Here is a 261967-nt window from a genome sequence, read left to right as displayed (position 1 = left end):
CCGGCTGCCTGACGGCTCCAGTTCATTTCTGCCTGTTTAATTGGGCCCCGGATGAGTTTGGTCGACAGGGCCATTCATCATGTGGCCGCGGCTGGCGGCGGAGCCCGGGGGAGCGGGGCTGACAGCTCCGCCAGGCTGGGATGCGGCCTGCGTCGGGAAGTTCACATATTTGGGCATTAGTGCAGCTATTAGTTTAACAAGCTTCGTTTATCCTTGTCACTACCACTTCAGCTTCCCATGTAATCATTTGAAATGTAGATTACAGCCAGACAAATGGGACAGCGCAAGATGCTCAGGGTGGAGGGAGTGACATGCTGCCGCTCGTTAGGGCTGCCTTCCCAGCCCCATCCCTTCCCAGGCACAGCTTTGATTAGCTTAATATTCACATGATTTCGGTGGGAAGCGCCAGTCACCTGTGCTGAGCCCCTAGCGCTGGGCGGAGGTGCCCAGGGTGCCCCCAGGTGGGGGTCTAGGTCCTGCCACGGTAGGGCCTCTCTCATCCAAAGGCCATCCACCCCTAGGCAAGGACAGATGTGGGTGGCCAGGGCCTCAGAGCCTGCTCCCAAAACTCCTCCCAAAGGGATCTTCCTCCCCGGGTGAGGGGGCCTCTAGACCCCCTTCTCCCTCTAGCTCTGATTTCGGCAGCCTGGAGGCTGGGCCACTGTCACCCTGTGACCTGAGTGAGGTCTGCCCTTCTCTGGGCCTCGCGTCCCCATCTGGACAGGGGGGTTTTGAATTAGACCACGTGGGCCCACTTGTCTTGCCTTGGTTCCTCTGATGGAATTACCCCAGCTTCTAGTCATTTCTATTCTTCACCCGGTAGACTGAGGGCCCTTTTCAAAATGTGAACGTGGCTGTCAATGCCCTGCTCCAGAGGGCCTCGTGGCCCTCAGAATAAAGGCAGAGCCCCTTGGTGGGGCTTGGGGAGGGGTGGGGAGAGGGAGGTCGTCAGGCTCCACCGCTGCCCCCCTCCAGCTTTACCTGGAGCCCCCTCCTTTGCTGATGCGCAGCAGCTCCCTGCGCCCCTGGCAGTTGTCAAATGCCCGAGCTCCCTCTCACCTCTGGGGTTTTGTGCGTGCTGTTTTCTCTGCCAGGAACACCAGTCTCCCTGTGGCCCCTCCCCCCGCTCCTCTTCTCAGACATCTTTCTCATCCTCCAGATTCTCAGTTTAGAAATTCCTTCCTCCAGCAAAGCCTCCCTCCCCCGGTCCTTCTGCCCAGGGCCTCTCCTCCTGTGTGCATCTCAGAGCCCTGAACCTCCCTACAGTAGCGCCTGACACACGGGATCAGTCTGTTTGTCTGCATCCCCACTGGACTGTAAGCTCCAGGAGGGCTGGGCCTGGCTAGCAGGGACGCTGCCCAACCCGGGTTTGCTGGAAGAGTAAATGGAGCGCCGTGCCTTAGGAGCCTCGGACCGAGAGGCCTGGCCCCAGTGTGCCTCACGGGACAATTGCGTTGTGTCAAAGCTCCTTTTTCCCGGCTCCCTTCTTCCCCGTCCTGCTGACTCTCTCTGGAAGGGTCAGAGTCTGGTTCTCATTGGGGAGGCTCCTCTGAATCAGTCAGGTCCCAGGAGAAAATGCTCAGCCCACTCAGAGTTCAACCCAGAAGAGTTCAGTGATGAGATTGTGCAGAGGAGTGAGCAGGGCTGAGGAGACTGACGTGGATGGCGAGGCCTCGGTGGGGACCATTATAACCCTGGGCTGGGGGGCAGGGGGAGGGAACGTCATTGCCAGAACCTGGAGAAAGAGCAGGAGCTGTAGAAGAGGGGCTGCAGGAGGATGGAACTCTAGAAGGCAGCCACACAGAACTGGGGTGAGGCGAGGAGGGAGTGGGGGCTGAATTCTCTGATGAATTTTCTCTCCCTCCAGCCTCTGGCTGCTGGAGGAGCAGCGTTCTGCGTGATGTGGGCCACAGAGACCAACCTCCTGGGATACAGGGCAGGGCAGAGGAAAGAGAAGGCCTGGTGGGGTAGGGGACAAACGGGGAGTATGGAGAACACCCCCACATACTGTCCCCTTGCTCCCTCAGGCTGGCCCCTTTGCACGGAGGCCAGGACACCCCAGAAGGGCCACAAGAAAGCACGTCTCAGGACCAAGTGGACTCCTCTACAGAGGGCTCCACAGGGTGTGGACACCATCAGCAGCTGCCTTTACCTCGTGCCTTCACTGCCACATCTCCCTGCCCAACCCAGCAGGCGGGGCAGTCCTAAACTCAGTTTCTTTCTCCACCTCTTCCCCTGCCAAGGTGCTTGTCTCCATTTTCTTCCTGACACCTTCTGAATAATGGCACCAGACCTTGAAGCCAACGAATCGTGAGTCAAAGTGGCTTCTCGATATCATAAAAGAGATGTTCTAAACCCCAAACATAAAGATCGTTTTATCTTTATTAATAGTTTAATGCATCTGAGAAAGCTATTTGACATTTTTTACACCTCCAACTCTTTCCTTCATGCATTACTGGTCAGATTACACCAGGGTTCAGCCACTTAAATCCACTTAATAACTGACTAAATTCTACACTGAATTTACATTGAGCTACTGATTCTAGGATATAGATGAATTTTCTAATGGCGGGGGGGGAAAAAACTCCACACCAACAGATTTCCAAAGTTGTAAATCTGCTTTAACAATGAAAAAGGAATTAAATTATTGGGATTGATGTCATGTTTAACAGCATTTCCCGATGAAGACTCTGCAGCATAAAGTGAAGAAATAGACCTGGATTAATAATTGGGAGTATTTTCTTCACCTATTTAATTGAAGCACCACATTTGCAAACACACATGTGAAATTAATTGAAAACACATGGAATTTGAGACACAGAGAACACAGAGACTCTTTTCAACCTCTGGCAGACCCAGTACACATCAGTGCATGACACTGTAAGGAGAAACGTTTGGTCATTAATGACACTGACTTGGAATAACATCTAATTGGCTAATTGTTTCTATTGTAAATACACACACCCACCACTACCACTACCACCACCATCACAGAAACATATCCAAATACATATGACCACATTTAACATATAAACGCACACACAGTGGAGCCTAGCACACCACACACCCACATACATGCACATGTTCTCTCAACAAGAGACATATATGTGTGGGTCAATAAATTGTACACACATACTCCCAAGCCAGGCTTAGTAGAGGAGGGGGGAAAACCTGCTCTCTGCCTCGCCCCAGCTTCCCAGAAAGAAAAAAAATGTCAGTGTCAGAAATGTGATAGGGCTGTCAAAGACATATGGGAAAAACTCAAACAAACCATAGAAGTTGTGAAACATAAATCTCAGTTCTATTTGTTCTGCGACAGTGTACACACCACACATTTTTCAAACCACACATTTTCAGATAGAAAATTAAAACCCTCACCAGGTCCAGAATTGCTGGGGAAGTTGGATGGAATTCTAGTATCCTGGCAAAAGAACTGTTGGCTGGCTTAGGACTGAAGGATGCTTCTGGACCACTGTCAGCAAGGCTTAGCTGGCCTCTTTTCCTCCACATTTTAGAGGGGCTGTGACCATGTCTGTGCAACCCAGGACTGTGATGGGACAAACATTCCATAGATATGTTCTCCACTAAAAAACATTCCTTGGTTAAGCATAGGTTCTACTTCTGGGGAGTCCCCAAGCAACCCTGATCTCCACATAGCTTTTGGGGCTGTCCTCTACTCCCCTAAATCCATAGCCAGGTCTGTTTCTCCACTGAAACTCACTTGATTCATTTGAAACCTCCAAGTGGCCTGGGAGTTTTTCCAATGCTTTAGTTCCAAATGTCTTAACTTCTTCCTCTCAAGGAACTCTCCCTAATAACCATCAAATATTGACTAAACCAGTTAATCCCAGTCCCTAGAAAAGTAGATAATGTTACTATATACCATTCAGAGTAGTGTCTGTTTATGCCCGCATCTGGTTTTTCTTTCCCCTAAGCCAGTTTGTTAATCATGAAGAAATGTCCCAAGACTTCTTAAAAAGCTCCATGTTTTGGGTGGGTTTGTTGTGCAATGTCCCTAAAACATTTGAAGACCAAATAATGACACCTTTTGGTACATTCTCATCCAAACATCATTCTTCCTCAAAAGAAGCTTCCTGGTTCAGATAGGCAAGCTTCTCTTTGCGGAAGCCTCACTCCCCCCTCCCCATAGTTTGTCCCTTATGGACCCTCAAGCCACCATTTTTAATAGTTCCTGCTGGAAACCTTCAACAGACAGGCAGTCTGTCGCCGCTGGCAGCCTGACACTTCTTTGGCTTGGGCTTAATTTCCAATGCCAGGTGCCTCATTGTGGCCAGAGTTCTGCAATTTTATTCTCCACTTTCTTCCTAGCCCTAGGGTGGACACCAGTGTTGACTGAGATCCAGATGGTTGGCTAAGCAGAATCCAATGCCCAGGGGCTTTCAGAGGGCCCTTTGAGGGATGAAGATCACAACATGGAAGGCCAGATCCAAGGAGCCCTCCATATCTTTGATCTCTCATTTTTTACTCTGAGTCCCCCTGGTCAGTGCTTGGTCTCTTGCCCTTGATTCACTGAGAACCGCAGTCTCACTGAGCATTTGAGAGGGAAGGACTGGAGAACATGTGGTTCAGCTTTATGTCCCCTACCCTGTTGTGCAGACGGAGACACTAAACCCCACGTGAGGACCTTCTGACATGGATGCGAGAGGAATTAGGCAGGAAGATGCCTGTTCTCTCTAGGGGTGGGGTAGGGTTCTTAGATGATCCCTCCTGAGTTTCTGAAGCAGGTCTGGGTCCTCTGTCATCCTCACCCAAGTCCACCCTATCTCCTGTCTCCCTTCAATTCAATTCAACAAACATGTTTTCAATAACGGTCAGCTGAATGAATAATAAAGGAATGAGTCTCTCTCAACCAAGCAGTGTGCTGTAGGCAATGGAGACATGGTGGTATGGCAGAAACTGCTGCTCATGTTCCAATAGCCACCCTCTCCTTTGCCCATAGTAACAGAAGTTGTAGCTGGACCAATAGGGCCGCTCAGAATAAAGATCACCTTCTCCAGTCTCCCTTGCAGCTAGATGTGGCCACGTGACTCACTTCTAGCCAGTGGGATATAAGCAGAAGTGTCAGGTGCCAGCTTCCAGGAGACAGCTGGTTCTCTTTTCTTCGTCTCCTCTGTCCTGCTGCTGCCATCTTGGACCTCGGGGCTGAAGGATGTAGTCCAGGGAGAGCTGAGGATGTCTGAGTCTGGTCCTTGTGGGCCTGCTGCAGCCAAGTTGCCATATCAACCCCAATTGCCAACTCCCAGGCTCCGTATGTGAGAGAGAGAGAGTAAATCTTACGTCTTGTATAAGCCACTGTTATTCTGGATTTTTCAGTCATTCATAGCCTATCTATTCTGTTATAGGCAGTAAAATAAGTACTTAACAAGGGTTTGAAAAAAAGATTGTATTCTTCCTAGCTTTGCCAAGAAAACATTGGACTTTTTCAAGGGGAAATTTTATTAAGAAACTAGATCCTCTTGCTGAAAATATTTTAAATGAAGAGATATGTGTATATACACACATACAACTCACGTTGCCCCAAGCCCCCACCAAGCATGGAGCAGAGATCAAGGAGCATTTACTGGCTGAAGGGAGAAGAAAGCAATGGGCATTTCACTTTAAAATGCAGGTCCTGACAGCAGTTCCCAGTCACCCCAGTTGATTTCATGCTTTTTCCTGGACCAGGAGCATAGCTGCTGATGACAAGCCGTGGGACACCATCAGTTCTTCAGGCCAGGAATACACTTGTCCTCCAAGCCTGGTGTCAGTTTGAGTTCAACTGAGGGTAGGACAAAGGTGAGGAGCAGGGAGCTGGGCATGGCACAGCTGGGCATGGCTCAGCCATTCTTTTGCTTCAGCCTATCTGTCCTTCACTGCCCCAGAGTTGGTAGAAAAGAACTGGGTGAAGCTGAGGTTGAAATTCTCTGGAATTCATGAGTGTCATAAAGATACAGCCTGGCTTTCTGTCCCCAGGCCCATTTCCTCTTCATCAGCACACAGCTAGAGTGCATTTCTCAGCCTCCTTTGCAGTTGGGTGTGGCCACAGGATAGGGTTCTGGGCAATTGAATGTGAATGGAAAGGAAAACCTCCCAAGGCATGATCCTCCATGCTCTTTCCTTCTTTGCAAGCTTGATGCAGATAAACAGGATAACCTTGGAGGCCATACCTTAAAGATAGCAGAGCCAAAAGGTAAAAGGAACCTGGATCCCTTAGTCACCTTGTGGAAGGCTGCCTGTCTACCAGGAACGCCCACACTTAACCACTGTGTAAGTGAAAAACAGACTTCTATTTTGTTAAGACACTGAAGTTATAGGTTATGTTTGCTACGTCAGCAGGCATCGCCTTAACCAATACGCCAAGTTCACACAGTAAATGAGGAAATGAGTCTGCACCCACATCGTCCATGCTTTAAGAACCTCTAGGCATTTCAGGAGTTTATCTGCCCTGCTCTGTAAAGTATGCACAATGTTTTAATTCCACTTTCTAGAAAGGTTTTCTTTCCAAAACTTCTTCTGGGCCTTCTCTATTAAAAAGGCCCATTTATAGAAACTACTACTTAGCATTTTTGGAACTTGTTATCCTATTCAGCAGAGTCTAAGTCAGGAGGCTTTGAACTTGGACAATTACTGCTCTTGATTAACAACAAGAACTGATGAGTTGGCCTTTCCAGTGTGCTAAGCAAACTCAGCCAAGCAGAAAATATCACTGAAAGGGAAACAACGGGAAGTGAATTTCTTGGTTACATTATGAGCCGTCGCGATATTTACACGTTTGTGGATAGTGTGGGAACCTCTGCTGTGCGTGCCCTTCCAGATGACACCATTGGGCTTGAAACGCCATGTTCCCTACTTGACCTGGGCTGTAAACGTCATCCTGTGACTGCAGGCAGCCAGCCTAGTGGGAAAACCACAGACCTGGGAGTGGGAGTAGGCAGGCCTGGGTGCAAGACCCCCGCTGTGCTCTTTAGAGTCCCTGCTCCTCTGGGTGTCCCCAGAGCCAGCACCCAGGCCTGGCAATCAACAGGCAGCTGTGGCCTCATACTGTTGGACGGCCCAGAGGCAGCCTGGAGGAGTGTCCGTTTCCTTGCACCCTCACCCAAACTGGGTATTTTAAAAAGATCTTTGTGAAGTTGAATCATGTTTTTTCTAATCTTGGATTGGACATTTACTAATATTTAGTGTTACTTCATTTATGAGTGATCTATGCATGTCCGTTACCCATTTGTCTTTCTTCGAGATAGTAGTATTTTTCATATAATTGCATACAGCATTTTCATATATTAAGGGCAATGCACCTCTTCACATTTCATACGTTTATTTTCCCGGGTTATTTGTCTTTTGTTTCTGTTAAAAAAAATTTTTTTTGGATATATAAAAGTAAAAAAAGAGAAACAGTCAAATAGTTCTATTTTTTCCCTTAAGACGCTTCTTTATAAGCTTATAAAGTCACATTCCATATGGAGATTTGAGATATATTTATCTATAAAGCCCTAGTTTTATTTAAAAAAATTAAAAGTATTTGTTTAACCTACCAGGGATTTATCTGAATGTAAGATGTGAGGTAAGGATCTTCCTGAGGGCTACACTGGGAGTTGAGATCTGGGAAACAGAGGCTCTGGCTTGTGTGGAGGTTTGAACACACAGGGGCAGATGTCCCTGGACAGAGGTGGCACTGGACAGGCCAAGGAGGAGTTGATGTGTGAAGGGTACATCCAGGCTGGGCTTGGGTCTGGGGGTCTCTTTTTTCTCAGGTGATGCTGTGGACTGAATTGTGTCCCCCCGCTATGCCCCCGACCCCCCAGCCCCAAATTCATATGTTGAAGCCCTAACCCTAGTGCCTCAGAATGTGACTGTGTTTGGAGATAGGGTCTTTAAAGAGGTAAATAAGTTAAAATGATCATTAGGGTGCTCCCTAATCCAATATGACTATTGTCCTCATAAGAAGAGATTAGACAAGTACAGAGAGAAGTCCATGTGAAGACCCAGGGAGAAGTCAGCCGTCCACAAGCCAAAGAGAGAGGCCTCAGAAGAGACCAACACTGCTGACACCTTGATCTTGGACTTCCCCACCTCCAGAATTGTGAGACAATACATTTCTACTGTTTAAGCCACCTGTTCTGTGGTACTTTGTTATGGCAGCCATAGCAGACTAATACAGGTCGGCCCTCTGCTAAATACCCTCAGAGCTGGTCTGAAGTGGGGCTTGCAAAGGCTCCTATCTGCTGGTGATACCGAGTCAAGATAGCAACGTGAATTTTTAAAAATTACCTTTACATTGTGTGTAATGCATATTCACTAAGAAAAATCAGGATATACAGATTAGCAAAAGAAATAAGATCACCTGAGGTGCTAATGCCCCCAGTGGTCCAAACTCACACTGGCTGTGTGTCCTGCAGGGGGGCCTCCTCCTGACTTGCTCCAAGTGGTGGCTACCCCCTTCTCCTCGGGCTATGTGGACCATGTATCTCTCCCAGAGACAGCTGTTGCATCGTGTATGTATGGGAGAGGCCACTGCAGTGCTAAGGCTGCCAGAAGAGTCCCTTTACCCCATCACCACACAGCTGGCCAGGAGGTCCAGAGGCTGCTAGATTCTCAGGGCTGGAAGTCCGCCTGCTCCCACCCCCTCTGCAGCCTCCAAGGAGTCTTCACACTTTGCTTGCACTTGCCACTGCCTCCTCCTCCTTGAGCAATCCTATCTGCTAGGAAATTACCTGAACCCAGTCTAGCCCTTACCTTTGACCCAGTGGCACCCACAGAGCCCCTGAAGGCAACGTGGGGGAAAGGCCACAGTGCCTAGTTAACTCAGAGGTAAACTGTCTACTGTCTCTTTCTGACACACCCCTATTCTCACCCTGGGGCTTTGTACACTGTCCCTGCTGCCTGGAATGCCTTTCTTTCCTACTTTCTCTAGAATTTCTTATTGGATTCCTGCCCACCCTTCACAGCTCGGCTCAAAAACCATCTCTTCCAGGAAGCCTTTCCTGATCACCCTTCCCCCAAATGAATGGAATCCCCACTCTGAGCCTACACCTCACTGTCTGCTCCACCCATAGGTGGCACTGGTCACCTTGCCTGGAATTAAAATATGCACATCACCTGCCCCAGGTGGCAGGCTCCTTGTTGGTTCATTTCTGTACTCCACCCTTATCTTGGCCTGTTGGGGCTGCTATAACAAAAACACTACAGATTGGGTGGCTTAAACCAGGGGTCCCCAACCCCCGGGCCACGGACAGGTACCAGTCTGCGGCCTGTTAGCAGCCGGGCCGCACAGCAGGAGGCGAGCGAGCAAAGCTTCATCTGCCACTCGCCATCACTCCCCATCGCTTGCATTACCCCCTCAACCGTCCCTCCCCCCCAACCCCCATCCATCCGTGGAAAAATTGCCTTCTATGAAACCCTTGGTCCCTGGGGCCAAAAAGGTTGGGGACTGCTGGCTTAAACAACAAACATTTATGTCTCACAGTTCTGGAGGTTGAGAAGTTCAAGATCAAGGCCTTGGTAGATACAGTGTCAAGTGAGGATCTGTTTCCTATGTCCTCATATAGTAGAAGGGATAAGGAAGTTCTCTGGGGTCTCTTTTATTAGGGCACTAATGCCATTTATGAGAGCTCCACCCTCATGACCTAAGCACCTCCCAGAGGTCCCACCTCCATACACCATCACAAAGTGGAGTAAGTTTCAATATATGAATTTTAGGGGGGGACACAAACATTCAGTCTATAGCAATCCTCCTCCTGCATTCTAGCACTAAGCCTGGCTCAGAGAATCTTCCAACTAGAGTTTGACCTTTGGATGTAAATTTTTGATTTCTTTGTGGCAGAGAAAATAGAAAATCTCACACAATGCATAACGTGCTCCTCAGAACATCTTCCAAGTAAATGTTATAAGGTTTATACCCATTGTACAGATGAAGAAACCAAGGTCCCTAGAATTTAAGAGAAGGCTCACATCAGCAAACTGACCATCAAGAACTGGAGCTGAGACTCCCAGCCCCGGCTCTTAGGAGCCTTTATCCCTCCACCTTTTTCATGGCCCAGGTGTAATCTCATCCTCCCAATGGGTCACCTCTGTCCCGAGCACCCAGCATGGAGCCTGGCTGCAGTGAAAGTTTGAGGAACAAATGGGCCTGAGGCTTAAGCCTCACATGGCAGGCCTCAGGCATCTGCTCTGCCTTTCTTGGTGATGGTCACTGAGGGCAGAGGTGTTGGTGGAGACAGAACATGCCTGAGCTTGTTCAGGGTGGCATTTCATTTTTTTTTTTTTTTAATTTTTTTAATTATTTTTGGCTGTGTTGGGTCTTCGTTTCTGCGCGAGGGCTTTCTCTAGTTGCGGCGAGTGGGGGCCACTCTTCATCGCGGTGCGCGGGCCTCTCACTGTCGCGGCCTCTCTTGTTGCGGAGCACAGGCTCCAGACACGCAGGCTCAGTAATTGTGGCTCACGGGCCCAGTTGCTCCGCGGCATGTGGGATCCTCCCAGACCAGGGCTCGAACCCGTGGCCCCTGCACTGGCAGGCAGATTCTCAATCACTGCGCCACCAGGGAACAGGGTGGCATTTCCACCCTCCCTACCGGAGGCCTGGCCCAAGACCTCCATCCTGTGTCGTGAGGGGGTGGCACATGCCCTGGTTACTGCAGATACTGGTGCAGAGGGCAGAGGTGTCTCCTCTGTCCCAGGAGAGCCAGGGACAAGGTTCTGCAGCCTCAGGGACAAAAGCACAGCTCTGCCTCACCGGTTCCCCTAGGTTTGGAGCCCAACTTTCAGTTCCCAAATGCTGCTGCTTCTCTTTGAAGTTTGTGCCTCTCAGTCCTGAGCATGGGGAGGAGAGGAGCTGGACCAGTTCTCCGCACGGCATCTCTCTCTCTCTCTCTCTCTCTCTCTCTCTCTCTCTCTCTCTCTCTCCCTCCCTCAGGAATCACCTCCGTCACCATCCATTGCCAAAATGAATGGAGGCCGCTCAGCCGGCTTTATTAAATATGAATGAGTCTCAGCCCACGGCCCCACGCAGTCACTCACCCACTCCATCTCTGGCAATTACTGCGTCGCACACACTGTGCCAATGGGCGCAGCGGTCCCTGCCTGCCCTTGCAGACTGACACCGCCCAGCAGGGGCAGGGCTCGGGCTGCAGCTGCCCTGCGCCCTGATGGAAAGCCACCCCAGGCTCCCGTGCAGCCAAAGCGCTCAGCTCTGAAGGCATAGGGACAGGGCACCTCCCACAGAAGGATCGTGGATTCTTGGGCTCTGGTCTCCTGGCACGAGCGGCTTCCAAGTGCTGCTGCACGTTAGAGGTGTGGGAAGCGCGCAGACTGCTTAGGTTCCAGGCAACTTAAAGAGTCACCCTAGATCAAGGTTCAGAGCATGTTTGCATGCACGCACCATTACTGAGCATATACTCGTGCACGTTAACCTTCACGAGAACCCCCTAGAAAATAAGCTTCACATTAGCAGGGTCCTTGTTTGCCAAGTTCTCCACTGTGTCCCTAGTGCTGGGGACAGAATAGATGCTCAACCACTCTTTGTTGAATGAATGAATGAGGTGGGTGTTACTGACCATTCTGGAGCTAATGAAATTGAGGTTAGAGAACTCAGCCAAGGATCCCCAGCCAGTGAATCAGAGCCAGAAGTCAAATCCAGCGGGGGACTCAACCATCACTCCCCACTGCCACGGCTGCTGGCAACTTGCCTGGACCCTCTCGAGGGTGGGGAATCTGCCTCTCCTGCCCCTGCCCGGGCCACAGTCCAAAGGCACAGCACACCGTTCTAGCTGCACGGACTTGTTCTGACCCTGATTTTATCAGGAGAGCCAATAAAACTCCCCACAAGCCCAATGGGCTTTGTCAAAGTTGTCAAAGACCATCTCTGAAGTTGTAAAAACAAATGAGATCAAATTCTTTTTCTGAACTTAAAAAATTACTTTTATTTTAGGAACCAATAAAATTATGGCAAATATTTACAAATAATTATCTCACATAAAGGTTACATAAAATCAGTTCTTCACAAGTAACAGTCACTCATGAAAAGACACACAGATATTGAAACTACGCCAATCTTATTGCAGGTTTCTCCAACTAACCTAAAATAAATGTGTTGCAGTCAACCATTTAACTTAGAGTAAAACCACAAATTCCAGGTTTGACAAGAAAAAAAGTTAAAAATGAAACCAAAATCCCACCCCTCTTTTCTCCCAAGTCCCACCCCCAGCCCCTGCCCTCCTCCCAACAAAAGAAAAATATGTCCAACATCTTTGGCAAATTGGCACTGCTGTAATTACATTCAAATATTATTACACACAAAAGCAACACACATCACTAAGAAAAAAAAAAAACCACCAATATTTCAAGTCAATTATTTCCTACTAGAAAAAAAGAATACAAAACATACACATTTTTAAGAAGCATTTTTTTTTCAATCTGTTGGAGACAGATCATCTCCTACTTTCAAAGGCAATTCAATTGGGGTTTGTTTTTTTTTTTTTGTACATTTTTTTTTTTTTTTTTTTTTACAAGTAAGCGTCTATGCAGGCATCACAAACTTTGGCGGTAACAGTAGATATGTATTTCTTTGATGCTGGAAGGTCAGTCCCTAAGACAAAGTCAACTGTTTCAAAGAATGAAAAGCAAAATCCACGTGTCTTCCTGGCAAAGAGTTCCATTTGCAATGTAATCTGCATTTCTACAAATACTCCATGTCCAAGGCCACTAGAGACTGAAAAACCCAGGGCAGCATCTTCCAGCAAGAGTCAGGGCAAAACCCGAGTCAGATTTCCACTCGGCCCAAACTTGGAGGCCCGGAAGCTGGGGCCGAGAAGTGTGGCCTCACTGCCCGCTACCCCACACTGTGCTGGCGGCTTGGGACCAGGGCATGGGCCTGCCTCTTCCTGAGCCCCGGGATAGGCTGCTGCCAGGTCTGCTCATCTCCTCTGACCAAAGGTGAGAAGAGCGGGCAAGAAGTGGCATGAGGGAGACTCAGTGCTTTCTCTGAGTTTCAAGTACGTTTGAGGTGTCGGGGTGCGCATGCCTGTGCGTGCGTGTGTACACTCACCTGGGCACGTGTGGAGGGGGAGGCCAGATTTGGAGGCTCTGAGCTTTGCAGGGTGTTTAAAATAGACTCAGGACTTATTTATTTTCTTTTTAGCTTTATAGCAATTAATTGGCTATTGATTGGTTGGAATGTTCAACTCTCTATTTCCTCAAATACAATAAAATAGTTTCATTAAAATGTATTCATGCTTGAAAATAAGGGAGCCATTAAATGGTTTCCTTTCTGTTCCACTCCACGGGAAATGCACCGTTTGTAAATCAAAAATCCATCATCCAAAATCACTTGTTCTTAATGGTGCTTTTGGAGAAGATGAGGGATGTGGTCACGAGCGTGGCAGTTGTGGGGGTGAGGGGCCCCTCAGCCTGCAGGAGTGGGTGGGCCCAGGTTGGGATGGGTGAGGCTGCAGCTGGGCCTCCTCCAGCCAGGCCTCAGAGTCAGGGAGGGAGGCACATAACTCCCAAGGGGTCCCTCCCCATGCTGTTCCACACACTTCTCTCTCCCTGCCAGGCTCAGAGCTGCCCGAAGCTGAAGGGCAGGATTCCTGCCCTCTCCCTCCTGCCCAGAGGCCAAATATACCACCTGAGACTGACTTCCTTTTACAATTCATCAAGATTCCCTCAAAAAATAGATAAGCTGCTGCATTTTCTCCTCATGTGGCTCAGGGGTCTAAGATGTGGGAAGAAGAATAGACTTACTGACTGGTAGTTATGTGTACCCTTAACTTGGAGATGAGCTAAACAGGACCCCTGGGAACATGGGGATTGAAACTCTAGAATGGCAGGGACGTGACCCTGAGGTCCCCTTTGATCCGGGGGGTCCAGGAACGGGACCCCAGTGTTGAGAAATTACAGTGAATGAAAGATAGGCTGGTGCCTGCCTGCTCCCGGCAAGCAGCCCGTGTCAGAGAAGCTGCAGATCCCTGGTCAGGAGAGCGGGCAGGCAAGGGGCTCGCTCCCAGTCGGCCCCCTGGGACCTGGCCGCCACTCTGGAGGCACAGCCGCGCTGACAGTGGGGAAGGTGGATCGACACCTCGGCTCTGCCATGAATATGCAAGAGGAAATCCTGAGGTACGGGGACAACAGGGGACAAGGGGCCAAAGGGGCTGCCCAGAGGTGGGGCAGAATGCAGGCTAGGAGTCATGGCCTGACTGTCCAACTTTCCAGTAATGTATTTGTTACCTTTCAAGAAATGCACTTGCCTTGGACCTCTCCGAGGCCAAAAGAACTAAAGGAATGTGTTCTCCAGGAGCACTGGTGTGCGTGCCTGGAAACCGTCAGAGGCAGGCTCCTGGATGGTGAGAGGCCAAGGCCGCAGAGCCGCCTCCTAGCGGGGCCGCCGGGGAGCTGGTCTAGCCCCCGGTGCTGTGGATCCACCCACTCTGGCCTGGGCCTGGCCTATCCAGGGGCCTGGATTTTTCCTCTACCCTTGTGGCAGTTGTGTCTCAGACATATCTTGTTTCCAGGTATTTGTCAGGAGTGCTTGGCTTGTTTTTAAGATTGCCTCTCCATGGCTTGGAGCTAAATTCTAACTGAAATGTCATCCAGAAAGGGGTGGCTGGAGTCAGAGGCTGCCAAGGCAGGGCTCTGGGATGTGATTTCTCATAAAGGGATTTCATCCCTCAGTGCCCTGTGGCCACATGTGGGGCTCTTCCCTGGGCATGTGAAAGATGCTGGCAGCACTGACCTCCCCTCGAAGCCAACAGTCCACTATCCCTACCCACTCCAACGGTCTACCCATCCTGCCTGCAAAGCCCAAACAGCCTGCAAGAGCCCAGCGTGTGGGAGGGAGAGAGTAGATACTGGGGGTGCCTGTTCCTGACACTGACTTGCTGCGCAACTTGAACCTCATCTCTTACCTCTCTGAGCTCCCATCTCCCCCGATGTCCTTCATCTGCAATGAAGGACAAGGAGGTGAAGAAGAAAGGAGGCATTGGACAAAGAATGGGGGTCACAAGCCGGTGACCCGTGGGTCAAATTTTACCCACAGACTTTTTTTTTTTTTTGGCTGACAGAGCATTTTAAAAGTTTTCACACTTGAATGCCACTGAGTAGGGCAAGCCCCCACTGCCCAGGCTGCCAGTGCCCTGCAGAAGTGGCAAGGTCACCCCACCTGCATGGCCTGGGAAGCAGCTGGTCCAGGGCCCTTGAGATAGTGATCAGTGCTTCCCAGGGCTCTGGGCACCCCTGATGGCCCGAATCTGGGGACTGCTGCATATTGTCACAGCCAGATTTGAAGTCTGTTCCACAGCAAGAAGGACAAAGACAAGAGGAGTGTGGGGACAGCTCATGAGGCTGGAGCCCTGGACCCTGGGAGTCAGAGCTGGGCCCACATCCAGGCCCTGTCATGGCTTGTGCTGTGGCCTTGGATAAGCTCCAACTCCCTCTGAGTCTCAGGCACAGCAGGGAATGAGTCGGGATGAAACCTCAGAAGAGTTGGTGTGAATCTGGCAAAGACTCTGCAGTTTTCAGTGTTCATGGGAATCAAGTTGGACCAGCAAAGCTACCAACCCCCTGGCTCCTACGTCAGGCCAGCCTCTGAGTCTCTGTTTTTTCTTTCCTCATTGCAGGTCTGGGGGTTCCTAGGGGACTGAAGGGTGTTTCTAAGCCACACATGCCCATGACAGGAGCATGAATCTGGAGAGAATGAGGCCTGGAAATCTGAGAATTCTCTTTACCTCTATCTTGCCATGTGAGCCTTAAATCTCAGTTTTTCCATCTATAAAATGGGCATTGTGATCTTTGCCCCATGGGATGTTCAAGGATTGCAAAGCACCATACAAACATCAGTTATGAAAGGGCTAACCCTAACTAAGGCGCCTTGGGAAAGGGATGTTGGGTTTGATATGTCATCAGATTTTTCTTGGTTTCAGATAGACTAATGGTATGAAAAATTTTCGTAAAATCTACAATGTCCTTTTCAAAAAGAGCTGGAACACAGGGCTGAAGGCCCATGGAGGAATGCCCCAGGCCTCCTGCCACAATGCTGGTGAAAGCCCTGGCCTTGTGTTTTCCTTCAGAATTCTCTGGCATCTACTCAACGGCTTGTGTCCTTTGGAACCTTCCTATCCAAGCTCCCAGGAAGCTCCTTGGGCAGCGTGGGGACCTCAGCTGGTGAGAGCAGGTACATGTGGGGCAACATGCACGTGCGTCCGTGTGCGCTTGTGCTTCTGCCTGGCAGCCCAGGAATCAAGTGGTAGTAATCAATATAAATGCAATTTGAGGACCTGCAGAGCCTCAGGGGAGAGAGAAAAGGCATGGAGGGAGCTCATCACAGGTCAGGAGGAGGAACAGGACGGGGAGAGTGGTGCACTTGGGGCCAGATGGGCTTTGCCGAGGAAGGACGGTGTGTGCCTTAGGTAGCCGGTTCAGGGAAGGCTGACCTCCTCCCAACAGCCTGAGACCATAGGAGCATCAGGATCCAAGGATGTGGATGCCAGAGGCCAAGAGGCCGATGCTGCAGACCCCAGACTCCACCACTTTCTCTGGAAGGGAGGGAAGGTGGGAGGGTCCAGGTAACATATCTGCTCCTACCTTGCCCGGCAGGTGGAGGCTGGAGCTGGTTCATCTGGGCTCCTGGAGGCGAGCTCTGGCCCCAGCTGCCTCCTTTCTTGGCACAGCAGGTTCCAGGGCGGTGGGTGTGCCTGCGGTGAGCTCACTGGCTCCACTGCTTCCCTGGGTGACTGGGCTTCCTTGGCAGTTCTAGCAGCTCCAGGACACCTCGTCTGAAGTGGTGGCCCAGAACCATCTGCTGCTGCCCTCACTGTCGACTTCCCGCCCCAGGGATGAGAGCATCGCTACATGCCAGGGGTCAGGGGGCCGAGTCCCAGCCTCACCTCCACCAGTCACTGCCTGGGGACTCCACCTTGCTAAGCCTCGGTTTCTTCTTCTATCCCACCACCTTGTAGGGGCATTGTGGGGCGGGGGGATACTTGGTGGTGGCCAGAGGAGGTCCGCTCTGTCTCCCTGCATGGTCCTGGGCTTCCCCGAGCTGGGCCTCAGTTTCCCCTAAGGGGAGCTGACTTAGGTCTTCCTCAAAGCTGAGTTTCACCCGGCTAGGTGCTCTTGTTTTTCACTTGGTCCGAACATTAGCAGGACTCCGGCGCCCCACTATGCCTGCTCGGACGTGGAGGGCTTGCCCAGAGGCCCGTGTTACAGCCTCAGCGCCCGGGGAGAAAGGAAGGAGAGAGCTGTCGGGTAATTCTGCAGGGGACCCTGCTCTACCAAGGTAGCTGAGGCTCAGAGAGGTGAACGGTCTTGCCTGAGGATGCACAGCAAGGCAGGCAGAGGTGCGGCCAGGACAAGACCTCTTAGGCCTGATAACCTCAAGTGCAGGCTCTCTCTGCCCCAGCTCTCTGCCAGCTTGGTGACATGCAGACATCAGGCACACTGTCACAGAAGAGGGCAAAGTCCACTGTCATTGTGGTAATTCAGTCCATGTTTGGATGGGGCCTCCTCTACCTGTCTGTTCTGAGTTGGCAAGAGATACTGTGCAAGGAGTTGAGGCCCCAGGCAAAAAGATGGTGGCCCTGGTACCTCCATTTCAAAACCATTCCCAGTTCACACACCAATTCCTCAACTGCCTGTCCTGTTCCTCTCCAGGAAGCTTTCCTCTGTCCCCCAGATCCTCCCAGGTGGCTTTTTCTGACCACTCCAGCCCACAGTGAGTTATCCCAGCTCCCACTCCAGGCTCCCGAGGCCCTTGGCCATGGCCCTGACCATCACAGCCCCTTGCATCAACAGGTAGATACCCACTATGCAAGTCAGGCACCCGCCCCCACCAGAGCACCTCTGTTCCTAGCTGCATACTAGGCTCCATGAGGCCGGGGAGGGGCTGGTCAGGAAGTTCTGGCTGACTGCTGTAGGTGTTTGTGGTCCTTGGTCCAGGCAAAGTCCTTTTTGTTAATCACTGTCTATGTGGCAGGGACAGGCTTGCCCAGAATCCACTCACTGGCATCCTGGAGGGTGGGAGAAGTGTCCATGGTAGGTGTCCAATGTGATTTGAGCCTGGGCACACCTCAGAAAACACATCCCAGTTCAGTTCAGTGGTTCCAGGGGCTGGGGGTCTGGAGAGCCTCAGGCCCGCCTTGGACCATCATCTCCTGGGTCCCGTCCAGCCCTGACATTCCAAGTCCACAATGCAATCAGCACCTTGGACGACATCTTACTTTAAAACAGTAGCTGAGGAATCTCCTAGACAGTTCTTTTTGAGTCCTTTGATACGGAAAAGAGCTGCTCTCACTGCACTGGGCCCAGGGAAATGGGGGCAGGAAGCCAGGGAGGGGTCTTGGGGTTGGGGGTGCTTAGAGCAAAGCCAACCCAATGAGACTCTTAGTCCAGATATTAAAGAAGTAGCAATGAGCAGGGAGCTGGGGCCTGGGGGTGGGCATCCTTAGTCTCAAGGGCATCTCCAAACAAACACACCTTCAGGGAGCACCCAGAGCAGAGGGGATGCTCTGTGCACAGGTCTAAGTCATCCTGTGACACGGCAGGAGTGCTGGATGCATAATGGCTGGGCAGTCTGCTCAGTTGGACCCTCGGGCCCACAAAAGAGCAGTAAGGTATTTACACTGGTGCTGTTGAAGCAACAAAAGCAAAAACTCCTTTCCAGGCCTGGCGCAGGAAGACGGGTGGGTGGTCAGACAGCTAGGGGGCTGGCAGGCTGGGCTGGGGCTGCAGTTGTCTGCAGAACAGTCTGTTGGTTTGTGGAGGCCCAGTCACATCGGGAGAAGCTCATCAACGGACTCTTAGAAATGGACGGGTGTCTAGAAGTCCAACAGCCCTACCATAGAAGCCCAGAGTCCCTGGCAGGAAAAGGGGAGGGAGTTTCAGGCGAGTGGGGCGTTGCTGGGGGACGGTCTCATTGGGCCCCTCTGGCTGTGTTCGGAGGGGGCTGGGAGGCTATGGCCTTCAGTGATATGTGTCATAAGTGCTTGGCGCCTGCCTGGCTCCTGGGGTCAGTGACGGTCGTAGGCCGTGGCAGCTGCGGGCGGGGCAGCTCCTCGGGCAGCGGCGCTGTAATAGTACGGGGAGCCTGGAAGAGACAGAAGAGGCCACGGAGGTTGGAGGGAGACCTTGTGCCCCCAGCTCCGTACCGGGGGTCCCCTTTCCACCAGTGTCCCCTGCCTCTGTCCCTTCCTCCTCCTCCCCCAGTCCAGGCCACTGTCCTCTCTCACCAAGATCTCAGTCCCTGATCAGGGCTGCTGCGTGGTCATAGGTTTCAGGGCCTCCTCACCAGCTAGAGCTGGGGTGGGCAGACCGGGGCCAAATCAACCCGTCCCCCGCCCCCCTCCCACCCCCACGCCGCTGCCTGTTTCAGTAATTAACGTTTGACTGGGACCCAACCTTGCCCATTCGTTTCGTTTCTGTATCGTCTGTGACTGCTTTCATGCTGCTACTGCAGAGCTGAGTACTACAATAGCAACCACACGGCCTGCAAAGCCTAAAATATGTACTATCGGGCCCTTTACAGAAAAAGTTTGCCAGTTTCTGAGCAAGATGATGAAAAGTCATCACTTCGTAGTCTGGCCTGTGGAAGCTATGTGACCTAGCCCTGCTGACCTCTGGATTTCCCTCTAGGACCACCACCCCTCCAGCTCACTCCCAGGCACCCCGCTCCTGCAAAATCACACTCTGCAGCCATCTCAAATATACCAGAGGCCTAATGGCAGCTACCACAGGCTGAGCACTTCCTGCCCCACCCTGCCATGTCCTTTACACACGTTGTCTGATGTAATCCTACGGGACAGGTAGAGCTAGCCCATTTTATCCAACTCGCACGCCTCCGCGCCTTTTCCACGCTCTGCCTCCTGCCTGGAACACGTTGGCTGCACCTTCACCCCCTTTCCTGTCTGCTGAATAGTGCCGCCTCCTTCAAGTCCGAGAGCCCCTGTCTCCTCCTCTGGGATGCCCCCTGTCCTGAGCCCACATCGTGCTGCAGGCTGGACCACGGGCTCTGATCATCTCTGTCTGTGCTTCTTCCTCCTCGCCTGCACGGAGAGCCCCACACAGGCAGGGGCTGGGTTCTGCTCTGCTCGGTGTCCGTCGCCAGCCCCCAGCCTGGAGCCTGGCGCGTGGCACGTGCTTGGCTAGGTTTGCTGAGAAAATGAGCAACAGCACTGAATGAACCAACAGTAGTAAAGGCCCTGCCCATTCATTCATTCATTTTCCAAGCCTATTGGGTGCAGCGCTGGGCAATAATGAACAAATGCAGGCCAATGTTCAGAGTCAGGAAGGGGATCAGAGCTCTGAGAAAAGAGCTCTGGGAATGCAAGATTATTCTGGCAGGGTCAGGCTTCCTGGAGGAAGCAGGTTGGGTTGAACTTGGAGGACATGAAGATTTGGATGTGAGTATGTGGGCGAAGGACAGGGGGCAGCCCTGCTTCCTGTGACCTCCAGACAGAGCCAGTGTGGGGCATTTTGTACCGATGTTGGGTTCTTCCCACTGTCTCGGAGCTGCTCTCTTTAACTGCATGCTTTGGATGAGGCCTGCAGGAGCCCTGCTCTGTGTTCAAACTCCTCTCCAGGGACAAAAGGGTCTGGGGGACTAAGGGGACGAGCAGATTCTCAGAACCACAGAAGTTAGAGACACTAGGCCGTCTCTTCCTTTTACAGGTGGGGCTGGGGGTGGGAGAACTGAGGCTCAACAGACCACTCATGTGCCCAAAGCCACGGAGCCTCTCAGGGTCAGAGCCTGGTGTGGAATTCTGGTTGTCGGCCGCTAGTTCAGGACTCTTTCTGCCATGACACAGTTCACAGCCTGTACAGCTAAGTCAGAGGGCCGTGTTTATCCAAGTGGATAGCAACTGGGGTCCTGTCAGCCACTGTAGACCACGTGTCTGCTGGGGCAGGAATAGTAAGCTTCTTAATTCCCCAGGGGAGGTGACTCCTACTTATTCTGAAATCTCACCCAAATCCAAACCAATCCTGGCAATTCTCCCAGATGCCATAACTGGGCACCAAGGCCTGAAGATTGCCAGTCAGGCTCTATCACTCCTGGCTGAGTGAACTTGGACAAGTGGCTTCACTCCCCTGAGCCTCAGTTTTCTCATCTCTAAAAGGGGGGGGGGTCACAGTGGGGCTATACGAGGGCACCACGAGGTAAGGATGTGAAGGTGCTCTGGAAATGGACACTTTTCTAAGCCCTTTATATGCTTTAACTCTTTTAATTTCCACAACAATTCTATCAGGTAGGCACTAGTATTGCCCCCATTTAGCAGATGAGGAAACTGATGCACAGAGAGAATAAGTAGCTTGCCCAGGGTCACGCTGCTAGGAGGTAATCAAGAGGGCAGGATTAGCATGTGCCACCGCCCCTCCAAACCCAGCCCCATGTAGTGGGTATAATTCTCCCTCCCCAGCCCCCAGGAAGGCAGGAATGGCTCAAGCAGCAGTGACGATGGGGGAGCAGGCAGTGCCTTGCTGTGCTGTTCCGGAAGGTATGGACACCAGTGCCATGCTGAAGTATTCCCAGAGATGGAGCAGGAAAACCACAGGGGAGAGGGACAGGAAATCCTGGCTCGGGCCTCAGAGTTTCCCAGGGGCCAGCTCTCACCCTGGGCTCCGACTCGCTTCCCTCTCAAAGCCTAATCTCCCGGCCAGGCTGGCCAGCGACCCCAGTGCGAGGACCCCATGGCAAAAATCAAAAACGCTTGCATTTACCGTGAGAAATGAAAACATCACCTCACAAAGCGCTCTGTCTTCCTGGTGCCCATTAGACCTCCATCTAGAATAAACTTGTCCTTTCTTCTGTCATTTTTCCTCTCTAATTCACATTATCATCAATTTACTTCCTGACACAGTCATTCCGGGCTCCTACTTGCTCTCTAATCCCTTTACAGTGGCCACAGGCGCTCCGGTTCTAATCCTAATTGACCGCAGCGGCCTTTCTTCCTGCCGCCAGCCCGCCACCCCGCCTGCCCGGGGCCCCAATGGGATGCCGGATCCCGGCCGCCCTGGCTGGGACCGGCGTGGGCAGACCACAGGCAGCTCCTGGGGAGGAGGCTCAGCGGGAAGGGAGGCTCTCCTGCAGCTTCGTTAGGTGGCATTGCTCATCCAGGTGCGGGCAGGGTGTGTGAGGGTCCCACCTGTTTCCACAGCTCCCACTGGTCTAGCAGAGCACAGAGGCACCTCAGAGCAGGTTTCCCCACTGGCACCCTCCCCAAGTAGCAGAAATACTCTACTTCTCCAGCCCAGTGGGATTATTTCAGCTAAAGCCCTGAAGACGCTGGGGGAAGGGCTGGCTGGTAGATGGGAGCGGGCCTGGAACTTATTTGCAAGACTGTGGCAGAGCAAGCCTGGCATCTCACTCATCTTCAGGAAAGTGGGATCACTGCATTCCGGGCCTCAAGAGAGCATCGTGTTCAGCTCCTGCTTGAATGAAGCTGCCAGTGGCCACTATCCTCATTTTACACCTGAGGCAAGCGAGGCCCAGATTGGTTGATGACCTGACCGTGATTCCCCAGGTTACAGACTTGGGCAGAGCAGGGGCCATTTCTCATGTTTGTAACAGCCCAACATTGTTTAAACTTTTCTTACGTTTGCAGAGTTTTCTGTGGTATGAGGCCTGCCTCTTTGAGTTAGAAGTCAGAACTCATTCTCCCAGTTGCCTTTGCTGCTAGGGCACAGGGGCGTCACCTGGGCCCCGCCAATTAGAATCTCTTGAGTTTGACCTCAGTTGGGAGGGGAGCAGCTTGAGGAAGTGGGCTAACAGACTCTACCTGCTGGAGGTGGGTACAGAGGCAGGGCAGAGCTCTCAAGGACCCCAGCTAAAGCAGTAGCACAGAGCAGGCTGCTTGCGGGTACCAACAGTGGAGGTGTATATGCTAGAGCAGCCCTGTGTGTCCCATGCCTGTCTCTTTGGTCCTGGAGATTCTGGGAGCCCCCAATATTCCTTAATAAATTCACGTTCTGCTTAAACCAGCCAGAGTGGAATCTGTTTTTTGCAACTGAAAGCCTGACGGATAAATACAATAACCTGGCTTTCAAAAATAGATCAGCGCTGTTCTCATGGCATACGAGGTCTGAGTATTTGGGACTCCCAGGCTTGTTACTATGGAGAGATGAGTCTCTTTTCCTGGCTGTAGTACTGTTCAGACTGAATTGGTCAGGAAGAGTAAGAGTACCACATCACACACTGATTATGAATACAGGCTCTAGAGTCAGGGTGACGGGAGTTTGAGTTCTCATTCTGCTCCCTGTATGCTGTGTGACCTCAAGTAAGTTAATTAACCTTTCTGAGCCTCACTCTCTTCATCTGTAAAGATAATATTGATACCTTGTACCCCCTAGGACTGTTGATAGGATAAAATGAGGTAACCCACATGAAGGGTTTTGCCCAGTGCCTGCACAATTAGCAAGTGCTCATTTAGATGAACAGAGTTTTGATTCTTTTTCCTCTTCTCCACACTGGTTCTTGCCCCCCTCAAGTCACTGAGCACATCCTAGCACAGATACACTTGCCTGAGGCTCTCTCACCCCCAGCCTGTGAGCTCCCTGGGACACTGTCCACAGCTTTTCCACACCAGACACATAGTCCACGCATATAATTGGGGATATGAACTGGATTTCACTCCAGCTTGAGCAGCAAAGGCCTCAGATGTGGTCTAGTCCCACCCTCCCCTTGACATCCCCTTGGGGTCCTAGCTGCCCATACAATCAGGTGCAGACTTCTCAGTGTGGCATTCAAGGTCCCCCACCTGTGACCCTACCTCCTACTCCATCCCTTTGCTATGCTTGCCTGAGCAGCTCCTTTCTCACTTCTCTGATTCTTGAACTCCCAGGCAAATAAGCCTATCAGATGCCTCATAAAAATTAGAAAAAGCAGCCATACTCCTGTGCCAGGGCTTGGGGCTTTGTGCCATGCATTGGCTCGATTTCAGCCCCCACTTGTCCCCTTGGGCAGTACACGGCCATATGTGGAGGCCCTAGGTCAACATGGCCTCCTTGGGGTCATACCCCCATCACAAGGAACCCCTCCTGCAGCCTGGCCCAGGCCTCCTTTGTGCCACATCCCCTGTGGGTCTCACACCAGTGCTGGGACCAGGGCTCTGTATGAGGCCGATTTGCAGGGAGCAGCTCCCAGGCTCAGGCCTCCTGACCCATCCCTCCACCCCAACCCCTGCCGAAAGACTGGTTCAGGGTCAGCGTTTGCCTCCTGAAACTGACAACTGGGCCAACTCAGAACCCAGGGCCTCTCAGGGGGGTTGTTTAAGGAAACGCATTAAGTAAGCAGAGACCTTACCTCATACTTAGAAGTAATTTTTACCAAAACCAAAAAAGAAGTCTGAGTGATCAGTCCACAGATTCAGCCCCTCCAGGAGGCCACAGATGGCAAGAACCCAGTCTGCTATAAAACGAAATATTCAGGCACAGGGCCTGGAGTGCTAGTTGGCATTGTTCCTTATTTCCCCGGAAGTTTTGCATGCTACACCAAAATGCGTTGGGTGGCCCAAGGCTCAAACGCATGGAAGGATTGCAGCCAGGAAGGGCTGGTGTCTACGTCGTTGTCTGTCCTAATCACCAAAGCAGGTTGGGGAAGGGGCCAAGGCTGTGACTTCATGGCCTCCTTCGCAGACCCATGCCTAGCAACTTGAGTTTGAAGACACCAGGTTCTTGCTTTTTTGATAAAGTCTATGTTTCTCAGTCCTGAAAAAATTCAGGATCCAGGGAAGTAACAGGTTCTTAATTAAGCAGGCCTTATTAAGCTGTACAGATAAACCTGGATGGTCTCAGAGGCCCTTCCATGCCTGACCTTAGTGGAAATTCCTCAGCTGACTGCTGTGGAGAGATCGGTGTTGCTGCCTACAGGCTGATTCACTGGCTCTGCCCCCAGGGTGTGTGACATCTGTGAGCCCTGAGCCCCTGCTTCATGCTCCAGAATCTTCAGCTCCAGCTGGCACTCACCAGCTGGTCTCATGTAAGTTCATTGCAACAAAACAAAGGGCTCTCCTTGGCCTTTTGAGGGCTGAGTTAGCCCTGCTTGGTCTTTGGGGTGGCCCAAATATCTTTGATGATGTATACAGATCAGGCTGGCCCCAGCCATGGACCATCTGCAGTCTGAGGCCTGGGCAGAGTCTGGGCACCAGCTGAGCTCGGAACGGCATGACTTGGCAGGCCTTCAGCCACAGGGCAACCCATTTCTAATGGAGCTGGCTCTAGTGGTGTCCATGGCAGACATCACTAATCAATATCCATGCCTCAGAGTCCTTACCAAGACAGATAGCCACTACCAATCAATCCAAGTTGGTCTCCTGGCTGCTCTTATTTAGAGATTTCTCACCAAAATATTCAATGATTCTTAAGAAATATGTTACTCTTGGGCAGGCACTTTTCCTACCTTTCTCTTTCTCCCTCAATGGCCTTTTTAAATCTGTTCCCCTTCTGTTCCATTTTCCATTGTCCACTAAAACATCTGGGGGAGGGCTGAGGGCACAAGCAGGGCTGGAATGGTGTTTACTGTCCTGAAGCCCCATCACAACTCCCACGTTGCAAGCATCTGGGGAGAGCTACCCACCCCACCTCAGTGACCGGACCTGACGATATTGAGGGACCCTGGCCCAATGAGGGGGCCCAATGGGGTAGCTGATGGCCCAGGGGCCCCGCAGGGCCTCCGCCAGTACTCACCGAGCAGCCCCGGGTTGGGGAACCTCCAGGAGTCGTTGTACGAGGGATATTGAGGGTGGCTGTAGGGGCTCCCGGAAAACTCACTCCCTGCATGTGGTGGGTGGGGAGAGAAACAGGAACCAAATGTCAAGTCAGGTTCGGAAAATGCCAATGGCATTTGTCTCTTTCATGAACTGCGGGTACTTTGTGTAACCAACAGAGGCAAGTCCGGTCCACCCCCCTTATCAAGTGGACAGCTGTCATTGGCATTGTCTACATTTTCCCCTATAACCTTTTTCTTATTAGTGGGATTGAATGCCAACCTCTCACATGTGTACCATTGGATTATCATGTGCCAGGTGTTCCCTGGGGTTATTGGCCCATTTTACAGATGGGAAGACTGATGCCCAGGCTCTCTCACAAAACAGCCTGGATTCACCCAACCCAAGTCCAAAGGCCCAGACTGCTTGGTTCTCAGCAGTAGCCTAAAAAGCCACTCAACAGCCAGTTACCTATACAACTGCTGAGAACCAAGCAGTCTGGGGCTTGGGACTTGGTTCTCAGCACTGACAGAGGCCACTCCAGGACCCCGGTGTGGATGCAGTGCCACTTCCCATGTGTTTCCTGAGTGGCTCTGGACTGGGAAGCCAAAGATGACTCCAACTCTAGTCTAGACCTCTGTGCTGTGAATCCAGAGGTGACTGCTCCCCAGGCCTCAGTCCACTGGGGAAGATGAGACATAAACTCAGGCCCCCGGCACTTTGCTGAGATGAAGGGACAAGTAAAGGGCTGGGGAAGCACAGAAGAGCGACTGGGTGGGGCCTTCTGGGCATGGGGAAAGGACCAAGAGCTGCAAGCTGCGCCAGGTGGAGAGAGCAGTGGGTGTGGGCGGGCAGAGTGGTAACTGAGGATGGTTCACTCTTGCCCAGCTGTTCGTGGAGCCATGATGCTTGCGTCTGGCACTTCCTTGTGCCCTCACTTCCAGCCACAGGAGAGCCTCTTTACCACTAGCCAGTGTCAGGAGAGGAGATCAGAATCCGTGCCCTCAAACCTTGCTGCCCTGGCTCTGTAGCAGGACAGGCCCCTCCTGTCTACTCCCTGTGGCTGGAGCTCCTGGGGTGTGGGAGCCCCAGTGCCTGGCAGCAGTTGTATAGGTAGCTGACTGTTGAGTGGCTTTTTAGGCTACTGGTTACAGAGCATGTGGGCCCCACCCTGGCAGTGGTGACAGGAGTCACACAGCCCCATGAGACCACCCTTGGCACCATCCATGCTTCCATGGATTCTTGTTAGGGATGCCAAAGGGCCGAAGGGTAGGAGCCTCTAGAAGGACAGCCAGCCAGAAGTCAGGACCTGAAGCACTGCTCTTTCTCTGGGGGCCTCGGCCCAAATGTAGGGGCCCCAGGGCTCCACCAGGTGCAGCAGGAACAATAAAGCAGGCCCGAGGGCCAGCCGCTCCCACCCCCTGGGCCCAGCCAGCCTCCTCCCCACTTCCACAGGCAACTGAAGGCAGGGCATGCGCGCACGCACACGCGCACACACGCACGCACACACACACACACACACGCACGCGCACGCACACATGTGTTCCTCCTCTGGCCTCTCTGGGGGCCACTCCCAGCCTGACAGGCTGAGCCTTCCAATTCTCTGTTTTTTATGCCTCAGTGGTCAGGGTGTCAGGTTCCAGCGTGCAAGGGAGAGCATGGTGACAGTGCTGGGCCGCAGCAGCCCAGCACCTGCATTTCCATCAGCACCACGGCACCTCCTCCTCCTCCTCCTCCTCCTGGGGGTGGGGGATCGGGTGGGGGAGCAGAGCCACAAGCCGCCTGGAGAAGGGGGACAGCCACCCTCTCCCCAGGGCTCTGGACACCCACGGAGCTGCCCCATCAGAGGCGCTTCCTGACAGCACTGCGCCTGGCCCGGGGCATCGGACTACACCAGCAAAGGCCGTCTCTGCATCTCCATCTAGCAGCATCGCGCCTGTCTGCCAGGCCCAGCTCCAAGGCCACCTCTTCCAGGAAGCCTCCTCGATCTCCAGCCCCCAAAAGCGCAAGTCTTGGGCCTGTTCAGCTGGAGTTAATTAATTAATTGTATCCTTGTTGTCCATCCCGCACCCTCCCCCCAACTCTGTCCCCAAATTGGCAAAGGGCCCTAGACAGCTCCAACTCCTCGAGAGGATGTACCTGTCAGTGTTGCCCACCATCCGTGACCCCGTCCCCACCTGCCTGACTTTCTAGGATCCCACTCAGATACCTCTTCCTCTGGGAAGCCCCTCTCCTGCCCCTCCTGGGGCTCACCCTGTCTCCCGCTGTGCCCCACAGCGCCAGATTCGCCCTGACCTGCACGGGAGTCTCCTGTGACATGGGAGCGTCTGTCTGCAGGTCAGTGTCTGATTCCTCTTAGCATCCACATGCCACCCACCCCCAGTGTAACACCCCGTCCACAGCAGACAGTCGTTGCTCCATGAACCGCTGGTAGCTCGCTGCCTCTACCTGTAACACGACGCTCTTGTCCACATGGCTCTCTCCCTCACCTCTTTCCAGGCTTTGCTCCAATGTCACCTCCGAACCACTGCATTTCCAATGGAAACTCCTTCCACTTTCCCTGCTTAACTTTTCTCCATAGAACTGATCACAATCTAACATATCTAACTTACTGTGCTTATCTTTCTTGTTAATTCTGCTTCCTCCACTAGGATGTAAGCTCCATGGGGGCAGGGAGTTCATGCCTCTATCTCAATGTCTAGCAGGCCCTGAAAACTATTTGTTAAATGAATGAAAGAATGGGAACTCCTCCCATTCTTTCACAGATGACGGCTCTCACTACTTCCATTATTAGTACCGATAGCCAGGGGTGTATTGTGCACCTGCTGTGTGCCAGGATTCAAACCGGTTTATCCGATCCATTGCCCAGGTTCCATCCATCATGCCATCCTGCTCCTGGTGGAAGAAATGAACCCCCAGGGGACCCACCCTGCCTGGTGTGTTTAGAGCACTGGCATGGTGGTACCTTCGGCGGGGCCCCTGTCCTATGAGATGCCCTGTGAGAGTGTGCCCTCTGGTAAGTTTGATGGTCTCTGGGGCATGAGGCTGACCTCAGGGCTGGTCCAGCCACATGCTGGGGACTCCGGGATGGTGTCATTATCTGAAGTGCCACACAGGCAGCTGGCTGGGTTTAGGGAGTCCTCACCCATGAGATGTGGCGAGACCAGGTCCTCAATTGCCAAGAAAGCTGCCTGTCTATGGACCCGGACTAGCTCGGCCACAGAGATGGCTGGGAAGCAGCAGACCACCCAGATTCAAGCGCACATGCTGCCACTGAACCCTTCAGAGCAAGGGCTCTGGAGCCAGACTGCCTGGGTCCAAATCCTGCGTCTGCCTCTTCCGAGCTCTGTGACCATCAGCAGGTTACTCAACCTCTCTGCGCCTGTTTCCTCCTCAGTAGAGTCAGGACAATTACTAGATCCCACTGCACGTGGTCACTGTAAAGACTGAATGAATGACACACAGTGTCTGGCACACAGTGACTGCTCAGCAAATGTCAGCCACAATGACAATGACCTGACATCGGTCACCAGGGCCTCCTTGGCATCTAGAATCTCATTTAACCCTCCCGACGGTCCTGTGAAGCTGGATGCAACTGTCTGCTATTTATATGTGAGGAAATGGAGGCTCAGGAAGGTGGGGGGGACTTGCCCAGGCCAGGAGGCAACCCCAAGTCCAGCCTCCTGTCTCCCAGCCCAGGGCCCTCTGCCCATGTGACACTGTGACACTGCCTTCCCACCCTGGGCCTCTGTCTTCCATTTGTAAAAGGGCAGATCAGACCAAGTGATGTCTAAAGGCCCTTCCTATCTGCTGAGCCTGAATTTCACTTCTCAGGGGCCACAGTGCTCCCAGCAGGGAGGGAGGCCTCTCCTTGAGGCTCTGTGGGCCCCACCTGATGATGAGTTTCTTTGGGTCTGGAGGCTCCAATCTCGTGCTGCGTCTCCCCTGCTTGAATTCGCCACCATCACGACACCTGAGGCGCATTCACCTTCTTTCCTTCAAATCTTAGGACCGCAGCTTAGAAAAGACAGTCTGGTCCAGCCAAGAGAAGGTCTGGGGAAAGCACTGGGGATGCCTTCTGGGTGGAGGGGAGCATGTGAGCCAGGATGGGTAGGAGTTTGATATGCAGAGGCAGACAGGGCATTCTGGGTACAAGCAAAGGTCTGGGGTGGGATGGACAGAGTGTGACCCCCGCACAGCCAGGTCTTCATGAGGCCCCAGCAGAGGCAAAGCCATGGAGCAGAGTGGGGTGGAGCAGAAACGTTATGCATTTCTCCCTTCGGGGCTGGGACCCGGGAAGCCTTCAGACTCAGGAGGACCAGGACCTGGAGGACGGGCTGCAGGAGGTGAGCCCGTGGCCAGGGAGACCAGCTGGGAGGCTGTGGTCACAATCCAAGCGAGAGGGAACGGGAGCCCGAGGGACAGCACGGCTGCAACATCCACAGTCACGAAGCGATGCTCCTCCAGCACAGGAATGAGATTCTCAAGCATCACATGAAAGCCCCACTTCTGGCTCACTGTTGGGGCACCCGGAGGTGAGGCCAGATGGCCCAAGACAGAGCTCGCACAGTAGACGCTTCTCTTATGATTGCGCAGCACCAAGGACACCACGGGACACTTGCCTCATTCCACTAACTGGTCTGTGCTTTGGGCATCTCTCAAACATGCCAACCCTTTAAACTGGGAAACCTTTTCTTTATGCATTAAAAGAAAAGCTTCTGTGAGGCCTGACTGCAATGCCAGCTCATGCCCAGCAGCTCATGCCCAGTAGGCAGTGAGACCTCCATCTGGGAAGCACACAGCACATGGACCCTCCTCAGAGACCGTGTCTGGAGGTGCTCCGACAGAAGCCCCAAGAACTCTCAACAACGAAACATGGGTCATGATCTTCTCCATCTTCAGCCCCCCAGGAGCGAGCAGTCCTGAGGAGAAAGCAAGACTGGACCTTCTGAGACCAGGCCTGCAACTGGCGCCGTGAGCTAGGCCCCTGCACTGTGCTGGGCCGCCAGAAAGTGGGGAGGGGGCGGGGAGGAGCCTGCCCCCAGGGTGGGTGTGGGCTTTGCGTGGCAGCGCTGAGAGGGAGCCTGCCCCTGTGGTCTGTAGTCAGCCTGCCACTTATTGGCTGTGTGGCCTTGGGAAAGTAATGGAACCTCTCTGGGCAGAGTCTTGTCATCTTGAATATGGGCCTAATAAAACACCTACATCATAGGATTGGTGACAGGTAAACGAGATAATATTATTGGAAGAACAAAACTACCTTCTCCTGTGCCAAGGAGACTGGGGAAGCTGGGGAGTGAGGGAAGACTGAATCAGTCCCTAAAAGGAATTTTACAGCTTTATTTATTTTTATTGCTGAGTTCTTGGATATGCAAAAGGAGGCCCAGAGCTGGGTTCAGGGCTGGGGATGGTGACAGCTCACGTGCGGTGCGTGGAGGACTGACTGAACGACCTGAACTGAGGGAGGTTCTGCTATCAAGAAGGAGAAAGCGGGAGACAAAAGGAGACGTCCGTGCCCCATGGGGTGGGGGGAGCGAAGAACATTCAAGAAGTAGGCGTCTAATTCCCATTTTAAGTCACCCACATTGGGACGTAAAGCCTGCCACACACTCAAATGCCGATATGACTGGGCTGGTGTTTTCTCCCCACGTGGAAATCGAAGGAAGCAGCTGCGTGCACGTTTGGGCAGCCAGTGGGGTTGAGGTGAAAGACTGTGGTCCAAGAACCGTGTAGATCACAGGGCCCAAGAATTCCGTGACGTCGGGAAGCCTGAGCCACAGGCGTGAGCGTGCGAAAGTTAACGGTCCCCCTCCAACACCCCGTCTGAGTGCAGTTAGGAAGCATCTAGAGGGCGTGGCACTCCATCTCATGATAACCCCATCCAAGACTTTAGAGCAGAGACCTCAGGGGCTCGGTGCCGAGGGACTTGGCTTCTCACTAGGTATCCGAGGGACTAGCAATCAGTCCCCTCATTCCTACCCACCTCCAAGCAACTCACTCCTTCCCAGAATTAGTGGGAAGTAAGATAGGCCCGTTCCCCCCATCACAAACTTATCTTACATGAAACCTCGCCAACCTCTGCTGGGACTCACAGTCCCAGGTTATTTGGGCTGGACAAACTTGAGAGATAAGTTCCTTCAACCTCCCCTCCCCCAAGCCACACACCAGGCAGGGCCAGGGCAGGACCAGAACACCGGCCTATTCCCAAGTCCCCGGGCTTCCACCATCCCAAGGAGGACATCACTGGGCTGGGCCGGGCAGTGGGGAGAGAAAGTCCTCCCCTCCCCACCCTCCCCACCTCTGGTATGTCTGAGAATTTTCAAACACACAGCAAAGTTGAAAGAATTTTACAGTGAACACTTGTGTACCCACTACCTAATTCCGCCATCAATATTTTCTTATACTTGCTTATCATCTATCTCTCCCTCCAGCCTTTCATTCATCTTATCTTTTATGTATTTCCAAGTAAATTGGAAACATCGATACATTTTCCCCTAAGTATTTCAGCCTGCGTATCATTAACTGAAATTCATTATTTGTTTAAAAGCTTTTTCTTTTGACGTAAAGTGTACACATAATGAAATGCACAGATCTTAAATGTAGTATTGCTGTGTTTTGACAAACGTATACACCTGTGTAGCCGAAACCTCTATGAAGATATAGAACATTATCTTCACCTCAGAAAAGGAAAGTTCTCTTCTGCCGGAGGAGGGGGTCTTTTGACCACGAGAACCCAGTTATCTGGGGATCTGACCAAGTCATTCCGCATGAACACGGAGCTCTAAGATTAGCACTGACATCTTTCCTTCTGTTAACTAGAAGAGGGCAGTGAGTACTTTCATCTGCATTGTCTGTTAGAGCAGGGGACAGTTAAGTCCTTTGTGCTTGGCCGACATATCAAGCACATTAAAAGAAGTTATCAAGCGTGATGTCTTGGAGGGTATAACCCCGAACATTGAGGACTGGGTAACTGTGACTAAAACAAAACAAGGCGGGCTGACTAAATCTGTTGATGCCAGCTACATTGTCTTTTATCTCCTCACTAAGCAGCATCCGGAGGCTCACTGGGCATGGACTAACATTCCAGCATTTTCTCCAGCCACCCTCCATACGGAGCACCGCCTAGCTTTGATCGCTCAGTGGAAGGATCTGCAGCCAGAGCCCTGTGGCCCTAGTAACACGGCACCTGTTATTCTTAACAGGACCACTCACAAATACAGCGAGGTTGTGGACTGGCTAGTCGAAAACAGAATAACTTCTGAGAGACAATGGCTGCTGGAAGACAAAGAATCCTTTCGCAGCTTTCAACCGAGCTCAACAGAGCAGCACTGGAGAACGTGTAAGCTGAAGTGCTCCTGACGAAGTCGGCCGAAGACTACCTGCTAGGCAAGTTTCCAGTCGGGGACATCACCAAGAACAAGGTGTTCCAACTTTTCCAGGTGAATCGGTACGACCCCGTCTTGGCAGCGAACATCCTAGTTCGCTGGGCCCGGTGGGAGTTCAACAAGTGCAGTGCCATCTGGTTCTACAGACCTGCGACCACCAGCAAGACAAACATCGTGGAGGCTATTGCCCATGCTGTGCTATTTTATGGCTGTGGAAACTGGACTAATGAGAACTTTCCTTTCAGTGACTGGGTAGATAAGATGGCGATTTGGTGGGAGGAAGGAAAGACGACTAGTAAAATCGTAGAGTCTGCTAAAGCCATTTTGGGTGGGTCGGCCGTGCGGGGTTGATCAAAAATGTAAAGGTTCTGTGCAAATTGAACCAACGCCTGTACTTATTACCAGTAATATATATAAGTGTACTGTGGTTGATGGGAACAGCACTACCTTGGAACATAAGGAGCCTTTGGAGGAAAGAATGTTCCTTTTTAGGTTCACAGTAAAACTCAGGCATGATTTGGGGAAATAAGTAAATGGGAGATAAGAGAATTTTTCCAGTGGGGCCATGACAATGCTATACCAGTTGAACCGGTGTTCGAGGTTCCTACAGGCGCTAACAAACCCCACTTATCTGAGACCGCTATGAATAGACCAGTTGTAGTTTCGGTAGCGAGGGGATTTCCATTGCCTTGGTGAGCAGCTCAGGGTTCCCCATGTCAGCTGGAAAATGCCGAAGTTCCCCCAGCTCCTCCCTCGTCCCCTGCCGCATCTGCTGAATCAGCAGCTGACACAGGGATATAAGGGCCCCCCAGGAGGCAAGGGAAAACATACAAGAGGAGTCTCTTGACCTGTTCACAGTGTGCGCTCTTGACACCACTGGTCTGGCTGAAATAAAGGTGAGGTGTCCAGAGCGCAAGTTTAGCTGTGATAGAGCTGTCCTGTTGTGTGAGGAACGTAAGGGGTTGGCGAAGCTGCTGGCTTTGGATCAATCTAATAAGCATACGCAGGAATATCACACATGTGTGGCTCATCACAGTTTTGACTGTTATGAATGTTATCCTTTCGACCCCACTGAGTTTGATTTGCCTGGTGATGGTGACTTGGAACAATAAATGAGTACAACATAGATATGGCTGGCTTTCTAGGTGCTTCTGAAGAGTGGTACGAGTGGGCAGCGGCTACGTGGTGCAACTCAAAACCTGGACGCGCTGTCCCTAAACCAAACCAACAGCAGCCGTGGCTTCCAGCTTTGTCTGGATCTGGAGGACGACCTAAACACTCTGCAATGGGTCTTGTCCTCCTTGGCTATAAGTACCTTGGCCCTTTTAACGGCCTTGCTAAGGGCGCTCAGGTCAAAAAGGCGGATGCAACTATGTGAGTCCATGACCTATGACAAAATAATCGAGGAGGGAAAGAACCCTTATCTCACTTTTAATTCAGCAGACCAAGAACTGATAGACTTTCCCAGGAGATACCTCCTTTGGTGGAAACCTTGCCTGAGGTGTCTTCCAGGCCAAGAAGCGCCTGCTGACACCTATGGGCCTCACAGACACGCCCCCTCTCCCCCCACCCCCTGCAGCCGCTAAATGTCCCAAGGTTGCAGACACCAGCCCTGGAGAGCCCAGCCTCCCCGCGGGAGGACGAGGAGGAGAACGTACCCCTTTGGCCCCCCGCGGATCCTCTGGAGTGGCTACCGCGAGAAGCACAGAAAGCAGTAATTCGGAGGTGGCTATGCGAGACACAGAAGTTTCAGGTGCAGGCGGCGGCAACAGAGAGGCATTGGAGAGTCCTCAGGAAATTGGCATGTGATTGTCAATGGCAAGGGAATCTCGTCACCACTTGTTCCACCAGAACTTGGGTGCTCCCCTCCTATGACAACAATCTCTACAAGCAGATTAAAGGCCATGCCTCCGACATGTCCGCCTACTTGGGTTACAGCACCCCTGGGCCTACCTCAACTTCAAGAGATTCCAGTGCCACTGGAGTCCCCGAGACTGTCAGCGGCTCATCAACAACTACTGGGGCATCCGACCAAAAGCTTGTAGAATCAAAATTTTCAACATACAAGTTAAGGAGGTCATGGAGGCAGCGGGCATAAAGACAATTGCCAATAACCTAACGTCAACCATCCAGATTTTTGCAGATGACACATACCAGCTGCCATATGTGATTGGAAATGCCACCGAGGGGTGCTCACCCGCTTTTCCCGGTGATGTTTTTATGCTGCCTCAGTACTGGTGCTGCACTGCGCATGTGAAGAGCAGAGAGAACGCATCCCCTACTCCCCGCTCAGCTTTTTATTGCCGAGAACACTTTTCTAGTCACATGCTTCGCACCGGCAATGATTTCAGTTTTCAATATGCCTTTGAAGACCTCCCTTTTCACTCTTGCCTTGCGCATAATCAAAGAATGACTCATCTCTCCAACCCCCTTGTTGACCAGTACCTATATGGGTTCTACCAAACTTCAGCAGATGGCACAGTTCAAACCACAGAAATTAAGAAGAGTAACTATGGGCAAAAATACACCAACTATGAGCCGGGCAATGCATGCAGGGGTTCTCAACCAATAAAGAAAACAATCAACCTAACATGTCTGCAGAGGACCAAGCAGTGGAGAATTGGTTGGCAAATGCAGAGAGCTTTTGAAGGCCCAGACCAAATGGCATGAGCAACTGGAAAGACAATGCAGGGAAGGTGGTGTGGATAACAGCTTGATAATGCAGACCACCAACCAAGAACCTACCCCACATTTCACCAAAGAAGATGAGACTGAAACAACAAATATCTATGCAGCTACTTCTGGCAGAAAAATTCCATCGAGTCAAAACACCCCCAGCAATAAACCACATAAGGAAGTGCCCTTATATATGGGTGTACAGCCTGGTCAGGTATGTATGGATAAAGACATCTATCTCCAGGGCCCTATTTGGGCGAAAATTCCTGACACTGATGACAATTTTCAGCCTCATCCTAACATGGGAGGCTTTGGGTGCAAACATCCACCTCCGATGATTCTGCAGAAAAATACTCCAGTCCCTGCAGAACCTCCTGCGGCCTTCACTGAAACACCTATTAAGTCTTTTATTAGTCAGTATCCCACTGGTCAGGTAACAGTGGAAATTGATTGGGAGCGAAAATCAGAATCCAGCAAACGCTGGTATCCCGAGATCCAATTCACAAATAATTCCACCCCAACTGATTGGGCAGAGTTTACTCCTAATGAAAAGGGAGAATACAATTATTTTCCTCGCTTTATTGGGTCAAGATACCTTACTAAGAACCTGTAACCCTGATCCCTCTATAAACCGTGTAATTCCTGAACCAACTATAAGTGTGTGTGTATTATTTTCGTCTTTTGATGTTTCCCTCTTATCTGGTTCGTTCATTCATGGTCACGCCGGTGGCGGGGTGGGGGTGGGGTGCGCGGACTGGTGGCTGGTGCAACTGGAAATCAAGATTGCATCAGACGGAAGTGATGCAACTGGCAGCACATCACTGGACCGGAAACACGTCATCATCAAACACGGGGCGGGGCTAGGGTTAGGGTTAACCTCACCAATGGGACGTGCCAGGGCCCCCCGATTGCTGAAAGGCCCCTGAGTGGCAAATGGAAAGCCCTTCCAAAGCTACTAAACAGAATCAAGCTGAGGAATAGATGTTCTCTCCTCAAAGGCCCAAAAAGAAAGCAGAGGCTTAAGAGATTTAGGATAAATGGTGGATTTTCCCAAAACAGCACCATCTTTCAAACATAGAAGAGCTGGCTGTAAAAAACAATAGCTATTGTAAAAAACAATAACTAGGTAACTAGAAAGGAGGGATTGAAATGAAAAGTTTAAAGGGGGCCACAAGAAAAGGCACTGAATGCAGCTGTCCTGGAGATTCCAGGGCCAGGAAAATCGTCAGAATCAGAGATGTTTTCAGTTTCCCCTTTGCTAAAAGCTCAGAGATGGCAAGAAAGTCAAAAATTCTCACTCTCACTAAAATTCTCAGAAGTGACAGGTAAAGGGCTCAGTGTAGCTCTTAATTAACCCCAAACGACACCTGCCAGATGATGGGGATTTGCAGAGCGCGCTAGGGGCCGACCCCATCTGCAGACGGTGGGCTTCCACCTCTGCTCAAGACCTTGGCCAGCTGTAATTAATATACAGAAAGTCTTTCAAAGTGACTTCGCAGCCAAGTTCTATTTCTGAAGGATTCAAACTGGGCTTTGAGAGAAAATCTCTGCAGAGGAAGAGGAGGAAGAAGGAATGATTTGAAAAGGACCATGAGACTTCTTCAGTCCTTCCCTGTGGTTTTGTAGAACTGCATGATGCGCCGTGGCTCGGGGTCAGCGGGTACCTGGGCATATACAACACTGTTTACGGCCAGAGTGATCCTGACCAGAGCACCCAACACAGGCACAGCCAGACTTTCAAATATATTACATATTATTTATATAATCACATTATATAATATACCACATATGTTATTATAATATACACGTATATATAAACTGGATATATACATACACATATACGTGTGTACATACAATATATATAACACCCGTATCCACAGATATCCATATGCACATGCACACACATGCAGGATTCTGGGGCTTCGTCAAGCCTCTCTGAGTGACCTTGATCAAGTCTTTTCTTCTCACCAAGACTGAGTTTTCTCATCTGTAAAGGCGGTGTGTACAGGAGAGATTGAAATAACTGACCTCAAAGGGCTTTCATGGCTCAGATCCCCCCTTTCCTATCTTCCCTGCACCCACCCCCAATCTGGCCCCCTTGAAGGCCAAGGTTTTTCAACTGTCTTCTCTCCAGAGCAAGACCTTCCTGGGCTTCCAACGGAGAAAGGAAAACCCAAGCAAACTCGGTAAAGGTCAGCCCTGTCAGCCCGGACAACCCAGCACACAGAGCATCGATCTGTTCCTGGGAAAAACCTCTTCTCCCACCAGCTAGGCCAGCCATGAAGCCCTTCAGAAAAACAGAGAGAGGAGAAAAACCAAGGGAGAGGGTGAGAGTGAGGGGGAGAATGCAGAATGTCTCATTTCTGCTTCTCTGGAGAGCCGTGGACTTTGCAGTTAGATGGTGGTGCTGGCGGGGGCACAGCGAGACGGAGCTGAAGACCGGGGTTGAGTCCCGGCTCTTCCACCATGAGGCAGCGGAGTGACCATTCTGAGCCTTGACTTGGTCCCCAGTAGAGAGGAGGCTGTTGTGCCTTCAGCCCACTTCCTGTTGTCTGCAACTACAAAGCCCCGAATGCAGGGACCCTTCAGGGAACTTAGGGGAAACAAGGCCACAGTCACGTTACAGCGCCTCCAACACAGACCACAGGACGTGCGCAGACCCCACCTGCTGGCCACCCATCAGAGGCAAGATTGGGGCCCCCGAGCCACGCGGGGCCAACAGAAACATATTGCTGGTCTGCTCAGTGTTGTTTGGTTTTTGTTTGTTTGTTTATTCCCCACACTGTGCATTTCTTCCCTGGCTGCCTAGTGTTTTAAAGGGGCAAGTGTGTCATCAGCTACAGAACAAGCAATATACAATTGTCTTGTTCCCGATGCTGATTTCCCCTCTTTCTGTGACGTGCCCGGCCCCTGTAGGTATTTCAGTGTGAGACCCATGGCTATGCTATGACTCACATTGAGCACTTCTGGTTCAATTTTAATCTGTTCTCTTGGTGTGGCGTTATTCCAAAATTCTGTCTCAGTGCTCTCATTTAAGCAAACAACACACAAGACAATGTAATGTCTCACTAGGGTGCAAGACAACACCTGATTTGTGAGTATGTGTGCGGAACTGGGGAGTTCCTGGTTTCTAGCGTCCTCAACACATGTGTGAGGACCAAGCCTGCAAGGTAATGCCCAGAAGCCTCATAGTGGCATTCAAGGCCCTGCAGGGTCCGTCCCAATGAGCTTCCCAGCCATACCTCCCACTGCCCCATTGCTCTTCATCTGAAATGCCACCTTCCTCTCCCTCCTCATGTCCAATCCCCCACCTTGTCAAAACCCAGCTGAAATACCGCCTCCTCCAGGAGGCCTACCTGGATTGATCGTCCTCACTTTCCCGTGAGCCCCCAAACCTGGGTCGATCCCTGGCTATGGCCCAGAGCACTTCCTGCCCAGACTCAGGGTGGTTGTGACCCTATCTTGCTTCCCCTGTTGGTGAGTCTGTGGCTCCTCCTTGAGGGTAGGAGCCAGGACTGATCATGTGTGACTGACAGATCCCAGTGGCCCCGGCTGCCCCCCAGCGCCTGGCTCCACCCATAGTACAAATGCTGGCTGAGTGAGCACTGCGTGTGTCCGACAGCTGTTCCTTGAGCCAGGTGCTTTCAACGTCAGACAGAAACAGATCGTGAAATTATGCTACAAAGCATTAGTGAAACACTCGTCTTTGCTCTTTGATAGAGGCATGAAGCATGAGACAGAAAGACAGACAAAGGCAACAAAACACACAGAAAAGAGAGGTGGGCTATGTCTGCTGCAGGGGCCAGGGTGCAGGTCCCGCAGGTGGAAAGGGACACTGGATGGGTGCCATCCTGAAGGGCTAGGACCCCCATCAGGCCTCTCTGGGCCTCCCTGGGCCTCCCTGCCACATAATGACAGCACCAAGGTTGGCTCACTCCAAAAGAACAAAGAAGTTTAAAAAAAATGAAAGAGCAAAAACCACTGATAGTTACAGCTCAGAAACCAGGACCAGACTGCATTCCAACGGGCTGAAGCTGGGTTGGAAAACTGGGCAGGTTTTTTCCTGAGTACTCATTTGGCCATGAGAAGATGCTGGGTCTGGAAACCTAAAGACTTTCTTTGAGTGACCAGGAGGTGGCCAAAAGCCCCCATTCCAAGCCTAAACTTCCAGGCTCCAGGTTCTACAGAATTCTGCGGGAATAACACTGAATTGCATTCCAGAGAAAATCCAGCTCACACATTTGTGATGGATGTCTAATAAATTCACAAGAATTCTGTTTATCCATTCAATTCAGCATTCACAGTAGCTCTATTCAGAGCTCTCTGCTAGGCCCCCTTCCCCCCACTCGGGATGGTGCACAGGCCCCGTATTCAGGGCACACCCTGCATCTAAGAGGCTTCCTTAGATCCAGAACTAGGCATTTAGGCACCAGCAAATGGTGAGGAGGACTTAGAAGCAGAGCAGAAGTTATCATTTATTCTGGCTGGGGTATCCAGGAAGGCTTCTTGTAAGAAGTGACTGTGATCTGGGCTTTGAAGGACATTGAAGCAGCATCATTTAGTGGGTTACTGAAATCTGTTCCTATGCACCCCCCACCAGCCCCGGCTGCATTCTGAAGATCAAAGTGCACCGCCACTGTCCCCATGGAAGGGAGCCTGGGGGCGAGGAGGCAGTTCCGCGCAGGACACAATGTGTCCTGGTGTGGAATGGGCCACAGAGGCCTGACTCTTATCTCTTTCAGCTCCGTCAAGGCAACTGCCGATGAGGCACATTGACCGATAAACCCTGAAACCCTTGGACAGCTCTGACCCACATCATGACTTTTGTAAATATGGTAAAAAGGTCGGCACTGATGTTCTGCATAGGTAGTGAGAGCAGCCGTGGCTGCCACTCTGTGTTGATAACGGAGGCGAGATGGGGAAGACCATGGGCTTGGAGCCGGTCAGTCCCTGTCAAAACCCCTCGGCCACTCAGCTGAGTGGCCTTGGAGGAGTCACTTTACTTCTCTGAACCTGAGGTCATTTGCAATGTGGCACTGCAGCATTCACAGGACTAAACTGTATCAACGCATTTCAAAGTCTTCTGTGAATCAAAAAGTGTTCTACAGACATGAGGGGCTATTTGATGCTTAACCCAGGTCTTGGCACATAACACACGCTCTGTGTGACAGTTGAAAAAATGGATGCACTGGGACTTGTTTTTAATGAAAATTATATTTCCAGATGATTTTCTCATATTTCAACAAGTGCTCCAAATTCTTGATTGTAGGGGAAGCCTTGAACTAGGAGTCAGGGTCCCGATCTTGTTCTGCCTCTACCACTGTGTGACCTTGGATCTATGCCTTGGAGGTTCACTTAGCCTCAGTTTCCCCAAGTGAACCACGCCAGATGGGAAGTAGACAAGATTGGTTTCCAATCTCTCTGCACTAAGACACACTTTTTCTCCCAGACTCCTGCTCAACTGCCCCTCTGCTTGCTTAAATGATGAGTCCAACCCCATGCCCTTTGAAAGGGTTCTTTGAGGTCTTTTTGTGGGCAAATAGACAATTTCCACCAGGCCGCCTATAAAGCTGAACAAGTCCCCAGCCCCTGTTACCAGCTCCCAGACTCAAAAAATGGCCCCAGCCCCCTGCAACTCAGAGGCCCTCTCACCTCCCGGCACATTCCCGGAGCCTCCTGGGATGCCTTCTCTCAGCTCACAGCCGCCCAAAGCTGAGTTACTTTCCGGTGGCCAAGACCTTGGCCTGTCCCTCAGAGCAGCCAGGGGTCCTCCTCTGAAGAATCGCCTCCCCCCGGCTGGGCCTGGCTCGGCACGGAGGCCCGAGCGTCCTGCCGCTGACTAATGAGAGGGAGGTGACGGTGTCATACCTTGCTGGGAAGTCGCAGTGCAAGGGCCGACCCGCGCCGCCTGCCATCAAATTTTAATGTTGCTGCTGACAGATTTATGGAATGCCTCACCAAGTGTTTGCGAGGAGACCAGCCGAGATTTACCTCCACAATTACTACCACGATGTGCAGGCTTTGCTGTGTGCCGGGAACGTGCAGCAGAGCGGCCCGGAGCCACAGTGCACCCCGAGGATCGCACTCAATTCCGCACACCTTTCCCGCCCCCAGAGCCAAGGGTCCGGGGCCGGAGGCAGAGATGAATCAGACACGGTCCCTGCCCATCAAGAGAGCTCACGGTCCGCGGGAGGGGTCAGCACACACATCAATTACTCAGGTCCTGGGTGGCTGGGGACCGGCGCACAGATACAGGGAGAGAGGCGGGCTGGGCTGAAGAGGGGAAGGGGGTTACTTCTCTGTCAGGGTCAGGGTCAAGGACGGAGCCAAAGATGGAGCTCTGCGGGGCCATCCAGCTGCTTCAGCTCTCCTGGTCACTCCTCGGCCTGGAAGGGCTCTGGGGGCTCTCCATCCCTCCCCACCGCTGGGCTCAGGGTGTCGGCACCCCTCTCCGTCAGCAGCTGTGCCCGCCATTCAGTCCTTGGGGTGCCCTCTCCCGAGGCTGATGGAGTGGCTAGAGCCTCCCAGCTCCTCACCCTTCCTCACCGTGTCAACGAATCCCTTGCTCTTTAAGTTGTAGGGCTCTCCCTGAGCAGAGATGCGCCAGAGGGCAGGGGTAATGTACAGTGATCCAGGCCCGGGTTCTCAAACCTTGCTACCTGTTAGAATCATCTGGGGAGCTTTAGGAAATCCAGACGGCCAGGCCACACCCCAAACTAGTTAAATCAGAATCTCTGGGGTGGGGCCAGGTATCAGTATTGGTCTGAACTTCTGAGGTGATTCCACGTGCAGTGAGTTTGAGAAGTAGTGGACAGGCACTTGCTACTCAGAGTGTAGCAGCATCAGTGGGGAGTTGGTTAGAACTGCAGCGTCCTGGGCCCCAGTTGAGTTTTACCGAACCAAATCTGCTCTGGAAGATGATCCCTAGGTGGTTTGTGTGCAGTAAAGTTTGAGAAGCGCTGACCCACGTTAAAGAGTTTCCCAGCATCCTCAGAGGCACACTGTGTCTAGTTCCCCCGGCCCTCTGAATCCAGCCCCCTAAGAAGGCCGGCCTCTAAGAAGGTTAACCTCCAACAGCTGACTGCTAAGAGGGGCCGGCTGGTGTGGGTGGACTGGCAGGTGGTTGGGCACCTGCCACAGGTACTCAGCAAGTTTGATGAGGCACTTGTTCTGCGGAGGGAGAGGAATCAGGACACCCCTCAGGCCAATTCTCACAACTGTCAAGGCTGGACCGGAGGCAGGAGCCCCAGTGAGGTCCCGTCTCTACCACAAACTCACTGGAGCAAGGGTCTTCCCCAGTCCAGGCCTCAGTTTCCCCATGGGTGAGAAAATCAGCCCTGAAGTTTGCTGTGCCAGTGGAGTCCTCTTCTTTCTTAAATTCAACTGACACTTTCATCCCAGACCTGGCTGAGATGAAGCTTTGTGGGGAGGGACCTGGGAGAGGGGAGGGGAGATGTCTTTGGGGGCCAAGGAAGGAAGAGTGAAGAGGCTTCCTAAGGGAATAAATGCAGGGCGAGGTGGGGGAGCCCCCAGGTGTGCCGGGGAGACCTGGTGTGTGTCTACCTTGATGCCAGGCACACAGCAGACGGTCAATGCTTCATCCACCTAGTCATTCAGCAGATGTTGGCTGAGTGCCTACTGGATACCAGGCACTGCTCTGGACACTGAGAATATAGCCGTGAACAAAACAAATGTCCCTGTCCTCGGAGAGCTTATATTCTAGTGGTACAAACAGATAATAAATAGGAAAAAATAAAGCATAGAGTGTGTGTTAAGGAGAAAACATAAGGAGGTGATAGAGTGGCTGGGGATGGCTTCACCAAAAAGGTGACCTTCAAATAAAGAGGCAAAGGAAGTGAGAGCCACCATGTGAATATCTATGGGAAGAGCACTCTGAGCAGAAGGAACGGCAAGTGCAAAGGCCCTGAGGCAGGAGAGTGGGTGGTGTGTTGGAGGATCAGTGAGGAGATCTGTGAGGCTGGAGGGGAAAAGTGAGGGGGGGGCAGGTAGAAGATAAGGTCAAGGAAGGAAGTGGGAAACGGAAGATCAGGTAGGGACTTTGGCCTCTACTCTGAGTGAGCAAAAGAGGGACATGACCCAACTCAGATTGTAACAGGCTCACTCTGGCTGCTATGGTGAGAATGGACTCAAGGGGGCAAGGGTGGCACTGGGGAGAACAGTAAGGAGGATTCTGCATATATTTACTGAAAGACTGACCTACCCACAGAGTGGGCACCTCCGGCCATTTGGAGCTTAATGCTATGGGGCTGGGAAGGGCCAGGCTGTGTGGCCATGCAAGCAGGTGGTCAGCTGGCCAAAGCCAAGGACACTCATAGGGTGAGGACAGATATGGACTGCTGGGTAGAGGGGAGCACCTTGGATTCCAGTCCTGGCTCGGCATGGCCCTGGGCCAGCCCCCTCCTCTCACTGAGCCTATAACAAAAGTGATAACCAAGGGCACCCACGGGTTTGTGGTGAGGATTCTGTGAGAGTGTGGATGTACCAACTGCGGGTAAACTGAGGAGAGGTGTGGCGGCGGGGAGGTCCTGATTGTCATGCCCACACCAGAAACGCCACAGGCAGGAGGGCGATGTGTCCCGATTCTCCACTAGGGGGAGCCTGGGCAATTCCTCCTCCAGCAGAAATGAAGTTTGCAAGCATTCATCTTGTCTCATCCCGGGAATTGCGGACGTGCCCAGGTCCCGGGATGAGAATGTCCTGAGCTGTCCTTCTAGCCTGGGATTCTGTGTCTGGGGGGCTAGTCCTCTCCAAGACATGTGCTGAACAGCCCAGCAGCAGCTACTGAGAGGTCGCTACCTGGAGACCTAAAGTTCTATCAGGCTCACACCATAGTCCCCAAATAACAAACCAAAGAGTAGGTGGAAAGGAAGAGCCACCCATGGCTGAAGGCATTTGGTCTGAGGTAAGCAGGATGGATGGCTTTTAGTTTACCCCTGCACGTGTTTGTGTGTTCACTTCCTCTCTTGGTCCACACATTATTAAATGTGGCTTCTCAAACCTTCACTGAGCGTCTGCCCTGTGCCAGGCTCTGTGCTGGGTGGTGCTGTGATGCAGCAGACACTCAGGCTCATGAGCCTCCTTTGCCCCTCAGACAGCCAGCAGCCAGCTGGGGTTTTGAGTTTCTCAGGGTCTCTCTCACCTCTCCGTTTATCTGACGGCTAAAGAGTTCCAGTAAGATTCCCTTAAAACAAAGGGGCAGGACAGCCCTGTAAGGATGAGTAGGTTGTTCACTGCACAAGAGCAACCAGCTAATTGGGCATGTGGGGACTGAAATCCAGCCCCCTCTCCACTTGCCATACCCTGAATCTTGGAGTGGAGCTGCATCCACCCACCGGGAAGAAGGAGCAAGGTCCTGAGAAACAGCCTGGGGAAAACTTCAAGATAAGCTCTGTGGCTTCCCCTCTCTCTACTGCTGTAGCTTCTTCACTCTGCTGTCACAGATCAGGAGGAGAACACAAAGATGAATATAGTGGATCCCAAAGACTGTCAAACCTGGGCCACCTGGGTTCTCTTCGTTCAGCCCACATTTATTTAGTACTAAGGATGTGCCAAGCACCGTTAAGAGGCACAGGCTGCCTGCAAGACGGTGTCATCACGCCTTTCACTGTCAAGGCAGAAGCATGATCTGGCTTTCAGGGTCCTGCCTTTTCTCTTGTTAAAAGGGCTCTGAGCAGTCAAGACTGGACTCTATCCTGGTCCTGCCACTTGGGCAAGTTACTCTGTGTGAGCTGAGGCCTCAGCCTCCTCCTCTGGTGGGGAAATGGGATACCATCACCACCAACCTGGTGAGGTTATTGTGAAGGGCAAGCAGGCTGGGAAATGACCAGCCACAGACGTTCTCACTAGATGTCAGCTACTTCTAGAAAGCAGGGCCTTCTCCTCTCTCTCATGCTCACGACAGCCCTTGGAGGAAGACCATAAAGATGTCTCCACCATAAAGATGCCAAGTGGGGAAGGTGACTGGAGGCAGGACTGAGGCCACGGGTGCTGAGTCCTGGTCCAGGGCGTCCGAGACACCCACACACCTTCTCAGCCTCCCCCAAATCTCCCTCCCAGCTGGAGGAATTCCACACATAGATTTGGACAGAGATGTTCCAGGTACTCGAAGGCTGAGAGGGATGTGTTAGGTCAGGCCTGGGAGACAAAGAAGGGAGAGCGAGGCAGGACTCGGACTTGCTCCTTACAGGTGTGCAGGTGGGAGAAAGTGCCCCAGTGTCCCCACGGGGCCACTCGCGGAACCCACGCGCTGAGAGGCTCCCTGGGCCCTGGGTCAGGGGGCCCCACTCCACCCTCGCGCTGCCCCGCGTCTCCATCCAGTCAAGGCTGGTGGAGCCGAGCACCGGCCGGCCTCCCCCAGCAGCCCGCCCGCTTCCTCGCTTCCTCCGGCTGGCCGGCGTGGTGGCAGGCCCTGCCTGCTCCCCGGGGAGCCTGCCGCCAGGCCTGATGGCGCTGACGGAGGGAGGGAGGCCGCCAAGCTGTCAGTCTGGAGATGCCCCTCGGAGCCCCTCCTGGCTGGAGTGAGGAGGGCGGCCGGCGCCGGAGCCGGGCTGTCAGGGCCTTCACAGAGACGAGGCCGGAGAGGCGCTGCCTGACAGCTCGCCCACCGAATTAGGACCATTTGCATGCTAATTTCCAGCGCTCTAACGGGCTGGCAGGCTGGCTGGGGTGTGGAGAGTGTGCAGAGAGAGGCGCCACGGCCTCCCTGCCCGCGCTGGAACAATGCTTGACTGATCTAGCTGCGTTAACGAGCAAATTATGGTAATTTTGTTATTACAAATGCATAGAAATTTCCAAAGCGGGCAGCCATTCAGGGCAGCTCCCTGCTCCTCCCCGCTCTTAAATACTGAACCCCTGTTTGTACACATGGGCCTGGCACCCGCTTCAGGGACGGAGGTTCCGAGGGGCCAGGCTTCCATGGGAGCCTCTCGGGGAGTCCCAGGGTGAAACGGCCTTAGGCCAGGGGATCCCTTCCTGTCTGCAGTCCAGGCTTGCATCCCCCAAACCCCACCCTCCTGTCCCCCAGGAGTCCCTGCCAGTCCCTGGGCCTAGCGGTCCCACAAACCTGCCACATTCAAGCTGGTTTCTTTCCATTGTGAGCAGGTAACATGGGTGATTCTCCTCAAAGATGCTCTGAAGTCTTGAGAAATTCAGTGATTTCTGTATCCACTCTGTGAACTGGGCTCAGCACCCATGAGGAGGAGCTCAGGGATTGTCTGATGAATGAATGACTGAATGGGAGAGTTAAGTGAAGAAGGAGGAAGGGAGGAAGGAAAGAGAGGAAGGAAAGAGAGGAGGGGATAAGGGAAGGGGGGAAGGTTAGGGAGGGAGGTAGTGAAGGAAGGAGGGAAGGAAGAGGCGGAGGGAGGGAGGGAGGGAGGGAGGAAGGAAGGAAGGAAGGAAGGAATGGAGGAAGGACAGAACTTATCCCACAAATGAGGACAGTTAAGAAAGACTCCCGTCAGCTCACTGGTGATGTAATTAATCCAAGGCCTCACCAGAGGAGTTTATTTGCCAACTGGCAACCCCTCCTGGCATTTATAATTGTCCACTGCTGGACAATCACAATTTGTCCCAGTTTTTCTGGTGATCTTCTTTTTGATTAAAACTATGTTTTTGGAAGCATGTTCTGGAATGTATCCAGATAGAAACCTTTTCCAAGAAAGTGAGCTCCCTGCTCCCAGCAGCTCGGAGTGGGTAGCTCTAGCCGCAGGGCGGGGAGGGCCCAAAGCTGGATGGTGGGACCCTATTAAAAACCAGTGCACTTGTGGGCGGGGCCCACTGCTTCCCTCCGGGGCCTCTGCCTGTGACCTACTGGCAGTCCTCTGATTTCATGACAGGGATTTTCAGGTTCGGGCTGATGTTATTGAAAGGTCAAGAGGCTGCCTCAATCCATTTTGGAAGTCACTGGGGAAAAAATCATCAGTTAGGGAGGAGCGCAGCACTGAGGAAGGTCTGCTCCAGGTGGCCGAGGAAGCCTGAGCCGGCCCTGCCCCCGGCTCTCCGAGGGGCGTATGGGAGGCAGGGACCTAAATGTGAGCCGAGACTTTAGAACCGCAGCTGGGGTCATGGCCAGATTTTTCTATTTGTCTGATTTTCTAATTGGGTCACACCTTCCAGAGGGAAACTGAACCCAGGAAAGAAAACAATCATTTCTTTTCGTCCAGCTGCCTGACTCTGTGGGGAAAGCCGAGAGCAGGAGGAGTCGGGGCCTCAGCATGGCCCCAGGCTGAAGCTCTGACCAGCCGGGGGACGGGCACGGCCTGCATCCCAGGAGATGCTCTTGCAGCTGACCAGGTAGGGCCTGGGGAAGATCTGGGCTCAGAAAGACCATGAGAAGGTTGGTGTGGGTGGAGCGGGAGTCGTGCTTGCTTTGAGTTGTTCTAGAAGCCACGTCACCCAGGGACCATCCCAGGAATGCCAGGCCTGCGTGAAGTCAGGAGACACAAAGCTTCCTTTTTGTTGCTTCGGTGAAGAACTAGAGGGTGTGGTATTTCCCACCAGCCCGGGGTGGGGGTGGGGGGTACGACAAAAGGACAGGCTGCTGCCACAGAAAGAAAGCCAGCCTGGCTCTTCCTCTGACTTGCTGTGTGACCTCGAACAAGTCCTTTCCTTGACCTCATGAGCACACTCCCCTGCTGATTTCTAAGGTCAGTCCAGCCCTGTCCATCCCCGGCAAAGGGAGAAGTAGCTATAGAGATTACAAGGGCCATCTCCAGCCCTCTTCAAGGCGTGTGTTAGAACAGATCCGCACCCAACACCCCACAGATGCACCCCAACCTAGACCTGTGCTAGCTGCTTGCAGTGCTTTGCCCGCGGGCAGATTCCCCCAACGCCACGGGCAGGGCCTCTGCCGAACCAGTACCTTTGTTGCTGCCCCCAGGTACCTGCTCTACGCTCCCCTCCTAGGGTCCTGGGTGGTGGTAGGTGATACACGGCTGCTGTCCAGATTCCAATTCTCCTGCAGCCATTTCTGCAAACGGCTCCGACTCCTTCCTGGGGAGTTCTCTTTCCAGGAACCCCCCCACCCAAAGTACTCTCTGAAAGTCTGCATATTCACAAAGTTCTGGGGCTGTGGGGATCTGCTTCAATCCAACACTCCTCAGTGCAGACCCGGGACCTCCCCTTATCTCAGAGCTGCCCATGCAACACCCTTCTCTTGGGTCCCGCCAGAGAAAGCACTGTGTTTCTAAGAGTCAAACTACAACTTGGCAAAGTCCTTCCCTTGTCATCTGGACCCGACCGCTCACTAGCTGTGTGACCTTAGCCTCGGTTTTCATCTCTGTGAAATGGGGCTAAAAACCGTGCCCTCCTGATGCTATGGTGGGGACCTGCTGAGATCACGCAAGAAAAAGGCTTGTACTTCATAAAGATCTGTCCGGATGGTGGTTCATGTTCTTCTCATTGCTGTGAACAAGACCTCAAAATGGCCACAACTGTCATGCATCCTGCTCTGGCAGGACAATGCTCAAGGCATGTGTGACCTGGGATTGCGCTTCAGACAGAAGGACATGATAACACAGTTGTCATCTTAAAATTTCCTTTCCCCCCTCTTTCATGTCTTGCTCTCATTCCCACTCCTTCCCTCTCTCTTCCTCTCTTTCTTTCAGCCCTGGATCTAAGTCTCCCTGATTTGGGTCCTTTATCTGTGCCGTTGCAGATAGACTCCTTATAAAGAAAATTCATTTGTTCAGGGTCACCGCGTGGTTTTTCATTAAAAACAAATTACCCGCATTCAGGGAGGACATCTGGGCTTCTCGGTCCCATTAATGACTATATTTCCAGCCTCCCCGGCCCGGTTGGGCTTCCCTTGCCTGTCACCCTGCGCTCCCGGCCCCGGGAGGACAATGAGAGTGACAGTCAAGTGAAAGAGAAAACATGAGGGATGAGGGCGAGAGGCGAGTCCCCCGAGAGGGGAAGGAGGCAAAAGTGAAAAAAATAAATAACTCAAACAGAGGGTAACAAGGGCCATTGTCTCAGCGTCTTCCAGTGAGGAGCCAGAGCAAATATGGGAAGAGCGAGCCAGGGTGTGTAAGTCGAGCTGAAGCCCCGTTTAATTATACAGTCGGGCCCCAAGCCCCCGACTCTGGACCAGACAAGGTCGGGAGGGCATGTGCCCGATTCAGACACATCCCACCCATATCCACGGAGCGCCTGCTGTGTGCAGGGACTGGGCAGGTGGGGGATTCCAAGAGGAGCAACCAGAAGCTGGGAGAGCCCGGTCACCCCAGCTCTGAGCGAGGCGGTCCATGGGCAGTGCCCTGGCGGCGCTCAGGGGAGAGATGAGCCCCGGGGCGGGGGGCGTAGGCTTCCTGTGAGAGAGAGCACTTGACCGGGGCCCAGGAGGATGGCTGAGACGCGGACAGGTGAAGATGGGCAGTAGAAGGGGATGTACTGGAACCTGAAGTTTGGTTCCCTAGTGTCCCAGCTGGGAAGGACTTCTCCCGAGCCATAAAAGATCTCTGGGTCAGGAAGGCCATCCACAGCCCTGAGGGAGCACCAAGGAAACCAAGGCCTTTTCCTGGGCCCACAGTCCATTCCCTCTCACTCTCTATGGGCACCAGGGGCTGGGTGAACTTGGAACCAGAGTTCCAGGCACCAGGCCTAGCTGCTCCCCTGACTGTCTGTGCACCCTGGCGAAGCACGGCGCCTCTCTGAACTCAGCTCGCTTGCCTCTGAAATGGGGATAAACATTCCAACCTCAAAGGTGCTTTCAGGACTTCCTTGGTGGTGCAGTGGTTGAGAATCCGCCTGCCTGCCAATGCAAGAGAGGGACACGGGTTCGAGCCCTGGTCCGGGAAGATCCCACATGCCACGGAGCAACTAAGCCCGTGCGCCACAACTACTGGCTTGCACTCTAGAGCCGGCGAGCCACAACTACTGAGCCTGTGTGCCACAACTACTGAAGCCGCGTACCCTAGAGCCCGTGCTCCGCAACAAGAGAAGCCACCGCAATGAGAAGCCCCTCGCCGCAACTAGAGAAAGCCCACGTGCAGCAACGAAGACCCAACACAGCCAAAAATAAATAAATAATTTTTTTTTTTAAAAAAGGTGCTTTCAAATTGCCACCGGGGGTTACAGGCATGCCTCCCTTATAGACTGTAAAGCACCATGTGGGTTGAGGCCAGGCTTGTTGGTGGAATTAACTTACGGACGGAGGCAATTTGGCTTTATTCCAAAGCATTTTCCTTTTGGAGGGCAAGAGCCAAGCCCCACTACTCTCCCTGCCCCCGAAAGCCCTGGGGGCTGCCACAAGTTCTCAGGAGAGAAGTGTCCCAGGTGGAGTGACCCACAGGCTTAGTGGTGGCAGTCCATCCAGCTGAGGGCTGACAGCTGATGAGGTTTTAGAGACAAGGGCTGCAGATTCCAGTGGATCAAAGGTAGGAGAACAAAGATGACCCTAGCAGATTCGGTTTGGTTTTCGGAAGGACTCCAGTATGTACAGAAGCTAAGCATGCCTCAGAACCTTTATATTCACTATCCCTGCCCCAGACTGAGGCATTCATTTCCTGCTCCTCACTCCACCCCCCACCAGCTAACATGCTGCTCCATCAACATCAAGCCTGAGAATCGCCTCTTCCTAGATTCCTCCCCTGACCCAGGGCGGCACCACTGGGAAGCTTTAGCTCTGCCCCTGGTCTCCCCATTCTTTGATGTGGACAAAGATGTCTGCTCAATTTTAGCAAAACTCTGTGCAAAAACTGCTTCAGACGTGCCCACCACCCCCCAACAAACCCCTCTATAGGGAAATTCTGGAGCCTTCTATGCCTGACATCCCCATTCTAGGCTGGATCCCCCTTCTCTGTGCTCTGTGCTCCCAGAGTCCATGGGGTTGCCTGTTGCCACCCCTGACCCCATAGGCCCTACTGACTCACTTGTATGCACTATAGACTGAGAACTTTTCGTGTCCATGTCCCATGGACAAGGGCATGGCTCTCCCCCTCACATCCCTAGGCTATGCCCGGCACATGTAGATGGTCAATAAATGTTGGAAGGAAGGAAGGGAGGGAGGGAAGAGGAAAGGAAGGATGGGGTGCGGGGTGGATTGGATGGATGGATGGATGGACGGATGAATGGATGGAGCAGACATGGGGAAACTAACAAGAGGGTGGGACCCAGAGTAGCCTAGAGGAGGTGAAGGTGTCCTCAGTGCCCGCTCCGAGCTCCCCCAGTTGTGGCCACTTCCTGGGCAGCCTGTCCTTGCCATGGGCCTGACGTGTGTGAGAAAAGGCTGAGGTGCCCTGCCTCCCACCTCCGCGCTCCCCAAAGGGACGTTCTGCTTAGATGAGGGAACAAATCATGGTCATCTTTGCTGCCTCTCTTGCCCTGAGGTTCTAGACTCCAAAGTCTGTAAGAACCCATGCCAGGTGGGATGCCCTGAAGGCCGTCCACGCCTGTCACAGCAGTGTTAGGGGACACAGCTATGGGTGTATGGGATTAGCATATTCTGAGGCACCCTTCCTTCAGCTCCACTTCTTGGAAGTGATTACCCAATTACAAATGATAGGCCAGGGCCATTGCGTTAGCATGTCCCAGCCCCAGAGCTGAATGGAAACTGGAAGGGAAATTGCTGCCCACGTCAAACAGAGGTGGCAAGGCTCTGGAGCCCTCCAGTTCAGCTGAGGGGTGATACCAGCAGGCAGGGACATCACAGATTTAGAAGCCCTTGTGTGGCAGGACCAGAAAGCCCCCTACGGAGCATCTAATTCAATCTTCTCACTCCCTGCCTCCTGTTTTAAGAGAAAGCAAGGGCTTCCCTGGTGGCGCAGTGGTTGAGAGTCCGCCTGCCGATGCAGGGGACACGGGTTCGTGCCCCGGTCCGGGAAGATCCCACATGCCACGGAGCGGCTGGGCCCGTGAGCCATGGCCGCTGAGCCTGCGCGTCCGGAGCCTGTGCTCCGCAACGGGAGAGGCCACAACAGTGAGAGGCCCGCGTACCGCAAAAAAAAATAAATAAATAAAGAGAGAAAGCAAGAAGTCCCAAGACCACATCCCAAAGTCACACTGTGAGTGTCTGGCAGCTGGAATCAAAACCCAAGCCTCCTAAGTTCCAGTAGGACCTTCATGCCCCAGCGTGCTTTCCAGCTTTGAGCCTTTGCTTTTGCAATTCTTTTCTTCCCCAATGCAGCAAAGCACTCATAAAGCCCACGTGGAGTTTTCCCCCAGTCCCAGCGTCACTTCAATGCAGCGTTCACATGGAGCTTTAGTCACATGCATGTCCAGATCAGGCCACTCCAAACCCCTCGTTCTCCATTCTACGAAGGCACAGCAGCCTTGCCTCTGACTCACGTCCAAATCTTCCTGGGCCAAGCCTGCCATCTGTCAAGTGCTGCTGTTTGCAGCACTTCATGCCACAGAGTTTTCCAGGGGTTAAGGCTCTGGGTCTTCTTACACATAGTCCCTCACCCAGCAATGCCCCTCCAACTTCTCAGACTGACAAACCCACCCTTCAATGTGCAGCTCAAATGACCTTCTCCGGGAAGCCTTCCCTGATTTCCCCCACTCCACCCCATTGCCCCGGCAGACCTAGCAGTCTCTCTCCTTCATTTCCTCAGCACGTTCCTAGATTTTAGCTCTAAACACAGCATGCAGGGATGATTTTTTTATATCTGTCTCCCCAACTGGACTGTGAGCTCCCTGAGGGCAGGGGCTGTGTCTGTAACACCACACCTAGCCCAGAACGGGCACCCAGTGTCTCTCAGGAACTGTCTGAGAGTGAATGAATGGACAAATGAATGGCCACCTGCCATTTCATCCTAGCTGTGCCTGTCATTCCTTGGGGTCTACGTTCCTGGTGCGGCAGAGTGACTGGAGGCCACTAGAGGGCAGCAAAGAGTCAGGAACGAGCAACAGGTGTGCACCCCGAGCCCAGGGTGGGCTTGGAAAGGTGTGGAGGGAGCTTAGAAAGTGCCCAGGCCACAGGACGAGCAGGAGCCCTGGTCAGGGGGAAGTAAGACCTAAAAACAAAGGCCATTCATCCCCTAAGCCAACACTCTGATGCTTGGGCCGGGGGAGGCACTTGGGGACAAAGCACTGATCCAGTCTCCTACCTGATGCTCCAGCCCCTCTGCCAAGTCCTCACTGGCTTCTGCTGGTCCCTCCCAAGCCTGCCCATTCCCATACCTTCAGTTCTAATTTTGGAGAAGGGTCTCTATACAAGGCTGAAGAAGGTGTCCTTCTGACTCCCATCCATGGGTCCCGGCCATGCCTATGGAACTGTGCAGAGTATACTGTACCCCTGCTCTACAGGCTGAGAGAGGCCCAGAGAGTGGAAATGGCGTGTCAGACCACACTGTGAGGCCCTGGCTGAGCTCGGCCAGAATCCAAGCTTCTGCCTCCCCGCCTGGTGCTGGGCCCCCCACCCGCCAAGCCTGCAGGCCTTTCACAGAGCGAGCAATGCTCAGTCAGGGAGGGGCTTGCTACAGACAGATAAAACAAGCCCTCCTCGCCTCCCCTCCAGACCTCAATACCCTTCCTACCTCACACGGCTAGTGCCTCAGTAACTGCAAACCTTCATTTTAAATGATCCTCAAAAACAGCAGGCAGGGCAGCTCGGAGAGGTCACAGACCTCATGCATAGTCCCACAGCTAACCAGTGCTGAAGCCACACTCCTTCCACGGGACCCCTACTTCTCTTGGGACAATTCCGCGTCTCTCTCTGGGCAGACTTTGCCCCTGTGCTCCTGATCTGCTTCACCACCTTTCTGCAGAGCACCTCACTGGGATGTCTGCTTGGTCTCCAAAGTTGACGAGCTCAGATCCTAACCTTGTTGGCCCCCGGCCTCCTCCTCAACCATCTCCCCTTCCTGTCAACCCCACTTACCCAGCTGGGCTGGTTGGGCCATGCTCCCGCCCACGTGAACCCACTCCAGTCGCCGGCGGGACCCACTCTCAGCCCCCTGCCCCACCCTCTTCTTCAGATGGCCAAGGATACTCCGGTTACAGCCCAGCTCGTGGCCCTCTTTACCAGGACACCTTTCTCAACTGGACCAACCCCAGGTGCCTCTCCATTTTCTCCAGGCCTGGCACTCAGAGTCTGCCCTACTCCTGCTTGGCAATGCTCTTGTTTGTGACTGGATTCTCCTCTAACTGGATCTCCCATTGATCCATGGGCCCCATGGGCTGTGGGCGCTGCTGGAGAGCTCTTGACCTGATGCTGGATTTAGGCCTGCCTGCTAGGCTTCTCCCCTTACCACCGCACTCAGCTCAGACCCCTGAATAAATGACAGCAATCATGAATAATAATAATAATTAATGCTTACATTGCACTTAATATGTGCCAGGCAAAGTTCTAAGAGTTTTTACATTTATTACAGCCGTCCCTCAGTATCTGCCAGGGATTGGTTCCAGGACCCCCTCGGATACCAAAATCCACAGATGCTCAAGTTTGTTCTATAAAATGATGTAACATATGCGTAAAACTTACACACATCCTCCTGTATACTTTAAATCATCTCTTGATTACTTGTAACACCTAATCCAATATAAGTGCTATGTAAATAGTTGCTGACACTATTCAAGTTTTGCTTTGTGGAACTTTCTGGAATTTTTTTCCAAGTATTTCCTATCCATGGTTGGTTGAACCCATGGATGCAGAACCCACAGATACAGAGAGCCAACTGTACATCATCTACATGTACATCTCATTCTTATTATCATCATCATTCCCATTTTATAGATGAGGAGGAAACTAGGGTCTAGAGAAGTTATGTAACTCGCCCCAAGTCACACAGCTAGTAAAAAGCAGGACGGTGACTCAAAACCAGGCAGTCTGTCTCCAGAGCCCACGCCCTTAACCACTCAGTCTCCCTGCTTCACCACGTGGCTGCCAGTGCGGGCCCTCGGGCAGCCCAGCCTCCTTGGCTGCACTGTTCCAGCACTGGGCTGAGCTCTCCCTGGCAGCCCAGCCCTCATCACCACCACCACCTCTCTCCACCACCTTTTGTATCTCATCTACTGTTGCCTGAGTGCTACTATGGGCCAGGCACTCTGCCAGGAACCAGGGACACAGAGGCGAACAAAACAGACAGAACCTTGTGTGCTGTATAACCGTTCTGTATAGGCCTGAGAGGAAACTGGATGAGGAAGGAGTAAACCGCTAATTAAATCCCTTCCATCGTGCTTAGTATCACAAATGAAAAGAACAGGATGCTTTGAGAGGGGTGTGATGGGGTTCTGGTTCAGATGGTGTGGTGGGCAGAGTAACACTGCCATCCCCCAAAGATGTCTAGGTCCTAATCCCTGGAACCCAGGACCATGTCAGGTTATATGGCAAAGGGGGAATACAGGTTGCTAAGTAGCTGACCTGAAGATATGGCGAGTATCCTGGATTAAGCAGGTGAGTCCAATAAAACAACAAGGGTCTTTCTAACGGGAAGAGGGGGCCAGGAGAGAGCACACCTGGAATATGGAGGCACCATCAAGACTCAGCCCAACGTGGGGCCTCAAAGCAAGGGATGCAGAGTATCTACAGGCTGGGAAAGGCAAGGAAACAATTCTCTCCTGGGGCCTCCAGAAGGCACACCTGGGCTTCAGCCCAGGGAGACCCATTTTGGATTCCCGACCTCCAGAACCGTAAGATGAGAAAATATCATTGTTTTAAGTCACTAGTTTGTGGTAACTCATCGCAGAAGCAAGGGGAAACTGACACATATTTGGTGATGGGGAAGGCCCCTCTGAGGAGGTGAAACCGCAGGGGTGAGAGGGAGCCAGGCAGGCTGGGCCAGTCGGCATGGGCAGCAGCAGAGGGGGCTGAGCGCGCTAAGCAGAGGAAACTGCCCGTGTGAGGGGAGCAGATGCCGTCATTCCTCCTGCTGGAATCCGGGGCCCTGTGCCTGCCCAGACGGCCTCACTGGCCTCAGGGGTCTGCTCCACCCTCACCCTCACCTCCCACTTCTTCAAGAAAGCCATCAGTTGATTGAGCAATTTAACTGAATGGCATCTAGAAGTGATGTACACCAATCCATGGCAAGTAGGGCGCCCAGGGCAGAGGAGCCTGCCAGGCTCCTTCTGGGGCCTCCCATCAAACAGCTGCTTGTCTGCTGCAGCCCAGGGAAGGCAAACACGACAGGATTTCCTGGCACTCTGGCCTGAAGCCCCCAAAGAGGAGTCCAGTAAAGGATACATGGGGGCGCCCAGGTTCGTCTCAAAGACAGTTGGTTACTTTGCTTCTTAGACTCACTGAAGCCAAAGGGCAGGGAAGGCCCCTTTCTTTCCCCCAGCCGAGAATTTTTAAGAGTTTCAAATGCCATGTCAATATCCGTTAGGTTGTGCAAATATCTTCAGGCGGGAATCAACTACTTATACTGCTCAAGACACTATGGAATCTTTGGTGCAAAACTTTTGGCATTTGATGAAGATAAAACCTGAAAACTGTCTCCACTCTGAGCTGATGTGATGTGCCGCACTTGCTTTAATCGACGAAGCGAAGGGCTACGCGGGGTTGGCAGAGCCACAGGAACTGAATCTACCAACGCTAGAGAAAACCAAGTAGCCCTGTTTTGCGGGTGTGAAAACACCCTGGAACCAGAAAGGGCAGACAACCCCTGATGGCGGAGTCAAATTCAAAATAAACAAGAGTCCAAGCCACCAAGCTGACAGTACGGAAAAATGTACTATTTTTCCAGGCCCCAAAGTTCAACTGCCCAAGTGTTCCCTGGACATGATCCCTCCTCAACTTGTCCTAAAAGCAGACCTTATCCATGGAAGCCTCCTTTATAAATGGAAGCGGGGGCAGCCAAATGTTTCCCAAAACCTAGGGTAGGAAAAACAGCTCAGAAGATTTCAGTTTCCCTCGGGATTCACTGCCAGGCGAGGAGGGAGGGCTGTTCCATATAGCGAAACAGACCGTCACTGTGTAACAGCCTCAGCGATACAAAAGCAGGATAAACGATTCTCCTAAAACCTTTCTCAGCTTGTTTCTCCAAACGCTGCCAACGTGCCCTTGGGGTTCTAGAAATGGTATCGCCTGCGGTCACAATTGAATGAATGCCTCCCAGATCCAGAAGCCCCAGGGGTTATGAATCAGAAATCTGAACAACTACAAAGTTGAAACCCTGAAACAGGTTGTGGTATATCCACATTCTAATCCCTAGAACCAGGGCACATTACATATATGACCAAAAAAAGTGGGGGGAGGGGTCCTTGTAGATGTGATTAAGTCAAGGATCTTGAAATGGGAAGATAACCCCACATTATCTGGGTGGGCCCTAAATACAGTCACATGTATCCTTACAAGAGAGAGCTTGAGGGAGACTTGATACACACACACACACACACACACACACACACACAGAAGTGATGTGAAGACGGGGCAGAGAGCTGCAGATTGGAACGATGCAGCCACAAGCCAAGGAACGCCAGGAGCCGCAAGAAGGTAGCAGAGGAAAGGAACGGGTCTTTCCCTGGGGCCTCTAGAGCGAGTACAGCCCTGCCCACACCTTGATTTTGGCCCAGTGATACCGATTTCAGCCTTCTGGGCTCCAGGAGGCTCCAGGACTGTGAGAGAAATTTCTCTATTGCTTTAAGCCACCGAGTTTGTGCTGATTTGTTAAAGCAGCCACAGGAAACTCATATGCGGGTCAATGTTAATTTTCCCTCCCTCCCGCCCTCAGCCAACACGCACAAAAAAGTACCTATTCCGTGTTATGGGCTATGAGGGGTGCAGAGGACGACTGAGGCAGAGGCCTGGCCTCACTGAGCTCACCTCCTGGTGGCAAAGCTAACTGGTCCACGTGGCATAACAAACAAATGTAAAGCACTGTCCCCAGGGCAGGGCTTCACCAGAGGCGTCAGGGGTGGTGATGCTTATGCTCAGACCTGGAGGGTGAAGCTGGATCCCAACAGGCTGAGGCAGGAGGTGGTCTAAGCCAGAGACACAGAATAAGGAGGGACGCTGACCGGTCTGAGAGGTCTGCTGGGGTCCAGCAAGCGGTCAGGGAGGGGGACGGGCTGGGAGAGTTGGCCAGAAAGGCAAGTTGAGGCCAGACTACGGTGATGCCTGAGTGACAGCCCCGGGACCTGCTCTGCTGAAAGGTGGGCCGTCTCTGCCGTGGGCCAACTCTGGGCAGTTCCAGCAAAGACCATGCATGCGGGCCAGCACTGCCCCATGAGGCCTTCCAAGAATGAGTTTGGGAATCATTTTGGAGACAGAGTCCCAGAGATGTGACGCTGGTTTGGACATTGAGGAACAGGAACTGAGGACCTGCCTGCTGAGCGTGGAGTCCCAGCCCTGATGCCGGGTCTGGCACTGAAGGAGGGCTGAGCTGCATGAGAAGAGAAGGAAAAAGGGGAGGAGGGAGACGTGGGGCTCCCCTGCCAAAATGCTTGTCTTCCTTCCTCCTCACCGTGCGCCCGCCCTCTCTGCAGAGTCCCAGGGGACCACACCACCCGGCTGGCCCCGTGGCTGCCCCTGTCCAGCTGCTGCCGGCAGGTTTGGTTAGACTGTACCCTTGTGCAGCCCTGTGATTCCTGCTGCCACTGTTAATGGGCATCGGTTCCCGCTGGGGGCTCTGCCAGGCCCCCAGCCGTTTGTATCCTGAGCCTGGTAATTAGAGCTGGAAGAATCCCAGGGGCTGGAGGGCAGGCTCTGTCTGGATAATCTCAGGAAAGTTCAGCTGCTCCTCTGAACTCGGCTTCTTTGGGGTTGGCAGCAGGGAGCCAGCAGGGCCAGCCGGGTGGCGTCTGCTTCACCTGCCGATGTGCTCTCGGGACAGGGCCCGGGGCTGCCGCCTCCCCCTCTGCTATCACTGAAAGCGTGCATTGACAGACTGAACGTACACGATGGCAGAGGACAGGAGTGCTGAACTGGAGGGCCAGAAGACCCAGATTCAAGATCTCCCACCACCAAGCTCTGCAGCCTTGGGCAGTTCCCTAACTTCTCTGAGTCTCAGTCTCCTTCTGACCCTCGGGACCCTGCCCACCTCACAAGGTTGTAACACCAAAGGGCTCCTGGGCAAGCACTCTGCACTTGACAAAGGGCCCCATAGACAGGAGGGGCCGTTACTGGATAGGCAGGATCCATCTCCTAAGGCTGCCCTAACTTGCTGAGGGCTGAGAGATGAGTGGGGGTGGACTGGGGGGCTTGTGTCCCACCGCCTCCGCTTGCCCTGAGCATGGTGTCTCCCTGTGCTCTGCCACGGCCCATCCTGGTGGCAGAAAAGGCAAAGGCTTTGCAGGCGTGAACCCGGCAGGCCTCCCCAGCATTGGCAAGGCCCCGGGCAAGAGTACACACGGAGGTCATTTTCCATATGTCTCATATTGAAAAGTCATAAATCAAGCTAACAAGCCGTTAAATGAAATATGCCCTGTCCTCCTACCTTGTTAAATACATCTTCGTAATAACCTGGAAGGCCAGGAGCGAATTCAGAATTCTGGGACTCCTTGGCACCTGTGCTGGGCTCTGGCTGCGTGGGGAAAGCCCACCTGAGCTCTGGTCTGCCTTCCTTTCCCATGCCCAGCCCACTGATCCTCACCCCGGCCTCGAACACAGATGTGGACGCCCAGCCTTCACGTCCAGGCTCTATCCACACCGTCCAAGAAGAGTCTGTCCTCAGGCCCTGGGGTGTACGCGTCTGTGACGTGGGCGGGGAGGAGGCTGGAAGAGGCTTAGGGCTGTTTGGGCAGGACCCCTGGGTGGGCTAGAAGGAGGGGTATGGGCACCAGATGGGCACGTCCCCTTGGCCTGCAGACTCCCCAGTCCACGGGTGGGGGGACACTGCGCCCCTGCAGTGTGGAGGAGGCTCCAGAGCAGGGGCCCTCCTGCCTGGTCTAAGGGTGGTTCACACTGGGTCACGGCTTCTAGTCGTGGCTCTGCCTCCTGCTTGATGGGTGACTTAGGCACGTCCCAGCCCCTCTCTGACCTTCGGCCAGGTCCCGTCCCCCTCCGTGTTCAGGCTCCCTGTGTAGCCAGTGAGGGGTTTTTGAGCGACAGTCAAGGGCCCCCCCTCTCTCTGATGTTCTCCCAGGTGCTGCCGCTGGCTGGTCCAGCCCCACTGCCAACCCAGCTGCAGAGAAAGAGGCCGAGAGTGCAGACCTCTGCCTCATTTATTCAGGTCCACTTCTCGGAAGCAGAGAGGTCATCTGGGCTGTTTGCGGGGATGCCCCTCGGAACCCCGAACGTCGCCTGCTACAGAGACGCAGACAGTGCAAACTCACCAGGCACCATCCCTGTCAGTGTCGGCGCTGAGTAGCTGCCCTGTCCGGCGGGGGGGACATGCGGAGGGTACCCGGGGAGGGTCGTGCTCGCCAAGTCGCGGCCTGAGGAATCAAAGCAACAAATCACAGGGTGAGCATCTCCACGGCCAGCTGCTCATGTCCACAGCTCCCTGGACATCTGCACATTTGTCACGTCTGGATGCTTAACACCAATGTGCCCCCAGTCCACGTGCATGTGCGCGCACGCACGCACACGCACGCACACGCACACGCACGCGCACGCACGCACACGCACACGCACACACACGCACACGCGCGCACACACACACACACACACACACACACACATGCTTACCACCCCTCCAGCCGCCCAGGCTCCACTCAGCAGGAAGCAGGGATGGCTCTGCCACATCCCTGGGAAACTGGAGCTCTAAGCAGCTCTCCTTGCCCTCTACTCCCCAAACAGGGCTTGGACTTCTCCATCCTACACCTTTTCTTCTGCTGTGCCCTCTGCAGACGGCCCAACACCACCCACCTTCAACAACCAGCTCAACTGCCTCCCTCCTCCTCTTCCTCGACAGTGGGCGGGGCTCTGCCTGCCTCAGACCCGTATCTGGTCCTCACTGAACTTTTCCTCTTTGGGCCTAGAGCTTGTCATTCATTCAGTGATGGTGCAGGAAGCACCTCCTGACACCAGACACTGCTGTTCTGGACTCTGAGACATGGAGGTTACGGCCTCAGCCCTTGGGGGCAGACATCCAGTGGGCACATGTCCACCTCGTTGCAGGCTGTCAGCTCCTGAGGGCAGGGGCGACACCTCGTTCAGCACCCAGACCACCTGCCTCCACCACAGGGCTTAGCACCTATAGTAGGTCTTCATGAATAAATGTGTGAATGAATGCAGCAGCCAAGTGGTCTGGGTTCCAGGCCGTGTGGAAGAAAACCCCAAAGTGGTAGAACTCTGTAAGGGAAGTGCCACTGAGGTTTGCCGCTCAGGGAAAGAGCGGGGCTACAGCTCTTCAAACATTGCCAGTCACATGCATGTACCAAGGTGCTCACACACAAGACCAACAATCCAGACCCTGGGAGGTGGGACTGTTCAGTGATTACCTGCTGAGCTCTGAGGACAAGACCCTATCCTGGTGGGCGGAATTGGCAGTTGCCCCTAAAAGAAAGGGATGCCCCTGCTGTCAGCCAACCTGGGAAATGGGTGGGAAATCAGGTGGCCTTGGGATGAGGGAGGGAGAGAGGGCAGAACCTTGACCTCTTCTGGATGTGGACACTGAGGACCGGGAAGGGCAGAAGAGGTCCAGCGGTGTGGGGGACCAGCCCCTGACCCCGCAGAGCCAGGCTGGCGCCCAGGAGCCTCCCCTAGGGCCCAGGGGATGCTGCCAGCAGGACACAGGTAGACGACTTTGAGCTCCAGCACCGCTAGCAGGTGGCCCAAGAGGAGGGACCATCTCTGACCAATGCCCCCCAGAGAATCCAAGGCAGCGTGTGGTGTGAGCCTATAAATGGCCCCCCATATGAAAGAACAGCTCTTCTAGTGCCAGTCACTCAAAGACTGTCCAGCCAGCGCCCAGAGGCTGCCTCATTTCACAGGTTCTGCTTGTCTTCCAGACCCTTACAGAGCACAAGGCAGCTGCTCGACAGCAGGCCCCCTGCCCCCTCCCTCTGCACAGCACTTCCCTGGCTTTGGACTGGGCATCTGGCTTGTGACAAGCATGGACCATGTCTCTTCACACGCGGCATTGCTGCAGCGCAGCAGGTGCCCCAAGGTTTACCTCCGGGAGTCCTGATCGCCCCCCGAACTGCACATGACTCCCCATGAGAGCTGAGATCAGACAGAAAAGTGGGGTTGACAGAACTGACCACACCTACATGGTGATTTCAAGAGGCTTGCCCCTGCCCTGCCCCCCCGCATCCCCTCCCTCTTCTGACCCAGCAACCACAGCCCTCCACCGCAGCTCCTTTCTGCACAGAATCTAAGCTCCAGGATCAAGTCTTTGTACCCCAAGGCTGGAATGGCAGGGGCCTACAAACGTTTAAGTGAATGAAAGGTGTGGCCCTGCTAGAGAAGCAGGAACTCTCTGGGGGCCATAATACTCCCCTCCATCTGGGGTCAAGGGCTCGCAGAGCTCTTCTTGACCAACCCCTGTGCCATTTTGCAGACAGAAAAACTGAGACCCACGGCAGGGAGAGGGGAGCAACTGGGGTACGTCTGCCCATGTTTCCTAACATCAGCCCAGGAGCCACCTCTATCTTAAGCAGCATCCTGTTGGGGGTTGGGGGAGCACCCAGGCCCAACACAGTCTTCTCCACACTTGCTACAGAGATTTGGTGACCCAAGGGCCACTGAAAAGATGTCTCAGGAAGCAGAGTGAGCACAAGTGTCAGAATACTCGGTGCAAGATCGTGGTGCCAGGGGCCAGACTGTGAAACGTGTAGAGAGAGCGCAGGCTGGGGCTGTTCTAATGGCTTGGCTTCCCTACCAACCCGTGGAGCACCCACTCGGCCCCGGCCCCAGACTCAAACCACAAACACCCTGATGACAACAACAAACCACAAACGCTTACACAGAAATTGTAAACATCAGGCTCTGTTCTCAGTCTTTTTTTTTTTTTTTGCGGTACGCGGGCCTCTCACTGCTGTGGCCTCTCCCGTTGCGGAGCACAGGCTCCGGACACGTAGGCTCAGCGGCCATGGCTCACGGGTCCAGCCGCCCCGCGGCATGTGGGATCTTCCCGGACCGGGGCACGAACTCACATCCCCTGCATCGGCAGGCGGACTCCCAACCACTGCGCCACCAGGGAAGCCCTGTTCTCAGTCTTTTAAATCATTAACTCATTTAACCCTCAACAACCCTATGAGGTAAGGTACCGATACTTTCCCCACTTTATAGGATAATGAGATGGAGAAAGGTCAAGTAATTTGTCCAAGGTTCCACAGTAAGGGCCAGGGTCTGAACCCAAGCAATCCAGTGGCAAAGACCATGTGTTTAGCCAGTCCACTCCACTGCCTTGCACAGGTACCTGGCTGTGCTTCTGTCCACCTGACTCTCAGCTGGGACAGCAGGCTGAGCCCTGCCTTCAGGCCACAGTGTCACCATGGTTTACTGGCTCCCTCATGCAGAAGGAAATTCAACTACACAGTTTTTGTGATATACGTGTTGAGGTGGGAGCCAGGACCACATCAGCAGGAGGCCAGATCTGCCTCCTGAAAGATGCAGGCATTATCCTGATAGGAGGCTGCCTGGTGCAGGGGGCTCCTGGGGCCAAGCCCCATGAGGTCCACACCCCACCTGTCTGCCTGAGATGGATAAGAGGCTCCTGAGAAGGGAAGGGACTTGCCCACGACACTCTACTGATTTGAGGTAAGGCTGGGACTGGAATCCAGCTCTTCTGTCTCCTGGGATTTGGTTCTTTCTTCAACAGGGGCTGTTCTTTTGGTCACATCTGAACCTCAACGGTTTCTGCCACTGTTACATACGCTTTAAAACCCTGATCCCAAAAGCAGAAATGCAGTGCCTCACCAAAGCACTCAACTCAGGAAGCTAGATAAAAAAGCAATAAAATGAACCTAAGGAAAGGAGGAGGAAGGAATCGATAAAGAAAAGCAGAAAACAATGAATTAAGAACCAGAAAAGCAGACACAATAATAAATATACACAATAATAAATAATAAATACAACCAAGAGTTGTTTTTTGAAAAGACCAATAAGATAGACAAACCTAGGGCAAGATTCAAAAAAGAAGAAACAAATATCAAGATAAGGAATGAGGAGAAGATACAACCAGAGATATGGAAGAGATGCTATTTTAAAAACATAAGAAAATGCGTGGATGCTCTATGCTATTAAATGTGGAAATCTCGTCAAAAGGCACAACAGTCTAGGAAAACATGAATTAGCAAAAGTAACTCAAGAAGAGGTAGAAAATATGAACAGCCCAATCGTCTTAGAAAAAATAGAAAAAGTTGTTTAAAATTATTTCTAAAAATAAGGTGCCTCACCCATTTAGCTTCTTGGGCAAGTTTGTTTTTGTTTTTGGCAAGTTCTTTTAAACCTTCAAGGAACACATACTTCTATTATTAAGCTGATCCGGGATACATAAAACTAAGAAAATCTTCATTTTGCCAAGCTAGCAAAATGATCCTGATTTAAAAATTGAACAAAGGTGCACAGAAATGAAAATTAATGGCTAGTCTCACAATTTATTAATATGCATGCAAAAAAACCCTACTATCTCACTGATGAAGCAACATATAGAGAGAATAGTACACCATGACCAAGTAAGGTTTATTCCAGGTATGCCAGGGTGCTTCAATATTAAAGCATTCATTGGGAATTCATATTAATATATCAAAAGAGGAAAACCATAAGATTATATCAAAGCTGTGGAGAAGGCATTGGCTAAAATTAAAGAACACTTACAGCTCGATAATAAAAAGACAAACAACTCAGTGTAAAAATGGGCAAAGGATCTGAATACACATTCATCTAAAGAAGATATACAAAAATGGCCAATTCGCTATCAGGGAAATGCAAATCAAAACCACAATGAAACACCACTTCATACCCATTAGAATGGCTATAACCAAAAAGACAGATTTTGACAGCATTGGGAAAGATGTTGAAAATTGGAACCCTTGTACACTGCTGGTGGGAATATAAAATGGTGCAGCCACTTTAGAAAAGTCTGGAAGTTCCTCAAAAAGTTAAACATAGAGTTACCATGTGACCCAGTAGTTCAATCCAAGAGAAACAAAAACATATGTCCACACAAAACATGTACATGTATGCTGAAAGCAGCATTATTCATAGTAGCCAAAAAGTGGAAACAATTCGAACATCCATCAACTGATGAATGGATAAAGAAAATATGGTGTATCCATACAATGGAATATTTGGCAATAAAAAGGAATGAAGTACTGATACATGCTACAACATGGATGAACTTGAAATCATTATGCTAAGTGAAAGAAGCCAGCCACAAAAGACTACATATTGTATGATTCTATGATTATAAAATGTCCCAGAATAGGCAAATCTATGGAGACAAAAAGTAGATTAGTGGTTGCCTTAGTCTGGGGGTGGAAAATCGGGAGAAGGGAGGAACTGCTAATGGATATGAGGTCTTTTTTTTGGGGGGGGTGCAATGTTCTAAAATTGGTCATGGTGATGGTTGCATGACTTTGTGAGTGCACTAAAAATCATTGAATTGTACACCTCATATGGGTGCATTGTATGGTATGTGAAGTATATCTCAATAGCACTGTTATTTTTTATTCTTGCCATCTATCATCACCATCATCTTGAAAAAGAAAAAGTCATTTGACACCAAAAATGTAGGAAGGACATAATATTAACTGTTTCTGAAACCAAATAAAATTATCTTTAAGGAAAAAATATACCATAAAAGAAAAGATTGATAAATTGGATTACTTAATAAAACAGACCAAAAACCTCTTGCCTGGTAAAACCAAAATAAGCAAAGTCAAATGATAAATGGCGGACTGGAAGAAATTATTTGCAGCATATACCACAGATAAACGGCTACTATCCCGATATATCAAGAGCACGTAGAATCAAAGGGAAAAGAACAAAAGTCCCGTAGAAAAATTGGTAAAATTCGTGAACATAAAACTCACCAAAAAAAAAAAAAATATATATATATATGTAAAATGACAAACAAATTGAAAAGACGTTCAGTTTACTCATAATACTAGAAATGCAAATTAAATGCAAAATTGTACAACCCCATGTGGAGGGGGATTTGGCAACATCTAACAAAACTGCACAAGCGTTTACCCTTCCAACAAGCAATCTCACTTCTAGGGATTTACCCTGAACATACATACGCCTTCAGCAATACCCAAATGCATACACACAGGTTAGTCACTGCAGCACTATTTGTAACTACAAAGTACTGGAAACGATCTAAAGGCCCAAGCCTAGAGAACCGGGTGAATAAACTGTGGTGCGCACACACACTGGGTTGCTGTGCAGCTGTGCAGAAGAACGAGGAGCCGGAGGGCTGCGCCTGGCACGGGTGATGGAAGCCAGGAACTGAACCCTGGTCTCCCCGCACCTTTGCAGCAGGTTGCTGTCCTCCACACAATCCCAGGTCAGAACCCTTAGGGAACTTCAAGTTCAGGTTCCAAATGACTAACTTTGGAAAACCACGGAGGGACGATGGTAGGGAAAGGACAAAAGTAGACTCTTGGCCCTGGAGGTGCGTGAGTTTGGAATGCTCAAAATACAAACGAGCGAAGGGGAGAGGGCGCAGGGCTGGCTTAGCCACAGCTGACACTGGTGGAGGAAGTGGCCTCTGGAGGCCAGACCCATCCCGAGGGAGGAGACGCTCAAGCCGGTGCAGAGGGTGTCAGGCTCCAGGGGGCACGAAGACACCTTCACCTGCTCAACTTTCATACAGGCCCCCAGTTGCCTCCAGAGCCAAATCTGGACTCCTGGGACTGGCAGGGGGCATGGAATTTGGAATCACACAGGTCTGGGTGCAAACTTAGCACCACCACTTCCCAGCTGTGTGACCTCTGGCAAGTAATACAGTCAGCTGAGCTTCAGTCTTCCTTTTGTAATCGGAAAAAGAGCGTATTTATTGGGAGCAAAACAATGTGGTGCTTGCTGTGACAGTGTTCAAACATGTCCACAAAACATGTCTTCTTTGCTAGCCTTCTCATAGAGGGAAGGGGTCTATGTCCCCTTGCCTTGAATCTGGGCCACTTTGGTGACTAGTCAACCAACAGAGCAACAACTTCCTTAGAGGTTCCTATGAGCCAGGCCCTGGGCCAGTACTTCACATGCCTTATCTCAGTCAACACTCACAACAACCCCAGAATGTGGGTGCTATTATTTTCCCCACTCTGCAGATGAGGAAATGAAGGCCTCAAGCAGTTGATGTGCCCAAGGTCGTACAGCTGATAATCATGATCGCTAACTTTTTTGCAGCACTTACTATATGCCAGGCACTGTTCTAACACTAGGCAGCATTTCAAACACTGTTCACTGTGTTTTGTAGATATTAACCCATTAAATCCTCAGAAACTCTGTAAGGTAAGTCCTACTATTATCCCCATTTTACAGATGTGGAACTAAAACCCAAAGAGGTTAGGTACCTGCCCAAGGTCTCACAGCTAGTAAGAAATGGAGCCATATCCAAATTTAGGCATTCTGGCACCAGATTCCTCACACTCCCCCAGTGCACTGGGCACTTGTCCTTTCCCTGCCCGTAAACTGGAGGTCCCCAGACAGAAAGAGCTGCTCACATCCCTCCCTTCCCTGCACTGGCCGGGCACACAGTAGGTGCTCAGAAAACGTCTGCCAAGGTGAAATTAATCAAAAGACATTGGTTCTCCGGTCTGAAAGAAACTTTGGTTCCCATCTCATCAACATCTCAGAAAGCCCTTCATCATGAACTCCACAAGATAACTAGGCCTGATTTATCTGTTTTTTTGCTTGGATGCAACTTTTTCTTTTTCATACAGGCCATTTCTAGGTAGGCTCTCTCTATGTACACTAATGGGGGGAAATCTGAATCCAATTAACTTCAAATTTAGCTCGTAATGAACTTATCTCATTTTGCTACCAGCTCCATTCTCATCGTGTGGCAGTAATTAACCACTGGGGGTTGTCACTCCCAGACACATGACATGGAGATCCTCCCATCCCCTCACTTCAAACCCTTACAGAATTCATTACCCTGACAGTGTGCAAACCCTTCATTTTGAATACCGCAGGGCACCAACCAAACTCCCCCTCTATCTGCCTGACCGTGTGTGTGAGCGAGAGAAAGAAGAAAGCGAGCCACTGAGAAGGCATGAATTATTGTGAACAAGATGGGAGCAGGATGCTGGTGATGGTTCAATGGCCAGAGAGGGTCTGCCAGCCTTGGCAGCCCTGGGTTGGAGGTTCTGCCCAGAGGAGGGGAGTCTCTACTCACAAAGCCCAAGCTCTAAGGGAATATGGCGGAGCTGGCTGGGGAAGGCTAAGTCCCTTCCAAACTGGTGATCATATCCACTGGGGACTCTTAATGCCCAGGAAGCCTGCACACCCCAAGCCGGGGCAATGGTGACTTGCTGTGTGACCTCAGGTACGTTCTACCACCTCTCTGGGCCTTAGTTTTCCCATCAGAAAACTCAAGGAGTGGGAGCAGATGGCCTCTGAGGGTTTTTTCTGCTCCAACATTCTATAGGTCAGAGGCCTCATTTTACCCCTGTGTTGTTGGAAATGGAGGCCGGGCCAGCTGCTATAGAGATGGAAGTTCCTTCCCACCTAGCCTCAGCACTCCTGCCTAAAGCATCAGGTACCCTGGGTTAAATCCTAGGGAAAGGAGGGTAAGCATCAGTCTTGTTTCTGTCTTCAGGAAAGGAACTTATGGCAGGAGATGGGGACTGTCAACCTGCACTCTTCTGCCATGGCCCCCTCACCAAATGTCCACAAGGGCGACCAGGCACCTGGCCTGGAAAGCAGCTCCTACTCGGCTGTGGCTAGTTTTCAGAAGAAGCTGGTTCCATTTCATTTGGGAATCGCCTGTCTACGTGAATGTTGACTCAAATCCAGTTTCTAAAATGTACACCGAGGGCCAAAGAAAACTTATCCGAAGCCCATGATTAGCCCTCAGACGGCCAATTCTCAACCTTTCCTATCCTCAAAGCTCTCGAATCCTGTCTGAACCTCCCCACACCATCACCCCCACCAGCTTCACCAGCTGTCAGGCCTTTTAAGGACATGAGCCCTGCCTGGGTGTCCAGGTAACTACGAAAGAGTAACCACCGTGCAGGGCAGAACAGGCCAGGGGATGGAGGAAAAGCACTGCAGGAGGCGACTGCTGAGAAACTGGGGCACGACCACAGCCAGCTCCCTGGGGCCATCCTAACCTCCTGCCATCTTCCTTGTTTCGGGGTGGGGACGGGGGACAGCCTCAGCCTCCCAGCCACGCCAGCTTCCAAGACACCCGTTCTCCCTCAAGCCCAGTCAGTCCCCAAGCCCCTCCTGACTCTCCATTGCCTCAGTGCCCTCTCCTCCCTGGCCCGACCTGCCAGGTCAGACTGTTCTTCCCTTCACCCTGTTTCCTGGCAACCTCCCCTCAGCCCCCTGCCCTGTCCCTGCCCTACCGTCTGTCTGGATGGCCTGTCAAGGCTGCTCTTCCAGAGCCCCGGCATCCAGCCACCAAACCGCTCGGCTCACCCTGAAGGACAGCTTGGAATCGCACAGGAACTCAGTGAGGGCTCCGAAGCCAATGCTTCTGATTCTATCTTGGTTCAATAATTTAACCAGAACTGCAGACACTTCTACTTCTACGACATTTTCTCAGAAAACACTTCTTCAGAGTCACAGACCCATGAGAAAGCCTTTTGCATGTTAAGAAACATTATGAAAACTTAAAAAGAAAAAGGTCTTAAAGGTGGGAAGCATAGCCTTTCAATGTCATGGGGCATTATTTAACAGGCACACCCAAGGATCATACTTCTAAGAGAATATCGCTGTGTTTGATGATTCTTTACTGTTTGATTAGAGCCTAGAAATAGGGAAGTTACACATTAATGTGTAGATTTCTATCAAGTAGAAAAGATAACCCCAAAGGTTTGGGTTTATTGCCCTGTAGGGCATTAACCAATTTTGTATCTAATCTAGCAATTTTATTCCAACATTTAAAAAAAATGCCTTTCTCCATGGACAATATAAACCCTGTTCCTCAAATGTTCTTGGAACCACTTTTATCTTTTTATAGGTTCGCTCATTATTACGAGTTGAGTAAAAAATCTTCATGTGTTCATTCTATATTTGTACATGAGCTATGTTCTTAATTTTTTTAAAATTATACTTTGACACTCGTTATAGGAAAAAGCCAACAAACCCTGAGTGAGATGAGTTGAAGATTTTCAACCAACACCAAAGCAGGTGACAGTAAACAATTGCCACCGTAGGAGAGGGAGAGAGGAACAACCCAACACCCAGGATCTGGGAAGGGGATTAATCCTGCTGCACAAACCCCCGGCGTGTGTGTACACGAAGTGCGTATGCCACCAGGCTCGTTCTTTCCAGCTGGCGTTTGAAATGTGTGACAGTTTGAACAGGGGCTGCTCCGGAGTCTCCCTTTGTTCAGACCTGCCACAAGCAAAGGGTGTGTGAGCTGGGGAGTGCAGGGGGAGTGTTTCACCTAGAGGGGAGAGGCTGGCAACGAGGGAGAAGCCCAATTGCCTGCACACAATGAACGGGCTAATTGCAGTTGGGCCTATCCAGTCATTAAAGCAGACCGGGCCGGCTCCTAATGACAGGTTTATCAGCCATTAGTTTAGGTGGTGTTATTTACTTAGAATAACCCTCAATTTCTTTCCCCCAAATTACTTAATCCCCACTTTCAACTAATTCTGACTAGCCCTCCTCTAGTTGCCCTGGCTAAAGATCTAATCTGCATTTGTCCAGAAGGGGAGACAACTCTGAGAATTCATTCATCAGGGCTCTGTTTACTTTGCAGCCTCAAGCCTCCCCATTCCTACATTCCAACCGACCTCATCTAATCCCCTGGAATCACTGGGAACTTCCCGACTCCAACAACTGTGTTTCAATTTCAAGAAAATGTTTGAATTTCATCTGCCTGGCATTTTAGAGCAGATACTGGGGCTCAGTCAATATTTCCATGTACATTTATGACGTGATCTTCCTCAACTAGCAACTGTTGATCCAACGTAATAAACCAACAAAGGCAGGGTTCTAGTGAGCAAGACTGCAAAGTGGCTCTGCCATGCTCATGGTTCCGGGTATCCCTGCCAGGACAGGTGCTGCTCCAGGGAGAGACAGAAGCCAGTATTCACAGCAAGAGGACAGCAAGGGCCACTGTGGGCTAGCTCAGGTCTTCACTCACTCATTCATCCATGCATTATCTGATCCCTACTGAGTTCTAGCACCAGAGGACCTGAAGATGATAATAAGAGTAATAATAATAATAATATCCACAACAATAACAATGATTGCTTATTCAGCTCTTACCATGTGCCGGGCACCATTCGAAGTGCTTGTATGTATGATCTCACTTAAGTGTCACAGCCACCCTGGGAGATATAAACCTTTATAATCCCTAATTTGCAGATAAGATGGTGGCACTTGGAGGCAAACTGAGGCCAACTGATGCCAGAGTCCATACCTTTACCACTCCCCTCCCCTCATTATTCTTCTTCAATAGGTGAATTGCAAAAAACAAAACACACCTCCTTTTGACCTGCAATTCTACTTCTAGGACTTTACCTACGGAAACACACAGAAAAGTACACCAAGATTTACATTTAATGGGAAGGAAGGAGGGAAGGTGGGGAGGGAGGGGGACAATCTAAGTGTCTATCATAATGGCTGGATCAAATAAATTATGATACTCCCCTGTGATGGAATATCGCACACTTCTGAAAAACAATGAGGCAGATTTGAGTGTGTGGACTGTGGAAGGAGCTCCAATATACATTACTGAGTGAATAAAGCAAAGTGCAGAAGGGCACTGTGCACAGTGTGATTTTATTTGTGCCAGTAAAAAGTGGATAAATCTATCTGCTGACAGATGCATAAAAATGTTCCTGAACGTATACACAAGACACGGTTAACTTTGGGGTGAGGGATTACGGATGGGAGGGCTGAGGTTGGGCAATGGAGAACTATTTTTCATTTTATATTTTTCTGTATGGTTTAAATATTTAACCACATGCATGTATTACTTTTTATTCAAAATTAACTTTCTGATTTAAAATTAACTTTTTCTTAAGAATCAGACACTGTCTGTGCCCCAAGGGGCTCACTGACAGTCTTGAAGGGGAGGTAATAATGAATCTAGGATGCACAAAGGGCACACTCCCCCCCTCCCCGCTGTTCCCACCTCAGCAGCTCCTGGGCCAGAGCTGTCATGGAGGGAACTCCTTGCTTTCAAGGACAGCATCATGATGCCAGGAGCATCTTGGCCAAGTCACACATCCACAGCTTATGGTCCCACCAGGCCTCCCCCACGCCAGCACCCAGCCCTGCACGGATAGAAAATGCAGCGATGTCCCGCCCATCCGAAATGTGCCATCGGGGAACCTCAGTCCTGACAATCTGGCTGTGAGTAGCCAAAAGGTGGGCACAAAGCCTGTCCCTAGAGCCCCCCTGGGCACCAGCTCTGGCAGGCCAAGTCCTCGTCTGCACACAGTTCCAACGAGCTCAGTGGCTTGGTTTCCCAGCTGCCAGCAGATTGAAAACAGCAAAATAAGAAGAGGGAGAGAGACTTATAGAGCCAGGCAAACTGATGTTAGGAGAAGTGACAGGTGAGCAGCAAGGATGGAGACGGGAAAACAATATAATCCGACATAAGAAGCCCAAACCTCAGCAGTCTGGGGTGCTTGGCGGAGGGCAAGCTACCTGCTTACAGACCTCCAGAGCCTTTGCCGCTGCAGAGGTCGAGGTTCAGGGATGATGGTTCATGGAGATGAACCTGGGTGCTGTCATTGGAGGAGGGTGAACTTCTGTCTCTCCAGCATGATTATGTGCATCTCTTATCTGAGAAACGGATATGACAAACCAGTGTTTTGAAAGTTGGCTTGGGACCTATCTAATCATAAGTAGCAGATGGAGAAAAGCCCAATTGTCCATCTCAGTCCAGGATGGTTCCTTGGAGAACCCTTGTACGGTGCATGGCAATGGAAAAGACCACCAGGAGATTCTATTGCTGATGGAAACCCTCCTCACCTCCACTCCTGGTTATGGTATGCACCCACCCAAGCTGGCTGGAGGATATTGAAAATATATTCTTGCCTCCCAATGTCTCGGAACCATGGAGTCCCATGGCTGGACTGAAACTTGGAGGTGTCCCAGTCCCCCCGCCGCCCTGACTCAGGGCTAACAATATTCTCATCACGTTTACCCAACCCAGGCTGCTAATGCAGAACACACTTCCCAAATCTAATGGTTGGGAGTCTCTTCCTTCCCAAGAATTGGTTTATACATAAACTAGATGATTACTAGATGGAAAGTGGAATGAATAAATGAATACACAGAAAGCAACGAGTTCCCCTGAGGTGACCTTCTCCAGATTGGGGGACTTTAAATCTTTGTAAAAGGGCACAGTGTGGCATGGTAGTTAGGGACAAAGGCCACAGCCTGGCAGTCTCAATTCAGACCCTGGGTCCACCCTTGTTGGCTGTGTGATCTTGAGCAAGTTGCTTAGCCTCTCTGTGTCCGTTTTCTCATCTATACATGAAGATCTGCCTCATCGTGTTGTTGCGTGGATTAAGTTAACAAATGCATGTAAAGCCCCCAGCACAGGGCCCAGCACAGAGCAAACACTCAATAGTGCCACCATAGCTCCATAGCTCACCCGAGAGCACAGCCAGATCAGTCTTTGAAAGTGTGGCTCTGCTCTCCTCAAGCCATTGTCAGAACCTGCAATGGCTCCCCACTGCCAACCCAGCAAAGACCACACCGTTAGCTAAAAACATGAGCCCACCCGGAGCCCAAATCCTAGTCCTGACTCCTACCCGCCGTGTGACCTTGGGCGAGTGATCCAGCCTCCCTTTCCTCACATGTTTAAGGAAGCAGGAAGGCTCTGCAACAGTTCCTCCCTGGTGGGGTGACTGTGTGTGAGGCGAGTGCCTGGCTCAAGCCCCTCACTGCCCACTCCCTACTGCCCTTTCGGGCCGCCTGTCTTCCTTTGTGCCCCATAAATCATTTGAAGAACGAAATGTGAAAGACAGTAATTGAAGAAGGAAGCCATACTCTACACGAAGGTGGAAAGTCTCAGAAAGCTCACCCACTCACTGCTGGGTGTCCCCGCCGTGCAGTTGACTTCACCTATGATGGCTGGAGCTCTGCTGAGCTCTATCTGCCAGGTACTCTTCTACATGCTTTATGCGCCTTGTCTCATTTAATCATCAAAACAATCCTACAAGGTAGAAGTTATTATTGCTGTTGCTGATACTGAGAGGATGAGCCTAGCGGTTAAGCGCACCGGCTCTGGGAGCAGACTACTGGATTCAAATCCCAGCTCTGCTCCTGACGAGTTGTTTTGTAATCTTGGGCAAGATTTCACCTCAGTTTCCTCAACTATAAAATGGGGCTAATAATAACACCACCTCCTTAGAGTGTTTAAAAGGATGAAAGAGGGGCTTCCCTGGTGGCGCAATGGTTAAGAGTCTGCCTGTCAATGCAGGGGACACGGGTTTGAGCCCTGGTCCAGGAAGATCCCACATGCCACGGAGCAACTAAGCCCGTGCACCACAACTACTGAGCCTGCGCTCTAGAGCCCGTGAGCCACGACTACTGAGCCCGTGCGCCACAACTATTGAAGCCCTCACACTTAGAGCCCATGCTCCACAACAAGAGAAGCCACTGCAGTGAGAAGCCTGTGCACCTCAACGAAGAGCAGCCCCTGCACACCGCAACTAGAGAAAGCCCGAGCGCAGCAACGAAGACCCAACGCAGCCAAAAGTAGTACAAAAAAAGGAAAAAAAAAAGGATGAGAGTTACTACAGGTGAGACCCTTAGAAAGGTGCCTGGCCCATGTAAGTGCTCCAAGCTATGCTTGTTATTCCCTCCAGTATTTAGAGGAGGCCACTAAAGCTGAGAGAGGTTAAGTAACTTGCCCGAGGTTGCACAGGAAGAAAATGGGCCAGGCAGGGCTGTGGGGCAGGATTAGAAACCAGGCAGCCTGCGCTCTTAACCACCAAGCTCCAAATCTAGGGTGGGTTTGAAATGAAGTCAAGCATGGTAGGAAGCACCTACTGGACCTTTCTAGCTAAAGGGTGAGGTCAGGGCTTGAGGACCGAGTGTAAAAGCCCTGGACTGGGAGTCGGAACGCCCTCCACTTCCTACTGGGCCTTCAGGCAGATCCTCCCCTCTCTGAACATTCTCATCTGTGAACCCAGAGTCTCGATCCCAGGCCACCCACCTGGGAGGAGATCAGACAATGATAGAGACCTGAGGAATGTGTATTATCAGGTTCTCAGCCTCCTTCCATGTCGGGCTGACAGCCCATTTATTTTAAGAAATATTCAATAGGTACATGTCGAAGTCAGAAAAGCCTCAGATAGGCTTCTGATCCCTTGAAAAGGGACCAAGGCCTGTCACAAATCCTAAACCAGTGCCTTGGCCCATCCAATTCTGGTCTAGAGGGTAACAGGCTGATGTATGTCACGAGATACGGGCCCAGAACCAAGAGAGCCGAACCAGATGACACCCTCTCCCTCCAACTGTCTCCCCAAACCACACAGCAAGATTGGAAACCACCAGCGAGGGGGCCCACACGAGACGCAGGCTGGGCAGGTGTGCTGCTTGCCGAGGAAAACCAAGCCCACCCCGCAGCGGCACCTCCCAGGGGGCACGGCAAATTAACGTGCTGCAGAGAACACGCATTAAATTGTGCTGCTGGCCTGCGCCGCAGGCTGCTGAAGCAGCAGCCCATCCCTCCCCGGCCCTCCCCTCCCAGAGAGGCCGAGTCAGGCGCCGGGGCTTCTAAGAAGCCCAGCGTAGCTTGGGCTCTTCTTTGCAAGCCATTGCCAGTTCTGATTACCCGTGCCCTGCCTCTCTCCTGGGCCATCAGGAGACCCAAATGGGATCACAGAAGTGAGAGTGCTTCGTGCAACACAGAACAGGCCCTACTGAGCAGGGGCATCACGTGGGGACAAGTGCCCGAGTCCGTCGAGCCTGGGTTCAATTTGCCAGTTATTCACCATCTCAGTGCCCACAGCTGGGGAAACCGAGGCTCAGAGAGGCTCAGAGTAGCAAAGATCCCACATGCAGCAAAGAGCAGCCCTGAGATTCAGTTCCTGTAATCGGACTGCAGGCTTCCCGGAGGCGGCAGGGCTGGAACTGGGTCTCAGTGGGTAAGGTTCCTCCAGGGGCATTGGGAGCAGGGCTCGGGCTGAGTCAGGGCCGGTGAGCAGTACCGGTGGGTCCCGTCAGGCCAGTGAATGAGCCTCGAGGGGCAGCGTGCTTGGGACTGGTCTGAGTCTCCTCAGGCACAGGCAGAAGTTGGGGTGAGGTGGGTGGGCATCTGGGGTGTAAGGTAGGAGGACCAGGTCCCAGACGTGGGACCGAGAGCAAGGCCGAGAAGAGAACACACACGCTGTGTGAGTAGCCTTCATACTGTCGTGAAAGCCACTTTGGAACTGGAGAGCACCAGAGCCCAAAGGACACGAAAGGTCAACCAGGTAGGGGTTCTAGCTGTGTCCCCTGGGGCTTCCTGGGGCACCTCGGGGGGCCTCTGGGATGGCCACCCTCTCAGCCACTGAACCTCAATTCTGACTGTTTACATAAAGGCTTCCCAGGAAGATTTCACCTGAACAAAAGTTTTCTTGACAAAAACTAAAACAAAACAAAAGAGAAACAAAAAACTTAATTGTCGGAAAGTCACTAATTGCCTATGTACTGCAGGTGAATGAAGAAGCCCCTTTGAGAGCGAGGCCTTGTCCAGAGTGCCTCACACAGTAGGCCCAGGCCCTCCGGCTCCCACAGCCCCCGATCCAAACAGGTGTGGGTACTGGTGAACAAGCCAGGCTCCTGCTCATCTGTGTCTAAACCTGCCGTGCGATTTTTGTGTGTGTGCGCGTGCATGTGTGTGTGTGCGTGATTTTTGTCACATCTTTGTATTTATTGAAGCTGCCGGACAGGACCAGGTAGGGGAACACACACAAGAACCAGACTTCCCAGAACGTGCTACTGGCTTCTTCTCTCTGTGCTACCAACAAATGACTGCACTTCCGTGAGCCTCGCTTTCCAAATCCGCAAAATGGGGATATACCCTTTGCCCTGCCTCCCAGGGTTCCTGGGCTTTGGAAATGGAGGAAGGAGAGATGGAGGAAATGAGAATGACAGGGAGGAAGAAGCCAGAGCCTTCTGGTGAAAAAATGGAAACATTCAAACATACAACCCAATGTGGCACCAGCTTGAGTTTTAAAGTCCGGAGGGCCGGTGTTTGCTAACCCCCCTGCAACCAAGCACTATTTATGTGGTCTCGGCAGGTTCCCTAATTTCTGCCACTCAGTTTCCTTGTCTACAAAATGGGATATAATACCCATTTCACAGGGTTATTTGAGGTCTGAACCAGGTCATCGTGGAGCCTGACTCACGGCCAACACGCGATCAAAGGCCTCTCCCGTCCCCTCCTGCCCAGGCCCCAAGTCCCCAGCTTCCCCTCCCATCACAAGCTCCTTCTGGCCTGGCCGTCCCACCAAAGTGAAGCTCACCGGGCAGGAGGACTGGGAGAATTAAAACACGCAATCAAACAGCTTCTTGACGGGAAATGCTTTAGAAATTTTCGGCTCCATTTACTTCTCAATCTAATTTTGTCCTCGGATGCATATTAGGAGAGAGATGGGATCTCATGTGGTTTTGCCCGCGCTCCACGCACCAGCAGGAGGCGGCCCGCGTGTCTCCACTGCCTTGAGTGGCATAACGAGGGCGCCCCTGAGCAAGAAGTCCCGTCCTGGACACCCTGGCACCCACGGCCCAGCCTCTCCCACCGGTGCCCCTGGGTGGGCGTTGGGGGAGGTATCACAAGTCACAGCCCCTGCGCATCCACGGCCAGCTCAGGCCCCAGTGCAGACGCCTGTCACCACCCACCCCTCAACTGTCTCCCTGCCCGGCTCCAGCCTCCTCCAGGACCCCAGCCCCTCTGCAGACGGACCCTGCACTCCTCACTCCCACCACCCCAGCATCAAGTCCAGACTCCTCGCTGCCCTCTGTTCCTGCTGGAGGAACGGAGCCTCCAGCTCCCCACCCCACTCCAGTCCCAAATGGCTTGCTTTCCCCCAGCCGCCTCCAAACCTCAGCAATGTTGCTGCTCTGCCTTGGCAGCTCTGGGCAAACACATCCCACGTCACCTCCTGCGGAAAACCTTCTCAGATGCCCCGCCCTGCCCTGCCCACCCATTAGTCCTCTCAGAACCCCTGTGAGCGCTTCACGTCCCAGAGCTCATCAGGCTGCCCAGGATGGCTGTCCATAGAAGACACAAGACTGAACCCTTCCAGGGCAGGGACTGTGTCCCACTCATTCATCTGTTTTCCCGTGGAGGCGGTGCGGTGCTCAGCTGGGGCCAAAGAAATGCTTACTGGTTCATTCATTCATTCATTCATTCATTCAGAAAACCTTCCCACGCCTTTCTTCTAGGCCAAGCCCTATGTCAGGTACTGGGAGTCTGTGCCCTTAAGAACAGGAAGCTTTCTCTTTGAGACCACCGGGTGATAACTTTCCATCATCCCCACTGGAGAAAAGCCGCCAGCCAAAGCTCAGGTCTAGCAAAGGGAAGTGCCTCTAGCCACCCCCAGAACTCCCTGGGGCTGGGACTGGGCCACTGGGTCCTTGCCTCTTCCCTCTCCCTTACTCTTTAGTCCAGTTACTCAGCAAGAGTCATCAAATCCTGGAGAAACAGCCCAACCCCACCTCCGGGCTCCAGGGCCCACTGCAGCTTCTCTCTAGCGCTTTCCTGGTGACCAGTAGAGTCACTTCCCCCACTCTTTGGGTGCTTTCTGACCTGTGTGCAGACGTCCTTGGGTCTGAATTTAATGATGCCTCAAATCCTATGGAAGGGGTTGACTGTAGTCGATAAATGACTCAAAGAACAAGACCCTCCTAACTGCCAAAGCCATGGTGCTTCTCAGTCCTGCTGGCTTGGATCTCTTTGCTCGCTCCCTAATTCTTCAAACATCTTTGGCCATCTCACACCATTGAACACCCTTCTTTTGTTTTTTGGGGTTTTTTTAAAATACATTTTATCACAGTCTTTTTTTTTTTTCTATTAAATTTATTTATTTTATTTTTGGCTGTGTTGGGTCTTCCTTGCTGCGCGCCGGCTTTTCTCTAGTTGGGTCGACCGGGGGCTACTCTTCGTTGCAGTGCACAGGCTTCTCATTGCGGTGGCTTCTCTTGTTGCGGCGCACAGGCTCTAGGCGCACGGGCTGCAGTAGTTGTGGCACTTGGGCTCAGTAGTTGTGGCTCGCGGGCTCTAGAGCACAGGCTCAGTAGCTGTGGCGCACGGGGTTAGTTGCTCCGTGGCATGTGGGATCTTCCCAGACCAGGGCTCGAACCCGTGTCCCCTGCATTGGCAGGCAGATTCTTAACCACTGCACCACCAGGGAAGCCCCCTTCTTTTGTCTTGGGAATTTTCCACCTTAAGAGTTTAGGCTCCTCACAACAGAAGTCAGGAGCTTGACCTCCCAGCCTCCCTTGCAGCTGGAGCACAGGCGCCATCCTGGCTCCATCAAGTAGACACACGTGTGTGAGTCGTTAGTCTAGAGGCAAGTGACGCAGAGAAGTAGGTGCCCGTGGGTTAGAGGTTCTACTGGTGATATCTGGTGTCCAGTGACAGAGACGTGAACTGAGGGTTCTGTGTCCACAGGTCAAGGTGTGGCGTTTCCACAAGACCAGTTCTGTGCTGTTTCAGGTGTGGTTCCTGTGAGGAACCTGTGGTTCCTGTGAAGCCTCCAAGCCTGGTTCTGTGGGCCTTTTGAGAGTCTTAAGTTCTACTTAAGCAGCCAGAGAGAATTCTGTTGTTCCCACCTCAGAGCTGTGATTGCTCTAGCCTCCCAGATGGAGAGCATTCATGGTCTGCTTTGTCCTTCACCAATCACCTCTTCCCAGACTTCTCCATGGCTTCTTCTCTCTAGCCATCCTTGTTCTCCAGTTTCTTCCTAGAGCTCTGCTGCTCTCAAGCCTTTCTATCTATGCATCTTCACTAGGTGACCCATCTCCTCCATGCCCATGACTTCCAAACTGGTATCACCAGCCCTAACCCCTCCTCCATCACCCTCTGGACGTTTTCACCTGGGCAGCCCTGGGCCACCAGAAAATATCCAAACCAGCTCTTCTTCCTGTCATCTTTGTCTCAGCTGGTGGCTCCATTATCCACCCAGTCCCCCAAACTCCAACCAGGGGAGCCATCCTTGACTTCCATGTCTCACCTATCCCCTACATCTGACTACTGCCAATTCTACCCCTCAAAATTTTTCCTCCATACTCATCTCCACTGCCTGGGTCCAGGTCCTCATCCTTTCTCTCCTGGACTTTTACACCCATCTTCGATGAGTTCAGTCTCCTTGCTGGTCTCATCCACACAACGTTCACCCTCTGTCAAGTCCCCAGAGAGAGTTCTTGGAAGATGCCACTTCCTACTTAAAACCCCTCAAGGCTCCCCAGAATCCAGAGGTTATGATCCCAGGTCCTTGGGAGCCTCTGTGGTCTGACCTTTTCTCATCTTCAGCTGCACAACTCGCCACTCCTGGGGCTGCTGGGGCTTCCTCACCCACCTGGTGCTGTTTCTGTCTCTCTCACTTGTTCCCGCTGCCTGGTATGTTCTTCCTCATCCACCCTCCCCAGCCTGGCTAATTCCTACTCATTCCCATCAACTCCAATGTCACCTCCTGCAGGAAGCCTTCCTTGGCCACCTCCCCACACAACCTCAGGAAGGCATAGGTGGTCCTCCTCTGCTGCTGTGACATCTACCACATGCTCCTCTCATGGTAGTTCCATCTTTTAAAAACATTTATTGAGCACTTTTGATGGGGCAGAACCTTGCTAAGACTCTTCCATGCATTATCTCATTGAATCCTCATAACAGGCTTATGAGAAGAGTGTTATTCTCATTTCCAGGTGAGGAAACTGAGGGTTATAAAGTTGAAGTGACCATCCCATGACCAGCAGCTAGACAGTGGAGCCTAGGATTGGAACCCAGGGCTGTCTGACACCACGCCTTGTCTGACACCACCATTCCTAACAGTGATGCTCTCTTGCTTCATCCAGGGAGTTGCCCTTTGCATCTGCCTGGTGTGGCATAACCTTGGCCAAGTTGCTTCACCTTGCTGAGCCTCAGTTTCCTCTTCTGCAAAATGGGGCTCAAGTCTCTCCCTGCCACACCCCCACCCCCAAAGGATGGAAGGAAGATCTGAAAAATAACAGCTGTTAAAATCAATCCGTAAACTGTAAAGGGTGGTGCACAGGCAAGAAGTTATTAGCATAATTTTAGGAACTAGTTTCACTGAACAATTTCTTTGCTCACCTTAGAATCAAAGGCCTGCCATTTCCCCTGACTTTAGAGTGGGGAGGCCTCCCACTTTCTCCCCTGGACCAGATCACCCCTGAGATTTTTAAAGTCACCATCCAGCTGTTCCCATCCCCCCTCCCAAAACACAATTGTGACAGTCAAGCAAAGAAAGGCGAGAGGGAAAAAAATCCATAAAGGCTCAGCAAAGCGGCAGCCGGTGGAATTCTCCAGCTCCTGACCACCAGTTAGTGACGTCAGGATTTATAACTGTATTAAATGGTGTGACAGGCAGCCTTGATATATCAGTTCCCCCTTCTTCCCAAATCACAGACAATAAAAGCTTTGGCAGTGAAAGTCATTCATCACCATAAAGACCTGAGACATCCCAGTCATCAATTTCACTCACATCCTTAATACACTGGAGGGAGCGCAGGAGTTGAGCACCTTGAAAAGGGGAAGGAAAAAACACGAAGGAAGATTGAACAGGAATAATTACAAAGGTCAAAGAAGGGATTCCTCTGGGGGCGGGGACATGGGCAGGGCCGGTCCCTGCCGGAGGTGTGCTCAGGCCACAGAGAAGCTGCGCAGTCGCTGGGCAAGCTCCAGGTAGCCCAGAGGCCGGGCCCTTAGACCAGAGCCTGGGAGCCTTGGGGTAGGAGCCGGCTGACCCGGGCTGCAGAACCAGAGGAAGGAGGACAGGGAGCCCTACCCTGGGCTCCGTGGCTCCAGGCTGAGCTCTGTGGGAATCTTTTACTCCATCAGCCTCATTATACAAAAGAGATTTAAAGATAATAATAAAACCACAGGTACCTTTGGTAATCTACCCCCATATTGGCACAGACGGCTGTTCGTGACAGCTAGGGTCTTCCTTTTGGCAACACCTTTTGAATAACTATCCAGGGCTGACACTACTTGTTTTGAAAGACACCGTAACACTGGCGGGCCAGCTGGGAAAGAGACACTGCTCAGCGTCCCTCAGGGCACCTCTGCCACCCCTGCCCCTCCCCAAACCCAGCCACCTTGACCGTGATGCTTCCATCCCAGGAATCCAAGAGGACATACACCCCAAGGTCCTGGTCAATTAGGCGAGCCCTCCCACCCCAGCCCGCTCTCAGCGTGAGGGCCAGGACAGCCGAGTGGGGGCTGAGCACCCACTCCAGTGTCCTCCCTGCCGCCCCGTGGTGGATCCCTGCCAGGCTGCCCAAGAGCCTGGGCCAAGGCTTCCCACCCCTGACCACCTGGACTGTTGCTTAATGTCTTTTTTTGCTCTCAGGCAGGCAGGGCAATAGAGGATGAGAAAGCAGGAAGCTGCGCTGGGTGTTGTGTGAAGAGCTGTTGCGTTAGCTGACTTCTTCCTGAAGAGAACCTGGCTGAACTGGCTTGACCCTCCCCACGGGCGCTTGCCCAGGGGAAGAGGAAGAAAGTCTGTTTAAGGAAAGCAGTGACCATTATTTTTCTTTTGCTTTCTTTCCTGAAAACAAAACAACAAAAGAGCAGCTGGGTCTAGGTGGGGAGTTGCTGGAAGTGCCATTGTCATCTGCCCATCCACTCAACAGACCTTCCCTGAGGGCCTACTGTACTGCCGAGGCTGCTGAGGTCTGCCTGGGTGCAGGCTGACCTACACGGTGCTGGTTATTGGAGGGAGAGTCAGCCCGATGCCACGTCACACGTGCCCCCCATGCATGGCCCTGATCTACTCAACAGCCTTGTTTGTGGTCTGTTCTCTAAATTGGGCTCTGCCCGACTCGGACCTCCTCTGGCCAGATTGCCTGCCTGCCCCTGACACAGCAGGTTGGTGAGGAGCAGTGTGGCCCAATGGTCAGGTGTGTGGCCTCTGGAATCTGACAGTATGCATTTGAAACCTGGCTCCACTACTTAGGAGATGTGTGACCCTGAGCAAGTTGCTATGCTCTTCTGTGCCTCAGTTTTGGCATCAGTAAAATGGGGATAATAAAACTAACTTTCTCACAGTATTGTTTTGCAGATTAGACAAGTTAACACATGTAAAGTGCTTAGAACAATGTCTGTTGCCTGGTGAGTGAGAGGCAAGTAGTAGTTATCACTCCTGCTGGTGACTCTTGCCTTACCGGATCTTATTCAGGATTGAGACCAGCTCTGGGGAAAGAGCCTTTACCTTAGTTCCCACTCCAGAGGCCAACCCTTCCAAACAGGCCATTTGACCACCCTATCCTTGAGGTGGGCATGTGACACCATCCTGGACCTGGGTTAACAGAGGGTTACAAAAGGAGCTAGTGGCTCCCGAAAGGCAAACACTCCTCTGGATGGGCAAGTCTGGACAGGCAGCAGGTGCCCCCTAAAGACTCGTGCCAAAACCAGACTTACCAAACATTTATAGAAGATCTAGGGGTGGGAGTAGAAGTTCGATAGCCTCTTGGGTAATGAAAATAAAAGCTAATAGAAATAAATTAGAGAGAGATTTTTTTTGTGGGCTGTGAATATTGGTGGGGAAAAAAAGGTTGCAAACCAGTAGAAGCTAATGCATTAGGAGAGAAATAATAATTATCATAATACCTTGCATTCAAATGTCCCTTTTGCTCATCAAAGATGTGTGTGTGAGTGTGTGAATCATGTCAATAACCTTGATAATAACCTAGACGGGTACAGTTTGGGGTGATTAGTAGCAACCCAACATATTAGACAGCTCACTTGTTCATCCATCCATCCATCCATCCATCCATCCATTCAACAAACACTTCCCGAGTACCTACAATGTTCCATGCCCCATGGTAGGCAGAAGACAATTCAGAACCTCATAGTCTAAGGATAAAGTTAGGCTGGACACAAAGAATCATAAGTCAAGGCACAATGGGATAACAAGTAGGCTGATCCAGGGCCCAGAGAGGGGGATATCACTCTGACTGTGGGGTAATTGGGGAGGGCTTCCTGAAGGAGGCGGTGCTTGAGGACTGCTCCCTGGAGACATGCCCTGAAGTCACATGGACAGAGACTGGCAGCCCTGCTGGTTCCTCAGCCCCCAGGAGGGCTGTCGTGAGAGACTTTCACAGGCAAAGCCCTGCACCAGGTCACACTCACCCCCCTGCTGGGGACACAGGACCTGAGCACCTGGCACAGTCAGGTCAAAAGAAAGGCTATAGCTTCTTACAGCTCACGTACACTTCACTGAAGTCCTGCAAGGAGAGGATGAGCCAGGATGATAAATTCCCATTGGGCAGATGTGAAAATGGAGGCTCAGAGAGAGAAAGCGTGTCCCAAAGTCACCAGGGAGTTATGGCAGAGCTGGAATGAAGATCTGTGATCCTGATCCAAGTCGGCCCATTGCTCTTCCTTTCACAGCAGACTACCGCCACCTCTGGGCAAATGACAGGAGCATCCTAAGCAGAGGAACCAGCAGAAGCAAAGGCTTGGAGTCAGGACTGGGTGTGGTTGAGTTGGAAGGTGATCAAAAGGCCTGAATAAAGTATTCCATCAGGCATAGAACCCAATGGATGGCAGTGGACCAGTCAGGCTGAGAAATGAGGACAGGAGAGGGGGAAAGTTCTGTTCTGGAAGGCTGAGTCTGGCAAGGAGGGGGAGCCAAGAGATGTGGGTTCTGGAGCTGTCTCATGTGGGGAGAACTTGAGTTCTCAGTCCTCCGTGTCTCCATCTGCTCAGTGAGGGAGTGATGCTAATGATCTCCAAGGAGCAGCAATATTCCAGCCTCTTGACCCTAGGTACCTGGGGAGGGCTCGATTGTCACAGTACTGGGGCAGATGGAGAAGACACAGTGAGGACCAGCCAGGGCTCACAAAGGTGGTGGGGAGAAGTCAGGCAGATACAGCAAAAAAGGTGCTGATCCCCTCCCAGATCATGGTTCTCCCAGGGTACAAGGGGATGCAGAGTCCTCAAGGAGACCTTTATAGTGGGCACTGGGGAGGTGTGGTAGACAGAATCATGGCCCCCAAAGCCTGTGAATATGTCACCTTACAAAGCAAAAGGGACTTTGCAGATGTAATTAAATCAAGGATTTCTGAGACGTGGAGACAATCCTGGATTATCCGGGTGAACTCAATATAATCACCAAGAGTCCCTATAGGGGAGAGGCAGGAAGGTCAGCATCACAGAGAGAAGATGTGACAAGAGAAGCAGAGGTCAAAGAGGACAAAAGATGATACCCTGCTGTCTTTGAAGACAAAGGAAAGGGCCACAAGCCAGGGAACGTGGACAGCCTCAAGAACCTGGAAAAGGACTTCCCTGGTGGTACAGTGGTTAAGAATCTGCCTGCCAATGCAGGGGACACAGGTTCGAGCCCTGGTCCGGGAAGATCCCACATACCGCCGAGCAACTAAGCCCGTGCACCACAACTAATGAAGCCCGTGTGCCTAAAGCCCGTGCTCCGCAATGAAGAGAAGCCACCGTAATGAGAAGCCTGTGCACAGCAACAAAGACCCAACTCAGCCAAAAATAAATAAATAAATAAATAAATTTTTAAAAAAAAGAAGCTGAAAAAGGCAAGGAAATGGATTCTCCCCTAGAGCCTTCAGAAGGAATACAACCCTGCTGACACCTTGATTTTAGGACTTCTGACCTCTAGAACTGTAAGATAATAAATCTGTGTTGTTTTAAACCGCGAAGTTCATCATAATTTGTTACAGCAGCAACTGGAAACTAATACATGAGGCCAGTGGAACATCCAGAAGAGGGAGCCATCAGGCCTGCTCCACGCTGGACAGATCCCACCCCTGGCAAGCTCCTTCTCCATCCCCTTGCTGTGGAGGACCCCTAAACCTGGCTCTCTGGCTTAGGCTGCTTTCCTGAGCTCCAGATGTTTAAAACAACACTTATTTAGCACTTACCATGTTCCAGGCCGAGTTTTGAGTGCTTCTGAAATATTAACTCACTTAATCCATGTAACAAGTTTCTATTCCCATTTTATAGGTGGGCAAACTAATGCACATACACACAGTTGCAACTGAGGTCACCCATTCATAAGTGGGATAAGAGTTGAGATCCAAAGATAGGCAGTCTGGCTCCAGAGACTGTACAAGAGATTCTACAGTTTGATCAGCTTCCACAGACCCCAGGGGCCACCAGTCTAACTGTGCTGCAGGTGAATGTGAAAGAGCTCTGCTTGGATACCTCTGATGATGTGGAGCTTATTACCACCAGAGGCAGTACAGTACAGGGGTTAGGAGAAAACCAGCTCTGCTACTTACTGCTGTGTGAACTCAGGCAATTTCTTTTTAACTGTTAGTTGGGATAAAAATAGTACCTAGTTTCATAGAGTAAGGGGTGAAATGAACTAAAGTACATAATACATGCTCAATAAACATTAGCTATCACTGTTATTATCTCCAGAAGCAGCCTATTCCAGCTTCAGAGAGCTCAAACTGTTAAAAAAATTCTTCTTTGCACTCAGCTACAGCTTGCCTCTCTGTGGCTTCCCCTGATAAGCTCAGAGCAGCTACATCTCCTCCTCCCATACCCCTGAGTACGCGGGAGGCAGCAGCCAGGCCCCCAGTCTGCTGTCTCTAAGCTGACAGTCCTGGGCTGCCCGTGGATGCCAAGGTTCCCGTCCTGCTTCCCTTCCTGGACCCTGTCCTTCTCTGTCTGCAGCCCAGGTATCAAATACTGAGACGGATTCACCCCCTTAGCCCTGAGGTAGGAATTCCTTAGCCCATACTGCTAGAGAAGAGTTCATTATGGTTCATCCAGAACATTAGAAAGGATGGAGGTTCTGGACCTACTGACATTCTGGGTGTCCGTAAAACATGAAATAAAATTTTTACAAAACTGACCAACAGGGGCTTCCCTGGTGGCGCAGTGGTTGCGCGTCCGCCTGCCGATGCAGGGGGGCCGGGTTCGCGCCCCGGTCTGGGAGGATCCCACGTGCCGCGGAGCGGCTGGGCCCGTGGGCCATGGCCACTGGGCCTGCGCGTCCGGAGCCTGTGCTCCGCAACGGGAGAGGCCGCAGCGGGGGGAGGCCCGCATACCACAAAAAAACAAAACAAAAAACAAAAAAAAAAACAAACTGACCAACAGTATGAAGAGCAAAAACCCCTTTGTAGGAAATGAACTATATGTGTGTAACCTGATATAATTTTTTATGCATAGAAAAGGTTCTGGAAGGATATTTACCAAACCATCAACTCTGCTGACAGCAGAACAGGCTAGGAACGGGGTGAAGGGATACAGTCACATGTTTACATATACTTCTGTACCATTCGAATTTATTTTACAATGAGTACATATTCCTTCCTGATTTAAAAGGGATTAGTAAAGCTGGGGGTATTGCAACAGACTAGACCAAGCTTCAGAGCAGAGAAACCAAGAGTTCATGGCTCCCCAACAGCAGCTTCCATATGGTCTCCCACAGAATGTTCCCAAACCCCACAGTCAAAGAGAAGCCATAGTTCCCTCCTCCACACCTTCAAAAGCACTTGGCTTCTCCCTGGTATTTCTCTTTCTTTTTCTTATTTGTTTTGTTTTGTCCTGTACATGTATCCACATTTACCTCCCTCATCAAATTATGGGTATGTTGAGGGCAGAGACCCTACAGCCACAAGACCCAGCCTAGGCTAAGGTCTGATGTGAAGGAGGAGCTGGGTTTTGATGGAGAGGTGAGTGAGTGAATGAGAGAATTAATGAATGATGAATGGCAACCGCTCTGCTAATTGCCAGGAGCTACAGTTTGGTGTGTTTTCTCCTGCAGATAATGGCAAGGCAGTGGAGATCTCTGACCAGGAGGACGAGCTAATGAAATCACTATTTTAAGAAGATGGATCACAGCAGAGTCAGCTGGGAAGCTGGAGGCCCAGAGACCTGCTCGAAGGCTATTTGGAAAGGTCGGCTTCCAAGCTGCCCGCAAGTGTAAAAATCTATGAGTGCATTACCAGGATGGCCATCCACCTTTGTTTATTTTTATCCTACAAAATACAAGGTCAGAAACAACTGGAGTACTTTCCCCTGAAATTACTTTTTTAAATTGACACTGCTCCTTACACAAACATTAATTCACTTATTCAACAAATAGTTCTTAGGAACACTGTGCTAACCTGAAAGCAAATCATATTTTCCTTTGATGTCCATTTTAATTACAGAGATGCTTGAATTTCATTTGGGTTTTAAAACGATCAGACCTCTGGCTTCTCTGAATCTCTGAGTATCCTTCCAAACATTTCGATTCCAAAATTCTAGGTTTCTGTAGAATCTATAACTGTGAGTCTATTTAACAAATACTTTAATCCCCAATTGGATTCACCCTGAATCTTTCTGGAATGCAAATAGCCTTGTTTTTCTGGGGGAAAGTTCCGATCTTGGGTGCTGAGTTTTCTCTCTGGTTTGTGGTCCCCTGAAGCAGGTTCACAACATTTAGTTTGGACAGAGTGTGACATCACTGCACCGGGCTGAAATGCCTAATTGTCACACATTCTGGAAAACCTTGCACTCGGCACTCCAGGCCCTCCCCACTGGATGGCTTATACACCGAGCTGATATTTGGGGAAAGCCATTCCAGGCAGGCAGAACAGTGTGAGCAAAGGCCTGGAGTCAGGGACAGGCAAGGCCAGTTGCACAGCCTGTGGTCAGCCCTTCCTGGCCTGGGTTTCTATTGGGCAGGAATAGGTGTCAGAGGAGACAGGAAGGAGGGGCTGGGGCAGGTCGAAGACTCACAGAGAGCAGCAGGCAAGGACAGTGAGTGAAGCTGGCCAGGTGGAGTCTGTGACAAACAGGAGAGTACGGCTGATGTAAAGGGATGGCTCCTTCTCAACGCTCCCCTAGTGTGGCCACGTGGGAATGTGGACCCTGGTGGACAGTCTTCCAATTTTTCAAAACAAGTTAGACATTTTAGCCTTTATGTGAAATCTCCTAGTTTTAAAGGAACTTTTAAATTTAACTTTTTGATAGTGATATATTAATATATATATACAACGTTTAAAAAATTTAAAATGTAGATGATATTCAGTTAGAAGTCCTCTTCCTACACCCACTTCATCGTCTATGCCCAAACGTGGTTACTGAGTATCCTTCCAGAACTTCTGTATCTTGTGTGAACAAATACGCATTCCCATGGCCCCTCCCTTCTTTACACAAAAGGTAGCATTCTGTATATATTATTCTTGCTTCTTTTCATGAATAATGTATCTCCAAGATCTTCCCAATCAGGACATAAAGCGCTTCCTCGTTCTTTCCTGCAGCTGCACAGTACTCCATCTTACGGGTGAGCTCTTCTTTATTGAACAGTCCCCTTCTCATGGACATTTGGGTTGTCTTCTGATCTGTAAAATGTGGGCTCTGATTTTTTTTTCTTTAGGTTTAAAAAGCACTATATGAGGGGCTTCCCTGGTGGCGCAGTGGTTGAGAGTCCGCCTGCCGATGCAGGGGACACGGGTTCGTGCCCCGGTCCGGGAGGATCCCACATGCCGCAGGGCAGCTGGGCCCGTGAGCCATGGCCTCTGAGCCTGCGCGTCCAGAGCCTGTGCTCCGCAACGGGAGAAGCCACAACAGTGAGAGGCCCACGTACCGCAAAAAAAAAAAAAGCACTATTTGGGCTGGACCCTGAGGACCCAGAATGCCAGTGCCTGGGTCTGAGTTCATAGCACAGATGCCGGCCCAGACTTTGCCAACAGCTCAGCTCTGGCTTGCCAGTGGGAAAGGCAATCACTTCAATGGCGAGCAGCTTCAGGTAAGTACTGTTTGAAGATTCTTTGCCTTTGAGCTAGTGAAATCCCCATCACTAGAGGTAACCAAGTCCTGATATAGACTAGATCCCAGGATTGGGTGACGGGTCGGGCTACCCAACCTCGAAGTTTCCACTAACTTCTAGAGTCCCTGAGGCCTGATTGTGGGCTGGGCCCAACTGGCAGCAGAGAAAGAACTGAGAAATGGCCCCATCCTCTCAGCACCTCATTCACTCATTCATTTATACAGTGAAAAGGCATTTCCCGAATAGGAATAAAGACACAGATGTAGAGAATGGACTTGAGAATAAGGGGAAGGGGAAGGGCAAGCTGGGACGAAGAGAAAGAGTGGCATGGACATATATACACTACCAAATGTAAAATAGATAGCTAGTGGGAAGCAGCTGCATAGCACAGGGAGATCAGCTCGGTGCTTTGTGACCACCTAGAGGGTTGGGATAGGCAGGGTGGGAGGGAGACGCAAGAGGGAGGAGATATGGGGATATATGTATATGTATAGCTGATTCACTTTGTTATACAGCAGAAACTAACACACCATTGTAAAGCAATTATACTCCAATAAAGATGTTTAAAAAAAAAAAGGCATTTCCCGAGGCTGTATCTTCTGTCCAGATGCCTTTTTCCCAAATCTTCCCAAAGCTTCTCCTGGTTGGGATCTCAGATCAAATGCCACCTTTTCAGAGAGGTTCTACTTCACCCCCGACCCCTCTTGTCACTGCCCCCAACCCCAGTTTCTCTCTACTCTCTCTTCCAGTTTTCTTCAGAGCACCTGCCAGTATGAAATTACATTGCATATTTTTTTGTGTGTTTGCTGAGAATTGTCTGGCTCTCCCCAGCAGGTAAGCTCAGTGAAAGGAGGACTATCCACCAGCGCCACCATCATACTCCCAGCTAAGCCCCGAGTGACAGCTTGATACACAGTAACTATCGATATTATGCTCCCCTTCCAATGCACACAACTTTGACAGCCTAGCATCTTCCATGGGGCTCCTAGGAAAGCTCCACGGCTGAGCGCTTGGTTACGGGGTATCATGCTGTATTGTGTTGTAGCTTTTATTGTCATTTTTCCAGCACCTTTCAGCCTCCTGGATACATGAGGCATTCTTCGTATTTTTGCCTTTATTTTTCATTATGATTTCACTTTGAGTGAAGAGGTATTTACTTCGGTCTGATTAAGCCTCAAAAAGTCTCATAAAAAACAGGTCAAAGGAGGTGCTCCCCACGGAGAGATAAGCAAACGGTCGTTCAGAAAGGCCTGGAACATACTAATAGCTACCATTCGTTAAGTGTTTACCATGTGCCAAGCACCAGGCCAAGACTACGTGGACCATGCATGAAATCCTTGCAGGAAGCCTGTGAGGGAGTGCTATCTTGGGGCCCATTTTACAGATGGGGACCTTGGGCATGGAGGCTAGTAACATGCCCAAGGTCACGCAGCTAGATTACGGAGAAGCTGGGCTTCAAGGCCAGGCAGTCTGGCTTTGCTGCTGACATTCTCAGTCATATGCTAAAAGAAATGCCTTCTGGAAATTTAAACTGGGATTTTTTTTTTTAGTCCATCTAACCACATATTGGCAGCAGGCTGTGGAAGCCAGGGCCCTGGATGAGCCCCAGATCCAGCTCTAACTCACTGGATGTGGCCTTGAGCAGGTCACCTCCCACCTCTGAACCAGGGTCTCCCCCGACTGTGAAGTGAGCAGTTGCTCTGCAGGACCCTCCCACTCTGCCTGTCTGTGGTCGGATATTTGCCCCAAAGGAGGCTGGGAAGAGCCAACACTGGATCCCAGACCCTCCAGATCTCCTTTCCGGCCCCCACACACTCAGATGCCCCCTTAGTGGCTCTCAAACTCTTCCCCGTCACTGTCTCATTATAGCCTTGAAACAGCCAAAGGAGGCAGGCAGGGCAGGAATTGTCATCCTCATTTCACATATAGGAAAACTGAGGCTCAGAGAAGACAAGCTATTTGCTGAATGATAGGACAGTTAGGTGGCAAAGTCCAGGCTTAAACCTGTTCCTCTGACTCCTGGGTCTAGTGCTCTTTCCTTTAGCCCTCAGCTATCGCTCAGATGAGAAAGGCGGAAGAGGATGGACTTATTTGCTTTCAGGTACCAAGTTTGGGATACAGAGACTCCCAACATTGAGCCTGGGGGATACCAGCAAATCAGAGCTGGTGGTCTTGGGGACCCGGCAGCCATCTGTCTGTCTTCGTGGGTGCTCATCCACTGGCCCATGTATGGTCTCTGTTGCTGAGAGGGGACAGTGCCCAGGGGATGCCTCAGACCCCAGGACCTGGGTCATGCACTAGACAGGTGTTTCCCGAAGTTGTTTAACCACAAGAAGCCTCCCTCAGTCTCCACCTACCATTCCAACTGGTGATGCAAAGAGATGGTCCTCAGGGGAAGGGGCCAGAAAGGACACAGGCTGGCCCCGTTACTTTGTTTTCCCAGGCAAAGGGTCAGGTGGGCACAGCCAGGGGCAAGACTGCCGGATCCTTTGTTGGTGTCCACCTGCTGTCCTCCCTGGCAGGTAGGCACAGTGGCTGCCCCATCAGCAGGCCTGTGGCCCAAGGATACACCTGCAGATAATTAGTCCCAATCAGGACAGGCCCAAACTGCTGACGATGCAGGAATGGGAGGGCCATGTCACTGCTCTGCAAATGGTGAGCAGTTTCTAAACCGTGGCCCTGGCTGGTAGAGCAGGAGTTTAACTTAAAATTTAGCATGGCATATAAATGATGGAGAGACATGGACTCGTTCTCTAATGAGATCTCCCTGGGCAGCCGGCAGTGTGAGGGCTAGGGTGGAGCAGTACACAGACCAGCCGCCTCCTAGACCCCAGGCTGGCAGTCTAGCTGAGCACCCTGTGAGGAGGGGAGAAGGAGAGGGTGGGGCTGGAAGACTCAGCCCTTCCCTGAAGAGTTCAGAACTGTGTCAACACATCCACGAGCACAGGTGGAATTAAATTAATGCCACGTGGTGACACGAAGGCCCATCCTAACAGCCCTCAGGGGCATTCCTTCAAGGTGTTCTAACAGCTCTCATTGGGATCATCAACTGCCCCCAGAGGGTGTTTTGAAAATTTCTGGGGGCTTTTATATGATTGACAGGTGTTATTGGCTTGTGGTGGAACAGTCCCACACAACGAAGAATCTGCCTTTATCCTGCACTATTTTCATGTCCTGCCCAACATTCACGTAGGTGGTAGGTGAGATATCTGCTTATAGTTCTTTAAATCTAGAACGGAACTTCATTCCCATATTAATGTGAACTTGCAGTTTCCATGGACTTAATAAACACTGAATTTTCTAGGAATGCAACTACTGTGTAAACTGAGCAAAGCTTGTACTTTGTTTTATTTGGAACTTTGCCAAGAGTTCCTCACCTATTCGTAAAATCCCACTCACAGTATGTGAAACACAGTAAGTCTGTGTTCGGGATTGTTGCATTTGTGGTGATTCTGTGCATGGAGCGAGCCCTGGGCTACTCCATTACGTCTTGCAGTTTAGACAGGCCGAAAATTTACTTATCAAAGTACATAGCAGTTAATTATAAACAATTTCACTTTCATTTCTCCTTTATCTTATAGTTACGGTATTATTTTGATTTTATTTGAAATTACTTGTGAAGATAGGCTATATTTTTTATGAACTTAATTTCAGGAGAGTAAAGGGGCAATGTAAATATTTGTTATTCCCCAGGGGACACTGGGTGGGACTGAGCAGAGAACCCCGGTGTCAGCACAGCACTACAGTGTCCCATTAAGCAGGGGAAGAGGCTGGGGATCTTCTCCTACCGAATCCTCATATGCACGCATCTGATCTACACATGTGTGTCCATGCCTCTGTGTGTATGTCCTTTATATTTTTTCACACTAATGGAATCATACTAAACATATTACTCTACAAATTGTTTATTTGCTTAAAAGTATATCTTGAACATTTATTCATGTCAGCACAGATAGCTCTACTTCTTTTATTTATTTATTTTTTTTGAGGTACACGGGCCTCTCACTGTTGTGGCCTCTCCCGTTGTGGAGCACAGGCTCCGGACGCGCAGGCTCAGCGGCCATGGCTCACAGGCCCAGCCGCTCCGTGGCATGTGGGATCTTCCCGGACCAGGGCATGAACCCGTATCCCCTGCATCGGCAGGCGGACTCTCAACCACTGCACCATCAGGGAAGCCCTACTTAATTCTTTTTAATGGTTGCAGAGTAGTTTATTGTGTGAAGGAGCCATAATTTATTTAACCTACTCCAATTTCTAAACACTGAGTTTTTTCCATTTGTTTTTCATTATAAATAATTCTGTCATTATTATATGGATTTAGGTATCACTGTGCATCTGTGTGAATATATCTTGAGATAAAGTCCTTAAAGTGCATATAAAAGTTCTGAGTTAGATGGTAGGTATGTCCATTTAAAATATTGATAGATACTGACAAATTTCTTTCCAAAATGATTGCACTGATTTATACACCTATGACTGTGTATGGAAATATCTGTTTCTCATATCCTCTCTAACACTGGACCTCAAGAAACACTTCAATCTTTGATAAGCTAATGGGTTTTATTAAAGTACCTCCTGGGAATGCCCTGGTGGTCCAGTGGTTATGACGTGGGCTTTCACTGCTGTTGGCCTGGGTTTAATCCCTGGTCGGGGAACCACGATCCCACAGCTGTGTGATGTGGCCACAAAAAAGAGTATCTCATGATTATTTTAATTTGTAGTTTTAAAACTATGAGTCAAGTGCATGTCTTTTCCTATGCCATTGGACATCTGTATTTTTTCCTGTTCATTTGCTTTACCTGTTTTTTCTACTGATTTTTTTTCTTATTTGTTTTTAAAAACCTCTTCATATATTAAGGAAATTAGCTTTTTGTCATCTGTGTTCCACTTTAAAAAAGTTTTTTATTCTTTGTTTTTTTGGGTGTTTTTACATACAGATATAAAACATTTCTGTTTTAAGCAGTCATTTATATCATTTTTCTTTGTCTTTTGTATTTGGAACAGATTTTTTTTTTTTGGCCACATGACACAGCTTGTGGGATCTTAGTTCCCCGACCAGGGATAGAACCCAGGCCCTCAGCAGTGAAAGCACAAAGTCCTAACCACTGGACTGCCAGGGAATTCCCTGGAACAGATTTATAAATTTATTTATTTATTTTTGGCTGCATTGGGTCTTCGTTGCTGCACGCAGGCTTTCTCTAGTTGTAGTGATCAGGGGCTACTCTTCGTTGTGGTGCGTGGGCTTCTCATTGCAGTAGCTTCTCTTGTTGTGGAGCACTGGTTCTAGGTGCATGGGCTTCAATAGTTGCAGCATACGGGCTCAGTAGCTGTGGTGCATGGGCTTAGTTGCTCCGCAGCATGTGGGATCTTCCAAGACCAGAGCTCGAACCCCTGTCCCCTGCATTGGCAGGCGGATTCTTAATCACTGTGCCACCAGGGAAGTCCTCCCTGGAACAGATTTTAAAAGGCCTTTCCCACTCGAAGTTTATTTTAAAATTTCCCTTATTTTTTTTTCTAGTTTTATTATGATTTCATTCTTTAAATTTAAAGTTTTGTTCAACCTGGAATTTCTTTTGATATAGAGAATGAGGTATGGATCCAACAGGCCTAACTGTCCCTACACCATTAATTGAATGATTTATCTTTTCTCCATTGATTTGCAATGTTGTATCTGTAAACACCCACATATATTTGGATCTATTTCTGGATGCTCCATGCTGTTCCATTTGTCTATTTACTTCACTTCCAGTAACAGTTTTAATTGTTGTAGCTTTATCATAACGTTTTAAAATATGTTATGTTTTACTCATTTCTTTATTTCAGAATTTTTCTAGCTACCTTGAGTGTTTATTTATCCAGTCTTTGTGTCATTTTGACAAGTTTTAAAAAGTTGGCATTTTGATTGAAAATGCTTTGAATTAATATATTACTTCGGGGGAAGTGACATCTTCATGATACTGAGTCTTCCTACCTAAGAACAAGCTATATCTCTCCATTTATTCTTTTATGTTCCTTAGTGGAGTTTTAAAGTTAAGTTTATTCCTCAGCATTCTACCTCTTTTATTTTGATGCTATTGTTAATGTTTTCCCCTATTATTTTTCTAGCTAGCTATTGTTTACTTACAAGAAAGCTAATGGTTATATTTATAATATTACACTATTATATAAGTATTATATATTTATAATTAGAGTAATTTTAGTATTTCAACATTAGGCATAATTCTGACTTTGAGATATTTATATTCTTTTTCTGCTCTGTGATGTGACTTTAAAATAGACTGATCATAATACAAACAAGTCTTTGGTCAAGGGTTTACCTGAAAACCCAGCCCACATCCAGACTTACCTTCTGCAGATCCTGGACAGCTAAACCACCCAGCTGGCTTTTAGCACCAACTTTCTAAATCAGGAGTATTCAACTCAAATTCCTTTCCAGGTTAGGCTTGTAAGATAATGAGAAAGCAGGTGGGCGGGGGCCATGTCTCGAGGGGCTGCTGCCACTAAGGCCCCACTTACCACGACCATGTGGGAATACGGCCCAGTCTGGCCAGATCCTCTGATTTTTCAAGGGAAGCCAGAGATCCAGATTTATAAATTTTCAATGTTGACTCAAATTTATAAAAAGTCCTACATGGGGCCAACTAACCATATCTGTGGGCTAGATTAGCCCTTTGGGCAGCTGGCCACCAGTTTGCCACGTCAGTAGACAAGAGTCTCGGAAATGCAACTATAGTCACAGCGTTTACTGGATTATTTTCCATCTAAATAGGCTTGTGCAGATGGTAGAATATGTCTTCCTGTGATTTGTCTAAACCCATGAACCCCAACCCTAATAACAAACCCTCCCTCTGCAGAGCAGTCCCCTCAGGGATCTCATGTGATCCTCACAAGGGCCCTGAGAGATCAGAGACACATCCAAAGTCACAGCAAGGAAGTGATGGCGCCAGGATTAGCCCCCAGATTATCTGTGTGGTAGAGTGGCAGACTGTACTGGCCTGCTGTTCAATTTTACCTCTGCTGCTCACTAGCTGTGATCTCCGGCAAGCTACTTAAGTGCCCCAGGCTTCCGTTTCCTTGTTTACAAAGTGGATGTGATATAACAGTACCCACCTCCCAGGGATCTTCCAAGAGTAAAACAAGTTCACCTACCAGAATTTTTGGTACTCTGTAACTACTCAGTAAAGTGACTTATTATTATTATTAACTAGTCCAGGCTTCTTTCTACCCTACCACACCCCCCTACCCAGTTATTTGTGCTTCTTTGAAAAGAATAAGGACCCAGGAAACTGAAGGCCGGCTCCAGCTCTCCCCTTTACCCCTTATATTGGGCAAGTTACTGCCCCTCCCTGAGACTCGGTTTCTGCATCTGTAAAATGGGGATGCTGTCAGAGGTCTTGTCACGGACTCTCATGACCCCAGGGGAGAGGATTCATGGGACACCTGTGATGTTAGGAAAAGTTCATTCTGACTGAGGTTCCCCTCCCCCATCCCTGCACCGTTACTGACACCCCCTCCACCTGCAGGCTCAGCAGCCCTCCAGGCTCTTGCCCCATCTCGGGTAGACAGGGGACCAAGTCACTCTTGCCTCTTAACTGATCTCCACGCGGTGCCCAGATCTACAACCAGAGTCCTGGCTGCTCCTGCCTGAGCCCCACAGCCCCAGTCTCAGAGCCGGGCCCTCCCTGCCCTGGGGCCTACATGAGGCTATGAGAGAGCCTGTCTCGTCCGGCCCCCACCCCCGCCTAAAGTTCTAACCCGAATCTAGCCCTGATGCAACTACAGCCTACTCACATTTCTCAGAACCCCTTGTCTCTGTCACTACTTCCTGTGTCTTGCCTATCAACCTACAGGGACATCTCGCTACCTTAGGCTGGACCTCAAGGCTCTGGCCAAAGCGTGATCCCCAGCTCCTCACTGTCTGTTAATGTGAAGTATCCAAGACTGCCTTCTGCCTGCATGGTCGGACAGCCTCCCGGAGCTGGTGGCTGAGTCTGTCCATCCAAATTATCCCGGTGCTGCTGGAGCAGGGAGGGGTGTCTGCCTGTCGCGCCCTCCTGACCCAGCCCCTTCACAGCAGTGAGCCTGACGTGACCAGCCACCATGAGAGGAGTAATAATCGCAACATGTATTGGGTGCTTGGGTGTGCTAGACCAGAGTCTAAGCACCTCATATGTTTACAGCATTAATCCGCACAGCAACACTGTGGGCTGGGTGCTATCACCATATTACAGATTTAAAAACCACAGCCCAGAATTCTTATATAACTTACCCAAGAGTACACAGCTAGTCAATGGCAAGTTCAAACCCAGCAGTGTGCCTCCAGGGCCCAAACTCCTCATCTTTACACGGACAGCGAAAGCAGCTGGTCCCGAGCCTTCCAGAAAGGAAGCCTAAACCTCCTGCCCTTCTTAACTCCACCTCTGCCTGGAAATCTAAAATTCCTGCCAGGAAATCTACAATCTGCCAGGAATCCCACTCATCCTCCAGGCTGATGCCAAACAGGGCTGCCTTTCTCCTGAGAGGGCTAAATCGCAGCGCTCTGAACACTCAGCTCCACCTACAGGGGCCCCGAAATCACCCAGCCCCTCTGTCATGAGGCTTCCCTGGCCCCCCTCCCAGCCCATCGTCCGTTTGCCATTTGCTCTCCTCTGGCTTTATCAGAGCGTCTACAGCCATGTCTCATCGAAGCCACAACTCCTGGCCCCCGCAGTCCCCTGCCTGCCCTGTTCCAGGACCTCAAAACCTCATTAGGACAAAGATGGCCAATCAAGCCCAAAAGCACCAAGAAGCCACTTTCCTCATCACACACACGTCCTTTCTCTCTCTCTCTCTCTGCCACTCACCCCCCATGCCCCAGGTGCCCTCACCTGTCACAATGGGGTAGGACTGCGGCCCCGGCACGCTGCTCCCGATGTCGGCAGGGGTAGGGCTGGTCAGGTTGGCCTTCATGTCGTCCAGCCCTCCAGCCAGCGAGGCCATGGTGGAATAATCGGCGGTCTGAAAGAGGAAACAAGACAGACACCTCAGCACTGAGACTCCAAAGCACCCCAGCCAAATGCCACCACCACATTCTGGGCTCAGCCAGCTAACCCATGCCAGTGCCAAGGCCCCCAGGGGGCTCACGGATCCCCGGTATTGAGAGGGCAGATTCGGCTCGACAGAACAAGGCAGGTATCCAGAATCAGCAAGTCTCCCCAAGTGAAGAGGTGGACAAGATTCAGTGCAGCTGCACAAGAATTCAAACCTAGCTTCTTTATGGCCTGCAGGTTTCCCTTACCCAGCCCCAGCTAGCCAGAGACAACCATCCTCTTCAAGGCAAGGAGGAGAGAGACATCCGTAACCAAAAGCAAGGCAGAAATAAGAGTCTTGTAGACAAGAGGACGGAAAGAAAGGTTTCTGATTTCTGTGCTCTTAAACCACAGACGGAGAATCACAGAAACAAGGGTTAAAGGGAATTTGGGCCATCACTCAATCCAAATCCTCATTTCACAGATGAGTAAACTGAGGCACAAGGGGAAGAAGGCTTTGTTCAGGGTCAATAGGGGATGGTTCACCATAAACTCCCACCCAAAAGCCAATATATCAAAGCATATGAGTCACAGTTGGCAAGTGTTTTTGAATTCCGGAAGCCTGTAAACACCTGTATGCTGAAAACTGTAGGGTGTGCACATCTGATTTACCAAGTCAACACAAACCATGTGCATTTGGCCCAGGAGTCATGCTCCTTTCTTTAAGCCATTTCATGAAATCAGAGCTTGCGATGAGTCATTTCCCTGGCATCCAAACCACTGTCAGAATGGTCTCCAGGCAAGGTTGTGAAGATGCCAACCTGTCTTCCTACTCAAGGACAGACTACGGTATAGGCATGAGTGACAGATCTCTTCCGCCCCCCCCACTCCCCCGGCCTATCCTCAGTAAAAGAAATATCTGAAAACACCTAAACCAAAGAGTCTAGTTGTGCCAAGCATTGGTGCAGGGAGTTTCCTCTACCATCCTGGCACTGCCAGTGGCGGACACATTCCTATCTGTCCAGGGTTATGTCCTTGGCAGAGAGGGACAGGGAAGCTAGCAGTCTTCTGAAAGAAGTTTGCAGGCACCCTGGGTGGGATGATGAGGACTGAGCCACTGGGAGGGAAACCAGAGGAGCCACCAGGCAAGTGGCAGGCAGAGGGGACTCAGGCTCAGGCACGTTCCTGGCACTTTTCTCTGCAAATGAATTAGAAAGTACTGCCAGGGCAGCTCAGATGCCAAGCGGGGTGGATGGCAGCCATGAGTCCAGGAGGTACTGCAGGCCCAGGCACCCTGAGATGGATTCTTGTCCAGAGCTCCTGGGGCTCTCCACCCACCTCCAGCAGAGGATGATTCTGAAACACGCAGAGATGAACACAGGCCCGAAGCCAGCCCAGGTAGGACAAGATGGGGGACAGGCCTCCCCGATGTCAGGAATCACCATAAAGCTGCAGTAATTAAGACAGTATGGGACTGGCACAGGCACAGAAAAATAGGCCAATGAAACAGAATCAAGTCCAGAAATGGATCCATGCATATATGGAATCTTGATATATGAGAGAAGTGATGTACAAATCAGCAGGGAAGGATAAGACTCTAATAAAAAAATGCAGGGTAACCAGTTATCCATTCAGAAACAAGGGGGAAAAAAGAAATTGGATCTTTACACCAGACACAAAAATCAATTCCAGGTGGATTAGAGACCTAAATGTGAAAGGCAAAGGTATCTAACTAACATGGTCAGCTCTAGGTCCAGCCAAAAATCCTTGGGAACAAGTCTGTCCTTCATGGAAAAGGAAACGAGTGGCCCTGGGATGCTCACACAGAGTTCCTGGTTGCTGTGAGGACAGCAGTGGGTCCTGGTCAACCTGCTGCCTTGATTCAATGCCTCCTCCTCCAGAAAGTCCTTCATGACTACCACTCCCCAGGAAGCAGGAGTCCCAAGTAGTACCAGGACAAAAAAAACCATAATCTTCACGACCTTGTCAAAGCTCACATTTATCTATCACTCTGTGGCAGGAGCTTTACCTATATTATCCCATTTAATCCTCACAATTACCCCATGTAGTAGGTTCTGTGTTATTCCTATTTTACAGATGAAGAAATTGAGACTTCTGTTATAGAGGGAAAGTGCTTGCCTAATATCACACGGCTTTCAGGTGCCAGAGCCAGGATACAAACCTGGGTACATCTGACTCCAAAATCTCCACAATTACCCTAATGATTTTCCTATTGTGTTCTAACCCTTTAACAGGTATGAAATCACTTTGCTAGTGCCAACCTTTTAAAACAGAAAATAGAGTAGTCTAGAAGAGAAATTTTCTAAGAGTCTCACACATAGAAAGAGTAAGTCCTGTTTCATTAATCTTTGCTTCCATATAAGTGGATATGTGTGTACTAGGTGGAGATGACAATATATTTCTTGCTATAGGTCACACCCAGCAGAGTCTTCATTCCATAAAGCAGGGAGCTATTGGGAAAAGGTCACTGTCTAGACCTTATCCTATGCAGAATGGGACGTGGTCACGACATTAGCCCCCTAATTTGCTTAAAAAATTAGGAAGTAAAGCTCAATGGAAGCTCCTCCTTCAGTGCATTGTCATGTGCAAAGACAGGAGGTCAAGATGCCTCTGTGAGGGTCTCTGGGGTTTCTGGGACCCCGGGGTGAGGACCGCACCTCCCATTTTCCTATGTTCCTGTGTCCTACTGGAGGCCTGAGCATGGTGGATGCTTAGCATTTATTGAGCTTTTCTTATGTGCAAGATGGCACGTGAAGACCAGACATGCTCTCTGACCTTTATCCACAAACCTCAAAGGAAAAGACACGTGGCCCTGAAGCTCCATCCAACAGGGACAAGGGCACAGAGCCGTTCATTTACATGGGGAAGGAAGTGGTGAAGAAAGGTTTCTTGGGCAGGCTGTATTTATCCTGGGCCCGAGCAATCTCTGACCGCCCCCAGGCTGAGAAGAGCTGAAGGAACGCTTAGAGGTGAGACAGGCACATGCCAATAGCTGCAGGAGGAAGAAATGGAGATGAAAAAGTAGACAAGCTGGGATTCGACTCTGAAGAGCTTGCGCAATGAACACTTGGATGAGCAAATGAATGAATGACCCCTGATTCTCAGGAGAGCCAGGCAGCATCCTTGCCAAGAGTAGCATCCCTGCAGCTCTCCCCACCCCACTACCAGGCCTGGGCCCTTCCTAGACTCCAGGCTAGGCAGCTGGGTCCACAAGGGAAAGCCTCTAATTCCCAAGAAAACATAGCCAACCTGGGTTTAAGAAAATGGGGAGAGGGTGGCCAATCCTGCCTCTTATTTCATGTCCAGATAGAGGGGCCTTTTTGATTTTGTTTTAGTCAATAAATTCAGTATCAAGATTTGTCCAGTCACTTCAAAAGTTGGCTTTGAATCATCTTTTCAAGACACGAAAATCTTCAACTTGTGTAACGCGTGCAGTGGGAGATCCAAAAACCCAATTTCCCAACCACCGATGGTTGCCAGGAGGTAAAGTGAACTTTCCTAAAGAGCTGGGGCTCAGGGGACATCTGGATTCATAAACCAGCTCTCGCTGTCCTTTGTCATTTGTGCCTCCCACCACCCCACCTAACAGGGCTGGCCTTGAGCCCAATCTCTTTCTTTGCTGGGATTCCACAGCTCTTGCTCTGCTCCCGCATGAATCAGGGGATGCTGTCATTTCATTTGCTGTGTAATTATTCCCTAATTTCTCACCACTGTCTGTCCCCCTGAGCTGCCTAGATTTTTAAAGGCAACTGCATTCTCCCCAGTCTCCTGGGATCCCTGGAACCTCGTTCCACTGGCTGCTCCTCGGCCACTCCAGGCGCTGTCCTACCTCTGTCTGGGAGGCCCATCTCACTCAGCCACTTAAACTCCTACACTGTCCACAAGACCCAGCTCAAATGTCACCTCCTTGGTGCAGCCATTCCTGGGCCCCACATTCCTACCAATAAATCATGATTTCCTTGTCTATGTTTCCATAATTGGTGTCATTTTGCACAGACCTCTATTTTCATACTTCCCACCACATGTAATGGCTGTTCGTCTGTCTCCCTCCAGGTTGCCTTGAGAGCATAGAGCATGGAACAGCACCAGAGCCCCCTAAGTGCTTGTTGAATGAATGAATGCATGGTCCAGCAGCATGACATTTTCCACAACATCCAAAAATTAGCTGGGGAGTGTTCAAACAAGAGCTCCAAATAACATGCTAACCTGTCACCTCTACCCTTCATCAAATCAGGTGATCAGAAAACAGCATCCTTGTCTACCATGAGGTGAAGTCCCTGAGGAAGTGACTTCACTGGTCTGTGACAGAATATCAGGCATTTAACACTGATTAGAGGCAATAAAAGGAAACAGCCATACAAAGAACTTTTTAAAAAAAACCAAACAAACTCTGAAGACGTGTCCATTAGAATATTCAAATTCCATGTGAATCTCTCCTATAATTCATTACCAGAAAGAAGTTTTTTCTCCTGACAAATGGTTAATTTGCCTCTGATTGAACAACAGGAACATTGGAAACCACAACATATCCCTCTTTGTCTTGGTTGCCAGGAAGATCAGTCAAATTCAGTACTCAATCACCACAACTACATCATTGCTGGCGCCTCCTACAATGATTTTACTCTTTCCTCTGCACAATTTCTGAACTTTTTTCAGCCTTAACTAACTTAGATATATGTAATTGTTTATTTTGCAGGACAAGTCCTTTTTGAAAATGGAGGCTGGGAAAGGTAGAAAGAGTGACAGAAAAAGAAAACGGGAGGGAAGCTCAGGAGAGGGAAAGAGAAGAGAAGAGAATACATTATTGGTGTCTCTTTTCTTGGTAACAGTGGTATCTATTTCCATATCTCATAGTTACTTGGGAAGCCAAGGGCTGAACAGTGGGGTTGTGTTGGTGCACCTATGTCCTTGGGAACATAGCCCCCCATCCTCCCTCCATCAGCCCCCAGCCTCCGACAGCCACAGGCAACAGCTGCGTTCCACATTCCTACTTCTCCAAGCTTTTGGAGCTCTTTCTTTGGATGTCATTTTGGGCTTCTGCTCCCTTCCCATCAGGGCTCCTTGGTGCTGTCCTTGGCTATGACCCAGGAAGGGAAATGAACGAGGTCAGCAATTCACAGAGCATCCACTCCAATGCAACCAATTGGGATAAAACTTCACCTACTCACATGAAAAGATGTTCAACGTCGCTAACTATTAGAGAAATGCAAATCAAAACTACAATTAGATACCACCTCACACCAGTCAGAATGGCCATCATCAAAAAATCTACAAACAATAAATGCTGGAGAGGGTGTGGAGAGAAAGGAACCCTCTTGCACTGTTGGTGGGAACGTAAATTGGTACAGTCACTATGGAGAACAGTAGGGAGGTTCCTTAAAAAACTAAAACTAGAACTACCATATGACCCTGCAATTCCACTACTGGGCATATACCCTGAGAAAAACATGGTCCAAAAGGATACATACACCCCAATGTTCATTGCAGCACTGTTTACAATAGCCAGGACATGGAAGAAACCTAAATGTCCATTGACAGATGAATGGATAAAGAAGATGTGGTACATATATACAATGGAATATACTCAGCCATTAAAAAGAATGAAATAATGCCATTTGCAGCAACATGGATGGACCTAGAGATTGTCACACTCAGTATAGTAACTCAGACAGAGAAAGACAAATATCAGTCTATCATGGAATCTGGAAAAAAAACTACACAAATGAACTTATTTACAAAACAGAAAAAGACTCACAGACTTAGAGAATGAATTTATGGTTACCAGGAGAGAAGGGTGGGGGGGAGGGATAGATTGGGAGTTTGGGATTGACATGTACACACTGCTATATTTAATATGGATAACCAACAAGGACCTACTGTATAGCACAGGGAAGTGTGCTCAATATTATGTAACAACCTAAATGGGATAAGAATTTGAAAAAGAATAGATATATGTATATGAATAACTGAATCACTTTGCTGTACACCTGAAACTAACACAACGTTGTTAATCAACTATACTCCAATAGAAAACAAAAAGTTTTTTTTAAAAAAAAGATAGGCAATCATCCGTCAAGCATAGTTTAGATGGGTGGGCTCCACATTTTGTTTGCATCAATTAAAAAAAAAAAAAAAACTTCTCTGCCTACTGCCACAAACTCCTGGGAGGCCTCAAGTTCAAGCACTGCCAGGTATGCACACCCTCCTCTCAGACACCATGCTCCAGGTAACAAACCGTTTTGCACTCTCAAATGTCTGAGCTAGAAGGATGCTCAGGGTCATCTTTCCCAACCTGGAAAAACTGATTCAGGGAGGGGAATGGACTTCCTTAGCTAATTTTTATCTGCATCATTTATAGCGGTTGATCCCGTGGTAGAAAGAACAGTGAACGAGGAGCAATAACACGGGGTTCCTGCCCCAGCTCTGCCTCTTTCTCACCTGTGTGACCTCAGGCAAGCTGGGCCAGCTCTCTGAGCCTCATTTTCCTTATTAATAAAATGAGATTTAAGTCTAAGCCCTTGCTGCCTGCCTGCCGGGGCGATTGTGAAAATCTGAAAGATAAGGAGAGGGATCACACTTCGGAAACTACACAGCATGAAGGGTCAAGGAATCCTAGCAGGGACTCAAGGAGGCGCGTGCCCCAGGAAAGTGTGTGCTGGGTGTCATTTGGGTCCCTAGGAAATTACCTGGAAAAGGACTGCCTGGGGCTGCACCAAGTATTGTCTCATCAGCACGGGGCACCACTGCCATAGCATGGAGGAGAAAAGAAACACAGACACGTGAGAAGGAGGGCAGCACGAAGCAGGGCAGTGCAGGGGGACAGGCTGCAGGGCTGGCTGCCTCAGCTGGCCAGTTGGGGCCACAAGGCTTCCCCATCACCTGCTGAGCTCCTCCAGGCTCACCGTTGGGCCAGAGGTAGCCCTCGAGAGCTGGGCCAGAGGCCAACCACTCCCATCCTGAGGGACCAGACACCTGCCCACCTACACACCTACCCAGAGGAGGACAGAAGCTGGAGTAGGGGAGGCGTGTCCCCAGGGCCTGGACTGATGACAGGCAGGAGTGTGGCTGAGGAAGCCCACCAGCCCTAGGGACAGGAGGACGGGGTTCAAGTCTGACAGCCAAGTTTGTGCTGTGTGGAACCAGGCCAGGCACCTCAGTTCTTGGCTCCTTTTCTCATTTGTAATGTGGGGATATATGACCTACCTCACAGGGTCGTGAGAAGGCACACAGGGAGTAATAAGGAAGTCAAGTCCTGAGGGCAAGCCTTTTGTTCTCATTTTTTTAGTCCTCAGGGCCAATATACTATCAGTGAGTTTATCAACACCAATATCCCAGTGTGATTTTGCAAGATGTTATCATTGGGGGAAACTAGATAAGGGTATATGGAATCCCTCTGTATTATTGCTTAGCACTGCCTGTGAATCTACAATTATCTCGAAATAAAAAGTTTAATTTAAAAAAAAGAGTTAGAAAACAAAAAACAATTAGGTTTTCGCATTTCATCTCCATTAAACCAAATAAAGATGAATCAAACTTGAAAAAAATGTTTGCTGAAAGGAGGGACTACGAATAATGCCTGCAGAAAAGTACCGCATAATCTACAAAGTGCTACTGTCCAGCATTCTCTGAGGGGAAGAACTGCCAAGAATTCTGAATGGCCTCCCTCTTCCAGGAAGCCCTCCTGGATTTCCCCTCCTCTGTGTTCCTAGAACCCCAAAGTGGGCACATCCCTACCACTGCACTTATCACTCTGCATTGTATACTTAATTGCTCAGGGTTCTCATTCCCCAACTACAGTGTGAACTTCATGAGAATAGGGCTGTGTCTCCCTCATCTTTGTGACAGCAGCTCCTGGCCCAGTGCCCAGCTCTGAACAGATGTGACATAAATGTCTGTGGAACCAAATGAACAGGGACAGGTACTGTGGCCTGGCTCTGCCAACAGCATCATAGGTGATTCCTAGGGTCACTGAGAGAGTAAGTGATGGCAAAGTGCTTTTATTCATCAGAAAGTACCCTAGGCATGAATGAGACATGCTTGTTATTCATTTGGTTCTCCAGAACTCTGCCCATGCCTGGGTCAACATGGTCTGCAGTGGAATCAAGGGGCTTCCAAGAAGAGATTTGCAAGGTTTAACTGACTCATCTCTCCCTATTCTGTTTACAGCCTGGCAGGCGCCCCTCCAGCCCACCCCCAGACACACTTCCAGGTGGTGTGGGACAGCAGGGGAAGCCCCAGAGAGGAGACTGAAATCAGGTGTTGTGGTTTCTGTCCGGGAGAAACTTTTCCAGAAATGACTAATCCGGAGGTCCCCTTCTCCAGCCCTAGCCACTTAGAGAATCTTAGTGAGCCCCAAATCTCAGGGCCCAAAGGAGCTCAGGGGTTATGGAGGCTGATCTTTAGCTGATGCTCGAAACTCACTGGTGACAGGAAAATCACTACTTCCTGAGGCAGCCGCTTGGTGGCCACACAGCCCTGGCTACAACAAAGTGCTAAGGCCTCCCCACGTTGGTCTTGAGTGTGCTCTCTGGGGCCCCAGTTCCAAAGAATGTCCTCTGGGGGCCTAAGAAGCCTGCTTCTGCTTTTTTTGTCGCCTCATCACCTGGTTAACTCATGCTCTTCTCACAGTCAATGCAGAGCTCACCACAAGCGCTTTTGAAATGGAAAGTGATTTTGTAGATGAGTGTTTTAAATACTCATTCTCCCCCACCCCTAAGCAGCATGCTAGTTTAAGCAAATGTTCTGTGCTGGTAACCCCTCCCTGGCTCCTCACTGCCTCCAGGTAATGTTGACCCAAACCATACAGGCTCCAATCCAAATCCCAACCTACTTTTCCAGTTTCAACTCAGATCTACCTACTTCCCAAACGGCACCCTCTACTCCAGCCACACCACACACACGAACTCCTGAGCACCCCAGTCCCTCCACTCAATGCCTTTGCTCATGTTGTTTCCATCCTCACCCCAGTCCAAATCTTGTCCTCTAAGGCCCACTTCCAATGCCATCTCCTCCTGGATGCTTTCCGTAAATCTCTTCGGTTGAAACAAATCATTCCCTTCTCTGAATTCCCCTGGCATTTTCCCCGCACCTCATCTAGGACATTTGACCCCTGCTACTTGATCCCAGTCATTTGGCAGCATGTCTGCTCTCCCTCTGAGATAAGGAGGCTCCTTCGGGCAGCCTGATCTGAACCTGGGTCCCACCAGTAGGCCTGGGCAGGACATATCCTGATGAAGCTGAGAAGGGAGAGAGGGAAGGAGCAAAGGAATCTGGGGCCCACCCTGAACCTCAAGAAAGAGAGAAGGCCCTGGGCTCGGAGCATTCCGGCTCTTGTCCTCCCCAAATGTAAGAGAAGAAATGACAAAGCTTGGCGCACAGAGTTCCACTTCTGGAGGACAGAGCTGGGACGCAGCAGCCAAGGCCCCCTGAATGATAAGAAGATGCGGTGGGGTGGGGTGGGGGGGCTCGTGTGGAGGAGGGAGGGGAGGACTCCCTATTTGGGAAGCCCCAGGGTCTGTTCAGACTCTGCCATCCAGATCCTGATGTAGAGAAGAGGAAGGAGATTTCCAAAAATGAAGCTCCATCTTGGAGCAGCCAAATTCCACCAGCTTCTTCCAGGCAGTTCATGGTGGGGCCTGGCTGTTCCATCCTGCTACAGGGAAGGGAGAAGGGCAGGGAGACCCACTACTCCCAAAGGAATGCAGGCCTCTTGGCTACCTAGGGGCCTGAAAGGGGGCATGCAAAGGGAGGTCCCCCATCCTAAAGTACCTGGTACAGGAGTGGGGGAGATCCCAGGATGCTCATAGCTCATTTTCTTTTGGACTTATTTCCCCACTGTGGGAAGACAGAAAGGCTATCCTGGGGCCATAAAGAAATGAAAAGACTTCCCTCTGTACTGCAAGATCAATAGGATGGGGGCACAGAGGTGAGCCTGGATGCCCCTCCCCACCACCTTTGCCCTGCTACCGCTGAGTGGTGACACGCATGTGTGCACACACACACGTACACACTCACATATACACACTCCTCAGGCCAAAGGCCATCTCTCTGCCCCTTCGGCTCCCCATCAGAAAGAACTTTCTAACAGGCAACATTCTGAAAAGGCAAACAGGCAGCCTCGGGAGGGTGTGCCCTCTTTGTCACCAAAGTTTGCTAGAGCCAAACAGACACCGTGCAAGAGAAATACCAGAATAAGAAGGCTGAGAGGACCAGGCCTCTCATGGCTATTTCAGACTCCAACTCAGACGTCTCTACCAGTTCTCATCTAAACCCTCAGACACAGAATAAGCCAGAAGTACTTGCATTTCTTGGATGCTTACTATACATCAGCTAGGTGTTCTAGGTGTCAAAACCTGTTAATTTATTTAATCTTACAACGACCATATGGGGTAAGTATTATTATTCCCGCTTTACAGAGGATGAAAATGAGGCACAAGGGGCCAAAATAATGTGTCTGAATCACCCCCCGGCAGCGCAACTCCAAGTCTGAGATCCTGAACGCCACCAGACACCACCATCATCAACTCTATTCTGGTACGAATGAGAAAACTGAGAATACGGAGTGGAGTGAGCTGCTCAGCGGGTGTTAAGACTCATGTCCTGTCTGATGCCAAAGTCTGTGTTCTTCACCACGACTCCACAGGGCCTCACGCTGGGCCCAGGAGAGGGAGACCGACTGCTGGGCCAGGAGCATCTTCTTAGGCTTCGCAACCTCCTCAGGCACCTACCTGCTCCCAACTCTCTACCTGTGACAAGGCCAGTCCTTCTCCCTGAGTGCCCTTTCCTTTCCTCTCCTCCAGTCTTGTCCCTCCACCCCTTCACGTCCCTGTTCTAGAATGACCTCCAGTATGAAATGTTTCCAGGTGGGGTCGGCCAGTGATGGTATGAACCTCATCATTTATTCTCCCCACTTAGTCGCAGAGGGCAGCCTAAATGATAAACTCAGAGGACAGCTGTGCTCAGACTGATGTCGGTGTTAGCAAGTAATCTTAATATTAGTGGGAAAAAACAGAGAAATAAAGGAAAACGTGACATTGTTAGCGCTGTTAAGAGAAAAATCAGGCATCGGACTGTTTGCTTGGTTCAAGCGCTGTGTTTTCTATTGAAGGCAACATTCTGGTTTTAGAAAGATGAGAAACTAAAGGAAGGAGACACTAGGCTTAGGTTTGAGCTATTATGTGTAAGCCCAAATTTTAGCTAATGTAAATAATAGAGACAAAACTAGCACAATAACAATGGTGTTTCTGTCTATATGCCTCTTTATCAAGATTAACTTAAGAGACTGTTTTTAATTACTGAAAATATGTTTGCATTTTGCAGTCGTGTTAATTTCATGAATCTTGCGTTTCATACCTGGAAAGAAAGCATAATAACCATTCTTTGTGCTAATATCTATAATTTACTTAAACAAGCAAGCCATTGGCCTTGAGACTGGACATGTAAACAAATACACTTCCGAAGGCTTGGTTCGAGCTTGATTTTTTAACAGTTCCTTTCCCTCTCTCTTTCTCTCTCTCTCACGCACACACACATACACACACACACACACGTTAACTTTAGCCTCCTGGTTTTATTTCCTTCACCTCTCAACCACAAATCAAACCTCAAATAATATAAAACTGCTGGCTAGAAAGAGGCTTCCGACAAATAAACAAAAGCTTTCAAGCCAAAGGCAGAGACGTTCACATCTCCCCATCCAACCACCTCCACTTCCTCTGCCTGCTCCAACATAACAGCCTCTCTCTGCCCAACTGCCCAGGAAAACCCTGAAATCTCTCATTTTCATTTCCAGGAGAGGAAGAGGTTTGATCCCTCACATAAAAAGAAAAGTTCAGTAATAAGAGTAAGCTGGGAAAACCCAAGCAGACTTTTTCCTGCCACCCATGTCAAGCTCACAAAGAGAAAAAAAATCGCATCATCCGACATGGTTGGGAGACTTTAATCCAAAGCACTGCTAATTAATATCCCCGGCTTTCCAGAAGCCAGTGCCACATACAGCTGCGAGGGCAACAAGGCTGTTCTCCCTTCAATTTTATGGGAAGAACATTTTCATTACAAAGCCTCCTCCCAGACCCTCCTCTCTCACCAGATTAGCCGAGAAGGAAGCGGATGATCCATGTATCAGAACTCCTTCTCTCCCCATTAATTTTATTATTTATAACCCATTTTACAAGTTTATTGGTGCAACTCACTGTGCATCTGGCCAGAGCCCTCTGACAAAAAATGGTATCTTCCTGCATCTTCTACTCAGGGGGAGTTTATGAATTGGTCACCAGAATGTGCCAACTTTTTGAAATTTGCCTTGGAGAGGGAGCTGACTCTAGTGGCATTGCCTGCTACCCCGCACAAACATACCATTTTTAAAGACGAATGTTGAAGGTTCTAAACTCACTCATTTGTGAAATGTATGTGTACTTGATGGCTTAGCATGAGCTCTGGGTGCTCCCCCAAGGACCCCCTAAAACCCTGGGGGAAGTCCTACGTGGCCCCAACCAAACCAAGCATCCCCAGCTGTTCCAGCAGAGTTGACCCATTTTTTAACCCAAACTGCCAGGCCACGGACAGGCCTGGAGAGGCCACGTGTCTTACCATTTTATTCTGAAACCCCACGTGCTCAAAGCTGTCTCTTTCCAGACTCCTAAAGGGACTCCAAATCCAATCTAAATGTCTTGAATTTACCTGTTTGTCTTTTATACATATAAATAGCTGCATTTCCATTCTCTCTTTGTTTCTCATTTTCATTTGGTTCTAATATCTGCATGTAAATGTCGGAAAATAGCATCTGTAATTGGAGATTATGAAGTATGGCCAGCTCCTGACAGGCTGCTAAGGAAGATGGATTATCCTCATTTTTCTGTAAATTTTGTCAATTTTGGAATTCATAAGCTATCAACACTGATCAAAATGGGACTTCACAGCTGTGTCAAAAAAAAGAGAGAGAACAAGAGAGAGCGAGCGAGCTCTGGAAGGCAGGCGGGTGTGCTCAGGGGCCAGGCGGCAGGCAGCCGTGGTGTTGGCGCATCAGATTGGATGCCTGGTATCATCGGTGGCCACCCTCCTCCCCGTGCCCTCCCCTCCACGGTGGCAGCTCACTGCGCAAGGGCCACCCTGGAAATCGGAGTGGGGCTGCCTGGTCCCCTGGCTAAATCAAATAGCTAAATCACACTACTGGAAGGCCACAAATCCTCCAAGGCACCCACTCAAACCCAAGGCTTAATTTATTGCCCGGCACAGCCTTCCTTATTTATCCGAGGAGTCTGCAGCCTCCCTCAGCACGGGCCTCCGAGATGTTCTACTCCTTCCAGACCATCACAGCCCACTTGAGGCAATTGTGTTGGCCTCTCTCTCTCAATTTTCCCATTACTGGGAGTAAGTACTGTTGGGACTCTGTAATAGCCCGACTGCAGCCCATATCAATAACAGATGAGGTTTAATCGTCCAACACAAAAATTATTTAGGCGCAGTAAGGACATTCAATGTCATTTGCATAATGGCATTTCTATCGCACGCACCTAACCCGTCTTGCATAAACAAGGCCTTGGGACCATAAATAATAATAAATCATGACGTCTGCAAGCCTCTTGCAGTAATAGGAGCCACTCTTTGTGGAAATTATTTCAGCAGGAAATGGGCACTGTAATTTTAAAGACATGTGGCGAGGACAGGTGCAGTAAATCACGCCTGCGCACAAGCCTCAGGAGCAGCCGGGGACCTGTCCCAAGCCCACAGCGACACCCCTGGGCAACTGGAAGAGCGGGCGGGTCTTGAGGGGGAAACATCCGGGAAACAAACATGCCACTGCTCCAGGAAACTGCGAGAAGGCAGGATGCTCAGAGCCCAGCACAGGGAGAATGGGTTTCGGACCTGAAGAAACCCAGGCCTCAGGTCAGAAACCGTCTTTGTTCCAGGAGAATGGAAGCTCCATGAGAGCAGCGATTTTCGATTTTTGTCGGTTCTGTTCCCTGCTGTACCTAGAGTAATGCCTGGCGCCCATCAGGTGCTTGGGAAATACCCTAAAGACATGCAATGAGAGGAGAAGATCCTGGGCTCAGGTAGTGAGTGGATGAGAAGAGCCCTGAAAACAGGTTAAGGTGAGATAGACGGAGGCACAGCCCAGGGGAATTAAGACAGGACGAGGCACAGAAGCACAGGTACTGCTGATTTGTGAATGACAGAGTGAAAATGTCCAATAAACCCTAAGTCGTATTGCAAGGCAGCTGTGGGGTAAGAGAAAGGCACAGATGGGGGATGGCTAGCACAGCGGCAAAGGCTGCAGGTTCAGGAGGCAGACACAGCTGAGTGAGAATCCCAGCTCAACGCATCTCGACTGACTGCCCCTCCCCTCCGCACCCCCAGCTTTCTCATCTGTCGAGCGAGCCTAATAACAGTACAGGCGGTACTGTACAGTACTCGGTATCTGCGAGTTCTGCATCCGCGGATACAGAGGGCCGACTGCAAGGGGCTTGAGCATCCCAGGATTTGGGTATCTGCAGGCAACCTGGAACCAATCGCCCGAGGATACCGGCCAATGACTGTACTCAGCTCACAGAGTTGTTCTGAGGGTTAAATGAGATAATGTGTGCAAAGTAACCAGCGCTTGATCAAGCTTTGCTGTCATTGTTATTGGTACAACTGCTGTTATCTATCCTTCAGGAAGCAACAGCAGAGAGTTCAAGTACAACTCTGCCTCTTACTGGCTGTGGGCCTCAGCTACCTCTGGTCTGTCCAAGAAGAGCATGTTAAGACAGTCGCTACCTACCTCCCAGAGCTGCTGTGACAGTCAAATGAGGTAGTGCCATGAAGCTCCTTGTTAGTATAACATGCTGTGTGCACGGGAAGGATGAACATTAACATTCCTCATGAGTGCGTGCAAAGAACTTGGGGGAGAGTTCCCTACACCTTCCCCCTGTCATCTCCAGCCACCCCTGGCAGCACCCTCAAAAGTTTGTTCTTTCCAGAAAAGTCCTGACAGGATACACACTAAGGCAACCACAGTGTTGCCTCTGGGAGGGAGAAGAGGGACTGAGATTGGAGCTGTTAGTTTAAGCCTTATCTGTAATGTGTTAATTTTACTGGAAGAGAAGTAGTACTTGTGTCATTGGGATTTTTAAAGCTTATGTAGTTTCATACCTCTATGCCCTGGCACACCCTATTTCCTCTACTGGAATACCAAAAGCAACGAACATGCTGATGGAATGGCAAAAAGGTGCCAACCCAATGATTTAACAACAACACCCAAGTTTCTCATGCAAAGGAACTGAGAGAAACAGCATGACATCATTTCTCCATCAAGTCTGGCTTTCCAGCTCAGGAGGCCTGGGCTATGGGCTGTACTGGCCCACAGAATGATGCAAATCACAGGCACCCACAATCTCTTGGGGGGGTAGATGGCTCTGGCACCTGCAATGCCACCTTCAGCTTACACATTGACCTCACCCTTGCCAAAATGAGAAAACTGCTCAGAGCCAAATAAGGTCTGGAGTTTCGTTATTAGTATTGGACCAATGTTAGTTTCTTAGCTTTGACAAATGGACTGTGGTTATATGACGTTAACAATAGGGGAAACTGGGTGAGAAGTATGTGAGAACCTTCTGTACTATCTTTGTAACTTTTCTGTAAATTTAAAATTGCCCCAAAATAAAAAGTATATGTAAAAAAAGAAAAAAAAAAAAAGCAGCCAGACTTCACTCACAATAAGAGAAAAGCCCAGTAAAGCCACAGTGTATCCTTTTTGATCTGTCAGATTAGCAATGATTCAAGCGGTTGACCCTACACTGGGTGGGCAGATGGGGAAAACAGGTCTTCTCACTTCAGGGAGGAACCTCATTGGAGAGCAAGGGCTCTATCTTTCAAAATTCACAATGCACACACACTGATCAAGCCATTCCACTTCTGGGAGTTTATCCTGCAAGTATAGTCTCATAGGGACAAGGATGCTCACTGCAGCCTTTTTTTAAAAAAATTAATTAATTTATTTATTTTTATTTGGCTGCATCATGAGGCTTGCGGGATCTTACTTCCCCACCAGGGATCGAACCTGTTCCCCCTGCAGTGGAAGTGCAAAGTCCTAACCACTGGACCACCAGGGAATTCCCACTGCAGACTTTTTTTGAAAAAGAAAAAGGTTGGAAGCAACCAACAGGAGTCTTGTTAAATAAGTTATGATACCCCCCCATATAATGGAATACTATGTAGTTGTTTAAAAGAATGAAGCAGCACTCTATCCATGTGGAACAATTGCCGATAAATATTTGTCATGGAAAAGAACAAAAATAGAACAATGGGAGGGGAGTTTTATGTATGTGTGTGTGTATGTGTACATATATATATATACATACACATAAATATACACATATATATGTGTGCATATATATATATATATATATATATATACACACACACATACACATAAATACACACATATACCTTATCCTCACCAAAGTATTGTATGTAAATCTCTAAAGAATACAGAAGAAACTGCTAAGAGTGGTTGCCTCCCAGGAGGGGAACTGGGTAGCAGGGAGAAAAGGAGTCAGGAGGAGACTTACTTTTCACTGTATACATTTGATATTGTCTGAAATTTTCACCACTTGCATGTACTACCTATTAACATTTTTTGAATAAAAAATAAAGAGTGTTGGTCAGGTAAGTGGCAATGAGCACGGGCTGCCTGGACTTGACCAGGGCCATGGCTGTGCCCATGGGCCCCTCAGGACCCCATCTGTCTTAAAGGGTGCCCTGCACACCTCTACATCACCCAGCCTGTCTGACACAAGTCTCTGGGCAGTGAACTCAGCAGGTGGTGGCCAGATGCATGAATTCCTGTGCCCACCTGTGAGTCTAGAACCCTGCCCCACTCCTCAGCTCAGGGAAGGACAGAGGCCCTCCTGCATCACACCCGCAGCTGCAGAAAGTGTCTGAGCTGGAAGAGATGTGGGGTATCCCCATTCATCAATTTTCAGATGGAAATGTGAAGCCTGGTGTGGAGAAAAAAAACTTGCTCACTGCAGAGAAGTAAGTTGGCCCAAATCAGAGCTCAGGTTTCAGGAAAAGCAACACTTGCCATTGGGAGCAGGAAAGAAACAGGAGCCATTTCTCTGGCTCTCAATTGCTTCATTGGCAAGATGGGAATAAGAATGTCTGTCTGCCCTTTGTATCCCAAAAGTGTGAACAGGGATCAAATAAGGTCACCGGTAGGAAAGCAGTCAGGAAACTTCTGAGCACCTTACATGGACAGGATCCCCCGCTGATGTGCTGGGTGGGCCCTGAAGAAGATCTAGGATGAGTACATTTACAAACCCCTGCTAGGTTACAAGTGTTGTGCTTAGATGCTGACACAGCTTTTTTAAAAATTTTATTTATTTAATTTATTTATTTTTATAAATAAAAAATATATTTCTATTTTTTATAAATATATAAAATTTGGCTGCGTTGGGTCTTTGTTACTGCACGTGGGCTTTCTCTAGTTGCGGCGAGTGGGAGCTACTCTTCGTTGCGGTGCCAGGGCTTCTCACTGCAGTGGCTTCTCTTGTTGCGGAGCACAGGCTCTAGGTGCGCGGGCTTTAGTAGTTGTGGCACGTGGGCTCAGTAGTTGTGGCTCGCGGGCTCCAGAGCGCAGGCTCAGTAGTTGTGGCGCACGGGCTTAGTTGCTCCACGGCATGTGGGATCTTCCCAGACCAGGGCTCGGACCCGTGTCCCCTGCATTGGCAGGCGGATTCTTAATCACTGCACCACCAGGCAAGCCCGGCACAGCTTTTATGTTGAGCTTTGCTCCAACTCAATCAGAGAGGTACTGTCATTTTTACTCTTCCTTTGTGCAGATGCAGAAACTGAGGCACAGGGAGATGAAGTGAATTTCCCATGATCACACAATTAATAGAACTGTAACCTAGATCATGCAGCCACAAATGCTGATGCTGGAGGCTGAGTTTTTCACAGAGATGCTGCTAGCAGTAGTGCAAACGGGCTTGTTTCCCAAGGTGCATGGGCACCGTAGCACCAGTTACCATGAAAGGCTATGGCCAATGGGCAGGGTCTCATGGCCGGTCAGCTACCTTCAGCACAACCGATTCTACCCCAGGAAGGCTGGAAAATGTGGACCACACACTGACCCTCCTCTCCCAGCCGCCTCCTCTGCGCCCAGCCCTCGGTTCTCCCTACCCAGAGCCTCCTCTGTCTTAGCTTACTCTCCCCCGGTGCTTGCCCCATCTCAGCCAAATCCATGTATTCTCCAGCTCAGACCCACCATCCCCACCTCAACCACTTCACACCCTTGTCTCCCCATTTCCTGTGACATGAACAGGATCATCTTGCCTGGTGGCTCTCTCGTCTGTCTGCAGGACGACTGAATGAATATACCTCCCAGGGACATTACCTGACGTGGGTGCAGTCCGAGGGGGGAGCTGCGGCAGAGAGAGGGGGTCTGAGGTGCCCAGATCCTCCCCAGTCTGCTGGCTGGCTCCTAGCATCCCACAGGCATTAGCTCCAATTCATTTCCCATCCTTTCCTATCTCTCATTTTAAATCGCTATGCCCAGCCTCCAGAACATGAGCCTGCAGTTTTACCACACAACATTTCTTTTGAAAAGCAGAACTTCATGGTGAGATAAAGCTGATCTTACTCGCTTAGTTCAACTCGACTGAAGACAATGCTGAGGATTTGTGAGTTAGTTCGACATTCACACAAGCACACAAGGGCCACATCTTTGCAAGCTATTTAATACCCAAAGAGAAGGCCTAGGGATCTCTGTGTCAGGAATCAGAGTAAAATAATACCGCAAGAGAATTTTCATATTAAAATCAGAAAAGATACATGAAAGACTTTGAGAAGAATAGATGAGAGTCCAAACAAGTGTGCCTATTAGCAATTGTTGTATTAACTTTATTTATTCGTTCACTCATTCTTTCATACCTCATCACTTTCCAGAAAAGATTTATGGCAGCTCACAATGGGGCAAAAAAAAAAACAAAAAAAAAACCAAGGAGGTGGGGAAAGGCAGAAAGGAAAGCAAGAGGAGAGCGTAGAATGGAACCAACGATAGTCAACTGGAACCACCAGTGAGCACATAAGACCTGCCCAAGTGGGCCCTGCACTGCACAGGGACCCTCGCGTAAACCATCACAAAGTCCTAGGAGGCAAGCCCTCATTACCCGCATTTTGTAGATCAAGGAACTGAGGCTTAGCAAGGCCAAGGAACCTGCCTGAGACCACGCAGCTGACAGACGACAGAGCTGGGAATGAACCCAGGCAGTGTGGCTCCAGAGCCCACACTCTCAGACACCACACAATCCACACCATCAAAGCCAAGACTGGGGCTGGAGGCTTATGAGCTTGCTACAAGGAGGGACCACATCCAGCCCTCCTTGCTGCCACCTGGAGAAGAGGAACCTGGTGTGTTACTTCACAGAGTCCGTGAGATGCAAACTGTCCATTGCTCACAGGTTCTCACTGCTTTCAGACTAGGAAGGGGTTCTCCCCAGGTCCTCCCTAAAGAGCAGGCTGAGAAATTGTGAATTCCTCCAGACCCAGGGATGATGAACGCAGGTTGTTTCTTAGGGTGTCCCTCATGCAGGTTCAGGCATCACCCTCAACTCAGAAAAAGTAACTCTAAGGGGATCACACAGGTAGTTCAGTTACTCAATTGAATGGCCCGATCTAGGAATCATTTTAGAATAAATGGAAGACTCATCGATTATATGTTCTCCAAGCAATCATCCCTATATATTTTTTCTCTGAACCAAACTGATAATAATGAGAAGTTTTTTATTCTAACAAGTGGCAGGAGGGAAGCTCCTCTGTGCGCACAGTTCAATGTTGACCCAGCTGGCAGCTGACACCCTCTTAGGAACACTGAGGGGCCTGGTAGGAACCTGGGGCTGAAGTCTCAGAGGTAAGCAGAAAAGCTACCTGCCGCAAGGACAGGAATCTCCTTAGAAAATTGTTTTGGATCCACTCCAACACAGAGATATCTCGATAATGGAGACCCCAGAGTTCTCCTCCACTTAGCACTGTCACAAGGGTTATGTCCCAGAAGATATTTGGGGCAGGTGTAGCCACTCCCATCTCTGTCATTAAAAAACAAAGGAAATAAAACTCCCTTTGGACAACTAGCTTTGATCAATGCCACTTCTATTACCTTCTAGGATGAAATCAATTCCAAGATAACCAAAGCAAGTAGCTTGTTAAAAGGGATTGCTATTTATAAAGCTGTTCAAACATGGGAAACAGGTCCTAAAAACAGTAACTTTTATTTTAGAACACTTGGCCTACAGCCGTTCTTTCAGGCAAGTTGGATCAGCTGGTCCAATTGTTTGGGCAACTCTTGAAGACAGAAGAGCCTGTTTTCAAATCCCAGTACCACCACCCACCAGCTAGCTGCGTGGCCTTGCGAAAGTTACTTAGTCATTTTGTTCCTCAGTTTCCTCATTAATAGAAGTCCCGGGCTTCCCTGGTGGCGCAGTGGTTGAGGGTCCGCCTGCCGATGCAGGGAGCGCGGGTTCGTGCCCTGGTCCGGGAGGATCCCACATGCCGCGGGGCGGGTGGGCCCGTGGGGCATGGCCTCTGGGCCTGTGCGCCCGGAGCCTGTGCTCCGCAATGGGAGAGGCCACGGCAGTGAGAGGCCCGCGTACCACAAAAAAAAAAAAAAAAAAAAAAAAAAAAGATAATAGAAGTCCCCACCTCACAGGGCTGCTGAAGGGATTAAATGTGTTAACTGGATAACAGAAGGGGAAACCAGGTGTTGGTGATAGGTCACAGGCTCACCAGGCTCTTTGGGGTTAGAGTACATTTTAGGATATTAGGAAGTCACTGGTGAGCTGTGAGGCATCCCCAGGAGACACTTGAGACAACTTATTACCAATAGGCAAGTCCCCAACAGAATCTGAAAGCCCCACAGCCCACTTTCTGTTTCTCAGCTCCTAACCTCCCAAACCACAAAGAATAAATGATGTCAGCCACGCCCAGAGCCAAAACAGGAGGGAAATGGTTACCTAAATGTCCCTTCCAAAGAGGATCAGAAGCCCAGAAAAAGATAAGTAGCAAGAGAATCTATAGTGCTGTCCACAGGGCAGAGACAGCACAGGATTTCTCCAGATTTATTCCATATGCTATAATTTAACAGCCAGATGCTGTTCATAAATGAATTCGTTGAGAACAATCTGTATAAATTAATACACCTACTCCTAAAAGAGTGTCCCACAGGGGAGCAATACTCCCCTTCCCAGCATCTCCAGACGCAGCCCTATCCGCCCCCCTACCAATCCTCACACCACAACATCCGAAAGTGATGAGCGCTTAAGTTGAAAAGACAAAAATCACACTGTGTAACCAAACCTACTGCATGTGTCTTGCCAATCAAATGTAATGTAAAAATTTTAAACTTTGTTGTATATCAAGTAGCATCCCTTCAGCTTCCTTATCTTTTAAATGAGGAAAATAAACACCAAGCTAGAAGGGTTTGTTATGAGAATTAAATGAGATAATACAAAGTATTGAACCATATGCACCATCCAGATATTATAGTATTATTTACATGCCATATTATATTACATTTTATTATATTGTACTCTGTGTGTGTGTGTGTGTGTGTGTGTGTGTGTGTGTGTGTGTTTTAAAACGGGCTTTTCAAAGTCATCAAATCTAGCCCTCATTTTCTGGCCACCTGAAACTACTGCCCCTTCCCCAGACTACAGATGCACAAGACTCTGCTTTCGCTCTTCCTCTTCTGCTTCCAGCACCCTCTTACTCATCCTCCTCCCCACCCGCTTCCTGTGCAGCCCCCTGACTATAAGCTCTGTAGGGGTAGGAGCCTTGTCTGTATCATTCAGGCATTCTCTGAGGATGTAAATAATAAGGATAAAACCTACTGAGTGTTCCCATGTGCCAAGAGCCATCCAAGACGTTGCACACATGAGCCTCCCGTTCTATCCTCACACCAACTCTGGGGCACACTAACATCCCCATCTTCCTCTTGTGGATGGGGAAACTGAGGCTCAGTGAGGTTGGACAACGTGATCAAGATCACACAGCCAGTAGGTACAGGCGCCAGGTTACAGAACCAGGCGAACTCCAGAGCCCTCACTCTGAACCACCTTGCCTGTGGCCAGCATGGGTGACCAGTGCAGTGCTGCCTGAGTTCCCAGACAAGCTGAGCATGACAGGGAGGGGCAGGCGTCCCCGAGAGCCCGATCACAGGCACTGGCGGTCCCAGCTCCTCCTGCCAGAAGGGACATTCACAAGCTCAGAAGTACCAGAGTCTGGGTTGGAATACCCTGTTCTCCCTTCAAGACAGATCCAGGGGACTGGAGAATTCCTGTCCTCTGTTGTACCAAAAGGGAAATATTAATTTGCTTGTTTGTAGGGGAAGATTCTTATAACACAACCCAGAATTAATAATTTATTACTGAGGTTTCTTAGCTCCTCAGGCAGAAGTTCTAAAAGTGATACAAATTGTTATTTTGATTACTTTAATAGGATTTTCCCCTCAAAGCCTAAACTCATTTGCCTGTGTAATCTGTAGCCAGGCAAACAGTGAAAACAGGGAACGCCTGGGGAGGAGAAAGTTCCCAGCAACTCCTGCAAACGTTCTACCACTGCGTCTGGTCCATCTCCCAACCCTCTCACCCGGCATTCCCGTCTCTCTGCCTCCTCTCAAACTCCCCTCCTGTCCATCCAGCCCTGGTCCCTTTCCCACCATGACCCTGTCGAACCTCAGCTGTGACAAATGCTCCTTGATGATAATGACAATAACAACAACAATAATAGAAGTAACATTGACCCAGTGTCTATTATGAGCTGGACCCTCTGCTAAGCCCTTTTGACATTCACCTCATTTAATGTGTACAACCAAAATGACACAAGAACTGTTATTATCCCATGATATGAGAAAACTGAGGTTAAAACAGTGGTAATGCCAAATAGGTTTAAAATAGTAACTTTGCCCGCAAAGGAAGAAAAGCTAATGTTTGTCTAAGTGATAGGGCCCAGCGTGCTCAAGTCCAGGAATAAAGAAAGAATCACACAGACTCTGGAGGTAAACCTGCAATCACTTATTACCAGATTCTCCCCAGGGTCAAAAAAAAAAAAAAAAAAAAAAGTAACCTAACAGGTTGTGAAGTCATGAGCAGCTGCTTCAGAAGCCTGTGCTCTTAACCACAACACTGTACCTCCCCCTGTGGTCCCGCAGATGTGGGTCCCTGACTTCCGCCCCAGTGGAAAGCACGCCTCCCTCCTCTTGCAGCGACTTCCTAGGAAAGGCAGAGGGGTCTGCACACCCACTGTTCCCCAGCGCCAATCCCAGGCCACTGCCCCCCGACACCGTCCTGCCACACCGTCTCCTCCTCAGAACCCCACCAGTGGGCCCAAGCCAGTCCCTCCACTGTTAGTGGACTGCCTGCATCCCTCCTGACAGATGCCCCCTTCCTGGGGCCCTCCCACCGTCATCTTCACCTTCCCTTGACCTCACTGAGCACACCTCTTTGACTCCATTGGTCTTGATCTCCAACCCCCTGCCCAGCCCCATGGATGGCCACAGGTAAGACCTTATCCTGTCATCTGGAGGTCCACCTCCAAGTCCTCACCCCCTAAGCTCCTTCCAAGTACAGCCTCTCATCATCTTCCTTTCACATCCTCCTCCTGATGAGCTGGCTCTTGCCAGGAACCCGCAGAAATTACAACAGGTGGCTAAAGTTATCTGCCCTTTTGGTGGACTGAAATGGTAATGACATCACCAATTCCCTTACCTCGACCCTGGAATGGCCATATCCTCTTAAAAGCACTGACACTGAGTTGGTCTATGTGATGGTCTTCAATAAATTCATTCTGTTGTGCTTAACAGCCAAGACATCAGGAAAAGGTCAATAAATCCATCTTTTCTCCAAAATAGAAGAGAGGCAAGACAACCCCATCTGTCACAGAATGCCAAAGGTCCAAGCTGGAGAGGAAACTACTGGTCATCTCTTCCAAGCCCCTCTCCGATGCTTGAAGACTTTCCTCAGCCTTCCTTCCAAGAGGCCACACTGTCCAGGCCAGACACTCCCAGTGGCAGGAAACCCACAGCCAATCCACATGTGTGCAGTTCTGCCTGTTTGAAAAGTTTCCTTCGACTGAGTTGAAAGCTGCCTGTCTCTAATTTCCACTAGGTCCTGGGTCTGCCCCCTGGAGCCACAAATAAGTCTGCTCCTCCTCCATGGGAACCCCTCTGAGATAGGATTACACTCCTGTGTATCCAGTGAGTTTTCCCTTCTCCAGGCAAGTTCCACTTCCTCCACAAGTGCCTCACAAGACAGGTTTAAGGGATGGGGAAGCAGGGTGGTGTAAGTGGGGGCAGGATAAATGGTGGTTCAAAGCACAGGCCCTGGACTCTGACTGCCTGGCTTCAGGATCTGGCTCCAAATGTTTCTACCTATGGGTCTTTGGACAAGTTGTCCTCTCTCCACTTAGTTTTCTCACCTGTAAAATGGGAATAATTCCACACCACCCACTTCATAAAGCATAGAGTAAGGAGCTACATAAAGAGTTCAGCACAGTTTCCTGGCACATACTAAGTGCTTCGTAAATGTTAGAGGTGTAGTCACTTCCCCAACCTGGTCACCTCCTCTGGTTATCTTCCAATTAGTCAACATCGTTCTTAAGGGGAGGCACTCACCTGGAATCCCATATCACAGGTGTGGCCTGACCAACACAGAAGAGTTCACATTCACTGGCAGCTATGTCTAAGTTCACAGACAGCTAAAACCCTTAGATTTTTCTCACCAGTGCTTCTGTTAATCTTCATGTCCACTTGCCGTGGTTTTCTGAAATTTTACTTTTATAACTAGGAGGTTATTATTTATGAAACCACTGAACCATTCTTATGCCGAGGTCTATTCACTCTTACTATAGCTAGAACTATTCACCCATACCCATACATACAAGTCTAGAAACTCTTCTATCATTAGTTAACGCTGGCTCCCTGAGACACAGATTAGGCAAGAAGTAGGAAGAGGGTCTTTCACTTCTACTTAGCATGATTCTGTATTTTTCGAATTTTTTTGTAACACATATGTGTTACTTCTGCTTTACCAAATTGGAATTTAATCTGCTGCTCTTTTTCTAACTTCTTGAGTTGAATGCTAACTCATTACTCTTTTATCCTCTATTTTAAATTAATGCATTTAAAGCTATGCATTTCCCTCTAAGTACCACTTTAGCTTTATTGCACAAGTTTTTATAGGTAGTGCTGGTTTTTTGTTTTTGTTTTTGGTTGTTCAGTTCTAATATTTTGTAATTTCAATTAGGATTTCGTTTTTGACCTATGGATTTTTTCAGAAAATTGATTTTGTTTTTTAACTTTCAAACATAGAGAAGATTGGAAGCCGTAACTTGCTTTAGACTATTAATTTGTAATTTTAATGCACTGCGATCAAGAACATGGTCTATGATGTGGATTTGGTGTATTGCTGAGATTCGCTTTCACAACCAGCACACAGTCCATCTCTGTAAGTGTTCTTCCATGTGTTTGAAAAGCACCTGTACTCTCGAATTGTTGGCTTTCGTTTGTCTATTTGATCAAGCTTGTTAATTTTGTTGTGCAAAACTTACAAATGTCCTTGCCAATTTTTTGTCAGCTTCATAAATTAATAAGAGGGATATGTTAAAGTCTCCAAAAAATATTATGGGATTTTTCCCTTTGTTCATTGACAATTTTTGCTTTAAATATTTTGAGATTCTGTTGCTTAGTATATACAGGTTCAAGATTGCTATATCATTTTCTTCTTATCATTGAGTAATGATCTTTTTTGTCTTGGAGGACACATTGGGCCTTAATTTCATCTGAGAGTGTTATTACTCTATCATATTTTGTTTAGTTTTCCTATCTCCTTACTTGCAACCTTTCAGTACCATTTTGTTTTAGGTCAATTCCTATAAACAGCATATTTCTGAGTTTTGGTTATTTTTCATAACCTCTGTATTATCTAACAAATTCAGTCTTATATTTATTGCGACTACTCAAATATTTTTATTTCTACCATCTACTATCTAATTTTGTAATTTTAACTGACCATGTTTTTTCTTTGCTTCTTTCTTCCTCTCCCCTGTCTTCTCTTGGGCTCACTGAGTACTCTATATATCTCTTTGCCTCTTATGGTTCCGAAGTTATACATTCCACTACTATGCCTTTAATGATGACCCTTAATTTGCTCACCTGCATCCTTGACATACCCAAATTCACAGTTGATAAATATATCTATCCTCCACCTGAGTAATACAAGGATCTTAGAATTTTTAACTCAGAGCAGCCCACCCCCAATCTTATATATTATTATTGTCTTTTTTTAGTTTGCTTTTAAATCCCCCAAACTAGTCATTATGTTTATAGTCAAGTTATTTAAATTATCCTTTGTTTATCAGTTATTTGGTTACCATTGCTTCTTAAATCCCATTCTTTCCTTCTGTATTTCATATCCTTCTCATAGGCAACATACAGTTGGGTCTTGTGGTTTGTTTTCTTTAATGCACCTTTTAATGGGTACACTTAGACCATTAACATTGAAAGCAATTATTACTATAGTTGGATTAATATCTACTATGTTTGTAAATGTTTTCTATTTATTGAACTTGTTCTTTTTTTTTTTTTTTTTGTACGCGGGCTTCCCTCTGTTGTGGCCTCTCCCGTTGCGGAGCACAGGCTCCGGACGCGCAGGCTCAACAGCCATGGCTCACGGGCCCAGCCGCTCCGCGGCATGTGGGATCCTCCCAGACCGGGGCGCGAACCCGGTTCCCCTGCATCGGCAGGCGGACGCGCAACCACTGCGCCACCAGGGAAGCCCTGAACTTGTTCTTTATTTCTTTTTTCCCTGCTTTTTTTCTCTTCTTTCTCTGGATTTAATTAAATATGTCATATGATTCCATTTTATCTATTTAGCACTACTGAACCATACACTTAAATATGGTTAAGGGTAATTTTTACATTACGTGTTTTTTATCACAATATTAAAAAGATTTTTAAGTCAAAAAAAATAGTTTCAGTGGTTGACCTAGAGTTTTCAGTATACATTTATAACTAATCTAAATTCACCTTCAAATAACATTGTACTTCTTAAATTGTAGTACAGTTACCTTCTAACAGAGTATTCCCAATTCCCCCTTCCTGTCCCTTGTGACATTACTGTCATCCATTTCACTTATCCATATGTAATAACCATATGGATACATTGTTACATTTTTACTTTAAACAGTTTCCTTTTAGATCAATTAAAAATAAGAAAAATCAAAGAATTTTTATCTTCATTTATTCCTTCTCTGACTCTCCTCCTTTTTATTTTTTGTAGATCTGAATTTCTGACCTATATCATTTTCCTTCTCCCTAAAAAAAAATTTTTTTAACATTTCTTGCAAGACAGGTCTGCTGGTCATGAATTCACTCATTGTCTTCATTTTTCCTTCATTTTGGGGGTACAGTTTTCCAAGATATAGAGTTCTAGGTTGATGGGTTTTTCCTTTCAGTGTTTTAAATATTTCACTCCACTCTCTTCCTGTTTACATGGTTTCTGACATGAAATCCACTGTGACTCTTATCCTTGTTCTTCTTTAAGGAAGGTGTTTTTCCCCCTCCCGCTTCTTTCAAGGTTTTTCTCTGTCTTAGGTTTTCTGATGTTTGAATACAATATGTGTAGGTTTAAATATTTTGATATTTACACCTACTGCTTGGCATTTTCTGAATTTCCCACATCTGTGGTTTGATTATCTGACTTAATTTTGGAAAGTTCTTGGCCATTACTACTTCAAATATTTCTTCTTCATTCTCTCTTCTCCCTCTGTTATTTCAATTATGCACATGTTATTCCTCTCAAAATTATCCCATAATTCTTGGATTGTGTTCTGTTCTGGTTTTTGGTTTGTGCCTTTTCTTTTTCTTTTTTTATTTTTATTGGGGTATAGTTGTTTTACAATGTTGTGTTAGTTTCTACTGTACAGTGAAGTGAATCAGCCATATGTATACATATATCTCCTCTTTTTTGGATTTCCTTCCCATTTAGGTCACCACATAGCACTACATAGAGTTCCCTGTGCTATACAGCAGGTTCTAATTAGTCATCTATTTTATACATATTAGTGTATATGTGTCAATCCCAATCTCCCGATTCATCCCACCCTTGCTTTTGCTTTTTCATTCTTTTTCTTTTTTTTCTTTTGCATTTCATTTTGGGAGGTTTCTCTTGACATGTCTTCAAGTTTACTGACTCCTTACTTGACTGTGTCCAATCTATGGATGAACCCATCAAAGGCCTTCTTTATTTTTGTCACTGTATTTTTTCTAATTTCTAGCATCTTTTAAATTCCTTCTTAGCGTTTCCATCTCTCTGTTTACATTGCCGATCTGTTTTTCCATGCTGTCTATTTTTGCCAGTAGAGCCCTAAACATATCAATCGTAGTTATTTTAAATTCCCTGTCTAATAATTCTCAAATCTCTGTCATAGCTGAGTCCAGTTCTGATGCTTACTTTGTCTCTTCAGACTGTGTTTTTTTCTTGCCTAACTTTTTTTGAAAGCTGGACACGATGTACAGACAGGGTACAGAAACTGAGGTAAATAGGCCTTTAGTATGAGGTTTTATGTTAATCTGGCAGATCTCAGCTGTAACTCTCTGTATTCTCCTGTCTTTCCAGATTTTCCAGTAGCTGTTTGCCCTGCAACCTTAATTCTCTGAAGGGTCGAGAATAGTTGTTGTTCAGTTTGCTCAGCTTTATTTTTTGTTGCAAATATGGGAGTGATGACTCCCAAGCTCTTTATATATCAGAGCCAAAACTGGAAGTCTCTCATATCCTTCTTACTGAAGTACATTGTTTAGCAGCTTAGCAAGAGTGTGTAAGTGGTAAACTCTCCTTTGTCTTAAAATGTTTTTATTTTCCTTCATTATTAAATGATCATTTATCTGAGGATATATCAATTGTTATTATCTCTTAACATTTGAAGATATTTTCTATTGTCTTCTGACTTCTACTGATGCTTTAAAAAGTGTCCTGTCAATCTAAAAGTTATACTTTCTCTCTGGTTGCTTTTAATTTTCTCTTTGTCTTTGATGGTCTTCAATTTTACTATAGCTTTGCCTAGATGTGCATTTATTGTTATTCAACTTGTGTGGGATTTAGTATGCTTCTTCAATCTAATGACACGTCTTGCAACAGTTCTGTTCTATAAATTCCTTAGCTGTTATTTTTTCAAATGTTGCCTCATCTCTGTTTTTTCTATTTACTTTTCCAGTGCAACTATTAGATGTATATTGGAGCTTCTCATGAAATAAGAGTGTTTCATCTCTTACCCTCTCTTTCATATTTCCCAACTCTTTAGATTTCTATACTGCATTCCTGACAAATTCCTCAGCTCTGTCGCCCAAATCACTAATTTTCTATTCAGCTGTGTCTTACCCTGTTTTTTAACCCATCAATTGTATTTTTAACTTTGATGACTAAATTTTTTATTTTTAGAGAATTTATCTGGTTCTTTTCCTAATCTGCTTATTCTTTTTTCATGTTGTTTTGTTCTTTTTTAATGTTTCTAGTCCTTTTTTCATCTCTTTAGTCATTTTATTGTCTCTTTCAGATTGCCTGGTATTTTAGGTTCCTGGAGTACTAATTTTCCTGGTTATATCTCCTGGCTTGCCCTTCTGTGGTTTGCAATTTTTTAATTGTGAGCTCATCTTCAGTAGTTAACATTTACTCTGTAGGCACGTTGTACGTAATGGACTGTGAAAGTAGCCAGATGAGGACTTTTCATGTGTTTCTGCTCAGCATCTCAAGAATTTCACTGACATGAGCCCAGTTTTTATATTAATTTCTCTTCTTGGGTTTCTTGCGAGTAATATAAAGTGAGATGCAACACCTGTATGTGCCATAGTTGTATTTCAACTTGTCATAGGAAACTTTGGTTCTCCCCTGAGTCCCATACAGAATCAAGTTTCCTTGCTGCTTCCCTCAGCCTACTGTTCATTTCACAGAAAGTGTGGTCCTTCCAGGTTTCAAGTTTTTAGCAAGAGTTTCAGTTTCAACTCCCATGTTACATAGGTCTAAGAGTGTATCTTCTATCTTAACACCAGCATCAAAACTCCAGCCCCTGTTCACTAGGAACAATATCCAGGACCACTACCCTGGGCCACTGGGACATTAGCTCATGCGTGTAGAATTCTGGCTCTGAGCTCCTTCTAAATTTCCAGCTCCAGAGGATTTCTCTCTCTTTATTTAAACCTCAGATATATAACATATATATATACATATATATATACATATATATGTATACATATATATATACATATATATATATTTAGGTATTTAGATATATATTTTTTTCATTGTTATACTTGATCCAGTATTTCTACTGTTTAAGATGGGAGGGAGTCTGCAATAGGTCAGACCTTGTTATCGGAACCAGAAATTCTATGGAGGTGTTTTTGGTTTTTTTGGTTTTTGTAATTTACAAAATAATGTTTGCATTTTTTTAAGAGCTTTGTGAATAGCCAAATTCCTTAAGCCAAACTTGTGGTGCACTCTCAAGACAAATAAGCTGGAGGACTGGAATTACCTATTCTGTTAGCTTTTTTGTCTTTCTTTATTGCAAGTATTGGTTAGCATTGTTTAGGGGGAAATATCTCTACCCAAAAGTCAGTTTTCACATAGTAACTTTGGCTACATCTATTGCTGTTACTTAATGCCACACAGCACAGCGCAGGTGGTCAATGTCACTGACATGGCACATCTGTAAAAGTTTCTTGGATGAATGAATGAATAAATGAATGAAAGAACAACCCAGCAAGGCGCAGGCAGCTCTTTGACAATTCGCTTGTAATCTTTAAACCCCACATACACAGAATTTGCCTGTCATCTAAAAGAGTGGAACAGACAGGAAGAAAAAAATGTAAACAAGTCAAAATAAAAATAAGAGAGGAATTCCCAATTTGTTTTAGCTCTCACAGAATGTTAGAGCTAGAATGGATCTCAAGGATTACCCAGGCTAATCCCCCACCCCAAATGCAGAAACCATGACCCAGAGAGAAGTGACTGGCCCAAGAGCCATTATGAAAGCCCAGTGGTCCATCCCATGCTTTTACACTATGGCAACTTGCTCAGTGTTCCCTCAAACATTCCCCAGTCTTGCAAAACAGGCATGATTTTTCTTGGGCATCCTCAGGCAAGATCCTCAGAGCAAAGCTGAGATCCCACATAGTCCATGTAATTTTCGCCCTTGGGTCACTTTGAGATGATGACAGTAGAAGGATAAGGGACAGTATGGCTGGTATAGAGGCACCCAGTACCTCTAGAGATCTAGGAAGCAAGAATTCCAGCATAAGACTTGTCATTATCTCATTTCAAAGGCAAGATGATATCCAAGTTAAATCTCGCTTAAGCATCTCAGTGTTCAGGATTCTAGCCCCTCTCATCCTGGGAAGAACTGGGTAGAGAATTCTTGCCCTTCTCCTGCCACTACCACTCTCTCCACCCTCCTGTAGCTCCTCTCGTGGGTGCTGCCATGGACTGGAGAGAAGGTCAGCCCCAGACAGGGCAGGCAACGATTTCCAGGGATGCAGTGACATTGTCTGCACCTTGGCAATAGCCTACCAATACTCCAAGTCTCCTCACAGAAGCCAGAATAATCTTCTAATCCATATTGGATTAGATCCTGCTAGTCCCTGGATTAAAATCTTGCAGAGGCTTCTCCTTACTTTCACGATAAAACCCAAGCCCCTGGCCCTGGTCCACAAGTCCCCTCACAGCCGACCCCCACCACCTCCCTGACTGTACCACATACCACATACCATGCTTACCCACGGGACATCTTTTGGTTACTTTCCAGCCTCAGGTCTTCATTCAGGCTGTTCCTTCTGCCTGGGACACTGTTCCCACCACCCTTCCCTATCTTGAGCTCAAAGGCATCATCCTCAGATAGACATTCCTGACCTCCCATCTAAATGAGGTCCCACTCTTTACTCTCAGCACACCCTGATCTGTCTCTTCACAGCGCCCATCATGTTCTGTGATTACTGGTAATGATATACTGTTTTTATTGGCATAATTCTTTTGCTAAAATCTGTCTCCAGGACTTCCCTGGTTGCGCAGTGGTTAAGAATCTGCCTGCCAATGCAGGGACACGGGTTTGAGCCCTGGTCCGGGAAGATCCCACATGCCGCGGAGCAACTAAGCCCATGCACCACAACTACTGAGCCTGCGCTCTAGAGCCCATGAGCCACAACTACTGAGCCCGAGTGCCACAACTACTGAAGCCCGTGCGCCTAGAGCCCATGCTCCGCAACAAGATAAGCCACTGCAATGAGAAGCCCATGCACCGCAAGGAAGAGTAGCCCCCGCTCACCGCAACTAGAGAAAGCCCGCACGCAGCAACGAAGATCCAATGCAGCCAATAAATAAATAAATAAGTTTATTAAAAAAAAAAAAATCTGTCTCCATTGCTTTTGGGTAAATTCTAGGAACCACATCTTTGTTCCTTCTGTGTTCCCAGCACTTAGCACAGTACTTGGCACAGAGCAGGTACTCCAAAAATATTTGCTGAATGAAATCAATCACTCAGATGTCTACACCTGCAGGGGTCAGGGAGCTGACTCCAGAGAACTGTCTACACCCACAAAAGGCAGGAAGCAGGGAATGTGGCAGTCTTACTAGCTACATCATTTGGGGCATGTTACTTTAATCTCTCTCTGCCTCAGTTTCCTCATCTGCCACATGAAGATTATACTGCATATATTCTACCTCATAAGGTCGCTGGGAGCAAGAGTGCTATGTGAAAGGTTATCGGGGTTTTTTAATTAGTAATTCCTCTACCTTCAATTATGCCTCACACTCTGCCCGCCCCCCTGTAGGCAGTGGCACCTGCTGGCAGGACACTGTCTGTTTAATCCTCCGCTCCACTCCCTACCCCCGAGGGGTCTGGCTGTGAACTCCTGGGCAGAGGATGCCCGTACTGTGTGTGGGCGGTGAGGCTGGCACCAGCCACTGGTATCCAGACTTCTGGCCCTGGTGTCTTCACCAGAAACCCCAGCCCTGCTCTGTGCACTAGAGGAGCTGGACTCATCATTGGCCTCCCAAGACCTTGCAGCCTCCAGCCCTTCACTGCTCAGAGCCATGGCCCCTGTGACCCAGGCCTCTCTGCCTACCCTAGTGAGGATCCCTGAGGGGAAACCGCCCTTCAGTGTCCCTGCCATGCTGCAGCATAAAAGGTCTTTTCCTTTTGTTGCCTCCCCTACCCCTTCTCCTCTTCCCAGTGGACCTTCTCACTCTTCTTACCTTAGAATCATTCTTTCAGGTTGGAAGGACCTTGACTTTTAGCTAATCAAGCCCTCCGTGGATTCTTTTTTTTTTTTTTTTTTAATTGGGGTATAGTTGATTTACAATGTTGTTTTAGTTTCATGTGTACAGCAAAGTGATTCAGTTATACATATACTCATACCCACTCTTTTTTTAGATTCTTTCCCATATAGGTCATTACAAAGTATTGAGTAGAGTTCCCTGTGCTATACAGTAGGTCCTTATTAGTTATCTATTTTACATATTGTAGTGTGTATATATCCATCCCATCTCCCATCTCTGCGGATTCTTTTTTTGTGTGTGTGTGGTACGTGGGCCTCTCACTGTTGTGGTCTCTCCCGTTGTGGAGCACAGGCTCCGGACGCGCAGGCTCAGCGGCCATGGCTCATGGGCCTAGCCGCTCCGCGGCACGTGGGATCTTCCCGGACCGGGGCACAAACCCGTGTCCCCTGCATCGGCAGGCAGACTCTCAACCACTGCGTCACCAGGGAAGCCCCCTCCTAGGTAAGATTTTTAATCACCTCTTCTGAGCAAACTCTATTTTGTCTACAGTGGAGGAGCCTGGCCCTGAGCACAGCCCTACGAGGGGAGGGGCAGAGTGAGAGGAGCACAGCTAGCTCAGAGTAGAAGGGGACAGTCACGTCCCCGACTTCGGTTCATACCTCCAGATACCATGTTGGTTTACGGGCAGACCCAGCACTTCCTAATTCATGCATAGCTCCCAGGGTGAGCAGACTGGACCCTCAGGGTGTATCTCTAGGACACTGCCCACCCGGAAGAATCAGTGGACAGCCTGATTGTGCTGCAACTGGGGGCAACCCAGTGGCTACCAGCCTGGACTCTGGACCTGGCTTCCGACGTGGCTCCACACTTACTGTGCCCTGTGGCTGAGTCATTGCACTGATCTCTCCAAGCCTCAGCCGTCCTGTCTGCACAGTGGGGATAATAGGAGCTCTGTGACTTTGTAATGAGATGGGGCTAGAAGCGTCCTCCTCAGAACAGAGCCAGGCCCATGGTAAGAAATGAATACACAGTCGCTACAACAATTACTACAGTAATGATTAGAACCCGGTGCATTTATGAACTCAGACAAGAGGTAAGTCAGTGCAGGCTAAGTGGGTCAATGAAGGCCTCCCAGGGCAGGCAGGACTCCTGCTGGGGCTGGACTGCATAGATTTAGAAACAGACTGAAAGAATGTTCCATTCGGAGAAACTGTGAGCAGGAGTTTGGAGTGAGAACAACAACATCAAGAAAGTAATAATAACTGCAGTCCCTGCCACCCTGCATGCTCAGAGCCATCCCTGGGGTTCCTGTGCCCGCGCATACACACAGGCACGCACACACACACATGCACACGCCAGCCCATCGTCTGTGGCCCCCTTGGACAGGAGGAGCCCAGCCCATGTGCAGCAGTGAGGGGTTAGGCCCGGCTTCAGCCAGAGCATCTTGTAGGCAAGCAGAGGGCTGTGGGAGTGGTGAAGGGTCATGCTGAAGATGAAGAGCTGGGATTGAGGTTTTGAGCAGTGGGAAACCACGAGGGGTTAGTATGTGAGGATGAGCTTTAGGAAGAGAAAGCCAACAGTGCAGCAGGGACAGGACAAGAGGCAGGAGCCCCACTTAAGGTTGCTTCCAGGAGAGCAGAGTAGTCCAGGCTACAGACTCGGGGCCCTACAGGGCACACTGCCCCCAAAGCAAAGCCAAACCTCCTCACCTCCACATTCCAGCCCTCTGGGGTTTAGGGCCCTCCTGCTTCTCCAGCCCCATTGTCTCTGACTTTCTTTCACTCAGCCCATATTCCAACCACCTAGACCGGCCTGCAGTTCCCTGCTGTACTTGCACTCCTCCATGCCTTCATCCGTGCCGTTCCTTCTGCCTAGAATGCCCTCTCCAACCAACTCTACCTTCTCCACAGAGCTGGATTCTGCCCATCCCTCAAGGCACAGCACGAATGACACCTCCTCCAGGAAGCCTTCCCCCATTCTTAGCCTGGCACACCTGTCTTCTCGCTCCCTTCTCTCCCTACCCTCTCTCCTGGAGCTCCCTGAAGAAAGAAAGCATGTCCACCACCTCATCTTTTTCCCCACAGTCCCCAGCCCTTTTTCTGACTCAGGGAGGGTTCAAGCCATCTCTGATGACCAAGCTCAATCATGCTCAGAAACACAAACCAGCCACTTCCCAGGAGGAGGACGCCCACAAGAGTAGGCAATGCTCAGCCCCAGGCCCACCAGCCTGGAGAAATGCCACAGTTCAGAGGGCAAAGCAGCTTATGAGAGCAGGAGGCATTTCTGGTGACTTCTCTGTTAGACAAGGGACAGGACTTCTCCCGGTTTAACCTTCCGTGACCTTTGAACTTCCTGGGAGGTCAGCAGCACGTCCCCCTTCCCCAGCTGTCTTTCTGTCTCTGGCCCGATGGGAGGGAGGGCCCTGGGCCTGTTCCATTTTGCGTCCGTATTGATCTGTTGGCAGCAATGGGCTGGATAATTAGCCAGGAATTAGGGTTTCTATTACAGCCAGGAGGCTGCTCCAGCTGATTTATCACCTGAATAATTTACTGTGATTGAAAGGAAATTAAAATGAACTCCATTTGACAACTGTGAGCTTTTATGGGCTTTAGTGAAGGCTCAAAAGCCAGATTAATAGCCTAGTGTTGGTTAATAGTCTGCCGAGAGTAAATACGGCAGGCTGTGCTTGGTGGCGGCCTTCCTGGTGGCCAGAGGAGGGACCAGCTCCTGCCAGGAGCTCAGCACCCACCACAGCGTCAATGAGACTTTTACTGAAACAGATGCCACTGTTCGAAACACACACACACGTACCACCCACCGTTGTTTCTTTTTTTTTTTTTTTCTCTTCTCCTCCAAGGTGATTTTTACTCACTCCACATGCAGGGAAAACAGAATTGCTTTTTCAATAACCATTTTGAAAAGGAAGTGTTTCATTGCCCCAGGAGTGTGTGTATATTAACCCCTTCCACCCAGGGACAAGGGTTTACTAAGTTCCCACATAAAAGGGAGAAGCCTGGGACTTCCCTGGTGGCACAGTGGTTAAGAATCCGCCTGCCAATGCAGGGGACATGGGTTCAAGCCCTGGTCCGGGAAGATCCCACATGCTGTGGAGCAACTAAGCCCGTGCGCCACAACTACTGAGCCTGTACTCTAGAGCCTGCGTGTCACAACTACGGAAGCCCATGAGCCTAGAGCCCGTGCTCCGCAACAAGAGAAGCCACTGCAGTGAGAAGCCCGCACACAGCAACGAAGAGTAGCCCTCGCTCGCTGCAACTAGAAAAAGCCCGAGCACAGCAATGAAGACCCAACGTAGCCAATAAATAAATAAATTTATTTTTAAAAGGGAGAAGCCTGGGCCCACCCACCCAGGGCAGATCTTGGCAGGAAAAGCAGCCAGGTGAGGGCGGGCTCTGAGCTTGTGGAAGTGACAGGCGGGACTCCAGCCTGGCCCTGAAGAGGAATGTTCTTCCCTTGGGCAGTTAGGGGTGGGTGATTAAGGAGGGCTTGACCACCCAAGCCTATGGCAAGAATCTGAGGGTTCTACAATGACCAGTGGACTCTAGCTGCAAAAGGCCAGTTCTGAAAACCAGCCAGTCAGAAAACTGGCCCCTAGAATTGTTTGGGGACATGGAGGCCCATGTAACCATCTTGCACAAGATGGACAAAAGATCTTGAGGTCAGATTCCAGCTCTGCATCCTCGACAAGTCCCCTTTGGGCCTGAAAATGGAGTGAACAGTCTGGAAAAAAATGTTCCAATCTGTAAAATGGAGCTCACAAATCTTGCTTAACCTGCGTAGCAGGCGTTTACATGGAGAGTCCGATGAGAGGATGGATGTGAAAGACCTTAGAAAACTGTAGAGGATCACACATAGGTGGGGAGGATCACTGCCGCTATTGTTAGGCTATTGCTGTGCTGTTGTTGTCACCATCACAATTACTACTGTCCCAGATATGGCAACGGAGGTCCAGAGAAAAAGTGACTTGCCCCGCCGGGCAGAAGCCGGTCTCAAGTCAAACTCCCCCACCTCCAAAGCCGGCACACGATCTTTCTTCCCCACAAACTGCCACTAGACCATGGATACCAGATGTTCACAAATGGAAGAGCGGTCAGTATCAGCAGACAGAGCTCTGGGCCCCCTCCTGGCACCGCCGCCATGCACTCTGGGCTCACAGGCAAGGCCGCCAGCGGACACGAGGGGCTCAAGGAACCCGTACCCTTGACGCATCCCTTACCAGCCTGTGGCCCCTTGCTCGGCCGACATTTGTCCAAAGTGACTGGGAGTGGGGAGCAAGGGTATGTCATTCATAGTCCAGTGCCTGCGTGTGTGCCCGGCAGCCCCGTGGCCTCACCTCCCATCTCTCCTCATTACGCCCCATTACGGGGAGGTGAAGCAGATTAACCAGAAGGCACCGAGTCAGTCATTATCCTATCGGCAGGCCCTGCCTCAGAACCCACACGGTCAGACAGGCCCTCAGCGTGTCCGCCTCATTCTGAAGGACACTGCATGGCCAGACTGCTAGAAACAGAGTTTGTGATTCAGGTCTCCTCCCCTGAGGCCCGTCTCTACAAGGGCCTAATGACCTGTCCCCTAATGTCGCTCCTCCATGACTTCCTCCCTGTGCTTCTAGCAGAGGCAACATCTCCATTCATCAGGGTCCACAGAACCTTCTCCCTCACCTTGCAGGTTCTGAATCCATGTCATACTGCCCCTGTGTGGCTGGAGGCTGAGCTGATGCCTGATTCATCCTGCCCTCCCTGCCCTGGGTGCCGGCACTGTGCCAGGCTCACAGCCAGCATGTAAGAAATACGTGGGATAAATGAGCATCTGAGCATCTGAGCAAGTGAGTGAATGGATACCTGGATGGACTCCTGTCACATACGAAGCCCTATAGTCTGCCCAGGCTTCCAGGGCATTCCACACTGGATGAACTATGATTAGACTCTGAGTTTCCATGAGAATCACATGAAACACAGGGAAACACAATCCCTAACACCTAATGTCTGAATTAAGTAAATAAGGGCTTAATAGAAATGTCACAGGTTTTGTGCAGAGGTATGGCCCTCGCTTGCTGGGTGACCTCAGACAAACCCTATCCTTTCTCCGGGCCTCTAGAAAATGAGGGGGTTGATAGCTTGCTTCTTTAGTCCCTGCTGGCTCTAAAATTCTATAATATTGTCAAAGGTTTGCAGGTAACTTTTCTCCCAGATTCTGGAGGGAAATGTAGGCCTCATCCAAGGAAGGTTCCGGGTTGAGTTTCTTTTCTTTCTCCTCCTGGGTCAGATGGAATGTGGCTTCGGCCATCTCTCCGAAGGGCTCTGAGTGGGAGAGGCTGCCTGTGATGGAAACAGACTCCCTGAAGCCCAGGAACTAGAGCATGTGAGATCAGCTCTTACCAGCACACATGACTATGTCATTCCCAGAGGAGGTGTCACTCGACTTGCAGGAGAAAGACTGAAATCCTGAGCACAGTCTACGAGACCAGGCCCAACTCCCCAGAATCTCCTCCCACCCTCCCCAGCCCATTCCCTGAAGCCCAGCCACACTTTCTTTCCATTCCTCACTCCTGCCACACTCCCCCTGACCTCAGAGTCTTTGCACTCGCTATTCCCTCTGCCAGGCACGTTCTCCCCACCACATCCCTTCGGGGCTCAGCATAAGCCATTGTGGCCTCCAGGCTGGCTCAGCATCTGCTTTTTACCTTTAGAGCACCTCAGACATCCCCTCCTCAGTGCCTAGTGCATCTGTAATCCGTGACCCTTTGAGTAATCCTTCTTTATTGAGATTCTTCTACACATCTGTAGGCTCCCTGAGGGCAGGTCCAAGCCTGTCTTGTTCACTCACGTACCTAGTGACTGGCTCCGTGCCTTGCACATAATAAACACTCATCAGTGTTAAGTGAACACATGACTTGCTGGGTGGCCTTAGACAAGTCTCTTTGCCTCTCTGGGCCTCAGTTTCCCCATCTGAAAACAAAGTAGCTAGATGGTCTGTGAGAGCCCTCATAGGAACTGCACAGAGACAGCCAGACTATCATAGGATGGTGGTCCCTGAGGCCTTGCTCACTCCTCCCCGTCCAAGGTCCCCTCCAGTACCTATTCTCTCCACAGGAGCCTGTGCTGCAGCCTATACTGTTTTGAGTGGCTCTTTGGGAAAACTTCAGAAGCATCATCTAATTAGCCTGTAGAGGAAACTCAGCAGGCCAGTCCTCCCCACCAGGACCAGCCAGCAAGTGCTGGGGAAAGTTACTACTCACAGGCCTCTGTGACTCACCCACCAGGTGGGAGCTCTCGGCAGGCAGGAGCCAAGTCTGAGCCGCCCGTGCCTGCGAGGTATACAGCCCAAAGCCTGTCACAGACAGGGCACCAGGAAACAGTCTCCTGAATCGAATCTGGTACTGGGGGGACCTTATCCAGGCCCCAAGAGCCTCTCACTGGGCAGAGCCTTTCTGATGCCATCTCTGCAGGCACAGGCAGTGACTGCTTCTCGGCCCAGGTTAGAGCAGGGAGCTGCTCAGCAAGGGATCATCCTGCTTCCTTCCCTCTCTTGCAAATGACCCAGCTGTGAGTTTGTCCAATGAGACACTTCCTTATTTCCAGACTCTTGGATTCAGTTCTAAAAGCATGACAGGACAATGTGACGAGAAGGCTGACAGTAGGGGACACACCAGTGTCATCATAACCTGGTTTATGGCCAGATGGTGCTTACATATTTCCACCTGCACCCTGCCTGACAGGATAATGACCCAAGACCACCTCAAGTGGCCCAGAAGATCATTACACCACCCTGTGCAAAGAGCCCTGGGAAAAGACACCACCCCACAGCAATGGCAGAGGAGCCAGACACGGTACAACCCCCCGCCGGCCAGAGAGAGGAGGCACCAGGGCAAACAATTGCAGAAGCCCCAGACACATCCTCCAGACCTCGTGGGATGCTGCCACTGGCCAGGTTTGGCGGAGTACGAGAAGCCCGGCTCTGAGTAGAAGCTGGCACTCTCACCCACTCCCCGCTGAATGCCTTTGGGTGGGTCACCCAGGCCTGCATGCGGGTGGCAGGTGTGGAGGCAGCGAGTCGGGGGCATACCTGCTCGGGCTTGATGGGCTCTGCGGTGGTGAAGATGTCCGAGTAGTGCTGCCTCTCAAACACGCGGTCCAGCACCTCCAGCTGCTGCTGCGTGAACAGGTCTCCCCGCATCTGCTTCCGGAGGAAATCTCTGCCCGTCAGTGAGTGACCGTTCGGCACAGGAGACTCCTGAATACCTTTGATGAGCATGAGAGAGGAGGGGTGAGTGCAGGTCACTCAAGCTGCTGGGGAAGACATGTCAGACCCTGGATTGGGAAGAGGGCCTGAGAGACCCATAAGCCCAGCTCCTCCCCTGATGAGAGAGGAAACAGGGGCTCAGACGGCGGCGGGGGGGGTCTTTGGCCAAGGTTGCCCTGCTGGTTAGGCCAGAGCCAGCTTCCCACAGTCACAGGCCGGGCCCTGCATGAAGCATGCGTCACTGTATCTAATCCTCACAATGAACCCTATGTAGATGGCATTATTTCCCCCATTTTGCAGATAAGAAAATTAAGGCCTAGAGAGATTAACTGATTTGCCTGAGGACTGGAGCTCGGGTTGACTCAGAGGCTTAACTACCAGGTGCCACCGCCTCTCCTGCTCTGAAGATTCCCTTGGAGGTATAGTTTTGTCCCAGAGCTGACGCCCTTCCCCGGGACAACTGCCACCGTATCATGTGACCAACCAACAAAACACTGTGTTAGGAAGGCTGTAAGGAAACAGATGCTCTCACACAATTCTGATGGGAGTCTACTGGTCACACACCTGTGATGGACAATTTGATAAAATCTATCAAGATCACAAATGCAAGTTCTCTTTGACAGAGCAATTGTACCTCTGGGAAATTGTTTTACAGTTAGACTTACACATATGGGAAGTAATACATATGCAAGGTTCTAGTAGCAAAAGACTGGAAACAACCCAAGAGTTTATTTGTAGGAGCTGGTTAAATAAGTTATGGTATGCTCACACAGTAGAATACTGTATGGCAACAAAAAGGAAAGACGATTCCATCTGTGAATTGATATGGAAAGATCTTCAAGATTCATCATTAAATGAAAAATAAATAAACAAGATGCAGCACAGCATGTATAATATACTACGTTTTGGGCTTCCCTGGTGGTGCAGTGGTTAAGAATCTGCCTGCCAATGCAGGAGACATGGATTCGAGCCCTGGTCCCAGAAGATCCCACATGCCGTGGAGCAACTAAGCTCATGTGCCACAACTACTGAACCTGTGCTCTAGAGTCTGCGAGCTACAACTACTGAGCCCGTGTGCTGCAACTACTGAAGCCCGTGCGCCCTAGAGCCTGTGCTCCGCAACAAGAGAAGCCATGGCAATGAGAAGGCCATGCACCGCAACGAAGAGTAGGCCCCGCTCACCACAACTAGAGAAAGCCCGCGCGCAGCAATGAAGACCCAACGCAGCCAAAAATAAGTAAATAAAATAAATAAATTTATCAAAAAAATATATACGTTTTGTGTAAAAAAGGAAGAAAATAAGACTTTACACACATTGTGTGTGTGTGTATGTGTATACACACACACACATATATGGCTCTGGAAGGCAGCATGAGAAACATTTAGAGTGGTTACCCATTCAGGGAGGTAGGAGCTAAATGGATGGAGGCAAAGGGGAGGGAGACTTTTCAAAGCATGCTTGTTTTGTTTTGTTTCGTTATAGAACTTTAAATGTATTGCCTATTCAACAAAAGGTAAATTACTAAGAAAGCACAGGATTAAGTACTCTATGGGTTCTGTATTGTTAGCTCTTCACCGTGATGATGCCTACATTTCAAAGAAAATACTACGAATTATCAATTAAAAATTAAATGGTTGAAATATCTTTCATGAGCTTTGGGCTTGAACCATTCAAAATGAGAGAAAACAAGGAGGATGAAAGATTCCTGTGAGGAAATGGCCTGCGGGGCCATCATTCCCCAGGGCCCTCTGGGACGAGTTGCTCGTGCGGGGCTGCCCAGAGACATTGCTGGAAGCCAGGCCCAGAGGTGAGGACTGCCTTTGCCATTGGGAAGCCCCCGTGGGAAACCAGAGTGTGTCAGAACTCTCCCGGGCAGGTGCCCTTACCCAAGGCCTTGCCCAATCCCCCTCCCACCCCCCACCCCGCCAGTCCACTGCCGCCCTAGACTTCATCCATCATGTCAAAACCCCACCCATGTGAGGAAGGAAGCCGAACCAAGGAGCTTGAAGCAGTGGGATACTGTGTCCCTGAGACACTGCCCCAGGTTGGTGTTTCCCCAGCTGTCCTACCCAGGGCAACTACAATACAGGCTCTGACATTTGAACAAAGACACCAGCTTGGGGCTTCCCTGGTGGCGCAGTGGTTGAGAGTCCGCCTGCCGATGCAGGGGACACAGGTTCGTGCCCCGGTCCGGGAAGATCCCACATGCCGCGGAGCAGCTAGGCCCGTGAGCCATGGCCGCTGAGCCTGCGCGTCCGGAGCCTGTGCTCGGCAACGGGAGAGGCCGCGATGGTGAGAGGCCCGTGTACCGTTAAAAAAAAAAAAAAAGACACCAGCTTTGGGTGTTCACATGAGTGCTGGCCTTTCAGAGTCCCCCGTGGTGGCTGACAGCTCAGAGCACCCCAGCATCCTCAACAGGAAGGGCCTTTAGAGGTGGCTTAGGACGCCCCTGAGAAAATGGATCCCAGATCAATTTTGACCCAAGAGGATACCTAAGCTTGGCTGTAGACTGAATGACCAGACACCCCAACGTGTGGGCCAAGGAGGAAGCAGGTCTCTCTGATTGATGTCCCCCAGTCTAAAGCCTGAGGCCCTCCTCTGGAAGTCTGTGACACTGGCCTTCCACGAGACAGGTCCCTGCTCCTGCCCACGGGACATCATCCTCAGAGACCCCTCTTTCGTCATGGCCTATATCCATGGGGATCATTCCCACAAGGGCACCAAGACTAGCAGGATGTGGGAGCTCACGGCCCAGCCTGTGTCTGCCCAGCAGTGTTCTCCCATTGGCTGGCATCCACCAAGTAGCCCATGTGTGCACAGGTACACACACACACACACACACACACACACACACACACACACTCACACACGGGAAGGAGGCTCAGCTGGCTCCTCCTCAGCTATTGCTTTGGCCAATCATCCTGCCCCAGTCACTCCTGCCAAAGCTTGACCTTGGCCTGGGTCCCCAGTGCTCCCACTGAGTCTCTCCCTGTCAGAGAGACCACGTCCACTTTTAGGAGACTTTTCCCTGTCCACCAACTTCACTTATAGTCCCCAGCCCCCATCCTACCAGCCAGACCCTATTAAAGGCTCCTTCCTATCTGCCAGCTCCTGACATCTCCTGCCAAGGCTTCTTCCTGCTGAGCCCCCTTGGGCAGTGCCCGCCTCTTCCCTCCCACTCAGGCTGCCCCCTCAGACACTGCACATCTCTGCCCCTGGAGGAGGCCTCTCCCTGGCAGCCAGCCGGTCCTCCTGCTGATGTTCTCTCCCATGGGCTTCACAGGCTGGGCTCTGTGCACAGCTCTGAGCTCTGGAAAGGCAGAGCTGCACCTCCACTGAGGAAGCTCTGAGGAGCTGGCTTGGCTGAGGGCTCCTGTGGGCAAGATCACTGTCTGGTCACCAGGGAGACCCTGGCACAGAGTTAAGGCTCAGGGTACATGCTGACTCAAGTGCATGCACTGGGGGTCCTTGGAGGACCAGCACCGCCCCAGGACACCACACATCCTTCAGCACAGGCGGCCGCGCTGGGGCCTGCTCTGAGTCTCCCAGAAGGAAGGCTCACCGCGTCCCACTCTGGCCTTCTGACCGTCAGCCACAGCACCATGGGCGGAGCCCGGGAGAGTGTCCAGGCTGTCTTGGTGACCCAGAGACTCGGAATGGAGGACTGTGAGCTGGGAAGAGGCACCTCTTCAGGCATTCAGCCCAATCCTGACCCCTCTGACTGCTCCCGCCTGCCAGCACCTGCACCTGCTTTCTCTCCTCGGGAAGGAGGTGAAGTCTACCTGCCACTTTGCACAGAAAGTCTGTCATTTCCTTAAGAAGGCCTGGGGCACTCCTAAATATACAATCATTTATTCATTCATTTAACAGATATTGATAAAGAGTTTACTCTGTACCAGGTAATATTTTAAAAAAACAAAACAAAAAACAGAGGATACACTGATGACCAAGACAGGTCCCTCTTTGCAAAATAGAAAGGGCAGCCCACTTTAGTCAAGTGCTCACACAAACAGATATGATTACAAACTGTGATAAGTAGGAAAAGTGCCTAGAAATATATTCACATGGCCATGTGTAATGACCACACGGGGAGGAGTCAGAGAAGTCGCCCAAAGCGGAGTCATGCTCGAACTGAGAGCAGAGGACCAGATGTCAGCAGGGCAAAGTGGGGGATGGGATGGAGGGGGTGTGCCAGGCAGAGGAGATGAAAGGGACAGAGGGAGTGGGAGGAAGAGACCCCAGGAGACTCTGGAGAGGCAGGCGGGGGTCCGGTCAGGCAGCCACAGAGGCCACAATAGCCACGGAGGTCATCTGAGCCTCGCTGGGGGGAGGGGTAGCCACGGAAGGGGGCTGGGGAGGCAATCGCCCTCCACGTTTCTCAGTCCCAGGGCCTGAAATGCTAGTTCCTGTAGATCAGGCTGTGCTTTCTAAACCCTGCTCCCAAGGTCTGGAAAGACTAGGAACTGGCAAGATGAATTTTACATTTGTGCACATTTGAAGGAGACGCCTGGAGTCAGCCTGTCAGCCACAGGTGATCCACAGAGCCCATATGGAAGGTAAATCACTCCTCATTGGCATGGGCCCTGTTGCCAGGACAAACACTAATCATGCACACGCATGCCGCCTCCTCCAGGGTGTCTTCCTTCATGCCTCAGTCACTGCGCCACCTGACCACCTTCTCCCTCATCTTAGGAATCAAGCCCCTGGGCCCTTCACTCTCACATAGCACTATTAGCTACCCTGGGGAGAAACACTACAATTAATTCACCTCTGTCTCCTCCACAGAGAACATCTGTGGAATAAACAAACAAATTAGTAATACCACCTTCACTCCGCAGGTCTGGCCTGTAAATGTCACAGTCCCTCCATTTGACCCATTCATTCATTCGTTTGTTCGTTCTTCTCTCAACCAACCTTAGAGGGCAGGCGCTGGGCATAGAGTGATGAGCAAAAGCTGGCCCAGCCCTGTCCTCATGGAGATACATCCAGTGGAAGAGGCAAATGTTAACTGAAAAATAATCAGACCAGTAAAGGTGCAAGTGTCAACCAAGACAAATATTCTGACAAAAAGGCTCATGGTTCTCCAAGGCCAGGGACACGGCTGACCCATCTCTGGGTACCGCCGACAGTGCGTGAGCATGAGCCAAACAGATTACATGCAAAGAGACGGCTACAAAAGTGAACACCAGAAAATCACGCCCTGCACAAGGACAGGTCTGAACCTCCAGGCCTCCAATGGACGCTTCCATAGCGTTTCTCATCCACAAAGGTGCTGCCTCACTTCAATGGAGAATGTGATCTTGGAGACAGGCTCCAGAAGCACTCGGACCCATTGTATTCCAGGGAGAAAAATCTGAACTCACAATGTGAATGGTATGCTTAAATATATGGACAGACATGGGCAAAGTACAAAGGTATACAGGGGGCATGGTATCTTTAAATCTTTTTTTCTACTCCAAATCAAATAATATGTAATAGACCCAGTGCTGGGCTTAGTCAACCATGGCTCGTAGAATTAACATTCTGGAAGCTAGCTTCAGGGGAGCAAGGGGCAGGAAGCTCCATCTCGGGGAGCAGAGAAATGCTGGCTTTAAATTTCAGGTTAAACCAATGTTATTCACAACCTGGCTTTGAAGCTAAAAGCTTTACACAATCGGGTCTGGTCACGCAAAGAGGGAGGAAGCAAGATAGCCTCAGATTCCCATCTGTCAAGAGAAATCTGTCTCCTGTGTGTCTTAAAAGATCATAAACCCATTGCGTTTTCTTCAGAGCACAGCAGATTCAGGGGTTTTGCATTTTTCTTGGAGGGTTCTGGTTTGTTTCTTTAAAAATCATCATGTACTTTATGTCTGCAGATGCTCCCTGGGAAGAAAGAAAATAAAAACAAACAGGAATCTCCATAATTCCTTCTGGCATCATGGCCTTTGGGATGCAGCCCCAGCTGGAGGCTCCAGAGCCCAGGAAAGGAGGTTGGAGCTACTGGGTCAGTCTCTGGCCTTTCTCAGAGTCCCATTTCCCTGCAGAGCCCAGCCTAAGCCAGAGCCCTGACACAGCCTCCTTTATCCTCACAGTTGCTCCTCAGCATGGCAGGGCAGTGGCAGGGCCCAGTGGGAAAAGGGTTGGGAGCCAGCAGACCTGGGTTCTAGCCCCAGCTCTGCCCTTACTTGCTATGTGAGCCCAGACAGGTTCCTCTCCCTCTCTGGGCCTCACATGCCCCATCAATAAACTAAGGAGGCTGAGTCAGTAGTTTCTAACCATTTTCTCCTCCAAAAGCCACCGAGATTTTGTCTACTAAATAGTATTAAATGAGCATTAACCTATTTTTCCATTTTGGTTGTTTGTGCAGTCTTTGTAGGGGACACCCCCCAATATTCATTCTACCCCTAAATGATGGCCAAATCTACCCAGGAGATCCCATTCTCTTTGCTAATACTTACTTTAAGAATGGACATGTGAGGAGAGGGGGCCCTTGGAGGGGGCTTCTAGGAGAAAGTCAGAGACAGGAGAAATCTTTTTTTCTTCACTGGGCTGCATATACCCTTAATCTTTCTGAAATTGTGAAAATAACTCCCGTGCCCCACCCTTACCCCAGGCTCTGCGGTCTTCTCCGGGTCTGGCTGGCAGTGCTCCAAGGAGGCTGACTTCCAGCCAGTTTGCTGCTTCTGGACTCTGGCACCCACCATGCTCACAGCCCTGCCTCCCCCATTGAAGACAGGGACAGAGCCAGGTCTTGGTGGGTCATCTGCCACAGGAGTCTAGAGCCAGGGAGGTTGGGAACATTGAACTGGTGTGACCTGGGGCATTTCCAGCTAGGGTCAGGTGAGTCCAGGGAGCTTGGGGTTGGTCTTCCCAGATGGCTGCCATGGCTAATTCTTAAAGCAATCCATAAAGCAGAGACCAACCAAATTCAGACCATGCTAACTTGCAGCTTTAAGAAATTGTTTCTGATGCAATGGAAGCTTGCTGAGGGCAGTAGTGGCTCCAGAATTTTCTCCATAGGAGGTGATAGGCATGACTATGGGTTACAAAAGGGGGGGTGAGGGTAGACAGGGTACTTGTTCTGGGGCTACATCAGCAAAATGCCCTGCATACCACTGAAAGTGAGAGAGCATCATCTGTCCCTAGCTAAGAATACAGGGGTAGTGACAGAGGTGATGGGGAACACAGGCTCTCCAAGCCCCACGATCTCCCACTGGATAGAACACTGCTCCATGCCAGGGCTGAGCCAAGTTATTTTCGCATCCTTAAATTTCATTGATCCTCAGAACATCTGGGTGAGGTGTGTATTCTTACCCCATTTTACACATGAGAAAACTGAGGCTCAGAGAGGATAAGTAACTGAGATCACTCAGGTGGGACTTGGACCTCAGTCTCTTGTCTGCAGGTCCAGTGCTCTCTCCACTTCCCTTTACTCCTCAGGTCAGCTACTATGACTAAAGCCCTCTGTTTCCTCATCTGTAAACTGGGAACAATGGTAAGCAGGACCATCTCTAGGGCTTTTATAAGGATTAAATGAGATAATTCCTGTGACACACTTAGCACAAAGTTAGTGTCCAAACACCGTAAGCTATTGTCATCATCATTTACATCAGGAAAACCCTTCCAAGGCTGTCCCATGACAAAGCCCAAGCCTCCCAGGCCTCCATGACCTGCCCCTCCAGTCAAGGTCACCCCTCTTGTCACCCCCCAACACCATCCCAGTAAGCTACTCCTCATTCCCCAAGTGTCCCTGATGCCACTGTTCATTCCGTTCCCTCTGCTGACTCATCTTTTACCCCACCCATCAAAGGCTCAGCCTCTCTGAAGCACAAGGCTCAATTAATCACCTTATCTTCTAGGTCTCCTCAGCAAGTTGCATGGGCTACCACTATTATCCTGGATTTCACTCCTCACAACCCACCCTGTGAGGTCCATCCTCTTGGAATCCCCATTTTATTGCTGAGGAAAGTGGAAGAGATAATAAGTAACTTGTTCAAGGTCACAGCAAGGTCACATGGCAGAGCACTTGCACACCTTTTAACACGTCTTTAAGAGTCAAGCTGAGCACCATGATGGATGTGATACAGCTTACTAGGGAGGTTCAAATCCTCACTCTGTCTCTTACAAGCCTACGATATTTGAGAAACTTCTTTAACCTCTCTAATCCTCAGTTTTCTCATCCATAAAATGGAACAATACATAATGATACGTGGGATCAATGAAAGAATTGAATGAGGATATATGTAAAATGCTTAGCATAGTACCTGGCACGTAGTTAGTACTCAATAAACCTGAGCTGTTTCTAGGATTATCCCAGTCATACCTCGTTTTATTGAGCTTTGCAGATAATTGCATTTTTTACAAATTGAAGGTTTGTGGCAACCCTGCATCAACAAGTCTATTGGTGCCATTTTCCAACAGCATTTGTTCGCTTCATGTCTCTGTGTCACATTTTGGTCATCCTTGTGATCGTTCAAACCCTCTACCAGCAAAAAGATTATGACTCACTGAAGGCTTAGATGATGGTGAGCATTTTTAGCAATAAAGCATTTTTTAATTAAGGTACATGCATCATTTTTAGAAATAGTGCTATTGCAGACTTAATAGACTACAGTATAGGGTAAACATAACTTTTATATGCACTGGGAAGCCAAAAAATGTGTATGACTCCATTTATTGCGATAGTTGATCTACTGGGGTGGTGTGGAACCAAATCCGAAATTTCTCCAAGGTATGCCTGTACTTCCTCCCTTCCCTGCTAAGAGTATAAGCTCTCTGAGGACAAAGCCCATGTCTGGCTCACCTCAAGCAAGGGAGATGCTAATCAATGTTTGTTGACTGAATGAGTGAACTGGGAAGACGTGAGGGGTTGCAGGTCCGAATGGTTCAGGGGAACTCAGTAATAGGATAGTGTCTGGCATCATCAGAGAACTCCGGAGAAAACCTTTGGAAGTGACCTCCATTATATCAGTGATCCCGGAGGAGAAAGAGTGAACCAACTAAGAGTTTATGTTCTACGTTCTAAGAAAGAGCTGAGGCAATTCACAAAATTTGAAACAAGAGGATGATAAACTACCAAAATTCAGTTGAGCGCTAAGCTTCCTGGTGACACACACCAAAAGGAGAACACAGCAAGTCTCATTAATTCTTCTACACAAACTAATTCACAGAGCTTCTCTTCTCTGCATGGTGTCTTGAATGATTAGGGTAACTCAGAGATGACTAACAACACAGAGGTGGGTCCTGGAGGAGGAGACATCAGAGCCAGACCTCAGATAAGGGGAAGGGACAAGGTGCTGGGATAAGGGGATAGGATTCCAGGCCCAGACAACTAACTTCAGTCAGCAACATTTCTAGGGCATCTATGTGAGCCAGGCCCTGCGCTGGGGATCAGGGTGGCAGGGCTGGAAAGGTCCCACGGCAGCCCAGAACCAAACTCGATGTTCCGGGTGATTTTATAAATGCCATCCTAAACCGGGGCAGCACGCTGAGGAAAATCAGAGCGGCATGGAGGAAAATTCCATTGGAACGACCATTATTCAGCCATTAGTTTCACTCAATCTTTCTTCTCGGGAAGGAAAATGCAAAATTGTAAAATTGCCAAATACGTTCAGGTTCGACCAGAGTGAATCTGATTGTGCCGTGTGTTACCCAATGAGTCATAGGTTGTCAGTGAGGGAAAGACCCCAAAGGACTGATGATTCCACGCTCAGAAACGGCAAAGGGATTTGTCTGGGGCCGGAAGGCAGGTCCAAGGTGAGCTGAGCCTAGGAACACATGAGGCCCCTGATTCCTGTTCCAAGCCTCATGGATCCATTCATTCCTGAGAAGCATGCACCAAACTCCTGCTGAGTGTTTGGCCCTGCACTTGGCACCTGAGCTAGAGAGGTAAGCTCTAACCCCTGTCTTCAAGTGGGGGACACAGACAAGTGAAAAGTTCCAACACAGTACGGTAAGCTGCCCCGAGAGCCAAAGGCAGAAGCAAGCCTGAGAAGCAGAGGCAGCCGTGGGAACAAAACGGTAGTAGCCACTCCTTATACAGAGCTTGCTCTATGCCAGGCACTATTCCAAGCAACTTATCTGTTTAATCCTCACAACAACCCAGTGATGTCAAATCTGTTATTGCCCCATCCCATTTTACAGATGAGGAAACTGAGGCACAGGGAGCACAGGGAGCACCTTGCCCAAGGTCACACAGCTAAGAGATGGACGAGCTGGGATCCAAACCCAAGCAGTCTGGCTCCAGAGTCTGCTCCCACCCCTACACTAAACCACTCTACTTAATCCAGACTGGGAGCAGGGGTGATCCAGAAAAGCCCTCTGGAAAAGATGAAGCCCAAGTCTTAGGGATGAGTAGGAAGGAGTTAGCCAAAGAAAAGGGGCAGGCAAGAAGTGCATTCCAACCAGAGGGCACAGCACATGCAAAGGTCTGGAGGCACAAAAAAGCCTGGTACACCAGGGAATGGCTATAATTCAGTAGGTTTAGAGGGCAGGAACTGGGGAAAGGGGAGGGAGTAAAGTGTGCAAGGCTCTTTCCTCCCCATTTAGCGGCCTGGTACTATTATCTATTATCCAGAGCCTAATATATACTCTGATGTACAAACAGTACAAATACAGTATTGAAGCTCCCATGGTGTTGGTATGAAGAGATGGGATTTCTTTGTGCTCAAATGAATCAAGATGACCTCAAAGAATAGGCAGGAAGGAAGTAATACCTTATGCATTTCCACAGGACAAGTCTGTTCTCTCTAATCCGTACTGTCCAAGTCCATTACCTCGTACAGTAGTACCTAATTACTCCACCTTACAGAGAGATATGCACACTAATTAGGAAGGATGTTAACCACCATAGTGAAAATATTCCAAAGCAAATGAAATATTACTAAGAGCAAAAGGGTGATTTGTTTCTGTGAATTGTGCTCTCAAATGAGATCAAAGAATGCTAAAGGCTTCATTTTAATTATACCTAGAAGGACTTCTCAGGCATGCATCCCTTTTTCGGCTTTCATGCACACAGCAGTCTGTCCCCATCCCCCACTGTGCAGAAATAAATAAATAAAAGGGCTTAAAATCATATTTACTCTGATATCTTTGCATTACCCCCATTTGAGTTTTTAAATTACTGTCTTTATTGTTTTCCGAGGACAATATAACTAAAAAGAAGGTTCATATTTTGAAGTGTATCTATCTGATCATTGCACAAATGTTTTCGGGAGAAATCACTATATTTCTCCAAGATGGGTATGGGTTTTGTCATAGATCAAAGTGAGAGGGAGGAAAAAAAGATAAATCATCAGAGATCCAAAAATACTTTTCATTTGGAGAAGATATCAGGCCATTTCGATGGGGCTGATGGAGTCCCTGTTCTGTCTCCATTACCCAAGGCAGGCAGCCCCAGCCAGGAGCCAACTACCGAGATTATATTCCCCATAAGATGGTCCCCAATATATATATATATATATATATATATATATATATATATATATATATATATATATATGATCTTCAACCTCTATTGATTGACCAATTTCACAAGCAAAGACTGGTGAAATGAAGCTGAAATGAACATCATGCTTTAACTCATTGAACCTATCAGGCCTGAGTTAATCTCACTGTCCACTGTCTCTGATAGAATTCAATTGATCAATCATGTTTCGGTGATAGTACCATTTCACTGGCTTATTGCTTCTTCATTTCAGAGCTTGACCTGTTAGATATACTCGGACTGGCTTGACTCCTCTTGGATACACAGAGATCAGCCTCTGTCTGCTAATGTGTGTCATCTCCTGTCCCAGCTGAAAAGAACTCAAGAGGCTTTTGTGTAAATCTGTGGTGTGTTTTTCCACCAGACATACACACATGAGTGGTGGATTTATGATGGCATGGAATTGAAAAAGCACAAATTATAAGAGAGGCTCTTTATTCTGCACGGAAGCACCATCATTCCCTTTTACATAGCTAAACTGATGTGCTTGGGCTCTGTACTCAGCGGGGGCATGTCCTTATATTGGCAGCTGTATGCGCCCAGACAGAGTAAGGCACATGTGGAAATGGTAACAACAATAACAATCGCCACTCCTCAAGTATACATTCACGCTGACCTTTCACATCCATCAGCTTCTCTGATTCTCACCATAACCTCTGGAGGTGGGCAAGAGATTATCATTCCCATTTACAGACAAGAAAATGGGCTCAGAGAAGGGGAAGCGGCTTGCCCAAGGTCACATAGCAGAGCTATCAGGCCAGTTGAGCCTGAGAGCCCTGGTATCTCAGCTCCCGAGTGCCTCTTACCCCACTGAGACCGACTTCCAGGCAATTTCAGAACTGTGGAGTCATTTTGGGTACACCACTCTGTTCCTGACTACCTGGACGAAGGAAACGTCCTCAAAATTCAGTTCAGAGAATTTTAGAGCTTACGATGGATTCTAAGATCAGCTGCAGCATCTTCTATAGCTTAGAAATTGAGACCCAGGGGGCCGTAAACAGTTTTCCAAAGTCACCAAGACACTCAGCATCCCAGTCAGGACTCAAACCTGGATCCCAGGCCCTCAGCCCAGGATTCTTCATGCTTTCTCTCAACACCTCCCCTGATTCACGCCAAGCCAATGAGCTCCTATCAACAGAGAACCTCATTCTCCACTCTCAACATGGCCCAGTGTGCTGCTTTGGTTCCTTCATGGCAGTTAATTTAATTTTCCTAACTGCAAGCTAAGATGTTGTGCTTTGGGAAATCAGGGCACAGGGGCTCCACCCAGCTGTCTGCCTGGGGGAGGAGGCTCTTGGAACCACAAAGCTGAGGCCAGCATGCAGGTCTCTGGAGGAGGCCAGGGCAACGACAGTTTGCAAATAAGCCTTGCATCTGCTTAGAGCTGGCAGAGTCTGCAAACACACTAATGGACTTTCCTCTGCCCACAGGGAGCTGGGGAGAAGCAATAAATAAAGTAGGCGCCTCTGGGGGGAGCCATTGCTGAGGCTAGAGATGGGGCTGAGATGAAGGGCTTGTTGAGGGTGGGGGAAGGGCTTCTGGACTCACACTGCATCATGCTGCGCCCCCTCCCCGTACACCTTCCAGTAGCCCCAGACCCTACCTCCCAGATCCCTCAGTCTGTATTCCAAATAGTCGGGCCCTTGTCTGATTATATCAATACACTTACAATTCAGTCCAGACACAGAACAGTTGTCGGGTAGAGGGGCTCATATGGCTGCTGTGGCCACAGAGTAGAGACCCTCTTGGAGGGGGATAAGACAAGGCCCAGAGGCCAGATGGAGGCCCTCACCCAGGAAAGAGCGCATGGCGGGAATGGCTACCCAGGTTCAGGGGCAGGTCCAGGAGAGGATGAAGAGGGAAAGTCTGCCAGAGTTAGAGACTCACTGGTGGTGGAGGACAGAATGCATCTCTGAACTTCCCTGTTAGACGTTCTGGGCTGCCACCCACTGATGCCCCATCTCACTGAGAGCAAAATCCACAGTGGGTCATGGCTTACAAGACCCTACTGTATCTGGGTCCCCTGGCCTGCAGCCCCACCTTCCTGACCTCCCCTCCTTCCACCCTCCTCCCACTTACTCTGCTCTGGCCACATCAGCCTCCTTGCTGTACCTCAATCATGCCAAGCACAACCCTGCTTCACTCAGACCTTGCCACGTGCTGTTCCCTCTCTCTGGAACATTCCTCCCCCAATATCTGTTTGGCTCCCTCCTCCTTCCCCTAGAGTCTCTGCTCAAATGGCATCTCATCATTATGACCACCCTCCACAAACCAGCATGTACCCCACCCGCGGCCCTGCATCATTCTCTTTCTCCTTACCCAGCTTTGTTGTCCTCCAGAGCACTTAACAACAACCTGTTTATTTACTCTCCCTCATTAGAATATCATTCATGAGGGAAGAGGTTTTGTCTGTCTCGTTCATTGCTGTGTCCCCAGCACCAAGAATAATGTCCAGCACATAGTAGGCACAAAATAAACACTTGTGGAATAAACAGGTAAAAGTGGATATTTCATTGAAAGTGAAAACAAAAACAAAAACAGGTACAAAGGAGAAAGCCACAGCCACTCCTTGGCAACCTCTCATTGTGAAGGAGTGCTCACTCCCTCCCTGGGGGCATCTGATGAAGCTCCTTTCCATGCTTGGCCTAGGGCTTGGGAGACAGAACTCCCTCAGGGAAAACAAAGGGGGCCACCAGGCCTTGACCATCACTGAGGCCAGTGCCCAGCTCTCAGTCAGGAGCCAGTGAATGGATGAATGACTCCCCAGGGGGGAGGCCCGGCCTTGGAAGAGTTTAAATGACAAAGATGGTAGTGTACCAGGTGCCAGCTCTGGCTCTGCCACTTGCCAGCTGTGTGACCTTACACAGCACATCTCATCTCATCTGTGCACTGGGGTCAATAAATCCTGCCAAGGCTGCAGCACTGGGTCAGAGCAAGCAAGCCAGGGGGACCACAAATTGAGACAGTAGCATCTGCACGGCAAACAACTCGGGTCAGCCGATGAGGACAGGGAGTGAGAACAGGAAAAGGGAAGCCATTTGCCTAATTAAAAAGGACAAGGTGTGTTCAGAGAGGAGCACCTGGCTAAGCTGCATCCCATGGTTCACGCATTCATTCGTCTTTTGCTGGTGCTCCGACCCCAAGCATAGCCCTGTAAGGGGAGCCCATTTCCTAGCAGGGGGAAGAAGCCTAGAGATGGAGTTAGGATTCAAGCATCGGAAAGTACCCTACGAGAGCACCGAAGAGCAGACAGTGGGCGCCAAGAGACAGAGTCTGTCTGGTGTTAGGGGTCAGGTAGAGGGTCAGGAAAGGCTTCCTGGAGGAAAAAGTTGGCATTTGAGCCAGGATTTGGACTTGGAGGCATGAGAGAGGAGGCAGAGGGTATCCCAGACAGAGATAAGATGTAGGTGGGGCTCTCACCAACTGTGGTTCCCTGGAAGCTTGGTACCCACGGAGGAGCCCCAGATGCATATCAGGCCATGTTTCTCTGTCTTCCCAGCACAGGGTCCTCCACACAAAATGCACAATATATGCAGATTTTGCTTCTTCACAGAGTCACAGAACTTCCCAAAGGAAGAGACCCCAAAGAGAAACTCATCTGTTGCAGTGGATCTCAACAAGGGTGATCAAATCAGAGGAGATTTCGGAAATCTGTGACTTACTGTTATTTGGGGAGGAGTTATGGCATTTAGTGGGCAGAGCCAGGGTGCTCCCCAGTCCAGGCCAGTGAAGGATCGCCCTGCATCCCACACATCTTTGGAATGATTCATCATACATTCAAGTTGGTGAAAACTCTCTTTATAAATATTTGAGCCATGAATCTAACACTATTTTACTTACATACACAAACTTGGTGTTTTAATTTACACTGAATTCTCCAGGAATACAACCATCACATAAATTGAGGGAAGATTATGCTTTGCTTTGGTTGCAATTTTATCAAGACATGTTCACAATTTCAGGAAATCAGTTTGCTTATGGCAACACCACCAGAGGTATTTGTATTGCCAGAAAACACAGCTGTCCACATTTGTAGCTGCCACATTCATGGTGATTCTACGCATAAGTGCAAGCAACTGACTACTTTATTATGTCTTCTGGTGTAATCAGGCCTGAGCATTTACATAATGAAATACATCATTTAATTATGATTCTATTTTTCTTTCGCCTTTTTGTTACAATTGGGGCATTATATTGATTTTTAAATCATGTGTATAGGTAGGTTATATTTTCTCTAAATTTCATTTTAGGATAGCAAAGGAAGCACTACAAAATACTGGTTTTAAAGAGGGGAGGATTTAAAAATTTTAATTTGACAGGACTTAAACTCACTGTATACGATTTCCAAGGCCCCTTTAGCTCTGCCACTATTGAGACTGTCACCCTAATCTGTCTTTCTGAAAAAGGGTATCTTTGGGGAGAGAAAGAGTTCTCCAGACCCCTTCTGAGGAACAGGAAGACAGGTGCCAAAATTAACTATAAAATAAATGTACTTCCTCAGGCATGAATAGTAAAAGCTTGTTCCTAAAAGACAACACTGGATTCCCCCTCTTCTTTTTAGCAACCCAATTCCAGATACAATAATCCAGCTAGGACAGAGCCAAGAAGGGACCCAGGTTCCACAACAGCTTCCCCCTCCTGCCGAGTCTTCTCTCAGCCATCTGCATCAAGGAAAAGAGCAAAAAGCCAGGGGAAGAAAAGACACCTTGACAAATCAGTGCTCCTGCTGCCCTGCAAACATGCAGAACGAGCTTTGGAGCTCGGAGAGCAAGGGAGGTGGGACTAAGACCGGGTGAGGTGTAAGCGCAGGGGAGGGATTGCAGGGGTGGGGGTGGGGGGGGTTACGTGCTACCTCTGCCATTAACAGAGTGATTAAGTGCACAGGCTCTGAAACCAGTCTGCTTGGGTCTGAATCCCAGCCCTGCAACTTACTAGCTGCATGACCCCAGACTGATCATTTAACCTCTCATCTTTTCCGTCTGCCAAAGGGAAACAGTAATAGTACCTACATTTCTTAAGGCTGGCGTTGTACACGGTGCCTGTCACACAGTGAGTGCTTCAGTCTCAACGTCAGCTGCACTGGTCACACTGCAAGACTGGGCTGGGAGCAGAGACCTGGGTCCTGCCTCCATCTCCCCTGTGGACGACTCACACTCGACTGGTCCTCAGAGACCATCAATTCCAATTCCCCCATTTTACAGACAAGGACACTGAGGCCCAGAGAGGGGGGAAAAAATGGACAGAGCTCACACAGCAAACTAGTGTTAGATTCCCAATCTAGACTCCTTCCACAACATCGTGCTGCTTCTTAAACACACTAAGCATCAGTTTGTACATTTCTGAATAAGAGTGGTTGTCACAGGGTGGCACCAAGGATCACTGAATGCAATGGCAGGGGGAAAGTCCTCAGAGAGCCCTTATGAAGCCTGTGCCAACTCAAGGAATTCAGGCCGTTACTCAGCACACAGTAGGCGCCTGACACATATTTATCACGCACATTGCACTATCTTCTCTCACTGGTAAGTTCCCCAAAGTCAAGGGCCTTTCATATCAGAGTATCTGACACATGGCTACTTCTCAGTAAATATTGGTTGAGTGAATGAATGAATGATAGTGTGCCTGAAAACAGAACTAGAAAGGGGGGTGGGGTGGGGGAAGAAAAAGGAACCCTTTGGTTCTCTAACTAGAGGGAAAGCAAGAGATTGAAAAGAAGAAAGAAATGCATACCGTTATCCACTCCTTCCACATCTGTGCTCTGTGCCAGTCCCCAAGCTGGGTGCTAAGGGAGCAACTAGGAGGAATCGGAGGTGGCCCCTGCCCTTGGAAGTCACCAACCGATGGGGGAGGCAGAAGAAGGCTGCAGGGACTCAGAGGTGGCCATGTGGCTAGCAGCCTTCTCTGTGGGGACAAGGAGGGCTTCCTGTGGGAGGTGCCACGCCACAAAGAATGGGGATACAGACAGGGGACAGAGATGGAAGGAAGGCCCTCTCTCCAGAGCAGAGGGCTCAGAGACAGCATCACCACATGTGATGGGCTGATATGCAGCCCTGAATTTGTCAAGCCATGCCCCGGGGGGCAGGGATGGCTTTGTGTCTTTTTCTACTTTTCCACTGGAGCAAAAGACAAAAAACTGATGTCAGGGCATCACTCAGCAAGACCAGAAGAACCCTTACACTCAGAAGCAGAGGGAAGAAGAGGCCGCAGGAACACCAGGAGGACGGGCCAGTCCAACAAGAGAGCAAGGAATTTATGAACCCCCAGCCCAATTCTGCACTGCGGAACAAGGCGAGAGGGGTGTGCATCATCCACCCCAGCACCTCCGTCCAAGGAGGCCCAGCAATCCGGCCTCTCCTCTGCCGGCTCCGGGGCGCACAGTGTCCCTCGGGCTCCTGACATTCGGTGGGCCGATCCCCCGCCGCCGGCACCCCTCGCCTCGGCGCGCTTCATCTGCTCCGCTGCCCAGCTCCCGGCTGCCGCCGCGCCCGCGCTCCCCGGGGCCCGGAAAGCTGGCATCCGTTGTTACCATAACAAACTCAATTGTTCTCAGCAGGGCCCCGGCAAATAAAGTCATTCATTACGGGCCTATCCCGGCCGCCGTGGGCTGCGCGGCAATCAGCGGGCCGCCCGCCGCCCCCTCGCGGGCCGAGACACGCGCCAACGCCGGTACCTGCCGGGGCCGGGCCCGCGGCGCCACGGCCGCTACGCTGTGCCCGCGGCCCCGCCGCCGCGGCCGTGCCGGCGGGGGGAGCGCCGGCCGCCGATTAGTTTTATCTCGGCACGTCAATTGACTTATACTGATTGGCTTCCTGCCGCCAAATGTCAATTAAATTGCAAATGCTTGGCGGAGGCAGGGCAGGCGGGCCGCCTCCTTGCCGAGGGCGCCGCGCTCTCCCTTTTTTTTGCGCCATGTTCTGACGCGGTTGGATTTCTTTCTCCTGCCACCCCGCGCAGCAAACCCCCTTGCCCTCCTGGAAGACAGTTGCCCTGCGTTCCCAGCCGATGGGGCGCCCCGAGGGCGGGGCGGAGGAGCGGCGTCTGGCCTTTGTCCTCTCCCCAGGGCCCTCGGCCTCTTGGAAGGGCTTTCTTTATTCGCTGGGTGGCACGGCGGAATCCCTGAAAATTCCCCAGAGAGCCTAGCAGGGGACTCCTGGTGCGACCTTGAGCATACCCCTTCCGCTCCACTCAGGCCCGGCTTTCTTCGCCGGCCAAGGGGGCTTGAAGGAGATGGCGGCTGGGGGCCTCTTTCTGGGTGTGCGGAGGGAGCACGGTCAGCAGAATCACAAACATTCACTGGGCGCCGACTCTGTGCCGGGTCATGCGTGGGCACGGGCTAATCTGCTCAACAGCCCTCTGCAGTAGGTATTATTATCCTCCTTTTACAGGCAAGAGAACTGAGGCACAGGTTAGGGAAGCGGCCGATTGGGTTTCAGAATGGGCAGCCAGGCTTCAGAAGCCCGTGGCTTCATTATTGTGCGTGGTGCTCACAGGGGAGGCACCGTGAAGAAATAAGAAAGGGAAAGGGACAGGGCACTAACCTAGACCAGGGCACCTGCCACTGTTACCGATCAGGGTTCTTGGCCTTCCCCAGTCAACAGAAATTGACTAGAGGCCAGACAAGAAATTCAGGCAAGGCTTTACTGGGGCCCCCGCTGCAGCAGGGGGCAGCGAGAACAAACCACAGGTTCCCTTGCTTGTTGGCTCCCCGAGGAGGGGGCAAGCTTGTTTCTTACATGGGGTGAGAGTAGGGGTGTGTCCAGGGGTCGGGCCAGAGGGGTGGCTTAGGTGTTTTGCCCACCCCTTAGGTGGTGGTGTGGGCAGGGGCCATCCGCAGGACCCTGCTTTTGCTCCCGACACCCTGTTTTTGCTCCAGGCTCTTCAAAAGTGGCAGTTGGTTTTTTCTGGTCTCTTTCTATCTTTTGGGTCCAGAATTTGCCCCAACTGGGCATGCATACAGTTATTTTTAGTCCCGGGCAGTTTCTTTGTATTTTGTTGCTCGAGGAGAGGTGTGACCAGGTGCAAGCACTTGCAGCGCTGCAGCAAAGGGTCCCAGGTCCCAGCCTGTCTCACCACTGCCAAGAACAGTTGTTCTTGCCAGTTGTTTTACATCCATATGAAATTCTCACATTAATTGTATGATCTAAGGATTAGAGTCCCCATTTTACAGATGGGTAAATGGACCCTTGGAGAAGTTAATTCTCCGAGGGTAAATGGACCCTTGGAATTTGTCCAAGGTCACAGAGCAGGCACTTGAAATGAACTACAACACCCATACCTACATAGAGCTTGACGGTTTATAAAGCACTTTCTCACACATTGCTCCTCCTGAGTTGGCACAAGACTTTGAGGAAGGAATTCTGCTCTCTGCCAGTAAGAAAACCCAGGCCCAGCGTGGCTTGCCCAAGATCACCAGCACTCAAACCCAAGGCCCTGTGATTCCTGATCCTGTGCTCCAAGCCCTACGTCAAAGAGACCTTGAGCAAAAATGACTCAGGCACAGGTCCCACTCATCCCCTCTCCCCATTCTGTGGGGAGCTATAGAGGAGTACGCAAGTCATAACTGGAGTGGAGCTGGAAAATGCTTAGGGTCACAGGGAGAGCAGGAAAGGGGGCACCCAGGAAAGACGGCATTTTCGGGAAGGACCATACATTAGGCCCCCAAAGAGATTTGGTGGGGTTTCCTCCACTGTCTGCCATGAACCTCCCCCTTTGCTGCTTCTGTCTGCCTCCTTAAAGCTCTGTCTTGGGAGAGAGGTATGCAGGTTCTTAACTGATGAAATGTGCCAGCGTTTAAAAGATACAAACCTGACCAATCGTTCTTTTCAGAAAAGAGATGTTAGCGGAACAAAAGTCCCATTCAAAAGTGCTGGATGGCGTTTGTGTCTCACACAGAAAGGAAACGAAGAGAGAGAAGATGGAGGAGAAGGGAGGGGGAACAGCAGGGAGGAGGGAGGGGGCAGAATCTGGGGATAGAAGGGTGATCCGGGCTCACTGCATCCAAATCAAAGACCCAGAGGGTAGGGACCTGACTGAGACCACACAGCAAGATAGTGGTGAACTGGAGCCAGGAACCCAGCCTCTCCACCCTGTGACAGGCTCATCCTGCCTCTGCAAGCTGCCCTCAGCTACAACTCGAATTGTTTGTTTCTGAAAAAAAGCGGAGCTAAAATTCTGCCAATGTAAATTCTGGTGCGTACATCTTTTTCTTCTGACCCTAGCCTGAATAATCCTATCATTAGACTTAGCAATATAGATAAAATAATCATTTTAAAAAGAGAGAAAGATGGGAATTCCCTGGCGGTCCAGTGGTTAGGACTCGGCACTTTCACTGCCGTGGCCCAGGTTCGATCCCTGGTCGGGGAACTAAGATCCTGCAAGAGAAAGAGAAAACAAAAGAGCTGGCAATTTAGAAAGTTCTTAAGTAGGTCTTCTTGAGGAATTTAGATTCAGGGTAAAAACTCTGCTCTGATGAGTTAAATATTCTTAAAATGTGCCATGTGCCAGAGCTGATCAAAATACTATAGATAACGTTTTTTAATTACCCGGAATTGCAGGAATTATTATCCCCTTTTGACAGATGAGGAAACTGAAGCTCAGAGAAGTTCAGGCCCTTGTCAAAGCTCGCACAGCTAGTAAGTGGCAGGGCTGGGCTCGAACTCCAGTCCACCCACTGTGCTACCCTGCTGTGGTGTAAAGTCCATGTGTGATCAGCCAACTGCAGTTGAAGGTGACCAACTGGAGGGTGTGACAGGGAAGCATGCATAGCAGTGTCAGGGGAAGCCTCAGAAATGGCTGAGCACCTGAGTGAGGAAGCGGGCTCTGCGCCAAGGTCGCCCTGAGCTCAGCCTGGCAGGGTGATGGGGATGGTAGAACTGAAATAAGAGGTGGCCTCAAAGCCCCCTTTTGGAGAGAGCTGAGGACATTCCCACTGATGCCATCCTGTGCAACACTCTGTGAGAGGCAGACCAGGGTGGCAAGTAAGGCTACTCTGGAAGCCAGCTGCCCAGGGGTTGGTCCCAATAGCGCCACTGTGGAGCTGTGTGACCTTGGGCAATTTCCTGGATCTCTCTCTGAAACTCTATAAAATGGGGATGATAAGAGCTTCACCTGGTACAGTGGCGGTATTAAATGCATTAACAGTTTAAAATATATATGGCAAACACTCAGTAAATGCTAACCATTAGAGTCACAGTTCCCATTTGAGGCTGTGATCTATATACACCTGGAGCATATGCTTAGGTAAGGCAGGCAGAACAAGGGCCCTATGCACCAGCATGCAGAGCTATGCACGTGTGTGTGTGTGCGCGCGCGCGCGAACTGGAGCCAGGAACCCAGCCTCTCCACCCTGTGACAGGCTCATCCTGCCTCTGCAAGCTGCCCTCAGCTACAACTCGAATTGTTTGTTTCTGAAAAAAAGCGGAGCTAAAATTCTGCCAATGTAAATTCTGGTGCGTACATCTTTTTCTTCTGACCCTAGCCTGAATAATCCTATCATTAGACTTAGCAATATAGATAAAATAATCATTTTAAAAAGAGAGAAAGATGGGAATTCCCTGGCGGTCCAGTGGTTAGGACTCGGCACTTTCACTGCCGTGGCCCAGGTTCGATCCCTGGTCGGGGAACTAAGATCCTGCAAGAGAAAGAGAAAACAAAAGAGCTGGCAATTTAGAAAGTTCTTAAGTAGGTCTTCTTGAGGAATTTAGATTCAGGGTAAAAACTCTGCTCTGATGAGTTAAATATTCTTAAAATGTGCCATGTGCCAGAGCTGATCAAAATACTATAGATAACGTTTTTTAATTACCCGGAATTGCAGGAATTATTATCCCCTTTTGACAGATGAGGAAACTGAAGCTCAGAGAAGTTCAGGCCCTTGTCAAAGCTCGCACAGCTAGTAAGTGGCAGGGCTGGGCTCGAACTCCAGTCCACCCACTGTGCTACCCTGCTGTGGTGTAAAGTCCATATGTGATCAGCCAACTGCAGTTGAAGGTGACCAACTGGAGGGTGTGACAGGGAAGCATGCATAGCAGTGTCAGGGGAAGCCTCAGAAATGGCTGAGCACCTGAGTGAGGAAGCGGGCTCTGCGCCAAGGTCGCCCTGAGCTCAGCCTGGCAGGGTGATGGGGATGGTAGAACTGAAATAAGAGGTGGCCTCAAAGCCCCCTTTTGGAGAGAGCTGAGGACATTCCCACTGATGCCATCCTGTGCAACACTCTGTGAGAGGCAGACCAGGGTGGCAAGTAAGGCTACTCTGGAAGCCAGCTGCCCAGGGGTTGGTCCCAATAGCGCCACTGTGGAGCTGTGTGACCTTGGGCAATTTCCTGGATCTCTCTCTGAAACTCTATAAAATGGGGATGATAAGAGCTTCACCTGGTACAGTGGCGGTATTAAATGCATTAACAGTTTAAAATATATATGGCAAACACTCAGTAAATGCTAACCATTAGAGTCACAGTTCCCATTTGAGGCTGTGATCTATATACACCTGGAGCATATGCTTAGGTAAGGCAGGCAGAACAAGGGCCCTATGCACCAGCATGCAGAGCTATGCACGTGTGTGTGTGTGCGCGCGCGCGCATGTGTGTGTTTAGACCACGGGAGAGCTCCCTCCCCCTCTAGAATGGTTGTCATGAAATCCTTTCTATGGAGCCAGACAGCAGCGCTGGAGGATGGAGACGATGGAGTCAGGCAGGAGTGAAAGGAAGAAGCCTTTGACGTGTAAGGCTCTGGGTTCTACTCAGCAGCCTGCACCTACGGACCAGATGGGCTCCCGGCTTCTGTGACATCCAGTCCCTATTCAGTACCTATTCGTTACCAAGAACCAGCCCTGTGATGGGCACTAGGGCCACAGTGGTGACCACTACAGACACTAGTCCCGCCCGCACAGGGCTCCCAGTCTCACAGGGAAGAGAGATGAGTGACAAATGTGATACTTTTGTCAACAGGCAGGCTCTGTGTGCTGCAGGTGGGCCCAGGGGAGCTGACAGTTAGGAGGGACCCTCAGGGAAGCCTTCACTTTTAGGAAGTGACATGAGCTGGATCCTGAAGTTGTACAATGTCAGCTGGGTAAACGGTAGGGTGGAGAAGAGGGGCAGTTTCCAGGGGGTGGGAACACATTACTATAAAAGGCATCCCTTATAGAGCACATATCATGCATCGGGGTCCTCCAGGGCACTGTGCATGCATTACCTCACTCAATCCATGTAACAACCCAATCATAGGCACGATGGGTGTCCTTGTTTTACAAAGAGGGAAACTGGGGTCAAATAACTTGCCCAAAGTCACACGAGTAGGCATTGGTGGAGTCAGCACCAGAACCCTGGTTGCCTGACTACAACCCGTGCATATAACCCTTAGGCTGCCAGCAGGAAAGAACAAGTGGTGCTCAAGGGATGGAATGAGGTTTGGTATGACTGGGGTGAGCATGAAAAGAGGAGGGTGGGGAGGGACGAGGCTCATGAGATGGGCACGGGTCTGACCACAGAAGGCCTAGCAGCCTTGTTAAGAAGTTTAGATGATTTCTGAGAACAATGGGCAGATTTGAAGGGTGAAAACCCTTCAGGCGAGTCACTGATCCAAACTGTATTTCGGAAGTGCCCCTGGGGCTGCTATGCGGAAGGTGGACTGTTTGGAGAAGTCAGTGACAATGGAGGTGGGGACTCAGTAGGAGGCTACAGCAATAGTCCAAAGGAGAAGAGAGTGTGCTTGGACCAAGGCAGTAGCAGTGGGGACCAAAAAAAAGGAGGAGATTCATGAGATAGTTAGGACAGAGAGGCAGTGACCTTGAGAAAACACCTACCATAGGCTTTGATTTGTGGTCACAGGCAGAGGCACAAACTTTCTGAGCTGTGAGGATGGTAGAAGGCCTGCTTCTGGCTAACTTAAGTTGCCTGGAAAAAAAAATAAATAGCAACCCCTCCCTCTCCTACAGCACCAAAAGAGATTTCAAAGCATTTTCCAACCTGCTACTTCATATAACAGACTGTAAGGGAGATGTTACTGCAATCCCCACAGATGGGAAGTGAGCTGCCCAAGGTCACACAGCCAATGGAGAAAGATCCTGAATTTAACTCCAACTCCAGTGCTCTCTCTGGCACACCACAGAATGTCAGAACCCAAAAGATCCCTTAAGTCATCTGTTCAAAAATCCACATTTTAACACAAGGAAAACAAGACTCAGAGAGAAGTGACTTGCCCAAGGTCACACAGCCAGCAAGTAAAGGCTTAGACTAGAACCGAGGACTTGACTCCCAAAAAGGTTTGTATTAAGACATCTGCGTCATGGAGGTGAGGAAGGATGGGACTGACCCCCAACAGCAGTGGCCCAGCCTCCCACTGCTGTGACTAAATGCTGGCAGAGAAGTGAAACTCAGGCAAATGGTCAGCCTACCTGGGCACTGCTGCCCCCCACCGAGTTACAAGCATACCAAACTCGGAAATGGTCAGTACACACTGTCCTGTCACCCCTCTTGTCCCTAACCCTGGACAGCAACTAAGCTGTCTTGGGTCGATGGTGCCACCTGGTGGCTGGTGCTGGGAAGAGTCTGACCCCTTTGTCGCTTTTTACCGTCCTCTTTTCTAGTCTCTCTAGGGGCCATGCCTTTCTGTTTCCTCTCATAGCTCAGTTCATCTCACTACAAGCATATCTCCTCTAGCATCTTTCAAGTCTTCCTAAATGACGTTATTAGGAAATTCTCTTTTTCTTCTTCTCCTCCATTTTAGTCCATCAGTCCAAGGAAGGACTAATGCAAATGATAAACTTGTACCAATGGAAATGAAAACTGGAAATTTCAAAATGAAATTACACACACACACACACACACACACACACACACACGTACACGCACACACACACACATGTGACCAACCACTGGCATTCTGGAAAAACTCAGAAGCCCCAGTGGAATCAGAACAAAAATCTCCCTTTTTTTCAATTGCCTTTCACACCTGCTTTTCCTCAAAGGCCAGGAGTCAAGATAAACACCAAAGCTACTTCTTTATTTCATTTTATTTTGTTTCATTCCAAATCAACATTATTTGCTGGGGTTTTCCCCACCAAAACTATGCCCTGGGTGGGGGTCTCACAGGCCTGCCCTGAACAGCTGCAGAGCTGAGCTGGGATGGGGAGAGGTGGCTGGGTCCCCAAACGCCCACTCCCTGGGCTCTTAGGGTGCACTAGGAAGCTGTTGTTGGCTCCAAAGGAAGCCTGCTGGACGGAGATCAGACCTCAGACCCTATGATATTCCACTGGAAGTGAAAGGAGCCTCCGTAGCTGTGCCTTTCCGTGGAAGTTCAAGCTTGGGAGAGGACCCAGAAGCCGTGCACACCCTAATCTGCTAAAGGACGATTTCCAAAGCCCAGCATGTCTTGTCACTCCCACCCCAGCTCAGAAGCCTGCCATGGTTCCCACTGCCTTCAGGAAAAAAGAACAGGAGAAACTGATGGCACCTTTCTTTTAACGAAAACCACTTAACTGCTCTCCCTCTCTGTACGAGTGATAAGTAAGCTCAGAGTCTGCAGCAGCCTGAAGCAGAGATCCTCAAAGTCTCATCCAGGGACCCCTTGAGTGATCCCCAAGACCTTTCCAAGGGGTCTGTGAGGTCAAAGCTATTTTCATAATAATACAAAGTTGTTCTTGGCCTTCTTCACTTTGATGCTTTTCCAAGTATACAGTGGCACTTTCCAGAGGTTCTAAGATGTGTGATATCACAACAGATTGGATACAGAAGCAGATATGAGAACCCAGCTGTCTTCTATTAAGCCAGACACTAAAGAGATTTGCAAAATCATAAAGCAATGTCACTCTAAATGTTTTGGCTTGGAAAATATAGTCCTTTCTTATTTCAAACAACACATTATTTATGTTATTTATTCCTGCTATTTTTAATACATTAATAAATATTTTAAAATTTTGTCCATTTTAATTAACCCACATAAATTCAAAAGCTCCTTGGGGTCCTTGATCATTTTTAAGAGCTTAAAAGGGTTGCAAGACTGAAAGTCTGAGAACCATTTGTTTAAAATAATGCCAAGAGGACTTGAGATGGGACCAGGAGAAGCTCAGAATCTTGGTACCAAAGAGAACCTTGATCCCATGTTTTAGATGAGGAAACTGAGGCCCAGAGAGAGAAAGGGATTTCCCCAAGGTCACCAGCAAGTCAGCCACAGACTGAGGACTGGAACCCAGAGCCCCAGGCTCCCTCCTCTGGGCTCCCTCCCCTGCCTCATGAGCCTCTAGTACTTGGAGTGTTGCAAAGTCCTGAACTGCAGATTCTGCAGCCAAGGATTAACCATATTCCAAAGACAGAGAAAGAACCATGGGATTCTCTGCCCCACAGGGCACCAGGGCATGCGGAGTGGGGAAGAAAGCCAAGTCCACTCCACCTTGAGCTCCAGACGGCCCTGGCAGTGGGCCTGCCCACCATGGGTGAGACCGCACAGCTCTCCTTCTGGTTGACCCCAGAGCCGACTCACACTGTGGCCCCTGCTCTTTACGTCCCCCAGGGCTCTCTGGGACACCAGTGCACAGACCCGTGGGAAAAGCTGGTGGGGGAGGGGTGGAGGAAGCCTGGGTGAAGCAGGTGTGCAAACAACAGGGGTGGGGGGAGGGTGTTGGCTCTCACGAGGGCTCTCACTCACTGAATCAAAGTGAAACTCGGGGACCTAGGGGCCAGGAGGAACCGAAACCTGACCCCCCGCCCAAGGGACAGACCCTAGGCACCAGGGAAAGGCCCAAGGAGCCCCTCTGATTGACCACCTGGCCTCAAGTCCCCTGCTTTACCAAGGAAGCCTCGGACACTTGTCTGCCTGGCTGAGGTGCCAAGGACTGCAAGGCCGGAAGGACGGGAGAGTGGCCAGGCAGGCTGGGAGATGGGTCCTTAGCATCACTGCCACTAAGCGCCCCCGTGCCTGGACTACCCATCTGGCAGGTGTGAACTGAATGACCCCCGTCTCACTGTTCTTCTGGTCTGCGGAGGGGTGGGGCTGCTTGGCCCTGCCCTACTGCCTTCCCTCCCTCACCTACCTCTGGCCTGAGAGCCTGACTGCCCAGTTCCCTGACCGCATGCACGCACCCGCGGGTGTGCGCACACACGCGCGCGCACACACACACACACACACAGAGCCCCATCCAGCTCAATCGGGGCCCTGCCTCCCGTAGGCTTTAGCTGCCACAGGCTGGACTCAACCTGACTTATTCTTCAGAGTCCACACTAGGACTCCAGAAGCTCAAAGGCATTCAGGTGGAGAAAAATAGAGCACAAACGCCGTGAACAAGGTGAGTACAGAACAGTCTGAGGATCACAGGCCCAGCAGCCGCAGACGATTGCTGCCGTATAGGAAAGCCTGCCCAGTGTCACAAGATCTGATTTTTTTTTTTTTCCAAGAAAGGCTAGACATCCAGATGGGAAATCGCCTTATTTTTAAATGTTGGTAACTAACTCAAAATCATTTGAAATACAGGACAAGCCAAGTAAAGCATGACCAGAAGACTGGCAATCAGATTCAAAGTGATGCCCTCTGAGGAAGCATGTTGGTCCGGGCCCCTGCCCAGACAAAAAAAGAACTCAGGGAAGGGCCCCCTACATGTCCAGCCTGAGGGTACATTCAGGGGACACCTTGTGGAGGGCACGGAGGGGACCTGCCCTGCTGAAGCCCCAGGAGAGACCAAGACAAAGTGGTGGTCATTTCCTTCTCTCTGCAGAGTCTGTCTGGTCTCCAAAGCTCCACGCTGGCCCGGGATGAATCCAAGGGCCCCAGCCAGTTATGAGGGACCAATGGCCCAACACTGAAAATCCCCCAGGGAGTGGACTGGCTCTGGAAACCAGGCCAGGTCAACAGACCAGCCTCAAGGACAGCATTCCAGGTGGAGGGCTTTGCCTGGATAATGGCTCAGAGACAGGAGAGCTCAGAGACTGTGCAGGGGCCGGAAGCACAGAAGGGATGGGGAGGAGGAACGGGAGGCCAGGGAGGGAAGGTCAGGGCTCATTGTCAAGAGTTGAGGCCCAGGGGTGATAGGCTGATGGGGTCAGGTCAGGGTTGCTCATGGCTTTCAACAGTGGGGGCAGCAGATGGGCCGAGGAGAATGGAGGAAAGGAGGGGAGGTAAGAAACTAAGATTTGGCCTGTCAAATCACAGTAGGATATCAAGGATGTTCTGAGGAGTCCGTCTGTCCCTCAAGGTTTTCTGGGTTTTTACCATGTGAAATGCCATTTTTACTGGTCAGACCCCTTCTTTTCTCCAAGCCTGTTTTCCCATCTGAATAATGACTAGGTGACACATCCCAGATGCTCTCCAAGGCCCTTCCAGCTCCGACAAGGGCTGGTGAAAACCAAGTTGGTGACCCCAAACCCTGAGAGGCCCAGCCCTCCCAGGTCCAAGTATTCTGCCTTCTGTCCTCCGTCCTGGAGGTCTCTACCACCTTGTGTACCCAAGACGTCACTTCATGGAAAACTGAGGCTTAACCCTTTTATTCTTCCATCAAGGGGTTGAAGTGAAGGTCCTGAAGGAAAAGGAAGCAAAGGAAAGCCAGGGGCCCTTCCCTTTGCAGCTGACACCTGGGGGCGCTGTTGTTCAGTCTTGGCGCCCAGAGAGGCTGACTGTTACAAACAGGAAGTCAGGGAGTGGGGCAGGGGGGGATCAGCCAGTTTCAGCTGCCAGACAGAACTGCAGCGGGAGCCTGCTAGCCCTCAGCCTGGACCGGCTTCACACGCTCAAGCCCCGGTCTCCTTCAGAGGCCATTTATTAAATACTTAGGACCACCAGGCCCTGGAGCTAAACCCTTTGCCAGAACGACTTCATTTTATCCTCACAATAACGCACAAAACTTGTGCCCCCTCTACTTTCCGATGGCAAAATGCAGACTCCGAGAGACTAAGTAACTTGCCAGAGATTTCACCACACAGAGTCCTCGAACCAGTTGGTCCCTGGCCTGTGAGCCTGGGTCCTTGCCTCCACACCTCACGTTATTTGGGGGTCTCCAGAGATCACTGATCTCTGGAATGGTGGTGCCGCAAGGGTGCCTACAACTCCCCCCTGACTCAGGAATCCTGAGCTTTTCCACACACCCCAGTCCCTGCTGGGAAATCTGAGAGCAGTCTCTGCATCTCCTGCTCCAGCTGGCTGCCTTCTGTCCTGAGTCCAGGAGCAACAGACAGAGTCTGAGTGTCAGTAAAAGAAGAGGGTCCTAGGAGAGGAAGGCCAGGGCCTGCCCAAGGTCAGAGGGTCCCTGGGGCCCTGCTTCTGAAACCCCTTCCCTCCCCAAGATGACCCCCATGGAGGTCTGCAGGGCGGGGCTGAGCTGAGGCTCCCAGCCTGGGAGAAGGGGAGGGGGGAGGTGGTAAGAGAGAGAGTAAGAGCCAATACAAGAAAAGAGAGAGAGTGGGGGAGTGCACATGAGAGAGAGAGAAAGAGAAGAGAGTGAATATGAGAAAAAGAGAGTGAGAGCTGGAACAGCAGACAGAAGCAGACACTGAGGAAGTCTCGATAAACAGGACATAAACAGAGGCAGAGGGCGCTGGATGAGATGTACCCCCAAACAAAAGACACAGGGAGAGACACAAAGACAGAGAGGAGACAGGCATCTCCAGAAAGAGGGATGGACATAGTCATGACAGAAGCCCCCGCTAAATGCCCCCAAACTTCCCCATGAGGGTCTTGCTGGACTTGGCATCTTTTGAAAAGGACAGGCCCCTTCCTGTGCCCTCTACAGGCAGAGGGCAGTCCAGTGCCCAGAAATTCCACCTGCAATGTACCCTCCACTGCCTCCAAAGAAGCTTCCACACTGGTGCTGGATTGGCCAGCCTTCTGAGCTAGTGAAAGGCATTCGCACTCGGCTGACCTCGGTGTGTTGAGGGCCTTTCAAACTGGGGGGATGAAGGGAGGGGGAGGTCAAGGGGACCTGAATGGGGGCCCTGGAGACGGCGGAAGGAGGCCCCACCAGAGATCAAAGGCCCAGAAAGGAACAGAGGGTCTGGGGCTGCCCTTTCACCCATGGCCGCTATTCACAGCTCTGCCTGCTCCGCCAAGTCTAGCCCCGCCACAACCTCCTCTGGGCCTTCCGGGGAGGGAGGCACTGCCCGCGCTCTGTCCCCCTAGCCCAGCAGGATTCCTTAGGCTCATGCCACAGCTTTCTCCACGGACCCTCTCAGGACAGCCCAATCAAGAGACGAAGCTGCCTCTTATGCCTGGGCAGCACCCCAGCCTGACTCTCACCATCCACAAGCCTCCTGAGCCCTCTGGGCACCAGGCCCTGTGCCAAGGGGCCAGGCTGGGGGTAGAAACACAGGTGATGCGGCCCCGCCCAGTCAAGCCCACGTGATGGCGGACTCAGAGTCAGGCAGCAGGAAGGAAAACAAGTAGGCAGAACCACTTCCAGATGCCAGGCAGTCACAGAAGCACTTGTCCCCCAGATTGTAACAGGCCTAAAAAGTCATGGAGTCCAGGGACTTCCCTGGTGGTGCACTGGTTAAGAATCTGCCTGCCTATGCAGGGGACACGGGTTTGAGCCCTGGTCTGGGAAGATCCCACATGCCACGGAGCAACTAAGCCGGTGCACCACAACTACTGAGCCTGCGCTCTACAGCCCGCGAGCCACAACTACTGAGCCCGTGTGCTGCAACGACTGAAGCCCATGTGCCTAGAGCCTGTGCTCCGCAACAAAAGCCACCGCAGTGAGAAGCCAGCGCACCTCAACGAAGAGTAGCCCCCGCTCACTGCAACTAGAGAAAGCGCACACGCAGCAACAAAGACCCAACACAGCCAAAAATAAATACATAAATAAATAAATTTACTTTTAAAAAAAGTCGTGGAGTCTAAACCAAAATGCCTTCTTTGACTCTTCTGCCCCTCACCCCTGCTCATACCTCCAATGACAGGGAGCTCACTACCTTTCTAAGCTAATGCTTCTAACCTTGGCCCAACCTGGGTGTTGTCTGAAAGCTGTTCCTTGCACTGAGCCATGATCTTCCTCCCTGTAGCTTCCTTTAACCAGCCCCAGCTCTGCCCTCAGAGGCCCCACGGACCTTATCTGCTGCCTCAGCCGCAGAACCATTCATCTGAGATTTGGACACAGTGGCCACATCCCCAAGGCTGGTATTGGAGGCACATGTCCCAAGAAGAATCCTAGAATTTCTAGACTAAAAGGGCCCTTGGCAATCCACTGGTCGAACAGTGTTCTAACTTGTTTGTTTTTGCTACAGAACTCTTTACTCAAATAGAGCTTTCCACGGAAGCCAAAAATACCAAGAGAAACAATTCTAGTTGAGGAGACTAGAGATTCTCCCCACCATCACTACCCTCACTAATTGTGAACCCTCTACAGGCACGTGACCGACCCATTCTACGGAGAAGCATTTATTGAGCACCCACTATGTGCCAAGCATTTGTATTCAAGCCATGTTATCCAATACAGTAGCCACTGGGCACATGTGGCTACTGAGCCCTTGAAATGTGGCTAGTGCAACTGAGGAACTAAAATTTTAATTTTATTTGATTTTAATTCATTTAAGTTTAAAAACAAGCCGTGTAAAATATTTTTCCCTTTATAAAGTGCCACTTCTATGAGAGCCCTTACCAGATCCTTTTAGTCAATGTCGGCCCTTCCCTGCCCTGCCCTGCCCTCCCTCCCTCCCTGGTGTCATCCTCCCAGCACAGCATCATCACCCTACACACTGCCCATCAGAGGGACTCTGGGTTGCCAATCTTGCCCACCGGCCTGCAGGGTCTAGAGGGCAGGTCCCCTGTGACGGAACTCTCCCACCACCCACCCCTGCCCTGAGCCCATGCCCACAGGGTAAAACCCAAGTCCAAGTGGAAGATGACTGTGAACCAGAGCTGAGCAAGCAACTCCACCCTGCAGAACCTCAGTCACCTCATCTGAAAAATGGGGATGGGGACCCTCAGCCATCTTCCTCTTGGCCCTCTATTGCCTCTCTTGCCCCATGGCCCTTGCCTCAGGCTGCTGACGGCTCCTGAGGAAAACGGTGCCATGGTCTGCAGCCTCAACGGGCCAGAATCCAGCACACCAGCATTTCCCCTGTGTTTCCCCAGTGGCTGGTTCTTACTTTCTCACCACACTCTTGGCAGCATCCAGCCTGCTGACCACGCCCTTCTGCTTGAAACCCTCCAGGCTCTGCCCAGCCCCAGGCTGCTCCACCTCCAAAGCATCTCTCTGGAGGGGCTAAGGAGCAGCAGGTGGCTGGACAATGCCAGGGAGCTGAGGCCTCAGGGGCCCTCTCCACTCCCTCCCACCCCACCCCACCACCTGGCCATACCAGCCCTGTGGCTTTGCCAACATCATGGAACTCCCTGGGGCCTTGGCTTCCTCCCCTATAAAAAGGGGGTGGCAATCTCTGCCTCTTCAACTCCTCCTGAAGCCAATGCAAGGATGCAGAGAGCTATAGAGGGAGGATGGGAAAGGGCAGTAGGGAACACCACACTGTACTGCTCCCAGGCAGTTTGCTGATGTGAGCAAGGGCACTTCTGCCCACGTCTCTGCCCAGCCACATCCACTCTCAGTGATGCAGGGCGGGGGGCAGGCGGGGGCTCTGCTTGTTGCTTGAGCCTCTCAATCTTCCCAATCCTGTAAGCTTTCAGGACCATCAAATCCAGACCACAGCCTGGATCACCTCCCAAGTCTTTCCGGGGATCAGGGCTCAATCATAAATTCCAAAACTGAGAGGATCTCAAAGATCATCCAATTCTGCATCTGATTCTTGATAGTCTTATACAGCAGCCCAACAAACGGCCACCTAGGCTCTACTAACATACCTCTAGTGACAAGGCACTCACTACCTCCTGAGGCAGCCCCCTTTGGCCGTAGACCACTCGCATATTTACAAAGTTATTTTTTACTCTGAGCTGAAATCTATTCTGCATCTGCCACGCACTGGCCTTTGAGGCCACACAGCAAAATCTCATTCCTCTTGCCTTCCATGTCAGCCTTCCAAATATTTGAAGGCAACAATCCAGTCCTGCTCATTCTCCTCTTCTTGGTACCAAAACATCCCTAGAGCCTTGAGGTATTCTCCAAATACCTCTCCATCCGGGTTATACCCATCTGGACACATCCCAATTTGTCACTGTCCCTCTTTTTTTTTTTTTTTTTTTTTTGTGATACGCGGGCCTCTCACTGTTGTGGCCTCTCCCGTTGCGGAGCACAGGCTCCGGACGCGCAGGCTCAGCGGCCATGGCTCACGGGCCCAGCCGTTCCACAGCATGTGGGATCTTCCTGGACTGGGGCACGAACCCGTGTCCCCTGCATCAACAGGCGGATTCTCAACCACTGTGCCACCAGGGAAGCCCATGTCACTGTCCCTCTTAAAGGTCAATACCACAAATGAGCCACAGCCCTCAGGAAGGATCTGCCCAGCACAGAGCAGTCTAGATGAACGACACTCACATCCTGACCACTCTTACACCTTCTCAAGCAGCTTGAGAGGCTAAACAGTGACCATTGATCAGAGGCCGAAAGCCAACAGAGCACTCAACAAACACAGCGACACAGTCCCCCCAGTTCAGGACCTGTGTGTTTGATGGTAAACATCAAAGTCAATGTTTTTGTCTCTTCAAAACTCTCTGCCTGTATCCCTCAACCTCTGAGGGAGCCTCACATACCCGCCCCTCCACATGATCAAACACAGTGGGCCCCAGCTTGGGCACATCTGCTGTGAGTCCAGGTGACAAGGGGAGAAAAGATGACACCATCAACCCCATAAACCAACAGAGATGGTAGGCCCACTGCCTCCTGCAGTACCCAGTACAGCAACCCTGAGTTAAAGACTTCCCACATCTGCTCTGAGTGTTGGAGGGTGAGGGGGCGGAGAGGTGAGGCAGGTTCCAGAAGCCGTGACTCATCCCCCATGTACTACTCCACAGCTCCAAACAGAGGCCACGGGCCCAGCTTCTGCACGGCCTGGAGCCCACACACCACAGGCCAATCCACCGCTGGGCCGACTCAATTTTCTAGTTACAGATCTTAAGTACTTAGGCATGTGCTCGTGAGAACATACATCCCTTACAGGGAGCCAAGAAAGGGAATTGTGCTGAGGAACAGAATAATTGAATCAAGATTTCTGTCACCCTGCTCTCAGCCCCTAGACTACAGCCCTGGTTTTTGTTTGTTTGTTTGTTTTTTCCTTTCCTGACAAAGGTTTTACAGACTCCCAGGGGGTCATTTCTCCTCTCAAACCCATTAACGTCAGCCCGCTGGCAGCCTATCCAGGGAAAGGAGACCCAGGTTAAGGTGGGCCCATGTCCGGGACAGAGGCGGCCAGCTCCCGAGGAGGCCCGGGTGGCACACGAGGGTTGAGAAAAAACAACAGGGAAGACTGTCATCTATTTAATCCCCGGGAGGCCTCCTGCACGCCTTCCTTCCAGGCCCAAGGACAGAGATGAGAGGATTATTCACTTCCTCAAAGGCCCTCATCACCGCACTGAAGGCCTTCTGAAAGAGGTGTGCTCAGACCCTCGGAGAGCCCACCCGCTGACCCTGCCACCCCATGTCTCACTTTGCCCAGCCCCTCCCTCTCCCCTAGGCCTTCCCCCAAAAGGGAACACTGCTGCTGTGCTCATAACCTCCACACCCTGCCCTCTGGGCATCACATCTGCAAATGCAAGGGCTTCTTAGAGGCCGCAAGCACAGGCCCCAAGGACTCTGCCAGGCCAGCCTTTCCCACCAAAGGGGTGAAGATGGGAGGAGGCCAGCGAGAAGTCCAGTCCCAGCCGGGGCCCTCTTCCTCTCCCAGAAGGCTCAGCCCCTTCCCCGTGGTCAGGACGGGACTGGGCTGGGCCAGACGCCTCCAGCGCTCTGCAGGTAAGGGGTGCTCGGTGGGCGTCTGTGCTTCCGCCCCTGACTGAGGGCCTGGAAACAGATCCCACAGATCCGACCAGGCCCATACCCGACGGGCAGCGCCGGCGTCTCTTACCTTCATCTCTCTTGCGCTTGTTGGTGTCGGCGCTGGGGGATGTAATGCCCAGGATGCCGCTGATGGAGTAGGAGGAGCCGGCTGAGTCCGTGCTCACCGAGGACACCTGCGTCACGGAGCCGGTGGACACTGCGCAGAGGGAGAAGACGGTCAGGGCCCGGCGCGAGGCTGGGGGCGGTGCCGGGGAGGAGGGAAGTCGGCCCCGCCTTCGGGCCAATACAAAGGCACTCCCCCTATCAGGGGGCTGGTGCGACTGGGAGAGAGCTGGGCAGGGCAGGTGTGTGCTGAGGACACTCGCCACAGGGCAGCGGCCAAACATGGGCGATGAGAGTAGCCCCGAAGAGAACTGACAGTACAGAAGGGAACACGGGCATTAGTTCAAACCCCAGCCTGTCCAAGGATGCAGGAAGCAGGGAGCTGGGGCCCACCACCAGCCAGTGCTAGAAACGACCTACTCGTTAGGCAGGCTCACTCCCTACTTACAAATCCACCCATCCACGCAGACATAAATATCTGCGCACTCAAACACAGAGCCAGCAAAGCACCAAATGAAGACTATCTGTTCTTTTCATAGTTCCTCGCTGTGTTTTCTCCTTCCACTTTACCTGGATTTTAATATTTTATATTAATTATATAATATTAATATACTATATGTTATATATATATTGATTTATAATAATGATAATTTTTTCTGAGAACTTACTCTGTGCCAGGCATTCAGGCATCATCTCATTTAATTCTGAGAACAAACTTATAAGCTAGGTCACTGGAAAGGTAAGGGAACCAAGGCTCAGAGAAGGTAAGTGACTTGCCCAAGGTCACACAGCTAATAAGAGGCAGAGTGGTGACTGGAACCCCAGAACTAAAGTCAACCCCTATAGTATTCTGCTCCTCACTAATGAATAATGAAAAACAATAATATGCTTCACGTTCATAAAGTGCTTTTCATTTGATTCTTGCAATAACCAAGAGTGCTATTATTCATCCGCATTCATCAGGTGAGGAAACTGAGCCTCCACACAGCAAAGTGATTGGCTCAAAGTCATCTAACTAACAAGCCGTAGCACCAGGGCTCAGCCTTGGTTCTACTGACTTAAAGTCTAGATTTCTTCTGCCCAGAAATGTGGGTTGGTGACTTATTGTGACTGAGACCAGGTATCTAAGTTCCTAAAAATAAGAATGGGGGAGGGGAGGTTTGTGCAAGTTTCACATTAACTCCTGGCCCCAGAATCCAAGAGAGAGACCTGTCGGTCATCAGGGTCCTCTCAAACCGTGCAGCTGAATGTCCATTTCTGGGCTGTGGGAATTCTTTCTTGGTTCATTAAAACCTACAGACCAATCTCAGACACATTTCCTTCGGCTATAACTAGCTGGAGGCGGGTGGAGCTGCTTTTGACTCTAAAGTGTAGGAAATTACTAGAAATGGTGGTGATTGGTTGAGAAGCTGTTTGTTGCTTTCCTTGGAGCACATCCAGCTCTTGCTCCTACAGACCTAAAGGGAGCAGTGCCTTTCTTCTCATATTTGAGTTTGATTTTAGATCTTCCTTAGGAGACACAGAAGTAGAAATCGTTAACTTCTCTTTTCCTTCACCAGAAGAAGCTCCTCAAAATAGATTTATGCAAATCTCACAACCTTTTCTGTGTTAAGGTGCAAAGAACAGAGGAAGAAAGAATCTCACCAGTCATTCGGTACTTTAAACAACCACCACATATAACCAAGGCTCACCACGTTGCTGACAGAACTGATGACATGTGTTTCAACATTTTGTAATCACACTCGGCTCAAAAGACTCAGGTTCCAATTCTGGCTCTGCCACTTACTGGCCATGTGACCTTGGGCTAGTTATTTCATCCCTCTAAAGCTTCCATTTCCTTACTCCTCAGTAAGTTAATAACTTATAAGGGGCTGTACACAAATAAGATAGGGATTTTATACAAATTTCTGAGATAAGGCATTCTGCTGACTGTCAAGTGTAATTATTCCTCTTACCCAATTGAAAGAATATTATCAGTTACCCTAAGTTTGATATTCCTTGCTATGTGACCTGAAATAGTTAAAGCTGCAAATGAAATTCCAGCCACAAACACTTTCCCAGAAAGCTCTCCTTAACCCTCTTCACTCCAGCTCAACAAAGCTGATCTTTCCCTCCCTTCTGCTCCCACAGCACCCTGTAGTTTCTTCTTGAGCCTGATCTCAGTGTTTTGCAGACTTCTCTTTGTTATTTTCCCCCATTAGACCGAGAAGCCCTTGAGAACGGGGATTGTCCTGCCTTCCTTAATAATGTTAGTCTCCACCACCACGGGCTGCATAGCAGGGGCTTAGCAAACGCTTTTTGGATGGATTACTAAATGAAGAATTATTTTATGGAAAGGAAGAATTCTGTCTTACCTTTATTCAAAGAAGCAACCATGAAGAATCAGAGACCTCAGAGAGCACTGAGTTTGTGCCCCTTGCTCCACAAATGGGGAAACTGAGGCTCACAGAGGTGAAAGGGTTTACACAGTTCACTGGTTGACTTAATGACAAAGCTGGAACTATAAGCCAGGCCTCTGCCTGTCCCCGATCACCATGGGGAGTTCAAGTTTTCAGTCAAAGAAGGAGCGTCAAAGGGTAAACAATCTTTGTGTAATTAAGGTGTGATTAAGTGGAATTGACAGGGCCTGTGGCAGCCAGAACCGTCAGAGGCTTGCTGAATGGTGGCCCGCTTTCTTATAGTAGAATAAGCTTTCCCCCAACTAACCAGAGGTGTTTCCTTTATCCAAAGTGGAGAAATCATACACCTTGTGTAGACACACGTCACTTTCATCTCAGGATCTTTGCAGGGAAGGGAAGGCAAGGGAAACTTCTGAACTCCTGGGTAGTAGGAAATATGACTCTTCTCCTTACGAGTCATGGTCACTCTCAGACTTCACCCATGAGTGTCAGAAACCCCACTGGCAGCCCTTGACAGTTCACGGAGCACATGAGATCGAAGCAAGAGAGAGAGAGAAAGAAAGTTTGGGAAGTTTTGCCACATCTTCACTCAAGACTGCAAGTGCACAAAGAATTGTAGAAGGGCTGGTTGATAGAAGAAAAAAACACATTCAAAACTACTTACTGACTAATGATGCAGAAAATGTTATGAATAAGTATCCCTTTCTTGATTTATTACTTTAATTATCTGACATTCTATAGACCCCCATTAGTGGATTTTTTTTTTTTTGGCTTAGATTTCAATTTTCTGTCTCATGGTGAAAGCTATTTATCATAATAATCAGTAAAATTCAAAACCTTTTAGCAGTATTTATAAAATTCATTTACCAGGTTCAGCCCTTGGAGAATGACAAAGAAGGCGCATTAGTACGTGTGCCGAAGTGTTTTATGCAGAATTATCTGTCCATAAGAATGATTAAAAGTTCTTTAGAGTATTTGGAGCCCATTAGATTTTTAAATTTTTTTAAAAAGTTCTTCTTACCTATGCTGTGACTGGAAGCTGGGACCGGCTGGTTGGGTGGCTGCTGTACTTTTGTCCGGATGATCCTGTGAACAGTTGGGGAAAAAAATAAATGGCTATTTACCATCATGGAGGAGAAGAGATCTCAACTAGTGATGCCAGAAACCCATATCCAGCTGGGTCGTGGGTCAAGCTGGGGCAGAAGTGGGGGCGGATTATGAACCCAGGTCCCGAGGTGGGGGTTTGGAAGAATTATAGATTAGTTCCAACTCAGCCCCTACCTCCCTGGGTGTCTTTGGGTAACTTGCACCCCTCTCTGGGCCTCAAGTGCCTCTTCTGTAGGAAGAGATTGATGCGTTAATATTACAAAGAGGCACCCCATTCTTGGAGCAGCTTCAGCTCCATAAGGAACTCACTGAGTGAGTTAGAAAGTTCCATCCCTTTCCTGGACCTCAACCTCCCATCTGTGGAATGAAGGCACTGAACCAGGTGACCTCCCTGTCCCCTGGCAGCTCTCACACTCTGGTTTCTCTGCCTTAGAGAGCCACAGGAAAAATAACATCCCTGCCCATCAGAAATTATCAAGGGGGTAGGGGGAGGGATGTGAATGTTACTACAAAACTAGAAAGGGTTAAAGTGCTGCCAGGAGAGGCCTGGCTTGGCTTTGCTAAGAGGAAGCCTGAATTATACAAAACAGTGGAAGGCTCTACAGGGCTGGGAGCCAGGGCTGTCCTGGACTGTCTTTCCAGAGACCTGCTCCAGTTCTAAAATGAACTGGATTGTGACCCTGGGCAAGTCCATTCCATTGACGGCCTTGGTACAATGAGGGAGTTGGAACAGACCAATCTTTGCTTACTTTAAGTAATCGAATCCTTTTGGAAAAAAAAAAAATCTTATGGAAAAGTCCAGTGTATAAAAAGGATAATAGCAGCAGTGCCTTCCCTTTGCTACCTGGCAGCTCTGATATCCTTCTGAAGAAACTTGGGCCCTGAGAAGCTTAGTCTGTAACTTTCCAATTGCGACAACATGTGAGGCCTCCATGAGACCCCAAGCCCGATGCATCGTACAGCAGCTGACCAGGGCCAGGCCAAAAGTCCCTTTTGGGCCTGAAAGAAAGTTCCTTCCCTGGCACTTGGGAGAAGGATAGGTGGTAATAAAATGTGCAACTTCTTTGGAAAAGTTCTATTCCAGTCTTCAACTATGACCTTTTAAAATAACATTTATTAGAGTTTTTCCTAATTATAAAAGTACTTTGTGTTCATTGTAGACTATTTGGACAACAGGTATAAAGAAGACATCTAAAACCACATTTTGGTATATTTCCTTTATGCTAGCATTCCTGTGCATATTTGGAAATATCCATTTCTTCTTAACAAAATCAGGATTAAACCATGTATACAGCTTTATGTCCTGCTCTTTTCATTCAGCATTATATAAGAAGCTTTTTCACATTTCAGGCCATTCTTTCTGGAAGCTCTTTTCAAGCTGCACTGGTCTCCAGCTTGTGCACGGGTAAAGGGAGGACAGAAGTGTCTCCTGAACTTCATTGGGCCGGGGCCCCTGACCTCTGTGATCTCACAGCTCACTGCTGGGCACTGAGGCTGCTCAGCATCCTCAGCTGATAGCCTGGAATGGATGTCTCTGTTCACACCACAGCCTAGCCACAGGCCCTCTGGAGCCATGGCCACTTGAGCTCAGCATAGGGCCTTTTGCCATTTTCTGATGAATCAGCATATGTGCTGCCTCAAATATACTGAGCGTTTGTTTGTTTTCTCCAATATTCAAATAATTTATTTTAACTAAGAAAACATGGAGCGTATTAACAAAGACCTGGGATTGAGGCAGTCTTTTTGACTACCTGGAATTAAGCTAGCATCTGACCTAATTTTGGATTTTTGTGTGTGTCACCTTCTCTGTATACATGTATGTGTGTCTACAGAGAGATAACTAGATGTGTGAATATACGGACATGCCAGATTTAAATATAGCTTATCTATATTATGGTTTATGTATATACAAACATATGGTAAAATATTAATAGATTGTAACTATTTCCTGTTGCAGTCCTGTATAAAGTCCTAACTTTTCAAAACATTGTCTTGCCATTAACTTTCTACATAAGCAAAGAAAATTATGTTTTCCGTATTTTTCTTTAAAAATATTTATAAATCATTGGTAAAACATTATCAATTTTTATAAATCATTGACAGGCAGCTGCAGTGGCGTGAACAGGCTCCGGATCTGGACTTCTAGAGTTTGAATCCCAGTTTTGCAATTTGCCAGCTGTATAATGTTGGGTGAATTACTTACCCCTCTGTACCTCAATTTCTTCATCTGCAAAATGAAGCTAAGAATCATTCCTGCCTCATAGGGTTACTACAAGGATTAAATTAATTAAGTACATAGAACAGTGGCTGCTGCATAGTAAATTCTCGATAAATGTTAGCTGTTGTTATTTTCACTGGTAGCTTCATAAAGATTAATGACCAGCTTCAACCTTTAAAGGTTCATATTTTCCACAAATGCCTTAAAAACACATGGGATCCCCCTAGGAGCTGGGGAGGGGAAGGTAGCCATCTCCATACCCTATTTTAAGGCTGTAGTGGGGCTTTCCTTTATAAGGAAGACTTGAATCATAGGGAACCCTCCAAACCCATCCCCAGAGATAGAAATTTTGCCCATCTGCTTGTAGCAGCTGCCAAGAAAAGAACAAAGAGCATCATTTTCCATTGAGAAGAAATAGGAGTGGGACGAGCAAGACTATAATTGACTCATAACAATTCTAAAAAAATTAAAAATTAAAAAATTAACATCAGGACTCATCACAATAAGAGCCATGCTCTGGACCTGTTCTAAACCAGAGACATTCAGAGCTAATTGACAGTCAGCGCTAAGAGGTGCAGCCTTTACTTTGCTGAGCATGAACGTGACCTTGGATGCCATATGATCATCCTAGATGGTCCAATGGAGAAGGAAGCTCAGCAATCAAAGAATTCCTATAAATGAGGAAACTAAAGCCCAGAGTGCTCAAATGACCTGCCCAAGGTCCCACAGCCAGTCAGCTCCCATGCTCGAGCACTTTTCTTTGAGCCACATTCAAAGGAAGCAGTCCCTCTGCTAAACATTGCCTGTATGAGGCATAAAGCCTATTTGGATTCAAAATCCATCTAGAGTCCGAAGATTCAAAGTCCGAGGAACTTTAGACATTACAGGCGTTTGTAAGGATCCCTTTTCAACATCACCCCCGCTGCTCTGAAAGGCTAGGTCTTCTCACCCGCACCCCAGCCACCACCTCCTCTACAACACATACAAAATTCCACTGAAAGAGAAAATCGTGGGCCCTTAAAAAAAGAAATGGGGCTATAAGACTGAAAGAAATACCCACGTCTACCTCACTGATCACACTGCCATCCTGCAGTAAGAATCCTGGGCCATCAGCTGTGTTAAGAATCCAGAAACCAAGAGTCCAACTAGGCCAAGCTGGGAGAGAGTCCACAGGTGACACTCACACCTGCGGCTGATGTGGAGAAGAAAGAGGGAAGGGATGAACGATCCCAGAAGGCTTGTTGCCCAAGTCAGGATGAAGAGCAGGGTTTACAAATGGTCATCCCCAGGCCACATCCATCCCTGGACAAGTTTTGTTTGGCCTGCACAGTATATTTATTTTCATTTGAATTAGTTGCCAGTATTGGTAAGTTGGGAGCGTTTACATAAATACGTGGATTTCTAGCTTCTCTTGAAAAATCAGAACACCCAGAATACTGACCCCGCATCCTCACAGGACAACCACTGGTTGGTACTAAATAGAGCTGCCCCTCTAAGCTGGGAATGTCATTCAGCCCCTGGTTTAGAGCCTCGGGACTGGAACGGACGAAGAAGGAAGACTCCGTTCCACCCGGCGTTGGGGTCAGCTCTAAGACAGTCACTTCCAACTGTCTCAGGCTGGATTCCAAGAACCTTCATGCAGGTTGTGCAACACCCCAGCATGTATTTTTCCTTAAGAAGCCACATAAACATGATGCTTGTGTCCCAGGGAATCTCCCACAAGCCTAGCAGAACTGGTTCAGTGTTGCTTCACCCCATGTCAGTCATGGTTTCCCAGGCAGGATCCCCAGAAGGCAGCAGGAAGGCACACACTTCTGGGGGTGAAGGTGGAGACGGCCCTGTGGCCACCAGAGTAGCTACAGATCCAGCCACCCTTCCCTCCCTAGATGTCTGAAGTATTGGAATAGTGAGACGTTGCCTCCCGGGGAAGCAGGGGCTGGGAGAGGGAGCTATGGACCCTCTTACACAACATTTGCAAGACAGTTATTTAGAAGCTGCATCTGTTTGAATGCAGTGGGATCTTTATATGGAAAACAAAACTGCGCTGGGATGGCTCAGGCTTTGTGGGTGAGGTGTTGGGGGGGGTGGATGCAGCAACACAAGACTGTCCCGCATTTAGTTTATTTGCATTGTGCAGTCTGTTGCTAAAGACACCAAATAGCTCTCAGTGAAGAATGTAGTGAGGGGACTTCCCTGGTGGCGCAGTGGTTGAGAGTCCGCCTGCCGATGCCGGGGACATGGGTTCGAGCCCTGGTCTGGGAAGATCCCACATGCAGCGGAGCAACTGGGCCCGTGAGCCACAACTGCTGAGCCTGCGCATCTGGAGCCTGTGCTCTGCAACAAGAGAGGCCGCGATAGTGAGAGGACCGCGCACCACGATGAAGAGTGGCCCCCACTTGCCGTAACTAGAGAAAGCCCTCGCACAGAAACGAAGACCCAACACAGCCAGAAATTAATAAATAAATAAATTAAAAAAAAAAAAGAATGTGGTGAGGAACCAGAGAGTGCTCCCGGGAGGAGCCCCAGAGAGGAGCACAGGAAAGGGCTATAGATCACAGAGGAAGCCTGCAGACAGGCAGCAAAACATACAGGCTGTGAGGCTCAGGAATGGAATGGGAATGCAGTAGGGATGGCTGTTTGCCCTTCCTCGTCTCTCTCCTCACAGACCTTCAGTTCTGTCCTGCCAGACTCCTACTGGAGAGTGGTGGAAAGAAACATTCCTTCTATTACCATCAGGGAACCTGGGCTCTACTCCCACCTCTAGCTCAAAATCATTGTTCCTGTGCACTCCCCATCTGGGCCTTAGTTTCTATACCTGTCACAGGAGAGAGTTAAGCTTTGAGGGCTGTAGGAGACCACAGGTGTGGCAGCACCTTAGAGGTACAGCCGGTGGAGCCACCGGGCCACCGTTATGGACTGGGACACCTAGGAGGCCCCTGAGGCTAGCCATGGCCCCAGCAACTAGCAGTCAGACCCTCCACACAGCACAGCTCTGGGCACAAAGCATCAGTTGAGCCACGATTTCCCTGGACACTCTTTCAAGTACCCCCTTCATAGCCTTCACCACATCTGTAATCACTGTGCTCTATTTGCTTCATATGTTTCTTTCAAATCACTTACTTTTTGACTTAGACTTATTTTATAAAGCAATATTACTTCTTTACCATAAATGAGGGGGCTAGTTCATAAAGTTCATACTCACTGGTTTCAAGTGCTAGTTATATTTTTCTAAAGTACATTAAAATACTTCATCACAAAACAGTTTTCCTCCTTGTATGACAGAAGATAGAAGTTGGGGCCCTGAAAATGATTTTTGCTTGTCCCGCAAAGGCATTTTCTCACTGACATTAGTTGCCACTGTTTAAAGATATAGAGATTTCATATACACAAATGTACAAATACATGCACACACAAGTCCTAGTTTCTGGCTCCTCTTTAAGAACAGAAAAAAAATCTGGCTACCACCGGGCCCACATTCCTGGCAGCTTTCAGCTAGAGCCGAGAGGCAACTGCCCCTTCAATAGAGCTTATGTTCCTAGTTTGCCACAGACCGACCTTCCCCTGTTGCCTTATGCCTGGGCCACTTCCCTTGCTGCATCATCTGTCTGACCCCATATTGGCATTAAGGTTTGTGACCCCCACGGGCAACCTGAGGTATCTTTCAAACCACATGTATAACCTAGATTGAAAAATCTCGGGGCCTCCAGAGCCTGACCACCAGTTTGCTAGAGGCTCCTCTGCAGAGCAGGCTGACTGCTCCTTCACTGATCTCAGCAGAGCAGGCCTCACTCCATGTTAGGGCTTTTGGAGGCACAGGTAGGCGGAAAAGTCATGTTGCTTGGTGTCATGGAAATCTTTCAAAGAGCTGGCAGTAGGGGACTCAGAAAGCATATGGAGCCACTCATAAGCCAGAAAAGAACAGGAGTGATGCCCCTCAAACCCACCACAATAACTGCTACCTCTCCAGCAATTCTGTACCTATGGAGGGCTGTCCAGACTTCTCAGTGAAGGCCAGAGTCCCTCCCTGGACAAGGAGCCCCTCTAGAACAGAGACTAAGAGACCATATGCCTGATTCCCCTCTCTCTTCGTGCACCTTGAAGGATGTCAGAGCCAAGGTAAAGGTTTGCTGAGAGAAGAAACAAAAAACAGCCTAATGGTTTATGAAATAGCAGGACTCAAAACACCAACACGGAAAATCACACAGTGATTCTGTGCATTTGAGTCATCACAGAAGGAACAATGTCAGGACCAGAAGGGGATCTGGTCTGATCACCTCAGTTGCTGGGGGTGAGGGATCCCCTATGTCCAGACAGGCTCTGCACTGACAAGAGCAGAGCGTGGCCTTGGAGAAATGGGAACTGTTCAGGTTTTCAGTCTGCTGGCTTCCTTTTTCTTTGTGGGGTTTAGAGAACAATCATTTCTGTCATCTCACAACTTCATCCTTGACTTTATGGGTTTCAATGGAGTTGAGACAGCACCATCTACGGTAGAAAACTTTCCTTCAGGAATTCAGTTTTGAAGCTCTGAGAGCTCTGTTGGATGTACTCTGGACCAGATTGGAAAAAAGAAGGAGTTCCCAAGAAGATCCCCAGCCTGGTACTCATGGTATTTCTCTGGATCTTTCACCCCACCAGTGAGATTCGGGGCAACTGGGGAGAGGGCAACCCCCTAACTCCACAGCATCTTAGCATTCTGGATGTCACTCTTGGAAATCACAGACCCACATCAGCACCACCAAGGTCCTGGGCTCTCAGAGAGAGGAAGAGCTTTGTCAAGGTCACACTGAGTTTGTGGCAGAGCTGGCACAGGAGCTAAAATCTCTCAACTGCAAGTCCGGGCTCTGTTCCCCACACTCAATAGCTCAAACTCTGCACAAACTGGAGGCTGAGATCTTCCTCCTGGGAAGCCCTGAGGTGGGCCAGTGCCAACCTGGAGGATGGGCTTGCAAGGAAGTGACATTTGTGAAGGCCTAACAGGACAATTCACTGTGCGGTGCTTCACGTGTAGAGGCAAGTGGTGAAGGGAGTGATGGAAATGACTCTGGGCTCAGAAGAATCTGCAGCAGCCAGAGTGTTGGCATAGCCTCCTCTCCCTGGGCTTAGGACGCCTGCCCACTTTGGAGAGAAGAGAGGGTGATAGAGCGATCCATTCAGCCCCGTTAGCATCCCTCCTGTCTGATAACCCCTATGGAGACTTGGTGAAAGGAGAGACCAGATCTTCAGGAAAGGCACATGCAGAGCCCCCAGTAACCCCACCCCACCCAGACCCCTAGCCTCCCACAGGCACCAGCCCCTCACCTGTTGATGGAACTGACACTGGGCACCGTGTCATTGTCACACACCCGTTCCGCCAGCAGCCGGTCCCTGATCTCCCAGGCAAACATGGTGGGATTTTGGCGTTTATACTCAGCGATTTTTTCCACCACTTTGGGTGTGGCAACCTTTGGTTTGGATCCTCCAATTACCCCAGGCTTGATGCTCCCCGTCTCATAATACCTAGGACCCAAGGAGAGAGGAACTTAGCCATGAGAGACCTGGAAAATGGGTGTTGGTAACAAAATAATGGACTACTCTGTCCAGGAAACGTCCAGACCTGTGCTGTCCAGTACGTACCCACTAGCCATATGTGGCTTTTGAACATTTAAAATGTGCCTTGTTTGAATTGAGATGTGCTATAAGCATCAAATACACACCAGGTTTTCAAAACTTAGTACAAAAAAAAGTAAAAATCTCATTAATGATTTTTCTATTGGTTACATATTGAAATGATCATCTTTTTAATATATTGAGTTAAATAAAATATAGAATTAAAATTAATTGTACCTGTTTCTTTTTCCTTTTCTAATGTACTATACTACTAGAAAATTTTAAATGTCATGCATGGCTCACATTACACTTCTATTGGACAGCGCTGGTTGGAATGCTCTGCATTAATTAATTAGTTAATTAATTAATTCTGTCACATTTATCTACCATTGACAGTTTACAGAAATCTTTCAAGTTGGTTTTCCGCTTTGATCCCCACAACAGTTCTAAAGCACATAATTTTGAATTTCTAATTTCTAAAGCACAAAATTCAGTTTTGAATGACTGAATGAGTGAACGAATAAACAAATAGGTCTGCATCTACAGATATAAACAGAGATCCATAGAGGTTAAATGGCTTACCCGGGGTCACTCAAGACCCAGTGGCCAAACTAGGACTGTGGCCCAGCCTCCTGAGCTACAATTTCCCCAGAAAGCTGCCCTGTACCTTTAATTTGCCAGCTCTCCCATCCCCTAGCAGACTCATTCTGTGAAACTGTCCCCCAAAGTGCAACTTCTTTTTCCATAAGAGATAAACAAGAACACTGGTGTAAAATTAAAAAGAGTGTTGGATTCCAGAATTAACTAGAAATATGAGTTACGTATAAGTCAAACCCAAGCAATCAGAAAAACAAACAAACAAAAACACCCAACCACAAGTCACCGCAGCTCTTCCAGGGACCGCCCCTGAGGTAAATCACTGTTTCCAAGTACATTTCCATGCTATCAGCTCTTCCTCGTTAATGCAAATAGGATGTCAGAGTTTTACAGTAAAACCGAGACCAGGGAAAAGAGTGCCATGAAAGAATATTTCAGGGGAAAAAATTACTTGATTCCTTTTCTGAATCTGAGCCTTCACTGGACGTCTCTCTCAACATTTACAGAGGAATTCTTGACTTCCTCTTGCAAAGATTATCTTGCAGTTGAAAAAATTTTTTAATGAAAAAGACATTTTAGAAATTGCTGGAAAATTTTAAACCTAACAAGAGTTTATAATAGATAAGGGAAAGCAGTGATTCTCTCATGTGATGGGTGGGAAAGGTAACCCAGAACAATGACTGGTTACATTTAAAGAGATGCTTCTCAGCTTGGGTAAGTCTGGTTAGGGCCAAGTTAGTGAACATTCTAGAAACAGATGAAATAATTTGGGACCAGTGATGTGGATGCGCAAATTCTGTTTTTCACTAAGAAGAGTGAGTCATGTACAAATTTGGACCATAAAGCAAAACTCAATCTGTGCTCTCTCATTCTCTAATTGCTAAAAATTTGTTATTAGTCACAAACAGGTTTTTAGAAATATCCAAGAAAATACTTTTTTGCCAAAAATCTAAAAAAAGTATCTAAATCAAAGCACACAGCAATCTCTGCAGATTCGGCAGATGCTTTCAACTTTACAATAGAAAAATATCTGTTACTATCAACACAACTCATTATTTCGTCACAGTGCCTTAAAGTTTACAGAGTCTTCCTTGAATTGCCTTCATCCTCACACCAATCCTGAGAGGCCAGTATGGTTTTATAGAAGGGAAAACCGATGATCAGAAGATCAAGTACCTTGCCCAACTCCCTTCTGGAACTTAGAAGCAGTCCTGGGCTTTCAAACCGGACTCTGAATCCAGTGCTCTTTGCACTAGAACAAGCTGCTGCTTTAGTTGTAAAAATTAAAATAATACTAATAATAATGATCCCATGCAATTGTAGAGAGCTTTACTGTTTACCAGGCATTTCCATATGCATCTTGTCACTCATTCACTCACTTAACAGTCACAGAGGGTCTGTTAGGACAGGCACTATCTTGGGGCAGGGGTGCAGGCACACAGACAACCCTGCACTCAAATATGTTAGCTGAATGGGACTGCAGTATTCACACAGAAACTCTGAGAGGGTGGCAGGATGAAACCTCGCCCCCCATCATTTGTCCTGCTTGTATGGCTGTGGATGGCAGTGCCCATGGCTCTCCATCTATCCCACCTGAACACAGCCAACCATAGGAGGCTATGGTCTTGACATAAGAGGTCTCTGTCTTCCTTTTGACTGACACATGGGCCAGGCACTTAGAAGGTAGCCCTGTCACTCCAGAAAACCCCAACTGGCAACTGTGTAAGACTAAATAACCATCCTTTCATCTCAGCAAAACAGCCATGCAGCACTTTGGCTTATGCACAACAAGACGAACAATAGCCACTAACACACAGTGCAGTTCGGCGCAAAGAACATTAGTTTGAGAGTAAAGAGGTGTAGGTGCCAGTCAGTGGCTCTGATACTAACTCGCTGTGTGACCTTGACCAGCTCAACCTCTCTAGGCCTCAGTTATCCCATTTGTATAATAAGGGGAGGATGTTCGCCCTGCCTACCTTGCAGGGCTGTTGTGAAGACAGAAATGCAGAACGGTTAAGAAAAAGCTTTGTAAAACATAAAGAGCACGTGTTGCGGATTAAAATCCTCTGAGTGTTTACTACTGTGTAACATACCACCCAATTTCAAATGGCCTGAACCTCCCAGCCAGGCTCCAGTGAAAGACAACAGCCCAGCTTTCTGGGTGGATTTAAATGGGTCTCACATGCCACCGGGCTGTGCCCCTCGAGCCCCTCCAGAGCCTTGAGCTCTGTGGACTGAATGCCCATACTCCTGGCAGACCGCCACCTTCCCAAGATGACTCTGCCTGCCCCAGGGACTCTGCCTGCCTTGCCATGCAGCCTCTGAAAACCACAGCCACCACACACCACACGCTCTCGACAATCTGTCACCCTGTGTGTGCCCATCAAATTCTTCGGTGACCAAAAAAAAAAAAAAAAAAAAAAAAATCAGTGGATGGAACAACCCCAGTTCAGAAATTCCCAGTCACACTGTTTTAGGGCTGAACTTGTTTCTTAAAAGGCAGTTCTAATTAGAGTGACATTTTGTCCACTGTGGTTCTTAGTTATGAAAATAATGAGCTATGAAATTCCAATTTATTGTTGACAACTTAAACGGCCAGGCACCGGAGCGGCACGTAACTTCCGAGTGCCACTCTACCTAGTGACAAATCTATTCTGGGCCGCGGGAGGCTGCCGGCTGGGCTTGGGAGGGTCACTGTCTCTCTCCTTCGGTCCCCCAGGGAAGACATGGAGGGCTCCCGGACACCAGAACATGAGGACCCGGCATCTGGATGTCCCCTCTGAGAAGGGCTCAGCATCTTGCCCTGAGAAGATTTCAAATAGCAAGCAAAATGTCGGCTCAGCAAAGACATCTCAGCAAAAACAAAGGAAGAGCCTCTTTTTTCTCTCTCTCTCTGCCTCCGTACAATGAGAAGGCTTCCCAAGAAGATATCTAAGATTCACTCAGAGATGGTCTAAAATATTTTTCTTTTCTCTCTCTTTCTATCTTGCCTTCATTTCTCTTTCTGTTTCTCTCTTTTTAAATCAGTCCATTTCTTTCCTGTTTTGTTTTTTCTTTCTCTTCTCTTTATCTCCCTCTCCTCTAGTTTTTTTTCTTTTTCCTTTGACTTTCACTCTCATCCTCCTGCCTAAAATCACCATCTAACAAGAACACCACGCTGATGTCCTGACCTTCTCCTTGAACTCGGGCTGGGGCTCGTTTGCTGCTGAGTGCTAAAGAGGAGTGGAGCGCACAGCCTCCACGGCTAGAGTGACCTGGGACGGGCAGGGGCATAAGGAATAAACAGGGGGATATGGTCTCTAAAGGGGCTGCCATACCCTTGGCCCTGAAACCTCTTCTCTCGGCCTCCAGCAAGTCTCCTCAAGGTTAACTACTGTTGTTCCCTCCATCTGAGAGGATGTCTTAAATTCCAGCCGATGGAAGGGAAAGAGTAAGCAAAAAATCACGATGGTACTGACATACTTCAAAATATTTATTTTCTATTCAGGCGCCTGTTCTCAAACCATAACGCAAGCTACAGGCCAAAGGTTGTTTTCTGACCTGGCAAGAGAAATCCTGAGAGAGCATTGACAGCTAAACCCGAGAACGTTCCTGGCTGCCAGGGCAGACCTATAACAACTTCACATGCCTGGAAACACACTTGCGGCTTTGGTTTGGGAGTACAGCGAGATGCAGATGGTCTCGGAGTTCTTAAGGCCTCTTCCCAGCCTGAGTGCTGGCTGACTGGCTAGATGGACCTGAGTCAGTCACTTCGCCCTCTAGATTTGTCTCCTCATCTCAAAACAAGCTTCCCTGGACCATCTCACCCGAGAAAATAAACAGGCGCATTAAGAGGCTGCAGAGCCCTCTGGGAGAATTGGCATTGTTAGTATTTTGCTTGCAGCAAATCGCCAGGTCAAGTGTCACCTTTCAAATGTCAGATTTGAGAGTTAGTGTTTGTTTGGGGTTTTTTTTTCCCTTCTCTAATTTCATATATATTTACGATGCCTGTCACTATGAAGGAAACAAAACATACAGAAGGAAAACACTACACCCCAAAATAATAAGGTAGATGATAACCCAAAACTGAAAATGACAGCTGACTTTTAAAAATGGAATGTGCTTTTTGAAAACATTAAAATGAAACATTGAAGTCTGGTTATGTGATTTTATAACTTGTAGATTTTCCACCCAGCCCTGCTAAGGCCCTGAGCTCACCAAAGATGTGTAGGGGAAATTCCCAAGAACCTCTTATTCGTGGGTTCTTTGGAATAATTCACCAGGCTTTCAGAAAACATGTCACCCTCTTATCTGAGTCACCCCATTCCACAACAGGGGTTTCCTGGGGCTGCTTTGAATTGAATGGCCTCAAAAGGGCTTTGCAAACTCCAAAGTGCTATGCATGTGAGAGAAGTGCCACCATGATTCTCACTATGACACTCTACGTTGGACAGCTTCTGGGTCATGTTTTAGGTCATTATTTGAAAAATCAAGGGAAGCCTGAAGCGCCTGCCTTTACCTGCCAAGGATTTTGCTGACACAACCATGGCTGACTCGAAGCTGCCTGGAGATGTCGCAGGGCCTGACACCTTGATGAGCAAGTTCCACTATCCTTTGGCGGACTACATCCGGGAGTGGCCGTCCGTTCACAAAAACCCCCCCAAGCTGATTCACTCCTCCATGTCCTGAAACAGATCAGAAACAAAAGGCAAGGGAAAGGGTGGTTAGAACCAGTCACACAGGAGTAGAAACACTGCTTTGAGCACCCAGAGTCCCTCTGATCAGAAATGGCTGCGGGCTGGCTATCTTGAGCCTGGGGTCTGATCATGCAGGCTACAAGAACACCTCAGATTGCTTTTTAAAATTGACCTTAGCCTTTGTGCATCTTCAGCCAGTCAGTTGGGCTATTGATAGCAAGCATCTCCATACTATGTTTCCTTTAGTTACTAGCATTTTCTTTATAATTTTTTTTAACAATGGAATATATGAAGACCTCAAACTATACCAGGGACAGAACTTATTATATACATGATGCTGAGGTCTAAGATAGATCCTAGGGAGAAAATACATTTCAAAATGCATAAAATTTAAAGAGATTTTAAAAAATGAAACTCTTTCCTTTTAACAAATATCTTTAAAAGTGAAAAGGACTGCTCTAATAAAGCTAGATCTCGGGGGGGGCAATATTTTTTAAATCAGCAATCTGATTCAAGGGCTAAGGACTTTAAAAAACATTTTTTAATAGTATCTGCAGATTACTGAGACAAAACCCAACCATTGCCATGATAAAAACCCTTTTTTTAAGAAGGTGCAACTCATACCTCAATAAAGATGGGGAAAAAAATAAACAAACAAAAAAGGGGAGGCTGACATGCGGACTTGACCACTGTACCCTCTTAGAGCACATGAAAGAAATGGGTCAAAGGATCACATTTCACTCTAGTGTATCAGGATTTGTTATAAAGGAGTTTCCCTGGAATTTTTGGAGTGTTTTGCAATCAACACGCAGCTTTAAGTTGGTTCAGGGGAAATAAAGAAGCCGGAGAAGGCTTCTGAGTCCCAGGTTTTACAAAGGCTCTGGGATGGATTTTAAGTAAAAAGAGCTCGGGAAAGTATCTCCTGCACACAATAAGCTCCCTTCTCTTACATCAAGGTCCATCTGGAGGGAAACAGGGATCTAAGTAAATGAAGAGCCAAACCAGTAAACACAGAGTGATCCAGTGTAGCAACATCATTGACCTTGTAGCTGTTAATCAGCCACTAACTGACATCACTGAGGACTGTCAAAAGCCAGAAGCCAAGTCCAAGCATTCACCAATGCTGCTGGCAGCTCAGAGGTCAAGGAGGGGGAAATCTCCTCCTAAACTGGGACTTGACAGGGACTTGACTGTACCAGGGAGGCCAGGGCATCTCAGAGGTCACACACACACACACACACACACACACACACACTCCAACTCTAAAACATAAAATAGCCACCTCATCTCAGCTATTCCCCACCAGCACTCAACTACTATCCAGGTTCATGAACAGTATCTGAAATAGAGGGGGAAACACTACCCATAACATAACCTATTTCCTAAAAACTGCCAAAGCTATTCACTGAAGTTTACCATGAGAGTCCAAATTGAATATTTCCCCAAATTTTCAAGTTCAGGTTGATTTAGGGGGAAAAAAAAACATTTTATAGGTGACGACAGTACTTAATTCTAGTTCTAAGCTGAATTTCTTTTTTGATTTTCAAAATGAGCTTTAAACAGTTTTAATTGTTCTAAACCACTCCAGACATAAGAAAAAGGAAAACCACCTCGAATAGAATTTTACAGTTAAGAACACAACTGCATAGTTCATCTAAAACAAAAAGACTGCAGCCACCCCTAGTCAAGGGGCTTAAGAAAGCTTTGTTCTGGGGTTGGGAGCACCTAATAAAAAAGAGTTGTATGGATCTTTCAATAATAGGCTGGATTTAAGAGGCAAGTAAATTGAAAATTGGTACAAGCTTATCTGAGAGGACAAAAAGGAAGCTAAAAGCACCTAGCACACTTTTGAGATAACCTATTAGTCCAGGCATTGGAGCCATCTGTAATGGCCTGTTCCCTACACTACTGGCAATTTAAATTTTCTGCCCAAAACACAGTGGCAAACTTCAGAGGACTTAAATTCCAAAAGCAGTCCTGCAGGACATTTGTGAGCTTTGGGGACTGTTTGTATCATGGAAAAAAACCTAAGGGTCAGACACTCTAGGTTACAGCGGGTCCCCACACCCTCTAGTCTTGACCTCAAAGGCCAGCCTACCAATGCTCTTGCAGAGTCTGATCCACATATCCACAGCTGACACCAGACCCAGGATGACCTGGGGGTCCCCTACGTCCCTCAACTTCCTGGAAAGGCCCCCAAACCCACTTGGCCCTCTGCCTCTCTCCCAGTCTTATCTATTAGAGCATGTCAAGGGTGGTGGGTTGATGATTTAAAACTGAAGTCTGAGAAGGCAATGTCTCTCATTTACCCCAAGACTGGAAAGAAGTGAAACCAGAAACCCAAGAGAACGGAGGCAAGAGGACAGGGAAAGAAATCAGGAAAAGACATGTGAGGGCAAGTGTACAAAGAGTGGGAACTCAATGAAATGAGACACAGAGCAAGGAGACAGAGCCTGGAAGGGAAGCCTCAGGTTAGAAATGAAGAGGAGGAGAAAAAGGAATGGATTGGCCAGAACGGGAAGAAGAGAAAGGAAAGAGAGGTAAATGTGTACAGTGGGAGGCAAGAAGAGAGAAGAGAAAAACAGAGGAAGCCCAGCATGGGGGCATTTGGAAGACAGGGGACATCTGTGGAGGGGGACCTTTGTTTTCTGGGACCCCAGCTCCAGCCCTGCACTTCTCCAGAGAAGCCAAGTCCCATCCTCTACTTCCTATGGACTCCAGCTGAGTGAGGGTTCATCATGTGGGAGGTGCTGGGGGGAGACATGGACTCAGCTACACTTTTCAGGGCCAAGTGGAATTTACAGAGACTGACACAGAGACAGATGCAAACAAATCAAGGCAAAGACCAGGAAACAGGCACGCACATGCAAGAGAAACACAACCCGGCCTCCACAGGGCAAACAGAGCAGGGTTTGGAGGAGGGGAGGGCAGGGGAGAAGGGTTGAATTGCAGATGCCCCTGGGGCCTTTGTGGCTCTGGTCTGGAAGGAGCTGGACTCCACAGATGCTCCTCAGGCCCTGATAAGGACATGCTGCCCACCAGGGCCCCCCTGTCCACAGCCCCAAAGACCACATCTGGGCATAGCGTCTTGGGGAGAGGGTCTGTGCTGACTCAGTGGTAGATTCAACTCCAGGATCCTCAGGGTCATTGAAATTCCCCCTATTGACATCAGAGAGGATGAATGAAGGGACACACAAACATGCAAACAGGAACACAGGAAAGGCAGGGATGAAATCTCCTTAATGGACTCTCTGACAGACAGGTGCTGGCACACATGGACAGTGGGGCCATGGATACAGACATAGTTAAATCAGACAGATAGTGCCTTGCACTTGTGTGCAGCCACCCAGATGTCCACTGCCCACTCTCTGGAACCTGAGACCCTCTCTCCCCCCTTCTGGGAATCCTCAAATGACTGCCTCCAGCTTTGTCCATGTGAACCTCCTGTCAGTCCTTTTGTCTGTCTGACCTCAAGATCATACTCTGTAAAATGGGTGTAGCTGAAAGTTTAGAAGACACTCAGGGAGGAGACTGGGTATAAAAGTGCTTTATAACTGGTAACTATAGCTGGGGGTGGAGGCAACGGAACTCAGAAGCCCATATCCTGGCGATGCCTGCCCCTCCCCCTACACCACCTCCCCACAGAAGCCACCCTCTAGTGGGGGGAGAGGGGAAAGGATTTGGAGGAAGAAACTGACCAGGGCCAAGAAGGAAGATGAGAAGGTGGGAGATGGTCTGAGCCCCTGCTAACCAGGCAACTTCTCAGGATCTACTGTGCATCCCTCCACCCAATCTCCAACAAATTGGAGCCTACATTGTGCAAGCAAATAGCTTTGGGTGTTAGAACCAAGGGCACTTCCAGAGAAGGCAGCTCTGGAAGCTAGGCAGGCTGGGGCCAAGCCCCCACCATGCTGCAGGGGAAATTGAAAACGAAAGGAGGGAGCACTTCTCAAGGAGGGGGCAGATGAGAGCTGGGACAAGGAGGGACAGAGACAGGCATTAGCTGTTGGCTAACCCGCACCTGGAAGGAGCTGCCTTCTTCACCCTCATGCACAGTCATGGGACCACGAGTTCTGATGTGATCTCCCCAGGGGCTGGGGCACAACCTCTGGGCCGCCAGGCTCTGTGCAGGAGGCAGTGAGAGGATCCCTGCAGGCGAGGATAGAAGCGCAAGGGCAGCCCTCCTCATTTTGTCCTCAAATCGCTCCTTGACGCAGCTAAGGTTTTGGTCACCTCTCAGAGTACTGACCCCAACTCCTTTGCTTTCTGGCTCACTCTGCGAGATCAGAGCCTCCCCTGAGCCGAGCTAAGTCTGCACAGGAGACGGCTGCTGGGGACGCTGGGGTCACCACGTACTGGAAACCGTTTTGGCATAGGCCCCAAACGGTGAGGAATCGTTTGGGCTGGAATCCGAGAAATCGGCTTCTCTCCACAAATCTCTCCACTGCTTTGGTGGATGATCTCGGACTCGGGAAACTGACACAAAGAGAAATTGACTTGCCCGCAGCCAGCCCCGCAGCCTAGATCAGCATTTCCCTGCCTACCAGGCCATTCGGCCCTCCGGGGCAGAAACAGACATATTCGCCCGGGAAGCTCGCCTTCTCTCCAGCCGGGTCTCCGCTGCCTTTGTTAAATAGGGGATCCAAGGCTAAGAAAGCAGGATCCTGGGCTGTCTGAAGCCTTGGGGAGGGCTCCCAGCGCAGAAGCAATTCCCTGACCGGAGGCCCGTGGGGGCCCGAGCTGGGCACCCGGCTGGATGCCGCCGAAGCCTGGCGCCTTGCTCCAGCCCAGCTGTGCAGCGCTTAGAAGGAAAATACGATTCGTTCCACTTGGAATTTCCTCGAAATCTCCGAATCTAATCCGGCGTTAACTCACCGTGAGAGGAGCGCTCATCTCACAGGAGGGTGTGCCAATGGGTGAACCGGCAGATCCCGACGGGTCAGGCAGCCGGCCAGTGTCGCCTGCGCCCAAAATGACCCATCCCGTCTCCTACACACGCGGTGTCTTTCAGAAGGCGAGGGTGCCTGTATGGTGACTAATTGGCTTCTTCTTCTTTCTTTCTTTATTTTTTTTAAGGAGAGAAGCCATCATGAGGCAAGCGTCCTGCAGAGGACTTGATAGTGTCTTTAAGGGTCTCTGTATGAACTGGAGGCTTCTAAGCAGAAGCTCAGCTCAGGGACGGCTACTTCGTTGATTTTTCAAATCCCACTCCTCAACTCCAGGATGCCTTTGGAGCTCTGGACCTGGTGTCCTCGCTTAGCTCTCAACCTCTTCCTCCACACATACAAGCACACAGGCACTTTTGGGGCCCCACTTTCCCTCCAAGCCCCAGTTTTGATCAGCCCCACCGGTGAAAAAGGCGCCATCGGGATCGGGGTGTGGGGCGCTGTCTGAGACTCAGACTGATCTCTCCCTGCAACTTCGTGCCCTCCAACTGGCCCGGCCCAAAGCCCTCTCCGGGTCCGAGTCAGGAATCTCCCGGCACGCTGAGATGTTGCTGCCGGAGCCTCGGAAAGACTGCAGCTCGCTGCCTACACTACCGGTTGCTGGAGGCGGGATTCCCGGTGCCAGGTGCTCCGGCCGGGTCGACCAGGCGTTTTGCTCCACATCCCCTGCCCGGAAGCCCTGCACTTTGCAAACTTGACTGCGCGGCCACAAAAGTCCTGGGTCCTCCCGTCCTTAGTACCTGCCCCGCGGTCCGGCACCCCCAACCCCGTCCCGGCGGGAGAGTGAGAGAAGCGAGCTCGCCGCCTACTTACTATGCATGGATGCAAACGGGTCGTGCTTACAGTGTATTTCCATCGGGGCGCTCCAGACTGCAGGCCGGCCCACGCTGCCGCCTCCCGGCGCCAAGGGGCTGCCCAGCGAGGCTACAGAGCCGCGCCGCCAGGCCGGGAACTGTGCGAGCTGGGCTCAGAAAGCACTGCTGGAGATTCTGTTCCTCTCTCAGAGCCTCTCTGCCGGAGATCGCCGAGAGCTGCGCCTAGAGGCGGGAAACGGCGCTAGTACAGTCCGGCTGGGAGCGGTGCGCCCAACTCCTGGTGGCTTTCCTCCCGGGCTGGATCAGGCGTCGGCTCCGCACCCGGCCCGGGGTAGCTGCGGCCAAGGCGCCCGCAGCTTCGGGGGCATAGTTTAGGGGCCCGCCTCCGGGACGGCCTGGAGCCCCCCCGCCTCCTGTAGGAGCGGCTCTAAGGAGGCCTGTGGGACACACAGCCCTTGGCTTCACTCGGGGGGCAGCGAGGCCCGCGGGCTGCCAGGCTGGTTCTGCGGCCTCGCTGCCTCTGGAGTCTCTCCTCGATCTCTCGGTCTCCACCGGATCCTTTCCCTTTCTGCTTCTTTGAGTCTCTGGGGCTCGGACTTGCCGCTGCAGCTTCTCTCCACCCGGCACTCCGACGTCTCGGACGAAGTTGCAAAGAACTTCCTCTCTGGCGGCGCTGGGGTCCTGGCGGGTTCTGAGACGCTTACGCCACTGAGGTTGGGGCCAAGACTCTGGAGTCCCCGGGAGCCCGCAGCCCTCACACCCTGGGACCCACTGCCTTCAAAGTTCCCGCGGCCCCCGCTGCTCCTTCATCGCCGGGACCAGGAATGGGGACAACAGCGACGATCTCCTCCTCGCCTGAGTATCTGTCTCGCACCCAGCAACTCTTCGAGCTTCCGCTGCCTTCTCTCGGGGGTCTGGTTCGACTGTCTTTCAGTTGCCTCTTCCGGGACGGCCGCCGCGCCTGCCCCAGGCGTAGAGCGAGGGACAGAGAAGAGAGCGAAAGGTCCCCTAGACCAAGGCCGCCGGGACTGCCGGTGCAGAGATGCAGCCTCTATCTGCTTTGACTCCCAGCGTTGCCGCCGCAGCCGCAGCCGCCGCCGCCGGCGCTAGCCCTCCGCCTGTTCGGCGCGCACAGTGCGCCACCGCGCCGCCCCGGAGCCGCTTTCAGGACCCGCTGCGTGTGGACAGCGCCGCCCGGGGCTCAGCCTCCCTCCGGGCGGGGGCGGGGGCGGGGCGGGGGCTAACCTGCCAATCACGCTTCATCAAGCCAGTCAGAGCGGTGGCAGCCGGCTCTGACCCGAGACACCGTCCCATTGGCTGAGCAACCGGCGGGCTCCGCCTGATTAGCCGATACCTGGGCAATGGGAGAGAATGGGGGGCGGGGCCCAGGCGGCGGCGCCACGTTCATTGACAAACGCGCGGGGCTAAGGCCTAGTGGAGCGCGGACTGGGGGAGGGGGAAGGGGATCAACACAGTGCCTGGAGGGTCCAGCTGCAGGTCCAGCAGGAGCCTGGCCTCCTCTCCGCGGCACTGGGACCCAGGGATGCCCTGAGGGATTAAGGGCAGCCGAGGCGAGGATGGGGGGTGGGGAGTGAGGGTGGGGAAACAGTCTCCAGAAAACGCGCGCGCGCGCCACACACACACACACACACACACACACACACACACACACACACACCGGATGCTGGAGGAAAACAAGGAGCTCAACAGAGATCAGGCTTTCAATCTAAGCACCATCAGACTCGCGATGAAAACGTAGTGTGTGCACATCTGCTCCGTTCTGACCTCAGTTTCCTCATCTGTAAAATGGACAGACTTGGCTTACCTAGTTTTTAATGAAGGCTCCTTCCAGCGGAAATATTTCATAGTTTTATCAAGCGCCAAGCCAACTAAGCTGACGCTGCCGCCTCCTTGTCCACCGTCCTCCCCTACTCTAACTCAAGGGCCCCCAATTCTGAGCTAACCGTAGGCAGAGACATAGAAGGGGAAAATCTCACAGTCCTTTAAAGTTAGTAACCGGGGTGCTCCTGGGGAAGAGGTCTATCTGAGGCTTTGGACCAGGATGCCCAAGCACTGAGCCGTGAGCCCCTCTTTCCAGCCTCAGACCAGGAGCTGTCAGACACTTTGGGGGCTAGTGATTTGCGCAGCTGAAGGCTTCTGTCTGCAGGGGTAATTCTGCATCCGGAGCAAGGCCCCTTGGGAACTGAATGAATCCAGTCCCGGCCAGTGCTAATGAGAGTCCCTGAAGCGGGCGGGCACATTCAATCTACAAGGGCCACGCAGAGCTGCGCTAAGGGTGCTACTGTGCTGCAGCTCTGTCGTCGAGAAAACCCGACTTTTCCTCTCCTGGGTAAGTTCTTGTCGCTTTTAAGACAAAATGAGTGGATATCTAGCAGGACTCTTTTGGTCCAGAAGGGCAGGGTTTTTGGCCAAAGAGACTCAGTTTCTCAGGCGTGTCAGGCTCTGGGACCACAATCAAAGGAACTGGACGACAGCCATTCTACATCCAGGAGGCAATAGTTCTGTGAGCGCCTATGTGCGCCTGAGCCCAGCCCTGGAATAGTAACTGAAGACTCCCCTGTCCCAGCAGCTCATGGGAGTTGTCCAAGACCCACCGTTTCGAATTCATAAGTGATGATCTTCTAATATTACACATAAATCCACCAAAGCAAGGGCTCTGAGATGCCTGCTGGGGACCTGGGCTTGTAAGGAGGACAGAGTATGGGTTGACCCTGGGAGGACTCCCAGGTTATTCTCTACTTCAGTCTCCCTTCTCTCTACCTCTGTCCAATTTCTCACACTCCTACGTAGGATCAGCCCTCGGACCCATCTTCTGTTCCTGCCCCAGATCCAGCTGCCCCTGAATGGTAGATAAGTTTCCGGCGGTGACACCGTCCCCACCCCCTCAAGGGCACAGCTGCTGAAAACAGACCCAGGAAGTCCTCTGCGGGCCCAGGAGGCTGTGTATGCACTGGGGTGGGGTGGCGGTGGGTGTTATCTCTCCTTTGTCTGGAACCCCGCCTGTCCCGATCTTCGACCATACTCCCCTCGCCTTGGAACAGTAGGATCGCAACGTCGCAGAGGGACCAGGATGGTTGGGGTTCCCGCGTTCAATCCAGCCGATGGCGCTCGATGGATCAAAAGTGGACTAAGAATTCAATGTGGTGGCTCTGCGTTCCCACCGGAGAGGTGGGAGTATGGGGACGCTCAGAGGGTAGCAGCCAGTGACACCTCCACCTTCAGCCCCGTTCTAGTTCAGGCCTAGAAACTCAGATTCTAAAGTCTTAGAGCTAAAAGGGCCCTGAGGCTAGGCCTTCCCCATTTTACAGATATGAAACCTGAGGCCAAGACAGGAGGCTACCTGTCCAAGGTCACATAGCAAGTCCGGGGTAGAGGAAAGGCTGTGAACCGGAAACCTCTTTCTCAGAAGGGTTTCTCCAGAGCACTCTTGGGATGACGGGGCGGTTTTTTGGGGTGGGGGTGGAGGGGAAACCCAGCCAGGATATGTCCATACACACCGATTTTCCTTCCGATACCAGTGCGGCTTGGACCGAATCCCCCCAAAGCGCTGCCAGGGTTGAATGGAACCACATATATTACTTGAACTGGAATAGGTCGGCTTCCCATTTCACACAGAAGGCTTTCGCCTTCAGGACGGTGTTGGGCAGCCTAACCTGGGCGGCGAGAGCAGCCCCCTTTCTCACGTTGTGGTGCACAGGGCAGAGGGTGTTTCCCTTTGGATATGGGATTATTCACAGCCGCCTGAGTGTGCCGGCCTCCCGGAACTTCTAACTCCAAGAGGCGCCATCAGATATCCTGGCCACCTAACCCAGCCTTATAGGCCAGCAAATGGCGGCCCAGAGAAGTTACTTGACTATCCGGGATAACACAGCGATTCCTTGACCAAGCCGGGCACCGCGCCTCAGTCCTGCCTCCGAAAGCTCACCAGCCCACGAGTCTGCGTCCAGGAGAAAGAGGTTATCAGGGGGTTGGTCTCCACGCCACTGCGCTGAATGCGGTAGGGTGTCGCTGTGCCCAACAGTCGCGTGCTTTCTTTCCTCCGCTGCGTGACTTTGGGCCGGGCCTTGTCTTAAGCGCCGGAGGCAGGAGACGGGGAAAGGAAACCCCCCGGAAAGAAATTTAATTTGTGTAAATGGAATTGCCTTTGAAGGTTTTGTTATTGAAAGAAAGCCCATTGAGAATAATGTTTGAGAAGCCACTTTCAGAGGAATGTCCACCTGCACCTCGGTCTCCATACACAAACCTGGCTTTACTCGGAACACACCCCCTCCCCGCCTCCCCCTCCCTCCCCCTGGGCCAGCCCCTCCTGCGCCCAGCGGCGTCTGGGGGTTGGGGCTGCTACAGTGTTCCCTGGGCCTGAAATCGACTCCTGAAGCCCAAGTCCAGCTCATCTTCCTTCTGGTGCTTTGGATAAAGCGAGGCCTACGGGCTCAGATTGGTTGCTCAGTTCGAGAAAGTCAGAGAGGCCCTAGCGGTGCTGTCCTAACTTGGTGGGTCCTCTCTCACCCTCATTTTAAAAGCATCAAAGAGAGAAAGCAACAGACCCTAAGTTATACAGCTAGTTGGGTCAGAGCCAATTCCTGCATGATTCCTGCACCTGGATCAGTGCTCTGCTCTGCCTGGCCCAAGTCTGTTTGTAGGAATGGTCGAAGTGGGAGAAAAAAAGGGGAAAATTTAACCAGATTTTTCAAGAACTGTACAAAGTGCCTTTGTCAGGGTTTGTTACCATTACCAGCGCACCTCAAAGGCCAGGGACTCTGGGACTATGTTTATTTCTCCCAAAGGTGGGTCCTGCTTCTCCTAGGGCTCAGCTTCCCCATGAGTCTGAAAAGAATCCCTGAGATGAGACCTCCCAAGCTTCTGAAAGATGAAGATCTGTGGGTAGAGGGTATTATTCCACCAGGCTCATTCCAGAGCTAGGGGGATGGATGCCAACACGCATGCAGTGTTCAGCCTATCCTGGTCTCCCTGGCCTTGGGACTCCTTAACACTCACCTCAGCTAATTTGCCTAATTGTCATTTTCCTCCAAGGGAGGCCGTAGGGGGAGGGGGGTGCGTGGGGCTCTATCGCCTTTTCCAGCAAGAATGAGAGGTTTAAGGGCAGAAAAATTACCTTTCAGTCCTACTCCCTCCATACTTCCTTCTGTATGATCTCAAATAAGTCCCTGCCCCTCTCTGGACCTCAGTTTTTCCTTTTTTGGTACCACAAAGAAGATGCTAGACAAGAATACCCTTAAGTGACTCCTTGCTCAGGTAGAACCTCACCGACCTTGGGCTTACAGCTAGAATGGCATATATGCCTTCCCCATTATACAGATGGGGAAACTGAGGTCGAACGAAGGAATGGAATACAGTTCTAAAGGAGGGAAAGGGCCATCGAGCGACCCATACAAGGCCCTAAAGTTGGGAGAGGGGAGAGGCCCGAGCAAAAACCCCAAAACCAGACCTGGACGCCCCCATACTGGCCAGTTTCTCAGCTCTCTTTTCTTCCCTGGCCCAGGCTGGTGCAGACAGGCGGAAGTGTAGTGTTACCTGAGATACTGCCCTTTCCCAGGCAGGGCCCTCACCCAACCCGTCGGTGAAGAGGGGGCATGGCTCTCCAGATTTTTTAACTCTGGCCAGCCTAGGGGTCCTCAGCCCCACCCAGGCCTGTCTCGCAGAGGAATGAAATGCTTTATTGATTAAACGATTATTCAGGCGATTGAACTAATCAAAGAGCCCATCGACCGCCATGAATTACAGTCTTCGTAGACAGCTTGTCTGGAGAGGCAGCCGGGCCAGCCATGCAGACCCTCTAGTGGACCCTCACAGGCCTCTGACCCATTTCCAACACACACACACACACACACACACACACACACACCCTAGTCCCCAGTGCAGACACCTCTGGAGTCTCACCTACTAAGGGACCCACTGCAGAGTAGTGGGGAGAGTAGGGATGGAGCAGAAGGGAATTCCAGGTTCCCTTTCCTGTCACACACACACACACACACACACACACACACACACACACCCTAGTCCCCAGTGCAGACACCTCTGGAGTCTCACCTACTAAGGGACCCACTGCAGAGTAGTGGGGAGAGTAGGGATGGAGCAGAAGGGAATTCCAGGTTCCCTTTCCTGTGCCTTTACCCTGGGGAATCCTCTTCAATTCCCTGCCTCTTAGATTTTTGCCCTCACTTCTCTTCAGTCATGATTTTGGAAACACATATATGCCTAGGGAGTTGTCCTGAGTTTCAGATACAAGTTCACCCCCCCCCACCTCTCTCTCTGCTTTTTGACCTGTATTTAGGGCTGGAGTGGAGGTGGGTGCTCACAGAACCATATGGATAGGGGAAGGGGAGTTCTGTCAGGGCCAGAAGTGTGTTTGGATGGGGGTTTAGCACATTTGGCCTAATGAGTAAAAGAGGTGCCCACACCTGGCTTTTACCTCAGGGCAGACAGAAGCTTCCTGCTGCCTTCCACCTCCTCTCAGATATAAACACACCCTGCCACCCACTGCCTGGGCCTGTGGGAGGAACACCAGGCTCTGTGCCAGGAAGGCCTCTGTGCATATAGGTTCAGAGCTGGATGCCCCAGTTAGGCACACATGTCCACCTACTTGTGCTCTCCTCCTGGCACCCACAAGATAAAACCTGAGCGCACACACGCGTGCACACACACACACACACCAGTGACAGAGGCTTGTCTAAGTAAGAGCTAAGGCAGGCTGGGGGTCCCTAGAAATGTCACAACTAGCCTATAGGTAGGCTGCCTCCTCTCACCTGCCAAGGCTGTGTCTGCAACGTGAGACCCTTTTGTACAAATGGTAGGCTCAACGGTACCCACAGAGGGAAGCAGTGTACACCACACAACGAAGGGCTGCACACCTTCACTCCTGTTCTCTCAACAGAATGGAACCTGAGCCTGACTGATGGCAGACTTAGTACAACAGATCCCCACAGGTCCCAGACCCATCTTTGTGCCTAGAGGCAGGCACTTTTGTGTACATTGGCGTGTGCACAGTGAACAGCTGTTGACATTCAAAAATGGAGGGGTCGGTGTAACCATCTTATTCTCACTTCCAGAATCACTTGGGATGTGACGGGGAAGCACAATCCCTTAAAGGAGTAGATGTACACTCAGACACTCATCCAAATTATGTATACGCCACTCATAGACACACATTTTGGATACTCAAAAGAACAGTACCCAGGAACAGCAACTCATAAACACATACTAACAGACTCATGAATATAAAGCTACACATACACAGGCACATAGATTCTTCAACACACACTCAAAATCTTTGATTATATATATATATACAGGGAGACACAAGCTCATTGTCACTCATGCACACCCTGAGCCCCTATGTAAACACACAGACCCAAACAAACTTTCAGACACCCAGATAAACATCCACATAAACATTCAGAACTAGAGAAAAATAGACGCAAACTCGCAAACACTTGGACTGATGCAGAAGTGTGTGAACAGATTGGAGAAAAGAAACGTGCCGCAGACAGACGCGCAGTCAATCCCTGAGAAAATGAGACGCGCCCCCTCCCCCAGGGTCGAAGTGTTTGAGGGCCAGCGCCCGGCTGGGTCTCTGAGTTAGCACGCCTAGAGCCCGTATCGCGGTCCTACCTGTCCTGCCGGTCCGAGGAGTCGGGTAATTTTTCTCTAAATCCATTTTGATTTTTCAGAACTTGATGTAATGGACAGGGAAAAAAAGTTTCCACTTTTTGGTGCTTTTTTTTTTTTTTTTTTTTTGGGTCTCAGGGGCCGCTCGCAGGTCGGAATAATTCAAGCCTTCCGCTCCCCCGCCGAGCTGGGGTAGCTGATCACTGAGCTGAAACTAAACGTTTTAGGTGGAAAAAAAGCGTCCGAAGGCACCGTGAAATGATTAAGGAACTAAAGAGCTTCTCGCCATGTGAGATCATGTCCTGTTCTCGCCAACATCACAAGATGTCCCCAGACACGCCGCGCCCCCAGCGTGCCTCCCCGCACTGCTGGCCCCGAACTGGGAAAGGGTGTCCGCGCTCTGCGGCCCGGCCTGCTCAGCTGGCCAGACGGGGCGGGCCGGGCCGGGGCGGCAGCATTGCGGGAGGCCGGGAGAGCAGCAATGCTGCCGCCGCGCCGCCCTGGACTTTTATAGGGGGTTGCGGGGGAGGGACGGACGGCTTCAAACGGAGCCGAGCTCTAGCCTGCGTTCTAACGGCAAGGAGCCGACCGCAGGCGAGCCGGTACCCCTGGCGTCGCGACCGCACCTTTTACAAATCCCTGAGTCTGGGTGTCGCGGCCCTCTGCTCTGTGCGCGAGGCCGGTGACCCCTTTAGGTGCAAACCCCGCCACGTAAGAGGGTGCAGGCCGCGTTTTTGTTTTTTAAGAAATTAACCACTCTGCCAAGCAGGTGCAGTTGAAAGGGGTGTAGAGGCAAGCCGTGTTGCCAGGCATAGAGGGGGGCGTTCCAGTTTCCTCAGATTCACCCCTAGGGCGGCGTCCGCCGTCCAGAGCTCTCAGCCACTCTACCCCACCGCAGTTTGCAGCTCTATTATTACTATTGCTGTGTCCCTGACTCGAGGGCAGTGCCAGAACCCTAGAGCGCCCAGGTACGATTCCTGGCCCCAGAGCCTTTCCACACACCATGTCCCAACCTGGCCCCGAGCACAGAGGTTAAGCTGTGAAATGCTGAAGATAAAATCCCGGCCTCCGCTTTGGAACACCCGGGCTGAGCAGAACCTTCTCAGGAGGTGCTGGAGGTTGGCGTGAGTCCCGGACACCTTACCCCGGCCCATAAGTGGAATCCCCTTGCCCTCCAGCCCCGAGACGTTGCGGCGTCCCCGAGCCCCAAGACTGGACTTCAGAGGGGAAATCAGAGAGACCGCGCAGAAGTTTGGCATGTCCAGCCCGCTCTCTTCGGCCCAGGCTCAAGACTTCCCTCCCCTTTCTCCTCCCAAGTCCCGAGTCCAGCTGCTGGGCTTGGCCACTGGAAGCCCGTGGGGCCCCGCTGCGGGGTGGTCGCAGGGGCAAAGGTTCTCCAGGGCGGGGGAGAGATCCTCAGGAGGACTCTTGGCCCGCCGGACAATGGCAGTTTCGAAAAGTGAATCGTCCTCAGCGAGAGTGTTGTTTGTTTTTTGGAGGGGGTGGTCACGAGGATGGGCCGCAACCTAGGGGGAAGAGCCCAGAGCTCGAGAAAAGGGGGCGGGGGGCTCGGGAACCGGACATCGCTTATCCACTGAGCCGATTTCGCCACAATCGGAAACTTGTCTGTGGATTCCCCGGCGGCTCCCCCGCCCCCCAACAAGTAGTCTGCGCAGTCCCGCTGCGCCGCCTCTTCCTGCAGCCTACGCGTCCGGGTCCCTGCCCCGGCGACTTGATTTTTGGCTATCTCCAAGCACTCGACTCTCCCTCCGCAACCGGGCCCCAGCCCTTGCTTCCCGCCCTCCCGCCTAGCCCGCGCGGGGAGGCTGCGCAGAGGAGGAGCGGCCTGTCCGTGCCTAGAGATCAAAAAGCCCTCCCGGAATTGACATTTCATCACGGGCTGGGGACGGGAGTTGTTTGGGGTTTTTGTTTTTGTTTTTGTTTTTCTATTTAGAGGGTTTGTTTTGTTTTTGTTTGTTTTCTTTTCATTATCCATGTGAGTGTTTTGTTCCGGGTGTTTTGCGTGTTGGTTGTTCGTGGATTTCATTTTAGAGGGTTTTGCTCTGTGAGTGTTGGTCTTTTCTGTCTTGTGTTTTGATTTTGTGTGCGTGTTGTACTTTGTCCTTGTAGGCTTTTTGTGTGTCGTTTGGAAGGCTGTTCTTTCTGCGCGGTGTTTTGATGTGTTTTGATTTTGTACTAGTGGGTATCGTCTGTGTGTTTTGAGTTAGGTGAATTTTGTGTTTGTATGGGTTTTGTTTGCTTCGATTTTGATTTTGTTTTTATGAGCAGTGCATTTGATGGGGGTTTTGTTTTAGATTTTCGTGTGTTGGCTTTAGTTTTTGTGTTTGTGGGATGCTTTGGTGAGTTTTGCGTGTGTGTTTGGCTTTGTGGGGCTTTTGGATTAGGGAGGGCACACCAGCCACTTCTTCATTCTTGTCCGCACCCAGGAAGGGCAGAGGATTAGGCCCAAAGCACCAGGACCCGTGGATTCGCGGTGCTCGGAAATACCTGACCCCCGCGCGGCCGAGTCGTACTCTGGGCGCTCCAGACCAACGCGAAACAAATACGTGTTCCCGAGGGGGCGCCCGCCCTTACTCATAACCCCGCCGGTCGTGTGGCGCCAGTGCCCAGAATTCACAGAGCCCCGCTCGCGGGGTATCCAGGCCCCACCGTCATCCCCCTTGCCCACCCTGCCCGCTGTGCGTTGACCTCCCCTTGCGCTTGGCCAGCGTGCTTCGGACCTCCCGGACTCCCGCAGCGTTGGACCGAGGGGCTGCTCCCTGATGCGGAGAAGGTGGCGAACCCCTTCGGGGGACCCGGAATTGATAATGCGACCTTAGAGATACTGGGCAAGGGGCTATGGACGCATAGAGTCTAGGCGCAGATCGGCATTGGAACCCCCGAAAAATCCCCCGTCTCACTTGGCCGCAGCCCTAGAATCCTAGAAACCCAACTCTGCTCAGCTTTCGGTTTGGAGAACTTGCCCTAGTTTGCAACCATCGACATACAAATCCACCCTCGAACATAACGCATACACAGCTAGAGAGCGAGAGCGAGCGAGCCGGCGCCTTGGTAGCAGCGGCCTGCGTGGCTGAACCAGCGCTGGCACCACTTCAAGGGGAAGACGAAGTGTAGTGACCGGAAATGTCCCAAGGACAGAATAAGGCTTTTTTTTTTTTCCTGTCCACGTTGCCGGAACTTCTCCAACCTCGATACACGTAGATTTGTTTAATGCTACACCAGGGAGAAAAAGAGAGACAAATTCAGAGAGGCAGAGAGACATGCTGGCTAAAAAGGCGAGGAAGTGTGGGGAGACTCTATAGAGAAAGAAATATGGAGAGGGAGAGAAAAGACTGAGGAAAGGCAGACTGGAGACCCAGGAAAGGGGCTGGTGAGGAGGCTCCTCCAAGGCCCCCGCGCGCTCTGGCCTTCTGTGAGAGGGAGAAAGCAGAAACCGAGAACAGAGAGTGACAGGAAAAGAAAAGAGTCGCAGAAGGGGTTGGCCTAGGCACGCTGCGAGCTTCTCTCCAGCTAAGACGCTGCAGTCCAGGATTGGGGAGGCCGACGTCGGGAGGCGAGAAGCCTAGGTCGGGCTCTACTATTCAGCCAGGAAACACCCGAAGACTCCAGGGTTTGTGGAGCCGAGACTGAGGCTCGATTTCGGCCCGGCGCCACCCCGAGACCCCCAGCCCGGAATCCAGCAAAGATTGGACCACCGCGGTCCGCCGCTGGGCCTCCCTCTGTGCGAGCCCTGGGAGAGGCAGCGGGGAACGACTCCGGCCCTGTGGCTCTGGGATGGAGCCTGCTCTGAGGGCGGGAGGGAACCGACGTCCAGGCAAGTAGCTAGGAAGAGGCCCCGCCCTAAAGCTGGGGGCCAAGTTCTGAGAGCGGCTGAGGCCGCAGCTGGACTCGCAGGATTTGGGGTCCGCGCAGCGCACACGTGGCAGCGCACCTTCCGCTGGAGGCGCCGCTAAAGCCCAGCCCCGCCCCGCTGCGTTTGCTGGGTCTGGATGGTGTCAGGATTGAGGGTGGACGCCAAGTCCCGGATAGTAGGTTCCTCACGGCCTAAGCTTGGGGCTTGCCGGGGGGGCGGCGCCCGTGTGGATGGGGTCACCTCTCCACTGGCAACTCCCGGGGAGCAGAGCGCAAAACGCGCGCGACGCAGGCCAGCCGCCGCCGCCGCAGGTTTTCAAGCAGCGCCCGCGGTGGAAAGGGGCTGAGGAATGGTTTGGATAGAAGCACCCATTTCTGCTGGCATTGGGGTCCTCTGCACATAAAGGGCTTCGAGCTTCTGGCTGCTGGCTTGCTGGGACACCATGTGCTAGCGGCTCGCCACCCAGCAACACAGGGGTAGTGCTAGAAAACACGATGGGGCTGTGTTCGGGGAATCTGATGCTCATGGTGGGTTATTGCTACTGTTTACTGGCTTCCTTGCTTTAATTAAAAGTATTATCGAGAGAAGCCTCAAACAGCGCAGAGACTCGGGTCATTTGGATGGGTTCATTTCAACTCAAATCCAGTAATTCGATTCAGTTCCATGACTGGTTTCCAGCACACAGGTACACAGAGCAGACGTCAAGTGTCTGCCGTATACAGAGACGCGATTTGAAGGCAACTCGTGGAGAATTTTGAGATAAAATTCACTATCCTGTAGTTACATTCGCAATATAGGAATATGGAAAACAGGGAGTCAGTTGTATTTAAAATTGGCCAACATATCCCAGCAATCCACTATTACCTAAGAATCCAAAACGGGGCATTGAAAAGATTTACTGGCACTCTGATTATTTAACATTGAAAACAGTGTAAATCCGTTCATTTCTTCTTCTATTCCCTTTTAAATTTAACAATACCATGATTTGTAAGTAATAAAATCATATTTTGCCAAAGAAGACATAAGCAGGATGTTTTATTTCTGCCAATATTTATACGATGAACTGTTAGCTCTCCCCACCCCCTTTTTCTTATGCTATTTCTCCGTGTAATGTAATGTGAGCTTTATATATTCATGCGCCAACCCAGACTTGCATTTATTTAATATGTTTTAAACTAATAACATTTTAACGTGATATAATTTGATGCCATGAAGTACTGGAACATAAAGGAGCCCACTTCACAAGCGATTTTGACTGCGTGCACAGGTTAAACGATTCTTATAGTTTTTGGATGCAGATCGGAATGTTAAATGGAAGTGAAGCGCCTGTAAGTAGGCCCTTTAATGTTCTCGCTTACTTCATTCTCCATTTTTCTGTAATAACTTCAGAGCTGTGGCAGAGGATCACAGCAGGATTGGGGTGTTTTTCCGGGAGCCTGTAGTGTGACCTTGCAAATCGCCAAGTGAGTACTTCAGTCTTATGGCAGGTTTTGGACTGATTAGTATTACTTCTTTTTTTTTCTTTTTTTTTTATTATTACTTCTTTTGAGGGGATGTCTTATGGAAAGAAAAGCAGATTGCAGGATAAAAAGTCTGGACTTGAGAGCATGCCTGAAATAAAACTGTATGCTGTAAAATTCTTTCAGATTTGCTGCTGATTCCATATTTTTAACAAATCGACCTGCTATTTTCTGGTAGCTTCATCCAGGACTCAGCCCAGAATAAGATGGGGAAAAGGACCTGGGCTTGGGTCCAAAGGGCCTTTGAAGTGAGCCCTATAACCAGCCCAGTGTCTAGCAATCACCAGAGACACTTCTCAAAGTGCTTATATTCTCTTTACTTCGTATTTGAGTTGGGGGCCAGACCTTCAGACACTGAATGCCAGTCAACTAAAAAATTGTCAACAATAAGAAAAATTAAAGATGTCCCCTAATTTATTTTCAGACAGATAAAAGCCATTTGGCATACTAAGTTGGTATGAGAAGCTTATGAACATAGAAGTAGAAAGTTGTTTTCCCCCCAATCATGAAAATATTTCTAATGGGAAATCATGACGCTGTATTCTCCTGTATTCACAAAACTGTCTACTCATCACACAAGGAAACTAATAATCCACTATTACTTAAGAATCCAAAATGGAGCATTGAAAAGATTGGAGGTCTAGGACAAAATATTCATACTAAATTATTCAACTAAAATGCTGCTAAAATTTCAGTGAAAGCAATTTTAAGGACAAGTGTTGGTAATTTTCTGGAGACATCTTTATAAATTCTCCTAGAAAAAAAAACAAGGACTATCTATTCATATTTTGTATTTACAGCATATGTTTATATATATTATAATTATATATATAATATATGTAATATGTAGTTCTGTGTATAGGCAGGTGGAGAGCTGGAAGATGGGCTTCTTGTTAGGTACAAATTCTGACAAACAAGGTATGAGATGGAAACGGTTTGGTGAACTGAAAGGGGGCAATTTTTTCGTAGTTTGGTATAGCAGTTGGTATCTCATTTCTCATGCAATTTGTACGTAGACTGATGTACCCCATGAAGTGACAAAAGAGAATTAGGCAGGGACGGAAACCTGCCGGCGTCTGCAGGAGGTGTCTCAAAGCACTCCTTTAGACACACGTTCCTGGTGGTGGGGAGTTTTCTGCCTTTAAACCAGGCCTGACCTTTTGTCTTTTGACCTCTGATGCATGAAATTAGGTAGCAAAAGAAAATGTGAAAAAAAGGATACAAAAACATGGAAAAACAGCCCTCCTTGACAATAGTCATTGTATCAGATCATAGTGCAGCTGCCCTGCTCAGCCTGAAGTGCTTGTTTGTAAGGCTTTGGGTCTTCCTGGCCACTGGTGTTCCTGTTCTCCTTTGTGGGCGATCTGCATTTCTTGGGGGAGGGATTAAGCGCTGTTTTTAATTAAGCTTGGAGCTGGGTTTTGTCCTGGCTCCAAGCTAGCGAGTGCTTGGTTCTTCCATTTCCCCTGAGGCCCTCAGTGCAGGCCCAGTGCCCAGGTTGCACCAGCCACCAGGACAGCTTTGGAAACCCAGAGGAGAGCTCTGCCCCTCAAACCCTTTTGGCCACCCTGGCAGAAACTGTTTCCCAGATAGCACCGGGAAAGAGGAGCGGCATGCTTCCAGGTCCAGAAGGGCCACACACTCCAAGTGGATATCCCTCCACTCTCTCCAGACCCAGGCTGGGGAATCTGATGCCTGAGGTACTGGGATTCCCTGCCCCCTCAGCCTAAGGGATCGGCACAGTCCCCTCTACTGTCATGAATACCAGAGAGGAGGGCAAGAACGTGTGCAGACGAGCCTTCAGGGAGTCTCCAGGCAGCAGTCATTTGATCCTCACAGCTTCCCCGGGAAGAGATGCCCAGCCCTGTGTCAAGCGCCTGGCGTAATGTCACTTGAGCCCCAGGCCCTGTCCGGAGGGGAGACAGACCTATACTTAGACCATAAGAGTGTGAGGATGGGTGTCACCAAAGGGGGCTGAGGGAGAACCAAGCAAGGGGGTCAAGCCAGACTCTGGAAAGGGGGAGGCCTGAGGAGACCTCACTGGGGGAGTGACCTATATGAGTGTTGAAGGGTGAGTAGGACTTTGCTAGATAAATAATGACACAGGGAGCACAATTCATGTCCCCATTTTGCAGGTAAGGCTGCTGGATATCAACGTAAATGTAAAATGCTATGAGAAGAGCTGACTAAAGGCTCAGGGTTGATAGGAATGGCAAATGTCTCTGAGGGGAGGAATTCACAGTGGTTTGGGGAGTGGGGCAAAGGAAGGAGGCTCGATAAGGTGGGCAAGCCCCTGCCACACCTCCCTGGAGATTATCAGATTCTCCCATTCCCAGATGGAGTAGCCCCAAGGGTCAAAGGGAGAGATAGGGGAAAGGCCCTACGACCAAGGAGAGAAACACAGGAAAGCCTAATTGCTAGCAGTTTTCCACTTTCTGCCCTGGGAAAGTTTGTAGCATTCATGAAAAAAAAAAATAGCCTGGAAAAAAAGAAAACAAAAAAAACATATATTTTTTTTGTAATGTTCCTCATGCACCTTAGGAAATCCTCCAGCTGTGGGACACCCTCCCGGAGCTACAGGTGGTGGCCACCGCTCACGGCTCAGGCTGCACAGCCCTGAGCTCTCCCTTGTCTATGTCCCTGTGTGTCTGAGATGGAATATTGTGTCCAGTCCTCATGGTCAGGGCTCCACCTCTGGGACCCCAGATCTTTGGGCAGTAAGTCACTCAGTTCCCTGAAAACAGTAGCTTCTAAACTTCAGTGTGAAAGGAGTCACATGCAGATCCTTGGGCCCCAACTCCAGAGAGCTTGATTTAGTGCTATAGGACAGAGCCTCAGACAAGCTGAGGAAACGGAGTCCCCAAGGAGATATGGTAAGTATTACATTAGAGCAATCTTAAGGTTTGCAGGTGGCACCCATGGGAACAGCTGAACTTCCTTCTGATCTTTGCAAGAACCTCTTTCTTGCTGAGCCCTTCTGACTAAGAAGAGGTCACTGCCACCTGCTTCTATGGGCTTTATTTTTTTTTAAGATTTTTTTGATGTGGACTATTTTTAAAGCCTTTATTGAATTTGTTACACTATTGCTTCTGTTTTATGTTTTGGTTTTTTGGCTGCAAGGCATGTGGAATCTTAGCTCCCCCACCAGGGATCGAACCTGCAGCCCCTGCACTGGAAGGCAAAGTCTTAACCACTGGCCTGCCAGGGCTTCTGTGTCTGAATCTCAATGGGTCCACACTGCTGCTAATGCCTTTGTCACACTATTGTAGCAATTTGTCTTCTGGCTTTCTCTCGTGAGAACAGGGACAGTGTCAAATTCTCATTTGTGAGTCTGACGAATGAACAAATGTGGTGAAGGGGAAATCCTCTGTGGACTGGGCCTCTGCGGTCCATGAGTCTAGCTCCGCTTTCGCACATCCTAACAGTATGACTTCACCTCCCTGTCCCTCAGTTTGCTAACCTGTATAATGGGGAGATTAATTGCCATTCACTCAACCTACCTCTCAGGGCTGTTGTGAGGACCAAATGATATAGTAGCTGGGCACTTGCTTCATGAAGTATTGTTACAATGGGTTTAGATTCCCCAAGGCTGTTCAAAGAAAATGTTTCTTGGTTGACTAGATATATTTCTCCTTTGGTAGAGGAGCAGATGGCCCAGCATTTGACAGGAGCGATGAGTGAAGGTTTGTATAGGAAGAGGCCGACAGTACTCATGTGTTGAAAAATTGTGTGGTTCTTTTTTAAGTATCCTTTACCAGCACTTCAAGAGAGAAAGCAATGAACAAAAAATTCAACTCAAGCACATCTGAGAGCCATAGGTTAACAGCTGTCATGATACTGCTGCTAAATTTCTGAAAAGACAAGGTTGGATCTAGAATTTCTGGGGGAAAAAAACACAGCTGGGTAGAGCTGAAAGGGAAAGAAAACCTCAGATCCTAGAGGGAAAATGAAAAGGCATAATTGCAGTCAATAATACATTAACGAGGTGAAATCTACTGTACACTCACACACACACACAAACACACACAATGACCCCCTATACTTTGTAGAAAGAATTTCATACTGTAGGAAAGAAGCCTCAGAAAGATGAGTCAGAAGTCATGCATTCTGTCTGATTCTCCACCAATCCTTAACCCCAGGAGTCCTCCAGTGGGCATTCTCTTCAGAGAGAAGCCAAAATAAGCCAGAGCCTCTAAGGTGGTACAGATAGTAGTTTATCAATTAATGTATTGCTAATTAAGTAATAAATCAGTAAATAGTTCATTAATAGCACAGGGAATTGGGGTAGTGAGCCTCATTAAATTGTATGAGTTGTATCTAGGCTGGCCTCTCTACAGCACCCCAGTAAATAATCATTTAGCCTGAGCTTGAATACCTCCAGGGACAGTGAGCTCACTAGCCCCTTTTGGCATTGGTATTAATGGAATGGCTGCCAGGAAGTCCTTTCCCTCATTGATCATGCACTGGTCTCCACGTAGCATCTGTCCACTGGTCCTAGTTCTGCCCTTTTGTCCATTGGTCCTAGTCATTGTCCTCAGGAAACAAACAAGGTGGCATAGTAAAGTTTCCTGTGAAAATATCTGCTTAGACAGTGCAGGGGATTGGGGAGAGGGTTTCAACATCTCTTCTATGTGATTGGACAAGTAATCCCAGCTAGAAGGGGTGGTCTTGGAATGTCAACTAGAAGTACATTGAAGAGTAAAGCAGAAACAGGATTATGAGCCTGAGAGTCTAATCTGCAGAACATTTCTGGAATCCCATTCCCATAGCTGTGTCCCCATGGGCTACAGATTCCCACACAAATCTATCTTTAAAAGGACAATGTTACAACCACCACTGTGAAACCATTGTCCCTGAGATAGCCCTGGAAGGCCATTGAATCCAGCACCTTGCCCCATTTGACAGGTGGAGGCACGAAAGCCCATAGAAGGAAACAGAATTGCCAAAGGTTCCACACTGAGTTAGTGGAGGGGCAGGACTAATAAGTGTAACTGACATTTCTTTAGTGTTCACTTTTTACAGGGCACTGTGTTTTACATATCACCATGAGTTGAGTCTAGTTTGAACTCTGAGGCTCAGAGACACAGAGACTTGCCCAGGATCACGCAGTTAGGAGATAGCAGAGCTAGAATTTGAAAGCCAGTTCTGAATTCACAGTCAAATTTCTTAACTGTTAACACTATACTGCTTCCCTAAAACCCAGTCCTCCTTCCTCCCCCCACCCTCACCCTCACCCAGATTCTACCCCTGTTTTCCTCCATTATGCCATACTGACTCCTAAAGAAAAAATATCCAGCTGGACACAGTTCTGGAGCATTTGCAAAGCACTTTGGTGTCTTCCTACACATTATCTCAGGGGATCCTGACAATGGACTTAGCGGGCAGCCTGGGTAGAAATTAACATGATCATTTCACAAGGCAGGACCAGTTGGGGCCCCCGGTCGGTTGAGAAATGCATAAGGTAAGAATGGGGACCCAGGCCCCACCGACAAGACAGGGAAGAACAGACGTCTGAAACTTGGCTAGGGAAACTTTTTTTTTTTTAAGATGTTGCGGGTAGGAGTTTATGAATTAATTAATTTATTTTTGCTGTGTTGGGTCTTCGTTTCTGTGCGAGGGCTTTCTCTAGTTGAGGCAAGTGGGAGCCACTCCATCGCAGTGCGCGGGCCTCTCACTATGGTGGCCTCTCTTGTTGCGGAGCACAGACTCCAGACGCGCAGGCTCAGTAGTTGTAGCTCACGAGCCTAGTTGCTTCGCGGCATGTGGGATCCTCCCAGACCAGGGCTGGAACCCGTGTCCCCTGCATTAGCAGGCAGATTCTCAAACACTGCGCCACCAGGGAAGCCCCGGGAAACTTTTAATCCAAGAGAAAAAAAGAGTGCACTTTCTTTCTTTATGTGTTTTAAATAGAATAATGAGATAATCCTGGATTAAAAAAAATTAACTCTGGTGTTTATATTTTAATTTATTCTTAGAAGGGTAGGAGGGTCTAAAGGAAATGCAATATGTGGGTCTTATTTTATGATTTGCTATGGTAAGCCATATTTAATCCCTTTTTTCAGTGAAAGGATTTATGAAGGATACAACAAAATGTACCTATCTGTTGCTTTCATTGTGTTTTTTTTCCAGATTTTTATTTAGTTCACAATGTTACAACAATAAAGAAAATTATCCCTGATCCTACCATCCTAACAAGTGAACTGTTCCGTGTTCCTCTTCTGTCCTGACTTACATGCTGGCTAAATTTACATAGGTAATTTATTAGTGTAGTTACAGCTTTGTATTCAGCTTTCTCACTTAACAGTTTATCATTATAATTCCATACTGTCTTCATAATTATCATTTAAAAATAAGTGTTTTAATAATATTTAATAAAATTATTACTTTAATGGCTGCTTAATACCCTTTTAAATGGATATGTCATTCCCTAGTATTGTATATTTAGAAGGACTCAAATTTTCACTATCACAGATAACCCCAAAGTGCATGTCTTCATACCTCTCATTGTCTCTTTTTTTTTTTTTATCTCCTAAAATCCCCAGATCTAGATTTGGTGGGTCAGAGGGTCTTTGCATGGTTCTTGATATCTATGGGAAAATCACTTTGCAAAAGGCTTTTACAAATTTATTTTGCCTCCAGTAATGGATAAGTATAATAATTTCATACTACCCCCTTGCCCTAACCAAGGGAAATCTATTAACGAATGAAAGAGAATGTGATAAGGAACATTTTTTACTCATGAAGTAAATGGTTTGACAAACCTGTCATCAGTTCTCTATTATCTGTGTTGCTGTCACAAATTAAATGCCTTTACCAAGAATGTGAGGAAAGTAGCAAAGCAATTGCTATACCCACTTTATAGCTGAGGAAACTGAGTCTCAACTTAGGGTTTTGCCCACAGATGCCCAGTGAATAAGTGGAGGTGCTGAGATTTTTGTGATACTATTATTTGTAGTGAACCAAAGATGATTGCATCGGTCTCTTATAACCTCCTGGCATATCCTGGGGTGTTTGTTTGTTAATCCCTTTAGTTTCTGGAGAAGCTGGGAAAATACATCCACATCATGTATATCTGTAACTTTTTTTCTTTTTTCTCATTTGGCTGCACTGAGTGGCTTGCAGGAATCTTAGTTCCCCGACCAGGGATTGAACCCAGGGCTATGGCAGTGAAAGCACTGAGTCCTAATCACTTGACCACCAGGGAAGTCCCATATTTGTAACTTCTTTTAACAAGCATCATAGACCTCCTTGCCTCCAATTGCTACTCAAAGCATGGGCTCACTTTGGAGGAGATCTTTGATATATTCTTGCCAGAGAACCTCTGAAGTTCAGAGCTGGAAGGAACGTCAAAGATAATCTCAACCAGCTGGCTTATTTTAGAGATGACAAAGCTGAGGCCCAAAGAAGAGAAAGGACTTGCCCAGGTTTTTTCACAGAGTTGGCAGCCCAATCAGTATCCACCTCCTTTTGCGCCCTCAGGTTTAAAATGTTGCCTCAGCTCATTAGAGGGTCATTGTGTTTTATGAGATAGTAATAAAGTGAATATTTTTAGAAAGGATTTCAGGGTCAAAACCATTTGGGAGGGAACTTCCCTGGTGGTCCAGTGGTAAAGAATCCGCCTTCCAATGCAGGGGATGCGGGTTCAGATCCCTGGTCTTCGAACTAAGATCCAATGCAGGGGATGCGGGTTCAGATCCCTGGTCTTGGAACTAAGATCCTACATGCCGTGGGGCAACTAAGCCCACGTGCCACAACTACTGAGCTCGCGCGCCTCAACTAGAGAGCCCGCGTGCCGCAAACTACAGAGCCCAGGCGCTCTGGAGCCTGCACACCTCAACTGGAGAGAAGCCCTTGCAGCATCGAAGGAGCTGCACGCCACAACGAAAGATCCCGCGTGTCGCAACTAAGATCCGACACAGCCAAAAACAAATAAATAAATTATAAAAAAAAAACATTTGGGAAACGCTGGATATCTTATGTTTCTTTTGGAACTCCCTGGTGAAATAAGTCTGGTAACACCGAGTTAAAATAAAACAGGTTTATTAATTAAAGGACTTCCCAAGTCTTTAGTACTCCAAATGACATTTGTTTTTATTTTTATTTTTTTGTGGGATTTTCTTGGGGGTTGGTTTTCTTTTTAGCAAATATTTTTTACTAGATTTTATGTTTAAGTTTAATATTTGCTATATATTTTTTGACTCAGTAGTACATACGTATGGCTCAAGTTCAAAAGGCACAAAAGGAATCTGAGGAAGAGCCTCTTCCTACCTCTCTCCCTCAACCACTCGGGTCCCCTCCCAATCTGGTAATCAGTGTTCCCAGAATACTTCCAGAGGTAGTTCATAGGTGTACACTTAACAATATAACTTGGTGTCACATGCTGGTACATAAAGAGCTTTCTCATTGTTTGTTTCTGTAGCATGGTGTTCTGATCAATATTTGAATCTCCAATTGGAATATAGTCTCCACACTCAAGGAGCACAAAGATCCCTGGAAAAATGAGGTGTCTTTATTATGACCACTAAAAAAGGTAGAAATTGCTCAGGGAGGAGCATACACAGTGTGGTGTGTATGTGGAGGAAAGAAAAGATCCCACTCTCAGGTAGGTTTGGTTTTGGGCAGGAGATGGAACCTGGAAAGGTACCTGCAGCAGATGAGTCTCAGCTGAGGGATAGCCCCAAGCTATTATTCATCACATTGACCTTTGTTTTAAAACAAAGGCGGCCTGAATATCTGTATCTGGCCAATCCCAACATTTAGATGCTCAGCACAAAGGCTTGATATTTATTAGCTCTATTTGTTGCCCACATATTGGAACCAGTCTTAAAGTGAAATCAGACATGTATATCAGATATCATTTGGAGTAATGAGTGTATTTTCCTAATCTTTCCAACACCGACCTTACAATTCATCTCCAATAGCATGCATACTAATTAATTTGTTTTCCATATAGTAATAAGATTAACAACCTCTCGTTTACATGGGGTACTGAGTCATGTTCAAATAAAACAAGCTCTAATGAGAAAAATTGGATGCGGCAGCAAATCATGTCCCACTTGGCAATCCAGGTTTATGTGTGTTTGTCTGTCTTTGCTACACTATTTGTATCAGGATCTCACTGTAAACAAGATGATTTCTTTCATGTTGGGTTAATCTGGGTAAATTTGTTTAATGAACAACAAAGTCATTGTAAACATTGCACAAATCTGAGTGCCTTGCAGTGTGGCTAGGAATCTTTTAAGCTGCTGCAAAAAATAAAAGGTGTTAACCATGAAAACAATAGTGGGGAAAAACACTATTAATGTATCAACACTCTTAGACATGCGGTCTGGACCAGTTGTCTCTGGCTAACTGAAGAGTTTGTGGTGAAATGGGATGTGACCTTGTACAGTCACTCTGCCTCCCCTAATATGAGCCTCAGTTTCTCCCTCTGTCAACTGGATGGAGTTTTCTAGGCATGTGAATGTTCCATCAGAATCAACTGGGGGGGGGGTCTTTAAAAAATACAGATGGCCAACCTGGCCTACTAAATCCCAGTCCTTCTAAACTCCAATTTCTGGGGGTCACTGTCCCAGAATCTGTATTTTTCAAAATAAGTTCCTCAGGTGATTTGACGACTAGGCTGGTTTGGGCCCCACTGGATTAGACAGATGACCAAGACCTTTTCCAGCTCTTTTGTTCTTTCTTCCTGATTTCATGACCATAACACCCCACGATTCTAAAAACCCATCTTGAAAAATACTGTTGCTTTCATCTGGGCCAAGTATGAGAACTGTTTAGGGTGGTGGGTACCTGGATTCTATTGGATTGGCCAAAAAGTTTGTTTGGGTTTTTCTGTAAGAATACGGAAAACAAGGGCATCGGACCAGGCAATGTTGGAAGGTCCTTTCTCTCTGACATTCCGGAGCCCAATTTCTGACCCCATTGGGATTCATCCATCTGCACATAAACTGCCATCTAGTTGACTTTTGAGACCAGAGGTTGGCATGAAGTCTGGTTGCGGTCATCTGCAGTAATCTACTCATTCTTTCTGAGGCCAGGGGAATCTCTTCTGGCCCCTCCCTCACGGTGGGTCCTGCTCCATCTGGCACTTTTCTGAAAAACGGCCACGAGGGTGTGTCCTGGCTGACAGCCTGGCACTTCCAAGACCCTCATTGTTTCCCCTCACTTCAGACTCAACTCATTCCAGCTTTTCTTACTCCTCTGGGGCAGGATCTAAACCTCCATGCTAGACCTCCCACCATTCCTAGCTCAGAGGCCCCTATGTAGTAAGACCCGCAAAGCATCTGAGGAATGAAGGAATAAATGAGTGAATGAAAGTCACCTGAGGTGGATTCCAGCGCTAACATTCAGGGCCTCTTGGTCCTCAGTGGGGTCCGTGCTCAGTGAAGTGGAGGGAGAAGGCTTTTACCAGATCTACACACTGCATAGGAGTGAGCTAAGAGCGTGGTCCCTTCATCCAAACATAGAGCTCTTTGTCAGTTTTCTAACTTTATATGAATGGGATCATACCGGATGTATTCTCTGAGTTTTGCCTCTTATATGCCAACGTTATACTCTGTTTCCTGACTGGAGCGGGGGTTACCAGTATTCACTTTTAATTATTCATTGAACTATACACATGTGCTTTATGTATTTTTCAGCATCTGTACTATATCTCACAATAAAAGAAGGAAAACTGAGGGAGCCTAAGACAATTATTGTTCAATTCTGTCCTCAAGAGACAATCTAGAATGTCTTAGAAAAAGACTCTTTTAGTCTTAGGAAAATGTGACTTGGGACTCAGCAAGAATTTTTTGTTTGTTTGTTTGTTTTCTGGAGTGTTACCCTGACAGTGGAGTCTTGATTTTACCAGATCATCAGCTCTTTGGCAGAGGGATGATTCTTTTTTTTTTTTAAACATCTTTATTGGAGTATAATTGCTTTACAATGGTGTGTTAGTTTCTGCTTTACAACAAAGTGAATCAGTTATACATATACATATGTCCCCATATCTCCTCCCTCTTGGTCTCCCTCCCACCCTCCCTATCCCACCCCTCTAGGTGGTCACAGAGCACCGAGCTGATCTCCCTGTGCTACGCAGCTGCTTCCCACTAGCTATTTTACATTTGGTAGTGTATATATGTCCATGCCACTCTCACTTCGTCCCACCTTCCCCTTCCCCCTCTCCGTGTCCTCAAGTCCGTTCTCTACGTCTGGGACTCAGCAAGAATTTTTACAAAATGTAAGGGAGCTTGGGGAAATCTTTCCACTTGGCGACATTGCCTCAGAGCTTCCCAGTTACCTTCTCTTTTCCTCCACCCCACAGTGAGCATTCGCTCAACAAACAGCAGCACTGCCCTCCCTCCCTACATCAGACACCAGCCCCTGTGCCTCCCCCAGCAAGTCCCCAGCCTGTCTGAGCTTGGTTTCTTCACATGTAAAATGATGGTGTTGCCTGCAGCTGGTGGCGGTGGCGGTGGGTGGCGTGTATGCATGTGAAAGAGGTTTCAGGACCCAACTTGCCATACTCCTGATTGGGTCTGAATCTACACGTGTGGCAAAGTAACAGTGTGGAAAATGGGGGTTATAGGCTCTGTGTTGATAAACCTGAGGAAGAGTGGGGGAAAATCATTTTCCATTAGGAGACCCAGTTCAGCAACACTTCAGTATTACCTGCCTGGGCTGCCTTGTGCATTGCTCTGTGGGGAGTCTGGGTTTAATGAAGTAGGATAAACCACACAGGCACATTAGTTAGCTTCAGCACAGGCAGGATTAACTTTACACTCCATTTGCAAGAGCAAAGCTCCTCTCCTAGAGTTTGTTATAAAGGGATTTAGAATCACAGAATGATAGAGCTGGAAGAGAGCCCCTAAGACATCATCATAATCCTCCCCCGTCATTTTACAGAGGGTCAAACTGAAGCCCAGAGAGCGGAAGGGTGCCCAAGGTCACCTACTGAATTAGCTGTGGAGCTCAGGTTGGAACCTGTGTCTCCTGATCCCCAGGCCTGTGCCCTCAACATTTTCTAATGGATTACTGCCCAGTTGTCTTGTAACAAGGGTGGGTAATGTAGTTTTCTTGATGGCTTTGCTCCACACCCCTTCATGGGTGTGTGAACAAGCCAGGTGACGCTGGGGAGGAAGAATCCGTGTTGCACGGGTTGCATTAGGAACACTGTGAGATCTTGGATCTTTCTAGGAACTGTACTCTAGGGGCTGAAGGCAGAGAGCCCTCATAATGCCACGAGCAGCAGCAGCTAACACTTAATATAACATTCACCGTGTGCCAGGTTCTGTTCTGTATTCTATATAAGCACCTCCTGTATTTACATTCCTTCAATCTTTACAACAATCCTCCAAGATATTTATTATGTACATAGTAGTATAATCCTCATTTTACAGAGGAGGAAACTGAAGCAGAGGTTAAGTAACACACTCAGGGTCACAGACTGTGAACTGCTGAGCTGGGATTCGAAGCAAGCAATCTGGCTCCAGAGTTGGGGCTCTCCTAATCTAGCCCCATCTACCTTTCTTCCTAGTCCACCTATCTTTTGGATGCCACCGTCCAGTACACATATACTCCTCCTCTTCTCTTGTGTATTGTCCTCTGCTCTGGCCACACTGCACTTAGAGATTATGGTTCCTGAGCTTTTGCTCATATTCCTGCTTTTTTCTGGAAGGCCCTTTTCCTATCTGCACCTGTCAAGGATCTTCAAGGCCCAGTTCAAATGCTCTAGATAGAACTTCATATCTAGAATCTCTCTCTTTTCTATGTTTGTGATTCTTAACCTTTTTCAAAGCGTGCTGAATGTTTTCAAGAGAAATAGATGCTCTTCCAGACCCACTCTCTATCCTTCTCCCCTCTGTTTGGTGCCCTCACAGGCCGACCTCTATAGACTCCATCAACCAGACCTTCTTGCTTTTTTACCTTCTTTTTGGTTCAGCCAATGGGAGGCATCAGATAGAAAGGAGAGGACAGGAGAAGAGAGAATTCAGAATATTTATTCCTCTGATGCTGTAAAAAGGACATAGCTAGGGATGTGGGCTTAAAATGATGTAAAGTAAGATGCTGTTTAAAACTTTTCTATGGTTCTCTGGTCCATCAGAGTAAGGTGCAAATTCCTTAGCATGACATTCAGGGCCCTTTGTGGCCTGGTCCCTGCTCAGCTGTCAGTTCCATCTCTCCTCATGGACCTCTCTGTGACATATCATAACAAAGGGGTCTGAGGTCCTGCGAGGAAGGGGAGGGGAACACAAAGGCTGCCTTCAGTACCTGAAGGGCCACTAAGAGTCATCAAATGCACCTCTTTGACAGGGAGGGTCAGAGAGCTTCTAACCAGTTCCTGGGGCCAGAGGCTTTTGCCAATAGCACATCTTGGAGAGGAGAGGCACGGATGAGTCAGCAACATGTCTGAAGCTTGCCTGTGAGAAGTGTAGTGGGAGCCAGTAAAGACATCAGACACTGGGAGGGAGAAGGAGTTGTAGCAGGGCCTTGGTGGGGAGGGCAGGGAATGGGGTGGCCTGGATCCATGCTGGAGGTCAGAAGAGCTGCGCAGATGGGAAGAGGCCAAGAATGTTGTGCTCCCCAGAGCTGAGAACCAGGCTAATGATGGAGAGGTCATGGAGAAGCAGAGTTGGGCTTCCTGAAGGGAATATTTTTCTACCAACTAAGTCTGTCTCTGTTAGTCAGGCTTATTTTGGGGCTATGAGCCCCAAATCAAGGAAAACAAGGGACAGAAGCCCAAATCAAGGAAACTTAAGGGAAAAAGAGACTATTTTGATTCATGTAAATGGATAGTTCAGGACAGAGCTTCAGGGACTTTAGGAACTTGAAGGATGTCACTGGATGTCTCCCCATTCCTTGCTGGTTCTTTCTTTGTGCTAGCTTCATTCTCTTACTCTGCAGATGGGAGTTGTAGACATAGCTGCAGACTCCAATCCTACCCTACCCAAGCTCAGTGACCCTCATTGAAATGCGTATAAACAGCCTTAGAGTAGGACTTTGATAGGTCCAGCTTGCATCACATGCCCAGAACAGAGCCAATCACTTGGCTGGAAGTAGGCACTATGATCGTCAGGTCTGGTCACAAGTGGAATCATATCAAATGGGATCCAAAAGGAAATATAAACCACTCTGAACAGAGGGAGTTTACTGGTTATACACAAGTGATGGAAGGGCTTCAGGAGCCTTCCTGAGAACAGTGAAGCAACTGTTCTCAGATATTACCAGGCCACTGCTAATCCTAAATTGAAGGGATAAAGGGAGGTGGTGATGCTGCAGGGATCACCCAGTGGAAGTTGGAATCATGGTGGATCTGTGCAGTGGGCGCTGACTCTAAGACATGGAGGAAACGCAGCTGCAGTATAGGAATCTGACACCATTACCCTCTCTATAAAGGGGGACAGATACCTTGACTTCTCCCCCTCCAATCTCCTGCCAATGCCTCCCATTGGTTGGACCTGCCAAAACCCAGCTGACATGGGAGTCTGGGACTGAGGGCCTATGGGGTCAGCCCCCTCCCCTGTGCAATACAGAGAGGGGCAGGGGAAAGGCAAGGTGGGATGTGAGGGCAAACAGGCCATGCAGCAGCACACCACCCCTGTGTCCTGTCAGAACCAGACAGTATGAAGAAGTAGCAGTTCATCTAAGGAAGCTGGTGCTGTTACCGGAAGGGGGAAAGTATGTTAGACAGCATTTGCCAGCTGTCCAAGTATGAAGTGGGTTGCTTTGTGAGGTAGTGAGATGTCCATCAGTGAAGGTGTTAACAGAGACTGGATGCCCATTGTCAGGGATCCTATAGGGGCATTGCTGAATATAAGGGAAGATGGTCAGGACTGTCTCTAAATACCTTCCATTCTTACTTTGTGTATTTCCTATTTTTAGACACGTTGTTTCTTCCACAAGCCTAGACCATTCATTTCTGTGATTAACACAGACTAACAAACTTGTAAACTGCAACACACTGAGGAATCTGGCACCATCAAGTGGGCCACTGATTGTACTTCCCCTTTGCATCTATCTGGTCCTTCTTGTTACATCTCTGCTCCTGTGCCAGAAGTATCGTTGCCAAAAATGAGACTTAAACGTTTACTTTTACCTTTTGGCAGAATCAATAAGCTGGATTATTAAAGTTTTGTCTTCCCTCTTTGAAACTCCCAAAAGAAAAGAAATCACAAGAACAGATCTTGGCATAGAAAGAAAATGAGACAAAGAATGTAATCATAATACTAGTGAATGGTTTTCAGACTGACATCTGTACATTAAGAATATGTAAAAATACCAATTTCATGCTCTGACAACTTATTCTGCATCAGGGGTGGGGTAATGCCTTGGGAATGCCAAATGTCAAAGCATTACATAATGTCAGCTATTCATGTGCTCCTTTGATGAGCTATCACTGGGAATGGGAATTCCTTAAGGGAGAGATGTCTTAAAAAGAGGGAGGGGAGAGGGGAAGCATAAGGAAAGGAAAGGAAAGAAAAGAAAGGAAGGAAAGAAGAGACAAAAGAAGAAAGAAGCTTTCAAGTCAGAATAAAAGAATGACTGCACCAAGAAAAATTAATATATACATATATATTTAAACCATACATACAAACCCAATCTAAGCTATCATGTGTAGGAGTTACTCATCTCTGTTTTGATTTGCTACAGTTAGAATATCCATGTTTGATTTCTCTTCTTTCATATGTGTAACAGTGTTACTTTTCACCTGAATTTTTATAACATTGACAGATACCTAAATGTAAAAATTCAAGTATGATCCTATTGCTCCAACATATCAAACTTGCTTTTTCTATTCCATTCTGGTTCTTGCCCAAATGCATAATTTCACACAGTGGCTATCATATAGGTAAAAATTCACATGCTTTCTAAGTTTTTATCATAGGAATTTCCCCATATTATCATATGGACTTCAAAAGACCAATTAAATTACTTAAGAATATTCCAAAGTATACTTGTGCTAAAATTTACTTATCCAGTCTTGTGTCATTGGACTTTTAGGGTTCCTCCTCATTTTTCCATAGTTATAGACAATGGCAAATGCACATCTTCATATATTCAATGCTTTCAACAAACTTTTATATGACAGGTACTGTGTTAGGCAATAGGGTTTATCTGGAAGGATTCTGCTTCAGGGTCTGGAGGGAAACAGGCAAATGAACACACAATTCACAACTCTACCCCTCTGCTACCCGAAGTGTAGTTCACTGACCAGCAGCATCAGGTTCACCTGAGAGCTTGTTAGAAATGGAAAATCTCAGGCCCCACCCCAGACCTACTGAGTCAGAATCTGAATTTTAATAAGATCCCCAGGTGATTCATGGGCACATTAGAGTTTGAGAAACTGCCAATCCCAATTCCCTCCTGTCTACCTTGGTAGGTCACTTGATTGATCATTCCCAAGTCTTTCCTGCCTTTTCAACCTCTTCTCTACTTTCCCACAGCCACAAACATGCTCACGTCTCTCTTAAAAACACACTAAAACCCCTCAAACCATGATGTTGCTCCCTTCCTGGCAGGGCCCTCCAAAGACTTGTCACGTGTTTCTCTGTAACCTCACGTTATTGATGACATGCTTTGAGATTTTTTTGTATGGAATCTAATGATTCTTAAATAAATTAGAATCTCAAGTCTTGCTACTCAATGTTTGTTATATAGTCACTTAGACCTAAGCCTTGAGTAACACAATTCCAACTAGGAATAAAAACGAATGAGAATACAGTCCTTGAAATACTAGCTCCTTATCCCTAGGATTTTATTAGAATGAGAATATTATCATTTATATAGTTTAATTTATGGTGTATATTTTTAAAATTTCATGATTTTATAAGGAAAAGCAGTCTAAGAAAAATTAAAAGCCATCTATATGAATGTCTAAATTTTCAAGAATGATTTCATGGATGAAAATTGTGTGCTCTCTCCACCACCTTGCAATGTGAAGAACTGCAAAATCATGAATAATAAAAAAGGATGTTAAACTTTTCAACAAATCCAGATGGGTACCAATGTCATTGAGAACTCCCGAGAATCACCTTGATTGCTGCCTTAGACTAGGAGCTTGAATTGAATATTGCTTACCAGCTGCAACATATGGGCTTTAAGTGAACAAGTTTCTATAATTACATTTTAAAACTGTACTGACATTAAGTCTGTATTTGTGGCGAATGAAAAACATCCAAACTTTAAAGGGTAACATTCACTTCACTTGCCAGTCTCTATTTCTGCCTCAACCTTTCAGAATTTTGCACAACAGAAAGAATAAGGGACTGTGAACTAAAAGCCAGTGTTAACACTCGCTGGGAACTTGCAAATCCTGCCTTCATTGTGGGTCTTCATTTTCCCTTCTGCAAAATGATGGAGCTGTCCTAGACGTCCCTTTCAGCCACTGTCCTAGGGTTTCTTATTCTATAGTCACTGGACGAAGAGAAATTGTCAATGAAATGACAGGGCAGCCATAAGAACTCAAGTTATTTTTTGCAGGGCTTGAGGCTGGGCATAAAGAAGGCTTAATCTTCATTTCCGATATTAGGTAGCAGGGAACTGGGTCCATTTGTCGTGTTGCTCATGATTCCTACTCTCTCCCCTCCTGCTCTCCCCACACCATGCCATGTTCTGAACACTCAGAGCCACTGATTGTTTCTCAAAAGACTCATGCTTGTCAGTTTCCTTTGCTTATCTTGTTCCTTTGCCAGAAGATTTCCCCTGTCTTCTCTACCTGGCAAACTCTATTCTTTCTAGTTTTCCTTTTAATTTTATATTTTGGCATAATTTCAGAGTTAGATATAAATTGCAAAATTAGTACCAAGAACTCTTGAATACCTTTTACCCAGATTCCCAAAATGTTAACTTTTTACTACATTTGTGTTATCCTTCTCCTTTCTCTCTCCCTTTCCCTTGCCCCCAAAACAATTTTTTTCTGAACCACTTGAGAATCAGTTTCAGACATGATGTCCTTTTACTGCAAGTATTTCAGATTATACAGCCTAAAAGAGACAAGGACATTCTCTTACAAAACCGTAATACAAATATAAAAATCAGGAGAAAAACAGCTATACAGCACTGTCATCAAATCTAGATTTATTTAGATTTTGCTAATTGTCCCAATAATATCCTTTCTGGCAAAAGAAAATCCCAGATCATGAATTGAATTTATTATGTATCGTGTCTCTTTTACTGTCCTCGAGCATGGAACAATTCCTCAGTCATTGTTTTTTATGACTGACATTTTTGAAGTGTTTTAAGAGTCAGGTATATTGTAGAATGTCTCCTAATTTGTTTTTGTCTCATAGTTTCCTCATGATTATATTCAGGTTATGTGCTTTGGTAGGAGTACCCCAGAAGTGATGTGTGTTCTTCCCACTGAATTACGTCTCTTTTTTTTTTTAAAGTGAAAGTCCCTCTTTATTCCTTTCCACTCCCACTTCCTTCCTCAGAAGTCAGTAACCACTGTTATTGACTGACATCCATCCAGTATTTTCTCTATGCATTATATACACACATACCTATATACAGCCACACAGACTCTTTAAACTATAACAAAAATGAGTACATAATACACCTATTGCTCTGCAATTTGCCTGTTTTTTTCACTTAACTGTATGTCTTGGAGATCTATGTCAGTACATACAGATTTATCTCATTCTTTTAAAAGCAGCATACTTAAAAATAGTATAGCTGTATCCTTGTTTATTTCATTCCCTATTGATGAATATCTGTTGTTTCCTTTTTTTTTCTATCACAATCTTTCTACATACATTTAAGAACATCATAGCTCACTTACAATTTTGATGGATACTGTCAACTAACTCCCCTAAAAGGCTTTTCCAATTTGTATTTCCATCCACAGTGTATGAGGTCATTCATATTTTTCTGATTATTAGTGATGCTGAACACTTCTTATCATAGCTCATGGCCTTTCGGATTTCTTCTGTGAATTGCCTGTTTGTGCTCTTTATGATTAGAATGCTGGACTGCTGTTGTTGTTTTACTAACCACTTACTTGGCCTCCTCCTCTGCACGAGGCTTCTCCACTGCTCCTAAGCAGCCAGCAGGTCCCTCCTTTGCTGTTCCAAAACACTGTTCATACAGCACCCAGGCTTTCATTTGGCAAACATTCCATGCTGAATCCACTCATTCCACCAGTGACCTCTGGGAGCCTGAAACATACTCTGCCTTGGGTTAAGTACTAGAGAGACAGAAGCAGGTCATCACAGTCTCCACCCTCAAGGAGTTTAGTTTTGAAAGGAAGTTTGGGCATAGAAAAGAGCATAGGTTTTGGATTCAGACAAGACTTGAGTTTGAATACCAGCTCTGTCATTTAGAGCAAGTCACATGACCTCTCCAAGTCACAATTTCCACACTAGTGAAATGGGCTAACACTCCCTTACAATATATCTGGCAGACAATATACCTGAAGTGGCTCACAAGGGGTTATTACATAGTAGGCTGCCAGTGGATGGATAGTAATGGAAAGGCAACTGATAAAAGGTCAAAAGGATTAGTTTTTCAGAGGTTCTAGGTACCACTAAACCAGAATAAAATAAGGGAGGTAGCTCCTCCCTCTGCAATGGAAGGGTAAGGGTAAGTCACTTGCCCAGATCCTGCTACACTATATCCCCCACCCGGCCTGCCCTCTGCAGCAGGTTTCTGCTTTCTCCTGGCCCCTCACCCCAGTTCAGCTGCTCACTGTTGATGTTGCACTGCCACTGCCCTGGTGAAAGCAGGTGCTTCCTTTCTCAAATAAATGGACTCCTTAGGACATTCTAAGAGAGGCTCCAGGATGTTGGTGCATGCTACCACTTGTGATCTCAAGAGGTGTGGGCCAGAGACAGTGTGAGGTGGTTTGGGGAGAGACTCAGAGACCTGGATTACACACACAGTTCTGCCTCTGCCAGGTGACTCTTGGCAAAACTTCAGTTTCCCCATCACAAGAGGAGACTGAATCTCGTGATTTCTAAAAACCGTCTAAATGAGAACTTATCATGTAAAGGCAGGGTGCGTGTATATATACACTGCTCTTTTTGGTCAGAAATCTCTGTATCCTTGGGGTCCCTGCAGCTCTTTATACCATGTTAGTATCAAGGAACACTACACTGCATTCCAGTTATTTAGAGTCATGACATGTTTCCCACTGAACTGATAGCTGGTGGATCCATATCTGGTTCTTGGTTTCCTAGAACCTCAGGTAGTTATAGAGGTCCTTCATTCCTTTAACACCATTACTGAGTGCTTGCTGTCTGTCAAGCACTATATTAGCTGGCAAAGATACAAAGATAAAATGTCAAAGCTTCTGCCTTCTGGGAGCCCACAATCCAGTTAGGAGACAATTTTAAGACAATATAACTGTCTTGATGGAGGTTTGTCCAAAGTGTAGTGGAGCCCAGGGAAGGAATGCCTGTTCTGTCTGGTTGAGTTGGAAAATTTCCCTGAAGACCCAGTCTTGAGCAGAGTAGGGTGAATGACAGGAAGGACTTTACAGGCAGGAGGAACGCTCTCTGTAAAGGCACAGATGTGATAGAGCATGGTGTGTTCTGGCAATGGCCCAGTATTCAGCATGGTGGTAAAGAGCTAGGCAGATGTCAGCTCATGAAGTGTTCTTTATGACATCCAAAGAATTCTAGGCTTTATGACATAACCTGTTAAGGGTGCCTAAGCATTTTGAGCATGGGAACATAGCAAATCTTTGTTGAATGCAGGCGTAATAGTGAGAGCACTGGGCATAGTAATTGGGAGCATTTCCTGGCCTTGTGGCCTTGGGTAAGTTACTTAACCTCTGAATCTATTTCCTTTTTTAAAAACGCTCAACCTCAAAGTGTTGTTAAAATTTAAAAGTTTATACATAGTAAATTTATAGGAGTAAGCCTGGCACTTGATAAAAGCGCAGTATATTATTATTATTTTTAAGATAACATTTGTTCTACACAATACACATTACCTAATAAACAACCTAGTAATTTCTATGGCCCATTTCTTAGCCTGTTTCCTCCTCTGCAAAATGGGTCCTCCAATTTTACCTTTTCATTGTATCCTGTCCTCCTTTCTAGCACTTACCATAATGTTAACTAAAATTTCTAATTATTTTTCCTGGCAAACTCTTAGACTATAAACAAACTATCTGTATTCTGCTTTCTCAGGTAGACTCTAGCTCTATGAGACCAGAGACTTTAAAACATTTACCACTATATTCGCAATTGCTAGCACTGCCTAGCTCTTAAATAGATGTTCGATACATGTTGGCAAAAATAATCAATGTCACACTTATCTTTCAAGACTGTTGCCAAGGGCCGACGAATTGATAAAGATGTACAGTTGGGTTTAGTATTACTGTTAAAATAAGGTGTGAGACGAGGAACCGAAGCCAGGGGCTCCCAACACAACCTGTAGCCTCCGGAGGCTTCCAAAGGACCAGTATTGACTTCAATCTTTCGCAAGAGTTCAGCTCTTCAAAGTTCACAAAGAGTTAAATCTGTTGTCTTGTATTCTAGGGGAAAAAAGGAGCCGGAACCGCCCCAGTGTAAACTAAGTTTACCTTCAACTTAGAGATGGGAGGGAGCTGCCTAAGGTCACCTAGCTCGAGAGAAGGATCTAGACCAGGCGCTCTCAAAGAGGCTTCTCCCTCGCTGGGATTCCCCGAGTCCACCAGCCAAGCCGCCTGCCGCACCGGTCCTCGTCCCCTTGCTGGGTCTCGGCTCTACTCCCGCGCCACGTGGCACATGGAGGGTGTCCTTCGAGGTCAGAGGGAAAGGAGGCGGAGCCTGGGCTAAACCTCGCCCCGGAGCATCATGGTAGATGTAGTTTTTCTCGCCAGCACAGAAAGGCGCTAACTGTCCCCGGTTTTGCTCGGTAAGTAGCATATCTTCTGTGCAAGTCATTCAAACATGGTGTCCCCTGTCACAGATGCAGCTTAAGTATCTCTGAAAGAAGCCGTTGGGTGGAAGGACCAGGGCAAGACAGGCACATCAAGGGGAAGGGAAAGGGTTAATAGTTGTTACGCATGCGTACAGAAGGCCTGGTGGGTGGGCGGGACGGAAGACGACTCCCGGGAGCTGTGTTTTCCCCGGAAGTGCCTTCCCTTCTCCCGGGTCCGCACGGACGCGGATTTCTTACCTCATTTGTCCTCGCCCCTCCCCGTCCCTCTACGCGTTTTGGTTCCTGGTTGGTGCTTCCTGGTCGCAGCCGCGGCAGTGAGTATGTGTGTGACGGACCCTGAGCCGTCTGCGGCCGGGGGACCCCTGCCCGCCCTCCGCCTCGCCCGCTGGGCTGTGGAACTAGCGCGTGTCCCCTCGTCGGCCTCCGCGTCCCCCCTGTGTCCCTTACTCGTGGCGGGGCTCGGCTCGTGGCCTCTCAGTCGAGCTCTGCTCCACGCGACTCCGCGGACCGGCTGGGCTTCTCCCTGCCCCTCCAAGGCCTGAGGCCGTGGTTCAAAAATGGCTGGGCACCCACGGCCTCGGTGAGGAGTGGCGTTTCTGCCTATTTTACCTCCACCACCCCCCGAGGTTCCCCTGTCTTTTAGGAAAGCCGGTCAGTCAGTTAAACGCGAAGAGGGCTCGGCTTTTGAGGACCCAGCAGTCCTGGGCCATATCCAGCGTCAGCAGTCAGAAGCAGCAGCTCCAGCTGTGGGGACAGAAAAATTTCGGGAGATGGGCCCCTTCCCCTACGTAAAACAAGGAGACTTGGACTGTGTTCGCTGATTCCCTTTATCCTTCACATCGTAGCCGGCAGTTAACGTCAACTTTAAGAGTTGCAGGTGTAGTGGGAAAACTGGCTGAGTGGAGAGTCAGCAGGCCTGCGTTCTAGCCGGGGCTCCACCACCAACTCGCGCTGGTGACTCCAGAAATCTTCTCTGTAGGCTGTATTTACTTTGATTTCAGATTACGGGGTTGAATTAGGAGATCTTTTATGCGCAATGAATAAATAAGCTTCTCAGAGCCTATTTCTCAATGTATAAAATGAGTGTTCAATTTAATGACTTTCAGGTCCCTTCCAAAACTCTGTTGTGTTTTGAATTTTTAGGCTGTGTGTATATTTCAGACGGTATTGTGCTTTGGGGATGATTCACTATCGCTGTTTTCAAGAGAGTCTGGGGGTGGCTAATAAACTGAGGAAGAAGTGGAAGTGAGGATTGTGCAATAGCTCCAAGGATAAGATACTGTGTAATAACAGGAAAAAGGGCTGAGGGAAAGGTGAAGGAAGTGTTTTGAGATAGGATTAGTTATTTTATAAAGACTTTATGTCAGGAACAGCTGGACTTGTCTGAATAAATTTAGCATTATTTTCTCCCACCAGCATCTTGTATTCTTTCTGAATTTTTTTGTGACCATTGTTTCCCACATTTGAATTCTCTGTCCCAGTTTGATTTACTTCATATTGAAAGCCCCATTTGAAAAGTGGGCAGAAATTTTAACACTAGAGTCAGTAGTGTTTCAAATCTGTCACTATCAGGATAGCTCACTAAGTCAGAAATTTTAATTTGAAATTAAACTGTTAATCACGTTCTAAAGAAAACTAGGGTTGATATCAAGCTGTGAATTTGATTTAAATTTCCTGAGATGGATAACTGTCTCATCAAAAAGAAACATCTAGGCTAAAAGTTCTTTGAAGAGAAATAAGAGCACAAGGACTGAAATGACCAGTTGGTAGACTGTTGGAGTAGAAATGTTGTCTTTTAAGATTGTATAATAAAATCTGAAAGCTTAAATAAGCCTTAAGTTGTCTAGTTTAAAAAAAATCAGTGAATGAATACTGCTCTCACTTTTGAACAGCGAGAGCCTCTGCAGTTATTCTCTATAGCTGTTTTATATTTGTTAAGCCATTTACATTGTTCAGAGAAGTTTTATTCCCAAACTGATATTTTAAGTTCTTATATAAGAGCCATCTTTTTTGGTCATGGCATTGCTATAGCCTTTGTGTACCAACTTGGGAAGCTCTTGGATGGTAAACTGACAAATTCAAATGTATGCTTTTCTTTCCAATTAAAATGCCTCTTTTATAGTTTTTAAACTCCACGGAAATAAAATGGATATTTGTTAGGTAAATTTAGGTGTTAGAACCACTGCAAATTTAGCTTTGAAGAAAGGTTTTTTTTTTCTTTTTACTCTTTATTCGAAATGATGATTATTATTTTTTTAATCAGGGAAATGTGAATCAGTTTTAGCTGTGTTCTTAACCAGCTAAATAACTTTGGATAGGCCTCCTTATCTCTTTAGACCTCAGTTTCCTTATATGTAAATTGAGGAGGTTGTTGAGATAATCTGAAAGGTCTCTTCCAGATTTAAAATTTTGTGACTCTCATAGGGAATTTATGTTATCTAGTTAAGTATGCTTGAGAATTGTGTACAGTGATCAAAAAGCTGAGAAGTCCTTCTGAATCAAGACAGTTATATACATATATATATTTTTTCCATATTCGTCCTTGGAGTATGAATTTAAAAAGTTAACTAAATGCGTTTGAATGTAATTAAAGTAGTAACATAAACCAAAACAGCCTCAGGCAAACCTTAACTCTGGCATACATAAGCTACATAAATAGAAGAGCCGGTTATGCTGAGCACAATTTTCAGTACAGAAGGAACAAAATCCTCTTAAAGGCCATAGGGGCTAAATTGTTAAATTCATTTTTCTACATTTCAGGGAAAGAGATAAACCCTTAGACCCAAGGAAGTCTGTTTTTATTTTATTTCTGTAGTGTATTTTTGGCATACATTCACAGGTGTGCCTATGGCTCTATTCTTAATCCCTTTCCTTTGGGATGGCTCCAAGAGTAGTACAAATTTGTAACTCTGTAATTTAGCTCTTTAATTTTTTCTGTGCTGCACTGGAATTATGTTTTATCTTAAGTCCACACTGGATCCCCAAGATGGATCCAGTGAGGATTTTGAAGGAATCATAATTCCTTTGACTTCTTTTAGAATTAATTTACCTATTAAATAAAAAGGAAAGGATTCATCTTTTATTTGTATTCCTCTGAGTCTAACATTTCAATATAAACTGATAAATGCTATGAGCATTACTTTTCAGACAGCCACATTCAACTTGTATGACAGCATAGCGACTTGAAGGACAGTGCAAGAAGGGAACAGGTATATTGTACCTTTTAGAAGGAAAAAAAGGCATTAAAAGTTGAGTCTCCCCCGCAGTTAATTATTGAGATATAATTGACAAATAACATTGTTTAATTTTAAGGTGTACAACGTGATGATTTGATATATGTATATATTGTGAAATGATTACCACATTAAGGTTAGTTAACACATCCATCACCTCACATCTTAACCTTTTTTGTGTATGGTTAGAACATTTAAGATTTACTCTCTTAGCAGATTTCAAATATACAATATTGTTAACTCAGAACTTTTAATCATCTTTTTCCCACCAGCTTTATTGAGATATAATTGACATATAACATTGTGTAAGTTTAAGGTGTACAACAAAAGTTGGTTTCTGTAAAACAAGAAACTCCAGCATGAGTGTAGTACATTTTTGGCTCTTGTTCATTTGATTTTTGGAGTCAGCAGGTTGATCACCAAAAGTACCCTGACATTTTGGGCAGAGAATTGATTAACTAAGAAAACAACTAGTCTTCCTAAATTGTATCTGTATAGCTAAAAGTAGAGTAGAAAGAATAAATTGTCATTTTTAATTGTTCTCTATACTGTTCCTGATTTTTTTTTTTTTTAACAAAAATGAGTTTTTTTTTCCAGCACTCTCATTTTGATCAGTGTTCCATTAGTACCTAATTGAAACATCTGTGTAGATTTTTGGTTGATGATATGAGAATCTTTGAAATAGTTGGAGACAACTACGAAATTCATCTCATCATAATTTTCATATTTTAGACACATAATTAGATTTATTAGGGCTTTAGAACAAATACCTGATGATATTATTCATTTATTCATTTGTTAATTCAGCAGACCTTTATAGAGGTCTTGCTAAATGCCAGTTACCTGCTTGGTTTTGGGGATCCATTGTTTAACAAAGCACATATAGTTCCTGCCCTCCTGGGGTATGTGATTTGTGCTTGTGGGAGATTTACATTGCACTAGTAATTAGAAATGTGAATGTTTTGAAATGTAAAGTGCTATGGAAACCTATAAAGGTCAACAGTTTAGTCTGGTGGGTCAAGGAAAGCTTCCCCAAGGAAGTGATATTTAAACAGAGTTGAAGGATGAGCAGGATTTACTGTGCTCACAGTAGGAGAGTAAAGTGCTCCTAAAGCTGAGTTTTACCTCTATTTTAGGTCTTCAGTTAGTTTGTATTTCATACATATCTTTATAGGTAGCACAGAAATAAACTAGGTTTATCAGCTATTTTTATGTATTCTTTTAGTCAAAGATCAGAAGGCCTGGAGATTAATTTTTTAATTGAGAAGACAAATATACACCAAAACAGTAAATATGATAATTATGTCCTTTTGTGGATTTTAGTCATAATTGAAGTAATATTCCTGTGTAAGAATGTATACCAGAAAAGATGAGATACAGAACCAGAACCAGGGAAAAGATGGAGAATGGATGGAATAGTAGTGAGAATGACCTAAAATATTTTTGTGATTTTTAACATTGTGGAGAAAAAGTGATTGGTGTCTGAAACAGTGGATCTCAACCTGTTTTTCCTTTCTAACATAGTTGTGAAATATAACATTTCCATTAATAACTGTAACTCAGTTTGTTGGCAGTAACTTTCATTTGGGAGGGGCTGGGCATTATTAGAGTGTGTCATAACAGAATTTAGAAAATCTTGAAAAATGGTACTACTCTAAGAGAAAAAGGTATTTTAATATGTCATTGAGAAAAATGATGGCCTTCACAGAAGTTAGCGCTAAGAGGTGATATCATTATGCACTAAACAGGCATGATCTGAGCTGTTAAAATATATTCTTTCTATGACTTTCTCTTTTACAGCATCAAGGTTACTGACTTTCCATGATGTTTGGTGGTTATGAGACCATAGAAGCGTATGAAGATGACCTTTATCGTGAAGAGTCATCTAGTGAACTGAGTGTTGATAGTGAGGTGGAATTTCAGCTCTACAGCCAAGTTCATTATGCCCAAGATCTTGATAATGTCATCAGAGAGGAAGAACATGAAGAGAAGAACTCTGGGAATTCTGAATCATTCAGTAGTAAACCAAATGAGAAGAACTTAATTATCCTTTCAGATAGTGAGGTCATCCAGCTATCAGATGGGTCAGAGGTCATCACACTGTCTGATGAAGATAGTATTTATAAATGTAAAAGAAAGAATTTTAGAGTCCATGCAGAAGAAAAGACCCAAGGTCCTCCTGCTTTTCTTCATTCTAGTGAATTGGCAGATAAGAAATGCAAGAGGGATATTGAGAAGACTAAACCTGGAGAGAGATCAGGTACAATCCAGGAGGTCATGATTATAGAGGTCAGTTCAAGTGAAGAGGAAGAGAGCACCATTTCAGAAAGCGATAACGTGGAAAGCTGGATGCTGCTGGGATGTGAAGTTGATGATAAAGATGACGATATCCTTCTCAATCTTGTGGGGTGTGAAAAGTCTGTTAATGAAGGTTAGTATCATATTGGCCATTATGAAAAGTAGTTTCATCTTTAATAAGGAAGACTGCTTTTCCTAAACAAAAGACCATTAGGGTCTGCTCCATTTAATTCCTCACCTTTTGGTCTTGTTTTTTGGCTTGTTTTTCATGAGACTCTTTTACCAATGGCCACTTTAATGGTGGTCTGTCTGAACATCAGAAAAGTATGTCAGGATATCAAAGACACTCTGCTTCTGCTATAAGCAAATTCATAACTGCTTCTTCCTGTTTGGCTAGAGCCAGTTCTGGACCTGAAATCTTAGTTCCCCTCTCTCTCTGCTTGGTACCACAGGTGAGTACTCCATCCAACTCTGACATTGGCCCTATGCTCTTATTTGGCCAACTCTGTTGGTTCTGCCTCTTCCTAAGTGATTTGCATACCCAGGAGGTAGCCATATAGCAAGCATGGGGAATGCCTGGTATACAGAAGATATGGAATTAGTATTAAGATTTTTAGGAACTCCATAATTAGTAATGTAGGAAACTATGAAGAGCTGTAAGTCTACAGTACACTGTAGGAGAGAATGCAAATTCTTGAGAGCCACATAATCGAGAATTGAAATTTTGGTGTTAGTTTTGTCTCTGTCACATGTAGTCATCTAGTATTGATGCTTACCCTTTTAAAAAGTCCCTTTCATTTTTCTCCCGTTATGCTTAATGTGTAGTCCCTTGCAGTATTTTCCTAAATGATCTTTTATATCTTCCCTGTATGCTGTTGTTAAATTAGTAGTCTTGAAATGCCCTTTACTCAGTACTTTACTGCTGTTCCAAAACCTTTAATGGCACCCACATGTCATCAGAAGAAAATGATATTGAATATAGATCATGCTTTGGAGCCCCAGAGATTGACAAACTTTTTTTTTTTAAAGAGCCAGGTAGGAAATACTTTAGGTTTCCAAGCCATAGGATCGCCTAACTACTTAACTTTGCCCTTGTTGTAAGAAAGCAGCCATGATATCTGAAAAAATGAGATGGCTATTTCAACAGAATCTTATTTACAAAACAGGTGTCTGGCTCAGGCTGTAGTAGGCCAGCTCTGAGAATTTGACACCAAAAGGAAGAAAAGAAGTAGAATAGTAGCTAGAACATAGAGCAGAATCAAGTAAAGTTTTGTCAGAATAAGAGAGAGTTGATAATGTTTTTAGGTGGAAGGGGAAAATCTCTTGAAGGAGAGATTAAACCTGTTTGGTGGATTGGGGTAAGGGAGGAAAATAAGAGATGGGCTCAGGTGTATTGTCTGAATTAGTCTTAAAAGGGAAGAGACATTTAATTGCTAAATTACCAAATATTTATAGAGGTGGAGAAGAAAGAATAAATTCAGATGGATTGAGGTAGATGAGGGAATATATGAGGATGTGTTTGATTTTCTTGGGAAAATGAAAGTGGAAGTGGGTCTGGAATTGGGCAGGGGATACTTAGAGGCTTAGAGTGTGGGAAAGATATTTAGGTGCTATGGGGAATTCTGTTAGGCAGTGGATCCCAATATGTTGAAGATGACAACTTCTTTAACTTCAAAAAATTTTGTGGACCCCATGCCCCACATAACTATAGTTATATTTTTAGTATTTGTTAATTGAGAAAATGCATATTAGCAAAAAGCTATTCAGTACACTCATACATGACTTTGTATTTTATTAACCACAACATTTTCTGCACATTTGAAAAATATTGTATAAGGCCTGTCTGCAACATATATGGCCTTATATAAAGCATGCCTCTGGCTACCCATTGTGATAACTAATTCTCCAGCTCCCAGGAGTCTGAAGCTCATAGGTTGGAAATCATTGTGCTAACAAATCAACAATAAGCGAATAAAAGTCTTGCTTAAAAGTAGTATTCAATCAAAATTGAAACAATGTGAACTTGTGATGAACTCACTCTGAAGGATTTCATAACTTTTTCCAGTAATACCTGGGGCAGGGTGACAGAAACTGAAAGATCCAGGGTTAGGCAAAACATTACAGAACGTCAAAACAATCATTTAGCCTATTCCTTCTCTAAATTGCCTTCCTGTAACATGACACCTAGTTTCATCAAATACTAATGTGTTCATGATGATCAGCCACTTTTTTTTGAATTCAAGTTCTCTATGTCCACCATGCTAAATATTTCTATTTGCGTATCTTATTGTTATTTCACATTTACATACTAAAAAAAGCTTGATAAATTGAAAAGAAAGCTTATCTTTCCACAGAAAGAGGAGCAGATTAACTGGATGGTGGCTCATAATGTGACTAGTGTTTCTCAGGGCAAAATGAAAGGGATTGATGAGGGGTGGTGAGGACGGGGTTAAGGGTAGCTGAGCCATATGGAGATGAGGATCCTAGAGGAAAGAGAATGATGGACTTAGGTATGGCTTTTAGGAATGAAGAAAAAGTTGGTAATCAGGTATATAGAGAAATCTCTGGAAAACAGTTTTAGTATTTTATGTTATGGACAATAAGAAGCATGGCTGTTCTTGAACTGTATTTTGGGGGGATTATTTGTGTTTATGGTATTTGTTTATTTTTTATTGAGGTGAAATTAACACAAAATTAACCATTTTAAAGGTTCAATTTGTACGCATGTAGTACATTCACAATGTTGTAGAACCATTACCTATATCTAGTTCCAAAACATTTTCAGCATATCCAAGGGAAACGCCAAAATGTTTTCACCACATGCAAAAGAAACCCTGCACCGATTGAACAGTCACTCCTCATAACCTCCTGCCCCAGACTCTGACAAGCACAAGTCTGCTTTCTGTCTATGGATTTACCTATTCTGGATATTTCGTGTAAATAGAATCATCCAGTATGTGACCTTTTGTGTCTGGCTTCTTTCACTTAGCATAATGTTTTGGGGGCTTCGGCATATTGTAGCATGTATCAGTACTTCATTCCTCTTTTAAGGCTGAATAATATGAATAGTAGCTAGAACATAGAGCAGAATCAAGTAAAGTTTTGTCAGAATAAGAGAGAGTTCATAATGTTTTTAGGTGGAAGGGGAAAATCTCTTGAAGGACAGATTAAACCTGTTTGGTGGATTGGGGTAAGGGAGGAAAATAAGAGATGGGCTCAGGTATTGTATACCTGCATTTTGTTTATCCATTTATCTGTTGATGGATGTGTTTCTACCTTTTGGCTGTTGTGAATAGTGCTACTCTGGGCATTCATGTACAAGTATTTACTTGAATACTTGTTTTGGGTATTCTTTTGGGTATAAACTAGGAATAAGATTACTGGCATTTCTCTGTTTCACTTTTTGAGGAACTGCCAAACTTTTCCACAGTGGCTGCACCATTATACATCCCCATCAGTAATGTATGAGGGTTCCAATTAACTGCAGTGGTTTTTATGATTACTTGTCATGTTGCACATTTCTGTTTGATTTACTGGTAGACTCTTTGTTATTTCTTAGCAACATTGGTAAAAATATTTATTTAAGACTTAAGTAATTCCAAGTAATTCTTGATTCCAAACAGTCAGTGTATGTTCCTACTATCCATATTGAAATTTATCCTTACTCTGTGCTCCTTGATCTACTAATGCCATAATCCTATTTTTTTTCTAGTTAATAGGCAATATATTCAGTACTGATGCCTATTTGAGTGTGTTGTTACTTTCTAATCATTATTATCCCATTCATAAATAGACCTGGGGGTAGATCTGGTTCAGTTTGTATAATAGTCTTTAGAGAAAAGATTTTTTCATGTCAATAGAAGTTTGTGGAAATTCTGGCATATTTTTAAAATGATGATGATTGTTAAACAGCAACAATAGTGATTTTGTGTACTGCTCCCCCTCCTCCTCAAATCCCCCAAACTGTGGCATATTTGAAAAATCAATATAATAGAAGAGATTAGCAACTCCTTGAGGACAGGTCTTTTCCTCAGAAGCCTTCTTAATACTATTTAGAGTAATTCTTTGCCATATATATTACTTTGTTTTTCATTAATTGCTAAATGATCAAACACTTATTGAGCATCTACTCTATGTAGAATACATAGAGGGGATTTAAAGTGGTAAAAGACATAGTTTTAGCCTTAAGTGGCTTGGTGTTTCATTGAAGAGACAAAATATAATAAGAAGCTTAAGTAATTTATGGAAGTCTCTTCTTAACCATTGGAGTTAAGTCTCTCAAAATCCTGGGGATAGATGTGGTTGAAAACTTAAAACTTTTTAAAAAATAGGATTAGTGAATTTGAGGTAGTACATGAAGGTCTGAAGGACTATGTAAGTACATCCATATTTTCCATTGTTAAATTTGTAGTAATGAGTGCAGCACTACTCTTGCTCTGTGGAAATGTGAGGCTCTTTCGCACTACTTCAGTTTCAGTGAGATGCGTAAACGTTTGTTTTGCTTTAATACACAATTAGAATACACAATCAGGCAGATAATATACAACCAGGAGACATTTTTTCCCTCTTTTTTTCTTCCTCTAAATGTTTAATACTTTTCTGATTTTATGATCTGAAGCTGTTGATTAGCTTCCCTGGGTTCCATGGAGGCCTTGGTGATGTAGCACTTAGGTAGTGTGCTCAGCCTAGCTTTCCTCAGTATATACAGCTTTATGATGAGGGCTCTGCTTATAATAAATGCATACCAGAACACAGGCCTTCAGTACCTGTTACATATGACTCTCAGCCCTCGCTATTGATGGGTGTAGGAGTTTATTTCTAAAGTCTAGAAACACACTTCATTTGCTTCACTTTCTTTACTCTTTCCTGACGCTTCTTTATGTAAATGATACCTGCTCTGTCATTTGTCTTCCTTTTAAAATTCTCACCCTTTACTTTCTTTAGTTTATTATCCCCAGTAGGAGTGGCTTGCGATTCTCATTTATTACAAAGACAGATTTCTTGGTTGAAGAAAAGATGCACCAAAGGAAATCAGCATGTTTTTTAATTTGTGAGGGGGATCTCTAGTTTGGGAAGGATTATTGATATGACAGCCAAATGATGGGAATAAGTGCTATAGGAGTTATACATGAATAATCACCAACTTATTTTCCTGCAGAGGGAAGGGATATTATTAGCTCTAGGAGTAATTGTTAAATCTTTGTTAATTTTTAACTGTGGAAATTTTAAAGTATACAAAACTGGAATGTCGTAATGGTCTCATTGTTCCATAAACCACTTCAACAATTACCAACTTATGACCAATCTTTTCTCATATGTAACTCCATGTCCCTGTATTATTTGGAAGCAAATCACAGTCATCATATCATTTCATTCATTTATTTATATACATATACATACATATATACATTTCAATATGTATTTCTAAAAGATAAGTTTTCTTTTTAAGAAACAATCATATTATTATCACACCTAAACAAATTACCAATAATTCTTCTATCATTAAATAACCAGCCTTCAGATTTTAGCCTTCGGATTTCCCTGATGGGCTCTTAATTTTTTTTCCTACAGTTTTTTTGAATCAGATCTATTTATTGTAGTTGGGTGGTAACTTATGTCGTTTAATCTTAGGTTCCTCCTTTATCTCTTCTGTGTGTTTTTTTTCTTCCTTATAATTTAATTGTTATACTAACTGGATTGTTTATCCTCTAGAATTCCCTGAGTTTGAATTTTGTGGTATTGTTTAACATACTCCACTGTCCCCTGTATTTCCTATGAATTGGTAGTTAGATCTAGAAGCTTAATTAAATTCAAGTTTCTCTCCCTGTGATTGTGCTATGAACTAGACACATAGATAGGTTCATTTGTTTCATTTTGCTTTTCATATGTTAATATTTAGTATTACCTTTTAAAGATTCAGTTTGTTTCATAATTATGTAAAATATTTAGAACGTTCCAAATTCAAATCAATAAGACAAGGTAAAAAATATTCAGAGACGTCTACCTTCTGTCCAGTCTTCATCCTGTTCCCACACTTCCTCTTAGGGGTAACTGTTAAGAGAAAATTGATAGTTTGTCCTTACATTAAAAAAAATACAAGCAAATATGTATATATCTTCATATCCTTCCTCCCCCTTCTTGAAGTAAACAGTAGCATATGATCTACACTTTGCTCTACCTTGTTTTTTTTCTCTTAACAGTATATCCTGGAGATCAGTCCATAATAGTATCTAAAGATATTTCTCCTTTCTACGACTATGGACTATTTTTGTGTCTTCTACACTAATCTGAGCTGGACACGTTAGGCATGTAACAAATACTTTTTGGAAGTGAATGAATAGTAATTTTAAATAGTTGATGAATAATATAATTGTTACAGTTTTAAAATGTATTTTATTTTATTTTATTTATTTATTTAATTTTTTTTAACATCTTTATTGGAGTATAACTGTTTTACAATGGTGTGTTAGTTTCTGCTTTACAACAAAGTGAATCAGTTATACATATGTTCCCATATCTCTTCCCTCTTGCGTCACCCTCCCTTCCACCCTCCCTATAAAATGTATTTTAAATAAATGTATTATAGTCTAAGTCCACTTTCAGAAGCATGCTTTATACCTATACTTATACTCCTGGTCTTACCGTTTCTTTCTCATTTAGTAATTTTGAAAGATTTAGATTTAGCAAAAAATTAAATAGGTTCAGATTTTAAAAGGAAAATACCTTTTAAAGAATGAAGAGTTCAGCATTTTTAAAAGTGGAAGAAACCTGTTAGTTCCTAGTGTATGTGACTGTTATGGTGTAGAACTTTACATTAATGTGGAACTCCTTCAGTATGTAAAGTTGGGTACATCGTTCTTTTATAATAGTTTGTCAGCATTTGGCACATAGTGGGTACCTAGCAAATCTTGGGTGAATTTAATTGAAGTTCTATCTTTCCATATAGAATAGTGCTCTTTACATAGTACTGCATGAGGTTGAAGTGAAATTATGGCTTTAGTAACGTAAAATCATGAAGTAATTGATTGAAATTGAAGTATAATTATGGCTTTTTTTTTTTTCTTGTGGTACGCGGGCCTCTCACTGTTGTGGCCTCTCCCGTTGCGGAGCACAGGCTCCGGACGCGCAGGCTCAGCGGCCATGGCTCACGGGCCCAGCCGCTCCGCAGCACGTGGGATCTTCCCGGACCGGGGCACGAACCCGTGTCCCCTGCATCGGCAGGCGGACTCTCAACCACTGCGCCACCAGGGAAGCCCTAATTATGGCTTTTAACGACTTAGTGCAGTAAGTCTTCTAACTGTTTTTGTGTCAAGTCCCTTTCACCCCTAAAAAATATGCACATAAAAGTTTTGGATACATTTTCAGAAGTTGAACTCATCTAGAGGCAATTGCTGAATCCCTGGTATTTATAAGGCACTCAGCCAAGACTTGATAACTAATTAAAATTTGAGTAGAGTGGGTTACCTACTTGAATTTCAGTTTTTCAAATATGTCATATTTTATTTGATCTGGGTCTTTATATATGCCTGGATCAGTTTCTACCTTGCCTGGCTGATACCTACTCATCCCTCAAGTCTTAGTTTAAAGTTTACTTCTGAAATGAGGTAATGGACATAGGTTCTCAGTGGTGGCTACTAGGTCTTTTACAGCTCCATAGTTGACTACCTGTGACTTTGGGTAACTTAATTCCTTTGTTGGGAAAATAATAAATTTTATTTCATTAAGGTTATAAGCTAAAATGAAACAATGGATAGACCAAATTAATGTAATAGGAAAATATTTTGACAAAACTCCTAACTACAGGATAAGTTCACTATCACTGTGGCAAGCATGGGCATATAGCTTCCACTTGTTTTTTTTTAAATTAGAAGTTCTCAGATTTTTTGGTGAACCCAAGTTGCTTTTGAACAACATGTCTCTAGTATGGAACTTTATTTGAATAAATTTTATTTGATTTGGTGACATTTTATGATCTACTAGTTAAAACCTAAATCTGAAGTCTTAAAATCAATCCAACAATTACTTACTGGATGCTTACAATGTACAGGCACTGTACCATTAAGGTGTTGGGATTCAAGAAGTGCTATGTAAGTCCCTGCCTTTAGAAACCTTAAAGTGCATGACAATATGGAAAGTCCACTGTATTACCAGAGTTAAATACATTTCTACAAATACAAGAGATGTCCCAGCACATACATAATCATTTCCAGATGAATGTAATAGACTTTTAAAAAAAGATTATTACAGATAGGCAAAGTACAAGAGTGAATTGAAAAATAACCCTTTGAACTCAGTCTTGAAGAATGGATAGGATTTAATGTTCAGGTTAAATGCAGGGAGGAAGAATAAAAGCTGAAAACCCTAAAACTATATGATACCATTAATGTTTAATTAATGACTTAATATGTGGCTGGGTATGATTAAACATTTTAATAGCATGTCCTTTCAGAAACCACCTCAGCCTAAATGAGAAAGGGTATTTATGTTCTGCATATGCTGTTGGAAGATTTCTTGGTTATTATTTTTTTCCAATATTTTCCACCTATTTCTTGCTCATATGTCTCCTTTTTTTTTCTTTTAAAAAATTGGATATTTCATGCAACTTTATGGCAGATAGAAAAATTTTCTCAGATGGACCAGATGCTATATGTTAGTCAAAGGACATGACCGGCTGCTTAAAATGTGTGTTTTATGCAAGACTGTTCAAAGTAGAGCATGTCTTGAAATATAACTTTGGCTCATCATAGCTTGTGTTCTTTACCATCTTTTAATATAGAAAAGGAGCACATTCTGTTAGTTTGGAAATATAAAGAAATTAAACTTTCCTTTTAATGGTCTTCAAATCTTCAAGGTGGTATTTCCCCCCCCTTTCTGCATTCATCAGATAACCAGTCAGTCATAGGTTCTTTTTCTTTTTTTAAATAAATTTATTTATTTATATATTTTTGGCTACGTTGGGTCTTCGTTGCTGCACGCAGGCTTTCTGTAGTTGCGGCGAGCGGGGGTTACTCTTTGTTGTGGTGCGCAGACTTCTCCTTGTGGTGGATTCTCTTGTTGCAGAGCACGGGCTCTAGGCACGTGGGCTCTAGAGTGCAGGCTCAGTAGTTGTGGCGCATGGGCTTAGTTGCTCCACGGCATGTGGGATCTTCCCGGACCAGGGCTCGAACCCGTGTCCCCTGCATTGGCAGGCGGATTCTTAACCACTGCGCCACGAGGGAAGTCCAAGTCATAATTTCTTGAGCGATCTTATGGCCTAGTAGGTCGTAAGAGTGGGTTGCTGTTTGACATACTTCTTATGGATGTATAGTTTAATTTCTGCCTTATAATTGAAACGTGGCCACATGCTAGAGTTCTGGTAACCGAGAGCACCAAAGAGCTCCCTCCCTGATGTTTTCAGCTTTTGTAAGCGTGCACTACACAATTCCTAAAGCTGCTTTTGAACTGTGTCTGTAGTTGTAGCATGTCACCTTACACTTAACTATTGTGAGGGCATCTTTTTATTTAATTTCTAATTAGCATAATGACTTGAGCTGTGTTATTCACTGTTCCATGGTGAAGTTGTCATAGGGAGAGAAGAAATAAAAATGTTCAATTTCAACTTTACTTGTGAATGGAGTGAAGTTTGAAAGCCTTTTATGGCCATTGTTCAGCAGACTGAAAATCTCATTAGAAATCCCAGAAATGCGAAGGCAGCTTTGGGTTGGATTTTAATAACATTTTGGAATGTTGGTATTGTATGTTGCTAATTTTTGTGATTTCATTGTTGATCAGCATCTTAGCTATGCATTCTTGCAAAGTCAACTTATGACTTTTAGCCTAAATTCATTTACAGTAGCTTTTCTTTTCAACAGTAATAAGTACCTAGGGAGAGAATTAAATTTTACTTTTTTTTTTACGTTTTTCTTAGAAACTGATTTGATTTTTATATAAGATATACTAAATTTGTTGGAAACTGCATGTAAGATAATAGCATGCTATAAGAAAATAGCATGTTTATTGAACTAATGACTTAGTTTTGTTGCCATTAAAATATTAGTCATCTTCAGGTCTGCCTTTTTGTTTGTTTTTGAAATGGAGAAGCATAAAATAAGATGACAAGATTTTCATTCATATCTAATTGTCATAGGAAGTTGAATCCTGATGTCTGGGTAAAGAGTGTTTAAATATAAAATTCTTATAGCTGTTTGCTATAAAAATAATCTATTGTATATAGAGATCACTTGTCTAAGAAGATAAGTATAATTTATAGATAGTATGATCAGAAGGTAGAATTTGATATGAACTATATACGATTAGACTGTCAAACATTTTTCAAAAGAAGTACAGAAATGAGAACATTTACTTTTTTTCCCCTTGTAAGAGTAAAGGCTACTCAGAAAATTATGACTCTTTAAGTTGATCCTGTTTTTAAGACTTTGCTAAATTTGTATTTAATTTCAGGGTAATTTACTAATCTCTTGCTAATTTCCTCTTGGTTATTAACACTTAAGTAAAAGTGTTGACTTATTGGAAGTTTTTTAGCCAGAAGTTTTTAATCTCTTAAGCATTGTTTTGTTATAAATTAAAGTTATTGTCATGGTTAAGTTTTTGGCATTTTGAGTTACTTGCCAGATTGTTGTTGATTCTGCTGATAATAAGGAAATGAATATTTTAATTGAGCATCCACCATGTGTAAGGTCACATTTTCTTTTTAAATTATACAGATACACTTAAGAAAATCTACAGGAATAGATATGACTTGTTTTTTAGTTTTTGAATCTTGATCTAACAGCATTAGCTCTGGATAGAGATGTAATTCTGGGGATAAAAATTATTTTTGTAATACATATTTGGATTCAAATATAAAGGCAGTCTAATAATGGGTTATTTAAAAGTGGATCTTGTCTGATGTGTGTACCTTTTATTTCTATGACATTTTTACATTAGAATTTCATAGTTTTGTTATAGTTTTGAAAATTAGTTAACGGTGGACTTGAGAGTATCTGCTCTCCCCATCTTTTGCAAATACATTTTAAGGGAAGACAGCATAATTCTATAAAGGGAAAAAAATTTTTACTCTTCCCTTCTGCTTTTGCCTAAATATGTAGTCAAGTTATAATTATCTCAAGATGAAAGAATGCTGTTTAGAGCTACTCATTGAGAGGAACTGTTTTGTTGGGAATCCCTTAAAGTGCGTAGGTCACTTCTGATTTTGCTTTGTAACTAGCGCCTGTTACAGAATTATCTACTCTAGGGAGGGAAAGCCCCAATTTCTAGAAGACTTTTCAATACTCTTTCTATATTTTTAGTTAATGAGAAATTCTAAAGATGTAGGAAACAGAGTGGTTATGGCTGATAAATAAGATTGTTAAAGTCAAAAATTAGGCTTTGAAAAGTCAAGTGAGAGGAATTCAGGATATAAATTAGCAAATTTAACTAAAGAAAGGTTTTATTTAAAGAAAAGGTGTGCAACCATATCAATCTTGTAACTCCTTGTATTGCACTAGCCATTTTTTATTGTTAGATGGTCTGATTTAAACAAAAATGAACTTTGTCGATGGTTTTATTTAGAAATAGCATTACTTTCTACTTTTAAGGAGGATTTTAATAGTCAATAAAATTTCATTGTTGAAAAATCACCTCCCATATAATTAGTATTTTGTTCTTCATTCAATACCCGGTATCTAGTCCACCCCTTTTGGGTTTGCTTTAAAAACTATATAAATTTTGTGGGAGAATAAATATAACGTATGTATTGCTATAAATGTATTCTTATTTTGAATCTAGTATGATTGGTTTTTATGTGTATGAAATACTTCCCTAAAAACATAATATTCAACCTAAATGTTCTAGATAGGTGAGTTACTGGTAAAAAAATCCATCAGGTCTTAAGTTGTGGAATATTTGTATTAGTACTTAATACCGTGACTGCTTTGGTTGTTGTATAAGTCCCGTTATTCTTCTGTTTGAGATGTTCTAGTTTGGGAAATTTCCTTTATTATCAGATTTAACAGATGAAATGTAATGGTTGTACCACAGATCATCTAATTTTCAACGTTTGGTTAGTTAAACTAACTTTGGTATATAGTTCTTTATGGTTAGTCAAAGAGGAGTTGTGTTCAGCTGTGTGATTTTGCCACCACTTAAGTTAACATCAGCAGCGAAGGGTCTCATCTCTGACTTTTCTTCCTTTGATTAAATTTTTCAATTGCTTTTAGCATTATTTAAGTATAGAAGGAGATAGAGTTGTAAAACAAATTTCTGATTTGCTGATTCTCAATATTTAGCAGTGGGGATCCTTTTTCTTCCTTTAGCTATATCACATACATACGTATATTTTGATTTAAGGGGAAAAAACTTAATTTTCTTTATGTATGATGTGGATACAGTTATTGTTTATTATTTTTTAAAGTTAATAAAACTAATCTCAAAAGATCTTTAGTAGTATACCTGCAACCTCAGCAGTCCCTTTTTATCTATACAGATTTCCCTGCCTATTGTGGCCGTTTGCTCTAATTTAAATTTCCCATGGCTTTGGGTTGCAGACTTGGTTTTCTGCAAGAGTGCCCATGCTTACATGGTCATATATTCTTATATTCTGGGTGACTTTTCCACTTTTTCTTTTTTGTTATTTTGTTGATTGCTAAAGGGAAAGAGGATTTTTTTTTTTTTTTTTAACTTGTTTCTTTGTTTTGATCTTTCTTCCTTAGCCTATCTATTTGTGTGTTGTTTTGTTTTGTTTTGCAGATTGGGAAGAATTATTGTGTGGACTTAGATCCGTGGGGAGTAGCAGGGAAAAACTAATTTTGTTCTTGGTTTTGTTTGCTTAATAACAGTAGCAATTTAATTTTTGAGCCATTGAGACGCTCAAAAGATATGTTAGCTTTATGCATGAAATTGATAGAAAATTATTAATCCCGAAATTTTCTATTCACGGTCGCTCTACTGTTGGAATAAAAATGTTATGTTATAGTTGAACTAAGTAAATCCTAAAAATACTAATTAGCAGTATATAGTACTGTTAAAAATTCTTAATTTAAATATTATTGTATATTCAAAAGTTATTCCTAGGAAATCAGTTGTAATCTGGTATGTGATTTCTTTTTTCATTCAGTTTTTGTTGTCGATGGTGTGTATATATTCAGATAGACATATGAATATACATTTGATTGGAAACATACATCTTTAACTTGACCAGATTTAAAAGTTTGCTTATTCCTGCAAAACATGCTTATTTTTCAAATATGAAGAATTTTGTTTTATGAAACAGCTTTATGCTGCTGAATGTTAAGTCCTTGGAGAAGTGCTGTGGCAATTTAAATATTGGGTAATTCAGTACTAATGTAAGGGAAAAGTAGAGGCCTCTAGTCCTAACATCTCCCTCAAATATTTTTTCATTAATATCTGAAGACTTTAAAATATCAAATTAATGTGGTCAAAACTACTTCTGTTTTACATTTGTGAGGGTGCCATCACACAGTAGCATTATTTAACTGGATTTTGTATTTATTAAATTAATAATAAAAAGATCCTTTTTAGCATTTAAGAAATTGTAATAATTTCCCAATATACCATAAAAATGTTATGATATACTGTTAACTAATCGGCTAGGAGAACTTTCAAATTTGATAAAAAGGATGTAAAAAGATTAATTTTGATATGCATAATTTTAGGGTTTTTTGTTTTTTTAATTGATTATATACCATGGCAGTGAAATATCTAAAATTCTCTTTCTGGTTGTCTGTTAAGTACTTTGGGAATTGGGGTAAGGGCAAGTTTTCTTTCTGTGTCTGCTAATTATTTTTTCTTGTGAATTTTAGTGCTCCTAGCATATGAAACTGATTTATAGAATTTGCTATTACCGAGAAAAAAAGAGCATTATTGAAATTTTGTTTCTTTTAACTATTATTTTCTGGTTACTGTATTTCACATTTTGATTTCTACCAAATGACTCCTCAAGAAGCAATTTCTTTTGAAAAACAGTGAGCGTTTCAAACTAAGAAGAAAATGTATACTGATAGTCTAATTATTTATTGTTTGTTCATGGCAATTAAGATAATCTTTTGAATTTCTGCTCTTTAACCATAGTTAGAGGCTTCATAAGTTTGTAAAATTATTCTCGCTAGTTCTGATTAGTATTTTAAAAGGTATTTTATAAGTTTGTACTTGATATTCATATGTGATTACTGAGAAAAACAAATAGCTTGTAAAATGTATTTGTTTCTAGTATTTCCATCAAATCAGGGTATAATCTGTGAGATGAAAAGTGATCCAATTGTGAAAGTATACAGCTTTTAAAATAACACAAAATTCTTCTGTTAGCACGTTTTACCAGCAAATGTTCGTGTAAAATCTTATTAGTTCTTAAAGCGCATGCATAGACTTTCTTGTGTGTGGCTTTTCATAGGAGAGCACTATAGAGCCGAACTTGAAATTTATTAAGGAAAGAACAAACTGGTGAAATGCTTTCATGCTATTAAAAAACTTCACAATTGTCAGACAACTTTTTTTTTTAAAGGTCATGATTGCCTGGTGCCTTTTCCAGTCTTTATTTGAAACTCTTGTTTTGTAGGATTTCTTTTTTGTTCTCCCTCTCCTTTTTCTTTTGGCAGTGGGTGGAAGATTCTTTTAAAACTGAATGGCTAAACATGTATAGTAACTATTAAAGTATAATGGAAATACTTTTATTCTTGATATTTTTTAGGCCAGAAAATGCTGTGAAGGTAAGCCAGTTAGGGTAAAATTACATTGTGCAGTATGGAAACTGTTCAGAGTTTTCTGTTTAGAAAAGTGGGCTCTTGAGTTTGGGCTTAAAATAGGGGTTGTTTGTGAAATATTTTGCAGCTCTCTTATAGGTTGCTGAGTTTGAGGTTGTTTTTAATAGTTTAGTATTCTAGTTGATTGTTGGTATTTCCTGGAAAATAATATTCTGTATATGGGAGAAGATAGGGAGTGAGAACAGAATAAGAACTGGGGGAAAAGAAAACCTCCTTCCCAAAATGTTGCCACCTGACAGGTGGAGATTATCTGCCATTATAGATTTTCAAAACAGAGTGCTTAACTCTTTTTCTAAGAGTTCACATAAACTTTGACATAAGTATTACAATTTTAACTCTGGTCTTTATCCTAAATTTAAGGCTTATAAAATTAATCAAAAATGCCTTGAGGCTAATTGCTAATGTTCAATTAAGTGATTGTGTTCCGTTAAGTAACAGTTCTTTGACTATAGTATTTGATTTTATTAATATGATAAGCTAAGATTATGAAAGGTCTATAAGAGTACAGAAACTGAACTTTGTGAAATTAATTTTTATATTTTGCCATTGAGACAAAATATGTCTTGGTGTGTAGTAATTTTTTTCTTAGTATTATATGGACATCTATTGGCTTTCAGCATATAGGAAATTTAAACCTTTTAATATTAAATATTGGGAGTCATACTTTTTTTTAATTTGCAAAAACTTCAGGCAAATATGTAAAATATACTAGTGGTTGGTTTGTATAGATTTTAAGTGACTAGACTTTGTGAAATAGGAATAAAGCCTGGGATCTTATTTAATCTAAGAAAATATACTTAATTTAAAAGTATTACTATTAGAACTAAAGAAATCTTTTCAAATATAGTGAATCCATATCCATAATTATTTTAAATCACTAGTTAGGGAGGTATGAGATGCTAATATCTTTGTTGGAAGTCATAAACTGTTTTGAAAGGGACGAAAGGAGAAAATAAACTGCTTTCTGGCAGATTCATATCATTTTGACATTGGATGTTATTCGTGGGTTCATGTTACAAAAACCTACAAAACTTAGGTGTATTTTAATTCAGTAGGCTTGCTGAACACTGTTTTGTGATAAAGCTAGAAAATTTATAAATTTTTTTTCTTGTTTAAAGCTTAGTGATTCATCTTGGTGCTTGTCTCAGTCTTCTTAGTTCAGACATATTGTGATTATTTGTTTTAAAAATTTATTTCCAGTAAAGTGTTATTGCTTGGATACATTTTCACTATTTCTATTACATTTTATCCATCTATGACATCTTATCGGCCAGCTATTACTATTTTATTGTTCTTTTTGTGGTGGTGTTGTAAGGTACAGACTTCACATCTAAAGTAAGAGCTAGTGTATATTACAGTGTATATGACCATTTCTAATTTGACCTGTTACTGTAAAGAAGGCTAACAAGTGTGTATGACTAGCCCTCCCCTTCTGGAGCAGTTGAAAACAGGCCTCAGAAGACTCAAAGGAATTCTTTTAACTCCTAGCAGGGCCACGGGGTCAATGTCAGATTTAGTCATGCTGTTATTTTAGCCCAGTGGTCCAGAGAGATGACTGAAAAGTGAGTCTTTTATTTCTTTTTTTGTGTGGTTATTAACAGGATTAAATGTAAGCCATTGTGTACTTAGTACCAATTAGTTTCTCATCTGAGAGGTTCATTATGATTTTTTGTCAGCCTTCGTCTTGTAATATTTGTTTCATTGTTTGATTAGTTAAGGGGCTGAATGGAATAAAGAAAAGTTTTATAGCAGTGCTTTTAAATTCATTGAGCATTTTAATAAGTAGTCAACTTTTCAGATACGTAGACCTTGATTAAAAAACGGACCACGTTAAAAATTGGCATGGAAGATGGTGAAGTTAAGTAAATTGTTAAAAATTTTTCTTTTTCTGTTGTACTTTTCTTCAGTTTTAAAAATAGACTATCTTTGTTACATCAAATAATACTTTTATATTTTTAGAAGTTTGCTTTGGTTCTTATACATATGTCTAAAAATATGTTCAGCTTGCTCTGAGTATGTAATTGTTTGGGAGGCACACACGCCAAAAAAACCCTTCCAAATTAAAAAACCCTTATAATTTCTAGATTGGAAACATAAATTGAGCTATTAAAAACAGAACATAAGAATTCTAGAATAAAGATAATTGTCAGATGTAAACAGACCTTAATTTAAAGGGAAGCAGCCTGGAAGTTGATTCTTTATGCTATTATAAATAAGTAAAAATGCCAAGTTGTGTGCGTTCAGAGAAGAGGAGCATACCTAACTTTTTAAATTGCATTAATTGGTGGTTTTTAAAAAACCTTTGACTTAAAGAAATTCTATTAAAATGAATTATTCATTGAGTAACATTCCTCATTTAAAATATTAATAAGATATTTCAGTAAAATTTTGGACAAAAATTATTCTTATCAATTGGATCGGAGATGCTGATTTCAATCAGAAGCAAGGAATATAACCCAGAATTAAAATAGAAGTATTATTTTGTTAGTAGGTAATTATCTGGGACAGTAGGTCTTGTACCCGTTGTTGAAGTGTATAACACACTTTTTCACATGCATTCATCTTTGAATGGAAATGCTTGTAGGCTGGTTCAGTTCTTTTTTTACACATTAAAAATGATCAATATTAATTTAAATAAGAGCAATTACTATTTTAACTTATTCTTTTAGATGAGTTGCTTGATTTTTCTCACATTGTTAGATATGCCATATTTAGTATTATACCCTTGTACTAAGTCCTTTGCTTATTGCCAAAGTTTTTTGGTACCTAAATTACTTTATTATGGAGTTGGTTATTCAAGATTTGATGATCCACATAATTATGAAGTATATAGATCCTGACATATAGGGTTTTTTGCTCAAATTGATTTCAGGCATAGTGAATTTACAGCCCTTGCTTTTTTGTATTTGTTTATCCAGTTTTCTCAGAAACGAACACATTTCTATTAAGTCTGTATATGGATGTTATTTTTCTTTTCTCTTTAATTGTAATTTGGAAAGGATTTAGATCCTCCCAATGAAAAACCTTATTTCTGACCATATGACTATATGACCGTATTACCAAATTACACCTGCTTTATCATTGTATAGCAGTAAGTCCCTCTTTATTCTCTCTACCCCGTTTTTAAAAGTAAAATTGTGTGGTAACTGTATTAAATTGCCAGAAGATGTTTAATTAACAGGAAGTAAATCACTAGTAATTTCCTTTGATGATTTGTTGTTCATCACACAAGAAAGTAGTTTCTTTTGAGAGAGATGCAGTTTTTGCTACTCAGCATTCCCACAAGATCTTTGGAAAAATAAGAGGGAAATATTTAGTGTAATGGCCTTGTAATATGAAAAGGGCAGATTTTAGAATAAGTTAATTTCTCCTTTTATTACTTTGTTTTAGACTTCAGAGGAAGCTATTAAGTTGAAAATCTGACTCAGTAGCAAGTGCTCTAATGGTCATATAATTTAGATAATTTAACATTAATGATTACCTATACTGATTGAACTAATATTTTAAAAACATAGCTAATAAAGTCAACTAATTTAACTACTATCTTAACTTAAAGTTGAACTAACCGTAGATACCTGATAGAGTAGGTCCAGAAATTAGCATTCAAATAACTGTAGAAAGTATAAGGTAGACAGGCTATCCTAAAGATAATTTATTAGGACTTCTGTCTCTTTTAGCATCTTTAATGTAATAGTAACTGTTGTAACAATTGAATTATATATATCAATTTAGTAAATAATCACACCATTAATAACATTTAGCCCCCATTCCTTAATAATTGCTACCCAAACACCTTCAAATTATGGTATTTAAAAAAACAGTTCGATAGAAGTTTGGGAACTGAAAGTAATACTGTTTCATCTTAAAGCCACTACAGAATATCCTTTCTTTATAAATAAAGTTTTAGAGATAACAGACTTTGTAATGTAATTGAAAAATGTTGTGTCCCACAAAAACTACTTTTATTTCATACTTTTTCTCTCTAACTAGGTGAAGCCTAACAAGTATAGCAAACAAACAAAACAAAAAACTTTTTTGACAGTCTAATATTGTGTAATGTAGAGATATAATTGTGTGATCTTATTCCATAAAATTAAAATGCAGAATTAGAAAGAAAAAAGAAAAAAACCCAACCTCCCAAATGTCTAAATCCCAAGGAGATAAATGGAAGTTGAGTAAAGAGAATAGAGATATAGTTTTTGAGTCAGCTAGCTAAATTTTATATCCAGAGCTTTAACCTTTTAGGCTTTTACATTTTCTACAATGCAAATGACTCTCTTTTGTAAAAGGCATGACAATCATGATAGGATTAAAAGTAATAGCTCATACAATGCTTTTTATTAGCATCTAAGGAACTATCCATATTTGACTATATAGTAACTTAGAATTGATTTTTTAAAATGGATTTTTAATGCAAACCAAACCTTTGTGGCTTTTGAAAGAAAAAGAAGCATTATTTTATTTTAACTTACTGTGTTTTATGAATTTTATTTCATTTTGCACAAAGGGTGCTATAGATCCTTATCCACAAAAATAGTTACGTATATGCTGTGATTTTATTGGTTCCGCCAGGCTCATTGACCACTTAAAAACATTTAGGTTTTAAAATCACTACTATTTGTCAGCTTATTTTGGACACATTTTTAGCATATGAGAATTTGATTATAAAGGAATTTCATAAAGATGCTCTGTACAAGCACTGATGGTAATGATGTTTATATCTGTATCTTTTACTGACTTTTACTTGGTATCGTAAACTATCAGTAATTGTTTCTTTATATTGAGGAGGAAATACAAAGGCTATACTTACATCTATTGTGACTGTTTTTTTAATCTTATAAGCATGTTGTAGGAATTGAATTGAAAAGTCGGTAAACTTTTGATTATCTCTGATACTGGTTGGGAATAAAGACATAAGTAATCTGAGACAGCAAATAGTAGTCAGAGAGCTATATTTCATATCCATTCATTCAGCCAACAAATAACCAGGGCATTTGTGAGTCTTTGTGTAAGGTGTGCTGATCCATACAGAGATGAACCAGGCACAGACCCTGACCTCAAAGATCCTATACTTTAAGAGAGGAGACAAGAGATGAGGGGTTTAAGAGAGCTATTGGGGTGCAGAAGATGAAAGACAGTGCTTTCGTGAGGGTGGAGGTATGTGGGGGAGACAGAGTATGTCATGATTAGGTGGGCAGCAGACTCATTTCTATTTAGAATAGGGCATTGTTTCTCAGGGTGGGTTCCTTATACTCCTAGGGTCCATTTTGAGGGAATGGTCTTTGAGCTCCATAAGGATTGTTAAAATTTGTATTTTTATTTTGATGCTTAAAAAAGGAATTATACAAGTTATAAAGACAACACTTTTTAGTGATAATTCACAATTGAAAGACAGTTGTTATAGAATGAGACTTTAGTCTCTTAAATGAGTGTTTCTCAGTTTGGGATTTGTGGACCAATTTGATGTTCCAGAGAACTTTTCTTTTTTAAAGGGATTCATATATTTCTTAAGTTTGAGAAACAAAGGCTTAGGCTAATATTTTGTACTCTCTGAACCACATGGAAGTGGCTGGCTTAGAACTATGTGAGTAGCAAGGGGAGCCATTTTGGGATTTTTTTTTTTTTTTTTTTTTTGGAGACAAGGCAATTCAGAAAGGTAGCTGAGAGTTCACTGTAAGTCTCCAAATTCTCTGAGCTTTTTCTGAGTCACCACCATTTAGGATTTGAATTAAATTCATCAGCAGTGCTGATGAATGGGCACAGCTTGTGTGATTTTGAACAATAATGAACTGTGAATTTATTAAATAGAGGGTAAAATTCCTAAATATATTCTGCACGTAAACTAGTCCTGTTAAAATGGTTTCTGTTATAAGCCTTGTACTCTACTTCTAAATAGCATCCTATACCGTAGTTAAAGCTTTTGTGTAATTGATTACTTTTGGAGTCAAATTATACTTTCTGCTTATAGTTATATAATAAATTAGCAGTTTAATTTCATTAAAGTTAATTAAACCTAGATTATTTTGTAGACTATGGTATGGGATTTTGTTTCATAAATTGGGGTGAACTCATAAGGAATAAACAAGTACTTTAACTTATAGTTTGTTGTCACGAGATATTTGGGTTTCAAACTGGGCAAACAGAACATAGTAAATTTAAGAATATCTGTACCAAATATCCCAAACATTGTAGAATTTGGGGGGAAAAACACTGAAGAATATTCCGCTTTATCTTTCCCCTTCTTTCCCTCTTAAATTTTTTAGGGGTTAAAAACTGCTTCCCCTCCCCACAACAAACAAACAAAACTGACCAAAGCAAGAATTAGGTGATAGCATTCATTTCCTTACTTTTTTCTGAAATCAATCCAGGCTTTTAGAATGGGGGATTTCCTAGGAACTACTATTCTTACCTGGGGAAAAGACTATTTTAATAAGGGAGAGGACACTGGGGTGACATTATTTGTTCATATCATACATGGAATAATTTTGGTTCATCTGTAGCTTCTTTATTTCTTATAGTGTTTTGCATACAATATATGCTACTTGAGGATATTTTATTACTGTTGGAGGTTCTTAATAGTTCATGTGTCAGCTTGCCTTTATGTAAAAATATGTTTAAGTTGCTTTGACAGATACTTTAAATAGAAAATGGGAAACACATAAATTCAGCGTTGCCATGTTCTCTTTTGTTTTGCCATTCTTATTTTTTTTCTTTTAATCCCTGAGCAGTTGTAAGCATTTCTCATAATTTCCTGTGCATAGAAATTCCCTGAAACATTAAGAAGCTGCTAAAAGACTCAAGCTCTAAAAGAAGTCCTAAAGATACATCACTGCTTGGCTGCAAACATTTTTAAGAAGTCACTGATTATAATGAACACAGCCTTTAATGGCAGTTTTTCCGATCCTTTTCATGAGAATGTGACAGAGTGTCATTAAGGTTTTAGAAATGAATGCTCCTGAGGAAAGGAGGATCACTAGAACTACAATGATGCCCAGTATGTGGCCGTGGGATTCTCAGTTGGGCTCTTTTTAGGTTTTTAATCAGGTTGGAGAAGGGGGAATGGAGAGGAGGAAGGGAAGGGGAGCAGACAGGAGCTTGGGGACACCTGTACACCAGAGCATTTTACTTCCTCATAGATCTCTTTAAATGTTGAATTTGTAGGGTCTAACGTGGAAAGGTAAGCCAAATTCTAAATATTTTGAGGGCTAGTAAACAAAATCAGCCCTAACTGTTATATTTTGAAGCACAGAATTCTTTTTTGCATTTAAGTTAAACTGTTTGGATATATTAAATCTGAGATTTCATTTAAATTGTAATTCCACCTCTGCTCTAAGGATATTGTTTTAACCCATTGTTCTTTTGTATGGTGACAGTAATTGCCCTTGATGTATTCTGCAGGTCAATCAGATGTGTCACAAAAGAGGGTAAATAATAAGTGTGTGTGTGCAACAGCTATGTCTCAGGACTGGAATAGAAAAGCATATTTTTGCATCAGACATTGCAATAACATCCAGAAGGCATTGCATCACATGTGTGTACAGAGCTTTTTAGTGGAGTGTAGAGTGGAAAGAGGAGTTATTTTTAAGTATACAAGCATAATTTCCCCTTTAAGTTTCTTAACAGTAAGAAACGCTACAAACCTTATATTTAATGCATCCTAACATTTAACATTTGTGAGTTTGTTTTATGATTCTTTAACATTACAGTGTGTGTACTAGGCTTGAGAAGTTTAGTAAGTCTTAACAAAGTGTTTAATAAGTCTTAACCTAGTGTTTCTGAACAGCTTTTTTTTCTTTTGTGAATCAGTGTAGCATTGGAATTTATAGAGACCTGATTATTTATCTATATCTTTTCAGCTGAAATCAGAAAGAAATTTCTAGAATACCTCAAGTCTGTTTCTCAGAGAGAGTAAGCCTTTTTTTCTAGCTAAAATGATCCTTCTGTACTTCAGTTTACTTGGGATTTTCTGACGTTAAAGCTGACATTGGAAAGGTAGCTTTCATTTTACTTTTTGACATAGGTACTTAGGATTTATGAAAAATTATAAAATGATCTTCATATGTTAAAGCTTAAAAAAAATTCTTTTTCCTTTGACTCTAGGGTAATGGTGGGGCTTTTCTGAGCTTTGAATATAAACTTAGCTCCTGTGGGTTGTTTCTTGGTAGCTTTTCTGGTAGCTCAGTGCTATATGAGCAATTCTTTATTTTGGCAGTGTATATCCCCACATAAAATACAAACCCTCATAAGCATCCCCCCTCCCTTTTTTAAGTGCAGAATAGAGACCAGTAGTTCTAATCTCTCCGTGGAAATCTAGATTTAAATTAGAGCAAACTGACAGTGATGGTAGCATATACTAGGACGGTTTTGAGAATTTCTTTCCCTTGAGTTTTAAAGAAAGATTTCTAAGTATCTACAGAAGGTTAAATAACCTGCCTTAAATTATGTAGGAAATATGTAGGAAAATAGTGACTCCTGAACTTCCCCCTTTCTCTCTTTCTGTCCTGTTTGCCTTTACTTTTTTTAAAAAAATGAACTTTTGATTTTAGAATGGTTTTAGGTTTATAGAAAAATTGCTAAGATAGTACAGAAAATTCTCACCCAGTTTCCCCCATTAGTAACACCTTACACTAGTGTGGTACATTTGTCAAAATTAATGAACAAATATTGGTACCTTATTTTTAACTGAAGTCCATACTTTATTCATATTTCTTTAGTTTTTACCTAATGTTCTTTTTTTGTTCTAGGATTCTATCTAGAATACCATATTACATTTAGTTGTCATGTCTCCTTTGCTCCTCTTAGCTGTGACAGTTTCTCAGACTTGTGTTTGATGACCTTGTCAACTTTGAGAAATACTGGTCGGT

General features: G+C 47.7%; 2 protein-coding genes and 1 non-coding gene across 5 annotated transcripts in view; 2 read left to right on the top strand and 1 right to left on the bottom strand.

The window, feature by feature from the left end:
• Window positions 1-18992: 18992 nt before the first annotated feature.
• Window positions 18993-197964, bottom strand: PAX5 (paired box 5). The gene is made up of 10 exons (XM_007127531.1): window positions 197922-197964; window positions 191985-192150; window positions 186602-186799; window positions 179000-179064; window positions 175545-175673; window positions 139986-140161; window positions 99448-99577; window positions 60911-61012; window positions 25660-25746; window positions 18993-19069 (listed from the first exon to the last, which is right to left on the bottom strand). The coding sequence occupies exons 1-10, from the start codon at window positions 197962-197964 to the stop codon at window positions 18993-18995; spliced, it is 1173 nt and encodes a 390-aa protein (XP_007127593.1).
• Window positions 162175-162246, top strand: TRNAE-UUC (transfer RNA glutamic acid (anticodon UUC)). The gene has a single exon. It is a non-coding gene; the product is annotated as a tRNA-Glu (tRNA).
• Window positions 197965-233008: 35044 nt separating the features above from the next.
• ZCCHC7 (zinc finger CCHC-type containing 7) overlaps window positions 233009-261967 on the top strand; it is a 248814-nt gene continuing 219855 nt past the window's right edge. The window contains exons 1-2 of one of the 3 annotated variants that reach the window (XM_024126139.1): window positions 233009-233134; window positions 237850-238480. In XM_024126139.1, the coding sequence (XP_023981907.1) occupies window positions 237871-238480 (610 nt within the window). In that variant the 5' untranslated portion in view covers window positions 233009-233134; window positions 237850-237870. The other 2 variants (XM_024126137.3, XM_024126138.3) reach the window with 2 other exon arrangements.

Source organism: Physeter macrocephalus, chromosome 9 (assembly GCF_002837175.3).
Source record: "Physeter macrocephalus isolate SW-GA chromosome 9, ASM283717v5, whole genome shotgun sequence".
In the NCBI taxonomy this organism is placed as follows: Eukaryota; Metazoa; Chordata; class Mammalia; order Artiodactyla; family Physeteridae; genus Physeter; species Physeter macrocephalus.
Note: the sequence above shows the minus strand (reverse complement) of the source record. Positions and strands in the feature narration are given on the sequence as shown.

Bases quoted from the DNA above. Each gene is read 5' to 3' on its own strand.
- PAX5 (XM_007127531.1), bottom strand. From the start codon at position 197,964: ATGGAAATACACTGTAAGCACGACCCGTTTGCATCCATGCATA. The intron at 99,578-139,985 runs GTATGCCCCCGA...TTCCTCTTTCAG, and splicing joins AGCCCATCAAGCCCGAGCAG to ACCGCCGATTATTCCACCAT. The intron at 19,070-25,659 runs GTGAGTACTGGC...TGTCTCTTCCAG, and splicing joins CCCCAACCCGGGGCTGCTCG to GCTCCCCGTACTATTACAGC.